Source organism: Fistularia commersonii, chromosome 7 (assembly GCF_037954325.1).
Source record: "Fistularia commersonii isolate RoL2024-O1a breed Wild chromosome 7, RoL_Fcom_v1.0, whole genome shotgun sequence".
In the NCBI taxonomy this organism is placed as follows: Eukaryota; Metazoa; Chordata; class Actinopteri; order Syngnathiformes; family Fistulariidae; genus Fistularia; species Fistularia commersonii.
Genome location: NC_141290.1, coordinates 7513423 through 7793998, shown reverse-complemented (window position 1 = coordinate 7793998; position 280576 = coordinate 7513423). Strand labels below are relative to the sequence as shown.

Genomic DNA, 280576 nt, shown 5'->3' with positions numbered 1-280576 from the left:
CTGTCACTTTGGACCACCGTATGACGGGCTGCGTTGATAAAGCCCCCTGTGAGGGTCGACTTCTTTTAAGGTACAGAACGGTCCGCGCTTGTTCCCGTCGCGGGAACAGTCGGGCGGTTTGCGAGGGCACCACCTTCTTGTCACAGCAGGTGTGTGCAGAGGGATACGGGAGGAGATGGGTGGGCGACCGGGCTCAATGGGTAGGGGCTAAAGAAGTGCCTTTAGCTTCACCCCAAAGGCAGTTTCAGTTTCCCTCTGTGCCTCTTTCAGACTGGCTCACAGTGCTGGACTGAGAAAGCCCTCCTCTCTCGCTGCGACCACCGGAGATGATGCTTCAGTATTAGATCTTGATGAAGCTACCGCTGAGCGGTGTGGCCGCCTCGCAGCTGATGGACTGCCGCCGCCGCCGCTGCCGTTCATTCAATCTCCACCCGTCTTGTAATCGGGAATGCAACGATAAATAGCTCGACAGGGTCTTCGGAGTTGAACGAATGGATAACGCTTGCGGGGGATCTCCACAACGATGGATCATGACTGGAATTTGGGTCTGGACGGTCTGATCGTGGCTGAATAAGCACTCTGAAATTATTTTTTGTCAAGAGCATCCCTTCTCAAAGCATCGCCGGGGTTTCGGCTTCTCACCGTGACACCGGCCGACAGGTAAGTGTCGATTTCTCCTTTATTCGTACGCTGCCCACCTCCAGCCTCTTTAGACAGATGAGGTTTAGCCTCCACGCTTTGCTTCGGGTTGATGTCTGCCTACATGTCGTTTTATTTTTTTTCAGATTTCGGGCTCAAAGATGTGCTCCATAGCCTTGCTCCACCAGTGGAGCCTCACTGTGTTTTTGCTGTGCTCCCCGATGGCTTTTCTTCTGGGGTCTGCCGACTCACACGGCAGAACGTGAGTTCTTTTAATTTAACACCCAGGAAAACGGATGCAACGTAGGATATTATGAATACAGAGTAGAGAGTCAGCAGATGTTGGGTGATCGCAATTGGATGATTGTAGAAAAGAGCCCCGGCGTCTGGCTGCAGAGATGAAATCAGAGTAGAGAAGTTTCAGCTCTGGCTGTCCGGCGTCCCCCCCCCGGTTAAATTACGGCTCCCAGAGCCTTGTTTATGCTGCCACCTGCTGCTCCGAGCGTTAATGGACCGCAAGAGACCGCAGACCAACGGCTCCTGCTGTCTCCACACACAGTCAAATCTGCTACTTGGATTAATATCTAATATATAGCCAAGTCTGATTCAAGGATTCAGAGATTTCACATGCAGATGCAGGAGACATCCTCTGCTGTCCGCAGTGAAAGGATGACACTGTAATGTATTGTAATCTGAACCAAATCAGTTTTTAATCACAATTCTCTGATGTCTCCACACTTTCCTGCCGGCAGGAGGAGGTCTGTGAGCCATGCCCAGCTGATGCACGACAAAGGTCGTACTTTGCAAGAGTTCAAGCGTCGCCTGTGGCTGCAGGAGCTGCTCGACGAGGTGCACACCGCCGACGAGCAGGCTCCGCCCCTGCAGAACAGAACCCCCAACTTCAGCGGGAACGACCTCCACCAGAAGCCCCTGGGAGCCACCAAGAACCTCCCTGACAGGATCAGGCTGGACAGGGATGGCCCCAATCTCCCGCAGGAGACCAACAAGGCACTGGCTTACAAGGACCAGCCACTGAAGGTGGCCACCAAGAGGAAGAAGAAGGTGAGGCTTGGAAGACGCAGAGAGAGTGACAAAAAGAGGAGGCGGGCTCGGTCCATGCCGGAGGAAGGTTGAGGGACGGGGTGACCAGTGTGGCGCTGCACTAAGACACGGACAGACTCAACTGGACTGTGACCCCGGGTCCGCCCGGCCTGTGACGGGCTCCCAGGGGGCCAAACTTGTATGATATCCTTGCTTTGTTTGTATTTTGTGTTTTACGGCCAATCTTCCGCTCCCCGGAGTTTCCGACGAGTCATCGCATCCCTTCTTCGGGTCCCGTATTTATTTGAAACGTCCGTTCGCGTTCGCGAGCAGCCGGATTTTAACATCGACACCGCGCCGCGTTTTGCGGCGGCACACAAAACGCCTCGGAGGAAGTATTTATTGTCTGAACATAACTCACCTTCACGCAAAAAAATGGAAACCACCTCTCGACACTGAAGCCCGGCGGAGTTTTCCGTCCCGACAAATCGTTGGCTACATTTGGTCGAACTGTTCGGCCATAATTTATTTCTTTTTTGAACGTGTATATTTATGTCGTGAATGTATCGTGGTGCTGCTGACTAACTTCCATTGTGCACTTTAGTTCTATCATGTACATGTTCTTTTGTGGTTTACTTTCTTTTTGGACGGTCCTGCTTTCCTTGTAATTTATTGGACGCCTGTTGAAACCCGCTCCCTTCACATCACACTATCCTATCGTATGTTTTCGGAGAGCCAGAAGACGGGCCGTCAGAGTCGTTTAATGTCCTACGTTTGCACTGAGAGCATCATGTACATGTTTCCAGTTACTCATTAAAGCATTAAAAATATAGCCCTCAGAAAGACGTCTGGATTTATGGTGTCGTTTTTATCAAAACAGCAAAAGGCCAGTTTCGTGTCGCAGCTCCTCAAATACAATAATATTTGAAAAATCAGCATGTATGGAGTGGTGGGGCGGTTCAATTCCTGAGCGCCAACCAACTGGTTGCGTTTGTCCTCAATGATTCTGGGGGGGGATTTGAACCATCAGGGCGCACCTTGAAGAGTGGGTGAAGGTGCTTTTCTCCAGTTTTGTAATGTATGAATGAGTTGAGATGATTGAATGGATAAATGTTGGTAGCAGATGCCCAACTGACGTCTCAGCACTCATTCATCTGGAGCAAATGATTCAGGCTCAAAAACCATCAGTAAAAGAATAAATAATTAATTAATCGATTAATTGATTAATCGATTAATCCATTATATATACAACTCATCCAGCGCTCCGGGTCACGGGCGCAGAGCTTATCCCAGCGGTGGGGTCGACTCTGGACCGGTCGATCCCAGCCACGTATAGACATACAAGTATTCACCTGGAAAATTTAGGGTCTCCACTGAACCTCCTGCATGTTTTTGGACTGTGGGAGGAACCTTGAGGAACACCATGTGGGAGAACATGGAGACTTCCCTACTGACTCCCTCAGCGGGGAATCGAAGCAGGAACCGTCTTGCCACCGTGATTGATTTCTGCTAAAGTAAAAACGCAGGAAGTCTTAAGAAGGAGGTGGATTTCATGTGAAGGTCTGTTATTTCTGAGGATTTGAAAACAAATCCTTCAACAACTTGTTGAGCACAGTGAAGCTGCCGAAGCCCGACCCGAGCGAGTGACCTTTCTAACAGCTGCTGGACAACACACACACACACACACACACACACACACACACACACGCGTAATGGGTGTGACTCTGCAAATGCATCAGTGTCAGCTGTATCCTGTGCTAAGAGCTCAGTGTACACGGTGAGCCATTAACTGGCAGCCATAAATGCCGCGGAGAGCCCGATAAAGCTGCCGTCAGGGGCCTGAAGCTCACAGCCCAGAAATCAATCAAGCTGCTGACGGATACATTAATATCTCAGGAGACGGGCGGAGGGGGGGGGGGGCAGAAAACAAGGGTACGTGCTGGTCAAGGGTCTGGATCTTCTGAAACACAAATGTAGATGAAGGTGGATGGACGGGAGAGTTTTCACTTTGTTGAATTGGTCCCGTGACCCAAAGGACTCCTGTTTTGGGAAGTAAAGTCTGGCTTGCAAAACCTGAAGATACATTTTCAAGAGTCCTCTTCCTTTAAACCCAGTCGTCCAGAATTGATGCGATGTTTGTTCTTCCTCTGGTTCCTGTCCACCCCTCCGTCCACTGTCACAGAAACGCCGTGAGGGACGGCGCACATTCATAAGATGCTGCTCTGAAGAAAAACCACGGTGAGTCCATCACCGCGCCTTTTTGGTCATCGAGTAAAGTGAGTCGGACTTTCCGGAAAGTGGCGAGAAATGTTCCTTCACTAGTACCAGATGGTAAAGATGATCCCTGTCTACTGCCTGATCCGACCGGTCCGTTCTAAAGATGGGCACTCCTGGTTTCATCGGTACTTTTCAGAGCTCCTCATATGGGCCGTCTTCCGCTGCCACGGAGACGCCTCTTCTCTGCGGTGACCATCGAGTTCGAATCGGTGACGGTCCCTCTGTTCTGCATCCGATGGTCCGACAGGTGGAGCGAGGCGAGTGATGCCATGGCTGTTCCCAATACCTACGGGCTGATCTTCTCCTGCATCTGCGGGCTTATCCTGGGCATCGGGCTCTGCGCCAACCTCCTGGTCTTCTCTTGGTTTGCCAAATACAACACGCTGCGGAAGAACCGGCTGGACGTTCTCTTGCTCAGCATGACTATGGCGGACTTCCTCACCCTGCTGCTCATCCCTTTCACGGTACACTCCGCCGTCTTTCACTCCTGGCCCCTGGGGGACACTTCTTGCAAGATCTACCAGTTCCTGCTGGCCTTCAGCCTGGCCGCCAGCACCTACTCCTTGTGCGCCGTCTCCGTCACCCGCGCCATGATCATCACCAACCCTTACCGGCCACCCACCCTGGACCTGGTCACCCTCATGTTTGTCCTGGTCTGGGCCCTGAGCTTCTTCATCAGCCTGCCACTGCGTATGTTCGCCACCAAACACAGCTTGGCGCCGAGCCTGGCCAACTTCACGTTCTGCCTGCCAACTATTCATGAGCATCACTACCAAGTGGTCCTAAGCCAGTTTATACTTTATTATTTTGTTCCAATGATGGTAATCGCCTTCAACTATGTCCGTCTGGCTCTCTTTCTCTATAAGAGCCCTGTAATGTCAGTGTCAAGTGCCAGGAACACCCGGCGTGCCTCTGTAATGGTTTTCTTGGCAGCGGGAACCTTTTCAGTGTGTTGGCTGCCTGGCTATGTGCTGGAGCTGTGTGTGTACCTGGGCCTGTATCAGCACGGACACGCCTGGGAGATGTTCTACTTTATTTGCACTGTGCTCCAGTACCTCCACCCGAGTGTCAACCCGCTGCTCTACGTGCTGCTGTCCAAGCGCTACCGCCACCAGGGAGCAGCCTGGCTCTTTCCCTGCAACAGGAATAGAGTGCAGCCGCAGGTTATTAGCATCACCGCAGACAGCTTCTAGACTCGGCGCGTCGGCTCAGTCCTCATCTAGATATACCCACGATCGATGGCTATCTAAAAATGACAATTGTTAATGGCAATCTCAATATACCGATGATCGAATACTCTCTAAATATACCAATGATCAATTGCAATCTAAGTATACCAATGATCGATGACTATCTAAATGTACAAATGATCAATCATGAAAGAAATATATCGCTGATCAATCATTATCTAAATATATCGTAATATAAATATACCAGTGATCAATGACTATCTAAATATATCAGTGCTCAATCATTAAATAAATATATCAATGAACAATCATCATCTAAATATATCATTCTTTCAGCATGATCACAGAGTATCTAAATGTATCAATGATCAATCACTATATCATCATATCATCGGTTATATATTCCAATGAATGTATACTCAAGATTGATCATTATGTAAATATAGCAATGATCCATCACTATCCAAATATACCAGAGATCACTGACCAGTCACATGTTGTCATAGTGACTGAAAAGATCATCTCTTCCTCCTCATCAGTCTATTCAATATATTGAACTTTTTTTTTTCTTCATAGTTCAGAATCCTAGAAAAAAGAAATCATAGAACAATTATAGTCAATAAAATGTCTGCTGTTCTACTGCATTTGAAGGCCTGGATGGACTTTTTTCCTCCAGGAACTGGAGGCTGCTGAAAGGGTGGAGGTCCCACCTCTGGTTCTCGCCGTCTGTTCTTCTCTCTATTACGGGTTCTAAACTATATTTTGGAGTGACGGACACAAAACCAACACACAGCTGGAAGGAGCAGGAGGTCTGGAGCTTCTGCAGGCGAAGAAAGTAACAGGAGACCACCTACCCCTCCCTGTATCAGCTTGCCCCTTTGACCTTTGGCCTTCTCTTTACCATGAAGCCAGGGCAGCTGGTCCAACTTGGACAGCATGGCCATCTGCAGCTCTGGGGAGCTGCACACACACACACACACACACACACACACACACACACACATACACGTGTACATGCGCATACACACGTCGTCCAAAAAGGAAGGACATTTGTTTTATGTAGAATTTTTCTTAATTAAACAATAACAGCAATAAATCTAGTGCCATTGGAAAGTCTCGAACTCAGTGTGTGTGTGTGTGAATGTGTGTGTGTGCACCATATTCAGCGGCCAGACAAGAACAATGTGTTCATACATAAAACCCCTGACCTGTACATTCGACACACGGACTCAGTGTGTTGGTGAGTTGGAGACAGAAGAAGAAGAAGAAGAAGAAGAAGAAGAAGAAGAAGAATTCGGTTCTCTGTGCGGCACAACATCGGTGACCTTTGAACTTTGGATTAACCCATCACTGGGTGTTCGGTGTCTTGCTCGACGACACGACAAGCGGGTTGGGAGGAGCCGGGGAATCTGACCGGGGAATTTTCCAGTAGGCTCGGAGGTCCGGTCCGTGTTTCGCTGCATTCGTCATCAAAACATAGTGGGGGGGAAGGAAACTAGGAGAAACCAGCAGGGATACAAAGACTGCTGTGTTTTATATCCCAATATACCATTGATTGCTGAAATATACCCAAGATTGATCACTATCTAAATATTCCACTCATCAATCACCATCTAAATATACCAATGGTTGATCAGTATCTAAATATTCCAATGATTAATTAATCACTGTATTAATATTCCAATGATCAATCACAATCTAAATGTCCTAATGATCAATCAGGGTCTCACTGGACCAGGGGTGGCCAATTATTTTAGCTGGCAGGCCACATTTCTTTTTCTATTTTTATACAAGTGCCTACTAGGTATCGTGGAAATTGAACAAAATGACATATTTACATACAAAATAAATATTTACATTTTTTGGCATTTTATTTCAATTTTAAAATCGTTAATGATCATATAAATGTGTCTACATTGTTTCGTATGTAACCTCACCCATCCATACAAAATTAAACAAAACAAAAATAAGTTTCTAAATTCAATATTGATTGAAAATATTGATTACAATATTCAAAGAAAATAGTTTGGCGGACCGGATAAAAAAGCAAAACGGGGCGGAGGTGGCCCGCGGGCCGTAAAATGCCCGGGTCCGCACTCGACCAATCATTGATCACGATCGAAATATTCCATTCATCAATCACTATTGAAATATTCCAGTGATCAATCGCTATCTAAATATACTAAAGACTGATCTAGATTTACCAATGATTCTTCTTCTTCTTCACAATCTAAACATACCAATGATCAGTTATTATCTTCATAAACTAATGATCAATCGCTATCTAAAAACACCAATGAGCAACACGATCTAAATATACAAATGAGCGATCATTATCTAGATAAACTACTGATTGATGATCTGAAGACACCAATGATCAATCAGTGTCCAAATATATCACCGATTGAACACGATCTAACATCTTGGATGGTTGACAGTTCCTTGTGACGGCATACTGACATCATGAGAACGGTAATCCAAAGATCGTCCGGGATCAATCCAGCCGATCGTCCGATCAATCTAACTTGCCGTTATTGATTAATCCCTGCGTGCTGGGGCTTTTCCCATGGCTCTGCTGTGAAGCGGGCAGATGTCCGTCACACCGCATCCACTCAGATTTAAACTCATCGAAACCCAAGTCTATATCATGTCTTTCCGTCACATCGACCAACTCTCGTTTTATTTGATTTGATTTTCAGGCATCGAAACGTGAAAAAGTCTCGGAAGGTGCGCCGCGGAAAAGGCCACAAACGACCGTCCGGAGGCTCGTCGGGTCGGGTCGATTCTCAGGGGGGAGGGGCGCATTCCCCGCGTTGAGCCGCGCACGCAGCTGACAGAAAATAGTCGTGGCCGCCGACTGTAAGAGGAGGGCTGCCGCCATGAGCTCATCGTTCCATGTCGGCGAGCTCTCCCGTTTTATTTATAGGCGTCTCTAAGGTTCCACGGCAGACGACGACCCTCTGAGCCGGATCGGATTACTGCTCAGCCGGACCCGAAAATACAGCTTCCACAATATCTGAGAGGAGGACGTGGTTCGGTAAGCCGGAGTGGCGGGCAGCTGTGAGGACACGTGTAGCGTGGATGGTGTGATGGTCAGAGCAGGAGCTCCTGCGAGGAGGATGCCAGGGAGAAGGAGGTCCACAGGCGTGACCTTTCGCCAGGTGTGGCCTCGGGGGTTCAGATTCACGAGGGTTAATTTGGTCCCGAGTTAGAATAATCCACGTTTTTCCTGATTTTGGATTCTCTGATCACTTAAAGGAATTTACGGAGTGTCTTCTTGTTCTTCTGGGTCACCAATCTCCATCTAACCCGCTCCCCCCCCCCATCCATAAACCTCCACTCCAGTTCCTGGCAGTTCCACCCTCTGCATGCTTCTGCCCAAATCTTCACCATCCCTCCTCTGTCCATGTCCAAAACATCTCAGTGTGACTTTATCTCCAGAATATCACGTGCCGGGCTCATCCCGCATCCTCTCCGTCCTCCTCGCTCCCGAAAAGAACCTTCACATCTTCACCTCCGCAGCCTCCAGCTCCTCCAGGCTCTGGTCTCGTCCTGGTTTTGGATGATGGTCTTCTCTCTGTCCAGAACATCAAGCGGACGTTGACCGAGCAGAATGACTTTGCCTCTTCGACCGCCGCGTCCCATCAGAACTTCTCTGACCTCGTGCTTGGAGCTGAGCGATGTCACGAGAGCTTGTCGAACTCCGTGCTTGGCCTGACATGCATCGGGCTCGGCTCCTGGCGTTCGCATGTGAGGCCACGGAGGAGAACATTCACCTCGGCGGTGCCGATGGAAAGAGACGATGTCCCCTGAGGTCCTGCACGTGAACTGAGCTTAGAAGAATACAGAAGTGCTAGCGTGGAAAAGTAAGGTCTGGACTGAGACACTCGTGGCAACAGATCTTCGCCGCTTGACCTAAAATCAGGGGTGTCTGTTGGAGCTGCAGAGCCGACCGGACTCAGAAAAAAGGAAAATGTTTGAGGCGACACAGAGCAAACCTCTGAGCTTCTGCACAAGCGAGGCTTTGTGAGGACCGGGGCCGACTGCGGGTCTACCTGCAAAGAAAACAATCCGGAAGGGCGAGAAAAACATACGCTTGCTTGGGGGGGGGGGGGGGGAGGACTCCCAGGGGCGTGTTTGTGCGAAAAGAAAACCCAGCCGAGGGGGCGGACGGTCACACAGGACACACTGTGGGATCCGACGAGGAAGAAATCTCTGCAGAACATCTCGAACAGAAACTCGCTGGAGATCTTCACAGGTTCCCATCCTATGAGTTGGAAGCTATTCTCATTCAAGGAGAAAGGCGACCTTAGCGTCACGCATTAGAACCGCTTTCTCCTCATTTTTCCTTGAATCTGTATTTTTATCTGAACCTCAACTAAATATAAATGTGTATTTTCCACATCTTTCTGTTGTAAATGAGAAATGGCATTTGTCCGCCGGGCCCGAAAAACAGACAATTTTCCTGTTTGCTGTTGTTATTTTCCCCGACAGATAGTGAGGAGGAGGTACACACACACACACACACACACACACACACACACACACACACACACATGTAGGTATCTCGATGTGTATGTTCTGCCTGTTCAAGTTCTGATCTGGCATTTATCTAAAGAAAAAAAGGAAAGGGCCTGATTGTGCAGTGGACTTGCCAGCTCCTGCCCTTCATATCTGAAGTGTTCACTTTCATCTGCGTCTTCATTACCCATCAACTCGAACATGAACTTCCAGCGTGCATGACTGCCGGCTAAAATTGGCGGCTATCGGAACCCCGGGGCCGGCAAGGAGCCCAGCCGGGGTGTCCGCTTTCGGGGAGGTGGCGATTGCTCAGACCGGGCGTTGCAAAAGCGCCCGAGAGGAACGGCGTAAACACCGGCTTAGACTCCATCAGGAGAAGACTTTACACCACCGGTGCGTCCGCGCAGGCCGGGCGGTGGATATAATCCGCCCGACATCCCATGTATGCGGTTAATAACGACGCAGCCTGGCGCTGTGCTTTCGACTCCTCATCTACACTTTGAGCTGATTAGCTGACAGAAACCTTTCAGAAAAAAAACCAACCCAAAGCTGTGTCGTCCGCTGTCACTGCAAAGCGTAGTCGTTTCAGATATTTTCTTTTGAAGCCTGAATATTTCCATTGTCATATTATCATTACTATTATATATTATATATATATATATGTATATTAGTAGGAGTAGTATTCTTTTCCTTTCCACTACTGCCTTCAAGGGAGGCTGCAGTGCACCAACCTCCTCCATCTGCCCCTAATTCTAATGTTATTAAAATAGTCTTATTATCATTATTATTATTATTATTATTATTATTATTATTATTACTCTTACAAATACTATTCTAAAATTATTGCTATGATAATTATTGCTGATATTAATATTATTAGTATTGTACTATAACTACTACTGCTGTTGTATTAATTTCTATATCTTATCAATGTTATTACTTATATTGTTACGTTATTATTACTTTTATTATCATTATTGCTATGACTAATATTATTACTATTACTAGTACCACTACTGCTACTACTATACTAATACTACCAGTAGTTTTACTATTACTACTGCTACTACAATGGCTGCCACAACTACTACTACTACTACTTCTACTACCACCTCTACTACTACTGCTACTACTATTACTGCTACTACAAATAATATTAATTCTATTGTCATTTTAATTTTTGTTGTTATTATTAGTAGTAGTATTCCCACAATAATTGTATTATTCTTATAATCATTATTTTATTGTGATGATTAATATTATTACTATTACAATTATGTTCATGTTATTCTCATTATTGTAATCATTATCGTCATCATTTCCATCATCATTATTAATACACATGTCACCGTCGGTCAAAGCCTCCTGTTTCGTCTCCAGCAGTGGAGTTGGCATCAGAAGGAGCTGCTGACTCCTGCAGCTGACTTTCTAAAAACTCCCCCTTACACTGCATAAAGCACACACACACACACACACACACACACACATAAACACACACACATGCGCAATATGCACGTGTTGATTCACCCATAGTACAAATAGCCATGCCAGACACACACTTACAGGAGTACACACACTTTGTAAATACTTGGCGTGCGGTGTGTGAGGAGGTGTCAGCCAAGGGGAGCCACTCAGACGCCGCTGCCACGATGTGAAAAGAAGATGAAGTCACCGGGGCCATCTGCCTAGCAGCAGGTTATCGATTATTGATCGAAATCCGATCCTTATTCATTGATAAATCCCAGCGACGCAGCCGATGAAAACCGCATCTCCAGTTTAGATTCTATCGGCCACCGGACGGGTCTGAGGTTGGTGGTTCAAACCTGCTCTGTGTTCAAACCCGAAAGCTGGCAGAAGCATCCGTGTAGGAAACGTATGGTGTCGTCAAATGTCGTCATCGCAGCCTTATAATAGATAATCAATCAATAATTCATTATCAGTGCCGCTAATCCTGGACTTAGAGCGGCAGGGCTGCTGGACCCTATCCCAGCTTGGAGGAAGGGGCCAATATCAGGGCCACAATTCATTCACTGACAGTTCATTTAGGGACATTCAACCATTCACCTTCTCATTCATGTCATAGAAGGACATTCACCCTGTCGTGCACAAATTATATAGAGACATAAAAGCATTTATTCACAAATCAATAAAGACAACCGTTCACCCTCTCATTCATTCGCCATAGAAGGACATGCAACCATTCACTCTGTCATTCACACATCTGGACAATATGGGGTCTCTGATGAACCTCCTACATGATTTTGGACTGTGGGAGAAACCTGGAGAACCAGGACCAGGTCCTGCTCCCTCACCATATCACAAGTCACACGGTCGTACCACCCTGTGTGTGTGTGTGTGTGTGTGTGTGTGTGTGTGTGTGTGTGTGTGTGTGTGTGTGTGTGTGTGTGTGTGTCTCCATGGATACGGCCCTGAGCGCTTTGTTCCGCCCCTACAGTTGGTCGGTGTGTTTTAAATACACACTTTTCCTCGCTCTGACATCTGACTCCCAAATCCAAACCTGCTCACCAGGAATGGAGACACGTCGGCGATTATAATGTTTACGATGGGATGTTCCGCCGCTGAGATGAAACGACACCAGACAAGGTCGGTTGTCGTAGCGGCGCTATCAAAGATAAGTGCCAGATGAAGACGGAGAGGAATGAGCTACAAATAGCTCACCGTCACTTAGTTAACCTTTCTGCGTCGAGAACTTCAACGACGAGACGAGGGATCGGGTCAGGAGAGCCCGGGCAGCGACTCCGGTGTCAGTCAAGACAGCAGTTTCCATTGGCTGGATCCATGCGGGGCCACCGAAGGGTTGGCGGGGGCCACGAGAAGGAAAGGGGTTTTACACCTGAGGGGGAATGGTTTTATGTCTTTACATGCTGTGTAAATGAGAGCGCGAATAGTTTGATGAAGTGTGATACAGAAATGAGAGGGTGAAAGGTTGCATGTCTCTATGACATGTGAATGACAGGGTGAATGGATGCATGGCAAACATTAGCCTCTGCTAATGTAGCGTTTTAATCACCTTACAGCTCCAAAGCGCTTCACATCAATTGAAGGAGTGAATTTTTGCACGTTCCCATTTGAGATGCGAAAGGGTGAAATGTTGCACGTCTGTACGGCATGGGAACGAGAGGGTGACTGGTTGTCTCTAAATGACATGACGTGAATGAGTGAATGAATGGTTGAATGTCTCTTTATAATGTCCGAATGAAAGAGAAGATGGTTGTATGTTGTATGACTGAAAGGGTGAGGGATTTTGTGTAGCTGAGGTGTGAATGAAAGGGTGAATGGATGTTTATTTCTACATTAAGTGAATGAGTGAGTGAGCTGAAAACATACCTCTTCACTGAGCACTACCCTACTAATAGCACTTAGCCCCAAACCCCCCGGAAAAAAAAAAAAATGAAATGATTGTATGTATGTATATCAGGAGTGCTCACACTTTTTCAGCATACAAGCTACTTATAAAATAACCAAGTCAAAAATGATCAACCCACAACAAAAATGCAATACATTCTTTATAGTGCAATGTGTATTGATGGACCTTGCATGAACACATGAGCCAATATTAGATATAAATACACAAAATATAAATGCATATAAATGCACAAAATAAATATGTACATTTTTGTCATGACCCACGTTCACTGATGACTTTCACTGAATTGAAGTAGGTGCTGACGACCAGCCTTAGTAACGATGACGTCACTCACCCGGAACGATGCTTCGGTCGCGACTTCCGCTTTTGAAGTATGAAGAATGTTGTGTGAAAAGTGACTGCTTTCCGGACAACTTGGATTTTAGTTCCTTCGCCTTTCTCCTTTCTCAGCTCGCTTTCCGGCGGGATATCTGTGTCGTATTTTCCACGAACGGTCCGAAAATGCCCCTGCACGTTACCCTTCTTTGGTATTGCGACGGTAGACCGGCAGATGAGGCTAACGCACTTACGAAAAGGTCATCGTAAAAAAAAAAAAAGTCCTCCTACCATTCAGTATGAAAGTGATGAGTTTTTATCTTCTTACTTGTTCCAGCTCCCCTACTCATTTTATACCCTTTCTTAAGTTTAAGAGGAAAAATCCGAAGGCTAAAAATTGGAGGTAACTTGTTTACTAGCTTGTTAGTTTTGTTGCGCTTTGCGCCGAAGATCTCATCTGATTGGCTGCCCCGTATATCAATCAAGTGACGGAATGGACGATCGCCTGACATCTATTTTTTCAATGTCATCGATCAACCAGTATTTACCTTTGCGATCGACTGGTAGATCGCGATCGACGGATTGAGCACTCCCTGATTTATATGGTTCTGAGGTGGCTACTTGGTTGACTGGTCACTTCTGACTTCCGACTCCTGGTACTTTGGATTATCGGTGACTGAATTGCACTTTTTGTAAGTCGCTTTGGATAAAAGCGTCTGCCAAATGACTGTAAAGTACAGGGATAAAGTATTGTGATAAAGTTCTTTATCTTCTGTAATACAATTAAAAAAAAAAAAAAAAAGCTTTTTCATGATATTCTAATATTTTGAGATAGGGATTTTTGAGTTTTCCTAAGATGTAAGCCATAATCGGCAATATTAAAATAATAAAAGACGTGCAATATTTTAGTTGATTTGTAATGAATGCCAGAGTGTACGACATTTTTGTTTTTGCAATTGCATTACAGAAGATAAAGAACTTTATCACAATATTCTAATTTTCTGAGAGAGTCCTGTAATTCAATGTAATGAGTGAGTGCATTTTTGCACGTCTCCATATGAGATGCAAAAGGTTGAATGTATGGCATGTGAATGAGAGGGTGACTGGTTAGATGTCTCTATATAAAGGGAATGAATGTCTCTAAATGAAGTGACGTGAATGAAAAGGTGCATGTTTCTTTTTGAGGTGTGTGTGTGTGTGTGTGGGTGTGCGTGTGTGGTGGTGGGGGCTCTGGGTGTCCTCCCCCGCTGCAAGAATAGCCACACGATTCCATGAATGACTCCTGATCCCAGAACCCCCGTGGGATCCTCCGTGGACGCTGCGCGCACCGTGCGTCTGCGCGGGAGGACGCAGGGGAACCGGTGTGTGCGTGTGTGTGTGTGTGTGTGTGTGTGTGTGTGTGTGTGGAGGGGGGATCCCTGCGGGGGGAGGGGGGGGGGTCGGGGAGGGGGGCGGCTGAGACCGGGATTTAACCTCCCCGCCGTGAGAAGATGACCGCCGCGCCGCCGGGGAGCAGCGAGGCCGCGGCGGCGGCGGAGGAGCGGCTGGTCGTCAACGTGTCCGGCCTGCGCTTCGAGACGCAGCGGAAGACGCTGTCCCGCTACCCGGACACGCTGCTGGGGGACCCGCGCAAGCGGACGCGCTTCTTCGACCCGCTGCGCAACGAGTACTTCTTCGACCGGAACCGGCAGAGCTTCGACGCCATCCTGTACTACTACCAGTCCGGCGGGAGGCTGCGCAGGCCCGTCGGCGTGCCCGTGGACATCTTTCTGGAGGAGCTGAAGTTCTACGAGCTGGACGAGGAGGCCATCGAGCTGTACCGGGAGGACGAGGGCCTGGCGCGGGAGGAGGAGCGCCCGTTGCCCGACAACGAGTTCCAGCGGCAGCTGTGGCTCCTGTTCGAGTACCCGGAGAGCTCCGGGCCAGCCAGGACCATCGCCATCGTGTCGGTGATGGTCATCCTGATCTCCATCGTCATCTTCTGCCTGGAGACCCTGCCGGAGTTCAAGGAGGCCCCGGCGGGGGCCGCCACCACTTCAGCCGCCGCCGCCGCCGCCGCCTTCCCCGGCGGCAACGAGAGCGCGCCGGGCCGGGCGCAGAGCCCCAAGCTGGATCCCTTCTTCCTGGCGGAGACGCTGTGCATCGTGTGGTTCTCCTTCGAGTTCTCCGTGCGCTTCCTGTCGTGCCCCAGCAAGGCGGCCTTCTTCAAGAACATCATGAACCTCATCGACGTGGTGGCCATCGCGCCGTACTTCATCAGCCTGGGCCTGGACCTGGCCGAGCACCAGGGCAACACGCAGCAGGCCGCCTCGCTGGCCATCCTGAGGATCATCCGCCTGGTGCGCGTCTTCAGGATCTTCAAGCTGTCCAGGCACTCCAAGGGCCTGCAGATCCTGGGCCAGACGCTGCACGCCAGCCTGCGGGAGCTGGGCCTGCTCATCTTCTTCCTGATCATCGGCGTGGTCCTCTTCTCCAGCTCCGTGTACTTCGCCGAGATCGAGGACCCCGAGTCCCGCTTCCCGAGCATCCCCGACGCCTTCTGGTGGGCCGTGGTTACCATGACGACCGTGGGCTACGGGGACATGTACCCCTCCACCATCGGGGGCAAGTTCGTGGGCTCCCTGTGCGCCATCGCCGGCGTGCTCACCATCGCGCTTCCCGTTCCGGTCATCGTGTCCAACTTCAACTACTTCTACCACCGGGAGACCGAGGAGGACGACGAGCTGCAGTTCGTGCATGTGAGTTGCGGGTCGCCCGTGGACGTGGACGCGGACGCGGCCGCGGACTCCTCCGACCGCTCCGCCTCCGGAAGCGAGTCCTACCGGGACGGCGACGACCTGGAGACGCTCACCTGTCCCGAGGAGTACCGGGGGCAGCTGACGGATGTATGAAGGCCTCGCCGGATGGATGCCGCTTTGTTGCCATGGAGACGCGGGGCCCGGCGTGTGTGCGTGGACGGGATCCCCCGCCGCGCACCTGGAGAGACCATCTCGGAGGGAACGGCGGAAGACCACCTCCGAGCGCCATCACCACCAGGTGTGTGTTCCGGGGAAGCTCCGTGCGTGTTCGTGCGTGTGCGTGCGTGAACCCCGGATGTTTAAGCGATCGTCGGTTTGAGTCCGGAGACTTTTGAGTCTGAAACGCCAGGAGCCGCCGTTAGATGAGGTGTCAGCGCCGCTCCGTGGCCGGGACGCGATCCTGCAGAGGTGGAGGCGGCGTGGGGGGGGGGGGGGGCGTGGGAGTGGGCGCTCAGCACCTGCCCGCACACGCACACACATGCACGTCACTCAAAGACAAGAGTTGTGTTGCATCCATCTGCAGCTGCAATGTGCTCATCGGGTGGGGTGGGGTTGGGGCTTTAAATTATTATTTTTCTAGTGAAAACATGTGATATAACCGAGTTTATTTTGTATTAATAATAATAATAATAATAAAAAAAACAAAATAAATCATCTCCAGTGTGATTTCATTCTTTGGTTTTGTGAAAGGGGTCATCATAACCCTGATGAGGTGCATGCAAGCTTTCGTCGTCACCATAAGAAAACTAAAATAATTGCAAAAATACAACCTTCCGTTGGCAGCAAGAAGCTCCCCGGTCGGATTCCCACGGAGTCTCCACATGAACGGTTGAATCAAAGTGTGAATTTTTGTACGTCCACATCAAGTCTTAAAATAAGGTGAATGCTCTCATATCTGTAGATGACGGTGAATGAGGGTGTTGCACGTCTATAATATTTATGAATGGGAGGATGAATGGTTGCATGTCTCTACATGACATGTGAATAATGGTTTGACTAATACGATGCGTGAATGAACTGCGGGCCTCACTTAGTGGCTCTTCGCAGACGTTTCATGATCTTTTCTAGTCGACTAGTAACACAAATACGCTTGTTGACAAAAGATACTATACATTGGAAATGTGGTTCATATAGCGAAAGTGTTAAATCATTTAAATAGCGACATACAGAGAGACGGTAATACGGTCTAAGTGCAGAGCACGCCGGCAGCCGGCCGTCGTTCGTCACCGCACGTCTCTTCTCAGTGTTTGAACGGTAAATGTGAAAAAAAAGAGATTTTGTATAAAAACCTGGATCTAAAACTGGTGAAGTTAAGTGAAAAATACCTTTATATTTTACATTTTTTCCTTTCCAAGATGTGCAAGTGTAGCACGGCCTCTCCTGCCTCCCCTGACTGTACATCACTGCTGAGTGAGTGAAGGGTTGTGCATCTATGTGTTCTTTGAATGAAAGGGTGAATGGTTGTATGCCTGTATATTATGCACGAATAAGGGAGATATGGGTTGCATGTCTTTATAATTCTGGCGAATAACTAATGAATGAATGGTGGATGGTGAATGGTGGACTAATGGTGAATGAATAATAAAGGGTGAATGGTTGTATGTGTTTTTATGACCTGTGAATGGTGGTATGTCTGTATCATGTGTGAATGAGAGGTCGAACGGTATATTTCTGTGATGTGAAATTGAGCGGTCTCAGACGCTCCATACAGGAAAAAATAGAGTGGATTGGCAGGAATAAATAAAATACCAGTGGTGTCAAGTTTTAAGCTAATGCAGCCTCAGGGCGGCACTGGCCAGTGTCTTCCCGAGCCAGCCTCGGGGGGGCGTTGAACAGTGTCTCTCCCTGAGTCGGTCCCAAGCCTGGATAGATGCAGAGGGCTGCGTCAGGAAGGGCATCCGGTGTAAAACTTTTGCCAAAACAAACATGCGAATCAACCATAATAACCAGATCATACCCAATCGGTCGAGGCCCGGGTTAACAACGGCCGCCATTGGTACCGATGACCTACAGGGAACCAATAGAAACTGGGCTACTGTAGGTCAAAGAAGGAAGGCGAGTTCTGAAGCAGAGAGAGAAGAGGAAAAGCAAGAGTCTGGGACAGAGAGTAGGGACTTTGAATATCGGGACTATGACAGGAAAAGGTAAAGGGTTGGTCGACATGATGCAGAGAAGGACGGTGGATATACTGTCTGTCCAGGAGACCAGGTGGAAAGGTAGTAAGGATAGAAGCTTAGGAACAGGTTTTAAGTTGTACTATCATGGTACTGTCAGGAAGAGAAATTGAGTAGGGGTTATCTTGAAGGAGGAGTTCTGGAGGTGAAAAGAATGTCAGATAGACTTATGAGTCTGAAACTGGGAATTGAAAGTGTGATGCTCAATGTTGTTAGTGGCTATGCTCTGCAGGTGGGATGCAAATTTGAAGAGAAGGAAAAGTTCTGGAATGAGTAAGATGAAGTGATGCAGAATATCCCCAGAAATGAGAGTGTGGTAATTGGTGCAGACTTCAATGGACATGTTGGTGAAGGCAATAGAGGGTACAAAGAAGCGACAGGCAGATTTGGTATCCAGGATAGGAATGCAGAGGGACAGATGGTGGTAGATTTTGCAAAAAGGATGGTATATGGCTGGGGTGAACACCTTTTTCCAGAAAAAACAGGAACATAGGGTCACTTATTAGAGCGGAGGTAGGAGCCCGCAGGTAGACTACATCTTGTGAAGACGAGGTAACCTGAAAGAAATCAGTGACTGCAAAGTAGTTGTAGGTGAGAGTGTAGCCAGACAGCATAGGATGGTGGTTTGTAGAATGACTCTGGTGACAAGGAAGATCAGACAGACAGAAGACCTGTAAGTTCTCACTGAAGAGAACAGACAGGACTACAGGGAGCTACAACGTAAGGTAAGGACAGAGGTAGCAATGGCAAAACAAAGGGCATATGATGACTTGTATGCTCGGTTAAGGATAGAGCGGGAAATGTATTGACAGATGCGAGAAGAGTGATGGGAGGATTGAAAGAGTACTTTGAAGAGCTGGTGAATGTGGAAAGTAGCACACACAGTATGTGCCACAAAGTAGCACAGATTAGTAAAAGTGAAGTAAGGAAGGCATTGAAGAGGATGAAGAGTGGAAAAGCAGTTGGTCCTGATGATATACCCGTGGAGGTGTGGAGGTGTGGAAGTGTCTAGGAGAGGCAGCGGTAGAGTTTCTGACTCGATGATTCAACAGGATCTTAGAGTGAGACGACGCCTGAAGAATGGAGACGAAGTGTGATGGTGCCCATTTTTAAGAATAAGGGGGATGTGCAGAATTACGGCAACTATAGAGGGACAAAGTTGATTAGCCATCCAATTAAGTTACGGGAAAGAGTTGTGGAAACTAGACTGAGAGCAGAAGTCAGCATTTGTGAACATCAGTATGGCTTCATGCCTAGAAAGAGTACTACAGATCCAGTATTTGCTTTGAGAAGGCTAATAGAGAAGTACAGAGGGAGCTGCATTGTGTTTTTGTAAACCTAGAAAAAGTATATGACAGGGTGCCAAGAGAGGAGCTCTGGTATTGTATGAGGAAGTCTGGAGTGGCAGTGAAGTATGTTAGACCGGTGCAGGACATGTATGTTAGCTGTGAGACAGTGGTACGGTGTGCTGTAGGGGTAACAGAGAAATTCAAGGTGGAGGAGGGACTCCGTCAGCAATCACCTCTGAGCCCCTTCAGGGATCAGACAGATGATCTATGTTTCTATGGCCTTGAAACAGTTACAATGACCAAAAGACGGAAGGCAGAGCTACTGGTTGCAGAGGTGAAGATGTTGAGGTTCTCTTTGGGAGTGACCAGGATGGATAGGATCAGGAATGAGTCTATCAGAGGAACAGCACATATTAGAAGTTTTGGAGAGAAGGTCAGAGAAGCCAGACTGAGATGGTTGGGTCATGTCCAAAGGAAGTATAGGGAATATATTGGTAGACGGATGCTGGAATTGGAGCTGCCAGGCAAGAGGTCTGGAGGAAGACCAAAGAGAAGATATATGGACGTACTGAGAGAATATATGAAAGTAGTTGGTGTGAGAGAGGAGGATACAGAGAATAGGGTTAGATGGAGAAAGTTGATTCGCTGTGGCGACCCCCGAAGGGACAAGCTGAAAGAAGAAGAAGAAGTCAAGTTTTAAGATGAGGCGAACCTGATGGAAAGTGAGATGAGAAGAGATGAGATAGTTTGGTGTTATATAAATCTCCACAGGAAGGAAAGAATGACCCCTGGCCCTTCTTGTAGATTGCATTTTGTCCCGTTCAGAGTGCTACCAATGTGGATGCCCGGGTATTCGTAGTCCTCCACAGTGTCTATATCATGATTTGGACCTTCCAAAATCCATAATCAGCTCCTTTGTCTGAGGTCCGTGAAGGTGCAGATGATTCTGCTCGCGCCAGGAGGCAAAGGAGTCCACAACAGCCTGGTGTTCCGACTCATCACCCGCTGCGATGCATCCGGCCACGGCCGAGTCATCAGAACATTTCTGGAGTTAGCAGGACTCAGTACTGGCTCTTAGGTCAGAGGGGTAGAGCGTGAAGAGGATGGTGAAGAGGACCCTCCCTTGCAGTGCCCCAGTGTTGCAAACCGCCCTGTCTGACTGACGCACAGTGTTGTAGCCGTACGTACTGTGGTCTGCCGGCGTGATCGTCCACAGCCACGATAAATAACAACTTACAACCAAGTAGAGATGGTGTTGAATGCGCACGAGAAGTCCAAGAACACGGGTCTCAAAGTGCTCCCAGGCTGGTCCAGATGGTCACAGGTGCGACCCAGCAGCTAGATGACGGCATCATCTAACCCGAGGCCGGGCCTATAGGCAAATCAGAAGACGTGTTCTCACCGTGGGCCGGAGCTGACGCAGGACGAGCCTTTTGAGTGTTGTCATCAGGCCCCGGAAACACCCAGGTGTTGAGTCTGTAGCCGGGATTTGAGGGAAGAGGGATGCAGGAAGCCACGTATGACTCAAAATCAACTTTATTGTCAACATTGCCATACGTTCACCCCATACAGAGCTTTAAAATAGCGTTACTCTCAGACGCAAAAGTACAAAAACCAGAAAACAACGATAAGTTATGCTCGGGTAGTTATGGTTAAGGTGCAATTTTCTTTTGATTTGCTTTTAAAGTGACAGAAGTACTAAGGTGCAGTTGCAAAAAAGAAAAAAAAAAGAAAAGTGACAGCAGTTTCAAAGTGCAGTTGCATCAACAGTTTTTATTGTGCATTTTTAGCATTTAAGTGAATGTGTGTGAGTCCATGAAAAGGTTCTAGATGACAGTCCGATGTGTGTGTGTGTGTGTGTGTGGGGGGGGGGGTCACCTGCATTTCTGAGGGCCTTGCAGGAGAGGCGGGTGTTGTAGATATCGTGGAGGGAGCGGAGAGGAGTACCGCCAATCTTCTCTCCCTGTGCGCTGGAGGCTCTTGCGTCGGGATGCTCTCCATGGTGCCCCTGTAGAAGGTGGTCATGATGGGGAGGAGAAGAAGTAGAGATGCTTCTTGTGCTTTCTTGGCCAGCGATGCATGTTCGTGGTCCAGCAGGGGTCCTCGAACACATGCACACCCAGGAACTTGGTGCTGGTCAGCCTCTCCACCAGGGCACCGTTGATGGTCAGAGGGGTGAGCTGGGTGTGCTCTCTCCTGAAGTCCACAACAATCTCCTTCGTCTTCTTCGCGTTCGGAGAGAGATTGTCGGCACCGCACCACCGGCAAGGTGGTCAACAACAGTTATATCGCCTGCGTACTTGATGCGGACGTTGACCTTGCCGCACATTCTTTGGAGTGGCCTGTGTTCACAGCGATGGCACCGGAAGATAATAATTTATCCTTTATTAATCCCCGTGGGGAAATTCGTTCTGTGCAATTAACCCATCATGGATGAACCATGAGCAGTCAACCAGCGCCAGGGGAGCAGTTGGGGGTTCGGTGTCTTGCCCAACAACACTTTGACGCACAAGGAGGAGCCGGGAATCGAACCAGGTCGCGGAGATGAAGACGTTGAGGCTGTCTTTGGGAGTGACGAGGACGGATAGGATCAAGAACGAGTCCGTCCGAAGGACAGCACATGGAACCAAGATTCCGAGAAGCAGGTTACACGACATTCCCTGTACTCCTGATTACAGTTCATCTATCTTATTTCCTAGAGATCGCCGGTTTCCCAAACTGATAGACGGGAGACGCGGCTTATATCCTCTTCTCTCAAGAAGCCGCTGCTGTCTCACATAAGAAGAATGAAAAAGACAAGGACACTCTCAAACAGCATGTTTAGAGAAACAGGCGAGTGACTGGGAAAGAAAGTAAAAAGTGAAAAAAGTAAAAGGTTTAAGAAGTGTGGGAAGAAAGCGGGAGCTCTCTCACTGTAGATGACGCGGGAATGAAGGGGTGAATGTCTCCGTATGTTCTGTGAACGGTTGTATGTCTGTGCACGACTTATGTCTCTATATCACGTGTGAACGACAGGGTGAACTGTTGTGTTAGTCCATAGGACACGTGAAGGAGAGGGGGACTTGTATGTCTGTATATGACACGCGAATGAGGGAGTGAACGTCTACATACGATGCGTGGATAAGGGAGTGATCGCTTGCATGTCTCTACACGACGCGTGAGGAGAGGGTGAATGTCGATATGTCTGGAAGGTATGAATGAGTGGCTTGTGACGGGTGGCTTTGGATCCAAATGCAGCGGCAAAGACGCTACTGAGGCGCTGGCGGCGGGTAAAAAGGCGAATGTAGACGGAGACGGGCACGTGAGAGACGGCGGACAAAGACGGGGTCGGTTTCGGGAAGTCGAATGGGAGACTGAGGCAACAGGGTGACCCGTCCGCCGGGAAGGGAAAGAAAACAACCTGGCAACTAGCGGAACTGGGGCCGGGGCGTTTAAGGGGCGTCCTGGGCTGCAGGTCCAGGTCCACCGAATCAGCTGAGGAGGTGGAACCAACCGGAGAAGCGATGACACCCGTGACTAGGATGAACTTATATGATGTCTGAATTAAAGGATGAACGTTTATACGTCTCCATAGGACATGTGAATAGTTGTTTTATGCTTACGTGTCTCATTATGAGATATGAATGAGAGGCTGTGCGTCGATATGCTGTGCGAGTGAGAGGATGTACGATTGCACGTTTATAGAAGACGTCTGAATGAAAGACTGAAGAGCGCGCGTCTATTTGACATACGCACGAGAGAGTGAGTCGTCGTACGTGTCCACGTGACGCGTGAATGACAGGATGAATGGCTGTTTGTCCACATCATGTCTTTTAAGAAGATGAACGGGTTCACGTCCGTACACGACGCGTGAATAATGGGTTTTCATGACGTGTGAATGAACGGCTGTGCGGCTCTGTGATTGGTCACCGCTTCTCGCCCAATGGCAGCTGGCCTCTGGCCCGCGTGACCCTGGACGCGCACGATGAATGAATGAATATATAGTTTTATAAAGTGCCGCGCAAACAAGAGGAGGTCGGAGTGCCCGAGAGTCATCCGTTCATCCATCACGTGTCCATCCTGTCTCCGGTGAAGCTCCTTCTATGATGATGGAGGTCCCGGACCCACTCCCCTTATTGGAGTGTGACAGTGATGGAGGAGGAGGAGGAGAAACATCTCTTAGCAGATGAAGTCTGACCTTGGTTTGTGTTGAATGCGCGTTTTTAACCCAGGAGGACACTGTGAGATCAGCAGATCTCCGTCCATGTTCAGACCCTGGAGCAGATCCAGACGGTCTCTCAAAGTCACCCCCCCCCTCCCCTCCCCTCCCCTCCCGACCGTCTGCTCCTGCTGCTGGTTCACTGGTACGGGGTCGGGGGTGGGGGTTCTACATCTCAGGTGGCTTCCATGACGTACCGCATGCGGCCGCGGTCCGGAAACGTCTCGTCGCAGCGTTCCGCCGCTTCGTCCCCGGGATCTGAGCCTGGCGGAGGTCCCGCTTCGTCCCGCGGAAGGTCGTCCGCGGTGTTCAGAACCTCTGCGGACCTTCAGACCCGCAGGTTTTATTTTTAGAGACCGGATTGAATCATTCAGGAGGCAAAGCGGCGAGGAGCGGCTCCAGCGAGGGCCTCCGTCTCCTCCACAACATCCCAACAGGAGACTGGAATTCATCTCCAGTGAACGTTTTGTCCAAAGGACTCGGGTGGTCGGGGTTGGGGGGGGGGGGTGAGGGCGGGGGTCGGGGTGATGCTTTCTACCCGAGGTAGGAGGTCATTTCGGTCCACCGGTTCAGAGGAGGGTGTGAGTTTGCAGGTGCGGGTCCTTTGCTGTTATTTTCCACGTGTGAGAACTTCTGGCGGCGTGCTTTTAGAAGCGTTCTGCATTGCGTCGAATCTCTCCTCCTCCTCCTCCTCCTCCTCCTCCTCCCCCCTCCTCTGCTGCTGCTGCTGCCCTCCCCTTCCCTCCCTCCATCTCTCTCTCTCTCTCTCTCTCTCCTTCCCTCTCTCTCTCTCCTCCTCCCATCCTTGCACTCGTATGTAAATGCACGGGAAAATGTTGCAGGTTTACGAGAAGGGGACGCCTCCGAGCTCCAGCCGGCTCCTGCTGCGTCTCCGCCGGGGGGACGACGGGAAACACACTGCGTCAGTCCTCCTCCCGGGTTCCTGCTGATGCAGTGATGTCTGCAAATGTCAAGGGCTCGCTTATTGCTCCTTAATGTATCTCCACCCCCCGCCGCCGCCACCCCCGGGCTGCAGAGAAGATCTCCTCCTGCGGTATCCTGAGAGCTCCCCGCTCCGCCGCCGGCTCCTCTCCACCCTCAGGTGCCATGCGATCCGCCGTGCGTGTGCGTGTGCGTGTGCGCGACCCTTGACGGCTTCCCGGAGGTGCGGTCCCAGGTCGCCACCGGTCCGGCGTTCAGGATCGGCCCACGGTAAGCCCCTCTCCTCTCCGCAAACTGCTGACTCGGTAGAAAAGAGCCCAGCTGATGCGCCTGTCGGTCCGTGAACGCACCGCGCAGCCCACGCAGGAGCCGGAGTGCGCAGAAGGAGACATCAGTGGGAATATCAAATGCTATGCGTCACATTACCGCGGCTGCCGTGGGGGTGGGGGGGTGGTGGTGGTGGTGGTGGTGGTGGGGGGGCTTGGTAATCGATTCCGTATCGAAGTAATCAATCAGATTTCATCGGTGCATGAACACGACGAGGGGGCCCGCAGGCGCAGCAGCACCAGAAGATGTAAACAAACAAACAAGCCAACAAACAAACAAGCGGATAAATACATAAATATATAAATAAATAAAGTGCTGAAGATGCTGAGGCAGCAAATATCTCCGCTGTTTGATTTGATCCCATTATTGCCCCCCCCTCCTCCTCCTCCTTCTCTCTCTCCTTCCCTCTCCCTCCCTCCATCCCTCCATCCCTCCATCCATCCCACCCCCACCCCCGTAGCCGGGGCGACTGAGGCAGCAGTGGAAGCAGCAGCAGATGCTGGGGCGGGAGGAGACGGTCATGTCAGCCGCAGTGGAGCCGCACTGAGGCGGAGCAGCCGAGCAGCCCCTCGGATCCGCTGACGTTTTTCCGGCAGCTCTCAGGGCTGTGTGGGAAGTCGGAGCGGAAAACTCGCCCCCTCCTCCTCCTCCTCTTCTTCTTCGTCGCCCCCCTCGTCCTCCCACCTCCTCCTCCTCCTCCTCCTCTTCCCGAAATGACCGTGGTAGCGGGAGACAACATGGACGAGACCTCCGGCGTCCCCGGCCACCCCCAGGACGCCTACCCGCCGGACCACCTGGACCACGAGTGCTGCGAGAGGGTGGTCATCAACATCGCCGGGCTCCGCTTCGAGACGCAGCTCAAGACCCTCTCCCAGTTCCCGGAGACGTTGCTGGGCAACCCCAAAAAGCGGATGCGCTACTTCGACCCCCTGAGGAACGAGTACTTCTTCGACCGGAACCGGCCGAGCTTCGACGCCATCCTGTACTACTACCAGTCGGGCGGGAGGCTGCGCAGGCCGGTGAACGTCCCCTTGGATATGTTCTCCGAGGAGATCAAGTTCTACGAGCTGGGCGTGGAGGCCATGGAGAAGTTCCGCGAGGACGAGGGCTTCATCCGGGAGGAGGAGCGCCCCTTGCCCGAGCGGGAGTTCCAGCGTCAGATATGGCTCTTGTTCGAGCACCCGGAGAGCTCGGGCACGGCCAGGGGCATCGCCATCGTGTCGGTGATGGTCATCCTCATCTCCATCGTCATATTTTGTTTGGAGACGTTGCCGCAGCTGAAGGAGGACCCCATGGGGAGGATGGAGAGGGTGGGGAACACCACCGTCTACTACAAGCCCAACATCCTCACGGACCCCTTCTTCGTCATCGAGACCCTCTGCATCATCTGGTTCTCCTTCGAGCTGATCGTGCGCTTCCTGGCGTGCCCCAGCAAGCCGGCCTTCTTCAAAAACATGATGAACATGATCGACATCGTGGCCATCATCCCCTACTTCATCACGCTGGGCACGGAGCTGGCCGAAGACCCCGAGAACGAGGGGGTGGGCGAGCAGGCCACGTCGCTGGCGATACTCAGGGTGATCCGTCTGGTGCGGGTGTTCAGGATCTTCAAGCTGTCGCGGCACTCCAAGGGACTGCAGATCTTGGGGCAGACCTTGAAGGCCAGCATGCGCGAGCTGGGGCTGCTCATCTTCTTCCTCTTCATCGGCGTCATCCTCTTCTCCAGCGCCGTCTACTTCGCCGAGGCCGAGGAGCAAGGCTCCTACTTCGGCAGCATCCCCGACGCCTTCTGGTGGGCCGTGGTGTCCATGACGACCGTGGGCTACGGGGACATGGTGCCGGTCACCATCGGGGGCAAGATCGTGGGCTCCCTGTGCGCCATCGCCGGCGTGCTCACCATCGCGCTGCCCGTGCCCGTCATCGTCTCCAACTTCAACTACTTCTACCACCGGGAGACGGAGGGCGAGGAGCAGGCGCAGCTGCTCAACGTCAGCAACCCCAACATCCCGTCGGAGACGAATTCCAGCCGCCGGAGCTCGTCCGTCGTCAGCAAGTCAGAGTACATGGAGATCGACGGGGACATAAACAACAGCATTGACAATTTCCGCGAGGCCAACCTCAGAACTGGCAATTGCACTGTGGCCAACCAGAACTGCGTGAACAAAAGCAAGCTGCTCACGGACGTTTAGGCGGCGCTCGCGGGGGGCCGTCGCCCGCGGAGAGACGATAAGTAAGGAATGCCTCATTTACTCCCCCCCCCCCCCCCCCCAAAGCGCTCTCTAGCATTAGCCGTGCAACTATGCTACGTTATATAGAAAGGAAACACACCACACCTAGATAGAGTAACTAATTCCGCCGATCCTACAAATATAGGTGCATCCAAAGGACGCAGTGGATTATCGCAGCAGATATCCTCCGGGACCTCCATCTATTGGCGGGGGGGGGGGGGGGGGGGGGGGGGGGGGGGGGGGGGGGGGGCTACAAAGAACCTCTTGCATGGAGATGAAGATCCAACAAGTTGCACAATGCACGTCTGGAGGGATTTTGCAAAAGCATCTGCAGCCCGGCGGTACACGCCAAGAAGTTTGGTGACCCCCCCCCCCTCCCCCCCTTCCCCCTCCCACACACACACACACACACACACACACACACACACACTTAAAGGATCCACTGTTCAGCAAAGCACCTTATAGGAGGACGACTGGTCTCTCTTGTTCGGCTGCTGTGAGCGGATGGGGATCTTCTCACGCCGTGGACATCTGCGACGCTGCTGCTGCTGCTGCTGCTGCTGCCGCCGCCGCCGCCGCCGCCGCTCTCCGGCAGATACCGCAATTGTGAAAAAAAAAAATAGGCGAGCGATTCGACGCCGTGCCCTTTAGACGCGACACAGCACAGCGACCATCGGCGGCGCGCGAGCATGACGAGAGACTTTCCATTTTTGCTTTTTCGACGTGCATGAGACACATCCCGAGTAACGGAGAGGATGTTCTTGTTCAAGATAGCCGCTTTCCGTCCTCGCCCTCCTCTCACGCGTTCCTGAGCGCCCCCTGGATGAGTCTTTATTTTTGAAATGCTTATTATTTAAAAAAAAAAAACAAACAAAAAAAAAATGTATAAAAACTGAATGTTAAATCTTAAAGGGAAGAGTGCAAAAATTAGATCATAGCATGAAAAAAATGAAGCTGCATTATGGTCTTTGGACCAAGGTACTTTAGTATCCTGGTATATTTAATGCATGACATAAGTAATACAGCTTGTTGCAATTCAGGCACTCTGCAGTGCCCTATTGTCAACCGAGGAAATCAATCCTGGATGTTCCCGAATTCCAGTCCAATATATCCGAGCTCTCCTTGAGGACGCTGACTTTCTCTTTTAAAAAGTAGACGAATAAAGTAAATAATCATTATCGAAATTGCATTTAATCACAATAAGCACTGATTACAGTAGTATGTCGATTAACGCAGTGCATGGACCTTCTTCAAACAAAAACGTGAAAATGTAACATTTTATTTCTTTTTTTTTTTTTTTTTTTTTCAACTCATGCTTGCGTTTCCACGTCGAAATTTCGTCCGCGCTGGTTGGGAATCCGACGACAGGGACCGGGATACCAAATGTCACTTCATATTGCAGAGGTTTAATCTGTCATTAGTTGCTAGTGCCTTTATCAGTCTCACCAACAGGGCCAGTGAAAGTGCCTGTGAGTGCAACGGGATTTAGTGAGGTGGGCCGAGTTTCTACGCTCCGCTCGGTACGGATGTTCACGACGATGACGACGACGACGACGACAATGACGATGACGATACCACGGATCAAAAACAGGAGATTGTAAAAAAAAAAAAAAAAAAAAAAAAAAAAAAAAAAAAAAAAAAGGGATCCATGGCTTTCATGCACAGCACAGTTTCCATGCTGTCCCGCACTTATCATGCCCTTAAGCAGCAGTGTAATGTACTTTGCATGTTTACCGATCCAAACGAAAAAGGGAATCTCCACGTGTTTTATTAATGTCCTGTTCGTTTTTTCGCCCTTCCGGGTCTCTACCTCAGCGAGGTCGTTACTAACTTTGCTGCAGAGCTGCAAGGTTCGACGCAGGGCTTCCCATGTCATCATTCGAATGGAGTTAAAAACTGCAGTCATCCAATATTGAATGTGAGAGTCCCAAAGCAGAGTCTTTACATAAGCACTTAGGATAATTAGTTTACTCCTACTCCTTTTTTTTTTTTTTTTTTGCTTCACTTAAAGCCACGCACAATCAGAACGCTCATTTCCAGTTTGTGGCGACGCTCCGAACGGGGTTTTATATTTAGGTTCCTTTAAACCATGGTGCACACTGTTACTGTTGTGTCGTGGAAACACGTGTGAGCGTTCACACACACACACACACACACACACATACACACACACACAAACACACACATACAAGCACGCCCGCGCACACACACGCACGTCGGTTGAGTCGGCCGAATGTTTGTAATCGAATCTCTCATCGGGCGATCCAGGAGCGCCCTTCTTTTTTGCACGATTTCTTCCCCGCTGTGCGAACAGCTGCTGGACCCGTCCTCTCACTCGCCCATGACCCCGTGCACATTGTTCCACGCATACTCGTCTTTGAAAGAAACTGTAATGACGGCCGGAAGAACCTTCCGGCGCCTGCATCTCTTTACACGTATTAGGGGAGAAATGACACCAAATAAAAGCAAGATTATTATTTTTTACCAAAGTCTAGACTTTTTTTGTTCGTTACTTGACATGTGTCGGGTGGAGGCTGGGGAGGGGAGGGTGTCGGTACCGTCGCGTGATTTCCAAAGAATGTGTTCGCGCGGCTGTCGGAGGCTTCGGAAATTATCTTTGTACTGTATTCTAAGAAGGTGAAAGGCCTCGCTCGACGTTCATAAAGATGCACATCGGAGCCAAGGGGGGCGGAACTCCAGGATTTTTGTGGAAACGCAGCTCTCGGAAATACCGTCGACCCCGTTATCTGCGCTGAACGTTCCCTCGAAATCCGTTTTCTGAAGTCGGTGCGCTCAAAGTGTCCCTCGCTTGGGATTTTTAATAGTGGTCGTGAAGGTCTGGAGATGTTTTTGCGCATTGAGGGCCCAGAGGAACAAGCCGGGACGGGCCGAGCTTAGCTCCAAAAATGGCCGTTTGGTTCGATTCTCGTCCGATTTGAAAAAAACCCGCCAGCGGGAGGGACTGGAATTCAAAAAAAGCCTCCAAATAAACAACTGCATGTAAACATGCAACCAAATTAAATATGTAAAACTATAAGATGGGAAAATAGCCCCTATAGAGCGCAATCACTGTCGCGTTATTTTCCTTTTCTGTTTTGGCACTTAACATGAATAATTTAGGAAGAGCACGCCATATACTGGAATATCTGGCAACCCCTGAGCACAAACCCGTCCTATCACGGTATTAAGGAGAGGAATTGGCGTGCAAATGAAGTTGTTTTGCTCCTCTGTCTTTAGCGGAAGTCCGCGAGAAGAAACCCCCGGCATCCACGCGTCCTCTGCCGGGGCGCCTAGAAGTAACTTCGCGCCAACACCCCGTCACCGAGAAGGACCCGGTGTTTGTTCGCGTACATTAAGGGCTAGTTTCTTACGCTTTCCTTGCATGCCGGGACGCCGAAGGGAAGACTTTGGTTCCTTGAGGCCTCCCGAGCAGAATCTCGCACGCGACTGTCCGGAGATGTGACGATTGTGTCTTTTCTGTGAAGAACGCACATTTGGGGGGAAAAAAAAAAAAAAAAAAAAAAGGTGGAACGCCGGGGAAGACTCTTGCTGCTCCCGAGCAAACCTGATTGTATCCAGCCGCCGTTGTCGTGTTGTTTTTGTCGGAGGGTATGTCGGACGACGGCACGGTCTGTGATCTATGCAAGGGCATCTCTTTGTCATCCTTGTGTTACTTATCATTTCGTCGTACATTAACTCCAATAAATTTTTAAGGATCTTCAAGTGTTCGCTCATTTCTCAGAAGTCGGCGAGGAACCATCCGGATCGTCTCAGGTAACCAAAAAAAAAAGCAGCCAAGTATTTTAGAAGTGTACGGACGCCATTTTTTTTCAGGATCATTTTAATTTTTATTTTGTGGAATGATAGCGCCGCACAATAGAGTACTGTTGAAACCGGCTTTTCAAAATAAGATATAATATTTATTTCTCTTGAATATAGTGAAAGTGCGGGATTAGGAGGTAGCGTTAAAGTAGATCACCCCTCAAATTGTAATCGAGTACAGCAGCTACTTTGGGTTTCGGGTGTTTCCCCGTCTCAGCGATTTCTTTTAAATCAGTCAGGATGAAAAAAAATAATTCCGACAATAAAGTCTTCTAGACCCGAAGCCTCCGTCTGGAAGTCGGCATCTTCTCGCCGAGGCCGGCAGCAGTGATTCGCGGTCTCATGTAGAGGTTCTACGCTAATCCTGCCGCCCCGGGGAGAGGGGGCGTACTCCTGTCACCCCCACCAAAAACCATTATACGCACACACACACACACACACACACACACACACACATACACACAGGGTACGGGTATCTATTATACCGACTTCACTGAATTTGCAAATTCTGCAGTGACTGATTATTTCCGGGGCGTCCGATCACCACTGGTGTTTTGTGAACGCATGAAACTGAAACACCGCCAAGACAGCGGAAGTGTTTGCGTCTCGGTCCGCCCGTCCAATCTGTCCCCCCCGCCGCCTTCCCGGCGTCTCCGGAAGATTGCGGCCCCCGGGCTCCGCGCCGTACGGTGACCTTAGCGGGAGTCCTCCTCGTCCTCTGCATTGCCCTCAGGAACTGCAGCACTCCTCGCTCTGCAGCGAGGGTGGGGTGAACTGACGTGTGTCCCGCACACACACACACACACACACACACACACTCTTGGATGCTGTCTGCTGTCTTTGTCTCCTGCTTGTCCTCCTGTGTGCTGCGAAGCTCCACTGGACCATTACAGCACACATTGTAGCGCAGGAGAGGAGGAGGAGGAAGAGGAGGATGAGGAGGAGGAGGAGAGGCATCGCACCTGCTTCTGTTTGTTTTCTCTCCCACTTGATGTTCCCGGCTCTCGCTTGACTGCGAGGAGATCCAGATATAACCCACGGTCCTCGCTGCAAGCTCACTTGTTTGTTTTGCGCGTCCGCCTCGCCGATGCTCGCGCTGACGCAGTGACGGGCAGCCGGGCGGCGAGCGCTCTCCGCTGAAAACGATAGGAAGTGGGATAAATGGGGAAATCATCGTCCGTGTGCTCCAAAATCCCATCAGCGACGGCTACTTGCGGTATGAGGTCGCTTCTGAAAACACCTGGCGCAAAGTAACAAGCATAAAAAGGCTCTGGACAAGCATCTCCAGGCATGACCAGCTCTGAGAGCTTGGGATCTATCCATCCTGCCAGAAAGGCGCCTCTGAAAGCACTTGCGCCCGGTTCACTTCTGAAGTTTGGGACGCTGTGGTGTTCTGAGAGCACTAATTTTTCAGATACAAAATAAGGGAGCTGTTCAAGGAGAGATAGTGAGATGGCGCAATGGTATTTCCACAGCCAACGGCAAAAGGAAAAGCGGGATACACAGCGTCAACCATCATCTGACAAAAGTAAGAATGTTGCCGGGTGTCAAATCCTGAAGCGGTACCTTTGTGCAGGTACATTTTAACCCCAGAGTGTCCGGGAATTGCTTTCCATCAACCGGTGCAAAACAGCAAGCCTCGATTTGTTCACTTTCTGGATCATCTTCACCCGAGGAGGACGAGCGGCAGCCAACTACATCATCTGCATAAAAAAAGACCAGACCTAGCGTCGAGATCACACGGTGTACTCAAACCGCAAAGATCACACCATGGGAGCGGCGGGTCGTCGAGCCAACGAGATCTTCTCAAAGAACTGACACAGACTGAGGTACCTTAACCTTTGACCTCTGCTAGATAAGGGATAGATGTGAGAACACGGTCATGGGATACGTGGAATATGGCCCTTCCTCCGAAGCACTGGGCATGTTTAGATCCCAGATTGGGCCTGAAAAAGGAAGTAAAAAACAATATTTTGCACCTCAGTGGTTTTACTCTCTTCCCGTGGGTATGGAGTGCATCGATACAACTCGGATTCAGATCCAAAAAACAGCAAAGACACATACTGAACGAGATTTCGTCGCGTTGTTCTACATATGGCATTACCGTGAATAAGAATAACAGACAGAAAAATTTAAAGATGTGATAATAGATATACATCACACAGGAGGGAAAATATTTTCATTATATGTGCACCTAATAGCTTTGCTGTATGAATGTGTCTGACAGTCAGATGAATATTGCACAATTTTTAATTTTTTAATAAAAAAAACAAAACATAAATATACATATTTTCTGTATATATTTATAACAGGAGGATATGGTTGGTCAATGAGAATTGTTGCATGAGAAATTAATTTTGAACATTCTTATTTCTAACAGACATCATTTTTGCATTTCACCATTCCAATACAATACAGTATGTGTCACTAATTCAACGCAAAGTCAAAGGTATATACAGTTCCTTTTGTTTGTCCCTGGTCAACTACTGGGCCTCCTAAAAGATGAAAATGTCCAGAGCAACTCAAATAAGAAGCACCCAGGAGGGTTCAGAGGTGAGACATTCAGAATCACCTCACCTGATGCCTTTCAACATGAAAATAAGGCGGGTTCCTCCGAGGTGCTCCTCATCCTATCTCTAAGGCTAAGGCCCAGCCTGCCTGCCAAGGAAAGCCACTTCACCAGCTTGTATCCAAGAGTTTTTGACAATATGTGGGAGTTAGTGAACTGGGAGTTTTGCTTCCTGCCTCAGCCTCTTCCCCTCAACTGGCAACCCCAGCACCTGGATTACTGACCATGTCACCAATTCACACTTCTACCTGCCGCCACTTGTCAACAAGACCACAGGCCCAACCAATCCAGTTATTCTCAGGACAGAATCATGGCTTCTGACTTGAAGGTGACTCCTGACCCCTTCGTACATGGCAGAAAACTACCCTAGAGCCTGCTTGAGGTCATGTAGCTTATGGCCTACAGAACCATATTGTCTGCAACCAGCAGCTGTCTCTAGAAATCCTGTCCATGAAGATCGCGTATTGGAATCGTTGACAGGGGTCAAGCCTGGCAAAACCCGGCACACGTCAGAAATGTGTCTGATGTTGGGCCAGGAATGTGGATGCATTTTTCACATCTGTAGAGTGACCAGATGGTTTGGAGGAATGACCCTGTGACCCCATACCATTGGAAACTAGTTTCCATAACGCCTTGCTTAACTTTTTTGGGGCATACTGTGAAGTGTGTATTCCTTCTGCAGTTGGAACATACCATCCGGTCCTCTTTTTTGCTTTTCGCATAGAGATCATGTCATTAGCATTCAAAGGGGTCCTCAAATTGCTCTTTCCACCACTTGACACAGTCCCCAGGCATGGCCAATTGGTTTGCTTTCCAGAAAATCCTTGAGGCCAAACACAAGTTCTTGGCTGTGGTCTTTCCAAACTCCTACCGCCACCAGCAGGGTGTCAGGTTGCCACCAAGAAATGCGCAGATGACTTTCAAACAACAGCTCAGGAAAGCCCCTTCCACAGTACGGGCCGGGGACACGGAACACTTGGCCCCCCGTGGGATGTGGTAAAAATTCCTTAAGAAGTGGGAGCTGACGACCCAGTGGACAGGGTCCTCCACCAAATGAACCAAGTTCACCTGAACTAATTATTTGGGTTTACCAGGTCTGCAGTGATCATTTTCCAGCTCTGCTCCTTTCCTCACCCAAGAGTCCAAAGGTGTTCTGGTATCACATACATTTACGGTCAACCTTATACTTGGACATGATGATTTTTACTCCAGGAGACCTCCTAGCAACTTTGAGAAAGCTGGATCATCCAATGGCATGTTTGGTGCACAGACAAACCACCATGAGAGATCTACTTCCCTCCCCAAACCCTGGCGAGAAGACACCCCTCTCATTGAGTTAGGCAAGTCCTACACTGGGTTCTTTCTTGTCAAAATCTTCTATTCTTTTGTTCTAACTGCCTGTGGGGAGTTTCCGGGTCTAGGATACATTGGCTTGTTATGCAAATGGGAGAGTTGATCAGTAGACACTAGATCGAAAGGGGCTTAGGTGTAGATGGAAACAAACGTACAACTTTTGGGGATTTACCTGGATTAGAACGTGAAAAGGTGAAGCCAAACGTCTCCGAATGTGAAACAAAGGAGTAAAACCTGTTGGATCACAAGGACTTCAGCTGAAGTGGAGCTACCAAAGGGTTGGTTCTGGTGGTGGAACCAAAGATGGAAATTGATAGCATCTGAGCCGGATGTCTCTGCCTGCCCATGGTGAGCCCACAGGGCACTACCTTCATGTTGTTTACGGTGTTCAATGACTGCACTGCATAGGCCAAGGTCAGTCCATCAAGCGCTTGCGGGTGAGGTCCCCTCTCTCAGGTCTGTTGTTTATCACCAGGGTTCAACTGAAAGACTTAGTCTACCCTGACCTAGAACCAGTTGCCTTGGGAAACCCTTCCAGCGACTGATGGCCCAGACAACAGCTCCCAATATTACGGGGCACAAAAACACCTCCAACAAGATGAGGTGAATAAGATAAGGAGGAGTGGACTAGTTCAAAGATTACCAGGGTAAGGATAACACCAGCTTTAACCAATTATCTCAAACTTTTACTTGTCAAACAAAGACTTTAGCTGCTATAAAGCATTTACACTTTAAAAATGACCAAACCTTTGAAGCTATTTGTACACATTACAGTTGGTTGATTCATGGACACATGTTTGTTTAGAAACAGAAAAAAAACCTTAATTCATCTAATTTTTAAATATACGCCGGATCTAAATGAATCTGTCTTTTACTATTAATTGAATGACATATCTACAAGATCTATAGAAACCAACTGAATAATCAGATCTGGTAATGCAATTAAGTTTCCAAAATCTGTTCAAAAGCTTGCCCATAACTACCTCTAGTCAGAAACGAGTCAGAAAGTCTGACTATTGTAGATCTTCCTTTTTTTTGCAGGTTTTTCAGCTCGAAGTCCATTGTTGGGCATACTTTGTGGCACATGATCTGCACGTACGAAGGAGACATGCGACTGAAAATGTAATTGACGCCAACATTTTGGTGACTAGCAGGTTAATATTTAAGGTGCTATCGGTCAGCAGTGCCTCCATCAAACTTAGTGCCTCTTGAACATTTTCCTGTTTAGTAGCTGTCTGATGGTTGTTTGGCAGATGTGTGTTTGTATATACAGTATTGTTCTTCCTTTCTCTGTAACACACACACCCACACACACACACAGGATGGCCAATTGTCCTGAGTCAGGCTTCAACTGATAGCCCTGATTTATTTGTTGGAAACAGACACTCACCCGTACCTCTTTTGCAAAAATGGCATGTAAATTCTGTCGATGCTGCACTGGAAGTTTCTCAGGGGCCTTTTCATTCTGGCTCAGTCGGTGGTGACCGCACAGTACAATGTGGCCGCTCCTTATCGAATCACAGCTGTTCTGCACTTTTGGCTTAACAAGTCGCCGACGCCTTTGTTCGGACGTTTCTACCTCCGGCGGCCTCGCAAAGACTCCGAATGTTAAGAATGGGAGAAATAGCTTTGACAGCATTATTGGATCTCCCATGCTCGAGCCAAAGCCCTTGGGCCTTGCACAGTCCCTCCTGCAGATAAGAGCCCACCAGCCTCTCTTACTAAGACACCTCCCAACACCACCCCCACCGACCAATCCCTGAGGTCTTCTCTCTGGCCCACTTCCTCTTTGCATTACCTCCATCAGGCCAGGCTGCTGACACACTTGTTTAATAATTAAGGGCACGTCCATAATTTCCTCATGCTTGTGGAAGTCCACAAATGGTCTCAGTGAAACTCAGTATGTATGGACCTCTTTACCCCGGGCCACTGGAAGTCCTAGATCACCTGCGTGACACAGCAGAGACGCTGTTGTGAATTAACCACTTTATCACATTGTTCTGGACAGCAGCATTGCAGCACATCCGTCAGTGTGAGCGCTAACAACAGCAACAACAACGACAACACAGGATAGAGTACTTTTTTTTTTTTTTTTAGAGGTTCGGCGTGTATTTTAATAATTGTCGCTTAGGAAAACACCGTGTTGAAGGGGCATCATTTAAAAATCGACTGCGCGATCGGGTTCAGAACATCAGAAGGGGTAAATTACTTGGCATTTTTCAATCAAAGTTGAGAGAGTCCACGAGCGGTCACTCGGAGCTACCGCTACAATACCGCTAATAACAATCGGTGACATTTCCGAGCCCGATTTTAAAATTAATTACGACCACGCCATCCGCAATAAGCGGCGTTATTTTCAGATCCATCCATCTGTAACGGCAGCATCAGGGGCAAGAATGCCCCCGTGGCCTCAGACAAATCTCACTTTACATGCTCCTCCGGGTCCATGTGCTGTGTCAGCTTGCTTGTCTGCGAGGGGAAGATTTAAAACCGAGTATCAATGAAATTGATAGCGTCACGTTCCAGTTTCCCTTACATCACCGCGCAGGGGATACATATCCAGGAGAAGAAATCAACACGTGCATCGGGGCTTCTGAAACACACACGACCAGAGCGCTGTGTTTGCTTGTTGTCTCGCATCCACCAGCCAACCAGAGGTCACTGCGGGCGCAGAAGCTGCTGAGGTGGGACCTCTTCAATCCGTTTGTTTTGACAACTGCAAGGAAAAACCTTGAGTAGATGAATTTGTGATTGATTGTCTCTCTCTCAAACGACTGGCCAAGCCAATTGTGGGGGTGATTAGTGTCTACATAATGAGGTTTGTCCCTTGCTGCTAATTCGTCCAACTTCCTGAAGAGCTGCTCAAAGACGTTCTCCATCTCCCGAGTGAAGTCCTGAGCCATGTATTTTCCCACAGCGGTGGTGTCCACCATGCTGCTCCTCCTATCAGTAAGCCCATTAGAAAGGAAATCTTTGCATCTGAAGGGGCAGTATCTTTCTTTGAGATTTTTTTTTTTTTTTTTTTTTGCAATTCCAGGTATTTGGAACATTTATTGCCACTTTATTTGAGAAACGAATAAATTGAAAATAAAATATGCAAATACATGTTTTCATTCAATTTTTTTTTTAAAAAGCAAGACAAACAAAATTAGCTAATTGGAAAGAAAAAACATTATTTACTTGTCACTAAACCAAATATTAATATTTACACTGTGTGTTGTCCAAACATGGGCATAATAAATATAGATTTTATTTATAAGTTATTTTAGGGTTAGGGTTACAACAACAACCACAACAACATTACTGTGCTCTTGTGTAGGCTGTAAACGTTTTGAAAGTTTAGCTAAAAATCAAATTTATATTTTCAATAAATTCAAATCAAAAGTAATTCTTGTTTTCCCTTTGAAACTTTACAACTTCTTGTGGAATGAAAAACTGAGAGCATTAACAAAACATATCATTTGGTGTTTTTCAACACCCCAACTGAGTCCTTTACACCAAAGGAGCACTGGTTCTCATCTAAGGTGCCCGTGACAGTACGCTCATGCTAACTCCCCTTGTGAATGAGATCTCAAAGAGTGGTTACTCTTGTCAAACCCAAGGACCAACATGTAGGCTGTGGGTGGAACATTGTCTCAGTCAACCCCAGGCTTATAGTCAGCCAAAAGCGTCTGTATGAACCAGAGAAGCTCCAAAGGTGGTAGCTGCCAGCGCAGTCCACCGCAAAGAGGAATTACTGTAACAGAGCCCTTTGTCCTTTCCTGGAGTCTTTGTAAGTTGAATAGGAAATAGATCTCCATAGGAGGACACAGACCCCATATCTACCCCGGTGAGCAGTCACCTATGTGCAGAGTCATGAATAGGAGCTTCCGGCAGCATCCTCTGCATGCTCCCGTCGTCACTTCTCCACTGCCGCAGAGGTGAGGGGTATGCGCTAGTGTGGTTGTCAGGTGTCTCTGGGTAGGACACTTGCATGTCTTATCAGCAAACAGATGATTTAGGTGTTGAGCGGTCATGCAGATTTGCCTTCTCTTATCCTGACCCTGAAGAAGGATGAGCTACCAGGCAGTTAGCCGGAGGTTTGGAATCAGGGTTTCCCTCTCCTATACAATGTGTTGGCGAGGTGACTCGGTGCCACTGGATGTACAATATAGACATGCAGGAAGACCACTGTCTGTCATAGGGACATTTCCTTAGCCAAGGGCCCTTGCTAAGATTAAGTTCTACCACTCTGCAGCCGGCGGTTGCAGTTTAAATTCATGCCCAGGACCAGAACATCGTACATTTTGGAATAACTACAAAATCGATGCCAATTCATGCCTTCCGCTGTGGTCCAACAGCAATTCAAAGCTTACCCTTTTTATAACCATTAAACCCCTTTTGTCCTAGAACCACTGATAAGTTTGGAGGAGAGTCCAGTTATTTCTGGTGCTGCTCCACCTCTCAAACCGGCACTACTACCTTTTTCCTTGCCAGAGAGGTTACAGTCCATGTTCCACAAGCCAAATTTCCATGCCATGGGCCAACTCAGGGTGCTCAGGTTCCTACCTCTATCTGCTCCCTAAAATATAAAGTATCATGTCCCGACGTCTCTCCCTGAAGACAGTGAACTCCATAAGGATTGTTTAGGTCAGGCTGGCAAAGCAGACAGATAGGCCTGGCTCCAGGAGGGTTGTTCATTATTGGCGTACTTCTTAGTCACCCTGATTCTGGACCTTTACCTTGTACATACCATGGGCCGATATCCCTAACAACTAAGTTCCAGGAATCACAGGGTAAGTTGGCTGTATTTGTGTATCTAACACTCTGTTGGACTATCCAGCCGTCTTGGGAGTCACTGGGAGGTCTCATGGGTAGCGCACCAGCTGGAGGCCATATAGTTTTGCTGAGACATTTCTACGTTTTCGGGGCAACAAGAAAGAAAGCTGGAGGGGGTTGACTGGGAAGGGCTACCTGTCTAACCTGAACTGGAATGGTGTTTTGTCATTGCACATCTGTGCATAAGGCTGCCCATGAGTGCACATGGTACAAGAACACCTTGGGCCAAAGATAGACTATCATCTTCATTGTCATCTCAGCCACAAGCACTCACTCCGGTGTAGAGGGCAGAGCTGTCTAATGATCACTAACTCGGGGTGACTTGGGTTAAGGTGGCAAGTGCTAGTTTGAGAGACCTGGGATCGTTTGGTTTCCCTCATCCCAGGGATGGCCAGAGATGGAGAAACCAAGGCCGCAGTTGTGGAATTAGTTCGTCAGAAAGTTATTGGTGATTGCCACGGTTGCAACCCGAGAACTTGTCAGCAGTGAGGAATCTATCAAACTAAAGAAAGAGGCCTTTTGTGCATGACTGGCTTGGAGGTTTCCTGAAGCTGCGGACAGGTACACCTTGAAGCTGCAGTCAAAGAGGAGTCAGTTCAGATAAATCAAACATCTGATAGGGATTCCTCCTGAGCAACTCATTTTAGGTGAGTTCTGGTTGTGCTTGCCTAAGTTAGAGTTAGGGACATGTGGTTGACCAAAACACTCATCATGGGAAGATCATCCATCTCCCTTGGCCTCGGCATGGCTTGCAGTGCCATGACTGGCTCAGGCGCCTGTCACCTGAAGTGCTGAGATTCCATGTAAAATTGAATCACTGCCTCTACAATACATACAGCAAGGAAACTGTGGGGGATCGAACTCAGTCTGAGAATAAAATACATAAGCTGGCAGGTTTTCTGGGTGATTTCCTAGAAGATTCAGGTAGCGTTCAAACCGACAGCAGCTTGAATTTTGCTCCATCGTCATTTTTCAGCTACGTGACGTTGTGCGGTTGTCCTCTCATGACCCGTCTCTTCGGCGGAGATGCTGTTTTCCTGATATTGCTGTGGCAGCGACTGTGCTTTTCCACGTAAACCCAAATCTGCTGCCCTTGAGGAAAAACGAGATTTGCTCCGGGACTCCTGCAGTGATCAGGATGTTGCCTCTCCCCATGAAACACCTGACTCATGAAAAATGCCTTATGTAGAATTGCAAGCACGGAATTCAAAGCACAGTGAGGTGATGGATGTTCTGTGGTCAGTTTTAGGAACATTATACAATTTTGTCAAAAAATAAAATATTTTCTGCTAGAAGTGTATTCAAATATATCGAGACACTTTTCCGGATATTTCGTTTTGTCCAGACTCCCCATGTGTAATGATCCTTAATCAGTTTGGATCTCCAAACTAATCACAGTGGATACCGACACTGTCACGGAGATTTCAGGAATTCCACTCCACATGCTTTTCGGAAAAGTGTGCTCCACTTTCCCTTCAGTGATTCAATCCTGCAGCAAACCGGTTTTCTATAGCTTCACTAAATAAGAGTGGATTCTTCAACACCTCAGGCATGCATCATCACAGCAATGCCTCTATTATGCAGGGTGCATGTATGTATGTGTGTGTGTGTGTGTGTCAGTGTGGGGAGCTTCAACAAAGCTTTCCTGCGTCTGTATTGCTGCTGACTCATTGTCACAGCCTCACAATCTGCTGCCTGCTGGCCTGCATTTGAACACTCACCAACCTCGGCACCTGGAGGCTGACCTGGGGCGCGGCTTGTTGGCCGAGCTGCACGTGGGCCGGCGTCCAGCAGAGGCCGGCTCCGGTCGGGTTGATGTCCGAGGTCGTCTTCCCGGCAAGGACCTCCATAAATGACATTCCAAACCATGCATTTGTGATATAATGCTTAGGAAGAGAGAGGGGGGGGGGGGGGGGGGGAGTAAGAGAGCCTTTGAGTTTAAACCCCGCTCCTCCCCTTCCCCCTGCTGTCAGAAGTCATTCAGCACAGCAAATAAAAATCTGCCGCAATGTCTATAAGTGTGCAGCCGCAAGGAGCGCATCTCACTCTTCAACACATTCGATTTCACACACAAGCCATCCAAACAAGTTCCTCTTCAAGACTTACAAAATACCTTACTGCAGGAATATCAATTTGAGCAACGCTTACCTGCGACTAAGTCAGACCTCCAGAGTCTTCCTGCTTTAAATGGGTGATCGCCACCCAGTGGAACACGCTAGAATAACACAGAGATTCATAATAACCGTCATTGGGTTCAGCACGGTGGTGAATATTTCATGGAAATTTAAATATAGTGCAAAAGTGCACACACATAAATACAATAGCAGACAAACACCAGGTCTGAGGTTTCAGTTTTATTTAAGGTTCATTTTTTTCCAGACCTGCAGAGGACAGTTCACTTCCTTTAAGCGCCTCAATTTGTTTCGCATTTTTTCCCTCGCAACATGTTAAAACCCATGGCATGACTGTTGGTTTTATTTTTTTCTTCTCCTGGACGAGTTTGTTCATTTTGTGAATACTGTTTTAAAAGGGGAACAGCGGGGCAGAGGGGTAAGAGAGAAAGAGACAGAGCAAACATGGATAAGAAATTAAGACTTAAAGAAAGAAAAAGGCGATGGTCGGAGGTCGGTTTCCAGTCCTGCGGGCCGAGAGCTCATTGAATCACTACTACAGTACTCGTCGTATTGCGGCACCTTTCCCGGAGACAAAGTCACTTACATTTGCCAAATTCACATACAATATTGCATATTGGAAGCAATCGTTGACATCAGGGCCGGGCGGCGTGGAACAGAGCGTTCTCAAAGAGTTTCTCTCAATATCGATATATGCGGTGATATCCATTCAGCTTCGGAAAGTCTGGTTTAAGGAACGTTGCAGCTGCGTTTGGGAAAAGTAGTTAAACTCCACTCTTACTTTGACGCTTGTGAAAGACCCCGATCAAAAAACCCAAACCGTTAGGCTGGTAATTAACAGCCGTTTTCTCAGATCACCTCTCCGTGATTTTCAGGTCAATTCTTTGTTACTGTGTTTAAAAAGTGACATCGTTACCAATTATCGCAAGTGCCGAAATGGTGAGGAAGACATGATTTTTCTTTTTAACTAAAGTACCAATTAAAGTGAGAAAACATCTTAGCAGGAAATGTCTGGCTGCAGACGGTGGAGTTATGTACCATGAGACAAATATGTGACAATTCAGATACTCGACATATATTGATATCGCCCAGCCCTGAGTGACAGTAGACCCCCCCCAACTCATCCCAGCTCCTTTCTCTCGTCATTCTATTTAAGGCCTCGTTTAAGCCCTGACGGCTCAACAAATGGACCCATTTGACCCCTTTGCCACCCTTGTTAGTATTTATGACATGTCCTCATCCGTCATTCCTCTGTCTACTCGGTGGCTGTCCATGTTAGGGCTAGCAACTGTAGGTACCACACAGTGGCACTGTGAGTAAGAGACTAACCCTAGTACTCAGGACGAGTGCCGGACCTCCCGCAGCCCTGGCTCCCTGTGTTAGGCAGTGCTCCATCCTCTGATACAGAGGTTCTGTGAAAATTTTCCCTCCAGCAGGAGGGGGCCAGGGGGAGCCCTCCACTAAAGGGAACGTGGGCCGGGCGGCCTCTCAGGCGGGCCATTTGTGTCGCTGCCTAACAAGGGAGACCATGCATAGCCTGCGCCCTAGACCCCCACACCCCCCCCCCGTGTCATCTGCATTCATTTTCTCAATATATCTCAGCTTCTCTGAAAACCATTCACAACGAAAAGTAGGAGCCCCTGCCTCACCTGGCCTCGCGTCTAATCCGGGGGGCCATCCGAGTGTCTCCCGTTCAAGCGGGAGGACGAGGATCTTTGGGGCTAAGCTTCACAAGCAGATTAATTCGCTTGCTTTATTCTTGGGGGGGGGAGAAAAAAAACAAAAAACTAACCGTGGCTTCAGCTTTCAAACATCTATTGTCGGTGCTTATCGTTTTTTTAAAAAAAGACCTCACTTCGGCTAAATTGTTTCGTCACCTGATTTTGGAGCGAACGCTCAGTGCCGAACGGTTTCTCGTGCCTTCCCTTGACGGGGAGCTAGGTGATTAAATCTCCAAACGTCTCCGGGTCACACCTGCACTAGGCCTAAGGAGCAGTGACGGTAGCGGACAGAGGGTGCTGATGAGTCGTGTGCCACGAAACGAAAACAAATTGGCCTTTGAAAAAGACAAAAAAGAAGAAAGAGAATAAGAAGAAAGCATATTTGTTACTTTATCATTTTTCATACTCTGCAGATTGGTGTATATCGCGTCGGAGCAGGAGAGGACAGGGGTACAGGATGAGTGGGTATAAAGTGGTTGTGGGTAAATGGATGGGTTTTCTGCTGTAGTCTCTATTCAGTGGCGGTCCACAGCGGCACTCTGTAGCAGCTCTGTGTTGGGCTGTCCTGGGGGTCTGAAGGCGGTCTGGAAGCCTGGGGGAGGAGAGTGGAACTGGCTGGCCGGGTTGGCTGTGGCCGGGGGCAGGTAGGGAGCCCAGCCGCTGGCGGCGGCTCTGTGATGGAGGGGAAGGTGGGCGTCGAGGAGGCCACTGTGGAGGGGCTGGGGAGTGGGTACAACTGAACTCGCCGGACCGTCCATCTCTGTAAGCGCCTGCAGGGACTTGAGCCAGTGTGGCGGGTTGTCGTCCTGGAGACAGTCTAAACTGTTGCCTGTTGAGGCAGGGATGCCTGAAGGAAGTTCGGTGGCAAATACAGGTCAAGGAATGAGTGACAACGAAAGATAAGGAAAGGGCACATTCAAATTTATACACAATGCACTTCAGTGAATGTGCTGAATGAGTATATCGGAGCTCATTCAGTTAAGGTTGAACTTATCATGGGCTGTGACTAACTAAGTAAGGTTGTAAACCATAGGTTTTTAGCCAATCCCAGATTCGACGATTGCAGAGCCGCCATTGGCCGAGCGGTCACAGCAAACTGTGACACGCAGTCACCAAAAATCAGTTTGACAGAGATGATTGTCAAGGGTTGAAACCTGGAATATTCACCCCGATTTCCGTAGGTGACTGTGCTTGTCGGAGTCGGAGTCGGAGGACTTCTAGGTGAAGACATTTCAGAACCAGAAGTATGTGATGGAGCGCAAACTTTTAGCAAAAATGGCCTCCACATTGCTCTCTTTACATAACAAATCATACGTATGTTGGTTCGGTTAAATTTAATCCAACTAGCAATAAGTACCGCTTTATTATTGCGTCTCCCGAGTACACAGGACTGTGCTACACTCAGCCGGCGAGACACAGGATCAGTATAATCAGTGAGCACGGGGCTGAACTGCCGGAGGACAGAGGACGGACTCGGTCCAGGTGGACGTCCAGTAGATGGAAAAAAGGAACGCAGCTCTACGTTCTTCCCCTCTGAGGAGTGCAAGCTCCACTCAATGCACACTCCCTCTCAGTTTGGCTCAACTGAAGCCTCGGGGCTCATTTCTAAAATCACAAATCTCGTGAGTGAGATCGAACAAAGTCAGTACAAATATGAAGTATGGTCACACTTGATGTTAACGTTCCGTAGTGATAGATGATAAATGATGCCGGATAATGAGTAGGTTGGCCTCACTGTGTAAATATTCAGGGTTTTGGAGATACTGAATGCTGACTACGATCTATGACAGGCACATTCTGCTGATCCTTAAGTGGTTTTTCATGCAAAGATTGAGAAAAATTCTTTCTGAGGGGCATCTATCTATGAAAATGGAACGGAAAGACGGACGAGCTGAAACATGAAAACAACTGAATCCAACAGACATCACAAAGCATAGATTCATAAAAGACCTGACGTTTTTTTAGATAGAGATTTAACTTCTTTTACTATTTTACTATTTGGTTATGATCAAGAAAAACAAATAAATCAAATGAACGGAAGCGGTGCTATTTCATGGCATGGCTCCGAGAAGCACGGAAAAGGGGCTTATTTTTTGCAGCCCTTTTGATTTTAGTTTGTGCTTTTACACAAAACGAAACAATCAATCGATGTCAGATGCCCGTTCTGTTGAGGTGTGAGTCGGAGCAAACTACCTGTGATGATAGCAGGGTCCATCCAGCTCGCTGTGCTGTCCCAATTTAGACTGTGTGACATGCCCGCTGGCCCAACAATGTGATTAACACTGTTTGAGGATGAGGACGATGAAGAAGAGGAGGAGTTGGGAAGGCCCCCGAAGTTGATATTAATGTTGGGCAGGAGAGCTCTGAGACCATCTTGCCACTCTTTCACATTTAGACCATCTATAGAACCACTGTTTTCTGCAAGAAAGAAACAGTCAGCTTTCAATTGAGTGACGACCAGAACTCCGGTTTGTCCGAGGAGACCGACAGCGCTCACAAAGACCTCAACAAGTGCTCAGCTCCTCGTCCCGTGACATCATTAACATTACCCTCCTGACCAATTCATGCCGCTGCAAACAAAGGCGTGCCCCATACCTGAGATGGGGATCCCTCCTAGCCCCGTGTTGTGCTGAGGGATCAAATTCAGGTCCAGGAAATTGTTGTGTGAGGCAGCACTGGCTGAGTGGTTCAAGTGTGTGAGGTTATTCCGCGTGGGGATGCCCATCCAGGGGTGTCTGGCAGGCGGCTGCTGCTGCTGCTGACCGGCCGGACCGCTCTGACCGCCGGGGAAACTGAAGGAGCTGTAGATTGCCCTGTGTTGGAGCTGGGAAAGGCGTGACAGGCCGCCGGGGAAGTGGTGCGAGGTGCCGGGGTTCGAGTTAGGGGGTTGGAGACCCGGACCGTGATTGTTTCCCTGCGGCAGAGGGCCTGGCGAGGAGGGGCTCTGATCCTGCACTGACAACTCCTTTTCTATTAGATCAGCCAAGGCTTTGCGGGTGACGTCGAAAGGATCGAAGCCCAAGTCATCATCCTGCTGTTTGCTGGATGAGCCGAAGCCGAAGGCCGCCTGCCAGTCTGTGGAGGAAGACACTGGTATTGTGTCTGTGAAGAAAGGAAAGTCATATCAAGCTACTGGAATCCTTTTCTTGCTCAGAGGACTTCTTTAATTCCAATATTCCCCTCACTATTCTTGCAAATCCAAAAGGAAATGGAGTAAGGGGAAGCAGTGTTTGAAGAAAACAAAACAAACAAATTGCGATGCTCAAATTTGATCTTGGTTATCGAGTTATGACCATTACTTCTGCCTTATTCTGTGGAAAAAGGAGGAAAATCACCGGGCCTCATCTAAGGCATGTTTTATTCAAATGATCTACATTCTGTTATTCCTTCAGGTTATGATTTCAGTGCAAGTGCACTTCCACACATCTGTGTGCATACGTTTTACTTTTTTTCCATTTCCTAGATTATATCGTGGATTTCAAAAACACTTTTGGCTCAAACATCTTCCTCCAAACACTCTCCATCAGCTGAATATTCATAGCCTTTTGTGGCGATCACCTTAAAGAGGCTTCAGTATACCGTAAATATTGTGTCTCTTGTTCACAGAAGCAAACACAAAGTCAGACTGATAAAATCACAACAGAGCTTCTTCTTGTTCCCCGATTTAAATCCGTGATTCGACAGGGTCAAACTAACGAACCGTCTCGGAAACAGCGTCAATTACCTGATGTGAAAAGGCTCTGAGGTTCAGGGGTCATGGGCCAGTCTGAACTGCCGCGAGGAGAGCTGGGGAACGGGGGCAGGCCGGCGGGGAGCGGGTTAGGATGTCTGAAGTTGCTGTTGTCTGAAAAGAGGGACTGAGACTCTGCCGCCGCACCCTCGAAGGGTGAACGGGCTGTGAGGTCTGACACGCTGATGGGCACCACGAGGCTGGGCTTGGTTAAACCCGGGGGAGGGGAGGGGGAGTCACTTGTGGTTATCTGGGGAGAAAATTTTAAAAATTATAATTAAAAAAAAAAAGAAAAAAAAAATTGGTCTCCAAAATGTTTTTACTTTCATTAACATGTAACTGCACGACGAGACAACTGTTACCTGTTGTAAAGTTTCTCCGTTCACCATACCGATTGACTCCGGAGGCTTGTCACAGGGACTGTGGGGGAAACATTTGGCCCACAAAATAAGCTCCCCCGTATTGACATGTACTAATGTAGGCCCTGTCTCAGTGTGCGTGTGTTACCTGTTGCTGTCACAGTTCGAGGGGAAGGGTGACAGGGCGGTGTGCTGGCCAGGACCCAGCTCTGAGTCGAGCCCATCTGAAGTTATAACTTCTTGGTCTAGATAGTCTAGCAGCGGAGGAGACTTGCGGTCCTCTGAAAGCCCGTTAGCCAGTTTGCTATGCCCCGACAGTGACGGCCACCCGTCTTTGCCATTGCTGTTATTGGTTCTATCACAACAGAAGAATTCACCGTGAACAAAAAGTAAACATTGTACTGTGGGCATACCCAAAAACAAAATAAAAAACAAAAAAGTGCAGATGGATCAGTCGTACACACAAAAAAAAACTGACCTCTGTGTTAAGCTCAATTTATTCTTTGACTTCTCTGTACCACATGTTGGAGGTTGTAGAAAGCTAGGGTTAATTTTATACAGGTCTTGCAGGAGTTTCTGCTCATATTCTTGATGTTTCCCTGCCTGAAAATAAACAAGAAAAGAGTTCATTTGTTTTGTTTTTTTTCAAGATCAGTCAAGGTGTGCAACACAGAAAAGGACAAACAATTGTTACCTGCATTTCCTCTTTAGTAAAGCTCGCTGCTTCGTCCCCCAGCTCATGTAGATACATACAATCGGGTTTAGGACACTGCATACTTTTGAGGAAGTAACTGCAGTACTTTGTTGTACCTAAGGAAGCCTGCGATCATAACACAGGGACAGTCAGAGAGTTAATTCAAAAACTAACACAAAGTTGTATTTGAATAAAAGCCAACATGACTATTTGCAGCTATTGGTTTACAAGGCACGAGAGAGGTTATTGAATGCCTTGAATGAAAACGAGCATAATTCCATGGAGAATCGATTCAAAGCGATTTGTTTCTCACCTTAAGGGTTCTGCCATCCACTACCACGTTGTTCACGCACTGTATAGCTCTGAGAGCATCTTCAGAGCGGATGTAAGTGACATATGCACTTGCACTGGGCCCCTGAAGAACCGTGACAAATTGAATAAACATTCATATGGAATAAATCCACTGGATGTGTTTACAGTTGATTCATCATCAAATCTGGTTTCTCATGTCACTTAGTATGACGCTGAACCAAATATTCAAATATATTTTTTGCTATAAGGGTTTTAAACACACAGACAGTGGGGTTCCAGTCAAAAATATCTGTAAAGCTATAAATAGCATGTTTCGATAATTTTTTTTCTTTTTGAAAGATGAAAGATGTGTTTAAAACACGAATACTGTAATCACCTGTGAACCTGCATAAGATGTGCTATTGTTGATGACCACTTTATGGATTTTACCAAATCTCCCAAAATACTCTGGTCGTTTTAGGACCTGTGGGCACAATGAGAAGACAAAGTTGAGCATGCTGTCGGCACCACCGGAGGCTTGCGTGGGAGGCTGCAAACACACATTTAAATAATCCCTTCCTGGAAATGAAAAAAATAAATAACCTCGGGTTTGACTCGAGCAAGAACCACATCGGACTCAAGTTCAAACAGCACTTCACTTTTAACACTGATTTCACCTGCAGCGGAAGTTCATGTTCATGGTGACTGTACTCACTTCTGGATCAGCAAGTCGCTGTGAGAGTCCCACCACAAACACCAGATTTCTCTGGACCACTCTAACACTAGCCAGATGCTTGCGGTTCTCTGTCACCTTCTGCTTCTTTTCATTTTGTTTCTGCTTCTTTTCATTCTTTATCCTTTGGATCTCCTCCTGTGACAGAGGCTTGTACACAGCAGGGTCCTCTGGATACGGCTGGAGAGCGGAAATGATTGGGTTTCAAAACAAGATATTCCAACATTAAAAATCTACTAATGTCCACACTGTGACTTTTTCCCTATCAGATCTGGGATAACGTGGGCATTGCTTGCTAAAGCAAAAGGTACGTATGAAAGCATCAGTATTGCTGGGACACTACCAATGATGAATTGATATTCTACAATGACCGGCCAACCAACATTTCGGTCAAATCTTCCTTCCTGACCGGACCGTTCTCTGCTCCCCAGCTCGCTCCCTCACCTTTCTACAGGCTGGACAAAGGCCGTTCTCATCTGTGCGAATGCGATGCCAACAAAAGCGGCAGATCTGGTAGCCGCAGGTGCAAGGGAAGAAGTTGACGTCGTCGATCTCCAGTGGCTCCATGCACAACGGGCACTCCATGGGATCGTCCTTCATGTCAGGGCTGTGGGACATCCTACGGCGTAATTAGTGTTGAGTACTTAAAGCTGTAACAAAACACAGAATTCAAAAGATGTGTTAGGTGTGCATATGAAGTCATCATGCCAGGCCAACAAAAAACACTGGGGTTGAAAAATAGGGTTTCCTTGTGTAACATTTGTATTTTCAGAGAGCAGGCAAGCAACTGGCTGATATATAATGCCAAGTGCTTATATGTTTCATTGGTCTTTTTTTCCCTAGTCTGATGAAATACAACCACATAACTGCTGCAGTAATTTAACATCCATAGTACCGCACTGATGTCTGTCGGCCGATGTGTGCTTTCCCTGCAAAGCATTTTTCAGACTGAATTAGCACACTGATGACATTAATGTCAACAAGCTAAAATAGCTTCAATAAAAACTGTGAATTCGATATCAAGCGGTAGCGCTACACCCCTAATCTACAGAAGCTAAGCACCTCCTTTTTGGGGGGCAATCTCAATAAACTTGTGAATTATCAAAGGAAACACTGATCGCTACTAATTCTCAGAAATCACCCATAATCACTCCATCCATTATAAAACACAACAGCTCAAGATGCTCTACACTTCACTGCAGGTTTGTCATAAAGAGAGAGAGAGAGGGTTAGGGAGAAATGGTGACTTGTTCAATGTTGAATTGAAGAGCACTAGTATGCACTCTTCAAACATGAAAGTTGTGAAGCTCAGCTTTTCACTTAAATCTTTTTTCCATGTTGTCAGGTCATCTTTACGCTTGTGGGATTCAAAGTTCATTGTGCTGTTGAGATTGCTGACTTTTTCGGACCTATTTGTTATTATGTGTGCGTATCCAATACCAGATGCACCTCTCAGAGCTTGATAAATAAATTCAAATATTACTGAAATAAGTCACAGATGTTGTGGTTATATGACATATGTTTCTAAATGACACCTTGCGATGCTACAGCATTACACTTTGTCAGAGCACATATTCTCCAGATGTAGAACATATTTGCATATTAAAAACATCTGTAAAAACATGCTTCCTTTTTCCAGTGAAGAAGAATTATTCAAAATAAAAAACCAAACAATAACAAAAAACAAACAGTGTCCACTATATCAAAAATATGCCATCATTTGGAGCCATGGTTGCAAAAGGATTGTTCAGGCATGTTGTTCAGCCCAGGTTTGATACAAATCGGCGACGAGAAATTCGACGACATGGGCTGTTTTGCCATTCACATGTTCAGCTCTTCTTTGAGGATACATGGAATATCTCTATATATCCTTATGAGCAATTGCTGGGATTAAAAAGACCTGTAAACAAAAAAGCCCTGCTAAAAAAGGCTGGAATGATCTCAGTTGGAGTTTCATCTGAAGACTGCATCGGTCAGCTGTGTGTTCTGAATCTGCGATAACTGGCTCTAGATAGTAGCATCTGTTCCACAAGAGTTAGTGGACGTTGCAACTTCTTTGCCGGGTCGGCATCAAAGTTACGATAGGATCCAATGCTACGGCGTTGCACCTAACTTGCCAGTGTATCAACCACAGTGGGATCAAAAACAAAGCAGAATGATACAGCAGCCCTGCAACAGCGAGATGAAAACCATTGCTGAATAATACAATAGCCGCGCAACAAATCCTCTATTTGTGCATCACATTCATGTGGGTTAGGTTTGGTGAAATGTTGGAAACACCTCTCTCCTGCTCTCTAGAAACCAGAAGCAGTATATATAACTGCCAGCTTGTCAGAGTTGTGTGTTGGTGCTGCTGGTCCAACAGATTCAGCAAGGACTCAACATTATGTTCTTGTAATGAAATTATTCAGGACAAGCAAAACAAAGCGATGAGTACTATCAGGATTAGCCAGTGAATTGGCAAAAGAGTATGCACTGTTGACAGTTTTACAAGAGTATCCATTTATATGTGACAACACTGCTACCAGGAAGAGAACTCGGTGACAAACCCAAATTGAAAGATGCTGATCGTGTAGAAGCTGATAAAACGATGTGAGGAAAATGCCAGAATGCTCGGTAGTACCTACATAGTACATTTCATCGAGCAAGGATAGCTCAGCTTCAGGAGCCCGCTCAAATATAAACACCGACTGTTTAGAAATTAAATAACTAGCGCAGGAACAAATGAGCGGGTGTGTTAACTTCAGCGGCTGCTTTCTGGGTCGTAATGCTTCATTATGACAATGTTATTTGACTGCCGTTAGCCTCGGCTAACATTAGCCGCGAAATGGGTAAAAGAAGCCGGTCTATGTGCATTATGAAATGGAAGCGTTGTTAAAACAAATAAAAGCATGTGGACGGATAACAGGGCGATGTAGCCGCCGACCGCGTCATAAAACGCAGCGGACAACGTCGGGTTTTCTCCCCCACGCCAAATGACAGCTTGCTGGATGGGGAGCCTGGCGCCGCGGTGGTTAGCATGCTACGGCCGAAATGTACGGGATTTTTGGAGCAAAGCTTACGATGCGGCCTACACAAGCTAATGCTGACTGAGGGCGAGTTGCTCGCACTGAAACCCACTGACACCGCTTCCTGAATAATAAGAGGACATAGACAGTAACCCCCCACGCTGGATGGCCCCTCACAGTCAGTCTATTGAGCCACAAAGGACACAGGAGCCCTTTATTTATTGAAAAAGGGTAAAGGCTAGCTAGCCAAGCTAGCCACTTGGCTTACGTTATCGTTACTTACCCTGGCCGTATTTAGCTTAGGATTCCACTCCAAGAGAGTCACACCAAACTGGGCGGGGACTGCGAACGAATGTATCTGAAATGTCAAAAATTCAATAAGCGGTCACTTTAGATAATCGTAGGTGTGATGTTCTGTTACAACTGGAAGGCTATGAAGGTGTTTTGCCCCTTTCCTTTCTTGATACTGTGGAGACAATTTACGCTCAAACCACCATCTTAGCTAGCTTTAAAATAGGGAGGAGGGAGTAGGGCAAGTTCTCATCGCAACTGAGTCTGCGCAGAAGAACGAGTGCCTTCTGGGAGTTGGAGTTTTCTACGATTCCAGACGAAACCCAGTTTGTAAAATAAAAAAGAGCCGTCACTTACACATGTGCTCGATATAAACGCGCATTTTACCTACTCGTCCTCAACTGTTTATCGGAAGGTGAATGGTAAACGAAGTGCATTTATGTTGTCTGATGTGTGCATTTTACATACATTATTATGATCATGGGTGTTATCTCATGCAGAGGAATGTGCACAGATACTGCTCATCAGTGTGTAAGGTCAGAAATGATCTACTTATCTTTAGGTTGTAATTGTAAATGGACTCTACACTACATAGAGGGATATTCATTTTTTTCCGACAATACCATATTCATTTAACAGTTCAGCTATTTATGCGTGAGATGACGATTTTATGGAAAGAATGAGATGGCATACACAGAACACGTTAAAAAGAGAAACAGCGGTTATATCTGTAAAGAAACACGCCAGCGGGCAAACAAACCCCACCAGCTATTTATGGATATAATTTTTATTTCTGTGTCGCTGGACTGAAATGCAGGAGAATCTTCCACTGGTTGAATATGTGAGCTGTACTTGACAAATCATTTATACATGAGTACAAGACATATTTTGGTGTTTACAATTTCCCTGGTCGTGCATTGTGCATCACGATGTTTTGATAAGCGAGCTAAAAATGCATTTCCAAACAAATAAAAAGGAACGCGAATGGGTCAGCCAGGTTTCAGGACCCGGACGTGGAACACAAAGTTGAGGCTTCAGAAAATCCAGCGAAACGCCGTGATGTCACAAAGGGAAGAACTATGAGATTTCACAGACGGGAAGCTGTGAGTTCTTCCACATTCACGTCTTTATTTGACGGCTCTCCATCTGCAAGATCCCACGATGCTTGAATGACCGGGAATAGATGTCATATTTTATCACACACACACACACTCTCAAAACAGACTGTATTGTAAAGTTGTATGTTGGGCCCTTCACACACTGCTCATAGACAGGCTAGGGCAGGGGTCAGGAACCTTTTTGACTGTAAAAGCCAAATATTTCTAAATATATGTCATTGAAAGCCATATAGTATTTTAAATGAATTAGATATGTCTAACTTTTAAGGCGATCTCTGGATTTATTCGAAGTGCCGCTTTATATCTGACCGTTTCATCTATGCAATTTTATCATTGCATGTAAGACAAACCGCAGATCCAAATGCAAATTCCTTGGTCCACACAGCCTGGAATGCACGGTCATCATTGTCTTTTTTTTTTTTTTTTATTTTCGTCATCTTTTCCGTAACAAGGATAAACTAGTTTGCTATCTGATAAATTGTTTTCTTCACCTTTACAATGACCCATCTTTTTCTGACCCGAGCGACGGGTGACCCGTGAAATTTATCTTCAAATCTAATTTCTGTTTACTTTAAAATGACACAGTATGATGAAGAAATATCAAAAGTATTTTAAAAATCAGTTCCAAACTGATTTTTTTTTTCCAAATCTAAATGGTCTGGGAGCCATAGGTTTCCGACTGCTGGTCTAGGGTGTTTGTATGTTGGTACGTGATCGACTTTTAATGATTTAAGCGTGTAAAAACATTGTCGTCTACAGATTAGTCATGAAAAGTGATTGGTCTATATGGTTTAGTAATACAAAAAGCAGTGCAAATGAGAGTATTAACATTTAATTATTTCTCCTGAAGAGAATGTGATTTTTTATTAATTTTGTCTCTGCTGCACGCCAGGGTCCAAAAAAAGTTAAGCAAAAACATAAAAATCCCAATTAACTCAATTTTTTTTTTTTTTCATGACTCCTCAACACCAGTTTCAGTTAATCCACATGAAGCTCGGCTTGGCCCATTTCTTTTTCGGGATGCTCCTGGGGTCCACGGACTCGAAGGCAAGCATGGCGGAGATCGGGTCGGGCGAGTCCAGGGACCAGCGGGCGGCCAGGAGACCCATTCGAACGCAGAAATCCGTGTCTCTTCCCTGTACGATTCCCGCCATCAGGGCGCCGACCAGGCTGCGGGATCAGGGAAGAGAAGAGAATGTGCTTAAAAATGAAGGATGTGTTAGAACAGGGGTGTCAAACTCATTTTGGTCCGGGGGCCACACATGGCCTAATTTGATGTCAAGGGGGCCGAACCAGTAAAATCATTACCTAGAAGTAACACTAAGTCCAAATTTTTCCTTTGTTTTAGTTCTGAATTGATGAAATTACACCCTAAAAATATTAAAAAAGGGAAAATCTTGTCACAATGGGAAAATTTGCCACTAGAATTTAGTGGTAGCATGTATAAGGTATACTCTTTACAAGGCTATTCTGGTTGTTAAGTCAATTTTTTAATTTGCCCGTTTTTTTTCCTATCGCTTTTGTGGTTTTTATAAAATTAAGGAAAAAAAAAAGATCTTTTTAACGATGTCATCAGACGTTTGTTTTCATCAAAAAACTTTCTTTTTTTTTTTCAAAATTTGAAGCAAAAAATACATTGCAAAGTAACTTTTTCATTTTTTCCTTGCCTGTTTTTTTTTTTTTTTTTAAACCCACTGTATAAAACCCCCAGATGCAAGTGAGAAAAAAACCCGCAGGCCGCACCAACACAAAGATTTGATTTTTAGGCATGGGGCCACAAATATTGTTCCGAGGGCCACAATTGGCCCGGAGGCCGCGAGTCCGAAACCCCTGTAGTTCGAAAGTGCCATCTGAAAGTCTTTTTAAACACCTATCTCCTGCTCCGGAGACGTTCATCGTCTCGTCCGGGGCCACCGTCAGCGCTGGATAGTGAAGCGCGCAAAGCTTCCTCTCCTGCAAAGACAAATAACACTCACGCTGTGTCATAACACGGATTCTTTCAAAATAGCATTTGTCATCTTTGTGGATCTTACCCTTTTGTGTTTTCTTGGCTTCAGGTTGACGGAGCCCGACTCGTGCTCCCCGCACACCAACACGCCGTGGGCCCCCAGGGTCACCACCAAGCAGTGCAGGTGGTCCAGAAGAGGGAGCGAGAGAGCCGCCGCCAGACCCAGCATCTCATCCAGGGAGGTGGGCAGAACTGGCCAGCCACAAGCACAGCTATGATTAAGTCGCACTCATCCATACTTGAAAATGACATATGAAGGCTTAAAATTACTTAATAAAATACATGGTTTTACAGACTGGGGACTTGTAATTTTTTCCCTTTTTTTTTTTTTTTTTTTCTTTAAATTGCCATCTTTTAATAATAATACAATTATGCATTTTATTTGAAGGCACCTTTCCGGGACACCTAGCATACACACAGTTGATTTTAAGGTGATACCTCGAACAGTGTCACTCATCTGACAATGAAATATATTATTTACATAAATACAAAGCCGCTTTTCATTTTGCGTCTTCCTTCTATTAAATTTCCAAAGAAAATATAAAGGTTAAAGGTTTTTAAACACTGAACGGGACTGAGGCAGTGGCATTCGGTCACGGGGTCATCATGAAAATATAAATACAGGCGGTCCTCACTTAACGTCATACTCGGTTAACGACGACTTGGAGTTACGACGGGCTTTGCGATGATATCAAAATACGAGCGGAATGCGCTGGCAGTGGTGTATGTATTGTGCGCGCTTAACTGCACTTATAATTTGCCTATATTCATGCAAATATAAGCATTGAAGGAAAAAAAAAAAGGTAAAATAGCACGGTAAAAATGGGCAATATGCATGCAAATACTGCACGGTAGAAACAGTGTTTTGCTTCACGACAGATCCCTCTGGTATGGAACCCCATCCTGAAGTGAAATAATCCTTTTCTTCTCCTTTCGGTTTTTCTTTACAGGAGTCGCCACAGCGAATCAACCTTCTCCATCTAACCCTGTTCTCTGTATCCTCCTCACACACAACAAATACCTTCATATCATCTCTCACTACGTTTATAAATCTTCTCTTTGGTCTTCTTTAGACCTCCTGCCTGGCAGCTCCAATTCCAGCATCCGTCTACCAATATATTCACTATCCCTCCTCTGTCCATGACCCGACCATCTCAGTCTGGCTTCTCTGACCTTCTCTCCAAAACATCTAACATGTGCTGTTCCTCTGATAGACTCATTCCTGATCCTATCCATCCTGGTCACTCCCAAAGAGAACCTCAACATCTCCATCTCTGCGACCTCCAGTTCTGCCTCCAGTCTTTTCGTCATTGCTACTGTTTCTAGTCCATAAAGCATCGCCGGTCTCGCCACTGTCTCCTTCACCTTTCCTTCCATTCTGGCAGATAGTCTTCCATCTCTTCGTACCCCTGACACCTTTCTGCACCCATTCCAACCTGCTTCAACCTGTCTCTTTTCCACACTCTCCGTTGCTCCGGACTGTTGACCCCAAGTACCGGATATCCTCCAACCGGGTATATATGGGCGATCCGGGATGTTCAAGTTCAGTTGTTGTTTGTTGGTGTTTCAAATTAAAGCATCAAACTCCTCTACGCCTCCGCCGTTATTTAATCGTTGAAACCCCACAGCCTCACCGTTCCACTCGGGTTCCTCTCATTCTCACATACTTACTCGGTCTTGCTGCGTCTAACCTTCGTTCCTCTCCTTTCCAGAGCATACCTCCACCTCTCAAGATTTTCCTCAACCTGCTCTCTGCTCTCACTACAGATCACAATGTCATCAGCAAACATCATGGTCCGTTGAGATCCCTGTCTAACCTCATCTGTCAGCCTGTCCATCACCGCTGCAAACAAGAAGGGGCTCACAGCTGATATTAATTTGTCCACTGATCTGTTATAAATGTATTTTACTTCCAATCATTTTTTACCATTTTCTTCAACAAAAATCGCTGAATTTTTGCATTTCCTGATCAAATCCAGGGGAGCAAGCCTAACAACACCTCTGCGCACGCCGTCCGTTATAAACTGAGCTGTGTTTCTCCCCATATCATCCATATAATGTTGTAGAAAGATTTGTGATATCATTACGCATGCGTTGACCTTCTACAGCCTGTGTAATGGCTTTCATTGAAGTGTGCGACAGAATTATTCTCGCTGATCGGACAATAAACCGGAGCGAAGTCACCGTGAGGCAGACAGTGCTGTGGCTCACCTGACGGGGGCGCACACAAGCCGATAGCTGCTTGTTGTCGCCATCCTTTTATAAGCGATATAGAATAAAATAAACATGATACTTGAAATAAAAAGGATGACTTTTACAAGATAGCTTTTCATGGACTTTGTATACAAGCAAAATAACACAAATGGTTTTGATTTTTATATCAAAGGGATGAGACTAAATCAAAAAGGTTTTGGGAAAAAAAAATCCTCCTGATGAGCGACCTATATTAAAATTGATTAAAACACCGGGATTTAATTTTTTTTTTTAAAAAAACAACTAAAAGTTTAAAAAAAAATTTGTAAGAGATACTCTCTGGAGTCCTTACAAATAGTAAAAGCGCCTCAGCAGCTGAGGTCACGTTATCGTAACGTGACCTGGGCCGCAGTTTACCTTCTGGTGTTTTGTAGCCCAGGGTTTTGTTCATGGCACGTAGCTCAGCCAGGTTTGGTGAAGCGTAGGATAGTGACTTCCAGGCGTCCGACTGGAAAGGCTTGCAGGCCTTGTCTGCATCTGTGGGCTCGTACCAGACTGCGGCACGCAGGGACACGTGTGAGCGACGGTCAACTTATCGTTCGGGACTTATCTCAGCACCCCGGACGCCTCACCGTTGATGTTGTGCTTCTTGGCCAAAAGGCAGACGTAGCTGATGGTGGAAACAGGGATGTTCCCATCCAGACACACAAGAGTGGCTGCCGAGAGCTGCCTCTCAAACTTGGACACCTGGACGAAGGGATGTAAAGACCGTAAATAAATAGATTTTATTTCTATAACAATATGTTCTTCTTCGGAGTCACCTGGAAGGCAAGTATCGCTGCAGATACTTGCTTATTATTTCATTTAATTTATTTGTCCTTTAGTATGATAAATGGACTGGTCCTGTGCGTTTGTTGGTGCTGGTCGTGGAGAAACACAGAGGAAAGTGGTGCAGCAAAAAAACAGATCTTCCAGGTCAGGGGTGTCAAACTAAAATACACAGTGGACCAAAATTTATAACTGGTACTAGCAAAGCATATAAATTATTGGCAATAAAACAACATGAATCATCAAATAAATGATATGAAATTAAATTAAAAAAAACATTTCTAATGCCTATTTGCAACTTTCCCAGAGAAATTTAATTTTTACAGGCAAATAACAGCCAAAGAAAATTTCCCTACAAGGAAAAGTAAAATTCTGTAGTAGCAAGAGCTTGTAAATGATGTGCCAACGCACTAATAGTGCATTGTGGGAATGGTAGTACTATGGTGGTGCGCACAATATAATGGCGGTACAGCTCTAGTCGTAACTAGATATTATACGGGCAAAAGACAATTCTTTCATGGGCTAGATGTGGCCCTCGGGTGAATGTCTTCCCAAGAGTCGTGAACTGAGGCATGGAAACCAAGACTCCTCCATGTGATTGGACGACATGTGAACCCGCATATGTTGGTGGATGTCAGACCAGATGCATCAAAAGGACTTGAATTCTGCTCGAAGAGCTCACTGAAGTTCAGCCACTGAAGTTTAGCCTTTCTGGAGTCGGCGCCTGTGTTGGTGATTCATGATATTGTGATATTTTGTCACTGGACTTGTGTGTTGGTGAGCAGTTGAGTCAATGCATGGCTCACTCGTGAGGACCATACACCGCACCTCTATGGGTGGCCACCTCAAGTGAAAAGGCGTGCACACCCGGCACAGGAGCACGGATTTATCCAGCTAACCACGGTCAAATACTGCAATACACGGTCAATCACTGACCAATACTGCAACTCATGACACCACCTCAGAACACTGATGGAATATGATGCTCTCCATGAACCTTTACAGGAATGCAACGACTTACATAAAGCTCTGATATTTGCTGGTGTATATCCATGTCGCCCAGGCCCAAACTCAGCTCGCCGCTCTCGTTGATCACGGCGCAGTAGGTCGCCGTTCGGTGCTCTTCCAGTCTCGCGATGCCGCTCGTGTTCTGACGCCGGAAAGAAAGAAAGAAGCGCTTTTTCTTCGTCACGATCGGTTCTCAAACGTCGCGCCCCGTGAACTTTGACCTCCGCCTCGACCCGTGGTGGATGAACCCCGGTGTGTAAATAACATTCGCACAATCGCACGGACAAACAGTGACATCTGAGGGTGGCGGGCGCTTGTTAATGTTCACCTACCATGTGCGCGCAGTATTTGAACACGGCCACGCTGTGCAGATCGGCGCCGGTGGCTGAGATCAGCAGGGTGCCGAGATTCAGGCGACTCAGCGTGTCTTATGGGGAAAATAAAGAACACGAGTTTTGGCACTCTGGTGAAAAAAATACAAAGTGGGGCAGTCGTTGAAGGGTAAAACCTCACCGGCTATGTTGCGTCCGACGCCGCCCACCGACAAACACACACTCCCCGGGTTGGTCTGGCCGTGCTGAAAACGATAAAATGTGTCTTTGTCAACTTTAAAGAATGATAAAGACAGATCCGCGGACATGAGTTGAAACCTACTTGGAGGGTTTGAGTTTTCCCTTTGGCAATGAAATCCACATTTATCCCCCCGATGACAACCTGAGAGATAACGGGATAGCATGTTTAGGTATTATTGCGTTTAAGAAAATTACAGATTTATGCATCGGTCGCACTCACAATATCCGCCTCGGCTTTCTTTCCGGGATGAGCAGTGGTCCCGGCCGGTTTCTTCGGCATCACCTTGGACAGCTCGCAGGCAATCCGACTGCCGATCTTGGCGTTGTTACAAACCAGAGCAATGTCTAAGAGGTCAAGGAGCCTGTGCCTGTGCGGTGTTGTGACACTGAAACAAGGAGGAGCTTCAGGACCATGTTTTAGATTTATAGCAGCATCACATCATAGCAGCTGGCAACATCAAAACAATAAGAAAATGTTAATACAAAAATTCAATACAAAAAAATAAATAGAATTGTACAAATATATGTTATTTAAAATGATTTAATAATATTAATATAATAAATCAGTCATTAATTTTACATCATTGTCATCATTTAATATTGAAACCTATTCAAAGTTCTTTAATTATGTTAAAATTCTTTTTTTTTTTCATTTTCTAAATTTCGTTACAAGTGTCAAAACAGGATCCCGCAAACCACATGCTAACATGCTAATTCAAACACGGCTGCGCGTTTGGAGTTCGATATCTCGGAAAATGCGGAATGACTTAGGGTTCGGCTGTTCGTGCACGGTCTCGTGAAGCCTCGCATGCTTTCGGATGACGGTCTCCAAAAGGATACTGGCCTGGAGGGACGCTCCTTTGGTCAGCTCGTTGACCTTCTCCAGAAGGAAGGGTGTGATGTCCTTCCCCTTGATGCCTCGGGCTCTGAGAAACGGAGGACACACAGGCTGGAGCTGGTAGGCGACACGCTCGGCTAGAAGAACCAGAGGGATGTTTCCAACCCCCGTCCCCCGCACCTTGCTTCGGTCACCGCGTCCTGGATCGCGTCTTCGATCTGCCCTCCCGCTGCTGCGTGCTCCTCTGGGATGGGCACCGCCAACAACACGCCACCTTTGACGCCCAGGGACAGACAGCTTCCTGAGGGAGGACAAATGTTCACACAACCGATGTTTTTCCAAGTACCCGACTGTGTCTTTAGGACTCAAGAAGCGTTGAATAAAGGTCGACGTACTGATGAGCTGAGCGGCCTCCTGAGGATTGCGCACCTGGTGGGGGGAGGTGAATCCGCTCTGTGCCGAGAAGAACGCCGGGAAGTTCTTGTGCGTGGCCCCGTACGTGGCCACGCACACCCCCTGAGTCTCCTTGGAGGAAGGAAATCCGGTGTAGATAACGCATAATTCATCGTTTATTCTGAAATGTCGATTTTCTCACAAGGAACTCCAGAGTGCGACCGATGTCCAGGATGGACTTGACCCCGGCAGACACCACGGCGATGGGAGTCCGGCCCAGCTCCGTCAGGTCAGAGCTGATATCCAAGCCTGCGTGGGGGAACGTTTGTTCAGCTCAGGAGCGAAAGGTTCTCCTCGACGATGCAGAAGACAGCGATGCCGAGAGCGTACTGTTCTCTCCGTCCCGGTGAACTCCTCCGATGCCTCCCGTGACGAACACCGGTATGCCGAGCCTGTGCGCCGCCACCATAGTTGCCGACACCGTCGTCCCCCCGGATAGCCCCTGGGGAAAACGCGCACGCTCCCTTTGTAAGATCTACCTATCTCAACTTTGAGAGATATGCGTGCTCCGGCCTCACTTTGCTGAGAACGTATGGAAGATCAGCACGGGACACTTTGAGCGCAGAGCTGCAGCCGGCCAGCTGCTCCAGCTCCTCCGCGGATAGACCGACATGAACTTTACCCCTGATTACCGCCACCGTGGCCGGGGTGGCGCTTTCGGCTCTCACAATGGCCTCCACCTCCTTGGCTGTGCTGCAATAACACGGACATATGGATCAGCGATTCAAACACCCGTACCGGTGTAGGTGTTTTCGAGGAGAAGCCGGGCCACCTTAGGTTTTGCGGAAAGGGCATGCCGTGGGTGATGATGGTGCTCTCCAGCGCCACCACGGGTCTGTTCTCCGCCAGCGCCTGCGAGACGGACGGGTGGACTCTGAAGAGTCCGTCTGCGAGAAGAGCCATCGGCAATAATCCTTATTTCACAGAGGTTCTATATAATTTGTCATGTTGTCTCGAACAAACAGTTTTTTTTTTTACCATTTTGAAATGTTGCGATTCCTCTTCTCAAAAGGGCTGCTGAGGTTCTCTTCAACATCCTTCTAAGGGAATTTCAAAAGCAGGGCAAAAAATTAACCTCTAGAAGAAATTATGCAACTCAAATGTTTATGCATGCTTAGATTTTCCCCTTTTATCCATTTGCATGACAATCCGGGCTCAAGCATCAACATCTGTATCTGTTAGTGTGAATGTCATTTAAAGCTCTATTCTGTGTATTTGTGTTTTGTGATGAACATGTTGATCGTTTAAATGTTATTTACATTGTTCATGTAAAAGCTCAGCTAAGAGCAGGAGCTGAACAGCTATAAAGCTCTGTAAAAAGGACATGGGCTGCATTCTTTGTAATGAAACTACATAAAACTGTATTATTGTATTCAACAAAAATAAACTTTTATTTGATTTGGCTTTCCTTCACTCAAGGAGCCTGATTGGATTATTCACTGACACAGATGCAGTTCAAAGTCACAGGTACAAAAATAAATAAATTAAATATAATGAAACTAAAACTAATATGATAGTGTAGTTTTGCCCCATTTCTGAGCAATTAGACTGGGGAGAGAAACATAAGGACTCCTTTCAGAAAACGTATTATTTTGCAATAAAGGAAAATGAAGAAGGCAAGTTAAATTGCAATTGTAGTGAGGAAAAACACATTACCAGTACATTTGATTCTCCAGTTTATTGTTATTACTATAATGACAATAATGATAATAGTACAGCTAACACTAACACTAGTACTACTAATGATAATACATTAACATTAATTCAGTTATTCATTATCTATACCGCCTATCCTTGCTGGGGTACCGGAGTCTATCTCAGCTGTCATTGTGGCAGGTAACACAAAGAGAGAGCAAAACATTCATCCTCCATTCGCCAAAATATAGAGCCATGCAAGCATTCATCCCCTCATTTAGATGTCACATAGAAACATGTAACCTAAAACGCTGAAATGAAAGGTGCCCCCAGCTGCATCCAAACACTTCTCCAGAGGCGCTTTCGGTTTTCCCTGCTTGTGTTATTTGGGGTGAATCCCCATGACCTCCCACTCTCTCCAAACTCAAAGTCCATCACAAGAATGCCATCCATTCATTTGTGAAGAACTGTCACACTCCCGGGGCGAAGAACTCCGAAAAGCCATTTCACTGCTACTTTTTAGCACAAACAAGTCGACATCCTCCATAACCTGCGCCGTCAAGGTACCCGTCATCCCGCTGGAATAAGTTGATCGTATTATCCAGTTTTACAGCCCATAATAAGCGATGAGGAGAATCTGGTGCTTACCTTCAGCGCGGTCTGCAGCAGACCAATGACAGACTTTGCCCTGGGAGTTGAACTTTGACCCGAAGTTATTTGCACAGCCGACAAGCATCACTCAGGTCCCTGCGGGTCAAACGCTGGAATCAGCAGGTCTGTCGGCCGTCAGATATGAACTGCTCTCCTCAGCTCTAGGCTTGCTGGGAGTTTTCTGGAGTCCCTTGGAGGCACATGAAGAGAAAACACCATGCCACAATGGCGGTGCATTCAAAAGCATGGTGTCAATTAGAGGCACTATACCCATTAGAATCTAATGGGTATAGTGCCTAAAATATGGTGGTTATAATATAATTATGTTATTAGAATGGAAAAAGTAACATTAATGATTAGATATTACTTTTTCCATTCTAATATTTGTCAAACCACCTCATCTGCACCAGACGTACAGCTTGATATCTGCATATCTGGTGACCTCCATCCAGTGTTGTTTCTACCACACACACTTTTTAAGTATCTTCTGCATTGGTGTCTGAAGAGGAGCACCGCTAGGATAGACGATCCATTGTGTCGCTTGCATCGACTAAAGGGTTTTGCATACACTTTGTGCAGACTGCGGGTTCGGGCCGCCTGGCTGCAGAGGCTTGGCGGCAGAACTTCGAGAGACGACCCGGAGGCTTTAGCCTCCCCGACTTCTCTTATGGAAGTGACTTAGCATGCTAGCGTTAGCTTACAGGCGACCAGCGCAGCCCACAGGTCCAGCAGCAAAATCATCCGAGGGTCGATCAGTGGGCCCCATTTCCGAACTTACCGCTTCCCTTTTACCTTTCTGAACTTGTATGAACTTTGACCGGAATTCCGGAGGGAGGCAGGCTGCCGAGAGAGCAGGCGGAGCCGGACAGGAGAAGCCTCCAGTCAAGGGCCGCTGCGCCCAAGCGGCTCTTCGCTGATTGGATAAGCCATCTATCAATCATCTACTGGTCCCGAGAAGAGAACGTGTTCGGTGCTGTGATTGGTCAAAGCTCACACCATCCGCCAATCGCTGCCCGGCTTGAATCTATCTATCTATCTATCTATCTATCTATCTATCTATCTATCTATCTATCTATCTATCTATCTATCTATGATTTTCTTTTTTTTTTTTTTCTGAAGGGCCCTTAAAGGTTGAACGTTTTGGTCCAGAAGGAGCTTTTGTATGATGTGTTATTTAATCTTAAGAAGGTGAAAATAACCTTAACCCAAATTTAGGAGTTCGCTGTGAAATATAAGGAATAAACATTTTTTTCATAATTGATAAAGGGGGACTGGCGTCATCTGTGGAAAGGGTTGTGAATGGGTGAATGATGTGTCCTCTGATTTTGATATGTCCTGACATGTTTTATAATCGACTTTATTAGTCCGTTTTGAATTTGTCTCTTCCTGACCAGCACCGAAGCAAAGCACATCTTTCGGTTAGGACTGAAATTTTCTGCTTTAAAAGCTACAGGTCTGACCCGGATTGACTCTGAATAAAGTTAATTTTTCATCAGCTTGGTGAAAGAAGGACAAAGGGTGGTCAATATTTAATATAAACTTCATAAATTAACCCGTCGGATGAAATCTTACAGGAAAGCCCTCAAACACCGTCTACCAAACTAATATGCTTAGAACCAGAAATGTTCATGTCGTGCACGTAATCAGAGAGTGTAAATTGAAATGAAGGAAGACCCATATGGGTGTTTTATTGATGACATCAGATATGCAGACGACACAGTTGCCAACAAAGTAGTGACAGAAAGCGAGCAGATGGGACCCTGCGCTGGAGGAAAACTCAGCGGAAGCATCTTCACGAATGTAACATTGAAATTCATCGGGAGAAACCTAAGCAAGCTGATTGGTTCAACTATCTAAGAGGCTCAATCTTATCTGAAGAAAATCACCGCTGGTACAAGATACATCTGGATGTGAAGCCATGTTGGGGATTGCTTGAAGAAGCCACAACAACAAATAGCACAGTGGGACAGAGAGCCGGGAGTCATCGGATACTCTTGCAGAGGATCCATAACCAGCAGCTCGAGTTGGGGTCGGAAGGACTTGGAAGTTTGGTCCTTTCTGAGAAGCTTCAGGGGAAAAGGAGACAGAGGGTACCGAACAACAACACACATCCAAAGAAGGATCCGTGGTGGCCAGGTCTCTAGAAGTAGCTCTTGCAGACTTGAAGGGACTTGAGGTGGTTTGGATACATGAGATCTGGAGCTGCCTAAACCTCAGAGTCTGAATTTTGCAGCAACACTTCGTCAAACCAGCGTGGACGCTCCCGCTGGTGGACCCTGAAAGCCTCTATGGCGTCCCGTAAAGCTCTACCCGTTGGGCAGCGGTGATACTCGTTCTCTGCGAGTCCTTCAATGTGGACGACTTTGCCCGGCTCCTGTTTCTCAGCATCTAAAATTCTGAAAATCAGCTCCTCGAACTGTTTCATGAGCTTGTATCGAACTGTGATATGGAACGGAAAGGGAATGTCCTCCTCGGAGCAAACGTCTTCAAAATAAGCAACTATGTAGTTCTGGTATGAAGCGTATCGGACGAAACAGGGCACGATCAGGCTGAGAGCTGGAGTGAGAGTGTCTCCCATTGGTGAAAGAACGTCTTCTCGGAGGACGACCCTCCTATCGCCGCACATTGCTTTCCATTTTGCCTGGACGCCCCGTGAGCACAGGACAAGTATCTTATCCGAGGAGCTTTCCATTCGCTCTCGGTGCCAGTCGAGCCACTGGACGCTGCCCAAAACTCCCAGTCTATGAAAGTCCAGCAGATCCAGGACTGCTTCGACCCCGCATTTGGCCCCCAAGAAGGCACACAGCTTGAGAACGATGTTCCTGTACAGATAGTGGTCGTGGGAGTAGACCACGAGCACTCTCCTTCTGCGTTGCACCTGGAAACCCTGGAGTTGTTCACCAGCAGCGGGCGGGGGCGAGTTCAAGGGGTCTGAGTGACAGGATGAAGTCTCAGTTGTCATCCATGCCAAGATTTCTTCTATGTGCAAGCCATTTCTTGAAGAAGAAGGCATACCCTGACGCGATGATCTCCACAGCAGATACGCCAAGCAGGCAGCGGCCAAGACCAGCAGGACGGCCCCCTTTATGATCGGAGAACGCTGTGGGATCTCTTCAAAAAGAAGGACAATACATTGTGGAATTTGTTTCGCTGAATTCATTTTGAGCAACATCAGATCTTCTGGGACCTTCAGGTTTTGAATCTGGACGTTGACGTCCGTGCTGGAGTGAACCATCCGGTCGACTGCACTTTATACTCACGAGGACAGCAGTCCACCGTTATTTTCTTCACGCGCCAACAGTCGTTCTTGGCGTTTAAGAAAAAAGGCTTGATCTTGGAATAGAGCAGATGAAGGTGAGATTGACATGCCTCGGTGAAGAGAGATGATCGACGGTGAGACTCACCTTCAACACCATCTTGCACGTTGAAAGGCCAAGTAAATCTAGTCGAAAGGTCACGTTCAGAGATGTTCTGTTCTCCTGCTTTGGATGGTGGATAGGAACGTGATAAATGACAGGCAGGCGGTGAATTCTCGGCGGGCCCGGGACCATAATCACCTTCGACACGTTCTTCGACAAGGAGACGGCGTCGCTCTGGATGGAGACTTGGTATCTGTCCGAATACTCGGCCGCTTGGAAGCCCAGGATAACATGCAGCACGTGGTTCTCACCGAGAAGCACGGTAGCGCTGGCCCGGGGGTCCCACTGGCCTCCTGTAAGATCCAGAAGCTTCATAAAATGAGGGCTCAATGCACCCGAGATGCGAAGGAGATCAAAAAAATACCACCTTCTAGACGCATTTCCGTTCGACTCATTTCGCCCTGGATTCTGCTGTTGTCACATCCTGTCAAACAGATACAGATCAGGTCAGAAGGTTTCAGAGGTTCACTCCTGGCCTGATTCAAGAACCCTGTGAACACTGACGCTCTTATCGATCTTTCAGAATGGAAAACGTAAATCAACCGCCAACAACTGGAGCACAGAATGTTCTCAGCCGGACTTTTCATTCTGGATTATCTCGACCGAAGAACTCACCAGGGATCGTAATCCGCGTTTCGGCCCGGTAATCCCCGACGTCCGGCTCCGGCAGGTTAAAGAGCTCCAGGGTGTACGTGCGTCCGGCCTCCACGACTATCCCACCCAACTGGAACATCCACTGAGGGAAAACAAAGGCCCGGAAATAGCAAGAGTTGGTTCTTCTGGCTTGTCTTTCCTAAGGCAGAGCCGGACAGCGCCTCTTACCTTCTCAAACTCGGGGTTTAGCTGCTGGCTGATATTATAAATGAACCGAATGCAGATGCTTTCATTCGTGCTTTCGTCCACGATATTGATCTGGGAACCCCGTAGCATCAGTACACCTGCTGCAGAAACGGAGAACATCTCAAGTAATCAGCTCTCGGCCGGCGTTCACAACATCGTCAATACATTTTCTTACAGGTAAGTTAAATGCAACTCACCGTCAGACTTCAGTCTCCACGTGATGTTCAAAACCAGAACGAGGCCCTGGCCGTCCGTCGCTACATCCATGTGGGGGGCCTGCAACTCGGGGCCGGTCGGAGCCAGATGTCGGGGCACAACCACGGGCTCTCTGGAGCAGTTATCTAAGTGGCGGTAGGATGTATTTACAGCATATTATGAACCTTTAAAAACAGCTCAAGCATTGCAGGTGGATCAATACAAGGTTCTGGTGATGTCCAGCAGGACAGTGCCTGGTGATGACACGTCTCACGCTGATGCGGGGCTTCACAAGAAAGTTGGACACTTGCCGAGTTTGCAGTGATCCAGGCCCTGGGAAAACAAACACCGATCGGTTTTGGGACACAAGCAGCGGGAAACTCAGCAGAACTGCTCTTCGATTTGAGCGCGGGACTCTGAAAATGACCGACTCCTCACCGGTTGGCCGCAGTTGAGACTCTGATCCAGGACGCGAAGAGAAGATGAAATTGAGAATCTGGCAAAAAGACAGAAATAGAGGAGCCGGAGTGGAGCCATGCCGCTGAGGCTGGAACAGGTCTACTCGTCTTGACGACTCCGGCACAATCTGATGTCACCCGTGGGGAATTGATTACGTGACCGAGTGAGCAGACAGGAAGGAAGCTTCTGTGGTCTCCAGCTTCCTCATGCAGATCATTGTATGGAATGGAGATCGAACTCATCAAGGTTGCACATCTTCTGTGTGAGAAAGAAGCTACTCTTCTCCAAAAATCCGAACCCCATTCGCTGTATCCTCTTTTTCCACACCTACCAAGTTCCCGTCCTCTTTCCCACCATCCATAAATCTTCTAGTATGCCCGGCAGCTCCAACCTCAGCAGTCCCTCAACCCAGATCTTCACCATCCCTCCTCTGTACGTGACCAAACCATGATCTTAAGAACATGTGCTCCAATGAAATGTGCTCTCTTCTCCAAAGAGAGCCTTCATCTCTTCTACTTCAATGCCACCGTCTCTAATGCACACAGTGTTGCTGGTCTCAGAACTGTCTTGTATGTCTTTCCCTTCATTTCCCTTCATAATGACCTTATAAAGACCACATTTAGACACTGGGGGGCGGCAGAGACTGCCAGCAAACATGGAAGGTACATGTCTGACATGGATTTCCATGGACTGTGTTGGACAGAAAACAAAATGTTGCTGATAGAGGACTGAGCTGTGGACCTTTGCATGACCTTCTGGCAACGTCAACAAACGGGTAGCTCTTGAGTTCGGAGGACCAACTGGAAGCCTCGGATTCAACTTTCAGTGAGACACCTGTCCTCCCTAAAGATGGTATTGCTTTAGATGGTGTGGCCAAAATCACATATGCCCCTGGAGTGAAGGCTCAGGTCAGTGGTCCAAAGGCCTGTGGCGGCCTAAGACGCTTTACTCTGTAGACAACATCCGGTTAGATCCCGCGAGCAGCATGGCTGGTGTTTGTCCTGGACGTCTGACAGACGACAACCATTAACAAGAAGTGTCAGTTATTCCGTCACACATTGATGGGAAATCCTGACACATCGGAAGTGCTCCTTCTCGGCCAATCACTCACTCAAGTCGATGGGTTACAGATTTCTCAAAGCGCCATTGTGATCAACATTGTTGTTTTTTTAAACGACAGGCTCACTTTAAATCACTTTAAATGTGCGTGTAAGGGTGGTGTGGTGCTTATCACTCCGGCTTTGGACCCACTGGATGCCTTTAGGTCGAGGCGGCACGTTGCTGCCCAGGTTCTCTCCGGGTCTCCGGCTCACCGCCGTCCACCAGAAACCTGCAATGTGTGGATGATTGTCGAGAAATACAATTGAACAAATAATGAACAAATAATGTCCCTGTTCATTGTTGGGGGCGATGTGGCACGGGAGGTAGAGCAATCGTCTTAGGGACCGAACATTCCTGGTATGATTCCTGACTTCTAGTGTGTCGAAGTGTTGTTGAGCAAGTCACTGAACCCCTAACTGCTCCCCTGGCGCTGCTCATGGTTCATCCATGATGGGTTAATTGCAGAGAACTAATTTCCCCACGAGGGATTAATAAAGGATAAATGAATTAATTAACAGGGGCCGGTGGAGAACATGTGACGTGGAGTAAACAGAAGGTCTAACTTTCCACCCGGGTTAAAACATCTCAAACTGCTGTTGTTTTAATCTCGAGTGGTCGGCGTCGCTCCTTTCTGCCAGTCCACCACATGACCGCATTTTCCGAGGACAGACGCGACGCTGATATCCGTGGCGGAGAGGTGCAGCGGGCCTGCACGTGCGGTGTGTCCTTGCGCACACAATCACATGGAATAAATGTGACACAAGGTTGAGGGCAAGTCAAATAAGGGTCGTGCCGAGCGTCGGCTCGTCGTCAGGTGGGCAGGGAGTGGATTTCAGCCAGGCTTATATTCACATCACACTTTCAAGCCATAAATCTTTGCCTAAAAGCTGTCAAGCGCTTTTTCATTTCCATCCTCGCGATCGTCGCCGCCGTCTCCGATTGCCTAGATCTGATTGTCGTCTCCGAGGTAAGATCAATGCAGCCCATCTTACGACAAATACCGGACTGTGAATTAATGGAGTACCAGGGACGAAGGGATGAAGCGGATGATCTTCTGAGGGTTTATCCGGGTCATCGCGCCTGGATCGAACGAGGGGGGAGCGGTGAAAACTGCACGGCCCTGACACGGATACCACAGTTGGAAGTTACGGCTCAAGATTCTTGATGACCCTCCGGGAGCAGTGATGTAACTCGAGGCCGACGCCAACGGCATTCACGACCCCTCATTGTTTCAGAAAGGCGAGGAAGATGATGGCTTCTTTTTTTTTTTTGACCAAAAGGAACGACTGGTTCCCTCGTATCTCCCTGTAACCCGTTTACAGGTTCCAACGTTACTGTCATTGATGTGTACCGTCCCAAAGCTAATACTCGCTAATATCCAACAACTAATGCTATAAGGTGACACAGGTGTTGGTGACGGCAACTCAGAATTTGTTTTTTGACTGATTTTCAAGTTCAACACATCGCTTGCTCATTGTATCGCCTGCCAAAACTCTATGCAAGTTTGTCCTTTTCAGGACTGGGGGGGGGGGGGGGGGATAGCAGCTGCTCGGCCAAATAAAGACTGGGGGTGGGGTGGGGCTGATGTGGTCAAATATAGACATGCTGCGCTCTAACAGTCTGCCTCATAACAATGGAAAGGATTATCTGATATGGGCGGGGTGGCGGCAGGGGGGTGGCGGAGTGCGCTGGAGGCCTGAGGGAACGATGAAACTGAATAGTTGTAGTAAACCATCAGATACTTGGGCTCCTCCGTGACAAAGCAGGGCTGTGAGCGTGAGAATCCATCCATCCATTTCATAGTGATGACAAAACTGATGTACGATGAACCTTCACATGATAACTTGACATTTCTTTTTCACCCCCGAAGGCAGAATAAACTACAAACATGTCTGAAGGGTGAGTATTCGGTTCCAGAGATGGCTCTGCACCTTCATGTGTCGCACCAAAAAAAAATTCATGCCCTCTTGTCTCCCCTTAACATCTCACACCCCTGAAGACCGGTGAGTGTTCGGATCACATCATGATGATTTTAGTAAATCCCCAAGAGTTGTCATTTGAATGTAATTCATGTGAATTGTCCTGCAGAGGAAGCCAAAGTTTTCTGCCACTCGTCGGCTGCATCTGAAGGTGGGTGCCTGGGAGCTTCTTCCGGCAACATCCGGCGGCGAATTTCACTGAAGTCTTGTTGTCTTGCAGTCCAAACTGCTGAAGAAGGCAGCCTCCATGCTCGTGGCTGAGAGCGAGGAGAGAAGAATCGAGAAGGAGAGGGTCGTGAAGGAGTGCTTTCCTGAGCCTAAGCTGTCAGGTCTGTCCGTCCAGGAGCTGCAGGTACCGCAGTCCACGGAGGATCGGCCCGTCCTTGTCGGCATTCCCTTCACGCTGATCCCGCCCCGACTTGTGTTTACAGAATCTGTGCAGAGAACTGCACCACAAGATCGACATTGTAGACGAAGCGCGATATGACATGGAGGTCAAGGTGGCCAAGAACGAGAAGGAGGTACATGTCAAGAAAACATGAGCTGGATGTGAGAATGAAGTGCAGGGGGTTCCGGCAGAGCGCCAATAAGCGTCATGTTAAATTCGTTTAAATGTAACATTGGAGATACTTCAGGTCCCTCAGGTTCTCCGGCCGTTAAGGTAGCCACATTTCAAATCTGAACGGAGAACCCAAATCTCCTCTCCGTCCGTACCGGTGGTCCACAGATCAGCTCTCTGAACCAGAAGATCGTTGAGCTGAAGGGGGTAAAGAGACCGAGCTTGAAGAGGGTGAAGAAAACCACAGACGACATGCTGGGGGCCTACACCGACCCTTCCAAACTCATGAAGGCCGACTTCAAGGTCAACCTCAAGACCGTGAAGAAAGAGGATGAGAAGGTAAGGTTTGGGAGAGAAGAAGACATATACACTGCTCAAAAAAATAAAGGGAACACTTAAAAAACACATCCTAGATCTAAATGAATGAAATATTCTTATGAAATACTTTACTCTTTACACAGTTGAATGTGCTGACAACAAAATCACACAAAAATGATCAATGGAAATCAAATGTATGAACCCATGGAGGTCTGGATTAGGAATCACACTCAAAATTAAAGTGTAAAAACAAACTCCAGGCTGATCCAACTTTGATGTAATGTCCTTAAAACAAGTCAAAATGAATCTGTGTTGCTTCCTGAGTGGACACTATGATTTCACAGAAGTGTGATTGACTTGGAGTTACAATGTGTTGTTCAAGTGTTCCCTTTATTTTTTTGAGCAGTATATATATATACATGTATATATATATACATGTATACATACAATTTCTTCTGTAATGTCTCCACTTTGTCCTATAGAGGGAGGAGGTGACCGACTGGCGCAAGAACGTGGAGGCCATGTCCGGCATGGAGGGCAGGAAGAAGCTGTTCAACTCCGGGCAATAAAACAGTTGTCACACAAAGATTGCGGATGCAGTTTGTTTCCATCAAGAGCTTCTCCGCCGGCCCTCCAGATGGAAGTAGATCTCCATGGCAACACCAATTCAACAAGGGTGTTGCAAAGGGCGCCGTAAAACCCCCCCAGTATGAATCCACGCACCATCAACCACATGTAGTCTGCTGCTCTGGGATGTCCCTCTGTGGACTCGGAGATGTTGTCTGGAGATAAAGCATCTGAAACGTGTTGATTTTTTTTAATGCAATGTTAAAGATCAGATTATATTCATAATGCTGTCTCATAATAAATGTAACTGTCACGTTGATTAAAACTCGGTGGGACCGGTGTTTGACACGGACGACATCTCCTTCGTTTTATTATGACTCTATATGAAGTTGTATGAACATGATATATCGTAATCAGAAATAAATATAGATAATAATAATATAAGAAATCAAAGTTTTAATTCACATCCTCCCTCGGAGTGCGGTGAGAACATTACCCGGGGAAACAGAATTCACAAGCTAATGCTAACATGTTTGAGTGGTAACCAATGGTCCAGCCAGCTCCGCTGCAGAGCTCTGCTGGTGTCTTGGCTGTAACGAAAGAGCGAGAGGACGGACTTGAGGATGGAGCGGCGAGCAGAGCCTGGGCAGAATGTGACATCCTGCACCTTGCTGCTGTCACACAATGGTCTATTTTAGCTGGCCACTCACAGAAGACAACGGAACCCAATAAGTCTGCCTTGAGTGTTCCTCTTATCACAGGGAGGCACAGTCTGTTCCAGGTACGTTGAACCTTCTGAAGAAGCACCAAGTTCTTTAGCCTTTTAATGAGCGGCAGTGACTCTGATTCTGACCACACAGAACGCGACTCCATCAAGTCATCACGGTGACTTCTAAAACCAGATTCGAAAGTAGTGGTCATCTATTTGGATTAGGTTCCTGTACTTTTGTAATTCTCGCCTCAGATTCCAACGCTTCATAGGTCAAGAGGCTGGGTTGGTTCCTGTTGGAGGAGGAAAAGACTCATTTCACCAAGAATACTGGAGATAATTCCACGTCATCACCGATCAGAAGCTTCCAGACATGTCCGAGGCGTGAGTTATGATTTCTTTTATGGCTTGGAAAGTCATACATGTTGCAGTTCTTCAGGTTGTTGACTAACTTTTCCCCTCTCCGTTCTGGATGACGAAGACAGATCGGTAAGTCGCCGTTGTCTGCGCCGACCCATCGGTAACTGGCGGTTCATAGTTGTACGTAGCCTGATTAGCTAACAGCTGTCTGCTGCCTTCTTGTGCAGAAGAAGTCCAAGATCTCAGCTTCTCGACGGTTAGCTCTCAAGGTAATCCCTTGCTGCAGAATCCAGAAAACTCCTTTACGGCGTAAGATGGTAAATCCTTCCCATTTCACCACCTCATGTAGACCAAAGTCCTGAAATCAGCAGCTGAGATGTTGGAGAAGGAGAAAGAGGACAAGAGGCTGGAGAGGGAGTCCACTCTGAGGGAGAGAGTTGCTCCTCTTCAGTTTTCTGGATTGTCCATCCAGGACCTTCAGGTCAGATAGCGAACTTTGGCTCCAGCTTCATTCTGTGCTGCATGCTCCTTGCTGACAGCTGTCAGTCAAACTAGGGTTCATCTGCAACTTGTTCTTGTGATGTTGTGAGAGAGAATCCTTTGCTACCGCAGAGGACCGATGGGACCAATTAGAGTCCGTCCTCCAATCATCTGACCTTGAGACTGCCCTTGCGTGATTATTTAATTCAAGATAACGCCGTTGACCCGGTGCTCTGCCTGCAGGGTCTCTGTAGAAATCTGCACCACAGAGCTGAGGTGGCGGATGAAGAGCGCTACGACATCGAAGCGAAGGTGGCCAAAAACACCAAGGAGGTGCGTGTGGATGATCGGCCTGGAGTTTACCCTTTGTTTGGTCTCCAATGCCGACCTTCTTAAAAAGCAGGCCCTCAATGATGTGATTGATTTATTGATTCAAAGAACATCTTCTTACCTTTGGACGTTTTCTTCCCACCTCGGGTTTCCTGCAGATCGAGAATCTGTCCCTCAAGATCTTCGAGTTGAAGGGGAAAAACAAGCGTCCTCCTCTCAAGAGGGTGAAGATCTCTGCTGATGCCATGCTGGGAGCTCTGCTGGGCTCCAGGGTCAAAGAGTCAGTGGACTTCAAGGCCAACCTAAAGACCGTGAAGAAGGAGGAGGAGAAGGTGAGAGCAACAGATCTGATCTACACTGAGCTGTTTTTTCCGGTATCTTCTTAAACCCCGTCCTTTTCACGAGCAGAAGGAAGAAGTGACCGACTGGCGCAAGAACGTGGAGGCCATGTCCGGCATGGAGGGCAGGAAGAAGCTGTTCGACACCAGCCAGTAGATTAAAATGCGAGAGCTTCTCAGAGGGATCGGATGGATCTCGAGGTGTCTGGAAAACATCTGATGCGTGTGATACTCATGAAGATGAAAATAAGATGGTAATGATAATAAATACAACTGGTTGAAAATGAACATTGCAGCTCTTCAATTACAAGCATGTTGGCCTGGTGGTCCAGGACCGTTAGCAGTCAACAAGAGCAGCAGAGACTCTGCAACCTCCAAGGCCCATAAGACCAGTTTGCAGGACACATCTGGTTAGCTTCTACAACAGACAGCTGAGGTTTTACTGCCGAACATCTCCGTTGTTTCAGGGGCTCATTGGTGTGCAAACCCCCGACGCTGCGACGGGAAGCACACCTTCACCACCGCAGAAGGTTTTCTGATATCCGAGTCTAAGTAGTCCCAGTTGTTTAGGATCTGCTGTGTCTCTGGGAGCGCTTCATGGAGGACGTAATGAAAACTGGAAACGTTAGAAAGTGAAAGATAGATTCTTGCAAGGGTTCGGTCATCATGGCAATGAATTGAATATGAATGAATGAATGTTAAATAACTGTCTGAAAATACAACATGTGTCAAACTACGCGAAACACGTATCAAGACCATCTACGTAAGGGAGTCCAAGTGTCGGATCGGATTAACGTTGGACTCGGAAGAACAGCGATGACTCGGCCGTCCGTTTCCTGTCGGGCCCTGACAGGCACCTGCCTCTGCTCATCTCCATTCTCCAAATAAAACTGTCATAGCTCCTGGCCCAGGTCCTGAGCTCCATTGTTATTACCTTACCAGGAAACAGCATGATTTTCTGCGGGGTACCAGGGGTTTATTGGCAGCGGATGGAGATACCTCACATTCCTAAATGACGTGGTGAAAAGCCGAAACCAATCGGGCTCTTCAGCTCTCGGCCTTCGGTCGGAGTAAATTCCAAGGAGGCAGCAGGATGATGTTCGCCTTTGGCGATGGATGGAGACACGGCCTCCACTTGTGTACGTTCACCTGTTGAAACTCACCGAATGCACCATGCGAAGCACAGTCCGGGTTCTCGGTGTCTCGCCCGAGGACGCGCAGACAGATTCAGATGCAGATTCAGCATTGAGATGGGCTGCCAGTGCCGTGCAGACCTCGCGAGTCAGTCCAGATCCATGTTTGGATGCTGAGTCCTATAAATAAAAGCGGTGAAGAGGTTCAGCCGACACCCTGATTCGATATCTTACTTCTACGTGACTCTCGGAGAATCTGAGAACTTCATGCACTTAAAACCAAGGGTTTTGACACTGACCCGGAACGCCAGCGGTCACTCTTCCAGATGCCTTCGGTCAACAGGTGTTGCCGGGCCGGCCCTCGCGCACACCTCGATGTCCGAGCCTATAAATGAAATTTTATTGCCCCCCTTTTCCTGCCTGAATTTCTGGCGATGATACACGCACACCAGTAAACGTCTCCGCCGGGAAATGGACCCTGCAAACTATTTTAGTGGGCCCCTTGCGTGCCACGTAGACAATAAAAACCTTATTGTCATACCCCTCACCTCTCAGAGTCTGTGCTTTTCTCTGCTCGTCCATTTCCAGGTGCACCAGAAGGAGCTTCTCCTCTTCAAACAGGTATGGAACAACCCTGTTTTGTAATTATGTCGCTGGAGAGTCCTGATCAACATCCGCTTGAAGCCCCGTGAAACCCTGTCTTCTCAGCAATGCCTCGTACCTTCACGTACTTTATAAAGAACCGCGTGACGGCGTGTTTTTCATGCACGTCTCTGTTATTTTCCCCTCTTTTCCTTCGCGGATTTACAGTCCAAGGATTTTAAAGCATGGCCGACACGTGAGTTTTGCGTTTAAAAATTAAAAAAACGCAATAAAATGAGACAGTATTCATTTTTAACACCGCCATGTTAACGTGTGCTTTCTCTCTGGTATCAACGCTTCCACAGACCGGTAAGTACAAATCATTGTTTTTGTGATTGTTTTAGGTCAAATGAATGGATTTGTCAATACGGCATTGTGCATAATGTCTTTGTCTGGCTCTTTATTTCTAGAGAAAATCAAAAATTTCGTCCTCACGGAGGCTTGGCTTGAAGGTAGGTCATTCTTTATTAGTAAGCTAAGCTAAGCTAAGATAAGATAAGCTTGTGACAACAAAACAGTGTGGAAATTATAACCCGGAATACAGACATGGACTTTCCATCTTCAATGGTTGTATATACGAATGATGGCACGGCGTTATTGTGGAGTCAGATTGTCAGAGAATCCCAGACAGAGATTTATTAATGGATCACACATCGTGATATTCCGATGAAATACAGATTTTAATGTGATGTTTCGAGATACGGCTGTTGGCGGTTGCCACCCGGATGCTGCAAGAGCACAAGGAGCAGCAAAATTTGGAGAAAGAAGCTGCTCTGGCCGTGAGAGTTCCTCCGTTGGACTTCTCTGGTCTGTCTTTGCAGGAGCTCCAGGTATTAATTTTGGTTTGCTATGTAGTTGTCGTCCGGCAGGTGACGCTTTAACGCAACACGTGCGCCTGGCCCTTCTTTTTCCCAAACAGGATCTGTGCAAAGACTTGCATCACAAGATCGAAGTGGCGGACGAGGAACGCTACGATGTCGGCGTCAAGGTGTCGACGAACGATGTGAAGGTGGGGCGATCTTCCATGCAGTCACTGTTGTAGGAGCTGCAAGGGTGAACTCAATGGGTTGTACGTTTTGGGGCTGGGGGGTGAAATTGGTGTTTGTTATGAAACTACAGGCTACTAGTTTTACGCCTAGGATGACTATATTGTCCTCAAAACACAGAACTATAAATATGAACGGGCTACAAAAATAGTGAAGAAGTAACGAACATAAATATGAGAAAGTGATAAATATAAATATATGAGCAATGAGTATGAATGTACGACAGTAAGGAATATGATCGTAATAAATACGCATATGTGACAGTAATAATATGAATTTATGATAGCAGTGAGTATAAATATATGATAGCAATGAAGAAAGGATAGTAATGAGTGTGAATGTATGATAGTATTAAGTATGCGCACGTGACAGTAATAGATATATGATTGTTGTGAGTATAAATATATGAAAGTAATGAGTTTGAATATATGATATTAATTAACCTTCCTCCTGTGTTAGCTTTCTGGTAGCATCCCCGGTGTTAACGGGTCGGTTTTGACCCTTGTCTTAAATCAGCTTTAAAATACACTAAAAATAAAAACTTAAATTCCAATTCTTTTTCTCATCTCTTGGTTACCTTGTTAGGCTTCCTTATCCATGAAAATATCGGGTTTAAAAATGTTTGTTGTGGTTCTCTGGGCCTTTTTATTATTAGTATAACCTCTCGATTTCAATATAAAAACAGAAAAATTAACCTCAAGAGAATAATATAAATACGTGTCTGACGTGTCTGGACATGCTCATTTTTGTTTTTTTTGCAGCAATCCTGGACAAATGAGCATCCCCAGAAGCTCACATGAGTGGGGGAGGAGTTGGTTGTCATTGTGTTGGCTGACAATGCATTTAAGATTTCAATTTTGGCTCTAATTATTGCTTTGTAATCTAATTTTTATACCCGGGTCGAAACTGACAAAGGACATCATTTCAACTAGAGCATTTTATAATGCAGTGAAAAAAAATGTTTTTGTTGAATTTTGTTGAAATCAAGGTTCCTGACAAAGTCAAGAAGCCTCGATGCAATAAAAAAACTTCAAGTGATTATTTTATGCATTTAAAAACTAAAACGGGTCGGTGGCGACCCTAACACATGAGGAAGTTTAATACACGATAGGAATGCATTGGTCAACTCCTATGCAGGGTGATAATGGACGATGTATGTATGCATGATGGAGGATTTCACAACATCTCTTCCTTTGCTCCACGTCATCCAGATAGAAACCATGACTCTGAAGATCACTGAGCTGCAGAGTAAGTTCAAGAAGCCGACACTCAAGAGAGTCAGGATCTCAGCCGAGGCCATGCTGAGCGTCCTCCTGGGCTCCAGACACAAGGAGTGCTTTGACTTCAAGGCCAACCTCAAAACTGTCAAGAAGGAGGAGGAGAAGGTAATATCCCGTTCCCCCGTGGAGCAGTAGAATGCAATCCTCCCCCTTATCGTGGGAGTTTGTTCATTTTGTGCTTCCAACAGAAGGAGGAGGTGACTGATTGGCGCAAGAACGTGGAGGCCATGTCTGGCATGGAAGGCAGGAAGAAGCTGTTTGATGCCTCTGGAAACTGAGAAGCCATTAACAATCATCCTTCCATGCAGTGACTCTGATAATATATCCCTCGTGTACATCAGGGCGTCTCAGGCGGGAGAGTCGTAATAAAATGTTCGAAATGAAACCAGATTAAATCCTTGTTTATACCTTTGCGCATGTTCAAACTATCTCAGCCTGAATTCATCTTGTTAACTTCTAACATGCTCTCCCGCTGAGTCTTTCCCGATTCCATCCGTCCGACCCATCCCACTCATCTCTGCACTGTAAGTTAAGAAGAATAAGAATAAGAACAACTTTATTTATCCTGAAGGAAATTGTCGGGCCAGAGTTACAAGAAAAATAGAATAATAATAAATAATAGTAGAAAAATTGTATAAACAGTAAGAAATAAGAAAAAAAAGGGAGAATAAGAAATATAGATAAACTATAAAGTGCCTTAAGCAACAAATGAAAGCTAAGGAGTGCACAAGAGTATGAAAAAATATTGTACATGTAGCTGTTATGAAATATTGTGCAGTTATGAATATATATACAGATAAATTATTACAGCCAGTTAGGCATCTTTCTTAAAAAAAAAAAAAAAAAAAAAAAGCATTTGCGTGACGCACCGGTAGTTGTAGATGTTATCGTCGTTTATATAATTAAACTTTTTCAAAAAAAAATCTTTCCTGTAAGATCTTGCTGCGTTGGAATCTCACAATTTTTTTTTTTCTTTTAAAAATTAGTAGATGCTGCCTATATATAGGTGCGCTCTACTGTCCGGAATTCATGGTAAGTTTAGTTAAGGTAAGCTAAGGAAACTAGATTCAGACACAGTGCTCGTCCTGCTGGGAGAAGAGCGGCGTCTCCTTGCAGCCATGTGATGGCAGCAGATCCTTTTCCACCGAGGGGTTTGTTTGGGCCCTGAAAGGCGTGGGTCTGTTTGGGCCCTGAAGGGCGGGGGGGGGTTCTGTTTGGGGGCTTTGGGGGTCCGCAGCTTGTCAACACATCATAACCGCCGTGACGTCACCGGCTACCTTTGGACCCTCAGAAACCTATGAAATTTAAAGTAAACAATATAGAAAAGGTGGAAATCCAAGGTCACTTTTACCGGAGGGGGGTTTGACCATTTCATCCCCTACTCTGACAAACCCCACTCCCCCTCCACAAAGAGTCGGGGTAGCAGGTGCGGCGTCCCGGCGGAGACCTTTGACGCTTTACGCACGTGAGAATGGCGAGGACGGAAGGGGGGGGGGGGGGCTATTTTTGAGAGCCACTCACAGGAGCAGAGGGTTCTATATATCCCAAGCCTCCTGCCTCCTCTTCCTCACTCTGGAGACGTCTTCCCGGCACTTGGCATCCAGTGGACGAGGTAAGGACTCCTCCTTCCAGATAATAGGCTGGAAGCAAAACCAGGACGATGTTGTTCTTCCTCAGCAGATCCATGTTAATGGGAAATTAGTCAATTATCAATAATCAGGGGAAAGGAAATGTCTGCTTCTTAGATGACACTCTTATCAATAACTGGGTTGGGCTCGTTAGTGGAGGTCTTACTTTGGAGCACCTTCTCGGGGCTGGAGTTGAGAACCAAGGAGGTATTCTAGAACGTTCAGGACAAAATTTTACGTTCTATACAGTGGATCTGTTCTATACATCTATCATCCAAGACCTGGTCTAACCTTGGTCCCTGGTCTGAGCCTGGTCCCTGGTCTGACCCTTGCCTGACCTTAGTTTGGAACCTGTCCCGAGGCTTACTCTGGTTTAACCCTTGTCTTACCCTCGTCTGTATCTGGTCCCTGGTCTGAACCTGGTACATGGTCTAATCCTGCTTTGTGGTCTGACCCTAGTTGCTGGTCTGATCCTGGTCCCTGGTCTAAAATGATCCCTGGTCTAACCCTGGGCTGAACCTGGTCCCTGGACTAACCCTAGTTGCTGTTCTGACCCCGGTCACTTGTCTGTATCCCCATCCCTGGTCTAACTCTGGTCTGAATCTGGTCCCTAATCTGAACCCGGTCCCTGGTTCTAACCCAGGTCAGACCCTTGCCTGATCTCATGTGAACTGAAGGTTCTTCGTTCAGATGTTTGTCCTGTTCTCTGTCCTTCTAGAGTCACAAAGAAAACAAGCTTAGACATGTCTGAGGCGTAAGTCCATCACCACGGCTCCACCTTGCAAACACCTCACCTGCACCCCAGTTCCACCACAACTCCACTTCCCTGACATCCACACCTTTGCTCCATCTCAGCTCCACAACATCTTGTGAAATAAATGTTAATTTAGAAAACATGTCCAAACTTTAATGCGCCATTTCCCTCTCCCCCTCTCTCTGATGCCTTCCAGACCTGCGGTGAGTCGATGTCGCTCTAACAAGTTAATGCAGAAGATCTTCTTCCTCCACGTTGAGGTCTTCTCTGTTTGAGGTGTAGATGACCGGATAGGTATCTCCCGGAGGTGTGGGGTCTCTTCACCTGCCTCTGAGTCTGATTCGTAAAGTCGTCCGTCGTTGATCCGGCTGATTTGGACGCCTGTTGTTTGTAAGGTTTTCAGAAGCTTCACTGAAAATGTCCACCATCTTCTTTTTCAGAAAGCCAAGCCCAAGATCACGGCATCTCGCAGACTTTTCCTGAAGGTGATTTCGATGTGACTCCTGGGTTCTGGGCTTTCAAAGACTCAGAAGACTCATCTTTTCTCGGACTGACTGCTGGTATGTTTTCTCGTGTCCCACTAGACCAAACTCCTAAAGAAGGCCATAACGCTGCTGGAGAATGATAAACAAAACAAAAAAGAGGAGAGAGAGAGAATCCTCAATGAGAAAGTCCCACAGCTCCAGATGTCAGGCATGTCTATGCAGGATCTACAGGTACGTTGAAGACCAATCCTTGAACAGAGACTATTTTACATGAAATACTGTGGAGAAACAGCTTGGCCTGGCGAATCAGGAAAGTTTGAGGGTTTTTTCCTGGACCAGCAGAGATGTTTTGATCGTCCAGGGCCTTCACCACATCGATTTGGATCCAACAAAAAATATAGACATTCATATCTTCTACCGACGTCCATGTCTCCAGACGTATTATATCATAACGTGCATTATAACGTATCCCATCCTCACATACACAAATGAACCGACATTGATATTGAAAATGCCATTGTAAGTGCACATTGATTGGAAAACAATCGATTATTCAACAGAATCTTTGCAAAGAGCTCCACCAAAAGATTGACGTTGTTGACGAAGAGCGATACGACATTGCTTTGAAGGTGTCCAAGAACGATATAGAGGTAAGTAACATTCATCACAGGCATCAGTGTTAAAAAGTGCACGCAAATGTTTTATCTCCACTTTGATGCACGTCGGGGAAAAAGGTGCAGGATCTATCTCAGAAGATATTTGAGCTGAAGGGCAAGATGAAGAGACCGAACCTCAGAAGGGTGCGAGTGTCCGCCGACGCCATGCTGGGAGCTCTGCTGGGGTGCAAGGTCAAAGAGTCGGTGGATTTCAAGGCCAACTTGAAGACAGTAAAGAAGGAGGAGGAGAAGGTAAGAAACGCACGTTGTCCTTTTACATGCATTTTCCTGCAGCGCTCGGGATATGAGGTACATGATGAACACATATTAATGGGAGTTTCACTGATTTACGAGCTTAAGCTCAAAGAGATACCTCTGGTTACCAAAACATTAGTGTCCCATTGGCCCAATAGTTGTACCAGCTACATATAAACGATAATAAAATCTCCCAACATATCTTAGTTTGTATAGGCCGCCATTATTGTTTACATTGCAACGCTCTCTGGGTAGTGATGTCATGCGGTTGACCTGGACTCGGTCATGTTGATTTTAACGTACATTACAAAAGCTCGTCATCCGTGCAACCCTTCCTATTTGGACCCGAGAGAGACGTGAGCGAGAAGGAGAATGCAAAACAAGCTGCAAAATGAAGACGAACAAAGAGTTTGCCAGAGTTGCCTGTTTGTGTGCCACAACCGCATTGCTATGCTAACAGAGAGAGCGTCCGTTGCAAGCTCAACTTTTCGGCATCGTCTGTTCACTGTAGGCCTATGGGCTCGCTGTCGGCTTCCACCGTGATTGTGCCGGTGCTGGTCTTTTGTCATCAGATGCTTCTTCAGCAGTAGCGGGTTAACATCCTTGCAGAGCATTGAGTGCAGCGGTCGGGAACCCGCGGCTCTTAGATCCGTCTGATGCGCTTCCTTGTGGCTTTAGGAAATAATGGAGTATTCCATTAAAATGTATTTTATTTTACTTTGTTCATTTTTAAAGTGTATTTTTAGTTTTTCAGATTATGGCGATCTCGTACCATCTTGATAAAATATCTATGTTGCTCTTAATAAACGACTGCACACGCCAATAAAAGAGAGAGGACGGCATTTCCGGTTTGCCGCCGGTGGGCGATTTAAGTTTGGCTTTTTTCCATAAATACAAGGACTCAAATAGACATTGAATGTTTTCTTAAAAGTAACCTTCAACCAAAGGGAGTTCGAAATGTTTTGTTGCATGCAGAAATGTAATTTCTCTGCGATTGTTCATTGCAACACATTTTGTTTTTACATTCAAAGCGTTTATTGTCACATGCACAGTGGTGTTTCCCTTTACAGCGGAATTCCTAACTTACTCTCCGCAGTGCATTTGGATACATAGCATAAAGGCAAAAAAATATATTTATATAACGTTATATGCCGTGTTAATTCATTTTAAATTTCAAAAGGGTTGTGTGGCTCCCCGTGTCTCCTTTACTGTGGGCAAACGGGTCCAAATGAGTGTTTGAGGTTGTCGACCCCTGATCCAGTGTGTCCTGCCTGTGCCGTTTCTTCGAAGGGGCTACACTTGTTTTAAGGACCTTTTGTCTGCTTGTGAAAGAAAACTGATGGCCGCTTAAAACCGGCGGCACCCGTGAGCGCTTTTTGCAGCTTAGCTCGGCTAAATGCGTCCAGTGAAACCTTTTGGATCCCATGATTAGGGTAGCCACAGGATCTCAGGGCTCAGGGCTGTACCCACAACATGTTGTAGGTACAACCAAAGGTTCTCCAAATCAGAAACCACCAGAAACATAGAACAGGAGGACGACAATAACAAACAAAAGAACATCATCATTCTGTGTGTCGCTGGTGTTTCTGAGAAAATCAGAAGCGTGTTCAACAAATGCCAGTGCATTTCAAACCCCACAACACAAATCAGACAAAGACCAGTGCACCCCCGGGACAAATTACCCAGGCAATGGATGGAGAATGCGGTGTACACTGTCACTTGCACTGAGGATTGTGATGATGTGATGAGGTATTCTGGCCAGAGAAGACAGATGGTTCTAGAGAGGAGTCAAAGATGAAAACCATCTCTGAACAGAGGAGGGGGCTTCAGACACGACCTTTCACAATCGTACAACGGCATACTGGGATCAATACGAAGATGAATTTGCACACACGGACCAGAACCATCTGCACCCTCCAAACAACCAGGAAAGATTCATCACCAGAACCAGCCCTTGGTAACTTCCACATGAGCCTCAGTTCATGTGACATGACAGGTTTTAGTCTTTCGTAGAGCGTTACCTTTTCACATTCCCATCCAGGTAATCCCACTAACCACCATAACCTTGACCGTTCACAACCGCTAGAACTGAAGAAACCTTTCGGATGGGGGTGTAACATCTTCAAGTGAAGAAATTCAAGTCCAGCTGCCATGACAAGAAGATTTAGACAAGAATTCTCCATGCCTTGGATGACTCAGAACATCCAGTGACAAATGCTTTGTGCTTTTTTTTTAACAACACATTCTTGTACAAGAGAAACAGCAAAGCATATTTACGCCTATTAGTCCTCCCAGGCAGGGCTCCCTTTAAATTTTTTCAACCTGGGGCACAAGGGGTTGCTTTTATTGTAAATAGGGGATTGTAATAATCAATAAATACCCTAAATATCTGATAATACTATTTATATTTTGATTGGTTACATCAATATTTTCAGGCATGATTGTAAATTCACACAATTATTATGCATTAAGTAAATCTGCGTCCATGGCTTTATTCACGATGTATGAATTTCTGCTCCCCGTAGAAAGAGGAAGTGACCGACTGGCGTAAGAACGTGGACGCCATGTCCGGAATGGAGGGTAGGAAGAAGCTGTTCGACGCCGGCCAGTAGAGCCACGATGAGACGTCTCTGCAGAGGCCACGCAACCAAAGGTGACGCTGGGGATCCCCCGGTCCGACTTTAGTAAACGTGACTGCAAAGCAGCCGAACAAATCCAGGTCATCTGTATGATGCAATGTAATGATGTAATGTACAAAAAAATGTGTATTTACTGAGTGGATGAATTTTGCCGTCCTTGTAGAAATGCATTGTGACCTGAATATACCAGCCATGGGGAGGGCGAAATATTTGAACCCACTGCACATCTCCTGTACGAGTCGTGACCCTTTTCTTACGTGTAAAAACATAAAAGATGAAGGCTAAAACTAATATGTGTCGCTTTCTTTTGTTTGTTTTTCGTGCCGGATGAGATTCACACATTAGTAATATAAACATGCATATGGCAGTGAGAAGGCGGGGAGGTCTGTGGCCACACAGAAGCTGTTTTTTTAATTTTATTTTTATTTATTATTTATTTATTTTATTTTATTTTATTTTATTTTATTTTATTTTATTGTTTATGGGGGATGGTTTGGACATGCACGGCAGAGCAGTTGTGGAGATCTGGCTGGAAGGATGCTGAAGTTGGAACTACTGTGCAGGAGGCCTGGAGGAAGACCAGAGAGGATAGGAAGTGAGCTGGTGTGAGCGAAGAAGATGCAGAGGAGAAAGTTTGATCGAAGAAGAAGATAATACATTATATCAGGTTTAAACTTTGGAAAGAATCGGCTGTACGTTGTGCTTTTTAATGATACTTTCCCTGCAAGTGAGTACCTCAGCTCTCCCCGGTCCTCCTCTTCTCGGCTCCGAGGGCGGGGCTTTTTAAGGCGCTCCCAAATATGGTCATGATACCCCTCCCGACGGCACCGCCCATATGAGCTAAGCGTGAAGCTGATTGGACGAAGCAGCTGTCACTCACGCGAGTCTCACAAGCCGTACATGGCCTCCCAAACGCCGTCAACGGTATCGGCTGCGGCAGCAGCCTCACACACGGCGGGATACAAACCCACATAGGGTAAGACGGAATTCCTCTTCTATCCTGATATTTCTCGAACAATTCTGACATTTCTTGTCATCGATACTTTGGTTTTCTTCTGCGCTGAATGGTCTTTGATTCGAACCGGGCCACCATGTTTGAAGAACTGCCGGGTTCTGCTCGGCTGGCTAGCAACCTCCGCCCATCCCGGCGTTAGCAACAATATTAACATTTAATTACAACATAAATATCTTGTTCATCCAAGAGTAAGCAACAGTATTGTTATATAAATACAACAAAAATATCTCGTTCATCCCGGAGTTGGCAACAATGTCATTATGTATTTACATTTAACAAACGCATCTGTTTATCCCAGAGTTAGCAAAGATATAATTTAAAATCAATTAATATATCTGTTCATCCCAGAGTTAGCGATAACCTCAGAATTGAAATCCAAACACGCTTGTTAATGCCAGCGTTAGCAACAATATTATAATTTAACTCAAACATACAGCACTGCTCATCCCAGAGTTAGCAACAGTATTATAATTTTAATCAAACAGTTTTCAGTTTAATATAACCTGCTCTGTAAAAGGGCGAAGCAGTGCATCTTTAGTGCCTCGATGACCCCTAACCTTTCACTGCCCTGCTCTTGCACTTAGATAAGCACCGAGGTCCTGAGATTGGGCTGATCTAAAGGTCACCACCTGAAATTGTTTTCTTTTCACACTTCTGCATTAGTTAATACATCAATATCAACCACTACCTGAATCATCCAGTTTGTTCAGTATGTTAAATGTTGCATTCTCAGTGTGCACAGGTGCCCGCTACAGACGCCGCAGATGTCTGCATTCAAACTTTTCCTGCTGAGGCACGGGGAGGGGAACTGGAATAAAGAGAACCGATTCTGCAGCTGGGTTGACCAGAAGCTAAGTGAAGATGGGGTGAAGGAGGCCCAGGACTGTGGCAAACTCCTGAAGGAACAGGGCTACAAGTTTGACATGGTGTTCACCTCCATATTGAGCCGCTCCATCCAGACGGCCTGGTTGGTACTCGAGGCCATGGGTCAGGAGTGGGTACCCGTGGTGAAGTCTTGGAGGCTGAATGAGCGCCACTACGGCGCCCTGATAGGTCTGAACCGAGCAGAGATGGCTCTTCAACACGGGGAGGAAAAGGTGAAATTGTGGAGACGGGGCTATGACATCAGCCCGCCCCCTATTGACGAATCTCACCCTTACTTTCTAGAAATCTATAATGACCGCAGGTACACCACTTGTGACGTAAAGAAAGAGAACCTCCCCAGAGCCGAGAGCCTGAAGGAGGTGTTGGACAGACTGCTGCCGTACTGGGATAGCACAGTAGTGCCAGAGATACAGAGAGGCCGCACTGTGCTCATCTCTGCCCATGGAAACAGCTGCAGGGCCCTGCTCAAACACCTGGAAGGTACGCTGCTTTCAACATCACACTGCCAGTGTCTCTCTTTGTCACATATTCTTTTGACCGTAACAGCGACGGCCGTTGCTCTTTCTGGTCTGCGGAGTCAGTGATTTCGGGCGGGTGTGAATTTCAGTTCCAGAAATGGAAGCTTGAACCTGCTCAGAAAGGCCAGTGAGTTTATGTTTCATTTCCCCGTTGCTGTTACATCCATGATGACTTCCTTACCTCAAGGAGTACGCTTCAGACCCTCGGCAGTGTCACACTTAACTAGTGTGGTTTCATAGTACATTTAAGTTAGTACTTTGAAATACAGTAATATCTTGACTTACGATCAGTGACTGAGCCCGTAACCCAATTTGCTGGTATAACAAATTAAGTTTCTACATTGAAATGAACTGAAACGCTTAATCTGTTCCCACTGTTTTTACATAATAAACAATGTATAAAAAAGTGATAAGACATAATAAAAGAATGTAAAGAAATTAACCGTTTTTTATAATTGCAGTTCCCTTTTTCATTTGGTGCTTGACCCCTTAACTTAATTTACCGGCTACACACTTAATGCTACAATGTGTTGCTAAATGTAACTTGCGCACTTTGCTCCCCTTTTTGGCTAAACTTCTTTTTGCGAAGGATTGAACCCAGCTCCTCTTTTCAAATGATCAAACTGTCCCTGGTCAGCTTTGAATGACTCTTCTATCTGCTGCTCCAAATCTTCTTTAAGGTGTCGTTCCTTCTTGCAGATGATGCTAACTGACACAATATCTCAGCAACAACAACCTCTCCATCTCGTCATGGACGGGTCCACAACACTCACATTGCGTTCATATTTTTCCATGATTTTAATTGTGTGGCGGGCGGCACTTCTGACCGTTTTAAACGTCACTTCACGTACAGCAGCCGACGCGTCGGGTGTCGAACGCTCATCCCGCTCGCTTAATACTCAGATCTCAGCTCGCATCACGACGGAAAAAAAAAGTCAACGGCGCATTGCCTCGTAAATTGGAAGATTCATAAGTTGAGATACTCTTAAGTCAAGGTTCTGATGCAGTAGACAGTGATCCTCATCCTGCACCACTAGTACACTATCATGCCAATGATCTCATGTGATATATGGACTATATCATTGATTGTATTACATCTGATTGACTATTTTAGCTGTATTCAAATGTCCTGGACAAGATAACAAAAGCGATTCTGTAGAAACATTGGCAGCAACACAAGCATTACTTGAATTAAACACTAAAGGCTAAAAGCACTCCACTAACAGTATATTGTTTCACACCACGTGGTTTCAAAGTGGTCACACTTTCACACACACACTCCGTCACACACTGATGGGGCGGAGCTGCAATGCTCGGAATCTCAGTCATACTGAAAATTGGGTTGATGTTGAAAGTCTGTGTTTGGAATTTAAATTTGAATGTAAAACCAGCAGGGCATCTGTTGAAATGGTCACCTCTCACAGTTGGACAGTGATAGTAGAAGTTTGATTATTTTGGATCGTGGGTCGTGAAGTACAAAGCTTAAAAATGAGAGCCTATCGATATTGCAAAGCAAGAGAGGAGTTATGGCATCTTGTTTGGCCGTCTGGAGTTCGATGTCAGGACGGTTAAAATGAATGTGTTGAATATAAAGGTGTTTGAAAGATAACAGAGAAATCACATCATTGTCTAATACCTGTTCACAGCTGAGTGGCATCGAACATTGCAATGTTGCCTTGTCAGCCAACATACTCATCAGTAGAACTCTGCTGTATGCCTGAAAAGCTTCTCATGCCTGATTAAAAACTGTTATCTCTCGTTCCTCTAGGTATATCGGATGGGGACATAGCCAACGTCACTTTACCCACAGGCATACCCGTCCTGCTGGAGCTGGATGCGAACCTCAGACCTGTGAAACCTCGGCAGCTGTTGGGCGACCAGGCTAAAATCAGTGCGGCCATAAAAAAGGTGGAGGATCAGGGAAAAGCCAAACCAAGCACCTAAAGGCTCTCCGCGATGAACGTTGTTGAAGTAAAAGGGAAAACAATCTCTTCGAAAAAGACTCTTTAGAAAATAAACATGGCATATTGTTGTTCTGGGCAATTTAGATGCAAGCTCCAGTGTCCCAGTGGCCTGGATCAGAAGAGACGTCGGAGTTCAAACTGGGGAAGCTCAGCAATGTACTGTAATAGTTTTGGCACTGGTTAGTATCATATTGTGTTTTCACTGAGGAATTTTTTTTCTGTCTTGAGCTATTTATCCCTGATTTAGATTATTGTGACCCTCAGGAAGTTCTTCATTTGCTAATTAATCAAGTTAACTTCGCAGAGAAACGATAATGTGTAGAAAAAGTTGCTATGCGACATCCGTTTTCAAATACAGAGGAAGAAAAAGGAGAGAAAATGCAGTGTTTTCTGAATGGTTGACACTTCAGAGTTATTTCGATGTTTTTTAATTAGTGCTTCTGGATTTGGTTTTGAGTCTGTTTCAACTTGAGGGAAAATCAGGGCTGTTTAAAGAACAACATTAATAGTATTTTGGCTGAATTGCCTTTGGAGGGACGTTACTACTTTGCAAGAAGAAAAATAAGCTCTGTGCTTGGTTTAATTTTAGAACCCAGACTAGAACTTGTGTACAAGTATGCACTCAATGTTTTTGTACTTTTGCGTTTGGGGAAAATGCAGCGAGCTACTGTTCAGGCATCCTCACTGGATCACGTGTTCTGTTTGTCGACACTTTGCTCATTGTGTTTGTTTTCTGCCCGCGTGCTGCTGTAGTATCATGTATTGTTTTGTTTTACTTATGAAAAAGACAGAAGTCGGAAAAACTGTGAAACAGTACGGCGTCCTAGACCCACCCATTCATCCGTTGGTGAAAGCCCCGAAGAGAAATCACCGGGTCCTCACACGGATGTTTTTAAAGCCCCTTTTTATAATTGTATCTTCCTTCGTCCTCCCAGACGAATGTCCTCTCCGCTGTTTGCACGCCTCACCGATTGCTTTGTCAAGTCTGCACTATCAAATACAGTCGAGCGGATATGTTGGGATTTCCTGTGTCAATAATGAAGGTTATTACTCAAAGTATAATTGTCGTGGTCTTTTATGTAACAGTCTATGGTTGGTTTCCTCTCGGGCTTTTTTCGGTCAGACCATCGTGCTGCTGCCAGCTCACAGCCACTCATCTTCACTTAGCCATGTTATCCCGTCAAACATATTCATTATTTAAACCAGTAAACCACCGTCATCCCATTTATAAGTTAAGGCCATTACGAAGTAGCAGCAAAAGCTACGAAGCTGCTACAAGCTAAATGAGTTTCATTTGCTGAGTCCAAACATTCTTGTTGTTTGGATGCGGATAAAGCGGAGGGAGCAGAAACCTGCTTGCATGCCATAGAAGGTCCAAGATGAGCGGCCCTCCATTATCGCAGCCATTCCTGAATTTTGGCCAAACCAGACGAGTGGAAATAGTGAGCAATTAGAATATCTCCTTGAATGCATTCCATGATGTTGCGTGAAGAGGTTTCAGTTGTGAACAAAATTAAGAAAAATTAAGATTAAGCTCCGGAGTTGGCATTCTTCATCCTGCAAGAGCTGCTTGAAAGTGCCTCTGGATCAGCTTGTGTATGTGATCAGCTTGTGCATCCATCCCTCCATCTACACCGTGCACAATTATTAGGCAAGTGATTATTTTGACCATATCATCATTTTATCCATCATTTCCAACTCCAAGATATATAAACTTGAAAGCTTATTGGATGTAATGTCTATCAGGTCATGTGTATTTGTCGAGATGAAAAGATGCAAATTAGCCGCCAAATATTTGAGAAGAATCAAACATGAAGCTACCAGGAAGCCATTATCCTCCAGCGCTGCCATATTCAACAACTGCAACCTACCTGGAGTGTCAAGAAGTACGAGGTGTTCAGTTCTCAGAGCCGTGGTCAAGGTAAGAAAGGCTGAAACCCGACCACCTCTGAACGAGACACATAGGTTGAAACGTCAACAATGGGCAGAGAAATATCTGAAGACAGATTTTTCAAAGGTTTTGTGGACTGATGAGATGAGAGTGACCCTTGATGGAGCAGATGGACGGGCCCGTGGTTGGATCAGTAACGGACACTGAGCTCCACTTCCACTCAAACGCCAGCAAGGTGGAGGTCAGGTACTGGTATGGGCGGGTATTAATAAAGATGGGCAAGTTGGACCTTTTTTCGGGGTTGAAAATTGAGTCTTTCAAGAAGACCTTGATTTTTATGCAAGACAACACTCCATCACATGCATCAACGTAGTCCACTGCGTGGCTTCAAGGCTAGTAAAGGCCTAAAAGATGAAAAACTTATGACACAACCCCCTTCTTCACCTGACTTAAACCCGATTGAGAATTTTGAGCCCTTTGTAAGAAGGAACTTTACAGTGAAGGTAAGCGGTACACCTTTCTGAACAGTGTCTGGGAGGCTGTGCTTGCAGCTGCACAAAAAGTTGATTCTGACCAGAAATGATGGTCCATTCACTTCCCGTGAATGGAAGGCTTGTGACTGCTACTGAAAAGAAGGGTGGCTATATTGGTCACTGAGGTTTTTTTTGTTTTTTTTTTTGACATTTCAGAAATGTTTCTTGGTAAATTTCGAGTTTGTTTATTATTCCCGCCTTAACAGGTGAAAATAAACAAGAGAGATGGGAAAATCTTCATTTAGTTTTACACTAATAGCTGCCTTATAATGGTGTAAGATAAGATAAGATATACTTTATCGTTCACCACAGGGGAAATCCCTTTTTCACAGCAGCATAACAGTTATAATGTCAATAGATAAATAAATATGAATATAATATATATATAAATATATGGTCAATGGCAGCCTTCTGCTTATGGTTCATCTATGATGGGTTAATTGCAGAGAACAAATTTTCTCCGCAGGGATTAATAAAGGATAAATTATTATTATTATTATTATAAATAGAGAGACAGTTAGATGGCAGAAGATAGCAAGACATCAATGTATAAATAGACAGCAGGGAGAACAACAACAGCAACAACATCATGGATAATAATGGACAACATAATGGAACAGTAAGGGTGAAAAATACACCAGAGCTAAATGACAGTAAAGAGTGACAAAAGCAATGACAAGAATAAAATAAATAAACAAAAATAGGCAGGGGGCATGCAGGCTGAGACCAACAAGGATAAGAAAAATAGCAGTTAGGGATGACATGTGAAGATATTCTCTCAAGAAAGCCAAAATTTCACTTTTACAACTTAAATGTTCAGGTTTGAGAGTTTGTTAACCATTTGGTTTGACCAAAAGCACTGAAGTTGCACAATAACAAAATCAATCCTCCAATACAACTTGCCTAATAACGGCGCAGGCAGTGTATATTTTTCTGTCTGCAAAGGACCCAAACTTGGGCTCAATGTTCTTGTGACCCCGTGGGGTTTGTTCCTGTATGATGTCCTGAAGACTTCCCATCCCCGCTAATCATCACGTAGGATCTACCAAGGCTGGGGGTCTTGGGGCCGAATCTACCAAATCCTAGGTGACTGAAGGATCATATTCAAGGCTTTTCAGTTAACGGTCTCTCCAACTTGACAAATATGGCTCCTGAATGCCTCTTCCAAGCCACTCCTCCGCACTGGCCAACCCAAGGGCGTTCAAAGGAGCGTTCAAGTACTTGATGACCAAGGCTGGAGAATACCTTGGCTGTTATTGGGCGAGAGGCAGGGCTCACCCTGGACTGGCCGTCATTAGCACGTTACATAGAGAATGATAGAGAAACCGGAGAACTCAGAAGTCAAAGTCAAAATCCGCTTTATGGTGAATTTCTCTTCACAGTGGGATGGAGAAGACGTATCTCACAATCCCATGGTGGCATGAAAAGAACAATATAATAATGGAGTGCAAATTAAACAGTAAAGTGCACCATTACATGAAGCAGTGAGCATTAAGCTATAAAGTGCACGCAGAGACAAACTCCTGGTGACAGAAATTAACGACATGAAGTGCATAAATATGTGTCATTCTATCTGTCTATCTATCTATCTATCTATCTATCTATCTATCTATCTATCTATCTATCTATCTATCTATCTATCTATCTATCTATCTATCTATCTATCTATCTATCTATCTATCTATCTATTTAGAGTATAACCAACACTTCTTCATTGTGTTGAGGGTGAGAAGAAGCAGAGCAGCCTTCGTCTGCAGGCTGAGCCTGGGTGGAGGGCGGGGTTTCTCCTGAGAATTATAACCCTCCGCTGGTCCTCCTTCTCCTGACTTCGAGCAGGAACACACCTCGGTCTCCAGGCCAGGTAGGAGCTGAACACGTCACCTGTGACGCGCCTTTTTTTTTTAACCCTTTCACTGATGCTATGAACAGGAACAGATTTGTTCGTGATGAGTAGATCATCACAGATAGAAACGGGTATTTTAAAATCGGACCAATCGACTGATCGGTCTACGCTGACACAGACGGCGCCTTCTCATTGTGAGGCCTTTGAAGAACCTGCGTGAATATGATCGGGGTCCCGTGGGTTTGGTTGGTTCCTCCTTAGATGGTGCTGGAGGTGAAGGTGATACAGGGTGAGGTTTATCTCATCACGGGCTGGAAATGTTCCATATATCATTTTTTTTTTTAAGGTGAAATCCACAACAGATTTGCCGCTCCAGACAGGTACCGCTATGTTCTGTGGGATTGCAAAGCTTGACTTCCTAAGATCCGAGGGTTCCCGAAGGTTTGGTAGGAGTGTTGAAAGTGAAGTCAAGTTGAATATGAGCCAAATCCAGCCATGGTTCTACAAAATCCGATGATCTTGTGATGCCGATTAGTGTCATCTGTCTCTGTGGCTGGAGGCTCCTCCACATGGTCAGCAGCAACTGTTAAGAAGAGGTCATTTGCCAAATATCACAGCTAGAATCACAAATTTACATGATATTTAATACAATTTTTATATTCTATTTAGTACATTTTATTTCGTAATTTTATCAATAGTAATTTTAATTTAATTTAATTTAATTTAATTTAATTTAATTTAATTTAATTTAATTTAATTTAACTTAATTTAATTTAATTTAACTTAATTTAATTTAATTTAATTTAATTTTTACATAAGTTAAGTTTTTAATATCCGCCAACAGTGAAATATTTGCTCCAGCCGGGTTTTTCCGTTTTCTGCCTTCAACTTGCTGTTTGGAAGTTGATTCATTGTGATCAGAGTGGAAATGAGTTATTCTTGGATTGGCGCTTGCGTCGCAGCAGATATTTGGTAGAGTAAACTTTGCTCCATCCATGGCCCTGCACCTCCAAGCTGGGACACCACGAACGCTGCCTGCGCACTTCCTTAAAAGGAGTCAGAGGGTGCCTCCGTCGACGGGATGCTCCCAGGCCAGGAGGAGACGGCCACTTAGCTTTGCTTTCTACATTCACTCATCCCCCTTGTTTCAAAAAGCATGTGTGTGTGTGTGTGTGTGTGTGTGTGTTCGACTACGCCTCAGAGATGTTCAGATAAAGCAAGGAAGCACCAACTTCCAATGAACCTTTTGGCTCCAGATCAGTTGTTTCCTCTTGTATCACATCCAGACATCCTCTCCGGGTCGTTGCCGTACGAGACGAAAGCTTCGGCGCTCAAACCAGGCACGGATCCGGCCCTCGTCTCCCCGGACGGGGCTCCACGCGAAGGTTCGAATCAGCAGCGGGTGCACGGCATCCTGATCGGGATCTTTTGCACATGTGACCATGTTTGGTCACGCAGAGTGCACGGCGGGGGCTCCTTGATTGATTGCATACCCTGCTCCGACGACTGTTTATCTGGACGTGTGTCGGGGCCCTTTTCTTATCTTGGTCCCTCGATCTGTCCCTTGCGTCGGGCCAAACCGTTAGCTAACAAAGCTAACATGATGATTTGAGCAAGACGATTATAGTGGTTCGGGATTAAATCCGACGTTAAACATCCAGGTGGACAGACTGTACAGAAATAGACATGTAGATTTAATAACAAAATAATCGTTTAAATATCAAACACAAGCGATCTAAACTTTTTAAAAAATAAAATCACAGATCAGCCTTTTAGTCGGAGACACCGGACACGTGACAGACCGCTTGTTGGTTGAACACACTCAGAGAGGCTGTTCCTCTGCAATCGAAATAGAGATAAACTGTAGATGTCCAGAAGAGGACGTTTTGACCAGGAGCCACTGTTTGGACAGCGTGTGTGAGAAAAATAGAGCGGCTCTCCTGGTGGACGTCTTAGATGTTCGTGGCATTTGAACATTGGTCCACTGACACTAGAACAGACCCTTCCAGTTGTTTTGAGTTTCAGCCGGGACGAACAGAGAGAAACTCGCGTCAGACGATGTTTTCGCCGTTTGTCTGGTCATACGGTAAAATAAATGGCGTCTTTCTTCTCCCACGTGAACGAGATCTCATTTCCAGCGGAGCACGACAACAGGTGGGGAACCACAAACGGCAAATCACAGGAGTAACTGCAGACATTGTTGAGAATAGTTTAAAATTTGGGGAAAAAAAATTAACAATGAAACTGGAGGGCGAGATTTTGCACATCATTTCAGACTTTTTTTGGAAATTGAAGGATTCTGGTGGAAAGTATATGGACTTTAAATACTCCTTTTGTTTGTCTTCGGTAAGTTACAAGCAAACGAAAACATCTGGAGAAATAGATTTCGGAGAGAACGGAGCAAACCAGGGACCTGACAGGCTGAGCTTTCTAGCTAATCACCGTCACTTGATAGTTCATTCATTCATTCATTCATTCATTCATGCATACAACTATTCGCCCTTCCATTCACAAATGGGAATGGTCTGCAGATCATTTTGTCTGCAAAGAAAATCTTTCTTGGTACAAATAATAGTTTTTTTCATTGGAACTTCCGGATCTTATTTTGAAAAATGACTGTTTCCGCCTTCGCCTTACGGCCGCACTGTTGCGCCATTTCACACATCAGCTACCACAAGCTAGCCCTTGAAAAAAATGAGCCGCAAACAAAAGTCACTGGGTAGCTTTTTCGGGAGGCAAACGACGAGACCACAGAAGCGTCGCAGACCGCCAGCAAAAAGAAAGATGCGTTTTAGACTGGATATATACGTAACACAATGCAAGCGTCACTGTCTCCTATCAGCCCCATTGGGACCATCTTGTAGCGGGGAAACAAGCCCAATGCTCCCACTGACTCTACATTATGGTGAATTGATGTTGTAATTGCCTAATACAAAGTGCCATCGATGTATTCAGATTAAATACTGTGAACTGACAATTTTCTTTTATTATTTGAACCCTCTAACTGTGGAAAAAAACTGGCACAAAAAAGGTTTGGGCCCGCTGTTCTATATGACGCGTGAATGAGTGAGTGAATGATCCGGGATAAACCCCGCCTCTCGCCCAATGTCGGCCGGGACAGGTTTTTTTCGAACCCTGAAATTCACGTTGTTGTTTCACATGCGCAGGGACAGGAGAAGAAACCTTCTGTCTGGGTGTCTGTAGAGGTTCTCAGTCATCCGGGCCGTGGTGAATTCTTGTCGAAATCTTCTCGTCGTGGCGACTGGCGAGACGTTTCAGCCCTCCGAAGGACAACAAGGAGATTTCGACAAGAGCTTCTGTCAAGTGATTGATTTTAAAGGGGACTTTGTACCGTCCTGGTAAAGATAGACGATCGGATGCTAGTTGGCATACAATCTATTTAAATTGCAGGTTCGAGGTTGAAGATGAGGCAGGGCACAGTGAGACTGAAGAGGAGGAGGAGGAGGAGGAGGAGGAGGAGGAGGGAGGTAGTAGGAGAAAGCGAGTGGAGCTGAGAGTCCAGCTTTGCCTTTTCTGGTAGTTGAAGTCGCTGAAAGAACAAGCAGGAATTTTCGATGCTGCAGAAGGCTGGCGATATAAACCAGACTGTGGAAGTTGACATATGTAGAGAGGAGAGACGCCGTTGTTGTTGGACGAAACTCCAGTGACCGACGAGGTAAACCAATGGGAACCGGCGTTCTGCCTCTGGTGTGACGGGGGTGTTTGAGTAGCCTTTAGACGTCCACACTCTTGCTTTTTAAGGTGCCGTTACATCTAATTTAGGTTTAATTGCAAAAGCATGACGTGAAGGTTCTCGCCAACCGACTTTTTGACCTCTGGGCTGACGGTGCGTTCATTGTCTTGCAGTAAGAAACCGTTTTTTTTTCTCCGCGATGGATGACGACTTTGACCGCCGCATGGAGCTGAGGAGGCAGAGGAGGGAGCAGATGCGTCTGGAGGCTGAACAGTGAGTGACCCCGCCACCGATGTGCACATGACGACGTGCGTGAACGAGTTCATTCAAGGGATTCAAAGTGCTTGATTATAAGTATAAGTTCCCTGCACGATGCCGTTGTCACTTTCCTGAGTTCCGACGTGAACACGACCACGCCCTGCTCCTGTTCTCATGAGCCGTTCCATCATATCCAGGTCCTCTCTGAACTAGAGGAACATCTTATAGTTATCTTAATATTCTCTCCTGTGTGTGGTTGTCTTTGCATGGATGCCTCTTGGGTTCACGAGACGATGTTGCAGGCGATGAGCCCAACTGCCTTCTCCTCTCATAAGCCCATCGGTCAGCCAGCTTAATATTCGGATGTGTCTCCCTCACCGTCTCCTCACCATCCCTGGATTTCTTCTCATGTAAACATAATTAGACTGTTCTAATGGCCTGGCTGATGTCCGTCCCGAGCGCCAACAACGAGATCTGCGTATCCTCAGTGGGAGATGAACACGTAGGTTCCACTGCAGGTCTCAAACGTCATCATTTGACAATTACAAACAAAAGATTGTGCTGAAACTAAGTTCTCACTGTAGAGCAATGAGAAGCCTTTGTATCCCGGGGAGTGGCTCCGGAGTTGTATGCTTCTTTACAGTTTCCGAGGAAGAGTTTTCCAAACTTTACGAAGGTTTCCGAAGAGCTTTCCAGACTTCATATGACACGGCTCAACACATTTTAGAATACTTTTCGGTTCCATGTCAGATTCTGCGTCATGTCAGAATGCCTATTAAAAGGCGCTTCTCATCAATGTTCTCACAGTCTCTGCAGCCCGGCCTGGCTTGTTGCCCCGTCCTGCAGCCTCTCAGCTGTGCTCTGCAGCCCCGGAGAAATGCTGCCGAGACACTGGAATGTTTTCACTGCCATTTTTATTTTACTCCAGATTGCCTTCGAATCTTGCCCGAACGAAGGCATGCCAAGTAGAATTAATCAGATTTTCCACGGGTCCGTTTTGTTTCTTGTCCCTCTGGTTAAATTGTCAAATTGACATTTGACAGATCCCTCACCACTTCTTTTGGGTGAGCGCTTGGATAAACGTTCCCCAGGGATTAATGCTTGAATTTAACTGTCACTTGAGGTTGCCTTCTTTTTCTTCTTCTTGTTCTTGTTCTTGTTGTTGTTGTTCTTCTTCTTGTTGTTGTTTTTGCTCTTCTTCTTCTTCTTCTTCGTCTTCTTCTTTTTCTTCTTTTTGTCTCATGCCAACTACCTTTATGTCCTCCTTCTCTCCATCCATGAATCTTCTCCTCAGTCTTCCTCTGGGCCTCCCTGGCAGCCCCAATCTCAGATCTTCACCATCCCTCCTCTGTACAAGTCCAAACCATCTCAGTATGTGTCACCATGTGTCGTACCTCTGATGGCTTCATTTCTGTTCTTGTACATCTTCATCACTCCCAAAGAGAACCTCAGCATCTTTATTTCTCGGACCTCCAGCTCTGCCTCTTGTCTTTTCCTCAGTTCCACTGTCTCTAAATCATACAGCATCGCTTGACCTGTCAACCATGTTGTTGTAGGAGCAAGAAGGTCAGAGGGAATCAACACCCTGCTTCATCAACAACAGCAACCTGGTGTTTGAAGGGAAGCTCGAAGACCAACTGAGGAGAAGACGGTTCAATGCCAGATGTGAGAGGACAAGGGCAACTCTGAACTCCACTCTATAATTCAGAAAATAAGGATACTTTTGCAAAGTCATCATGATGGAGATCACAGTAGATCCCAGGGAGTGTGTCCTCCCTTTGGACTGGCTTTGCTCGGTCACGTTTCTTGAGAAGAGCCTGGTGGAAGCTTGGATCAAGCCTTACCTGTTGTCCTTAAAGCCGTTGGAGATGCTAACACGTAACATTGTCATACATGGTCCTTATCAACGCTCATTATTACTTCTCCTGCCGCTTAGAGCCACAGCCGAGTGAGACTAGGCGAAGATGGAAGCGTCTTCAATCAACCAATCGTGTGATTTGGACCTGGCGATTTTAGAAAACCATCACAGTGTTGAGACAAACATCTAACCTCTATACAGAAAGGTCCAAGCCGGTCTCGTGCCATTGAAGTTCCACCAAACCATCTTCCGACTACCTTTTGGGCTGGGAAAAGGTGAAAGACACCATGAACTAATTTCTTTCTCATCCTCATCGACACGATATTTTCAGGTGCGCCTGGAAGAAACGTCACGACACGTGACCCTTGGAATCCACCCTGATTGCAGTTCCTCGCTGTCCTCCCACCTTGTCACCTGATGAGATGTTCTCCTGATCCCACATTGCGTTGGGAAACGGCTCGACTGGCTTTCACCCTCAGCTCACTCTCTCACTTTGGTAGATTGAGATGTATCTGCAGATCTTCACCCTCCCCACCGCTGTGCGATGTTCCAGGGTGGGTTTCACAAACGATGATGACGAAGAGGCGGCTCGGGAGCAGAGGAGACGTGCCAGGGAGGAGAAGAAGAAGATGAGGGACTTGGATGAGCCTGAAGCTGGCGAGAGAGATGAGACAAACGCAAACAGGTACCGTTCTGATTGAGGGAAAGACGTAACGGAGGAGGAAAGAATCTAGAATGTGTTCACCTCTTGTACAACAAGAGCTACCGCTGTATAGCACCACAATGAAGATGACCCCTGCTTTGAGCATACAATGTCTGTGGTGGACTCTGGTCATCCAACAGTTGGACTCAAGAACGTGGATGTGGGTCATCTGAAGTTGCAGTCATTCATTATCAATGCCATATCCTGCAATACCATATCCTCAGGGTCGCAGTGAAGCTGGAGCCTATCAGGGTTCGCCTTGGACCGGTCAGTCACAGGACCATGTATAGAGACATACAATGATTCACCCTCTAGTTCTTCTTTTCCTTTCGGCTGCCCCCTTCAGAGGTCGCCACTGCGAATCTGCCTCCTCCATCTAACCCTATTCTCTGGATCCTCTTCTCTCACTTCATGTCCTCTTTCGTTACATCCATAGCTCTTCTCTTTGGTCTTCCTCTGATCCTCCTGTTTGGCAGCTCCAACCCCATTATCCTTCTACCAACATATTCACTCGCCCTCCTCTGCACAGACCAAACTATCTCAACCCGATCTCTCTGACTTTACCACCCACCGACTCATTCCTGATCCTTTCCATCCTCGTCACTCCCAAAGAAAACCTCAGCATTTTCATTTCTGCTACTTCCAGTTCTGCTTCCTGTCTTTTCTCCAACGCCACTGTCTCCAGACCATACGGCATCACTGGTCTCACCACCTTCTTGTACATTCTGGCCAATCACCACTTATCACCACTGACACTTTTCTAGACCCATTCCAACCTGCGTGAACCCCGTTTCTTCACTTCTTTTCCACACTCTCCATTGATCTGGACTGTTGAGCTTAGATACTTGAAATCCTTCACCTTCTCGATCTCCTCTCCCTGTAGCCTCACCCTTCCACTTGGGTTACTCTTATTCACACGCCATATATAGACATACAACATTTGCCCCTTCTTCACAAGTCATATAGACATTCACATGTTCTAAGGGGACAAAACACCATTCAGCCTCTCATTCCCAAGCAATATTGGGACATACAACCATTCAGCCTCTCATTCAGTCGTCCTGTAGAGTCAAACAGCACGTCACCCTTTCATTCACATGTCTTTTAGACGTACAACTACTCACCCTCTGATTCAAACATCTAGACCATATAGGGTCCTCCTGCATGTTTTCGGACTGTGGGTTGAACCCAGAGAACCCCAAAGAACCCAACTCAGACACGAGGAGAACGTGGAGACCCCACAAAGACAGGCCCCCCTGTGGGAATCCAACCAGGGACCTTCTTGCTGCTAAGCAGAAGTGCTAACCACTGCGCCAGGGTGCGAAGTTGAACTTCCAGCAGTATTCCAGTGCGCGTCTGGAGTTTAAACTTATGGTATCTTCTACATACTTACAGCGTGACGGAGACGGAATCCTCTTCCACCAACCCTGCCGGAGGTCTTGATGACGACCAGGCTCTGCTGGAGCGCCTGGCCAAGAGGGAAGAGCGCAGGCAGAAGAGAATGAAGGAAGCAATGGAGAGACAGAAGGAGCTCGACTCCACCATGGACGCCACCAACGGAGCAGGAGGCACGCTGCAGGACCAGACCTCCATCTGCTCCGGTGGGCAGCAACATGCAGAGTTAGAGGAGGAGGCTGGAGCTAGTGACTCCTGGAGGAAAGAGGAAGAAGACAAGAAGAAGGAGAAGGAGGTGAGATGCGTTCTGTTTGATGGTGTCCCTCAACGTCCTTGCACCTCCTTACCTCCGCAACAGTTGCTCCTAGTGGTCCCCAATGCCGGGCTGAACCTCAGAGAACTTCAGGCTTGGCCTTCAAACCCAAATTTCTGTCCACCTTACTGTTGAATTTAATCCTTCACTTCTTTTGCAGGAGGATGAAGGGATGAAAGATGCAGAAGGAGGAGGAGACATCGAGAGGAACGACGTGACCGAAGAGTCCCAGCCCGGAGTCGGCGAGGAGGCGGAGGAGAAGCAGCAGGAAGGAATGGAAGAGAAGCTTAGGCTACAAGAGGAGGCTGAGAAAAAGCTCCAGGAGGAGGAAGAGAGGCGGCGCAGAGAGGAAGAAGAAAGACAGAAAAAGGAAATGGAGGAGAAGCTGAAAAGAGAAGAAGAGGAGAAACGTCGCAGGGAAATGGAGGAAAAGAAGAAAAACGAAGAGCTGGAGAAGCAGAGAAAGGAGATGGAGGAGAGGCTGAGAAGAGAGGAGGAGGAGAAACAGAAAAGAGAGAGGGAGGAGGCAGAAAGGCAAAGGAAGGAGATGGAGGACAAGAAGAAGAAAGAGGAAGAGGAGAAACGAAAGACGGAAATGGAGGAGAGGAGAAAAAAGGAGGAGGAGGAAAATCAGAGGAAAAAGGAACTGGAAGAAAAGAAGAAGAAAGAGGCAGAGGAGAAAAAGAGAGAGGAGGCCGAGAGACAAAAGAAGAAGAAAGAGGAGGTACGGATCTTTCAATGTACGCTGGTGTGTAACCGCATCCCAAATGATGATACCAATTCACTCATTCATCTGGAGATAAAGAGTCTTACCTGAGATCCAGGTGACTCATTCATCCATCTGCAGATGGAGTGAGTCTCACCCGTCCTTCACAAGGACGGGTGATTCATTGGTTCATCGGACGGTGCTCTGCGGCGTCTCTGCTTTTCTTTCATTGTACCTTCTGAATTTCACCCACGTGTCTGTTTTCTCCCGTGAAAAGGAAGAAAAGCCGAAGAGGTTCGGATTCAAAGACAAGGTGAGTCGGTTCAGGGAACCGAGAACCCCGGAGGAACAGACTTTTTCCTGACGTCTCACCTTCTTCTCGTTTTCTAAGGGCGAACCGGCCAAGCAGAACGGAGCTCTGGCTGAGAATAAATTCAAGAAGATGGAGAAGACATCAAGGTAAGGCTCCTCAGACTGAACCTCGGAGAAGCTCTGAACCGTCGCAGTCTGAGGTGTCGGATCGACGGGGACTTCCTTTCTTGTTGGATTTTTGTCGACAACTTGAATCATTACCGGGAGAATTTCAGATTGAATCAGCCGTGGTGCAGGGGTTACCTCAACCCCCTCACAGGGAAGGAGAGGGTGAATGTGGTATGTCCCTATGAGTAGGTGTCTTCTCTGTCTATAGTTGCATGACCGTCATCTCCACCACCTTCAAACTTCCCCAATAGTCCACCTGCACTGGGGGGAGGCAACCACTGCTACGGCCCAAAAAAAAAAAAATTTGTCAGTTCAGACTCAAGATCCTGTTCAATGTCTAAGGAGTGTGTGTTTCTCCCTCTCATGACACCAGAGACAACACGGCCTCCTCCAAAGCAGATGATGTACAGCAGCAGGAGGCCGAGCGAAAGCTGCAGGAGCTCAAGCGTCGGCGGAACGACGCGGAGAGCGAGGAGATGGAGAAGATGAAACAGAAGCAGCAGAACGCCGAGGCGGAGCTGGAGGAGCTGAAGAGGAAGAGAGAGGAGAGGAGGAAGGTCATGGATGAGGAGGAGAAACAGAAGAAACAGGAAATCGAGGACAAGAAAAACAAAGAACAGGTGAGGGTGCACGTTCTGTGATAGAGTTTGGGATGTTAGTGCTTTATTTACTCGTAATGAACCGATGGGTAACAGCAGATGATACTTTTTCAACAGGAGGAGAGGAAGAGGATGAAGGAGGAGATAGAGAGGAGAAGGGCGGAGGCTGCGGAGAAGAAGAAGCAGAAAGAGAACGAGTCAAACAAGGCCTCCTTCACTATCAGCCCAAAAGGCTCGTCCAAGGTAAGAACAACATTTGGACGTCTTGAAGTACCACACAATCGAGCAAGAATGAGCAAATCTGAAGTGGAGGAGATTCTGTTTACTCCATAAATGGGACAAACAACAACAACCGGCCCTGCAGAAGACTAGAGGTCCGCTCCTTCACTGGCCCACTGTCTGCTCCTTTTATGGGATGGAGTAGAGGGAGCATCCATTATGGATCCTCTCCCATGTGGACATGATAGAGGAGAGCAGTGGTTGGTGCTTCTGCTTCACAGACATGTGAATGTGTCAATGGTTGTAGGTCTCAAAAGAACATATGAAGGACAGCGTCAATAGTTGTATGTTTAAATGACGTGAGAGGGTCAATAGTTGTATGCCTCTACATGTGACCCTGTGATCGAGCCGCCCATGCCGAACCCCGCTTCTCACCCATTGGCAAGACTTGGCATCTGAGGAGGAATGTGTCGATGTAATGGATGGGGTATGGACCCAATTGCAACACCAAGATTCCGCACCAACAGAGAGAGAGTTCAAAAGAACTTTACTGAGGCTCATGGCAGCGGATGAACCGTTCACATCAGCAGGTGAATCGAAGACACGCAGTAGGACACTGGGGTTCCTGAAGTCCGATGGGACAGGAAAACAATCTGGCAACTAGACGGACCGGAGCGAAGACTTTTAGGTCCACACTATTTGCTTCCTTGGACGGCAGCTGTGAGTCCATGTGGACCAAATCGGCTGATGAGTTGGGCCACTGGGAAAAGCCCCGAGAGCCGTGACTGTAGACCTTCATGCATGTGATTCCTGGACAGAATTCAGGGACAAAGTGTTCACAAACACACCACTCTTACTTTTCCAGTTGGTCATCATGGGCACAAAAAGACAGCTGGGATCGACTAAATTGGTTCAGAAGTTGTTGGGTGTTTATCTGCGTGAAAATATTTTAACTTCTAAAACCCTGTTTCGTGCAGATCGGCGAGAAGGCAGAGTTCTTGAGCAAATCGGCTCATAAAAGGTGAGAGGGAAACGGCACTTCTGGATAAACTAGATCGATAGATCTTTGAGTCTTACCAGTGTCCCCACTGCGGTTCCATCACGCAGCCCGGCAAGCAGAGCTACACACTCTCCAATGGTCTCCAAGATAGGCAACAGGCTTGAGCAGTATACATCTGCGCTCCAGGTGAGACTTCCCGGCATCGTGCCGTCATCTCCGGTCACTCGCTTTCGCGTCTTCCTGTAGAAAGTGTTCATCTGGATCCTATTTCTCGGCAGGGGAGCAAAGAAGTGAAGTCGGCCAAGTCCCCTGTGGCGGACATACCGTCTGGAGGTGCGCGCAGCATCAAGAGCATGTGGGAGAAAGGCAACATCGGCGGGTCCTCCGATGGCTCAGCCCCTGCGCAAAAGGTTAGGGACAGATGTGCAGAAACATTTGTGAACACATCATTCATTTTTTTATTTTCGTCCCCAGGATATGTCCGGTATCAGTAAAGGAGGTGTCGCCGGACGTGTCAACAGTTGGATGGCAAAGCCTGCAGAGGCAGAGAAGACAACGGCAGCAGCAGCAGCCCCACCACAAGCAGCGGACGCAAAGCCAGCGGTAAGGCCTCTAAATCCCCGTCTTGAAAGCTATTGTAAATAAGACACCGGTGTGACTTCGGTGGACTAATCCCCTGATATTCTGTTCATGCTAACGTCCTCATTTGCAAATCAACATGCCGGTCTTTTGTTGGCCGCCGACGGTACACTTGGGCTCTACTCTGGGGCCGGACACCGTTCTCCAGAGGCCAGTGACACCACATGGATGTTTTGGTAACAGCAGCCTCCTGGCGTGCCCTCTGTTCAGCAATGCTTATCAAAGCATACATCTTTTGGGAGAATGTCCAATTAGTTGCAGCTTTAAGCTCAAATTCCTCCTTCTTTTGTTGACACATGACAGATTCCATATGGACTTCAGCTGATCTAAATATTTTAACTGCAGCCTGGGAAATTTGTAAGATGTTTACATGGGTGTAACTTCTACAGAAACACCGTTGGGTGTGAATACCCTTCAGGAAAATGCACGATATAGTCTCATCCTGTTTCCCAGCACTGGCTAAACAACAGTAGCAAAAAGGGGAAAGGGGGGGGTCTAACATCGTTATTCTCTCTTGAATCCTTGAGGTCGGGTTTTGGCTGCACACTGTGTCCCCGTGTCAAAGCGGGGCCCCAGCTGTTGGTCCCGCCGCGTCTTTTGAGAACATTGCGCCGTGTCCACGTGCGATTGTCCGGTCGCCATGTGTGACATTGTTCTGACGCCGAATTTACGAGCGAGATATCTTTAGTGTAAAATGTCTTGGGTGAAGAGGAATAACCTCTTACTCATGCAGCAAACCCACCCCCCACCAACAGGAACCGCAGGAGAAGCAGTGCTTGCTTTAGCCCCTTTTGTGTGTTTACTATTTGGATCTACGTCTCTCCCAGCTGTCCTCTCCCACTATAAAAGGAGCTTCGCCACTTCACACTGCAACTACCACTAATAATACCATTAATATTGCTGCTACCAAAATTCTACCATTAATACCATAATTAAAACAAATATTACAGCAACCGCTAATACCAGAACTATCACTGATAGTACAGCTACTGCTAATACTACATCTTACATTAACACCGTAACTAACAATACCATTAATATGAGTGCTACCAAAAATCCTCCAACTACCGTTAATAATATAATGACAACTAATCCTACCATTGATAAAATAACTGCCACTTACGCTACCATTAATCTCTCAGCTACCGCTAATACAACTACGGTCAATAATACAGCAAGCACTAATGCTACAGCTGCCAGTAATGCTATAGTTACCACTAATAGCATAGCAACCACTAATAATACAACTCCCACTAATTCTAAACCTGCCACCAATAGAGAGGTTAAATATAGGGTGGCAATATGTGTAATTGATGTACTTGAATACTTGTTTTTATCATCACTGCTTTCAACCAGAGGTAAGGAGTAACAATGCTGTGTGATGTGCAGCTGTACCCGTGTGTGTGTGTGTGTGTGTGTGTGTGTGCCTGGGAGTCCTTTTTTAATTATCTCGAAACGGAGGGTTTGGTGTTTGCGTAGGGGCAAATGACACAAGCGAAACCAAGATAATCTATAAATAAAATCACATCACAATGTCGTCAGTCAAACTTTCACCTAGCTGCGTGTGTATAGGACTGTCTCAGAAAATTAGAATTTTGTGATAAAGTTCTTTATCTTCTGTAATGTAATTACAAAAACAAAAATGTCATACATTCCGGATTCATTCCAACTGAAATATTGCAAGCCTTTTATTATTTTAATATTGCTGATTATGGCTTACATCTGAAGAAAACTCAAAAATCCTATCTCAAAATATTAGAATATCGTGAAAAAGTAATTTTTCTTTTTTTTTTTAATTGCATTACAGAAGATAAAGAACTTAATCAAAATATTCTAATTTTCTGCGACAGTCCTGTATGAGTGTCTGTGAGACACAAAGCATTATAGCATTTTGAACATGATTAAAATAAGGAATTGCATTTATATGGCAGAGGGGAATAATTCACCCTCATACATCTCCAGTTGGAACTAGTTTCTTGAGAAGAAACTGGCCATCGAAGGGTCAAATATTCAGAACTAGTACACAAAGTTCCTCAATTCAAGCACATATGGAAAAGTAGAAACATTTCTGGGTGTGTGAGATGAAGGCTGAGGTGCAAGTTCTCGAGCTCATTCCACCTGAGAGAAGATGCTGCCCAGACAACCTTCTCATTCTGTGTCCGTCAAGGATGTGAAACCAGGTGACGGCAGCAACAAGCGCGTCATGTGGGAGACTAAGAAGGGCTCCGCTGCCGCCAAGGTGACACACACACACACGCACACACACACACAGACAAGGCTGAATGCGCACACATACCTGGACCAACACAGAAACAGACACACCAATAGACACACACAGCCACATAGAAGCAGCCACACAAACGGACACACAATGACAGAAGCAGACACACACTCATAAACTCACTCACACACACACACACACACACACACACACACACACAAACGGACATACATGTATGTGCACACATACCCGCACCCACACACAGACAAGCACACGCAACCAGAAAAAGACAGACAAGAACACACACTCACAGAAACCGACACCAACAAATACACAGTGACACTGATACACACACACACACACACACACACACACAGCCGCACTCAGACGCTCAAGCAACAGACACATACAGCCACACCTACTCACATGCACAAAACCGCAAAAAATAAACACACTGATAGGCACACACACACTGACCAACACTAACAAACAGACACACTCACAGAAACACACACACACACACACACACACACACACACACACACACACACACACACTCACAAAGTTTCATATCTGCAGCCTAATCATGACAATCAGGGGAGTCTCTTGAGAATTGTTTTTGATGTATCTGACTAATGGTGCTAAAGATGCGTCAACACACACACACACACACACACACACACACACACACACACACACACACACACACACACACACATACTGATCTGGAGTCTGCAGGGTAAGATTAGGAAGCATCTTGATTTATATTTGTGAGACAGCAATTGAAGATAAGACCTATTTAAGTCATAAGTCATCCAGAACATCCAATTAGACATTTACCAGCGGTGCCGTGGTTGGCGCTTCCTCCTCACAGCGAGAAGGTCCCTGGTTGGATTCCGACAGGGGGGCTTCCAGTGTCTCCATGAAGTTCCTCCGGGTTCCTCCCACAGCCCAAACACATGCAGGAGGTTCATTAGGGACATTTAAGTGTCCAGATGTGTGAATGAGTAGGTGAATGGCTGTATGTCTCAATAGGACACATGAATGAGAAAGGAAATCAAAAAAGCAGCTGTTGAAGAAGTACTACATATGCTGTGTTTACACACGTTCATGACCGCTCTCCCACCGTTCTCCTCAGGTGTCTGCTGGAAGAGGCAGGTCGGGCAACTAAGGTGAGCTCCCTTATTGACGAACACTGTGAGAACCCACAACACCCTCCGTGAGCGCAGCGAGATGTGTTTGAGCACCTCCACTTTGTGCAGCTTCACTCCCTTGCTTTCGAACAGTTCCAAAAAATGTCCGAAAGCCAATTTGGCTCCAAGAAGTAGCCTCATTTTAGTTGTGCATTCCCACAGGCCATAAGGGACAAGGGAAGGGGTCGGTTTGAAGCAAACGTCTGCAATGTGCGCCTTAACTTTCACAATGTAAAACAAACCACCATAGAGGAAGAAAAGGAAGACAGCGCGGACAACATGGAGGTGGAAGCTGCCACAGCGTTCGGGGAAAAATAACAATGGACTATCAGACGGTTGAAGTGTTTTGATTTTCTCCCAACGGTTAGCAGTTAGCTAACTCAGGACTTATTTTGTCCAAAATGTTGACGTTCCTCTGCGAGCCCTGGAAACCCCTCCATTTCGCTCCATTTCTCACTGCTTCTGTCCATTTTCACCCGAGAAAACAGCTGAGCAGTGACCACAGAAGGTTTTGAAAATGGCGCTCTGCAAGTCGTATCTGGTAATGGGCGTTACATGTAACATGAATTCCTATGGGACTGTAAAAAGACCCTGCCTTGGAGTAGGAGTTGAGATGTTCTAGGCGCTGAGGTCCATGGTACCTGGTTCCTCTGCTGTCTGAATGCTGCCTGAAAATGTCCCAGGACATTCAAAACAGCGAGAAAGGGGCTAACCACCAAGTTGGAAGAGAGTAGGTGGCTAAAAGCTAAAGGCTAGCTTGCTCAGAGGTTGTTGTTTCCATGAAAAAGGGGAGTGTAACAGTCGAAGCATACAAAAGGGGATATTTTGACCCAAAGTTTACCCAAAGCATACCTCTAGTACACCGGGCAGATAGGAGCTGGGAGATACATTTACCGGTGAATTCAAGTACATGACGGGACGCTTGTTTGTTAAGACAGAGACCGGTCCAGCAGCAGGAGAAAGTTTAGAGGTGTGTGTCCTTCAGAGAGTGTTGCGGTCAAGAGACAGCTCACCGGTGATTTATGGCCCTGGGGTTTCATCGCCGGTCCAGCCCATCAAGATGGCTTTGTGCCATCCAATCTGTTCGCAGTAAATCAAACCCCTGCTGGAGATGTTTGGCCACCGGTTCTACTCCGAAGCACTGAGGTCTATATTTAACACGCACACACACACACACACACCCTGACCTTGTTTCCCGGTATAAAGCACCTCCAGCCCTGCATATGCGTTTACTCAGGGCGAAGTTCACCCGATGCCACCTGGGCTGTCCAACGCTCCTCTGGCGGCCGGCAGTCCCTTCGGCGTGCCAGAGGGCAGCTGCTGAATTTTCACATTACGGCTGACCACTGAGCGGGATTATCAGGCGTTCAGGGAGCAAATCTGCCTCCATCCCCCCGGCTTATTCACTCAGCCGTAGATGTTTAAATCGTCCCGCTGGAAAAAAAAAGCCACATTACCCTCTGACATCAAGCCCCCTGCAGGGGCCGGGTGATAAAATAGGGATGGCAAAGTGTTTGTGGAGTATCAGCTACGGCCTTAAATAGTGATCGCCGTCTGAAACCTCCCCTCAGAAATAGAATGGGAAGGAATGAAGTAAAGGGCAGATGACAGCGTTACGCCTTTTGGCTACAAAGAGAAGCGTCATGGGTGTCGACAGAGAGGCCGGGGTCTGAAATAAACACTCGGACAATATACCAACACAGAGCGTTGGATGGCAGTACTCCGCAAACGGACGTCGCCGTGCTGTTCTGAATAAAACATGCACTAACAGATCCTTGACGTGTCCACTCTCTCCACCAGATCCCGACTTGTTGACCTACCAGCTTTACCTGATCAAATATGAGACTCCGCTGCAGAAAACACACCCGTTTCCCAGCAGCGCGCCTACAGTCTGCCTCAAGGTTTCACCAGCGAGAGGAGGGTCCGATCAGAGCTCAGGACGGGTGACCCTCTGGGACGTCCACATCGACACATGTTACTTTTATATGAAACAAGACTTGAACTGAAGGTTTTAAAGTAGTGACAACACGGGGGCTCGTGGCACAAAATCCCCGATAAATTCTCCTTTAGACATAAGAGACCTCGATGGTCATCTCTTTCATCTGAAGTAGTCCAGCGTCAGCCCCGTTCACCCTTGTTCGCATGCTCCGACGTCACACCGCTTTCAAAGCACAACGAGTGTCTCCTCCTTCTCCATGATGCCCAGCTTGGATGTTTTACCTCACGCAGTATATTCAGTCATTAGTGTTTAGCGCTTCTGCTGATTAGAAAGCACAAACCCGTCGCACCCCCTCGGCTTCTTTGACGTGCAGGCACTGATTGGGGTGACTATACTGAGCAAAGTCAACTAGTGTGATCGGTTGGTATCACTTTCTTCCAAGAAATGGGTTTATAGGTATCGTAAATGACCATGCCGCTGTCCACAACTTCAAGATGGATGAGAATGTGACAGCAGATTGAGATGAGTTTAACATTAATGACCCTTTCCCCTCTGATATGAAATAATGTAGTGACAAGGTCACGCCAAAAAAAGGTCACCTAAGGGGTCTACAGTATGTTTTGTGGAGTAACCAAGAGTACTACTAATGCTATTCTCAGCACAACTGCGAGTGACAAAGTTTGACGTACAAGCCTAAATGTGGGCTAATTGAACTGCCACGTTGGTACAAAATCCAGTTTTCCTAACATTGTGACAGCTCGGTTGCCGGTAACGCTTTAATGGCAATCGTTTAAAACGATTGTAACCCTGTTTTAAGTTTCATCCAACCAACCAACCAACCAACCAATCAAAAGCAGTCTATCAACCCCTTCATTGTTAGAATCTGGTACCAATGGATCACCACCTCAGACAAACGATGAACTTGTGAATCTGTCAACCCCCGACGACCAAAAGGCACTGATGTAAAAGCAGCAGAGGATGGTGGGAGAACTTGTTCATGCGATGAATGAAAAAGATACCCGGGCCTCCTCTCAGCGAGTCAAGCACCGAGTGAATCCTTTCCAAGATCAGAATGTTTCGCTACCACTCATTCCTTTGCTTGTATGTTTGAAGTTATTGTTTGTAGTTGTTTTGTTTCAGCAATAAAATGATAAAAAATCTCTTCTGCTTTGCATCCTTGACCAAAACATCTTGATAATGCAGGTTTTGCTAAGGATGCCATCTGCTTCTGTGGACTTCTCACTGGGCAGCTTCAATGGAACGTAAAAGGAGGACTGACAGGCATAAATATGCTTAACTGTTTGTCTCATACTAGAATGTGCTGTTAAAAGGTAGAAATTGCAATCTATAACATTTTACAATGCAGGCTGGGGAGGTGACGTATACAGGTTGCTCGCTGTCCGCTAATGTTAGCTTCAGCTTGGTACGGTATATACGCTAATAATGCTAGTCCAAGGGAAACAAAGGGACTGATGCTTGGCTGCACAGCTTTCCAAGGGAAGCAAGGAATGGGAAATTGATTGTGGACATACATGACTCGTGGACATACGCGGCCATGTTTTCACTGCTTCTTTTCGAATGCAATGGACACGTTTAGCTGAGCTAAGCTGCTCAAAGAGCTCACGACACTACACACGGAGGCTAAAGCCAAACGCTGTGCCTTCAGTTTTCTTTCACAAACAGACAAAAGGTCAAAAGTCCCTGTTGGACACTCAATCCCTTCTCCTCTGGTTAGGAGGACTCTGGACGGTGGTCTGAGCTGACTGACCTTCGCCCGACCTTCTATCCCCACACTGGAAGGAAGCGGCGATTGGTAAATTTTAATTTGCGGATGAAGGTTCCCTTCAGGGCCAGTCGGCGTCATGGATTTGTTCCCCTACGAACACATTCTGAGATGGTGGTTTGAGCTCAACCTCACATTCTGGAGTGTCGGCACAGTCGGAGCAGTGAATGGTCAGAACATACCGAGGTCTCACTTACTTCCTGTGTTTCTCAGCCCCTGTGATCTCACGGAGTGTGGAAATACGAGAGTCCTGCAGCACATGTATGACATTGTCGCAGAGCCTGAATGCACCTACAGTATGCATGTGCACTTCCATCTGTCTAACAATAGCCACGACAGTCTCTGCTAATGGTGACCCGCCATAGGACATTGGAGTCACATGAATACGAGGGCTGGACTTTGTATCCTTGAAGTTCAAGCTGCCAGTGGAGATCAAGGTGCTGAAGTCAGCCATCGCTGAGCTCCCTCTGCCTGAAGCCCAGGTAAGCGCTCTCCGATGCTTCTTGAAATCATTGTTTTCGTCCGTGACCTGATGGCAGCCATATTTACTAGAGGCTTGGAATTCCTTGGCTTTTACCGGACGGGTTTGTCTTTTAATCGAAGGCTGTGGATTGTGTCAGGAGGGGTGAACTATTAGGGGAAGAAGCTGGAAATAATCGGTTCCCTCAATCATTTTCCAGTTTAAAGACGGACTCCCTGTCTCACTGTCCCGCATTTCCAGGCTGATCACTGATGTCCGACACAGAGGAGGTCATGGAGGAGGAGGAGGCTCAGTGAGTACACTAACATATTCTAACTAAAACTATTTAAGTGATCTCAAATGAACAACAATACTTATTTTATCTCCTCTGTCTTGTTTCCCTGGAAGGGAGGAAGAAGGTAAGAGAGGACCACCCTCTTCTTGAAGTTCTGAGCACCTTTCATGTGCAAAATATGTCACGTATCATTTCACTTTTCCCCAGTTCAAGAGGAGGTGACGGGTAAGAACAGAATTTATATATTTCAACCATCTTTTTGCCGACTAGAAACGTAGCCGGAGTAACTTTTGGACTCTCCCGGCAGGCGCTAGGTGCTGTTCTCTCCTACCTTGAACCCAATATCCCACACAGAAATGTAAACGGTATTATCCAGACGTGCAAGTTAAAGCCGAATGCGGCTTTGAGTGCGTAAGCCGCAAAATTGCAGGTCGTACGCAGGCAGTTTTAATCAACTTGTCGTGCTGGAGGGAAAGTCCAGAATTGTCCTGAGGTAGAACAAGGTTATTGACTCCTGTCAGCTGTTCAGGAGTCTGATGGCAGTCGGGTCGAATGAGTTCCACATTTCACACTCCTGTACCTCCAGCTGGAGGGGAAGGAGTGTGAACAGTCCATGTTGGGAGGCAGCACTGCGGCGCTAGATGCTCTGCAGAGAACATACTCATAATGAATGGGTGGATCATCGATGTTAATTGCATTAAATAAATGCTGTGTCTGTCTCAAGATTCAATATTTCCAATACAATAACCCCAGATTTTGGGGGTATTTTCTAAATCATTTATACGGATGGACATTTAAAGTGTGAGTATAGTATAGTACTATATGCGCCGCTTCAAGTGTGCTTGGTCTAGTCAACTCAGATTTTATTTATGTAGAATTTATTTATTCACATGGCACCAAATCCCACTTTCTACGAAGAGCCGAAAACAGAAACCCAACACTCCCCACGCCGTCTGCCCAGCTGTCTGCCTGACCAAATACTACCTATTTGTTTGTCCTGCTCAAATAAACTTGTTTCAAATAAATGTGTAGAAGTAATTTAATGAGTGGATTACTGTGACCTCCCCAGAAGTGACCTCATTTTATTTTGCTTTTACGCCACATTCAATCGGTCATAACAGTGGTTTGCTCTTTCTGTCCTTGTCTCAGACGAGTCCAAGCCCAAGCCCAAGTAAGTTCTCCAGCTCCTTCGTCGTGGTATTTGAGAAGGTCCACCGCCACTTCGGGCATATCAAGAAGTAACGCACAACTACTTCCCCGCAGGTTCATGACAAACATCGCCGCCCCGAAGATCCCAGATGGCGAGAAAGTGGACTTTGACGTGAGAACTCAGACGATTCACAGAAACGCCATTTGAGCGTAGCACAGAAAATCACTCCGGCGTTTTGGTGCGACCCGCAGGACATCCACAGGAAGCGCCAGGAGAAGGACCTGTCCGAGCTGCAGTCCCTGATCGAGGCTCACTTCATCCAGAGGAAGAAGGAGGAGGAAGAGCTCATTGCGCTTGTCAACAGAATTGCGAGTGTTTCCCTTCCCGAGTCCCCACGCCTTCACCTTCGCATCTCGCCACAACTGTGTGTCTGTGTGTGCCTCGGCAGGAGAAGCGGCGTGCAGAAAGGGCCGAGCAGCAAAGGGTCCGGGCAGAGAGGGAGAAGGAGAGGCAGACCAGAATGGCGGTATGCTCTCACCGTGGAGCTACATTTTAAGATTAACTCATAACAGGCAACGTGTCTGCACTGAGGAAAGCCGTCCACATGGGGGCGTTGCTGCCCCCCCCCCCCCCACCTCTCCTGACCTTCTGCCCACACCTGCTGCATGCAGGAGGAGAAGGAGCGCAAGGAGCAGGAGGAGCAGCGCAAGAAGCTGGACGAAGATGCCAAGAAGAAGAAGGTGCTCTCCAACATGACCCAGCAGTACAGTGCCGGGCAGAAGGTCAGTCCACTACCTTCGCCTCAGGTACTGAGACGGGAACAAGATCGCATCTGGTACTAGTGTTCTTTACACTGGAAACGATTACTTCGAGTTTCAAGAGTCAGTATGCTTAAAAAAAACTTCTATTACTAAGAGCTAGTATTCTTAAAGAAAACTTCTAGTTCTAAAAGCCAGTGTTCTTAACCCTGGAAACGATTACTTCTCGTATCAAGAGTCGGTATGCTTAAAAAAAACTTCTATTACTCATAGCTACTATTCTTAAAAATCATTTCAAATACTAAGAGCTAGTATTGTCAAAGAACTGACAGCCAGTGTTCTTGAAGAAAACTCCTCGTACTAAAAGCAATTCTTCTCAGAGACTACTTCTTGAGCGGAGAGCCAGTATTCTTAAAGAAAACCTCAAGTACAAATCGCCAGGATTCTCCAAGATAGTCTCTTACTCTTTCATGACCTAAGAGCAAGTATCATCAAAGAGTACTTTGAGTACTACTTCTCATACTGAGAGCCAGTACTCTTTAAGAATACTTCTAAGGCTAAGGGAGAGTATTCTTAAAGATTGTAATATTACTTCTAGTACTAAGAGCCAGTATTCTCAAAATCACTTCCAAGTACTAAGAGCTGGTATTATTCAAGAGTACTTCTTGTACAATTATTAGTACTCTTCAAAATAAACTTCTAGTACCAAGGCCAGTGTTTTTAAAGAATACTAAGAGCCAAAAATCTTCAGGATTGCTTTTAGTACTCACAGCCAGCATACTTAAAGAATACTTCAAGAGCGAAGAGCAAAGTATTCATAAATTTCCAATACTAGGAGAAAGTATTCTTAAAGATTACTTCTTGCACAAAGAGCCAGTGTTCTTGAAGAATACCTCTAGTAGGCCAGAATTCTTCAAAACAAACTTCCAGTCCCAAAGCCAGCGTTCTTAAAGATTACCGCTAGCAGTAAGAGCTGGTTTCCGTTTATAAAAATCAACAAAACATACAAATGCAACCCCGAGAGCCCGCCGGCCCGAAGGAGACCTCCGGATAGAGGCTTTGGCTGTGTGAGGCGTCGCCTCCGGAGCTGAAGGTGGAATCTGATCTGCGCAGAGCGAGAGCAGACGGGGAGGCAAGAAGCAGACGGAGAGGGAGAAGAAGAAGAAGATCCTGGCCGAGCGCAAGAAGCCCCTCAACATCGATCATCTCGGCGAAGACAAGCTCAAGTACGGGGGGGTGGGGGGAGACTCGCTCAGACAGGAGGGGGCTTAACCCAACTGTCTGGACTAAGAGGGGTGTGTGTGTGTGTGTGTGTGTGTGTGTGTGTGTGTGCAGGGAGAAGGCAAGTGAGCTGTGGCAGTGGTTGATGGGTCTGGAGGCCGAGAAGTTTGACCTCACCGAGAAATTCAAGAGGCAGAAGTACGATGTAAGTTTTGCAAGCGTGTGTGTGAGTTTACAGCCAGTACACACACACACACACACACACATATATACACTCACTCACTCACTCACTCAGAGGGAAGTATTCAGCATGACATATGAAAATGATTCAGAATGAAGTGAAGTCGTAGCAGTAGTAGTGAAGTATTCAGGGTGACAAAATCGTTGAATTCACTGCGGAGTATTCATGGAGAAGTATTCAATGCAAAGTACACAATGTAGAGTATTCATGGAGGAGTATTCGATGTGAAGTATTCACTGTCGTATTCATTGTAAAGTATAAACAGTAACGTATTCATGGTGAAGTACTCCGAGGGAAATACTCGGTGTAAAGTGTTCACGGAAGGGTATTTAGTGATATATTTAACGTACAAGCATTCAGAGGGAAGAATTCAACGTAAAGTATTTAGTGTCAAGTACTCATGGAGAAGTATTACGTGCAAAGTATTGAATGTATTCCGCTTATCCTGCACTATTCAGTGACATATTCAATGTAAAGTATTTCAGAGTGACATATCCAGTGGGACCTACTCAATATAAAGTAATTATGGAGAAGTAATCAGATTACTGTTTGTTTTGCCGTAGATCAACCAGCTCCTGTGTCGAGTCCAGGATCACCAGAGGTAAGTAGTGCGGGGCCTGACCTTTGACCTTTGCTTACACCTCAATCCGCATTAACCTCTTATGTGCCGCTGCAGCGCAAAGGGCCGTGGCAAGGGCAAGATGGGGGGCCGCCTCAGGTGAGCCGGACGTCACCATGACAACCACGCCCCCCCGGCAACCCCCCGACCCCCGTGTCAGTTTGCGTGTTTGTCGTGCGTTAAGTTGCACGTGTGTTTTGTCTCCTTGCCAATAAAGTCAGCCGTTGCATTCACCGCGACTCGTCTCGTCTGTGCCGCCTTTCTGAACAAGTACTTTTTTTTTTTTCCCCCCCCGTCACAAAAAAAAAAACACTGTACTTGGCCCACATCTATTTAATAAATGTATTGAAAAATAATAAATGATGCATCGGAAAAGTTCCTCAATGGAGAGGAGGACACAAAAAAAAAAAACATTTTTCCCCAATTTATATATTTAATTTACACCTACATGATGAAGAAACATAGCGAGCAGAGGTAATGACGTGAAAATAAAACCATGGTGGACGCGTGTGTGTTGGAGACGGAGGCTGGTGGACTGGCCTGGCTTCATCTAAGTGTTTGTTGTATGTTAAAAACTAGCTTGGGATACGTGGACGTATCCGCACATTCAAGTGGGCGGTCTCTGGACTCGAGAGGCAGTCGGCAGTGCTGGGGGGCTCAGCGGCTCGGGGGAATCCTCACCACAGGTGGGTTTCTCTGATCTCAGCGATGACCTGGCTTGCTTTCTGCAATGCCTGGGCAGAAGAGGCAAGAGAGAAAAAGGGGCGGGGGGTTTAGAGGTGTAGATCAAAACAACATTAAGGTGGAAGAGGCTGATGCAGGGGTTTCTGCAGGTAACAGCTAATCACAAATATAATGCCAAACTGCAGATATGACTGGAATAATGCCAATCATTTACAAGGAGAATAGATTTCACACAGATGCAGATATGTACAAATGGCCTTTTGAAGATTATTTGGATTTTACTGTGTATGATTATTCAAGCGCATTTTTTCGTTCGATCCCATCTGTCCTTGTATCTCACTGCCTGCGTTTTCAGCTTTCCAGGCAAGTTCATCGGCATTCTCCTGAAGGCCGGCGCACACCTCTGACAATAAAACCTTTTTCTTTCTCAGTGCTTCCGGCTCGACCTTAAATGCTCCACTTCCCAGAGGAAACCAGCTCTTTTTCAAAAATGTGGGACAAATCAATCAATCAGTCAATCAATCAATCCATCCATCCGTCCATCTCTCATTTGCACATCTGGGCAATTTTCTCAATTTTTTCCAATTGAGTGGGGCGAGTTCGAATTTTATAAGATAGCTTGTTGTGTCCTTTCCACGTGGAAACGATTTAGACACATCAGTCTGAAACAGCTCAGACACCACCGTTTGATGCATCTGGGCGGCGCTGCACTGCGGCGTGCAGACACCAGAGAACCTCTGCGGTCAACGTTGCATTGGACCCAGATATCGCTGGTCTTCCTGCCTGACGCGGCACTGCTGGACGCTGGCGCTGTAGCCCTGAGCAGCAGCTGTTGTGTTGGCAGCTACCTAGCTAGTTCTGGCACAAAAATTCCACCACAGTAACTTGCTACCTGCCAGATCAAATGTGCGATTTAACCGCGTTGATGCCCATTGTGCAAAATTTAAACGTTGTTTTGCACGTGCTACATAACCCCCCACCCTGTTTTCCGCCAATGGGCATCAACCTGCCTTGGATCAGTTCTTCATCGAACGGCTTTTGTTGAAAATTACACTTTCCCGTTTTCACTATTCCTCTCTCTTTCACTCAACTTCCAGCACTGTCAGAACACCAGCCTTAAAACAAAAGCCAATTATAGGCTTCCACATGTCAATCATCACTGAGCGTCACACAATTCCGATCAAAAGCATTAAATGTTATTAAATTATGAATAAAAAAATGTTCTCCCCCCCCATCATGTGTATATAGATTTTTAATGCCTCAAAACATTGCATTTAGTGCTTTATAATGCTATTTAAGGCCTTCAATTTTGCTAAATCTATTTAATGACTGAATGCTTTTTAATGACCTGCAGAAACACGGTAAAACAGTGAGGTTATTAATTTACAACAAACACAGTTAGCCAGCGGGCACACGTCGATGCCAGTACTGTACATATCTTCTGCAGGAAAACTACTTTTATTTGGATTTCTCGAGAGATTTTCTCCTCGGCCTTCGATGTTAAAAGCAAACCATTCCTGCCGGGCTTTGATTTTGTGAGAATGGTTTCTGACTCCAGACCCCGTTTTTACCTTCAACATGTCCGCCGTCTCACTGCGTCTCTGCGCCATGTCTTCGGACTCCGTCAGCAGGTCGTCCAGCAGCGCCGACTTGTACAACTGGCCCACCAGCTCGCTCTGCAGGCAGTCCTTTACGTGGTTGACCAGGAAGTGCATCACTGCCTTGGGGACGCTTTTGAAAAAAGGGGATGGCACGGATGGATAGAAGGGTGAGGTTCTTGTCTTCAGCGGACGCGAAAACTCTGTGCCGGGTGCGGTTACCTGTCCTGGATGTTCTTCCGCACGATGAGAAAGTACGATTTGATGAGCCTCTCGATGACCTCGCAGTCCCTTTGTTCCCGAGCCGACAACTTCCTGGAGACGGGAACGGGCTGAGAGGCACAGGGATCACATCTGACGGTTAGTGGATCAGACTGAACACAAGCAGAGAAGATTGGGGGGGCAAATCTGATTGGCTGGCGGCGAGAAGCAGGAAAGAGCGAGGTTGTCGTCGAAGACGTGACCTTTGACCTGTTTGTGTTCACTCACAGGAGACGGAGAAATAACACTCTGGATATTTTTTACTATTTGAATGATTGGAAAATTGATCAGTCATTTTCCCATTCCCCTGTGGGAATCCAACCGGGGGCGGTTTTTAATGAAACTACCACTTTCAGGAGGTTTCACTGAAGGCTTTCAAATTTGTCAATGGTTTGGTTTCAGGTTGGACTCTGGAGGTTATGGCTTCAAGTCTCACCACATCCAGCAGGTTGACAGCGTGGCCCTTCTGCGGGCTGCCGATGGCGGGGCTCTGCGGAACGGCCCGGTCCCCCGCAGCGCCGTCCTCCCCCTTCTTCAGCATGCCCCTCCAGCTCCCCATGCCTCCCTCGGCCTGCTCGCCGGCGGGGCCCGTCTGAGTGCCGCCAGCCGCCGCCTGAGAAGCAGATGTCAGCGCTACAACACCTTTCAATGCATTACACACAACAGCTCATGCGGTGAATTTGAAGCAACAGACACAAGATGGGTTAGTAAATATGGCACCTCCATTCACGCATGCAGGCAAACAGGGTCAAGTCGAGACACCGCTATTGCGACATCCATGATCTGCACGCTGGGTTTCTTCACATGAAAGGAGCGAATATGAAAAACAACAATAGCTTCCGAGGGGCTAAATGCAGAAATTCACTTCAGAGTCACAGTCATACCTTAACTTAGGAGTGGAAGTGGTTCCGTGACCGAGCTTGTTTGTTGGTCTGTCCCATTACATTTCCTCATTAAAATAAATAGAAGTGCGAATAACCTGTTCCAGCCTCCCCGTTTTTTTTTTTTAAATAACAGAAATGTTCTCTATAAATAACAAAGTTGTATGCATCTGGTTTTATTAAGTATATTTACCGTGAAGATGGGATGAAGATGCCGGTCGCGGCGGAGGAGGTTGGGGAGTTTTTCATTTGGCGCTCATCACTTAACTCTACTTAAACGCTACAATGTGTTGCCAAATGTAACATGCACTCTGCTACACTTTATGGCTAAACATTATTTATCAATGGAGTGAACGCCGCTCCTCTTTTTAATGGAACAAAACGTCCCCGACCGGCTTTGAACGACTCTTCCGACGCCTCGTCTGTTGACGTTCCCGTCACCAAATCCGCTGCCTTCTCACAGACGATGCTCTCCGTTACTGTATCTCACCGACGACAACGTCATCTCTTCACCGACAAGTCCCTAACGTGAATACCTTGCTCGTTTTTTCCATCAACGTTTTTATTAACGGCACTTCAAGGACAGCGGCGGCCACGTGGGTGAAAAGCGCTTGCTCCGCTCACTCGTAACTCAGACCTGGGCTCGTCTCACAAGGAAAAAATAAAAAAATAGATTGAGCGACGGACTCGGAGACACTCCTGAGGTCAAGGTTTCACACGTAAGTTAAGGTATATCAGTTTCTCTTGATGCCTGCATAGCTTTTTACTGTAAATGTGTTAAACAGCAATGTTAAAGAAATGTTAAAAGTGTCGTGTGGAGCCTTCAAGGGGAAGAGAATATGCAGCCCAATGCTGTTTCCTTTTCAGTGTTGCAGGCGTTTTCATCCAGTGGAGGTTCTCCTCCGAGCAAATGGGAGGATGTGAGGTTTGGAGGAGCGGTAGTCTGGCGGCACAGGGAGGCGGGAACTGTGTACCGATCCCTCTTTCACAGATGGCGATAAAGAAGCGTGAGTTTAGAGAGAGGAGGAGCGTTCTCTCACTCGGAGGAAAAAACAAAACAAACAAAAAAAAAACATGTACCGCATGTACCGCAGAGACGGACAGATACCAGCCGACCCCACGTCCTCACGCCAGCAACCGATTAGAGAAAGTTAATTCTTCTTAACACAGCAGTTACTAGATTAGTAATGACCAATATGCAGTTACAAGGGATCAGAGGTCAGATTTGGCCAAAGGTGAACGGGGACACACCTTAGCGCTTTCGGCCGCGGGGCCAGAAGGATCGGTGGGGGGTTGAGAGTGCCCGACTGGGCCTTTAGAGGACTAAGGAAAGGATAACATGAGGGTGGCGGAGAGAACCTTTCATTTTTCCAGGCGTTGGAGCTGAAAAGTAGCATTGAACCAAGACAAAACAAACTGTACCTTGTCTCTAGGGACGGCGGATGGCAGATCTCTCATCCTGCGTCGCTGCTCCTGCAACAAACAACACACAAACGAGGCTGAGCGTCACACCAGGAGATGGATGTGAGGTCAAAAAAAAAAAAAAAAAAAAAAAGAAGTGCAATGCTGAATGAGGAACCACCTCTCACCTCCAGGTTGTTGTTCATCAGACCGCAGGCGTCAGCAAAGTCCGGGTGCTTGGTGTTGATGTACGCAAGTTCTATGGCAACCAAGTTGTGGACCTGCCGACGAAACGATGATGGGTGAATGGCAGGTGTCAAAAAGTCTCCTGTTCATTCAGGAGCGTTGGCGCCTCCTTACCATGTCGTTGGTCACTGGGAGCCTCTTTCTCAGGAGGGAAGTGACGACTTCCACGATGGCGTCGTGCAGCTTTGGGAATCGCAGCAACTCCTGCAGAGATTATAGTGCAAAAATTATAGTGCAAGGTCTGACTGCATCGTCACGGCGGTTCTTGGCGCGTCTTCCACCTGCGTGCTGTAGTTGCTGCAGTGCTGGATGATCCTCTGCATCTCCTCATGGACCAGCTCCACACAGCGCAGGCTCGGCTCCTCCAGCCGCTTCACTTGCCGCTTGACCAACAGCTCGAACGACACCTCGGGCACGAACAGCGCGGGTCTCGGCCCCTGGGGAAACACAACCCTTCATTTTAAGACGAAGGCGTGGATGATGATTACATGTTTGAGAAAAAGAAACAAACAAACAACAAAAAAAAAAAACACACCGTTGCATTTCTGATTGCTGTGAGCACGTCGATTGTCGTCAGGCCACCCAAAGGATCCACTGACTCTAACGTCCGACCGAAGGTCTCGTGAAATATGTAACAGATTCTTGCACCACCGCAACTGAGAGAGACGACAAAAAAAGTGGTTGGTTTTAATGTTTGTGCTGCACCCCCTGGTGGTGAGTACCCCCGTAAAGTGCTGCAACCCACAGTTCGGCGGTCTCGATGTGCTTGGCCGTGCCCTCGATGGTGTGGCAGTACTCGGCAGCAAATTTGGTGATGAGCTGTAGCAGCGTGGCACTTCTGTCCCCGACGGGCTCGCCGTAACTGGTGAGCAGGGACTGATACTGTGCGGCCAGCACGTTGAGCCTGGTTTTGAGCTCCGGAAGGCAGTCCCTGATGTGGTGCATTAGCAACCTGCGGCAAAGAAGAGGAGAAAAGAAGAAGAGGGAAAATAAATAAATAAATCAAACACTTCCAGTTTTTTTTTTTTTTGACAACTTATGAATGTTCAGGTTTGCACAAAGGCAGGAGTTCACCTCTGGAAAGACAAATAACTGGACGGCAGAGTGTGTCAGAGGAGCTTTGGGGAGTTTTTCATTTGGCACTCTATTGCTTAACTGAACTTACTGGCACACTTGTATTACAATGTGTTGCCAAATGTAACGTGCAAACTTTGCAACACTTTACGACTAAACTTGGTTTAGCGACAGAGTGAAGTCGCTCATCCTTTTAAAATCATCATACCGTCCCTGACCAGCTTGAAATCCTCTTCCGACGCCTTGTCTGTTGACGTTCCTGCCATCCGCTGCACCGAATCCCCGTAAATATCTCCCGCCTCCTCACAGATGATGCTCTCTGTCACCGTATCTCACCGACGACAACCTCCCCATCTCTTCATGGACGAATCCACAACACGGAGGCCTCACTGATGGTTTTCCATGATTTTCTCTGGGCTAGCCAATAGCGGTTGGTTCATACCGTTGTTTTTAAACACCACTTCATGGACAGAGATGGCCACGTCGGTGTCAAACGCTCATCCCACTCCCGCCTAACTCTGGCTTTGTATCGCAGACCCAAAAAAAATTTTAAATTATCAACTGAGAAACTTGTAAGTTGATTTACTCATAAATCAGGGTTCAACTGTATATGGATGTTATATTATAAATAGAGCAGGTTGAATGTTATTTCAACACACATGAGACCATCTGGAAATTTTAGTAGTTTGTCTTTATAGCAGATCCTGTCGTTTCCATTTCTCCCTCCAGTCCTATTAGTCCAGCTTTTAATCACTCCTACATTTGTGACTTTTGTCCAATAATAATTCACATCTAGGTTTTGCCTCAATGCTACTGTGACGAAAGGTGGGGAAGTTATGCTAAAACCCTGCGACCAAATATCCTGCAGTTTTTGTCTTTTTCTCTAAACACTGAAGGTCCTCTTGGTCTTGGTTAATCTTTCCTACCTATTCAATGTCCTGGCAAGATATTTGGTTCCACTTCTGTTTGCGAGGGAAGGGTACTTCTTCTGGAGAAAGGCGTGTTCGTCCCGGATAGCGTCGGCCACTGATTTCCTCTGATTGATATCCAGCTGGCTCCTAAGGAAATGCATCAGAAACAATTAGCTTACACTGTCTTGTGTAGCCCAATTGATAAATAATATGTTGACTTAGAGACATTGATGTTTTATTAGTGTCTGGTAGGTTTTTTTTCAAGCCTTTGTTGACATGGCAACACGGCCGTGGTACCTGTTCACGACCCCGATGATGCCCAGTTTCACCGGTATTACCCGGCCCATCAGGATATCCATGGCGTCCGTGCCGGCGTCCATCAGGTCCAGCTTAGTCACCACGGCCAGCGTCCTCCTGCCTGGACACACAGAACTTTACCATCGGCGCGCGACAACGGCGAGGAGAAACAAACTGAAACACGAGCAAAGTTTGAATACCATCGGGGTCAACTTCGCGGGCCACCTTGAGGGACTCGGACGTTGCCATGTCTGTGTTGGCCGCCGTCACGGCCAGGATGATAGAATTGGGGTTGGAGATGTACTTCAGGATCAGGTCTTTGATCTGGACCTCTATGTCTTTGGGTTGGTCTCCCACGGGCACCTGACCCGACAAATTTAGACTTGTAAAACCAACAACTGGACTCACGGTGAAGCAGGGGGTTAGACTGATCTTACCTTGGTAACACCAGGAAGGTCAACCAGAGTGAGATTGACCACATGTGGCGAAAAGATCTTTAGGTGAATGGGTTCATCACTGATACCCTTGGGGGGAGAAGGAAGTCACTTTTACCCTGGTTGTTTCTGTGTTCCGTTTGGTGATTTAGATTGTTACATAATACCCATGAATAACAGTTACCTTGTTATTGCCGGAAATTCTCTCCGTTTCGGCTTCAATTTCTTGTCTGATTTCCTCAAAACTTGAGAAAATCTGAAAGGACAGTAAAAGTTTTACCGGCGCTGGTACGACTTCCTCTAATGTCGTCAGTTTAAGGGTCACGCAGATCCGCCCGACTAAAACTGAATATGACGAGAAAAACATTCAAAATAAAATGTCCTCATTGCTATCAGCTGGTTATCGAGACACAAAAATGACTCCTTTGTTCGGACGTGAAGAAAAGGCGGAATAAACGAAGGACTTTTCCTCCACAGCCATGAGGCGTGACTGATCTAACAACAGATGAAGGGTGTAGAAGTATGACCCAACAAGAATGCTGTGACTGTACCTTGCTTTTGGTGTGTAAGAATTTCCCCCACTCCTCTCCAGTGATGCCTGTGGAAACACACATACACATCCGAATGTGTCAGGCAGTCAAGTGACACCTGTTGGCCTTTAAGTTACTATAAGCGTGGTTCTTGCACATGGAAGGGGGTGGTTGTTCTGTGAGTGCTGTGACTGGACAGGAAAAACTATTCAGCAAAACAAACTAAAACTGCCTTTTAAATGAAACGGTCATGGAAAAACAAAGCACAGGTGTAGTTCAGTAAGCGGCAGTCATTTCAAGTATTAAATAATATGGCTGCACAGATTTCAAATGTGAAAATGTTTATTGAAAGAGGAATTGAGACAAAGCAGAGTAGTTTCCAAAGCACCAAGCCGTTTGCAGAGCAGCGTTACACTGACTTTGAGTCATCCATCTCAGCTGACAATGCCTTGTCCAAACTGAGATGAGAGCTCATTCAAACGAAGCCGGGTGGTGTGTCTGCTCGAGATAAACAACACAAATGCGAGGCCAATGGGGCAGAGTTGGCAGGGACACGAGGAGGGGGTTATGTAATGCACAAACACAGCGGGGCAAATAACGAGAATGGGAACCTCTGAAAAGGCGTCCATTTTTCCTGGATTCTGGCAATTAAGGAAAGATGAAAGAGAAACAAGGGGTTCAGCCTGGTTTTCCTGAGCCGGTCCAAAGGATGGGCATGCATAGACACGGCCATGGCATAACCTTTTCATTTCAGCTTTGGGAATGAGGACAAACTGTTTCCTTGCGACAGTAAAGTGTGCAGTCCTGACCATGGTAAGAGTCTCCTCTTTAAATAATTCTTAAAGTTCAGATCGTAGTTCAGACTCTACGGCATTAAAACTGTTCTGGACCAACATCAATATTTTAATACATTTATTGCACAGCCGCACGGAGCTCACGCGAAGATGACCAGCTAACGTGTAAACAAAGCAAACAGTCTTGTTAATGACAGCTTCGAATGCAAACAGATAGGAACAATAATAGCGGACGAGGAGGGAGCAGGCCTGAGTTTGAAATTACCGTTCTCCTCGCTGGTCTTCCGGTGGTCCTCTGGGTCGATGTGCACCAGCTGCAGGATGAGCGGCCGGCGCGTGACAACGCCGGTGCCGCGTGGAAGGACATCTCTGCCCACGAGGCTCTCTAAAACTGAACTCTTCCCGCTGCTCTGTAGACAACACCACAATGATGTGTTTTAACTTTGTAAAACTTCACCACGCGACCTAGCGGGGCTTACTATGCAACGTGATCTCCGTGCACTACCATTTTATTAGTTAATCTCTGGCTAATACTTTCTTTGTGACCCTGATAGGATGGATGCTTGTCACAGATGGCCTGCCAGCATGACTGATACATGCACGAGATTCTCACAGGAGGTGTGAGCCTCTGGAGGCCCAACAACAGACCAGGCATGTCTGAACTTCAGGCGATGCCAGAGACAGGCACATCCTATTAGCGGGCCAGTGACAGCCAACATGTTGGACAAAACCAGACACTTAAAACCAATTAGACTGGAAAGACAGGGTAAGGTCAGAGAGGTGGCCTGTCAATCAAAGAGCCATTGAGTTTGTAGTTATAATTTTTTTTCGTCGATTATTTATTTTTAAATTATATATAGCGAAAAAGAGTGTGCATAACACAACTCAAATTAGGAGAAAAACACTTTATTTTGACTTCTTAAAGGCAACACTGCGATTTCTTTCTAAGTCCCTTACAGTGAAGGTGCCAAAGCTAGCGTTACAATGCTCCAGTGAATCGCAATTTCAACTTTATTGTCGTTAAACCCCATACTTATAATCCCATATATTTGAAAATAAAACACAAAGTGTGAGAGAGCGAACCCGAACAGAAAAGGGAGTCCAACCATAAAGTTGGCGCAGTAGCTAACAAAATGTTAGCCGTTAAACAAGACGACGCGTCTCACCTGGGTCCCGACAACTACTATCTGCGGCAGCTGGATTATATCCGCGCCCACTGTGTTGAACACGTCTTGTAGTTTGTTTACGACGGGGATGAGGGCCTCCATCAGCTCCAACTACGGTTCCGAAACCGTGACACACACAACTTTCTTGACGGGATGACACCCGGCAACAAAGTCATCCAGTGTCCCCCCGGCCGAGGCTGCTACGGCTGCCGCTAACTACTCCGAAAAAGGCTTGTGCCGTGATGGATTCTGGGAGTTGTAGTTCAGAAGACGGCAAACGCCTCAGTGCATGCTTGAAGTTGGTTTCAATAAACTACATTTCCCACATATACAGTGCTTTCGAGTCGGACCAATGGGATTGATTCCTCCCCCTACGCAAGCGTAACGACGGCGAGTGTCAAAATATTTACCTCGGAAACCAACTCTGCATCAAAACATGAAAAATAAAATCAACTAATAAACGTAACATATCAATGTGACCATAGCTGTGTTCCCCCTGTAGCTGTATATTTTAGTGAGAAATTCAGAACATCACGCAAAAATTTAAGATCAGCACACTATTCTATGAAAGTGTATCATGGTCACAATTCAAATATGCTTCCATACTATTTGACAATTAAAGGAGAACAAGTCTCTTTATTAAGTTCATACTAATCATCAATACCCATGGGAGTGGAAATTACAGAATTCTAGATTTATGTGAAAATTTCAATTACAATTAGCAAGTTGTATTTTTGATGATTAATTTTGTTTTTGTACAAATACAGTGCTGCTCTCGTTCAATCCAAAATGTTAACCCTCAAATATGAACATTTAAGTAGTAAAATTTTTGGCTTTCTTAAGAGAATATCTATATGTACACCATTATTGGGCAACTATCAGGGTGCAGAATTTTCACACATGTTTATTTTCACCTGTTAAAGTGAGAATAATAAACAAACAGAAAATTTACAAATAAACATGTTCAGAACCTTTTGTGCAGCTGCAACCACAGCCTCCAAGACACTGTTCAGAGAGGTGTACTTCACCCTATAGGTTCTCAATAGGGTTTAAGTCAGGTGAAAAAGGGGGTCATGTCACAGTTTTTCATCTTTTAGGCCTTCACTGGCCTTGAAGCCACACAGTGAGGTACTTTGATGCATGTGATGAGGTGTTGCCATGCATGAAAATCAAAGTTTTCTTGAAAGATGCAGACTTTTTCCTGTACCACTTATGGAAGAAATTGTCTTCTAAAATTGGCAGTAGGTCTGAGAGTTGATTTTGAGTCCATTTTCAGTTCAAAAAAAGGTCCAACTAGCTCATCTAGCTCATAGCTGGCATCGGAGTCAAAGTGGAGCTCTGTGTCTGTTACTGACCCAACCATGGGCCCATCCATCTGCTCCAGATAGGTTGCAGTTGTTGAATATGGCAGCGCTGGAGGATAATGGCTTCCTGGTAGCTTCATGTTTGGTTCTTCTCAAATCTTTGGTAGCTAATTGTGTCTCTTTGACATGTTTCTTGTGACCCTGTTGACTATTTATAACAGCACGTTGATGGTTTTGTGATCATGCCTCGACCTCTTAGATATTTCAAGTGTACTGTATCCCTTTGAAAGAACTTTTTAAAATTTTTGACTTTTCACTCGGTTAAATCTCTTTTTTGGCCCATTTTTCCTGAGGAGAAGAATCTGCCTAATAATTATGCACGTTAATATCGGGTGTTGATCCTTAGGCCACACCCTCCCTCGGTACACAAAAACACATCACCTGATATGCATAAAGTCCAATAAGCATTCAAGTTTATTCTGTTCGGAGTTGGAAATTACCACTTGCCCAATAATTGTGCACACACCGTATAATGTGTGCGGCATTTGATGTGTATACGCACGCCTTATTCAATTTTGTTGCTTTCAGTGCAACTTCAGAAAAATATGCCAAATGTCTTATATTTCTTATCCTGGATATCGCTATTAATGAAAAATTAATAAAATCACTCAAAAGTACAGAAAAGTCCCCCCCAGTCACATATTTAGCTGATAATTAGCCTAAACAACCAATATTCTCCCTCTCAAAGAATCCAGAACACACAGAAACTGGTTTTGCAGCATTTTATTCATCAAAACATTCGTTACCATCCCTGGATCTCTGTATCCTGAAAAACGCACAAAATCAAAAGTGCTAATGACATTTCACGATTTTAGATATCACAGGAGAAAATAAATATTGCACACCACAATGTCAAAGTAGTACATCACTGAAACCTATGGAAAACAAACACAAAGCTTAGAGATTGGTTCCTCTTCTCTGCTCCGTAGCTCTGGTTTAAACTGTGTGCAACTGTGATTCCTGTGCAAAGGTTAGTTGTAGCTATTCAGGAAATACATATCCATATTTCTTCAGCTTCCTGACTTTTGTTCCAAACAAAATGCTGTTCACAGCAATGCACATGAAAGAAGCACATAACAGGTGACCTAAAAATTAAATACGCTAGAATACAAATGAATCAACATAGCAACTCCTTTTAAAATTATAGTCAGCTCAGTGTTTAAGAGGTCAACAGTAACACATTCGGCAGTCTTTGTATGGCATCCTCGTACATGGCAGTCAAGCAGTCCAGATCTCAAGGTTTTTTATGTGACCTAAATTGCAAAACACATCTCTATGAAATGCCATTTGTGGAGTATGTGTTATGGCTCAAAAGACATTTGATCAGCTGATAAGTGTCATTTAAGCTGAAACATAATTCATGCATTACAGTGAAAAAAAAAATTGGAAAGAGACATTTGTTTGCACGGTTGCCCATTTCAGGACCACTGGCAAAACCCCAGCTCTTCCACTTATGATCTGACTCGGGGCTGCAAACCAAAGTACAGCTTTATCATATAAAACTAAGTCCACTTTATTTTCTCTACAAGGTAGATGAGTGTTTTTCAAACAAAGATACTCAAACAGCCTTTCCTCAGCTGCTGATGGGAAAAACCAAACCAAACCAAAAAGTAGAGCAAACAAACATGCAATCACTAAATACATTGACAGAGGAATGTTTTATCTCCATCTTTGCTGAGGTTGTGCTGTATGTATTAATAACTATATGCGACAAAATAAAGGTATCTCGTCTTTCTCAGTTTATACCTGTGCTCAGCTGCTGCAACGCCCGTTCTCAAACATTCAATCGATTTTACTCCATTAAGGCGATTTTCCAGTCATGGTTCAACACTCCGCGTCTCCTGTCAGGTTACATTGCATTCTGTGTATGTGGTCACCATATTCCCTTTGCGCTCTGTCACCGTTCTACAGTGCTGCTTTGATGCCCCGTGAAACCCATTTTCAGTCTGTTTGGCCTGTTTGCCAAAGACGAACATTCTTTCCAGGTCGTCAAACATATCATGGAAGCCTCCTTGGAAATGTCTCTTGTGTCTACTATGGGACTCCTTGGCCGACCTGGAATGCTCATTGAAGTTTCTCCGGTGACTGGCATGTCTGTTCTGGCTGTAGATATCAAAGTCCTTGAATATGTCGTCAAAGTTGAAGCTGAAAGGCTGGTGGGGACCGTGCCTCTGTCTGGCTTGTGTCTCCCTGGCAAAGTACGCAGCACTGCCGTCAAACTGGTCATACTCTTGTCTGCTGTTGTCATCTGATAACGTTTCATAAGCTGAAAGAAAAACGGGAGTGTTCAGGACTCCAAGCTCACTTTGCATGGACAGAACATTTATCTAAAAGTATTCAAACAGACCTATTAGAATGGGATGATGTTTACAAAAAAATGTTGCTGATATATATATATATTTTTTTTTTTTTCTACATATATGTGAACATAGAGGACTGTCTCAGAAAATTAGAATATTGTGATAAAGTTCTTTATCTTCTGTAATGCAATTACAAAAAACAAAAATGTCACACATTCTGGATTCATTAGAAATCAACTGAAATATTGCAAGCCTTTTATTATTTTAATAATGCTGATTATGGCTTACATCTTAAGAATCCTCAAAAATCCTATCTCAAAATATTAGAATATCATGAAAAAGTATTTTTTGTTTATCTAATTGCATTACAGAAGATGAAGAACTTTATCACAATATTCTAATTTTCTGAGACAGTCCTGTAGTATACAAAATATACAGATTTACATTTATGCTTTTTTCTTTAGGTATTGGTAAATGTTCTTGTCTGCTGTGCACGCAATTGCTTACTTCAGAGTTTGACAATGAAGCTGACTTTGGATTGCTGATATTAATATATATATGTAAATTAATCCAACGTCCTCAAAGGACATTGGTTTTCTAATATACTGCAATTAAAAATTAATGTTCATCCATGTCAGACACATTTCATATATTTATCAAGTTGAGTATCTGGAAGAAGCAAGGGGACTAAAGAGTGGTTTACCTTCTGCAATTTCCCTGAATCTGTCCTCAGCATCGGGGCTGCTGTTCTTGTCGGGGTGATACTTCATGGCGAGCTTGTGGAAAGCCTTTTTTATCTGCCGCTCGTTGGCTTCTCTGTGCACCCCCAGGATCTCATAGTAGTCCTTCTTGGCCAGTATAAGCTCCGTTACCATCAGGACGCACACCGCCAAGGTGACGGCGGACTGTGCCGCGGTCATGGCACCGCTATCCCGGGTCAGAGGAGACGGTCGGCTCATCGGGAACCGGAACGATAAGTCCTCTTGAGCGAGCCTGAATAGAAAACAACGGTTTATCAAGCTAATGTTCACATTAGCTTGCGAGCACACAAGTGACATTTTGGTTAACTTGACATTTTTTGGCAAGTATCGAATTTAAATTAAGCTAAGTACACCCCCCTTTTTTATTATATATAAGATGAGCGTTATTCCATTTAAGGGGTAAAAAATATTTGCATGATGTTTGTGACGGAACCGTCAGTTGAGTAACTTTAGCGAACGTTTGCTAGCAAGAACCAGGTCCAGATTCGAACCCCCGACCCCCACCTCACCGGGAGACGGTGGCGAGCCCTTCACACGACAAGCCCGGCGTGTCTAGTCGGAGCTGGGCCTGGGGATGTTGGTTTAATGTAATCACTGAATAACAAAACATCAGTTAGCAGCAGCAACATCATCGTTGACAGGACTTCTTCGGTTGTGTATGCCTACCGCGCCACACCTAGCAAGGGCGTCTCATTACCGCCATCTAGTGCTCAGAGCAGGTACCGACGCTTACTCACCTTGGCCGACAGTGACCTTGGTCTTTTGTTTATTTAAGTTTCCCCACCTCTGGATGCGTCTATTTTGATTTATCATTTGCCGCTTTATTAATCGTAATAAAGGTCATATAAATAGATCGAAAGTTCTAGTAAATAGAATAGAATAGCCTCTAATTGTCACCTCAGAGCACAAGTTGCACGTGTAATGGCATCTAGTTTTCAGCTGTGTAAATTGCTCAGTATGAAACGGGAAAAATTGTGTCTAGAAGGAAAAAGTAGAACAGAGTATGATTTGAGTGTAACATCGATAATCTGACATGACTCTGGAGAATATACGTATGGATACCTTAGAAATAAAACAATGAATACATGACTTAGGGAATTGTTAATTGCGGATAGTATGTTACAGTGCAGTCCAAAAAGTCATCCAGTTCGAAGTAATGACAGAGACTGCATTTCACCCACCAATCAGCACATTCCATTTAGAGGCGCGCAGAAACACCCAGCCAATGACAGAACACCATGGTGGTCATGTGATTTTTGTTTTTCCTTTCGCCTAACGTCACATCACTCCGGACAGAAGGTGTTAGTTCGATGACCCGATGGTTGTCAGGTCTTGTTTAACCCCTTCTCATTGTCGCTGTGAAATGGCGAGAAATTAAACGTTTCGGACCTTTACGAAGGGACACCATGTAAGCCTGGTACGCTTTTCCTTTCATTTTCTTTTGCCTGTTTTGAGTGCTAGCACTTCAGCTAGTTTTAGCAGAGCTAGCTTCGGTTGCTGTTGTGTACCTGTCATATCTAGAAGTAGGTTGACTATCATGAAGAAGCGATCACTGCCTCACACGTAGATCTTTCTTTCTTTCTTTCTTTCTTTCTTTCTTTCTTTCTTTCTTTCTTTCTTTCTTCACCCTGTCACTCTTCAGGTCAGTGGAAAGGCAGTGCATAGACCTCCAAATGTTCCTTTGAACGCTTCATCCATGTCATAATGAGCCATGGATGGGCCCCCAGTGCTGCCATGGTGATAGCAGTTAGAACATGTGATTTGTGGCGTGCTGGAAAATCCACACCATCACCACAATACTCCTGCACCTTCCACTACAGGATCCATGTGAATTCACGCACTTGCTGCAGTCTCGGACAGAAACAAACCATCTCAGCCAGAGTTGCATCCACCATCCAGGGCTCTGGGTTTGAAAGGCGTGGCTCTGCTGAGCGAAGCTCGGGCTCCATCCTGTCGCTGTATATTTGAACATTTCAGCATCACACCGGTCTGCTGGTCCAAGCCAACTTATGTCTCGGGTCAAGAGCATGTTGGACACAGTTTCAAAAGCTGTGACTGGCACTCATACGGAATTTCTCTCAAAAATTGCCAGACTCAATCCTAGTTCTTTTAAGGCTGGAAAGCATGTCGAAAAAAGCCTTGCATCAAAACGAAAACCTGGGGAAAACAACACAACACCTCCTCCTGCTCTGCCAGTAACATCCACTACAGCTCAAAATGTAAATCTCTTGAACAACTCCTCTGCCATGCGAGTATGGGATGCAACAAATAATGAAAGTGCCGTGACACCCCTCCCACAGCATCATGGTTCTACCCAAGCAATGGCTGCGACCAAAAGTTTAGCTGCATCTGCAATTAAAGAAAAAGCTTTGAGCCATGCAACTCATCCCGTCAGATCTGTTGTTACCAGGAAGATAGAGGAGCCGAATAAGCTATCAAGTGATCATGAGATTGGAAACAAACCTCACAAACAAACTACAGCTCTTTTCCATCCCAGCACTTTCTCTGTCAACCTTGACGAAACATTCAACTATCTGTCCCATCACGTCAATTCATACTTCAGACGCAATTTAATGGCTCAGAACAAGAGTTTGGAAAACGTGGACAAGTCTGCGCATTCTCAGGGTCAGCAATTCAATAACATAATTTCATTGTCTAGTAAACCAGACTCTACTGCTGCAACCACTCCACCCTCCATTAATGGACGATTAGGAAACTACCTGTCCCGCTCAGCCCCCACTGTGCAAGCTTTTGTGGGGAGCTATATTGCCCCTTTGCTTCCTAGATTTAGGACTGGAGAGTCCAAAAGCACTGTGTCAGAAGTGAAGAAGCCGGGAAATTCACTGTTGACCCACGCTGAGACAACCGTTAGCCAAGAGCAGAGGGTTGCAAATGACACAGCCAAGAAACTTCTTCTTCAAAGAGAAAAGGTAGACTTCCACGCAACAATTATGATATTAAAGTAAGCTTTGACTCATTGTGAAAGTACTGATCTACATTAAATAGAGGTTGCACAATTATTGTCAATGATGATTATCAGCATGCAGAAAGTCAATAGTTACTAGCAGGGCGTTGTTAGCAAAATTGCCATTTTATTAGGTATTATAGTGATGCGGTGATGTCTTTGCTTATGTATTGTATTATACTTATTCAGAAAAGCATTATTGTGTTCTGATCTTTGAGGGGATCGCGTTTGGTAAAGCTCTTCCAGAAAAATCCCACAGTGATCCTTTTAACAGGTTTAAATGAAAGGTGAAGGATGATGTCAAATTGATTAGTCCCTCTAAATACAAATTACTCACAATTTATGCACATCTTAGTACCTGGTTACCCGGCTGTCTAATCTACGTACATCTGAATTCATCAGTTCTTAAAAGTTAGTCCGTGGAACTGTGAAATGAATGAATGCCTCTTCCTGTTTGCCCTGCAGATCATTGCCAGGGTGAGCGTGGACAATCGAACCCGAGCTCTCGTCCGGGCTCTTTACAGAGTGTCGGACGTGAGGGTCTACATCAGCAGGGTGGAGGACCTCAGCTACCACCTCCTTGAGTTCCCGGACACCCGTGTAGTTGCAGTAAAGGTCAGCTGCTTTCTTGTACAAAAGGCCTCAACGGCTGATCGTTTACCACATAAACATGCATAAAAGATGATGCTGAATTTTTTTGATGCTTTCATCATCATTATATCCCTGGCAGGAATAGTTATATATTATAATATCTTGGAGGCAACTGTGATTTGTGCAACTGTGCCACAGTGTTTTTTATCTGCTCCTCAGGAGAGGGTCATTCCACGTCTGTTGCGTCTTCAACAAGCCGATGACCCTGGCCTAGGGGCTGCAATAAGAGAAGCCCTTGCCCTGGTGGGTTATCAAAAGCCTGTCAAGGGTAGGGGCATACGGATCCTGTCTATAGACGGCGGAGGGTTAAGGTATGGATTCAGCTTCTCTTTATTATCCTCTTCACTGCAACCATTCAGAGAAATGCAGGACTGGTTTCCGAGTGGAACTCTTCTCTTTGTGCTTTCAGGGGCCTTCTCGCCCTGCAGACTTTACACAAGTTGGAATCCCTCACTGGCCAACCTATACACAAGTTGTTTGATTACATATGTGGTGTCAGCACAGGTGCGTCACATGTCTGCCCCACTTCACTCTGTGTTTATATGTGTGTGGATTATCAGAGTGCTGTGGAGCAACAACTGATTATACACTGACCCACTTGCCGCCCTGCTGTTGTTTGACCTCAATTTCCGGCACTACCGTTCGCTCTGTCTGTAATTTGCTTATGGCTGAAGAGAACTAGAGGCAAAGTGACACAATCTTGTTTACATATAAATGTAAACTTTTTTTTTCTGAAGGTATAACTGCTACTGATTTTAAATGTTCAGGGATTGGCTTCAGGGCCAAAAATCACATTTTCAGTATTTAAATCACCACTGGAGGACGCTGTGTCCTCTTCTGCCAGGCTCAGACATCACTGCTCTCCTTCCATCTCAATTATTATTGTTTACAGATTAGCTTTGAATCACAACCAGAGATTTGCGTTTGCTCCTTGGGTCTCGGGCTTAATCTCAAGCCGGAGGTTGCTCACATAATTTTAACCCTCCCGGGTCGCTTCAGCTGATTATTTTACTGCCTGAACGTCTGAGTCATGTCTCTGTACTCAGAACGCAAGCGTGACTTGTTAATAGGAGGAGAAATGAGGGGTCATGATATTCAGATGTTTGCTCTCTGTGCAGGAGCTTGGTCATCCCCGCACTCGATCACCGAAAGATCACATTACCATGCGTCACTAAATGATCAGAAAAAGAAATTCTAACTGTGGGCAATACATTACGTACCTAAGCAGATTTACTTGATGGTATTTAAGCATTGAGTATGTTCAAGGCATGTAGAGGCGTTGAATGACCAAAAAATGCTGAAGAAACCATCCAATGACCAACAAGTGATAGCATCTTTTCCACCTCCTTGTGTAAGTTCTCACTGTTTCTCCTCTGCAGGTGCTATTTTAGGCTTCATGGTGGGCGTGCTCCACTATCCTCTGAATGACTGCGAGGATCTCTACCAGAAGCTGGGTCCCAGTGTTTTCAAGCAGAATGTGATCGTCGGCAGCGTGAAGATGGGCCTGAGCCACGCATTCTATGACAGCTTGGCCTGGGAGAACCTCCTCAAGTCAGTTCCTCTGACTGTTCAAGGGCAGGGCGAGTTCAAGGGTGGAAATTTCAACTGAAATGTCTCAACGGCTGTCACCATCTCTGCCCATCATGTCATATTAATCACCATGATAGTTTTATAGATTCAATTGCAGATAGAATCGCAGCCCGTGCTTGATGATACTAAGAAACAATCAACAGTTCACCTCCACATTTTGCCAGTTTTTTCCCAAGTCGCCATTTACCCGCTTCGTTGCGCGTCTGCAGGGAGAAGATTGGCTCACACCTGCTGGTGGAAACGTCGAGAAACCCCGAATGTCCCAAGGTGAATACCAAGAGACGCTAATTCACTCTGTCACGGCGAGCCCGCAGCCGTTTCCGCTTGCAGAGTGAGAGATGGCTCCGGCCTCAGCCTGAGTCACGGCTGTGCACAAGACGTGGAAGGGAAATGCATTCCAAATCCAGATCACGCTGTGATAGAGTATATATGCCGTCATGCATTAGCAGACTCTTCCAATGCTAATAAATGCAATGCGGGATGTTGGTCAGATTATCAATGCCTAATTATATGTATTTTTCAATATTCAGTGGTCTATTCCACATTTTAGCTCACCCTGAAAATGCTGCCTCACGCTGGCGTTCACTTCCTGTGTCTTTTCTCTCGCTGGTAGGTGGCAGCAGTGAGCGCTGTCGTCAACCGAGGCACCCTGAAGGCCTACGTGTTCCGGAACTACAACCTGCTGCCGGGGGTGCGCTCGCACTATGCCGGGGGATGCCAGCACCAGCTCTGGCAGGCCATTCGTGCCACGTCAGCGGCCCCTGGGTACTTCCAGGAGTTCAGCCTGGGGAATGATCTCCACCAGGTCAGTCCTTTTCAGCGTGACGGAAGTGCAGGAGTGGCAGCGGTGCTTCTGAACCCGATGACACAGTTCATTTCCCGATGGTATTTGGTGAACTGGTGTCAGGGGATTTTGCGACCTGTGCTCAGATTTTAAGCTTTTAGCTGATGCTTTTATCAAAGATAGCTGCTGAATTGGTTATATAACCACTAATTCCCGAGATCGCCATCGTTACTTACTCTGTGACCGTTTTCTAGGCGTGCGGGGAAACAAAAAAATGGTTGAGGCTGTCTGCAATATCATCGCTTGTTCTTCTTTAAATGCAAATGCATATCTTATATTTGCATGTTTTGGGACCAGTATATCACATCCTATGATCCACTTAAATGGGTTTCCACAGAAAGGGGGGGCTTTTTCAAAGCCCATCTGCAACACTTTAACTCTACGAAACACTTGTTCATTATGAAAGTTGTTCTTATTGTCCAGTCTCCCTGGGCCGGAGCAGACTGTGCGTCACGCCTCGGGCGTGAATCACACTCTGACTAGGTGTCCGGTCTGCAGTTCCTTGAGATGCTCAATATACAGCCAATCATAGTTCGGGCAGTTTCTGGCAATTAACTTAGCCACTAATTTAGATCCACTTATCCCCCCCCCCACCCCTCCTACATAATACAGTGAGATTGACACAGTGAGATTGGTGAAAATTGAAAAGTGTTCATATTTGCATGGCTCCCTCATTATATGAATACGACCTGTAGGGCATTTAAAACTCTGGGAACGACCGCTACAAGTGTCGTTGGATAATGAATGGTTATTTATAGTCTGGAAGCTGATTTTGTACTGAACATTGTCTCTTAAGGTCCCTCTGCTGCACATTCACACAGAATATGTAGTTCACTCACAACTTATCTGCAACCTCCTGCTACATTTATGCAGCTTATCGGCACTCTGCTACGTCCGAGCACTCCAATCCGTGTCCATGATTGAATTAGACAAATACATCTGAGAGGCCACATAATCCTCGTCAAGCAAACCGGAGAAATGTGTACACGCCCCGCCCGCCGTTGTTGTCGTCGTGCCATCTCGGGGAAGGCATATCCCGGCAGAATACATTTAAATTCATCTGAGCTTAAAGGGTGTCTTATTGCTCAGAGCACAATAACAAATTCCCAGTGCACTCCACCATTTGGCAGGTCGCTGTATGCAGCTAATGTCATTCATTTACTGTATCCTCTCAGTCAGGGCAGGGCGCCCTGGGCAACACGGCACCAACACAAATCAGGCACATCAGTTGTTTCCTTCTTTTCAAGTTTGGAACAAAATGTAAACGGGTATGGAAAAAACGCCTTTGGTTTTGGCTCGGTCTGCCGTATACATTTGCCCGATGCGACAGTTCCCCGCTTTGCTGCAGCGCCGTCCCTGTTAGCATGAACGACGATAAACAACGAGCTTCTCTTCCAAACTCTTAGGTAACTTGTAGCAGAAACTGGGAGATTACTTTGTAATACTAGTTTAAAAGAGTATTTCACTGAAACTAGCCTTCAAGACTCCCCCCATTATTATATTCAATACATTAGTTTAAAGATAAACAAATGTGTTTCTTTACGGGTTCATTGTACATAGCAACCGCCCACTACAGTTTCTGCTGCTCGTAGTTCATAATATTAACATGAACACACACAAGCACATATATTTATATATTTCCCAAGATGGCCGGAGGTTACCCTGGAAACTGTACAGTCTGTCCAAATGGCACCTTGAGAAAGCCGCCGCCGCCGCATCGTACGCAGTGACGGGTCACAGGCGCACCACGCTATCCATGCAATGCAGGGATTCCACCGAGAGAGCGTCATCCCTGTCTCTTTCATAAACACCCACGGAGTTTTCCACTCGACTCCTGTCCCGGGACAATCGCCCCTTGTACACTGTGTATGAGGCAGTCGGCACGGCATGGGGCTGAACGGACGCCGGGATTCTTGAACCGTTTGGGAAAACTAATGAAGGCTTGTTTAAAAATTCTGCGGCCTGCAGCCTGTTTTACATCTGCACAATTGAATTGTTATAATATGTGGGATTCGCAAGGTGCTGACGGATCTAAAAGAGTTACCGTCAGGGCAAGGGAGGAAGCGGTGAAAAACGGAGGTCATAAAATGGAGCAGGATAAGACGTGTTCAACATTAAGCTCACGCAGTTCATAAACTTTTCATAATTATTGCTGCAATAAACAGCATGGAAGAAATGCCTTGCACAGAATGGCCAGGGCCCTTTATTTCTTCCTGGCTACCATGGGGCCATCAAAGGAGATAGATCGGAACGGGAGAACGTTTTGCGCCCATCTCTGCCAGCCTTTTAATGAGAGGCATGGAATCCGTGGACCTCTGCCCTCCGAGACCCTGAGGATCCCCAACATGGCCCCCCAATAAGCAGCGAGAATGGAACGGAGGTCATCATTTCAGCCTCACAAATACAGTCATTTATGGCAGAAAAAAAAAGTCGGACATCAAATACAGTCATTTATGGCAGAAAAAAAAAGTCGGACATCAAATACAGGCATTTATGGCAGAAAAAAAAAGTCGGACAATCGCTGTCCTGTGTGAGTGAAATTGTTGAAATGAATGTGTCTTTGAGGTACAAAGAAATATTCTGATTTTAAGTAAATAAGTATTAATTTAAAGGCACGTTATAGGAGGGGACTATTATCAAGGATAAAATTCTTCTCCTGGAACTCGTGAAAACAACTGTGATAACAGACATTGGTAAAAGACTGTAATTTTTCTCTACTTATGTACCCTCTAATTTTCCCCAAGTCCTAATTCTGTTACTTGTTATCAACTCATAGTTTTAGCGTTTAGTGTTTCAGGTTAGCTAAGTTCTGACGGCAGTTCTGATGGTTCAAGATGGCAGTTCTGACTTGCATCGAAAATCGCCCTAGGAAGATGTCTACCTTGTCGATGAAAGCCGATCGGGTTTCCATGACAACGGCTCAGGTGTGATCCCGTCTTGTGACTATTCAAGGACTTTATTCCACATTGGTGTCGTCCTCCTCAATCATTGTTTGAACTCTTGCGATTTTGAATTGATGATTTATTTTTGTACTATATTTCACATTTAAAACATCTGATCCTTAATTGCATCGGCTTCTACTCTCCATGCATACGATGAAACTTAAAATGATACTGTAAAACGTGCAGTCAACAAATGTACATCTATGCTCATCTAGTCTCGAGGAAATCTAGATACCATACAATATTTTATTATTTATTCGATAAAGACTGGCAAGTGTGCACAGTCACAGCCTGCGATTGTTGTTCTCCGCCGTAGAACCGAGTGCACAGGCGTGAGGTTGTGCGAACCCGGGTCTGCAGGAAGGGGTAACTGCGCTTTTGGCCTTTGCATGCCTGCAGCAAAACACCGGCTCCCCCGATGACGGGCCCTCGTCTTTTGTTAGCCTTGGCAGATAACGCCAAGGGGCCCAGACGTCATTGCCGCAAAAGAGAAGAACTGTTAAATGTAACCACAAGATCCGCTGTGAAGATACATGACCCGAAATGATTGGCATTGATGTGTGCCGCCAACCACTCCTCCATTATTTCAACAACAACTCGGCTCTCTTTGCAACTGTTTTAGCGCAACGAGTGCGCCTTTTTGTCCGATTAAATGGAAAATGCTCTTTCATCCTCATCAGAGACTTGGTTTTTGTTGAATCATTAAGTATTGAGTGAGTTTTATCTTGACGGCCCAATTATCTAGTTTGTCAGTGGAATGGTGGGTAAACACTGTGGTTACCGTGACAGCAAGCGCCAGACATCCATGACTTATATAACGCCTCCTTAATGAATCATTTGAGCGTAAGTGGCCTCAATGGCAGGGCCTCATAATTAGTCATGACTGAACTCACGTCCAACCGAATCAAAGCAGAGATTGTAATAAATACTGCTCTCAATTGGATCTGCGATATGACCGCTATGTCGGATACACGTTGAAGACTTGCTTCATTGAGATGGAAGCGAGCGCCCTGTTCTTTTCTGTGTTGCGGACGCTCATAATGGCCCTCACACAAGGCAGCGTCGAGGTTCGCTTATTGGTCGAAGCAGCAGTGGGATATGCAGGCACACCGGCTTAATGAAGAGGACCAAGTTTGCCATTCCGGGTAATGGGAGATGACGGATGCTCAGGCGTGAAATTACCTTTTTTTTTTTTTTTTTTCCTCAGATCCAACGATAGCACCTCTTTCCTATTGAAAACAAAGCATGCCTTCGAGAAACGTTCGAATCGGACACAATAGAGATACGCTCCTGGGAACTTAATGGCAGCTGGGAAACTCCAAACAGCTATGCAAATCTGATTTATGTGCATTTATCACAGCTGATAAAGTTCTGTTCCAGAAACAAACCAAATCACCATATTTAGTATTTCGACGGTTTATCTTTCAATTCGACGGGGTGAAACTCAATCCCTTTGCTGTGGGGGACCTAATTCGTTGAACATTTTCTTTGTTCAAGAGATGTGAAATGTATTGGTGTGTGAATGAGCGGCGAGCCTCCTCGGGGCGAAACGATGGAGCAAAGGCGCTCTGCATCCTGGATGTTGCTTTATTACATCTGAACAGAAAAGGATTCACTTTCCATTTCGAGCTTCTCTTTGTACACGCCTGTCACTTATTCAACATACGCCACCCTCTCCCCGGCTTTACTCGCATAAATAGTCTCTCGATCCAGTTTGATGGAAACGACCTCCGCCCCTGCTTGAAAGCAGCTTGCGTTTTGGCCACTTTGAATGCAAAGCTTATTAGCAGTTTGTTGTAAGCAGATCATTGTTTGAACCTTCACCCCTCTTCCAAGTGTACTCCAGCCCCCAGGTCCCTTTGCTTGGGAATGTGGCCGCCAGCCAAATGTTGACGCCATGCCGTCACGTCTGCGGCTTGTTCTCGCTGTAGCCGGAGCCGGGCACTTCCCATTTAAGACTCGTCTGTTTGTTCATGACATCTGCGGAGAGATCCCTTGAAGGGGTTGTGCGTACACCATGTCGGTGTCCAGTCGCAGCGCAACGCTTGTTCGCAACCAGTCGCCAAAGTTTTCATTGCGCCCTTGCATGCCTAAGCAGGTGCTAGGAAATGGAGACAACTTATGCCATTCAACCGTCAGCTCAAAGGAGCATTGTAGAATTGGCCTTGAATGTTACACATTTTGGCCAGTTTGTGACTCTTTCCAACAGCCGTCTGCACAAAAAGGATGCAAAACTGGTCCCAGGCCGATGTCACGGCTCAGAAAAATGGTTCGGTTGTTGTTTCCGAAGGGCTCATCAGCCGTTAAGTGCAAACAAGGTCCCTTCAAACTCTGACCGAGAGCCTCCCATCCAGGCGTGTTCCCTTTAGTTTTCTGATTGATTTCTACCCCATCTCTCTTTCTGTGCATGACGGTGCACTTTGGTGAAACTGCTTCCTCAGCAGTTCTTCCGTACTTAGTGGCAGACTTAAACCCCCTGTGCAGCTCCGGCCCTGGCCAGGGAAAAGAGAGCCCTGTGAGGGTTTGGCTGTCACATGCGCTTCTTGGACAAACTGTAAAGTTTAAAATGTTGAGTGCTGAGTTACTGCAAAGATGCTGCTGTAAATTAGGTCCATTTTAAAACCGCACATTTTCATGCGTTAAACTAGATGCACACACTCTGCATTTTGGAGACCAGACCTTATGTGAGCCTATCACTACGTCCAGTTGTTTTCAAGTGTGTTTGCCTGTCCTTGCTGCTGTCGTTTTCTTTGGCCACGACTCAGGCCGAACAAGCACATCGACGCACGCCAGGGTTTTCACCGTGACCGTCAGACCTCTGGGCGAAATGGTGTCATGGCAATAAAAAAACAAAAAAAGAATGAGGAGCTAGGGCAAAACTGGCTCAATCCCATCAACCCATTTGCGGAGAATCTCCGGAGTCACTGCAGAAGTGCACCGATCGGCAGGAGTGCCCAAAAAAAACACATGACCCTTCGTTATTGGAGAGCTCGACCCAGAAGTTTGAGTTGAATTATTGCCCCTCGAGATTGTTTGAGATCCACAGCAACCCCAAACCTCCCTTATTTTCTCTCGGAGCAGGGTTTGATAATTTCATCAAGACGTCTCCTTTCAACTGATGGTCGAAACACACTGTCCAATTTATATTTTTTTGGATTGAATAGTTAAATATCAGTTGGGATGTGAATCTAGTTGGTGTGTTTGAGACGGGCATCTCTAATTTGTGTTTCCCATGCTGCTATGACATGGGTGTTTATTTCCATCAAACCAGAGGCTTAAAGGGGATTTGATGCATGCTTTCATTATCGTGAACTGACACTTTCTATGCCATAGACCACTTTGTTTGGGCATAGACTCTATGGACAAACATTTGCAAAAAAAATTAACATCTCTCAGGGGCGGATGAAGCTGTAATTAGCAGATGGGCGAGTTCACGACAGTAGATGATGTCATTTGTGGAAAGTGGTCAGAAGTGGATCTGCTAAAAACTAATATCCAAAAATCCAAATTTCATCTGCCCAGTCATAAATGCAGAAGCTTTATAATTTCTAATAAATAAAATAAGAATAAATGAAAGCAACTAAAAGGAAGCCACAGAAACGTAAACAATCTAGCTAAAACCATGTACTTGTTTCTCCAGTGTTTTTCCAGGGCCAGCAATGGTTGTGCAAATTAAACCTGTGCTAACTGAAAAAGTGCAAACAATCCAGTGCAGTCTGTCCATGAGCATTAGCCTACCTTTTACCCAAAATGCATCCCTTGTTTTCCCTGTTGCACTTTGTGCACACGCTAGTTGTTGTTGTCACTACCGCCCTACCCGTTCCTCTCCCGTCGGACTGTTTGCCATCATGAATGCGTTATTATGACATTGAACAGCAATGATGCAGGCATGAACGAATAATCCGGCGTCGCATGTACACTAGCATCACATTAACAAGCCCCCCCCAGTACCGTCCCTAGACACTGGGGGCCCTGAGGCTCAAACCCCCCCCAGCCAGACCCCTTTAATGAGGACCGGCCCCTGTGTGTTTGATCCTGCTGCCAGCCCCGCAGCCCCTCGTCTTCATGCCTATTCATCAGTCCCCACGGCCTCTCTGGTTACCCCCGCTCCCTCCCCACTGCCCTGGGTAGACCATGGATCCAAAGCAAAAACACTCTTCGGCAGTTGTTCGATATCAAAGCCTGTTGGGCAAAAAAAGTGAGTGGAATCAAGAGAGCGGGGGAAAGATTCATGTAATGCTTTGTAGGCTTACAAGCTGCTCCAGAACCGGATAGACATGGATCTTCTCTCTTGTTTCGCGGATGTCCCTCTCAGACTTCCGCATTTGAGTGGTCAAATCAATAGATTTAAATGGCTATTAGTTTCACCGAGTGTTCTGGAGTAGGTATGTAAATCAGGCATGACTTGTGTTTTGCATACAGGATGGGGGTCTGCTCATCAACAACCCAACGGCACTGGCCATCCACGAGTGCAGGTGTCTGTGGCCCGGCACCCCCTTGGAGTGTGTGGTCTCGCTTGGTACGGGGCGTTTCAGTGGTCCTGGTGATCACAGCCTGACCCACACCAGCCTCAAAACCAAGCTGAGCAATGTCATCAGCAGCGCCACAGACACGGAAGGTAAGTGAGGACCAATGCAATCTATCAAAGATAGATATACATATATATATATATATATATATATATATACACTGCTCAAAAAAATAAAGGGAACACTTAAAAAACACGTCCTAGATCTAAATGAATGAAATATTCTTATGAAATACTTTGCTCTTTACACAGTTGAATGCGCTGACAACAAAATCACACAAAAATGATCAATGGAAATCAATTGTATCAACCCATGGAGGTCTGGATTAGGAATCACATTCAAAATCAAAGTGTAAAAACAAACTCTAGGCTGATCCAACTTTGATATTATGTCCTTAAAACAAGTCCAAATGAATCTGTGTTGCTTCCTAAGTGGACACTATGATTTCACAGAAGTGTGATTGACTTGGAGTTACATTGTGTTGTTTAAGTGTTCCCTTTATTTTTTTGAGCAGTATATATATATATAGAGGGAATTTTTGTATGTGCCCGTGTAACGGTAAATGGTAAATGGTAAATGGAATGGTAAGTAGTCCGTCCCCACTTATGTAGCGCTTTAATCACTTCACACTGGTTCATATTCACCCATTCATTCACACACTCACACATCGATGGCAGCAGAGCTGCCGTGCAAGGCGCTAGCCTGGCTATCGGGAGCAATTTGAGAACGACACAGTGACTGGCTATATGTCTATTTGGCATGTGAATGTGAATAAGAGGATGAATGGTTGTATTTCTGGATATGTGACCCTTCATCAACCTCTCCAATGACCTCTGGGATTGGCTCCAGCAACAGTCATTGTTGGATGAGCCTTGTAGACAATGATTGAATGAATGAATAAAACACAAGGTTGTACCAAAACAGCTTGCCCTCATCTAGTCCATTGTTTGCGGTGTTGCTAATCATGGTCTTATGAGTCATAGCCTCTAAAGCTAAATGAAAACTGCTATGACAAAACACAAATCCCAATAATCACCCTTGAAGCACAGTCTGAGATCTTTCCTCTCCATTCCCTTAAAACGCCTCGATCTGCGAAGTCATGCTTCATATGAAAATATTTGAACTAAAGTACGTTTTATCACGTTGAGCCAAAGGACAAGGGGCAAGTTTGGAGCAACATGGACTTGATAAACTGTCGGATGGGTCGGAAATGTATTATTCATTTGACATGTCAACGAAAAACAAAGGGGACAATAGAACATGACACAAAAGAGGCACTGCGATGTCATTTACAAAAAATGCTTGGATATGAATACCCGTCTGTATACGGGAGGAAAGATTGAAAGTGAAAGGCACGGAACGGATGACTTGTCATTGTAATTTTTTTTTTTGCGGCCCTGAATTGCACGGTTGAAACTCTTCTTCCCACGTCATTTCTCAAGCAAAGAATCACGTTTTCATGTCCAGGTCTGCTGACTTTGGGCTGAATACAACACATCGCAGGCCCTCAGAAATTGCAGCCTCTGTCTACCACATCTGGACAAGAGCACCTTATGTGCCTAAATTTGGGTCTGTGTACTCCTGTCGCAGCCCAGTGTGACCTAGATGCTATTCGCCCAACTGTCTTCCCCCCATCTATGGCTTAAACCACCCTTAGCCCTCATGTGAATGAATGATACTTTATTGATCCCCAACCCTTCATGCTAGAATCCGCATTATATTTTTCTTTTCGTCCCCAGAGCCAATATTTCTTTCTAGCACTTCAGAAACCATCGGAATCGTGGTGTAACGGCAGAGCTTGGGCCGCAGCTGCGGACGGGTTAGTCTCGTCTAACGGAGTTTGACATGCAAAGTTCCCAAGGAACTGACATTTGGCCACAAACTCATTCGGTTGTGCTTAGTTTAGCAGTCAGTAGAATAAATCATCCCTTAAAGGAAAATTTTCAGTGTCAGACAAGCTTAGCATCCCCATCCTGCAAATATCTGGAGTAAAAGCAAAGCACATTTATTTGGATAGTACATTGCAAGAAGCGATTTGAAAGAAAATAAGAAAATACTGGAGGAGTTCATGAAAAGTAGATAACAAAAAATTGTTAAAAAAGTTAATGTCAAAAAACCAAGTATAGATTATTGTTATTAGCAATAATAGCACAAGTCCAGTGGTTTATGCATGAATTGTATTGAATGAGTCTGACTTGTGGACTTTTGACACATGTAGAATATCTGGCAGACTCTCTCTGAGCAGCTATAAATGTGACGTTCTTCCCCGGCCAAACATCTCCCTTACCTACCTGTGTCTATGAAAGGCTGATACGGGATATAAACTCCTCAACACTAGTTCCAGATGAATCCATTATTACAAGTCTCTTTCAACTTTTTTATATATTATCTGAGACAAAACAGACCCGCGATTCCTCGCTCAGGCGAAAATGACTTCCTTTGTTGTCCTTTAACATGTGGTGCAAAATTACGATTACGATATTTATGAAAGTGGCTTATCTCTGGACCTTTTTTCATCTGACTTTGACCCATATCTGTTAAATGGCGTGAAATAAACTCCTGACGATTTACTTTATACACTGGAAATGTCCAAGAAATGGCCCGCAGAGCCGCTGTGATATTTTAATCACTGCTTTATATGACATTGTATTTAGTTTGACTTTCCAGATGTCCTCAATGAAAATAACCAGACAAGGCAAACATGTTTGACTCTGTACTACCTCATGCGGAGAGCTTGAGGAGGCCGAAGTGTCTGTTCTGAGGCTTAGTTAAATCAGTCACAGCGCTAACAGGCAACATTTGTATTCTCCACCCATTAACAAACAGCTGGATGCTTCTGATCCTCAAATTTTGATTCTGTGTTTGTGATTTGAATCCAAATGTCTTTTGCATCTCACCCGGCCTCTCTGACTTTGCCTCCCACGACTTCTCCACAGAGGTTCATGGCACGCTTGATGCGTTCCTTCCACCCAACACATATTTCCGCTTCAACCCCTACTTGAATGAAGACATCTCCATGCACGATGCCCGACGCGAGAAACTAAATCAGCTTCAGACTGACGGAATCCGCTACTTGGAGAGGAACGAGGAGAAGCTGAAGAAGGTCGCACGTATCCTGACCCGAAGGAAGACCTGGGCGCAAAGGCTGAAAGAGTCGGCCAGGTTGAAGGCAGACATGTACGGGGGCACATTCAACTTTTCCCCTAAACTACAGAAACGCCACTAGTCACCTCTACCCCACGTAGTGGCAGTTTTCTCCATTTCCTGAATTGCCGGTGGCCTGTCGTGTCTCCACGTGTCATAACCGTCAGCTGTTTGACTCCTATCACCGCAGTACTTTGTGTGAAGACGGAGGTACGTAATGTATCCAAGCTAGACAGATGGCACTCGCTGTATTTATCCCTCACGCACGTCAGAATTATTTGTGAAGAGAAATCTCATGATCGGTGTTGTTGGCAGCACTTCACTTCTTGGTTTGAGTCAGTTAGCCCCTCTCTGCGATAGATACAAGAGGATGCATTGTGTGCAGAACATGACAGGGAAGGCTAGTTTTGTTATCTTTCATCACCATGTCTGGCAGCAGCAAAAATGGCTGCAACAATATCCTTCAGGGCACGTGTCCACTAAGTGTGCATCCACTAAAAGGGATGTTTTTATTTTTTTTGCATGCTGTTGACAAACGTAGATGGTTGTCCTCAGTATCTGGAATCACTTTTAAATCTGTGATCCCTCTTTGCCAGGATGCAGAAGAAAGCAAGTGTTGAAATGTCAAGGATCCCAAAGGATCCAAACATTAGCTCACCTAATGCATCATATTCAAAATTCACAATGTATGTCTGTATGTATGCGTGTATATATATATTTATATATATATATATGTATACACACATACACACACACACACACATAAATATTTTCTTACGGCTTTCAATGATCTACTGATGGTGCTCAGTGGGATGATTGTGAAATACAAATGAGCAGGGCAACAAATGAACCCGTAGCTTTTATTTTGTCCCCCGTTTGACTCACCGAAACAATATGAGCATGTCGTCTGCAGAACAATGCACTTTTAGTGGACAAAACGCGACAGGGACGGTTTTATTTTCATGGGCATTGTTCATGTGATATATAGATTTATACTAAATGACACTGAGTGACAACTGTCACGTGAGGTATTTCATGAAGCTGCATCGCACACATGTAATTTTATGTAAAGAGAAGAGAAATGGCGAAGAATTTGTCCAGTATCGTATTTAAATACATTTCATTTGAGTGACTATATTTCTAAAAGAAATCTATGAAAATGTCATCGTCCCACAATTGATTCACAACATTTCACGAGTTCTTGTACTTGATTTCTTCATCTTTCTGTGTCATGGATTCACTCAGGCTTATTCTCAGGTGTGTCTTTTTCATTTCCCTTAATACCTCATAAGTGATCTCCGCTGTCTTTCAGTTGTACCTTCTTATTTGGTTAAATGAGAAATTCTGAAATCCGGAAAGCGCTAGCTAACGCTGCTCAGTGATGTGCTATCATTCACCGTTGTTTTCTTGTGTAACTGTGTGCGTCCCAGTATATACCTCTGACATAGTCAAGTACTGTATATCTCTATCTACTGAAGGTAACATAGACACATATATTTTACCGCATTAAAAAAAAAAAGACGCTGTTCTGTCGGTCCCGAGCAAACGGGATTCATGAGTGTGTAATTAAAACCCTCACTGATCCACGCCACGCTCTGCCTTCTTAATTATGCCAAGATGAGCTGATCGCTATCTTTCCTCTGCTGCCGCCGGATCCTCTCGCTACGCACTGACTCACGGATACGACCACATGCCTACTTTGTACTCACAGGTGGTTAATGAACCGGATAAAAATCCAGCCTGATACACGTACTTGTCCTCGCTGTTACATTTCCAACACGGGGCTTCATTAGCGGCGAATTCTACGTCCGACCGCCACGTACCACAGAATACGTATCGCAGCGTTCTTGAAATGTAGCCGTGTCTTTCCGGGTGAAGGTCATTTAAAAGCTCTTTCCCAAGCTCTGAGAGGAAGGTGACAAGAAATGCAGATCTGCGCTCTGATCCGTGCGTAACACCTGAGTCTGAGACGGGGTGCCAATTATCCGACATTTTTCCGCTAACCGCTCAGACACGGAAATTGCACCGTCACTCCAGAGGATGTGATCCACACCTTGAAGGCAGCTGTAGTATTTCACTTCACCCAGCCCGTTCTACTGCTCCTGTTACCGCTAATTTTATGAATGCTAATAAATTGTTTAGCGAAGAATCCAAGATAACAGAGTAAATGTCACGAGAAGGCCTTTATTTCTCAGTTGGTAGTGACCTCTTAACCCCGAGATGTTTTTCATGCAAATAGGATCATTAAGGCATATTTTTATATATTTATTATGTATTTATATAAGGCATAGCCAATAATGTGGTAAATGTTGACAACTCCTGCCTTACTGTTTAGGATTACTGTTTGCCAAATCTGAGGATTTGGCAAATGTCCGGGAGGCTAAAAAATAAAAGCACCAGAACGCAGCTTTCAAAGACTATTATAATAAAGAGATTAAAATATCGGATATTATAATTTACATGAACGATGGGTGTAATTCTGGACTAAATCAAACGTATAAAATGGTGTCGCGTGCACCGGTGCATTAATATTGCTTAAAAAAAAACAATTTGATTATTTTGCGCCTGTAAAAGCGTACAGAGGAGCTGAAGGAACTCATCATTTAGCTGAGGATAAAGTCCACCATGTGCACCCGGCTCAGGCGCAGAACCCGCTCCTGCTTCTCGCGCTAACTCGGTTAGGCAGCCGGTAAACGCCGCTCGTGCTCTATAGGGAAGCGTTATAATGTAATTAAACTCCAGGTCCAGAGGAAAGCATGCGCTGCATATGTGAGCTGCCTGTTGAGCGTCCCAAAGAGGTCGTGCGTTCGTTGTTGTGTTGTTTTTGTGTTCCTCCGCGGGGGGGCTCGACTCAATTACACCGTGCGTTTTAGCTCATTATCGCTCCATTAGCTCTGCAGCCGGCGTCCGATGCCGTGATATGAAGAAATGTTTTTGCCAAAGCTAATTAACTCGTCAAAGTCGTACGCGCTCGCCGAACAAATAACCGCGGTCGCGCAGTCAACCCCTGATGGAGACAGATTACCAAATGGGGGCTTCTCCCGAGAACATCTAGAAACATCTCCATCACGCTGATCTCCTAAGACAAAGTGTGTGATGCCACGACTGCAGATGGCCTCCATCACTAAGCTTGGGGATAATGTGTGTGTGTGTGTCAACCTGCTGGCTGCATGGGGGGAAAGTGGGGTCAAGAGTCAGAAAAATGCAGGTTGTGCCTTCCGGAAGGAAGGATCGGAGATAACGTGCACGTTATGTAAAGAGGATTGCAGAGCATCAGGAGACACCACCTTTCAGAATTATCCGAAAAGTGGTCCAGCTGGTGTCTCGGGAGGGGAGGGGGGGGTTTCCGGCCGGAGGGGGGCCCCACGGCCACGGCCCGCCGCGCACCGCCCCTGCGGCGCTGCAATGCACACAGCGCCCGCCCCGGTGTGTGTGTGTCTCTCTGTGTGTGTGTGTGTGCGTGTGCGTGAGAGGTGGTGGCAGAGCGGAGCGCCGCCGTCAGAGGAAAGCAGGAGGCTCGACGCGGAGCGGGAGCGGTGAAGACTCTCCGGGATTCTCAGCATCACCGTGGAAGAGGAGGTGAGCGAGATGCATCCCGTTCACTTTGCACAGGTGTGACGCGTACCGGAGGGGGAGGTCACGGTGCGGACGACGCGTGATCATTGCGGGACAGTCCTGGGGGATGGGAGGGAGGGGGGGGGGTTGCGGTGAAACGGTAACAGAAAACGCCGATGTTTACGAGATTCGCGACGCGGGAGATGATGGCGTTTGGACCGCGGACGGGCAGCTCGACCCTCGGCCCCCCCCCCTCTCTGGTTCCCGTCCCCGGTCTATTTCATGACGGATGATGAAGCATCATCCAACACTTCTCCAGCTGTAGCCTTTGACATGATCCAGAAGGTTGGCTGGATGGATGGATAGACGGATAGACGGATAGATAGATGGATGGATGTTGACAGTTTGTGTCATATGTTGATGGACATGCCCCCCCCCCCCTGCCTCCCCAAATCCTAAGCTGATTTGCCCCCCCCCTCCCCAAATGATGTTAGAGCAGCCCCAGCGTTGTCCTGACAACCAGCCTGTTTGGTCCGATGTTCTCCTCTGGGTCGGGGTTTCACATGTTCTCTTGGAGATCCACTAAGAACACTCCGCTTCCAGAGAGCTTGACAAACATTTGCACCCCCCCCTCCCTGCACCCCTTGTCAAAGCTTGAGTCGGGTGGAATGGGGGTGTGTGTGTGGGGGGGGGGGGGTCGCCATCGTGCAACAACAACCCCCCCCAGCTCTCTTCCCGCTCATCCCCAGACACACACACACACACACACACACTCAGATGCCTCTGCTGCTGCACACTTTCACTGCCTTTTCACACAGACACATTAACACAATGCTAATGACAGAGGTCATTGTCTGAGGCCCTCTGAAAGATGTGACACACTTTCCAAAACGTCCCCGTCTCCCGGTGCAGACTATTGTTAATCTGTTTAAGAAGATAACAATATCCCGCCGTCCGCGGATTACGTCTAATTTGCATTAATTCAGAAATGGCAATCACACAACGCCCGCCGTTTCCTGCGCCCCTGGTACTCTTGACGGTCAGGTTCTTCCCGAGCGAGGCCGGACGCCACCTCGAATCTCCCCTGACAGGACAATTTCAGCTTAATTTAACCAACGCGGAGAATCGGAAAGATAGTGACCTACATCGTGCTGCCATCTTTACTGCACCAGTAGAGAAGATTTGCATAACTATGGGATTACCGTCACACGCGCTCCGCAAAAGTTATTGTGGGAGCACCAGTCGGCCGCCTGCCGCTGACCTCAAAACTGGCGGCGGGCAGCTTGGCTCGGGGGGCTCTGGGAAAAGCCTGGGTGTTGGAGGGAAAATGCCACCAATTCCACCCTGTGGGCGGAAGGGACACGAGGAACGTTCTCCGAGGAGATGATCAATGCTCCTTTTGTGAGCGGCGTGGAGGTCTGGCCGGCGGACGCAGCCTCAGAGCGAGCCGACGTCCGTGACGTCAGGTCTTCTCGGACTTTATCCGAACCGTAGCCGAGGCTGTTTGACGATCCCACGGAAGGACTCGCTTTGCGTGATGAAGTCAAGAATAACAAACAACCCGGACTAATCTCAGCAGAGAAACATGTACAAGGGATTATCAGTTTTTTCGGTTATAGTTTAATAAGGTCCTGTTTATCAGAGAGTGACATGACAACCAAAAAAAAACACAACATATGAATGTGGTCGATATACTGAGGACATGAGCCTCCACATCAGTATGTTGGTTCTGTCATTCATACGCAATACAGAGACAAAAAACATACATTCACATCATACAACCATTCATCCTTTCATTCACATGTCATATTGAGACATCCAGCCATGCAACCATTCACCCTGTAATTCACACCTCATATAGGGACATACTGTAAGACCATTCATCCTCTCATTCAGCCGTCATATAGCGACATGCAACTATTCACCCTTTCGTTCATGTCATACAAGCATTCACTCAGTCATTCACATGCTATACAACCATTCAGCCTCTAATTCACACGCCATATAGAAACATACAACTATTCACCCTTTCATTCACACGACTGGAAAACTTAGCACCTCCTGCCTGTTTTTGGAGACCATGGAGCCTCCGCACAGAACCAGGGACCTGTGCCTTGGCGTCCAATCGTACGTGGCAGACCTTTTTCTTGAATGATCCCGCGCTGAAACCATCTCTAATATGATGTCTAAACTCCATTTATGGACTATTTTGACTTCTCCGGGCACTGATACTGAACCAGAAAAATCAATATCGGTTGAGATTCATGTTGTCCAGTGGACTATTCATGAATAGAGATGATCCGGCAGAAGAACAGCGCCCCGCTGCTTAACAGCTGCTGGAACACTTTGGCCATTGTAATAGTCTGGACAAATATATGCAAGGATAGATGAGTTTGTACCAAGCAGGAAATACATGTTTTAGGTCTTCGCGTGATGCTTTCTCCAATGATCATCCTCTGCCTTTCCTCTGGGGTCGAGACACCCAGACCTTCCTCTCCCCGGCCATTTGGTCTAGCACTTCCAGGGGAATCTCCAGGTGTCCCCGGTCCAGCCCAGAGACGTTGTCTTTCCAGTCTCGGGCAGTCCCTGGGACTCCTCCAGGCGGGACATACCCGAGATCAGAACCGCGAAGCCGGAGAGACGTCCAGGAGACATCCGGACCAGATGGCGCCCCCTCATCTGGCTCCTCTGGATGCCGAGGAGCTGCAGCTATACGCCGAGCCCCTCGCCCTGTCTCCAAGGGATGGGCCGGAGGCAAGGGAACCTCATCTCAGCTACCGGTGTCCATGAATTCCTTTTTTCTTTGGTCGGGAACTTTGATCCGACGGTGAATGCAGAGTCTTCACCTCCGCTGTCCATCTCTTGCTCCGTTCTCCCTTCGCTCCTGAACAAGACCCAGAGATACCTGAACTCCGTCACCTGGGGTAGGATCTCAGGACGCTCCACCTTTTTCTCACTCTCGACTTTCTCCAAATAACGCAGTAAAAGGTGCGCGAGTACTTTTTTGGGCCCTTCCAACAATCCTTGTCGTGAAGTCCCACCGTTGCTGCTCACCATCGCGGACTATTCTACAGTTTGCCTGTGTGTTCACACTTCTAGTGTTAACTTGTGGTTCACGCATCTGTTTAAAACGTGGTGATGTGTGTGTTGGTGCGTAGTTTTCACACTTTTCCACTCAAACATTGTTGATTTTAAGTCTATCAGTTGTTTGAAAGAGCTCGGAGACCTACCGATCTGTTTGAGGATGTCGCCACGGCCACCCCAGGGAGTTTTCCGATTTGAAACTTCCCGCCCCCCCCCCTCCCTCCCCGCGGAACGCAAACCACTGGGTTGTTTTGAACCTAATCCACGTCCCCGATGCACAGCTTGAGCCGGGATGACCTAATTTCACGACAGGAGTCCCGGCCAATATCAAAAACGCATAACCGCGTGTTGCCGTGGGCCTAACAAGAGTTAGATGAAGTGCTACACTTTAATATCTTCTTGTGTTTGGGACGGTTAGTGGTGCGGGAACGTTGTGAGTGAGGAGCGGCGAGCCAGGGCGTCCTCGGAAAGCCCGCCGTCATTATACTAAGGCTTGGCGCCGCAGCAGTTATCGGGCCCGGTTACCTAAGGTTGCCTTAGCGGCTCAGTTATCACCCCTGTCAGGTTATTACACTCCTCAGTGAGAACAAAGCATTTGTGATGCTCTTTTCTGTCCAAACCAACTGCCGGGGACAGACAGCAGCTCCCGTTTGAAGTGAAGATAATGGAAGGAGCTGCTGTGGGTTTTATGTACCCTGTCTACCCCCATTAGAGCAACTTGGAGGTTAGCTCTATTTCACTAGATGCCACTCTGTCAGCTTCAGGATGAACGTACAAGGACGTGGTTGAGAAGATTCCCATAAGAATGTTTCGCCGTGTTACCACCCAGGAGAAAGGGAGGGGTGGAGGCAGGGGAAGGAAATGTGGGAGGATTTTGAAGCTTTGGGGCCTGGAGGGAGGAGGAGGAGGGGGTGGGTGGTGGACCTCCGTTGATGCTGAGAAGAGGCAGGGATAACAAAGGGGGCCTGTTTTCTCTGTCTCTACTGGCATGGCGGCTGTTTCTTTCAGCGTAGGGGGTGACAGGGGGTGTGAGGCTTGAAGACTCCACCATACAAACTGGTCGCTGGAGCTTCTGTTTAAACATACTTTTGTTCCCGCTCAAGTGGACTGGAGAAGCAGCCTGTTTTTCCTACCGGTCCACTGAAGCTCTGGCCAACATCTGATGGGCTACGGTGAGGTGTCATTCCACTGCCCATCTCTCTTGTGGAACAGGAGGTCAGCAGTACTCCGCGGTGTGCACATTTTCTAAAACGCTAGGGGGAATTCATCAGAATGTGTACTTTTAGTGACTTGTATTCACTTCCCAAGCTTCCATTTGCATCCCACTCAGTGTTGGCACGGCGATACGGCCCACTTCTATTGTCTAACAGCTTAGCAAATGCATCCCCATCACCCTCTCCCTGAGTGAAATGGTGTGATGTATAAAAACAGTGCCCTGTGCCAAGAAATGTGCTTCCGTGCCCCTGCCAATCTGTTGTTGAGTAGAGATGCTTTTAAAGCTGATGTGGATCCGATGGGGCGAGCGACCAAAAGGCGCGGGTTGTCTTGTTGCTTCGGAGGTCGATACCACGGAGGCTGAAAACGACCGGAAAAAAGGTGGAGACGCCCTTGAATGAGGTTGACAGGGAGGTACAAAGTGGCTTTGGCATGGTGCGGACAGCTTCCTGACCTCGAGGTCCAATGCGGATCATTTTGGCTACTGCTTTCACCCCCTGTCCTGCCATCAAGCCCCTCCCACAGCCCATCCGAAGGGAAGATGCCATGTGAGCAATTCCGCGGCCGCCGATGACGGGCCTTTAATCCCGAACGGGATGACAGCTTGGCTCTGGATGCTATTTCTGTGGCGGTGAGACCAATGGGCTTTTCTTCCCCTCCGTTTCATCCCTCAACCCCCTCGAACAAAGCCAGATGAATCCTGGGAAAAAAAAAAAAAATCTTCTAGGAAAGACAAAGCAGTGGGGTAGTAAACAAATCACGATACATTCCGCATCTCAGATTTCTTCATTCAACAGAAGATCCGTGGACTTGTTGTCCTGTGAGAGATCAAAAAAAAAAAACAACAACCCAAAGTTCAACGGCGTCTCCCGTCGCCACGTGTTGTGTAAACAACATAATCTACACCTAGATTATCTCTGTGGCGGCCTCAGAATGATGAGAGATTAGGGTCACAAAACCATTAATTTCATAGATTTGATTCTCCACTCCCCTCCACAATGTCCATCTGAGCCCCCAGCCATCACAGCTGGGAGAACTTCAGCCGGCCAGCGCTGTCCGCTCGTACAATGAGGACCATTGCTGCTCTGCCAGAAGACGCAGACGCCCTGGAGGCTGTTTTTTGGGGGGGAAAAGTCTCCCTCTTGTCCACGCTGGTCATGCTACCCAGCAGATGTGTGAATAATGTATCGCGTTTGGACTGAATTGCGACAGGGAGCGGGTCTTAGATCATTTTTGCCACGAACAATCTGATTAATGACACTTTTTGAAAATGTCCATCCGTCAAGTCGGACTCTGACTGTAGTGGGATGTCCTTGTGTCCCGATGTGTAGGTCCGGCTCCCGGCAGCGAAAGCACGGCCGATAAGAACTGTCGTAGACTCGGTTTCGCAAATGATCCCCGCCACATTTTCACGTGTTCATGTCTCCCACCGGATCATGTATGCACGCCTTGCAGGTCGAGACCATTTGGGCAGCAATCTGCAGTTGAGTACTCAGTCTGAACTCCCTGGTGAGTTGGACATCATAATAATTCCGTCGATGCTAGTTTGAGGAAGGGAGGGCTGGACAAATGGCGCCTTGATTTACCAGTGGTTCCTTCAGGGCTGGCCGGCTGGCTTGATAACCCAATCAAACATCTGCGGTGTCTGCGAGGCCGTCTGGGCCGACACTGGGATTCCGCTCCGTCTCCGTCAACGGGGAAAATACAAGCGAGACTTTGTCCGAGCGCCACGCTTTGAATTTTTTTTTTTGTTTTGCCGGAGCCCCCGTGGTGTTGAGAGCTGGGAGGGGGTTGCTGTTTCAAATAACAGGAACCACAAATAAGGATTGTGTTTTTGAAGTATTTGAACATATAATGAATTTTCTGTGGATTTGAACCCACAGCTATGCCTCTGTCTGTGTGGATCTGGACTGTGAAAGCCACTCCTTATATTGGTTTTAGATCTTATTGTGCCTGCGTGGATTCAAAAGACTTATCCGAGGCTGACCTAATGCCGGGGTCTTCAAGGTCGGCTGGTTTCGGGGGGCCTCTCTGGAGAGAAAAAAAAAAAATGGCCACAATGGCCACATCTCAACTCGAGTGCAGACACAGCGGACGTGTTACTCAGAGGGGTTTAGTGCACGACGGGGAGAACGTCACCACGGAGCTGCCAAGAAGAAATCGAGACAGGAGTCATGTAGAAAATGGTTTCAAAGTCTGTGTCACAATTAGAAGTTGGGATAGAGAACATGTCCAGACAGGCTCGACTCGGGCCGTCATTGTTCCCCACCTGTCAGACTCAGATCCGCTGATTCCTCCTGGCTTCTCTGTTCTCCCTCCTATCTTCTCTATCTGTCAGTATCCTTCTGCGGGCTGTTCTTCGGCGCTCCTTCCTGTGTCGGCTTCTCGCTGAATCAATATGCTTCCCATAATATTGCCTGTTTACCCTGCTGTTGCATTTCGAAAGAGCTTATTGGGAGCCCCGCCTGGGAGGACTTATAGGCATAAATTTGCTTTACCGTTTGTCTCATACTAGAATGTGTTGTTAAAAAACACAAAGAATTGTTATTTCTTTCAAAATCACAATTTATAACACATATTCTAACCTACATGTGGAGCCATTGTGTTACTAGCACAATGCATGCTAGGTAGGTGACATCTACAGGTCCTCGTGTTAACTTTGGCTTTCTAATAGTGTTAGCTTTTGCTAGGTATGGTACAGTATATATGCTAATAACGCTACATTGTGCTGCTTTTGGTTGCAATTTCCAGTCCAAGGGAAACAAAGGGACTGATGCTAGGCTAAACAGCTGTCCAAGGCACAAGAAGGGAAGCAAGGAGTGGGAAATTGCCAGTGGACGTGCATGACGTCCTAAGGACCCACGGCCATGTGCTTGCAGCTTCTATCCAGATGCATTGGATGCATTTAGCCGAGCTAAGCTGCTGAAAGATCCTCGCAACCCTACACACGGTGGCTGAAGCCAAACGCCATGCCTGCTGTTTTCTTTGACAAAAGGTCCTGGGGAAACAAGTGAAGCCCGCTTGGAGAAACGCCACAGGCAGGACACGCTGGATGTTCTCCTGCGAGGATGTCAACAACCCGCTACTGCAAGAAGTAGCACCGGTATGATCGTAGAGGAAGCTGACGTCGAGTCTCTTGGTCAGTCGACAGAGCGGGCCATGGGTTTACAGTGAACAGCTAATGACAAAAAGTGGAGCTCCTTACAACAGATGCTCTCCGTTAGCATAGCAACGCACACTGGAGACTTTGTCCGACTCTTTTCTCTTGGCATCTCTGTTTGTCTTCATTTTGACGCTCATTTTGACTTCTGTCTTCAGCGTCTCCTGGCTCACGTTTCTCTCTGGTCCAAATGGGAAGGGTTGCACGTCTTTGCATTGTACGGTTAAATGAACATGACCGAGTCCGGGTCGACCTCGTGATGTCACTACCGAGACGGCATTGAGATGTAAACAATTTTTTTTTTTTTTTTTTTTTTTTTTAATTTATATATGAATATATATACATATAAGATATACTGGGAGATTTTATTAGCATTTTTATGTAGCTGGTACAAATATTGATCAAATAGGAGGACAACGTCTTGGTAACCAAGGATCCCTTTAATATCGTCTCCTGCAACTGTCTGGCGCTGATACAAGAGAAGCCATAAATCAAGTAAAAATCAATTAACTGGTTATGAATGAATGAATGCCGTTTGAGAAGGTGGCCTCTGAGACTTCCAATACGCACTTTGGCTTTAGGATTTATGGAAGCTCGTTTTAATATTCTCAGTCATCAGCCATGTGATTGAGATAAGGAGCAGCCTCTGCCCTCCGAGCAGAGCTCCTACTGATATCTTACGACGATTCTGGCTTTTCTTCTCAGCTCCTTTCCGTCATTCCTTTGGTTCTCCAGAATTCACCTCATATCTGACTCAGATTTAATCGGTTTCACTGAGTGAGAACCTCTGCTGAGCACGTCAGCCATTATCCTTCATTTGGCCACCCTTAACACAGGAGTCCTACACCAGGGGTGCCCACACTTTTTTGACAAGATGCTCTACCGACAATAATATTGCAAAACATATACAATATATTCATGTACCGAGTACACTTTACATTTAAAATATATATCCTTGTATGGAATATACCGATTCTGAAATGTTCCCACTTTGTCAATGTCCTTACTCCAATGACGTCTTGCGCTAAATGGAAACAGCCATGGTTGCATAGTAACAGCAGCTGCTAGCAGCCGGCCTCAAGTGCACTTCCAAATGATCTTTCGTCACATCGGCTGTGCTGTATGTCAATCAAGTGCCAAACACCACAGCGGGGACGGATCCAAACCCAACAGTAACAGTAGTTGCCGGTAGATTGCGATCGCCGTGTTGGTCACCCCCTGTCCTACACCGTATTTAATCTTCCGGCCAACATCTGAGCAGAGTTCTGGCCCACTTCTGACCGCTGCATGATGCCTGCTGATCACATTCACCCTTTGCACCTATGAACTTTTCATACATAATACCACAATGTATACTCTTACGTTTATGTAACAGTCAAAAGGGTCCAGTTCCAAATCTGTAATTTCAGCCGTCCCGGTTTACCAAACCCAAACGTTCCATTTCATCTTTGCCCTGAACCTACGGTGACTTCACCGAGCAGAATACGGTTCTAAGTGAGGCTGATTGGATTCTCCACGGTTTTTAGAGATTATAAAAGAAACTCTAATTAAGTCTGAAACGTCCCGAGGCAAACTCTGCGGGATTACGCCGTCCCTGCACCCAAAAACCCAGTTCTGGGAGACAGCGATAAGTCGACCCGTAGAATCTGAAGCAGGACCAAGCTCAAGGGGGCGGTAAAGAAAGGCAACGGGAGGCTAACTAGAAGTAGCACTCTGGATTGACTGGATTGATTGTGATAGCGATCTTCTCCACAGCCAGATATAGTTTTCATAGCTGCTCCATCTTTAGCTTGTTTGGGGAGAAGATGGTGAAATAAAGTGATTTCATGCCGCAGTTGATTCAAATCCTCCTCCGCCATCTGAGATTTCCTTTTGAAGACTCCAAACACAGCGGAGTGTCTTTTGTCGGAGGGTGGAGGTTCCCGGCCCGACGCGCTTGGATTCAGGGTCGCTTTTCACTCGGTCTTTTGTTCTATTGCACTTCAAGTATGAGCGTATATTTATTGCAGTCACCGGTTTTTACGAGTCCGTCGGTGGAGTGAATAACCCGCAACGGGAGACCACTTTGCACAGGGTTCGTTGGAGGCAAGGCTTGGGTTCAGACGCTAGCTAGCTCTCATCATGACGCGGTCAAGTTTGATATACAGCTTCTTTCTTTTGCCTCCGTAAACAATGCACCTGCAGGAGGCCCGAGGATATGTCTCCTCTCCACGGCTTCCTTTCTCCGTCTGCGAGGTATCAGTGACCTTTATCGTGCGAATACGATCGTCCTCCTGCGACCGGTGGCTTTGGCTCTCCAGCAGGCGTTCGAAGTTTGTAAAACATCGAGATTGCCGAGCGTCGCATGAGATTCAACGGGACGGACTCCAAACAAACAGTCTTGTTTTCACGTTGCCCGTCGGTCCAAAGGACTCTGGGGCGGAAGCTCTGTTCGGACAACAGTGGGAGAAACACCTTGACTTAATGCTTTCCAAGCGGTCGATGTGAAGGGTTGTTCTCACCCTTCTTTATTTCCGTGAGTCACATTGTGTGGAATGGTGGTGCAATGGCGGAGGCGGCCACGGCGAGACCTGCAGGACAGCTCATCATTGCACCTCCCTTTGATTGACGTGCTATTGGTGCCCCGGCGAAATCGAATGAAAGTGACTTTTTTACATGACACTGGCCGATTGCATGCCCGACCTCCTTCATTCAGGCCTCCGTCGCTCTCCATTGTGCCCCTGTGCGCAACCTTGACACATTTGTTTTTTTTTTATAATGTTAAAATTAGCTTTAGCATAACGTGCAAGATGAGGTTGACGTGGCCAAAGGGCGCGACAACAGAGGCTTCACCCTGAATGAATATAAAGGTCTTTAATTGAATTTAAAATTTGTATTGAATTGTCCGGTGTTGGCAGCGGGATAAAGGAAGGATCTCCTTTATCTTGAAAAGGTGTTGGATTTGATCTCATGCTTACGTATGCATATGTATGCTTATTGATAACCATTCCTTTCGGAGACATTGGTAAATTCACTGATATTTAATCAATACTCGATGTACAAGAGGAAAACCGCTAGCTTGCTCTTTCTTGCGTTCCTCTCTGTCTTTCTTGAAGTCCCATGAAGATATGGCCTGAGTGAAAAGTGTCAACTGCCGAATTACCGTTGCTCGATGTGGCCTAAACGAGGTCTGCGTTTTCCACCTGGATCCGGCATTTGGAGCACCTGTAGATGTTTGATGGTGCGATGCGGCGGGACGGGCGCGTTGTTCGTCATTGTCTGCATACCGTTTCACCTCAAACTGGCCGAGATCCGACGTCTTCCGCAGCGTCTGCAGTGACCCAGATGTGCTGGCTCTCGGGGGAAGGCCATAGTTACACCGACTAATTTGTTTTTGCGGTCGGACGGTAGAGTTTTAAGAACCTTTCCGGGGTCTTCAAAAATATCGTCCTGGTCTCCGCAACCTGAAGGTCGTCTCACCGTCTCCCCTCCCGCCCGTGTCACGGTCAGATATTCAGAAACTTTGGCCGTCCTTCAATGGCTCTTTCACTGCCACTCAGTGACAATGCTTTTTTTTTTTCCATGCCGTAAAGCAGATGCAGTATTCTTGCGGCACAATGCCGGGTCCGTCTGAAACTGTTTAACATGTGAAAGGCTCACCGGGATCATGGTGCCTACCACTGTGCCGTGCTTTTTTGACTCGCCACTCTTTAATGAGCGCACAGTGGAAAGAAACAGAGTGGGCAGCTTTGACTGGCATAATGATTGCTGCACGGAGGGAGGAAATGCAGAATAAAGTGCTGATCCAGGCCATTCTTCCTCGGCCGGGACTTTTCATACTCCACTAGAATACAACGATTACAACGACATCAATGAGCTTGTCATTCGTTGCAAACACAATGGCCGCAGAGGAAGGAAACTTGCAGTTTAATTGCCCGTCTACATTGTCGGCCTCATTTCTCAGCCGACGGAATGCTGTAAACCATTTGAGATGATTTTTGGCTTTCGTCCCGCTGCAGCCGAACACGGTCTTGATAGCATCTGGTTAAATTTATAATTCTACGGTGCTTGTTTAGAAATTCTACAACCCAAGAAATGAAGGGAAGAATTGTGTTTTCACGTGTCACCCTGATTGTTGAGGAGATTGTTCTGGCTTGTCCCCCCCCCCCCAGGGCTTATGTAATGATGGAGTACTGCCCCTAAGCCCTTGTACAATGTTCAAGCATCATTGGTTTGGGATTTCCAGGTAGTCTACCGGTGAGTGCTTTAGTCACTAATGGAGCACTCAAGCAGGGAGAAGCCTTGACAGGCCAGGGGAGGCTGACCAGACAGTCTGGTGGGTCGGCCCTCTTATTCCCAGACATGACTCCAGGGCCGAGACGGACAGCGCTCGATTCTCCCCCTTTAGCTTTGGGTCCCCTTGGATTTCCAGCGGCGCCCTGAGGCGGTGAAACAAACTCATTGCCGCTCCTGAGGAGAAACCTTGTTACTGCGTTGAATGTTATGAAGATCACAAAGCTACGTTGAGAGCAGGAATCCATTGTCATGTTGTGGTGGTGCAAATATTGTTACAACGATACTTTCATACGATGTACTCGTGAATAGCAACATCTATTATTGCAAAGATCAGGTTTTTTTTCCATCTGCGGAGGAATCACAAATAAGACCGGAGGGAGAAACGTGGTTGTGGAAAGCAGCCGATGCTGAAGTCAGCAGACCTGGAAGCAGCGGGACAGGGTGGACCAGGCGTGGCTGGGCTTTTTTAGCGATCTATTGAAATGGAAAAATGCTGGAAGGATGAGACAAATGAAATAGGCCTTCGGTATTTGTGGCTGATAGTAAAACTAAACAGGGAACGCTTCACGCGTCATGTCTGGAAGTAGCTTTTTGGCTTCTTACTTTGTCTAAACGTCACAGTGCGATCAATCTTTGCCATCGACCAGGAGATCACTGGTCATTGGTCTGCAGGGTGAGGCTTTGGATGTGAATGCTCATAGAAATAATAAAGTATCATGAGATTGCTGATGTATTTGAAAATCTTGGACGGCGAATGAGGGTCAACCTATGATGTGAACGAAAGAGTATACTTATATTCCTTTATAGGAGGTGTGGACGAGAGGGTGAATGTTCGTATTAATGGTTGTATTACTCTGTTGGGATGGTGAATGAATAGTTGCGAGGTCGTACGTCTCTATGTGACACGTGAATGAGAGGGTGAATGGTTTATGTCACAATATGACGTGTGAATGACAGCACCCCCGGTTGCCTCTGGCCCAATGACAATTGGAATCGGCATGGATCAGGGGTGCGCACAATTTTTCAGCGTGTTAGCTACTTATAAAATGTCCAAGTCAAAATGATCTACCTACTATAAAAATGCAAAACATATATTTATCTATGAAGATTTTGAGCATTGTGTATGTATATATGTATATATATATATATATATGTCACCGCGCATGCGGTACATCAGGTACATCAACCTATATTGTACCTATATTGTATATATATATATATATATATATACAATATAGGTTGATGTACCTTGCATAACTGCATGAACCCATATTGCACAATACAACTCTGTACATTTTTTGTCATGACCTTAGTCTGATGACTTGCAGTGAATGGAATCAGCCAGGGATGTATAGTCCTGACAGTATCCACTGCTTACCTGCCTCAAGGGCACTTCCAAATGATCATCGTAAATTTAATGAACAGTCTGAAAATGCCGCTCCACATTTCCCTTCTTCGGTATGGTGATGGTTGACTGGCAGATGAAGGCAAACGCACTTCGAAAATGACGTAGTAAAAAGACGTCTTCCTCCCGCTCCCTATGGAAGTGGTAAGTTTTTGGCTTCTTACTTGGTCCACCTACTCCACTCATTTTAATACCATACCGTAAGTTTAAAAGTCAGAAATTGGAGAATAACGAGATATCTTGCTAGCTTGCAGCATTTTGTGCTGAAGTAATGCGCATGCGCGGTGACCCATGCATCAGAAAAGGTCAGATGTCAGACTAGCTGCCCTGTAAGTCAATTAACTGACAAATTTCATAGTGTTTGTTTGTTTAGAAGTTTATTAGGATGGTATACAATTACATTAAGCACAGAGGCAGAGATGTTTGTACCAGACTGTAGCTCATAGCTAATTTCCATCTGTAGTCCTGGGAAAACAATACAAATATTAAACTGTGCAAAATAGACAATATATATAAAATATACAGATAGGCAATAAAATAACTTTACTATATTTAAACAGGCAATAAAATATGTATTTTGCAAGTTGAAAGTGCTATTGTTGTGATATTATTACTTTGGTCATCTGGGGGGACGGATGATAGGCTGACATCTATTTTTTTGATACCACGCGATCTAACCACAATACCGTTGTGATCAACCAGTAGATCTCGATCCTTGCCGTTGATTATTCTGGAATGAATGAATGAATAAATGAATTTTTTAGCTGACAGCCCTCCCAGGGACAAACCATCCACAGTGGCTACGAAACAATCACTTTTACTGTGTTTTCCAAAAGTAAACATTACTACATTGTGTGTTTGCAAAATTTAAACTACAAGCTTCAAGCAGCTTTATCCAATGTTTCATTGAATATTATCATCCACAAACTTTCCAATCCACTCTGTCCAAAAACATCTGCTGAGTAAACTTGGGTAATAAATGTAATCGGACCAAGGAGAAAAATCCCAGATGCTTTTTTTTTTTTTTTTTTTTTGGCTAAAAATGTATTTTTATTCGGCCAGACACAATTTAATCTCCCGTTTCATGACACTGCAGGCGGCACCGCCATGTAAGCTCTTTCACCACTGAGTCCGGACCAGTATGTCCTACCGGCTCCCTGAAGGGACCACGTTGTGCTTATCATAATGAAGCAGACTACAGTAAGAACACACACAAACACACACACACACACACACACAATGGCTGCCGAGTAAAATAAAGTCGTATTAACCAGTAAACAAATTCCAGAAATCACGTCGCTGGGCGCCGACGTCCTCAGCAAATAAAGAGATGCCTCTTAATCGCAGTGTCGTGCCGCAGCCTCAAAGATGAATTAGCTGCGATAATTATGCAGAATTGGGGGAAACAGAGGGCCAATTGTTAGCGACTCTTCTGAACCACCCTGTTCACCTTCGAGAGACTCCTTTCCTGGACAGGAAATACCTCAGCTTCCCCTCTCAGGAACCCGGTGGAACTGCATTGGGATTATTTTGATCGTATTTGTATGTCCAGGTACTTCACGTCCAGATTTCCGATTGTCCCTGGGAGCCTGCTCCAGACGGTATGTCTCCTCCCCTTGTTTTAGGGAAATCTACGATTGAGCACTTCCAATAAGGGCACTTTTATTCAAAGCGCTAATGGATCGGTGATCGATACCTGAGCTGACGGCTGATCACATTAGAATCTGTTAAAAGTCGACCACACGGGCCGTCGAGAGTAAAAACCTCTCGCTGTAACTTCCCCTTTAAAGTTTATGCAGCTGGTAAAACTACTGGTCGGTAATTTAATCTACATTTAGATGGTTAGCGGTTTGATTCCCGACTCCTCATATCTGCACGCTCAGGTGTCCTGGTGACACCGAACCCCTGGTACCCCTGGTACCCCTGGTACCCCTGGTACCCCTGGTAAACAAACTCCAGGTGATCTGGATGGCGCCTCGGTCCGAAGGTTCACGTTGTGTTCTTAGCTAGGGGGATTTTTTTCGGCACACGTTGGCCAACCGAGCAGAAGTTGCTGTTGACCTTCAGGGCGTCCTGCTTACAGTCTGATGTCTGAGATGTGATGACGTTCCTTCCAGTCCAAGCGTGGAGTTATGCGTCCTCAGAAGTCGCGTTATGGAACAGGACTTTAAATCGACTCCTCCTGGTCTGATAGAACTGAAGAAGCTCCTCACGTTCGAGGTGAAGTGACTTCGAGGAAGCAAACAAAATCCAATTGAGAGATCCTCCTGATAGATAGAGTCTTCCTGATAGATCTGTTTGATAGATCTGAAGAGAGAAGCAGGAAGCCAAAGAATCAAGAAGGTCTTTGAGCTCGTGAAAGGGTTAATGATGGAGGTTGGTTGCGAAATAAAAGCCGATCGGTCAGCAGGATTTTTATGCAATTTGATTTCTAAATCAATATTTCTACGTCTTCGCCTCCCAACCTGCTCGGCGGGCACGTGCATGTTTGCTGTTTGCATTTCCCCTCCAGGAGACATGTGTGGGTGAAATATTGATGCGGTGAAAATCCAATCTGCCTCATGGCAGGTGTGCAGCGCACCGCTCGCCGTGGACGTGTGCGGCTTGCGAGCAGGAAGTGGGTGACGTGGGCGCACCGTAACAGTGAGGCGACCTACTGTCCAGACCTTCTTACATGGATCCAGGGGAAGGGGGACTTCTACTCTGCTTATGTGTGCTTGAGAGTGACCGTAATGAAACCGCGAGGCTACGACAAAGTGGAGATGGAGAAGGTTTTTGGGATGGAAGGAGGATTTTAGGTACTGAGGGCCAACAGTCCAGAGCAATGGTGAGGGTGGAGAGGAGATGGAGAGACCCGGGCAGGCAGGCTGGAACGGTCGGAAGATGTGGAGGTTCTGTTTGGGACCGAGGGAGGATGGACAGGAGCAGGAATGAGTCCATTAGCACATGCTAGGTGCTCTGGAGATGGTTTGGACACGTGGCAGAGGAGGGATGGTGAATATTTAGGGGATTTAGGATGCTAAGGTAGGAGGCGCCAGACAGGAGAGAAGGTTTATGGATGGAGGGTAAGAAGACAGGAAGTAAGTTAGAGTGAGAGAAGAAGATTTACTGTGACAAACCCTTGCAGGGAGCATCGCAAAGAAAAAGGAGAAGATAGGAACTATCTGGCATGTACTTGTCTTTTGCAACTTCGAACGCAGATGTGCCCTTTGGATGATGCATCCATCAATGTGTATTCTGATGGTCATCGGCCAACGGTTGGCCTTTAACTCATATTCCTGGATTCATAGCGACGGACACCAGATGAGGCGTCATGGCTGCATATCAGTGCTTTACAGAGGCACCGCGGGCGACACTCGCCGGCTGGAGGCTACGAGTCTCGTAAGGTTGGCCGTCAAAGCAGTCAAAGCTCTAGTCTTCCCTGTTCGTCATCCGCATGCAGGTCAAGCTATCAAGAGCTAACAAGAGTTGCTGCTGCACCAGGTTGGAGCATACATGTGTTAAAGGCTCGTCTAGGGATCAGGAGGGAAACTATTAAAGCGTTACTCTATAAAAACAGGATGTGAGCGATGTACTAATCCAACAAGTTGGGTAAATCACCTTCTACCTGGACCATGGATGTCCGTTGTGTAGATATTCTCCATCCAGCCTGTGGACACATGTTGTGCGTATCCCTTTAGTCCTTGATGAGGGGACATTTCCAAACCATCCTTGTCTAGGCTAAAAAGCTTTAAAAGACCAGGGCATGTGTTGTTGTTAGTTTGCTAAAATTGACTGGAAGCAGGTGAAGGGTCAGGTTGTCGGTGAGCAGATGGAAGCCCGGTCTCTCCTTATTACACTCCAGATTATATTGTGTGTGTTGATGTAGCCCAAGAGCACAATTGCTTAGCCTCATAGGAGATCTAATCCGCAGATCCGTTCTCGGTTGTTTTGTAAGTGACCCCTAGCACGAGGGGCGGTGAAATCGGAGGCCCCCGGATGGGGTCCTGCATGTGACAGGTGGTGTCCAAGCTGGACACACCATGTGAGTGTGAGGATGATGAGGAGGAGGAGGAGGAGGAGAAGAAGCCAGGGAATCTCATTCACCTCCCGCTGCCTCCAAGATGAACTTCAAAGATGGCTCCCGGAGGCCCCACCCCTCCGCCGGCAGCTGTTGCGGTTACCTAATGTTGCTAATGAGAATCGCTGAGATGTGAATCAAAGGTGACGCACAAACAGGAATCTTTGCCTTTCCTCTTTCCGGCTGCTTGTGCGGCGCTCGTCGGGTGAATTTCCAATGCATGGCAAGCGATCTGTGGGACGGGTTGTTTGTGCTCGTGGCCTCCACCTTGCTATCGCTAATGAAGCGCCAGGAGGACACACCCCATGCAGCATCCATCTCCCCCACACACAGACGGTGGGTGGAAATTGGTCCTGGCGGGAAAGCCGGGGAGCTGCACATATGTCGGCACCTTCTGAGAACGCAGGTTGATCTTCATCCTTGAGGTGATCTTCATCCTTGTGACAGTGTGTCGCCTCTAGGAAAGCTGTTTGGTGTCTGTTCTGCGCTGCAGGAAAAGCCTCGGACCTCCACATGGTCCCAAGATTGTCCTCTCCTGTGGAGGCCAGTCGCCCAAAGCACACAATATCACATTCACCTTCAGCGCTTCAATGTCTGCTCACTACGTTCACATGGTTACCTTCTCACGTTTCAAACATCCGCATACTCAGATGTGAGAATATATGAAGTAAAAGCAAATATAAGTCTTTGCACCGCTTTTATCAGCCCGAGTTGAGAGTCGCATTTTATTTCTAAGCCGTTCCTTCGGTCGATTTCCCAAATCGGAGGCAGTTTGTGTCCGAAGCGGTTTTTCCACATGAAATATCAACGTATTCTGGTTTGATATTTAACGCAGTGAATGCCGTGAACCCAGTTTGCCATTTGACTGGCGCTGAAGAAACATGTCTGGAGGCTGGAGAGGACCTTTGGACCAGCCTGCAGGCCACTCTTAGATGGGTTGACAGGACCTGCTGCGGCCAGAAGGAACGCTAACTTCCTTTCTTGTTACGTAATTAGTGTCAGGGCCAGAGTCAGGACAGAATGACTCGACGAGAGGGACGGAAGCCAAACGCACGAAACGATTATCATTTAGGGAAAGGTCGTCAAACATAGAATCCACAAGAAACTTCAGGCGAAGCAACAACTCAACAACGTCTCAATCCAAAGTCCAAAAGAACCCGATCTCTGGTGACAAAGTCCAATCAGGCTTAAGGATTAATCAGGAAGAAAGTTTGGACGTCTCTGCTAATTCCAACAAGATGGAACCGTGTTGTCCATCCCGAACGTACCAATAGGCTCGAACGAGATTTTTATCAATTCGACGGTGAGCTAGTCTAATCCGGTGGCGCAGCAAGAAGTTCCCTGGTTCGATTCCCCCAGGATTCCCTTTCTCCGCTGTATCTGCATGGCTTTCCTCCAGGTTCTCTGTTTTCCGCCCACAGTCCAAAAGCAAGCAGCGGGTCAGTTGGAGACTCTAAGTTGCAGAGATGTATGAATATTTATTTGTGTCCATGTATGGTCCTGCAATCGACCGGTTCGGGATGAACCTGCCTCTCGGCCAGTGGCGGCTGAGATGGGCTCCAACGTGTCCCAGGAAATGCTGTACAGATGGATGGATGAGTCCAACTATTTAAAAACGAGGTGCCATTCTGAGGCTCATGGTCGTCGCTAATGTCGCTGCTTGGGTAGGAAGCAGATTCAGGAAGTAGTATCTGGTTGGAGGATGTCAGATCGCATTTGGGATGTTGACTAACTGTTTGAGATGTTTTTCACTCAAGCCCCATTTGAAATAATGAGAGGATAATGTAATAGTCAGGTTTGGGCTCGCAGCTGACCCTGGCTAGTGGTAAATCAGTGAGAGCTTAAAAACCAGAGCTTAGAGTGTCACTGTTTGGCGTGTCATTTGCTATTTTTTCAGTCTCCCTCGCCATCTCTCACCATTTTCTCTCTTTCTGGCTCCAACGCCATCCTTCCCCAGTCACCCCTTTCCCTCATCGGCTAGCACCTTCTGCTCAGCCGCCCGTCCCAGACCGGGCTACTCCCTCTATTAACCCCTATCTGTTTGATGCGGAGTCCCTGTCTGCGCGTGGGTCCGACCTCCGAACCATAACGGTCGCCCTCCCAACTGGAGGAACGCTGCTGGGTCTGTTTTTCTGGGCTGCTCCGCACCCGGAGTCGTGTCGTGAAGGTCGTTCACTGAAGAGTTACAGTGGGTGACACCTCGGGTCCTTAACCTCCAGAGTCGGTCCGCTGCCTGCGTGTGGTCACCCTCTTACGAGGCCTTTGTTTTTTTACTGCCTTCCATCTACCTCCCTCTCCCTCGCTCTCTCCTCCTCGGTGCTCTTCCTCTTCCATCCATCATCCGGCCTGTTGTCCGCGAGCATGTTAACACTCCGGCTCTGTCAGTGAGCCTCACGGCTCCATGGAAACCGGCCGCGCCATTGTGCGCCGCGCGTCTTTGTGCATCTGCCCGAGTGCGAATTCCAACTTTGAATGTGTGTTTACGTGTTGATGGGCGGGATCGGGGCCTTGTTCAGACCGGGGGGGAACTAAGGAGAGGTTGCGCTCCCCCTCCGACCCCCCCGCTGGGCCTCTTGCTGTAATTCATGTGGATCCCGTGAAGATGTAAGCTGCTTTGTTTTCCACATTGTCTCCCGGGCTAATCAGATGCCTGTGTCATGGCTGCAGCCTCTTACATGGAGTCCCTTCATTTAACCAATTCACCAGATCTCATCGTTCACCAAAGCGCTCGCCATTGTGAGTTTAGCGAGAGCCGACGAAGCCGCGACGCCGGGGATCGCCCGCCGTTTCCATTTATTGATTCTATGAAACTTCAAGAATCTCGTCCCCTCCGTCCGAGCCACAGTCTCTTGACTAACTCTGTGAATCCAGCCCCCTTCTCCTCCCCCTGAGCCAATCATGTGTCACCCCCATTCACATTTTTTTTGGAAAAAAAAAGCCCGGCTTGGCCGATCCCTGCGCAGACGCACACACATGCAGGGGGCTCGGTCCGGACGGCAGCGTGAATCCTGTTTAGATGTTGGTGTTTTGACAAAGGCTAAGGACTCATCTCAGTATGAGTGGAGGAGGAGTGGGCTAGCGGGGATCGCCCGGTGTCTTCTCTGAAAGGAGTCAGTGTGCAGAAATAATGCCCATTAGACTTGGTCATTCAAGCCCCCCCCCCGGCTCAATGAAATATCGCCCTTTCACTTATTTCATACAATAATCTATACACCTCACAACTATCCATCATTTCTCCGGGAGATGAATGCTTTTATTTAGGATGCATTCTCCAAAATTAATGGCTTCATCCGTGGTTATCTGAGACGCCGCGGAAGCGTGACCGTGCCGAACTGTGCCCGTGTAGAACACTGACTGGAGCTTTTCATCAGTAAATTAAAGCAGAATTCCACCGGGGGCAACTTCAGATCTCTTGACCACCAGGGAAGCCCTGATGCTCTGAGGGCCGGCGTCTCCATCAGGGGGAGACAGCTTGAAAGTACACGCCGTCTTCACTTTACTAAGTTTATAAGTAATTCTGGTCAAGACAGGGATCAGAATCAGAATACTTTAGTGATCCCCAATGGGTGAAATTGCTTTTTGTTGAAAGCAGCTCCTGCTTACAGAAGAAAGAGGAGAAGAGTCAAAAGAGCGACTAATAAAAATAAAATAAAAATGGTGAATATCAAAAGAAATAAATAAAAATGAAGTTAAAGATTAAGGTTAAATTTAAAAATATTTGTAACCTATACATACGTGTATCTTCAAGAATATGCATCATGATTACGGGCAGTATTTATGTGTATAAATCAGGGTCGTTGCACAGAAGATAATGGAACTATTACACTCACGGCATTATTGCACATTATTGCATCGTGTCTCGCTCTTGGAATTCGACCATTCCCGCTAACGGAAGAGCCGTAGATGTCGGAACTGTTCAAATCTCTGCCGTCGTCCACGGTGACGGATCGTGCGCTTTGGGTAACTTTCCATTTTCTGTCCTTCAGTAGCGAGCAGAGCGCTCGGCAGGGCCGGGCCCACAGTACAGAGGCTCTTTTCAAAGGGAGGCCATTTCCCATTGTGACCCTCTGCAACCGCAGCTAAGGGACATCAAAAGGTCTGTTCCGAACCCATTCTCTTAAAACAGGTTTGAATGGCAATAAATAAGCTTGTCCTTTCTGAGCTGACTAGATTAGATTGCACCGGGACATCTGCCGGGTGTAGGTGAGCACTTTCTCCTCCCTCTCATTCTATGGGAAAGGAAGTCCCGAGGATTTGCCTGCAGGCTTGTGCCTTTTATTCCCTTAGCTTTGCCGCTCAGCTCTGCCTCCACCCTCCTTTGAGAACCCAGACAGCTCCATTGACTCTCACGGCCTTACACAGTGCGCAACAAGGGGTGCAGTTTTTAACGCCCGATCCGCCGGAATCGCGTACTCTCGCCTCCACGTCCCCCTTGCGTTTTTTAACCCAAAACTTTGGATATCTGAGGGGTCTGAACCCAATCGGGTAACTCTGTCGGTTGCGGTGGCTGTTCATGTGATACCAGGAAATGTTTAACCCCTATTGTAGAGAGACAAAAGGTGGTTTGAATCCCACTGTGAGCGGGAGGGAGGGTCAGGGGAGGGGACGTCGGAGCGGCGGAGGAGGGGTCGGGGTTTTGTGAGCGAGTCGGCTCAGCTCTCCGCGCTGTCACTCAGTCACAGCGCTTCGCCGGGAATACGCCGGGATGACGAACGCCGGCTGATGCGCCCGGCCGGAGAGGATTTCTTCTTCTACGGAGATATAGGTGATGTATCTGTCCCGGCGGAGGGACTGTCTGTAGGTCTGTAGGTCGCTAGATGACGAGGCGTCCGTGTCTGTCATAGTCAAGTAGTCATATGAATTTATTTGATCCCGCTGACTGTCCGCGCACACCACTTGGCAAAGTGTGTGATCCGGTTTCTAATTATTTCCGCTGTCCTCGGTGCTAATGATGCTTCGTTAGATGCTTCGCCGTTTCCTCTGCCGCCGCATTCTGTGTCTCATTAAGCAAGAGTCTAAAATTAAACCCCGAGGGCCCGTAGCAGGGGGAAGCCAGGATCTTAGCCGGTTCAGAGGAAACTCTCTGACACATCAAAACAACCCGACTCAGGAGGGAGAACCAGCGGGCTCCCCTCTGAGAACGTCTGACATCTCACTCCCTTGCTTCAACTGTAGTGCATCATGCTCTCCCTACTGCATCTGTATGAACATCCTCAGTTGGAATTGGGCTTTTATTAGAATAATAGTACTCATGACTATATTTCTTGATGTTGAATGTGCAATATTCAGAACTGTGCAATATTTCATTTCATAACAGCTACACCACAATTTTTCCTTTTATCATACTATTGTGCACTCCTTACCTCACTTGTTACTAAGACACTTATAGTTTTATCACTTGTTTACTAAGACACTTTATAGTTTCACTGAGACACTTTATAGTTTAGAGTTTATTTTTATTTCTAATTCTGCCTTTTTCTTTTTATTATTCATTACTATTATATTTTCTGTAACTCTGGCACAACAATTTCCTTCGGGATTAATAAAGTTGTTCTTATCTTATCTTATCTTGAAGATTACTTGGATCATACTTGGATGGCTGAATTTGTGCAATCCAGTTGAAGAAAGCTGGTTTTTTGATGAACGGAGGTCTAGCATTAACTGAGCGGTTTCCACCCATCTGCAACGCACACAATTTTCACGGACTTGAGTGTGAATGAATACATTTACGGCTGAAATTGTCGGGAGCGCAGACCTCACGGTTTTTGTCGAGGCCGGACGAAGCCCGTGTCTTCAAATCACGAGTCGAGCCGTGTTCACCCCGCGGTTGGGATTTGACCCACTGATACGAAGCCACCGCTGGAGTTCCTTGAGGAAACCCCTTGCATTTAATACCTCGGTATGCAGATCCCGCGAGGCTCTCGAGATTTTCATGCACCATCAGGATGCGTCGCTGTCGATGCTGTCTGGTGTTTGTATTGGCTCCCGTCCCGGCGTGGGCTATTTTCAGCTTCTACATCCCTTTTGTTGTCACCATGGCAGCCGATCCAAGTTCAGGCCCAACGCTGCGGTGTCCGAGGGCAGAAGTGCGGAGGCAGGATCGGCCGGTCTGATGTCACAGAAGCTGTTGTTGATGGGACCGGTTCTCGGTCCATTCAGACATGATGCAGAAAGGTCATCTTGTTTTGCTCATAAAGTTCAGCGGTAACCGTCGAGTTTTTTTTTTTGCCATTTAGAGACGAATTGTCCAGCCCGCTGAATGATAAGTCTAGTTGTTCGATGTTAGCCTGGGTTTATGTGAGGGTGATGTTTACAGAACTGGGTCAGATCCTGTAAGAGTGACGGCAAATAGAGATAGAGGTTGTTTTGACTGGCATTGTGCGGAAACCGTACAAATCGCTGAACCGAACAAGAGGGAGACGTAAATAATTTAGGTTCTGGGAGAGCGGAGAAGAAAACATCCCCGAGGACAAGCTATTAGACAAGCCCAGTATGCGCCGCAGATTAGAAGCATTTTGAGAAACAACAAACACGTTCACGTCTGCGATACTGTGGGCCCGATGACATCCTGACCACCATGGAAAGGATGGAGTTGATTAGAGGAAACAAAGCGCACTGATTAAAATTGGAGGGGAGAACCAGGAGCCGGAGCAGAGAGGATGGAGACTGAGGGTCTAAGGAGCTGACAGGGCAGAGTGGATGGTGTTGGAGAGTTGAGACATGAAGAGCATCAGAGGTTCTGGGCTATACAGGTGGAGAGGAGCGTCACCTTGGATTGTCCTTCTTCACCCAACTAAGGTGACCTCTGATGCCATCCAGCTGGTGCCAAGAACACTAGATAGATGTGCACTTCTGTCCTAAAATTCTGGATAGTAAAACACCAGCCAGCGTGGAGGTTCACCTCTCATACCCTTAAGCGTAAATAATGCATTGATGACTGACAGCACGCTAATTTTATTCTCATTTTTTAAAATGTCTAGATTTGTATGAGCAAAATAGAATGGAAACTGACAAGAGGTTGATCTATGTGTTCAACAGGTTTGGGGCAGAAGGTAAAAGTGAGCCAGGGTGCAGGACACAAGAGGGGATTTGGATTTTTCAGGTGAGTTAAAAACATCTCAGCAAGCCTTCGCGGATGGTTAGAAGTTTTTCTTAAAGACCCGCTAGCGTTGTCTGTCCATCCAAGCTGCACTGACTGGCCCGACTGCCCGGCGGTCGGAGGAAAATGCTAACTCGTGCTATGTTTACACGCGGCATGCTAACTATGTGAATGCAGTATGTGTTTAGATTGTGCTAGCAAGTGCTTTAGTTCATGTATGCACATGTATTTTACTCTGATTCAGAGTTTTCAACGTGGCGTAGGAGTTAATAACACAAGGAAAGAAGAGACTTTGTTTTCCTTGCAGCCAGTGCTACATGTGTTAGCTCGCTGTCTAGCATGCTGAAACCCTCATTTGGGAGTCAACCCTCATTTGGCAGCCCAGTTTGGGAGAGAATCTTAAGCAAATGCTGGTGCTATGGTGACCAACTCTTTTTGGGGCATATGGTTGCCAAGGTGACAACCGCTAGCCTCAGCCCATTTCTATGACAGCGGGTATTGATTCACATCAATTGTACGATAGCACTTGGAGCCCACATTGTACATGTTGCCGCTTTCTTCTTCCGACACACGATATTCTCCAGTGGCACGATTAAGTGCTAAGGTGCCCCCTGTGAGCTGTCAGTCCAAAGAAGGGGCTCCTAAGCCCACACAGGTTTGTGACATTGACCCCTGTAATCTTCGGCTCATTCCCTCATTGCATGGTAAAAGAATTGTCTCCGTTACCTCCACTGACGGAGCATTAGAATGCCCTGCCGAATCACACTGTGTGAGTGTGTGTGTGTGTGTGTGTCCTCGGCCCAGTGGAGTGTGAAGGAGTGATCCCAAGGAGAGGAGAGGGGTCTTGAGGTTAGCTCAGTTTGGACTAGAAGGATTCCCTGGCATCTCAGAACGTGGTCTTCATCTGTTGATGATGTGTTTGTTTGGAGGTGGGTGGGTTCTTTCCTTGTGTCAGCGTGTTGTTTCTGCTCCGTGGCTGTTGTTGTTGTAAATGTGTTTAATTACGTAATGCTCCAGCGCAGAGAAGCTGTGTCGACATTTTCGACCGCTCACGGGGGGCCGCACTTTGAAACTGTGGACCGAATTTGCGGTTTGAGAGGCAGCGAGGCATGAACTGTCCATTGTGAGTGGCAGCAGCTCCCAGAGCTGCGGAGGTTTGTTTACATCCATAGAGCTGTGTTTCCTTCTCGCCTGCCTGAAGTGGCTGTCCTGCTATTTGTGTGTTTTGAAGCAAACCGAAGAAGTTAGGACTATCAGATCAGGAAAGGCAACGACATCAACTGTCGGACAGAATTAAATGGTAATCTCTAATTGTAATTGTGTTACAGCATGCTAGACAGCGGGCTAACACATTTAGCGCCAGCTGCAAGGAGAACAGGGTCTCTTCTTGCATTATTAACTCCTACGCCTTGTAAAACTCTGAAATAGAGTAAACTACATGTGCATATGTGAGCCGAAACCCTTGCTAGCGCGATCTTAACACATACTCTATTCTTATAGTGCAGTCTCATAACATGGCGTGAGGAAACATAGCATGAGTTAGCATTATCCTTTGAAACCCAGTGAATCATACCGGTCCCATTACAGTTGTTCTCAGAGTATAGTGTCATCTAAAAATGAATATAATGAATATGAATATCGACTTTTCTGAGGAGTGACGGAAACGTCTGGGACATTCTTGGACTGGAAACATGACATCATCTCCATGACAACCAGTATTTGAACCATGTTGCTGGTGTTTTCCTCATACTGGATGGTAACTGATACTTTATCCCGCCATTCAGTGACTAATATTTCCTCTGAATCGACCCGAGAAAAGAACCTATGGCTCGACACTGTTGACCCAATCTATGTTTCGGGATAATCTGAAGTTGAGCTAAAGTCAGTGCTACAATCCTACAAAGACGAACAGACCAGTCGGTGATTTTTGTTCATATTTCACTTCGCTTTTGGTTTCAATTTGGTGACGTGGATTCTGGTTGGTTGATTTGAATGACAAAGTAAGAATTTCCTTTTAGAAACTTCCAGTTATGCTCTTCCCTCAAACCGAGCATCTGCAAAATGGGATCCCCCAAAAGGCATTTAAAGAATTAATCTCACAATTATGAAGTTGAACATCATAATAGCTAATCTCTAGCTCCTTTTGTTCAGATCCTGATTCTGCTAAATGGATTTAAAGCAGTTTTAATACTGCTGAAAAACCTCAACGATCTCCACAACGTAGTGCTCTTTGTGTACGCCGGAGTATTTCAAGTACACAAGCAGCAGTTTTCTCACACAGGCTTTGAAAGCAGTGATACACTGCTCCTGCGCCCTTAAAGACATGCTAGCGTTGTCTGTCCGTCCAAATTGTGCTGAGTGGTCCCTGGAAGCAGGAGAAAGGTCACTGCCTGACTGGTATTTGTCCACTTGCAGTGGTCAAAGGACAGTGCTAACTCGTGTTAACCAGCGCCATGCTAACTAGGCGCTATGTGAATACAGTATGTGTTAAGATTGCGCTAGCAAGGGTTTCGGCTCATGTATGCTTATATAATTTACTCTGTTTCAAAGTTTTTACGTGGCAGCAGTCAAGAGACTCAAACTGACACACAAAGGGAACACGTAGACACCAGGCCCCAGGGCCTCTACCAATGCATCCCGTTTCAGATGAACATGCCAAGACATTGCTAAGATGTGTTTTTGATATGACGCTGACATCTCTATGGCACTTCTTCTTGTCAACATCCCTGCCTGTTAGCTTACCTCACCACCGTATGGGCTGCATATGTAACGTATGCGTCTGTGTCTCTTCGGTTGCCTGAGAAGCCGAGGCGGGAGATGTGGAGGGACATCACGGGTGTCAGTATGATACCAGACAGATGAATAGAGGTATATGAAAACGGAGAGGGGAAACCAGCTGAGTGATGTGAACCAGGCTGCCGAGGTCTCCCCTGAGAGACGTTCATCTTCCCGGGCTGTGGAGGAAGCCGGCTTCATGCACAGCTGACTCTCTGACTCCTCAGCGGGCCAAGGGGAGGGTCAGAGGAGATGCTACCTTTTTGCTCCCATTTTTCATCTTCCATTTTGGAGCACAAGCTTTGCTGCAGCTATCTTCTTTGGCTAGCATGACACTGATTTAAGTGTAATACCTAAAATTAGCTAAATGCTAAAAAACGATTTATCATCTTTATAATGCACCTGTTGGAAGTGTCTTTGGGGAGCAGGATGATTTGTGGATGGTTATAGCCGAAGGTGGTGTCTGCTGAGAGCATGCATGCACGTGAACATGTATTCTTAGGCTACTGGTAAGATAAAATAAGATAAAATAAAATAAGATTTGGTAAACTTTATTGATCCCTATAGGGGGAAATTGCTTTGTCACAGCGGCGTAACAGTTAAAATATCAAAAAATAAAAAAGGAAAATAAATATGAATATAACTAGAGTGACAGAAGACAGATGATACCAAGACATTCACGAAAAAAAATAGACGCCAACAACTTTTGACCTCAGTCCATTTCCACAAACGCAACCAAATCTCAGTTGGAGGCTTCAATTTTCCCAAAGTAGGCAAAGATGGGACGTTTCAACCCAAAAACTCAGCACTTAGAAGATGCGCAAAGGTTGAAGACGACCTGATTCCCGCTCTCGCTCGCCAACCGTGAACAGAAAGCGCGGTCGGCTCCGTGTTCGTTATTGTTGCGGTGCTCGACCGGAACCGATCCAATGACCGGAGGTGAATCCCGACTTGGCCCAGACGAAGACAGTTAGACAATGGGTGATTGGTCCTGGTCCGGGCGGGGGGGCCGGGGTACTTTGGGAAGAATTGTGCGTAGCCAAGGATGGTAACAGAGGGTTGCAGGGGCACCGAAAACCAGAACCAAGCAGCCGTCCGGGGGAGTCCAGGTGGGATGGCGCAGCTTCCTGGAGTTATTTTCAAGCACCCGGTCCAGCCTGACCCTTTCTGACGTCCCCCCTCCCAAACACCCACTTCTACTGCATTAGCGACTAAAGCTTCTCTTGTCAAACACAGTTGTCGGACGGAGGCTTTTAGCGGATGTTTCTTTCTGACTGTTAGTGTTTCAAAAGAGCGGCGTTTCCCCCCCTGGAATCGCTGTTTGACAAACGGAGCACTTCTTGTTGAGATCGCTCGTCCCCTTCGGGGTTGGACGTCGTCACGGTCTGATGTCGTATCCGTGTTTTAACGCCTGCCGGGCAGAAGACTAATCCCACTCAAAATTCACTCCGGCTCTCAAGGTGATAGATGAAATGGAGGAAAAATTAAGCTTTTGTTCATCGCTGAGTCTCCGGTGTCCACTTCACATCTTCAGCCGGGCCTGTAAGTAGAAAACATGAAGCGAGTTCCTCCGTGGGAGAGAGAGGGGATCTCCAGTACTATCATCAGTAGCCAAAACACAGGAGACGTCAGTGTCAATTGTAACAATCAGTTAGCGTCTCCGGGGGCTTTCACCCAAAAGCAGGGGTCTCTAACCCCCATTTGGTGCTGGTCTTTCTTGGTACAAATGATAGTTTTTTCATTAGACCTCCCGGGCCTTATTTTGAAAAACGACTTTCCGCTTTCGCCTTACTGCCGCACTTACTGTAACTGTCATGCTATTTCACACATCAGTTACCACAAGCTAGTACTTGAAAAAAATTAGCCGGGAACAAAAGTCGCCGGAGAGCTTTTTTTTCGGTGGGAAAACGCAGAAACATCGCAGACTGCCAGCAAAAAAAGAAAGCTGCGTTTAAATGAAAATATCAAGATTCCTACCTAGGTTACGGGTTCATCGCAACCACTCTGCATTATTTGTGGTGAACGGCTCGCTAATGTAGCTATGAAACCCTCAAAACTGCTTCACCACATTCAGACAAAACAACCTGCGCTAAAAGTACATTTTTTAAAAGAAAAAAACCTCAAGTTGAAGAAGAAATTGAGGGTCACCACTTCAACAAACATGTCTGCCCTGCAGGTTTTTTACATTTTGAACCACCGTGCCTCTAACTGGCCCACGGGAACATTTTCATGCATAAAACTGGTCCCGGGTACAAAAAAAAAGGTTGAGGACTGCCGCCTAAAAGGACAGAAGAAACACGTTTATGAAAAAAATGTTTTGAGTTATTGGTGTTTTGCAATTGGCGGGAAATGAAGGGGCAACCTCCGTTCCACCAACCGAGGCGCAGCCGATCACGTTTAAAATGCAGGAACTTTTCACTTGTCATCCTTAAAATTAGAGGTAAATATTTGTACATCGGCTGTTTTTTTTAATCCATTCGAAAAAATAAGATAATCAATGACTCACATCGGGGATTCTCCGATCGTATCGTATCCCGGCAGCGTTTTGTGTTCGGCGCGGATTAACTCCTGATTGTGTCCAAAGAACGATTTGATTTTCCAACACCTTTTGAAAGAGCCATTGTTTGCGTGTTTCGGCGTCTCAGATTGGACGGCGACTCCTTTTGGAGAGCGGTGGAGGGGAACTGATTTGTATTCACCTGCGGTTTCTGAATAGGGCTGAGGAGGGGCCGGGGCCGCGGCGGGGTCGGAGGGGCCGACGAGGACGACATACCGCTCCCTCTGTGCCGAGAGTGGATTGTGCCGGCGTTAAATAATGTTACGTGCCGATCGGGAAAAACACTCGTAACCGGGGCGCTCGTGAAAAGCCCTTAACATATTTACACATTACTTTGCAAGCTGGCGGTGAACACATGATTAACACGCATCTTTTTGCATAATAACTTCTAATTTTCCGTCTTTATGTCGCCGCACTCTCATTTATTGGCCCAGCTGGACAACTGGATTATTCTGTCAGACGCACAAAAGGGGACAAAGTGGGACCGGGGGCCGGCAGTAATGAGCAGCTCCTCTTACAGTGTTACATATAGAAACTCTGGTGTAGGGAGACCCTCTGGGGACAATGGAGGGTTTTGAGTGGTCTGGAGTCCTCTGAAGACCCCTTTTTTGATTGAGTTCCCTGGCACCGGCCTCCGGCGTCGGGGCCCGGCGGTGGAGTGGGAGCTTCGGGTTCACGCGGGGGGCAAGGACCCTCCTCTATGATGACCTTTCACAGACACAGGTGGGGTGGAGTGGAAGGAGCTGGATGAGGAGGAGGAGGAGGTTAGCTCCGAGGGGGGGGAGCCTATTGTTTGGAGTTGTGAATGTAGATGTGGCACTCAATAACACTCTGCTGACTCTGTCCACCTGCCCGGGATTTTCTCACCGCTATGTTCTCGCCGCCGGACTACATGTTCTGGTGGCCGCGCAGATTGTTCCAGCGCTCACTTTGTGCGCTTCCATTCAGTCTTGTAAAAATCTGCCGACAGCATCAGATAACAAAGTGCAGAGGGCCGTGAATGAGCCGCCGCCGCCGCCGCCGCCGCTCGCGCTCACCGCATCAGCACAATTCCGCCATCGCCGTGTTTACCGACATACAGCCTTTTCCAGAACGGCCCAGCTCCATAAGCTGTTGACTCCGAGCCGTAACCGGAAAAGCTCGACGGGCCGAATTCTGTACAAACGTCACGGCTGTCTGCGTGTCTTCACTTCGATTTCTGTCCCGCCGAGGCTTTGGAAGTAAACACACATCTCAGCTCCGTCCCGGGAGGCTCCGTTTTCCCAGCAAGCCGTGCAAGCAGTGCAAACAGAGAGGGGAGCCGAGGTTCTAATCACTCCTCTTTTGTCGGGTCCAAAGAGGTCCATGTCATGCATGCAATTTCCTTCGGAGGCCCGGCCTTCCTTCTTCGGCGTCTCTGTTTGACGAGGGAGTTGGCGCGTCTTTGTGGAGGCGGAGGTCTGACACCTCGGATACGGAGATCCCCCTCGGTGTCTCATTCCAAGTGTCTCCGCCCAGGTGAAGAGCGCGGGGATAAACCTTCCTCTTCTAGATTAGAAATAGAACATAAAGCGTATCGACACGTGACACCTTAAGCCTCGGGAGACTCGCGCAAATTCTGACAGCAAATCGGTTTCGCGCCGAACGCTTTTCCGAAGCCGTCGTGTTTCCGGCGTGCCTTCTGATGGGATCCGCCGAGGGCTTCGGAGAGCTCTTCAGACTCACGTTGAGAAATAAAAAAAGGAGGATGCCTCTATAAAAATAGCGTACGAGTATTAACGCACTCACACACTTGTTGAAAATACCAAACCTCATCCTTCAGAAGTGATTAGATCTTTGGAATAAGAGATCAAGAGAAGGTTAAATCCTGCTACGTGCTCGCTGTTTGTGTTGCTCCTGCTCTTGATCTCTCTTTAATGATTTTTTTAAGTGTCTCGGGTCTCCGCTAATGAGTTAGAGTGTGCAAAAGTACCTCAGGGAGTTTGTCTGTGGAGGTTCTCAGTCATCCAGGTGGATCTGACTCGCTCAACGCTCTTCTGAACTGCAGGGCGGTTTTCATTAGAGGGTTTCATCACGCTCGCGAGCGGCCTATCAGAATGACACGGGGACGTGACACGAAGACGGTACGCTATATTTAGCTGCTCCACAGTGACGATCCGAAAGCGAAACAGACCGCGTTCGGCTGGAGTTCCTCCCCGACGCCAAGCCTCCCGTCTCTGCGTCGTCGCTTCCATCTGCATTCTGAAAAGAAGCCTCCTCTCAGAGGCGCCGGCGCCGGCGCTGATTAGCATTTGGGCAGAGCAGATCCCGGAGTGTCTGGCATATATACTCGGAGTGGGTTCGCTGAATGCCAATGCACACGGCTGTGTGAAAGGCAGAGGGCCAGGTGCATTTCTAAACGCGGTGCATTAGCATATATCTATTAGCATTATGAATCATACTCTGATAGCTGAGAAGATGTACTGCTTCTTTATGTTGCGTTTCCTTTAAACGAACATGAGCATTATTAGTTAGACCCTTGCGACGATGCGCTCGTGAGACCGGCGAGAGGGCAGGCTTGTTGTCCAGACGCGTACGGCGCAGTTGAGAGACTTGTTTTGGAGGATGCAGGTTGTCCCCCCCCCCCTCCAAATTATTTGCATACCAGCGCCCAATTATAAAAGCTAATGAGAAGCCTATAGGCAAAGCATGCTTCTAGGTCAACCACCAGTTGCTGACTTGGAGTAGACTTTGTTTATCAGAGAGGCGTCGCCTTACAGGCGTCCCTGATATGATTATTGCATTTTAAACAAACCACCATCATTTGTCATGATCCCCGATTCCACATCTGCCGCTGTTTCCTGATCTTCCCGTTGTGTTTTTGTCCAAATTAGGTCTGTAGATTGGGATTGCCAATCTTTATTATGATGTTTTCGTCCTTGGTGGAGACTTGGCTTCCGGCCCGACCCCCATCTCCAATTCGCCTAATTGAACAGGTGTTTAATTCATATTATTTCACCCAATTTTCATACTTAACAAATTCCAAATATATACGAGACAATCGAAAATAGAATCTAAATACCTGTAAATAAGTGAATAAATCATAAATATCTTAATACATTATGATTCACCCTATTCATTCATCATTAATAGTGTTACATATTTTCAATATAATTATATAGAAGGTGAATTTTTTCCTGATTTTTTTTTCCCTAGCCCCTCCCAGAGTGCCTTAGCATTTGCCTAAAAAGCCTAATGAGCCAGCTGGCCGTGCCGCCAAGTTGTCGTTTCGGCTACAAGTGGTGCCATAGCTAGATTTAAAGCCTCTTTTACCTGCTAATCGTCAGCCGAGGACATTTATCCACTCGATTAGACTTCATTTTGACATTTTTGCTGCAAAATCCGTCCGGGACAACCAGCTGACCAACATTTCCAAACCGCATCGCTGATTCAGGAGTTTCGACTTATGAGTGTTAACACGTTCGAGTCGGAATTAACGGGATTTCTCTGGATCGCGATCGTAAAAACACAGATGAAGACGTTCCACAAGCTCACGGAGCTCACAGCGATGAGAGAAAGATCTGAGGTTGGCGATGAAACCTCGCTGGACGTCGTGGTACGTGCATTCACAAGCGTTCATGGAGGGACAACTATGGATTCTGGCGTTTGCCCGGATCAGATGGCGGTCATGAGGACCATTTCTCCAGCTTCTTAAAAGCAAGAACACCTCGATCAGAATATTGTGTTTTACCTCGATGTTTCTGGAACGGAATATCACGGTACCACGCTTCTCCGCCTTGCTTAGTGCTAGGCTACATCCATGTGTCTGCAGGGCGTTCCCGCTGCCCCACCGGTGGCACATAGAGTCCTGGCAGCTCATAGCAAGAGGCATCAATCGAACTCGGCGCTGATGCAACTGCAGCCATTGAGTTGCAGGAATGTGTTGCCGTTTGACCCCGACGGGGGCAGCAACGCCGAAGGGGGTTCACGCCTTTATTAAAGCCCGGGCCTCCGCCGAGTCTTTTCACTGCCGCGGTTTGGCGTCCGCGTCAGTACGCCGGCTCGTGTCGCTGCCCAAATTGCTTTTTGGGAACGGCGAAGCAAACTGCCATGGAAAGAAATGACAGTAGAGCAATTGGAAGGCGTCGAGGAGTGTTTTCTTCACGCACAGCTAGAACTGGTCGAGCTGCATGTACGAGAAATGGTTGCACTATTATTATCATTATTATTCCAACTGAACTCATGAGATATTGGCTGTTTTACCTGCATCTGGTTAAAAATGTAGATTATTTCAAAGATTACTTGTCAAGTTTGCATTATTTATCTGGTTGCTTGAGAACATGCACAGTAGGCCAGGTTTCTGCCCCTCCAGCTGCTTCTCTGGTATCAACCTTTTATTTATTTTTCCATTTTTTTTTAATCTATCTTTCCAATGACTGATTGGTATGTTTCATTCGTATTGGCCCCCAAAGAAGACAAAGCTGATTAAATTGCATAAATGAAGGAAAAAATGATGAATTGCGGACATTTAAGTCATTTAAAAACCTTCCAATTTTTGTAAATACACATTATTGCCGAAGCTCAAAGACATAGATATTGCACACACACTTATAAATACACGCTGTGTGGCGAGAGCTGAGCTGCTACACCTCATTAAATAGGTAAATGAATACAGGATGAAACCCTGGCACCTTCTCAGCCACAAATCACCTGATATAAGGGATTCACCCTAACATGTATAATTAACACATCCATTACCCCGCCGTCACCCTTTATTTCACACCTCTGTTCTTCTTTAAATTTCCCCGCATATCACTTATTTACTCTTCAATATATGATTAGAATTGGGGGCTTCTTAGCATCTTCACGTTGTATTTTAACGCTTGAAGCTGCAGCTTCTTCTTGCAAACAACGAGGCTCGGCAGGCACGGCTTTCCAACCGCAGACGTTGCGGTGTTTTATTATTTATTTATAGGTAATGTCATATTTTTAGGCCGCGCGATTGATTGGCCGCCGTAGGCGAACGATATCGGCGTTTTCTCAAAGGATGAAGAAGAGGCCGCAGTCTCTTCTTGCAGCTGGAGGGGCAACACTTGTAGCTCTGTCAGCCTCGCACCGTAACAAAGCATCGGTATCGGAATTTTTGCAAAGTGTGACTCAGTGATAACGCATTGGAGGAGGGCGTCTGAGCCGAGAGCGAAACCGAGACGCTCGGGGTGTTAAAGAATCGGCCGAGATAAAAGCGTGCTCTGAAAAGACGGGGATGGATTCCTTCTTAATTACGGATTCGCTTTTTAATCTACTGATTTGGAATAACTGGAGGCACTTCAGTCTTTATATGACTTGTGAATGAGTGGGTGACGGATTGTTTTCTCTATAAATGCAATAATTCTATGCAATAACCAGTATCAAATACAAAAATGTAATTGTATATACTTTGTGTATACCTTCATTTTTATTTGTATATTGAGTTTTGTTTCTGTTTGCTTTGTAAGTTAGCACATCTTTAACATGCGCATATCAATTGCTGTAATGCAAAACCTTCCATCTGCAAATGTTTCGATTTTGGGGTTTTGCATTGAATGGTGAGAAATGGGACGGCTCCACTTTTTCAGTCTATCTGCAAGATAATCCCGCCTTTTCTTTTGACATAAATGTAACATGACAAAACTCCCGTTTCCACAATGAAGCAGAAAAAATGAGGGAAAAAAACACTTATCTGCATTTTCAGTGGTAAAAATGCTATGTATGCCATGTAAACATGCTATGTATTTTTAAATCATAATATAGAAATATAGTCAGAGAACGATAGAATATTCTTGAATATGTTTAACAACTAGAATCAAATGAAACATTTTTTCATTTCCTGAAAAAGTGTTTTTTTCAGATAGGAGGTTTTGCATTCCAGCCATCCATATGCCTCGTGTCGCTGCAGCCCCACTTAATGTAGACTATTTAACACAATCAAAAATGAGGAGTCATAATTTTAATTCAAATGCGATGGTGAGAATAAATAGAAAAAAAAACCCCTGCCTCTCCTGGCGCGTCATCGGCTAGCTTTTTACAATCGATATGGCAGAGAAGCCCGGTGGCACCGCGGCCTCGGCGGTCATTGGCCAGTCCCTCTCCGCCGAATCGGTGTGGATCCAGAAGATGGCTTCCAGCAAACAGCGCTGCATAGATTCAGACATTGATCTGCCAGCGGTGCGTCCGTATGTCTCTCCGTCTGTCTCACTCACTCCCCGGCGGAAAATAAACCGAGCCAAGTAACTGAGCGCAACTACAACAGGATTCTGTATTGTAGCCGAATGAGAGGGAATGTTTTTTTTTTGTCTCTCCACTAGCAGCTCGCATTATGAATTTAAGGTTAAGGTTCAATTTTAACGGTTGAGATCAGTGTAAATCCCATTTATCCGTTCTCCAACCCCATGACACGAACTTTTTTAAAAGAAAGAATTGAAGATAACCTTTATTGTTACATTGTTTCTGGTGTTCTTTCTCTTCTTGCCGGCACTTGTACTCGGTGTTTGCTTCGCTAAATCAGCAAAAGTAATGCCTTCTCACATATAAGACCCTCGCTAACGTTAACGCTTTCCCCAACGAGCTGCCCTTCATTAAACCAAACTAACAACTTTTCTATTCTTCTAAGACTTGAGACCTTTCCTTTGTTAACACAGTTGCCCTGTTAGCCACATCAGCCGTCTAAAGTGCATCGTTACGCCTCAGGATCGTGCAGATGGTTAACTTGGCGGTGTCGTAGTGCTCACCGAGATCTGTAACACCAACACCATTGGTGTTTCATGTTTAGCGACTATTTCCTTCTTCAGACCGACTGTAACTTTTAACTACTTGTTGACACCACTTGCACTGGCACTTTTAACTTTTTTGGGAGCCATGATGAGGGCTAGCTTACTGAAAATAAGCGTTGTAACAGGAGAACACAACAATGAACCACGTCAACAACGCGGAGTAGCGTGCACGACGACTGCTACTCAACAACGCCACTGTTGTGGAAATCTTTTGGAGGCTTCTTTAAGAAAGTCGGAGTATGACAAAGAATGGTCCGAATGGTCCTTGGATATTTATTTGTGACCCCGAGGGTACAAGTCTCAGAGGGTACAGAGTAATCTGCAGGGGAGTTCAAAAAACACAAGGTGGGAACGGGGTTTTTTATGCATTGAGAGGAGGTACCGTCTTGAAGGACACATTCCAAGAGTAAGGCGGTGCGCCTGGTCCTGAGGTATGCACAGGATAGAGACACCCCACATACAGGCCTGTTCATAAAGCAGACGCCGCACAATGCCGGAAGTGCAGTTTTTGTGTTGGTTCACGTAGGCTTGTCCGCAGCTCAATTCGAATTTGTTCAAAAACTATGTTCGTAAGCCGATTTGTTTGTGATCGGGGTGTCGGTATGTCTCTATGTGTCCCTGCAAGTTACACATGAAGTGAATGAATGAATTATATTCAGCAGAAAAAATTTGAAATGGAAACGGTTGGCGCGTAGGTTTAATGTCGCTCTTCCAGCCGTGTGTCTGTTTGTCTGTCTAGATCTCTTTCTCCAGTCCTTGAACGCACCTTTTGCGTTGAACTTCTTCCGTCCATTATCCCTGATTGTATCCTCCACCTTTTTCTTTTTATCTTGTCTTTCCTCATCAGTCCGTGAATGAACGCAAGTCCCCGGACGGCGTGACTCAGCAGAGAGACGGCCGAGAAGCTGCATTCTGGGGACAGACCTCCGTCTCACACCAACGCCATGGAGAGCAGGACGGGCGCGGCCCTGCTTGCGCTGCTCCTCGGACACGTCGCCACCGCGCTGGAGGTCCCACTAGACTGTAAGGCAGCGGATCACAAACCGGAAAGTCTGTTCGTGTGACCGAGGAAAATCATTTGTGTCTACTTGTTAAGGTAGACTCCATTTGAGCGGCGGCCTCTTGGGATGTTAAACTCCGCGAGGCGGATTCCACGCAAACTAAACCAGGTGTCAAATGAGGGACGATCAAGTGTAAAATATGAAGTCTATTCCCGCAGTCCAACTTTTTCGTGGAATACATTTAAAATATTTATTTATTTAAAAAACAAAACAAAACAAAAAAAAAACAGCATGACATTGATGGATTTAAAGGGAACAGTGATGCTGGTATGATCTGCGAAACCAATATTTAGCATGCTATGCTAGCAGCCTGTAGGAAGAGCTGCTAATGCTGCAAAGTTAGCCGCTAACTCACAAGTTGTAGTGTTTTACTCGTCCGTCTACTGTTGGAGCTACTTACTGGATTACAAAATATATGAATTCTGCATTATGTTACGGGCTGTCAGGGCCAGAATAAACAACCCTGTGGACTGGAATTAGCCCGCAGGCTGTAGTTTACCCACCTCCGAACTAAACTGTGCAAACAAATCTTTCCTTTCCATGAAGACAGCACTAACATCTGTTTTTTTTCTTCTATTGTCACATTTTTGTTGTGTGCCGGATAAAAAAATAAAGTTCTGGAAAAACGTAAGTCCGAAGGAATCCGAAGAAACGGGGGATTTTGCTGTGAATTCGGAATGATATTTTAGTGATTTTTGTTGAGTGTGTCGGTTGGCCTCTTGCATGCAGTGACCTCCACGTTTTTGTTTTGCTTCCTTCTCCCGTCTTCGAGTACTTCTGAGTGGCGCGATAATGCCAAAAGCATGATTTCACTGCTCATTTGTTTTGTGATCGTCCATTAGTCGTCTCTCCGGAGCCCCAACGGAAGCACATTAACCAAGAGATCATAGCAATAAGAAGAAATGCTCCTGAGTGTTCCGCATGCCGTTTTTTTGCTGACAGCTTTGCACAAAACAATGTTTTTTAAGAGGAAAGCAATGCAGGAAAGAGTCTCACAACCTGCCCTCTGATCGTCTCCAGTGCCGCAGCCGCCAACCATAACTCACCAGTCCCCCAAGGACTATATCATTGATCCGCGAGAGAACGTTGTAATCCACTGCGAGGGGAAGGGGAAGCCTCATCCCAGGTAGGAGACCACTGATGCAACAATGTTCATGCTGTGTTGATGCATGTGTTCTATTTCCCATCTCTTTGGTCTTCTGCTCCACATGACATGAACCAATCGTCATGAGAAGTTCATAACCAATGCGGAGGATGAACAGAATGCAAAATACACAGTCGGGTTGCTTTTGGACAGATTATTTAATGCGGTAGTGCAGTGGTTGGAGCCTCACAGCTAAGGTTGGGTTTCCACAGGGGACCTCTCGGTGTGGAGCCCCGGGTTTCTCTGGGTTCCTTCCACAGTCCAAAAACATGCAGGAATTCATTGGAGAACCTACATTGGCCAAGCGTGTGAATGAGTGGGTGAATGGCTCAATATGAGCTGTGACCGAGAGGGGGAATACTTGTATGCCTACAAGTCTGTGGAGGCTCTCAGTCATCCAGGTCACGGTCAATAGTCAAAATCTTTGTCTCGTAGCAGAACTGGACTTGACTTTCTTCCCTCAAAGATGGTTTTCTGGAACGCCGCACAGTCCACTCGAACCAAAGGAGCCTCTTGGGTGAGAGGCGAAACATCTTCAAGGGAAGAAAATCAAGTCCATTCGCTACGAGAAGGAGATTTTGACAGGTTGTACGCTTGTATGATTGGTACAGGATGAACCCCGCCTCCCACCCAATGACAGCAGAGAGAGGCTCCAGTCCTACCATGAACCCGACTGAATAATAATTGGCATAGATAACAAACGAACTCATTAAATTGCTAGCATACAATATTTCCGAGCAGTGGACGATGTCTATTCTCATGTTTCTCCTCAGCAATTTTTCCTTTTGCCGCCTTCTCAGTTTCTCGTGGACAAGAAACGGGACCCACTTTGACTTGGACCAGGAACCCAACGTCAGCATGAGGCCCCACTCCGGCACCCTGGTGGTGGACATCAGCAGGGAGAAGGCGGAGTTCTTCGAGGGAGTGTACCAGTGCACGGCGAGGAACAAACACGGAACCGCCGTTTCCAACAACATCGTCGTACGCCAGCCGAGTAAGGAGAGCGGGCCACGGTTTCCGCCCGCCTTTTTGATTTACGCCGTATTTTCAATGTCTTGCATCACTTGCAGGCATCAACTTAATGTCTTTTTCAAACAATTAAGTGGCATTTTCTCTCTTGCCCTTCCAGGGTCCCCCTTGTGGTCAAAGGAGACGATAAAGCCATTCATCATTCAGGAGGGCGTCTCCTTGGTGTTGCCGTGTGAACCACCTGCTGGGTTTCCCCCTCCGATCGTTTTCTGGATGGACAACAGTGGGGCCTCTTGTTTATAAAATCCGTTTAGAGCGTTACATAGGAAGGGGATGTATTGCATTAATATTAATATTATAGAATTAATGATAATCACAATGTAGTCCAGAGTTAAGGAACACACCATGATGAATTTGGCCATTTTCTTTTGATTACCAAGCTGAAGTCCTCATAGATTACAACAGTGAGAACAGCTAGTCCTGAAAGTTCTTAAAATAACACAGGTTATAACCTGGTTACGCAAGGTTATAGTATAGTTTGTAATGTCTGTGAAGGATCTCAGTCGTCCAGGCCAAGGAAAATTCTTGTTGAAATCTTCTCTCGTCCTCATCCGAGAGGCTTCTTCGGTTCTGAAGATGAACCGAAGAAGCCTCTCAGATTAGGAGTGAAACATCTTCAAGTTCAAGTAAAGCATATAATACATTCTGTGGACATTAAAACAGAATTTTATTCTGTTTTATTTGACCTTTTTTTCAAATTTAATTCATTCTATTGTGTTATATGATATGATTATGTTATACAATAAGATGCTACAATATACCATACTATGCTATCGTTTATCATTTAGTCTTTAATTGCAGTAAAAGTTTTCTGTTGAGACTAAACATTTTAAGAGATAATTGTCATGTCTGCCATATTAAATGAATTAAAGAAACCCATTCACTTTAATTTGACCCCCGGTGCTCAAATTACATCTCTGAAAATCACTTTAACAGTAAATTAAATCAAATAGAACAAGACATCATTTTAAATAGGGATGAATTGGATATAATAATCCTTTCTTTGGACCAACATCAAGCACTCACCAAAAACACGTCTTTCAACATCCAGTCTTCCAGAAGTTACCACAGAGCGGCAGGGTTTCCCAGTCCCTGAACGGGGACCTCTACTTCTCCAACGTTCTCCACGAGGATTCCAGGAGCGACTACATCTGCTACGCCCGCTTCCCTCACACGCAAACCATCCAGCAGAAACAACCCATCACCGTCCGGGTCCTGAACAGTAAGTGTGAGGAGAAAGAAACGAGGGGGTTTTAAGTGACGGAGGGTGGAGGGAGTGACCTCCGCTTTTGATTTCGGTTCGATCGCCTCGTGTCTCACCATGTGTGTTTGATTTTGTTGTTGTTGTGTTTACAGTGGATGCAATCAATGACACAATGGCAGCATTTTACAATGACACTGATTTATTTAGTGGTGAGTTCTTGACGCCCCCCCCAGCGGTGGTTCCTCCTCCACCGGCTTATAACTCCAACTCTTACCCACTAACACCAAAACCCTCCCACTGATGTATTTAGAGGTGACCTGTGGCGCCCCCTAGTGTTAGATCACACCGCTGCTGCCCTCTCCGCCCACCAACCCAGCTTTGGGATTTCTTCTCGCTCCCCCTGTCACCCCTGCTCTTTCCGACCGACTCCCGCTATCATCTCTACCTTTTCATTTCCACACGATTCGATCGCTGTCGCTCAGGCAACGTCGGATATGAGAGCTGACCTTTGACCGCCGAGGTTCCATCATGACCTAGTGATGAAGACCTAGTTTGAAATGTGCATACTTCTTGATGGTAGACTATTTATTTTTCTCAACCAAGTTTTAAAAACAGCCAGTAGTTGATTATGAACGTTTCAGGAGGATTTCAGGTACTTTGGGTCAACAGTCCAGAGCAATGGAGAGTGTGGAAAAGACGTGAAGAGACGGGACCGAGCAGGTTGGAATGGGTGGAGAAAAGTGTCAGGGGTGCTATGTGATAGAAGACTTTCAGCCAGAATAAAAGGAAAGGTGTACAAGACAGTGGTGAGACCAGCGATGATGTATGAACTAGAAACTGTTACAATGACCAAAAGACAGCAGGCAGAACTAGAGGTTGCAGAGATGAGGATGTTGAGGTTCTCTTTGGGAGTGACCAGGATGGATAGGATCAGGAACGAGTCTATCGGAGGAACAGCACATGTTAGATGTTTTGGAGAGAAGGTCAGAGAGGCCAGACTGAGATGGTCGGGTCATGCACAGAGGAGGGATAGTGAATATATTGGTAGACGGATGCTGGAATTGGAACTGCCAGGCAAGAGGTCTCGAGGAAGACCAAAGAGAAGATTTATGGACGTGGTGAGAGAGGATATGAAGGTAGTTGGTGTGAGAGAGGAGGATACGGAGAATAGGGTTAGATGGAGAAAGTTGACTTGCTGTGGCGACCCCTGACGGGAAAAGCCGAAAGAAGAAGAAGAAGAAGAAGAAATAGTTGATTATGAACCCCTGCGTAGCAGAAAGCTCAGCGCACCTTTTTTTAAATTTTTTTTACAGAAAGCAGTACCCGGCTATACCTAAATCTAATCTTTAAAAGGAAATCAGTAGTCTGCAGTGACGTAGCGGTGCATTGTGGATGTTTTGTAGTTCATGGGGCGATGGGGTCTGCTTAAAGCCCCGATCTTCATGGTGAACTCATGCCGAGGAGATGTAGGAAGCTGACTTGTCTACACATGTGTGTGACCGCAGAAGAACCAGTGGGCGAGAGGAAGCCAAGTTTCCTCATCCCGTCAGGTCCCACCACCTCCAAGCTGGTGTTGAGAGGCCACGTGCTGGAGATCGAGTGCATCGCCGAAGGCCTGTGAGTAAAAACAATGAGCCACGTCTTTATTTCTGAAAGACCTCTAAGTGCCAATCCGCTCCTGCTCAAGCGCTCGCGCTCATCGATTCATCAATCTTCTCGCTCCTTCTGCAGCCCCACGCCTGAAATGTCCTGGACCAAAGTGAGCGGGGACTTCCCAGCGGCGCGCACAACCTTCCCGAACTTCATGAAGACCCTGCGGATCATGAACGTGTCGGAGTCGGACGCCGGCGATTACCGCTGCACCGCCAGGAACGCGCACGGGGCCGTTCACCACACCACCCGTGTCATCGTCAAAGGTGCGTGTCCGTTTGCGTTCCACCTCCAGCCCTTCATGAATAAATGCAAGGATAAACGCTTCGTTCGCTGAGCGGTTCTCCGATTGATTTCCAGCCGCTCCGTATTGGATCAGCGGCGCTCCCAGGAACCTCGTCCTGGCACCGGGAGATAACGGCGTGCTGACCTGCAGGGCCAGCGGTACGCCCAAACCCACGGTCACCTGGGCCATGAACGGCATTCCCATCGAGAGTGAGTCGTTTCTAAATGCCTCTTGAAAATGGATCTCTGAAATTGAAGGATTTCGTTCAACGTCCGCCTTCCTCTCATGCCGCTGATTTAGTTCTGCGCTGATGTCGCTGTTGGACACAAGTATTAACAGCACCAACTGGAAAAGGGACTTCCGTAAAGACTTACAAGTCCATGAGACTAAACAGTATTATCTAAGCTGACTATATGCATTATTATAGTTGGGAACATCGGACGTGGTCCCTTCAGTCCTTGGAAGGCTCTCAACACACAGAAATCTGGAGTTGAGATGAAATGCTAGCGAGCAGATGTTACTTGGGAACATCTAGCCGGGTCCGTCCTTCTAACTTGCATCCAATGACTACACTGTTCCGTGTTGTCTTTACCTTGATGGTCCTCTGGATCCGATGGGTTGTGAAAGTTCGATTATTTACATCTTTGTTTTAAACATGGTCCTAAATCTTATTCGATTTAACACTTTTGTTCGCCACAAACAGACTCGCCCAAGGACCATAGCCGAAAAGTGGATGACGACACAATCATGTTCACGGACGTGCAGACCGGTTCCAGTGCCGTGTACCAGTGCAACGTCTCCAATGAATACGGTTACCTTTTGGCCAACGCTTTTGTTAATGTCCTGTGTAAGTTCTTCATTGAGCTTTTTGCATTTAAGAAAAGGCTTTCCTATGCATTTCGACGACACGTCCTATTTACATTGATTTCTAGAGGGTAATAACTTTGGACTTAATATTGCATCTCCCTGCAGCGGAAGCACCCAGGGTGCTGACACCGGTCAACAAAGTGTACTGGGTCATCAAAAATCACAGAGCCCTGATCGACTGCGCCTCTTTCGGGTCACCCATCCCCAAAATTACATGGTGAGTGGATGAGCCTCTTGCGGTGGGGGCAGGGGGGTGGCTTGTCGAGCACTTCCAAATGCTCAAAGCAAGTTCCTCTTTGTCTCAGGTTCAAGGAAAGTCGCTCCGGGACTCTGGACGGAGACAGCCACTTCATGCATGACAACGGGACGTTAGAGGTCCGAGTGGCCCAGGCCCAAAACAGCGGCAAATACACCTGCGTGGCCAGAAACATCCTGGGCACCTCGGAGAATCACGTCTACTTGGAGGTCAAAGGTGAGAGTTCCATGTGGAGATATGACAGCTGCACACTGACATTCAGATAACTAACTAGTTACCTAGATGTTCTGCACAAAGAGACAATAGTTGAACATGTCCAAAGGCACATTTGAAGCTGAGTAGACGGTAAAGATATAACCTGTTCAAAATATGAGAAAGGAGTACATGATTGGCCGAAATGAAATACTTTGGATTATTATGGAATAGTTTATTAACACATTGATGGATTGGCTTAAATATCATGAAGGAGTTGCCTTCTTGCAGACCTGTATGCTTGAATCTATACCCAGGGATTAGCTGGAGCAGCACATCTGGGGGCTTTAAGATCTGTAAAAATAACAAGCGACTCTGAGCTCAAGGCTCTAGATTTTTTTATTTCAATAATCTGCAGTTGTGGGGGCTGTAGATTAGAAGCTAAGCTGTTTACAAAACCACGTGTTGAACAGATGTGCTCTCAGTCACGAGGCGTACTTCCCGAATGAGATCTACTGGTAAAATAAATGGCGGTTTGACCTGGCGTCCTTTGCACCCCCAAGAGCCGACCCGGATCCTGATGCAGCCGGAGTACAGGGAGGTCCACAGGGGCCAGTCCGTGGTGTTCGAGTGCAAGGTGAAACATGACAGCTCGCTCATGCCCGTCATGACCTGGCTCAAAGATGACGGAGAGCTGCCCGACGATGAGAGGTGGGTCGCCGGTGTCCGCGTTTCTCGCCATTAAATGCAAGGAAAAGATGTTCTTACCCAGTTTTTACCTGGGGTTTTCATCTCCAGGGTTTTGCTCCAAAGTACGGTAGTGGACTAGAACTCTCCAAATGAGCTTAAATTTGGAGAGTCCACATCCCAGTAAAATGTGATTTTAATTCTTTAGTGAACTTGGGTTAAAATGACACTATACTGGGATGGACAGCCTCCACACATCATGATGTTTGCTGACGACACTGTGATCTGTCGTGAGAGCAGGGAACAGGGGGAGGGAAATCGACAAAGGAAGAGCAATGCTCTGGAAAGTTGAGGACAGAAGGTTAGCTTGAGCAAGACAGAGTGAATGTGTGAGAATGAGAGGGACCCGAAGGGAACGGTGAAGCTACAAGAAGTGGAGATAAAGAAGGTGGAGGAGTTTAAGTACTTAGGTTGCGAGTGAGTTGGCTAAAGGAGGCCGAGAGGAAGACCGGACAGGACGTTTATGGATGGAGGGGAAGGTGACAGGAAGTCAGTTGGTGTGGAGAATGTCAAGAAGAGGGTTGGATGGAGGCAGATGATTGGCTGTGACCCCCCCATGAAGGGAGCAGCCTAAAGGAGAAGAGGAAAGTAAAACCATACCGTATGTCCACAAATACATCTCGACGACATTTCTTACAGGTTGATAATCGACTCCGACAGTCTCACCATAGCTGACGTCACGGAGAACGACGCGGGGGTCTACACCTGCATCATGAACACCACTCTGGACCACGATTCGGCCAGCGCTGAGCTCACTGTTGTCGGTCAGTGCGGCTTTTGTTTTTTCGCAGACTCATGAAACAACAGCTCCTCTCTCGCAGCAGATGGCATCCCGGACTTTCAAGGTTAATTGCCCGAGTTTGCCTCGGAGGGTCTGAGTGGATATACTCCGATCATCGTGTCAGCAGCATGAATATTTCATTGTTGCCTCCCCGGCGGGCGGGATAATCTTCTCTCCCTAATGGCCGACCGATCGCTAAACTTTTTCCCTCTGTTCCTTTCTTCTTATCTGCCAGAGGCCACGCCAACTCCAGCTGTTGTCCATGGTAAACCCGCTGTCCACGCTTCCGTACACGTGGGCTAGTGTGTTTGTGACGTGGCGCAAGAAGCTGCCTCTCAGTCGGCTCTTTCTGTTTTCAAATTTAATTTCGATATCTAATGCACGCCTTTTTTTTTTTTTTTGTATGTGTCTCTGTCCTTGTTAACGTCACAGTGATTTCAGTGAATCCATTAAGGAATCGCTCAAGTTTATTTGTCTATTTAGTTTTGGCTTCATGAATGCAGATATGTTTCCGTCTCCTTACCTTTCCTTCGTTCCGGGGCATGCATTCCTCTTCTCCAAAAACGATGCCGTCGACTTAGCCTTTCAAACCCGGTTTTGTGAGGAGCAAATGTACGCTCTGCATGCATGACGGATCGCCGCATGAGTCGTAAAGGTCAAAGATGCAGCCGGGGGTAACACAAACACTAAAGGAGCAAATGTTAAATCAACACATATTGAGTGTGTTACTGCAAAAGTAATATTCTCCCGTTGCCGTAGCAGGAACCCTCCACCTTCTGGAGCCGTACCCATAAATCCGCTTTATCACCCGCAGACCTACCTGACCCGCCGACAGACCTGGAGCTCACCGACCAGAAAAAGAGGAGCGTCCAGCTCACTTGGACCCCCGGGGATGAGCACAACAGTCCGATTCAGAGTACGTCTCCAGTCCACGCCACATTGTTGTCGTCGTCCGCAGGTAGCACGCCGTCGTATAGAACCGGATAAGAAGTTCTTAGATGGACGGTATGCCTCATGTAAACATCATCATATGGGGGGCAGTTTCATGGAAAGGGTGACCGAGTGCCTCCGGACCGACAACTTGTAGCCTTGGTTTGTATTTAAAAGGATGAACAATAAAACTCAGTTTTGCATCGTAAGGAAAGGGAAGGTGAGCACAGTGGTGCAGTGGTTAGTGCTTCTGCAAGAAGGTCCCCGGCTGGATTCCCACAATGGGTCTTTCTGTGAGGGGTCTCCATGCTCTTTGAAAACATGCAGGAGGTTCAGTGGAGACGCTAAATTGTTTGAGAACGAGAGGGTAAATGGTTTTATTTCTCTATATTATGACTTCCTGTGACCCTGAGAGCATGATTAACGGGGTAGATAATGAATGAATGAATGGAAGAACAAAATGGTTGCTACAAAGCTGTCAACAGACACCAGGGGGGGGTGTCCTCGCTGGAACTTGAGTATTTAGTATTAAGACCTTAAACCAGGTGTGTCCAAAGTCCGTCCCGCGGGCCAAATGTGGCCCGTGGTCAAATTTACACTGGCCCGCAGCCTCTGTCATGAAATCCATAATATGAGTCTGCCAGCACTGTTGGCCACAGTATAAACACAGTGTACAAAAAGGTATTTCATATTAGACCAGAAGATGGCAGTAGACCTGTGGCCACGCTTGCCACGAAAAACTTTGACCCTTGATCCTTTCCAGCCCATTTCAAAAATGGCGACTGACTAAGAAAAAGAAAGGTGACAGCAAGGCTTTCAGGACAAGTGGGAATTGGGGTATTTTTTCACCGAAATACGAAACAACTGGGTCTGCCTCGTGTGCTAGGAGGCTGTTGCTGTTTTCAAGGAATTCTATATCAGGAGGCACCGCAAGATGAAACAAGCAAACTACAAAACTGTTAATTGGGAACAGATGTGGTGAAAAATGGAAGTAACCGGAAGCTGTTTTAATGGCACGGCAGCACTTTTTTGCAAGAGTCTGTGAATCAAATGAAAATGCCACATCGGCAAGCTACGAAGTAGCAACGCAGATCGCCAAGCGCGACAAACCTTTTATTGAGGGTGAATTTATTAAAGACTGTGTGATGAAAATGGTGGCGAAAACTTGTCCTGAGAAGAAGCAAGAGTTTGCAAATGTTTCCCTGGGTCGTAACACTGGTGCGCAGAATCGAAGACGTTTCATCTGACATTAAGATACAGTTTTAGGCAAAGGGAACAAAGTTTGACTTTTTTTTCGCTAGCCCGCGACGAAAGCACGGCTGCCTCAAAGAATGTCCCCACACATTTTCACCTCACCAAATATGGCCCTCTTTGCTAAAGTTTGGACACCCCTGCCTTAAACCCATCGTGGACTGATAATATGTCGCCACTGAGCTGATCTTCAGCGGATCCAGTTCCACAAAATCGTGGAAGAACTTGAGGGTTTTCAGCTGTGGTGTGTTCAGAGACACTTCCCTTGTTTATTGGACTTGTGCCCTAATACCCTAACTCTACTCTTATCCTTGACGCAGAATTTCTGATCCAGTACGAGGACTCGCTCCACCACCGGGGCCACTGGCACAATCTCACTGAGGTCCCCGGGTTCAAGACCACTGCTCATCTCAAACTGTCACCCTATGTCCACTACACCTTCAGAGTCTTGGCGCTCAATTCCATGGGTTACAGTCGTGCCAGCTTACCCTCCAGGATGTACAAGACAGACCCTGCAGGTAGAGGCAGGGATGTTGTACGGCCGGCATATTCATCACTTGTGATATAACATACGCTGTATTTAGGTGACATGTCAGTACTTGAGTACTTCCGAAAATCCCAAGGATGTGTCTGTTATTGTAGCTCCAGATGAGAACCCCACAGATGTGCAGGGCTTTGGAACAGAACGTGACAACCTTGTTATCTCGTGGAAGGTAATATATCAAATTCACCACCATGTTTGCGTGACATTTGATTCGTAGTTTGAGTTCTTTTTTTCCAGCCTGATGCAGGAGTCTCCTGAACTTAGTTTAACATTAACATTTTCCTCTTAAGCCACTCTCGGATCTCCAGGCGAACGGCCCGGGGCTCCATTATAAAGTGATGTGGAGGCAGAAGTCCATGGACAGCGATTGGTCCATGATGACGGTAGCCAACAGCTCCAAGTTTGTGGTGTCTGGAACGCCCACCTTCGTTCCGTATGAGATTAAAGTTCAGGCGGTGAATGACCACGGCGCGGCACCCGAGCCGGGTGTCGCCCACGGATACTCAGGAGAGGACTGTGAGTTACACTGACCTTCTAACCTCTCATAAAATCCATTGTCTCCATGCAACTGTTTTTTTTTTTTTTCCTTGGACTCAGGTCTGACTCCATATGCTGCCTGCCGTGGGCGGCAGGGTGGAAAAGCAGTCAGTTTTAACAGACTTTTTAAACACACGCATGAAGTTATCTGTCGACTGCAGGCAGCCTGTACTCAGAAGTGTCAGAGGTGATAAAAGAGTGAAATGAGACGAAAGGTGCGGGAGACAGCTGTATGGTTCAAGGCAGTGGCATTGACGAAAAGACAGGAAGTAGAGCTTGAGGCAATAGCGATGAAGATGTGCAGCTTTTCTTTGGGAGTGAGGGTCAGGGAAGAGTCCATCCCACGGACAGCAGATGTTAGACGTTCTGGCGATGAAGTCAGATGGAGCTGGCTTGGATACAGACAGGGGAGGGATAGTGAGGACCAGGGTAGAAAGATGATCCAGAGGATGAACAGGGAGGAGGTTTATGGATTGGGAAAGAGGACAGGGAGTGGACAGGAGGTTGGTCGGTATGAGAGTAGGGTTAGGATAGGGTCAAATGGAGGAAGTTGGCAACCCCTCAAGGGAGTGGCGACACTCGGAAAATGAGGTAGCCTTGACTCCTGAACAGGACAGCCTCTATATGTTAGCCTGGTGAGTGGGATGGCAGTTGTCCAGTGCCTCAGGACTCTCCACCTCAGCTTGCAATGGAGCTGTGTCCCTGCTCCCCCATGTTAAAGACCAGCTCTGTAGATGTAAACCAGGAGCTGTATGGCTTTCAACTGTGTCTTGCTCCTTGTGTATTTTCGTAGTGCCATCCAAGTCTCCGGAAATCGTGCAGGTGTTGGTGCTGAACAGCACTCTCGCAGAGGTGCACTGGAAGGCTGTGCCGCACAACTTTATTCGCGGATATCTAAAAGGATATAAGGTACAACGTGAAGGAACCCGTAGTCTCTCAATCAACAAGGCACATACACGCCTAACACTTGACACCACGATCGTATTCCACAGGTGTACTACTGGAAAGAGCGCAGCCTCCACAAACATAACCCGCATCACGTGGAGAAGCAGATCCTCACCTTCAGCGGGAACCACAGTCACGGCATGCTACCCGGTCTGCACCCCTATAGTCTCTACTCAATCAATGTCAGGGTTTATAACGGCAAAGGGGAGGGACCCCCAAGTTCCACGCAGCAGTTTGAGACACTTGAAGGAGGTAAGAGAAGAATTACCGCTTGTACTCACCGTCAATGTGGAACAGCCTACACAAGTCACTGGAAGCTCTAGCAGCCAGATTCTCCTCACTGTCACATGATGTTCCCCCTCATTCCCGAAATTTTAAACCTTAGACATACACATCTTAATTATCTTTGTTTTGTTTGTTGCTGGCAGCAGGTATAAAAAAAAAAACACTCACATTGTACCATGGAGAACTGAGAATGTGACTCACAATACGGATGATAAGAAATATATTGATAGAGATTGAATACACAAACCTGTATATTGTCTTAATATTTTACGATTGAATGAATTACAACAAAGGGTGTGTATACTGTACATGGCACTGGGCCAGTTTAATAAATTTATTTTAGCCACGTAGTAGGAGGATCTTGCCTAAATTGTCTTGCTGAGGCAACTGGACTTGAATTTCTTCCCTTGAAGACGTTCCAACCCCGGTCCAAATGGCTTCTTCAGTTCTCGTGACCTGTGGGGAGTTTCTAAATATAACTGCCAGAGTTGTGGACGGGTCAAGGTTATGGTAGCTTGTTATGTAAATGTAGGAGTCGATTGGCAGAAACTAGGTCTAACGGGGTTATTATGCTAATGGGGGTGTTGTTTGTTGGCGACAAAAGAGCAGATTTTATGGGATTACCTGTATTGGACGGTGAAAAGGTAAAGCAAACAAAGAAGTGGAACCTGTTGGATCACATGAATTGAGACTCATGTGAAAGTTACCGGGGGTTGGTTCTCGTGGTGAATCTTGCCCGGTTGTTTGGAGGGAGCAGAAAGTCCTGGTCCGTGGGTGCAAATTCATCTAGATATTGATCCCGGCAGGGCGTTATATGTTCGTGAAAGGTCGTGCCTAAGGGCCCCTCCTCCGTTCAGAGATGTTTTCTCTGTTTTGACAAAGACAACTTCTTTGACTTCTCTTTCGAACCATCTGTCTTCACTGGCCAGACTACTGACATTGTGGTCTATCAAGAAATATAGAGAAATTGAATTGGGAAACTCCCCCGCAGGTCATTAGATTTGAAGAAGCTTCTCGGATGAGGGGTGAAGCATCTTTAAGTGAAGAAGTTCAAGTCCAGTTGCCATGACAAGAAGATTCTGACAAGAATTCACCATGACCTGGATGTATGACAACCTCAAATGATGAATTTTAATCCTATGGTCACTTTCTCATTCTAAGTGCTTTTTTTTAAATGTTCATTTTTGCCGAGCCATGGCCTTTTGCACGGCGGTCATGTGGCCATCTCCCTCACGGCGAGGTCTGCGGTTGGATTCCCACAAAGGGCTTTTCTGTGAGGAATCTCCATATGGGTGCTGGATCAAAAAAAAAATTGATTTGGTAATTTGGTGAAGAATCTGCACAGCAAAAATATGCTCCAAAAAGAAAGGATGATTTATTTTACTTACAACACAAAACGTGCATGACGTTTTGAGTAAAACGAAGGCTCATCCACAGATGCTTATCGGAAAAATATGTGTCAACAAATATGTTATTGTGGCGCCAATTTTAAAAAGAAGAGAAAGGACAATTAACGCATATTTTTCCGATTAGCATCTGAGGAAGAAACGTCATGCGTGCGAGAATTTTTGTGTTATATGTAAAATAAATCATCTATTCTTTTTGGTGTGCGGATTTTTTCCAAACTCCACTGACTCTTCATATTGTCCCCTTGACTGCGTGGGCGTCCTCGGGGTTCTGCGGGTTCCTCCTGGAATCCAAAAACATGCTGGAGGTTCACTGGAGGCCTCAAAATGTGCGGACAAGATCCAGTTCAGAGTTCGATGTGCCGACGAGTGATTCTTCTTTAGTTCCAGGTGTCCCTTCGTCCCTCTCCGTCTCCAACCCCAACCTGGACTCGGTGACTCTGGAGTGGAGTCCTCCTCACGACCGCAACGGACTCATCACTGGCTACACCCTCAAATATCAGCCAGGTGAGTCCACACAACGTAGCATCCAGCGTTGCCTCAGGTAGTTTTGTACACTCCCTTCCTCCATGTAGTTTGTAGTTTTTCTCACCATTTTTCATTTCATCTTGTTCAGACTGGAGTTAGGAAATATTTGAAACAATTTTTACTGTCTAATCTACGGAAGCGGAAATTAATAAACCAACTTTGTCACCCCTGCTTTCTACACCCGAACCCCCCCCACATCTGTGCTTCAAACTTCCCCGTGACTGATACTCGAACCCCGCCTAACCACTCCCCTCCCCTTTCATACCTCTATTCAACCTACTCCCTCCCGATCTCCACCCCGCACCATCACTCTGTCGCCCATCCTCCACCCCCCTGTAGTCAATAACTCCAATGAGCTGGGCCCAGTGGAGGAGCTGGCCCTTGCCGCCAATGAGACCTCGGTCACTTTGCTCAACCTCAAGTATGGCACGCGCTACAAGTTTTATTTGAATGCCAAAACGGTCAAGGGAGCGGGTCCGGCCGCTTCTCAGGAAGCTCTCACCATCATGGATAAAGGTAAGTTCTCCTCAAGGGAACCTGCAGGAAACGGGCAGGATCTGTTTCAGTGTTCTGTTGTGAAAAGCAAATGACTGTAAAATGTTGGTTTTAATTGTGTCCAATGTGGAAGTAATCGGTAGATAAACACAGAAAACGATTTGTGTTCCCTGTCTGTGTTTTCGTCTCAATGTCTGTCGAATGTTTCATGCTCATTTGGGATTCTAGGTCCAAAGACTTTGACGCTTTCTCTTTTGTATTTGTATTGTTTCGTTAATCAAGATACAAATCACAATGACACGGTTTCCACAGAAAGTGACAAAGGTCCCGAGCTTAGCCAGGAATTCAACGTTTTAGGTGATTTCTGACAAACGATCGTTTCCTTTTAGCGTTTGGACAATTTCTACTGTCAACGATTCCTGTTTTGATCAAGTAAATCAGTTAAAGATTCCCATTAGATATCCGCCAATACTTTGAGTGACGTCTCCACTCTTGGAAATGTCCGACAGAATCAGGCCCCTGGAAAGCTCGTACAGCCAGAGGGAGCTGGAGTTTTACCCCTTCATCTCAGGCATTGAACAAACCAGGGCAATTATTTTGGCTGGCGGGCCGCATTTCTTATTAAATTTTTATTCACGGCCCAACTAGGTATAATGAAAATAGAGGAAAATGAAAATTACAATTTAAATCTTTAAAATTTTCAGCATTTTATTTCATCATATAAATGGACCAGCATTATTTTGTATGTAATCGTCCGTACAAAATTAAACAAAAGGAAATAATAAGGGGTTTCTGAAATTCAATATTGATCGAAAATACTTTAAAATATTCAAAGAAAGTAGCTTGGACGGGATGGATAAAAAAGCAAAATGGCCCGTAAAATGCCCGGGTCTGGAACGAACTGTGCAGTTGTTTTAGATTCGGAAGAAAACCAATTATCGCTCCAATTATCCTGGACATACGCTACGCTAGGTATTACCCATCCTCGGCACGTCACCGGTCTGAATTTGTCCATATCTGGCTGAGCGGGAGAGTGACCCTTGTCCGACAGCACCCGCACTTGATTGAGTTTAAAGTCAATCTAAAGTTCAAAAGGGGTGAAAATCAGGGATGTTTTGTGTCTTTTGTGTCTAATTTTTAAAAATCCTGTTTTTTTTGTCTTCCCATTACTGTAAATGTGCTGGTGTTAACTTCCATTCCCCCGCCCCCGTTCCCTCCGACAACGGTATCTGGCTTTCTTTGAATGGCGAGGCTTTGCCGGGCCCCAAAGACCCGTCTGCGGAGTCTTTGCGGGTGGTTAGTGTTTGCCTGCTTGTCTCCTCTGTGGCTGCGTGGTCCTCACCTTTCTCCATGCTGTCTCCAGGAAGCACCGCCACCTCTAGCCCCATTGCACGACCTCCTGCACGCCCTCCCCCCGGCAAGGGTACAGAGCCTGCCGCGATCTTTGCATTTTTATCCCACCATTTCAATTGCTTTCGCGGGATTGCTACTCTAGACGCGGACGCGGTCCGGATCAAGGTTTGATGAGGTTCTTTGTTGTTTTCTTTCTTGTGTTCAGCGCCGCCTGTGAGTCCTTTTGGCAACATTAACTCCTCGGTGGGAGAGGACGGGGCTCTGATCACTTGGGAGTACTGGGGCCAGGACGCAAATGTTTATGTAGAGTACACAGTAGAGAACAGTAAGCAAAGTGCATCTATCTCCCGAGAACTTCACGCAGGTGGCAAGAGATTCCTACTTGGCTTGTGCAGGTGAAGAGAAATATTGGTCATGCAACATTGGCTCCTGTCACCGTGGGCCGAGGTGTCATAAACAAGGCTTGCCTTGATTGGATCGCCAATAACCCAGTCGCATCATTGCCTCCACTTGGAGCTGGGGACTTTTGTGGACAAGCTCACTAAGAAGCCACGTTGACATCCCCGTAATGCTAATTGGTCGTGACTGATGTGCTGTCCGTTGATATCCACCTGCAGAGAGGTCGCTGCCGTATGGCTCTCTCACACCTACCGTTCCATCATCCAGCAGCCGTAGATCCCATTCACGTAGAGAACATCCCCAGAAACATCCTTTCATATTCAGTTTAGCCCAACGCTACACCTGCTACTTGCATCTAGCGTCCCATGATTGACTTCAATAGACACATCTAACTTAGTTAGCTTCACCCGTAGCGGCCGGGTTGTCCCCGAGAGCACGATGCAACGCATCCTACGGGAAAAAATATGCGATGAGGCAAAATGCAAGGACGTCAGGACAACACGTGCAAAGCAGTTACCACGACTCAGCGCGCGGAGAAGACGTGCCACAAACACCGCAACACATCCGAAGGTCACGGGTAGATATATAGCACAACAGGGTAACTCTTAAAAGAATAAGTGAGAACACAACAGAAAAGTTATGGTGCTTGTCGTTTCGTCAACGGCGTTTTTTTTGCGGCATTAGCATTAGCATAACAACCCCGTTAGACCTATTTTCTGCTTTTCTGCCAATCGACTCCTACATTTACATAACAAGCCATCATAACCTTTTTTTGCGGCGTCCAACAACCTAAAGGCCACATCGGGCTTTGGACGGTTTATCGCATTTTGTCTCCTTAAGTGTTTTTCCTCGTTGTTTCGGTCATCCGTTGAGCTCTCGGGGTCACCGTGACATTATCCCAGTAGATACCAACACATGACCACGCCCTCATGACCGCCGCCCCCCCCAAGTTGTTTTTTCATTTCCCCAAGTCTATCCATAAACATCACCCCTGCAGGTAAAGGTGACGAGTGGCAGAAAGAGCTGGTGAACAGCTCTCAGAACTATTTGCTCAAGGGCTTAAAGGAGGGCCTCTCCTATAGGGTGCGATTGGTGGCCGACGGTCACGCAGACCAGGCACCCCGCCGCTCTGAGGAGGTTGTGGTGAAAGTCCCAGGTGAGGCACTTCTTGGGCGGTTGCCTCCACCTTGGCGCTAGCCAACCTAGCATTGCACGTGTCGTGTGTGTGTGTAGACCATTTCGTGTCGTTCTTGTAATTAAAACCCATTCAAGCGCGGGTGTAGCAGATACACTGCGGTCACTAATTGCCGGCAATGCACTGTAGTGTAGTGAAAGAGTGTGTAAGGGTATGCATGATCGAGTGATTTCATAAATCCAGCTTGGTAGACCTAATAAGAAGGAAGACGTTCTGATGTAGAGGTCAGAAACGCGAGCGGATAATATTCAACCTAATACCACCCTTAACACACCACTGTCTACTTGTGTGACTGTTACCGTTCTAATCCTTCCTGTGTGTGTCGTCGTCTATCTGTGCGTACGTGAAGCGTCGACGTCCGCCCTCGGACACGTTAAATCTCACGGCTACGTCTCAATCCGAGGCGTTCCTCACACGTCTAACGTGAAAGTAACGAAATATGTGACTTATAGATACTAACCGGGAGCTTCAAGGGCAGTTTTGTAATTGGTTGCTACATCCAGTGTGAAAAGAGCTTTCCCGATAACCATCGTCCAACGGCGCGTCTTCTCTCCCGGCTAGCCGTGGTGAGCCGACAGGTGGACATCGCCACTCAGGGATGGTTCATTGGCCTCATGTGTGCCATCGCCCTCCTCATCCTGATCCTCCTCATCATCTGCTTCATCCAGAGGAACAAGGGGGGTAAATACCCCGGTAAGTAACGGCACCTGAGGTCACTTCCCAATGTCATTGGAGCTAAACTTGTATGGCTGTGGAGTTCCTCTCAGACATACCGAAGTTTTGTTGTTTTTTTTTCACGGGGGGGTTAAGGTTTTGGATGATCTCGCCAATCTGATCTCTCCCCAGTGAAAGAGAAAGAAGACGCTCACACGGATCCCGAGTTCCAGCCCATGAAAGACGATGACTGTACCTTTGGGGAATACAGGTGAGAGAAAGTGCTTCAGGCCAAGTGGCCCCCCCTCTCCCCCCGAGGGGTCCACTTTTACTGGATGGGCCTGGGGGGCCACGGGGGGCGGGGTCTTCCTTCCTCCAGCTGCTCCACCCTAACCGCTGACTGAAAGCTTACCTTGGATCGACACAGCAAAAGGAAGTGCCCTCAAGTGAACATTTCTTGCCTGATAGCACATACGTTTGTTATTTATCTACGAGTTCATTCATTTTCTTGCGGGGGGGGGGGTCCTCATGTTGGACTCTGTACTGTGTGTGTCCTCTACCTGGCCCCGTGGTGTCATTTGAGAAGCATGATTCTTCAGGTTCTCGGATTATGGATCCGTCAGAGTCGGATCTCCGGCTTCTTTTTCCGCAGCATCTAAGCTAGGCACTTACGTACCGCATCCCGTCTCCCAACGCAGTTTACTTTGTGTATTTCTACATGCATACACAAAACTGATACAACTAAAAACAGACTGAAAGTATTACTCACGCCTGCAAGCATCCTGTTTTTTCCAATCGCACATAAAGTAAAGCAAGATTAAGCACTTTACTGCTGTACACTTAGCATTTTTGGATTGTTTTTATATATACATATATAGGTCAATTTATAAGACGGTCTTGCATTTATATTTTACATTCCTTTTTTTAATTATAGATTCATGAGTACGCAGACCTGCTACATAGTTCGGATTGTTCCATGGGTTTTTATGCAGTTCAATGATAAACGGCGTCGAATCCCCGTCAAGACTATATATAGTGTGCATGATGTGAAGACTTTCAATGACAATGTGACTTAATTGTTTATATATAGATATACGATGTATAGATACATAGGGAGTGACTATAAAAGTAAGCATGTTCGAAGGGGAGACGGTAGAGGTCGATACGAGACGAACTTCGGGAGCCGATGAAGCGTATTCTGACAGTACTCCAGTCAGCCGGATGAGATCCGTCGCCCGTCCGTGTCCTTGAATGCAACCTTTTTAAAAGCCCCGGTGTTTGGGAACGAGGGGAACCTCGAGCGAACCAAAAAAAAAAACAAACAAACGAACCCAAGTGTACATGTGTAACAGTGCCTTTGTGGGAGTATTCTTTGCTGTTTCCCGGAGCACAGCTGACGCCGTTTGTCAATAAAGGCTAAATGTGTGACCATGAACACATCGTGTAGAGGTCGTGGAGGTTCATGCGTGGCCGCGCTGCGCCCAAACGCTCCCCGGACGACGCTTCATTCCGACGCCGTGATGGTTTTTCCCGACCCCATCCTGGCTGAATCCATGAGTGGCTGCCCATGGCGACCCCGTTCATCCAAAGAAATCGTTTTCTTTGCAGATCCCCCATGTGTTTTGCTCACGCCTCGCACTCTTACTTTCTTTGCGTTAGTCATCACGGCCTCCGCATTGTCGGGCATTCACCACTTCATGTGTGTTTGGTTTCAATTCCAGCAGGACTTCCAACAGAGACCCCCCCCACCCCTCTGCCCGTTGCCGGATGGAAACCAACTTATCATTCATACCATCTGTTGTTTTTTTTTTTTTTTTTTTTTGCTTTTTTTTTTTTAGACAAGGAGCAGGTGAAAGTGTGCAGGAATTTTCTCAAATGATAAACTCCACCCCTTACGTATTTGCATTAATTCGCATTAATTCACCCCTCCGTATCGCCTACCGGTTGAAACTCATCATTGCTCCGTCTAAAAAAAAAAAGGAAAAAAAAAAAAGAAAAAAAAAAGTAACCCGGTTAACCTGGCTAACCCGGTTGTTGCATCTGCCGCCATCTCACCTTTAACACGGGCGTGTTGTTTTCTCCTCCAGTGACAATGAGGACCATAAACCATTAAAAGAGAGCCGCACTCCATCTAACGGGACGGTTAAGAGAGACGACAGTGACGACAGTTTAGTTGACTACGGAGACGGCGGAGACGGACAGTTCAACGAGGACGGTTCTTTTATCGGGCAGTATAGTGGGAAGAGTTCCAGCAGGCACGCCGGCGAGGGCCACGAGAGCTCGGAGGCCCCGTCGCCCATTAATGCCATGAACTCCTTGAACTCCTTCGTGTGAGCGGCGGTCGGTCGAAGGACGGCCCACACACACACACACACACACATGCACGCACGCACGCACGTACACACATACGGCTAAATCCAGCCATTTAGGAATAATAACTAGTGGGATCAGACAATGCATGAAATGCCTGACAGGACTTAAACCATATATATAAAGATTAACCCTTTGAGGTAACAAGCTCTCTGGACTATGCAGTGCTCGTCTGGACTATATTTGTTTTTGTGATTCCGCCGCGTTCCGATAGCAATCGGCATCTGTACGACAATGATTTTTTTTTATTTTTTTTACTTCCGACACGGGACATATGCAAAGGGGTAACCATTTCCGATGCGGCGATTCACGTCTTGAAGGTTTTTTTTTTTTTTTTTTTTTTTTTTTTTTGCCGCCGGTCGCAGGCCGAACTGACCGCGGGAAACGGCATGCCGCATTCCCACACATCCTCATCCGTCACCGCTCTGAGAGAATGCCAAACCGCTGCATGGCGTGTCTTGTGTGACCTCACAGCCCTTTGCCCCCCCGCATGTGGCCTCCCACTCACCGGATCAGAACACTGGGGGGAGACGTCGGGGCGGGTGGGGGGGGGTCGCCGCCGCCGGCAGGTTGTGCCTTTTGCTCAAACGCTAATCCTGAGGATTTCCGGCACTGGAGACCGTGCGCGAAATCACCTCCCGGAAGATAACCTCCCTACAGCAAAGACACCTCGGACTCGGGCGTCCTGGACGGGGCTCGTACGCCGGCTCATGTCAAAGCTGACGAGAAACTTTTTGACGCGTTTTCACCGGCTCTGCGATCGTCCCAGTTGCGTATGGATGTACGGATCGTCCCGCCTAGTCACTCGTTCGACGACGCGCCAGAGCCTCCGGACGGGATCAAGATGTAATTCCTCTTAACTTGCATCAAGTTTTACTTTTTTTAAAAGAGACGTGTAGAGTATTTGTCAAACGTGTACATACATCCATTGATTGTATTGTATAGAGTGCAGCAGCTTCCGGGGCCGCGCCGTGCACCACACGGATGAACTTGTCGATAGGACTGTATTAAACATAGGCTCTTAGAGGTTCTACATCCTTCTTCCTTGCCGTGCACCGACGACCCTGCGCTGTAACCGCGCAGACGGGAAAAACCAAGCCGATTTGACTTCTGGTCGTTTTCTGATTTTGCCCGTCGATCATTCGATTCCCGGACTTCCGTGACCCCGGCGCAGTACAACACGTAGGGTATAGTGCTACGGTAACCGATGCCATGGATTCTATTTTTCTGATTTGTTTGGTTCCGCCCGGTCCCCCGATATACTGCCAAAAAAAACAAAAACAAACAAAAAAAAACTATTCTTATTGTTTCAAAAGGTTTTGTATTTAAGAAGCAGGTTTTTACTAACAAAAAAATACTTTTCTTGTCCCTATTTAAGTTTCTTTCTCTTTAAGTGCAAGTATGAAATTCAAGCTACCGGAAATATATGACTGAATAAATGATTATTTGCTTTCACTTCTGCGTCCAGACTCTTCTCTCCGAACGGCCCATCGAAAAAAACCGTGATGCTGGGAAAGGCGGCGGTCGACAGGAAGACACAGTAAATAACATTGAATGCTAAGCTATCACTTAAAAAGCCATAGGGAGGACAGTCGGTCATAGTTCCTAGAAAAAGTGCGAGCGCGTGTGTTTACACAATTTCACGTTGTGAACTTTGAGGGTTTAAATTGTAATCCGCGGGACGCTAATGATCATTCGTTAGCATTCGGCGGTCTTTTATAAAATCACCATTACGTAGGTCTCTCTTCGCCGCCCTGCTGTGTCACCATGGCAACTAAACCTTCCCTGCGCTGCAGTGTGGTGTTCGTTAGAATAGGGAATGTCTGGCTTCCAGGATCCGGTGAGGATCGCTCGGCCTCTGGTCGCGCAGGCGATGTACGTCCGCTTCCCCCGGGGTTATATACCCGACAGCGCCAAAGTGGCGAATTCACCGCCACCTGGTGAAATGACAGCCGCGGCTTCACAGGTGGTTAGCTTAGCACCGGGTTAGCACCTGAAGTCAGCGCCCTTGACCCGGCACTCTCTGTAATCATAGTATATGACACATTTGCAAGATGGCTAATCGTCCTTATGTGGCCTGCAAGACGATGAAGGTGTCGCCCCTCTGCAGACATCCTCATCTGTCAACTGTCCACGCCCTCCTGAAAGGCTTTATTCATATTCATGATGATCATTGTCACCAAACATGCTATTAGCCCTCTGAACTCCGCCCAACCCCCTTCACAACTGTCATCCCGCGCCCCCCCATCCAGTTCTCAGCTGATCCATGTTGTGTGGCCCGTCTGCCGTCGCCTCCCTTCCCGCCTCCTCTCGGCGCACCTTCTTGATCTTCCGCAGGGACTCACGGTCGTCGTTGCTGCACGATATTCTGAAACTCGCGTTCGGACTCACGTAGACGTCGGGCGTTCTATCGGCAGCCTTTGGTCATCTGAAGACACCGTCCTTTGCAGTTGGCTTAAAGACAATCCCTGCCTTAAGTGGGTTCTGTTTTTTTTTTTGTTGGGGGTCGCGTCTTCGCAACTCCCTGTTGAAATAAAGCGAAATAAATTAAGTGTTGCTTTGTTCCGAGGGGGCCTCCGTCGGCCCCCTCCCCCCTCCGTTGCCATGAATTATAAGCCACCCTGATTTCTATTCCTCCTGTGGCCCCCGCTCCCTCCCTCGCCACGTCTCCGGGGTATTTGAACCGACCGTGTGGATGTCTCGGGGGGTCACCTTCGCCCGAGCCCCCGCTGAGATCATTGAGGCTAAATCACATTTACCGCCTTCCCCCCGCAGACAGTTGGGTGTTTGCCGTTCCTCTTATCCGCCCCCAGAGACCAGCGAGACGGGCCTCTGTTTGCATTGCCTGGTTTTAGAAGAAGAGCCAATGCTTGTCTGATCTTCACATAACATAGTAACCACTCCTTCTGGATGCCCTATATCACTCCAAATCCCACTGGCTCACAGCATCTGTGTTTTATCCTGATATACTTACGTAGTGATGGTCATCTTTAGAAGATGTAGTCTACCTGCGCTGCTTCCCTGTGTTCCTGCATCTTCTGCTCTGTGCTTCTATCCTGGGTACCCAACTGGCCCATCACTTCTTCATCCCTTCCACTGCCTGCACCAATATGTCCACTGAACATCTCTGCGGTGTTAAAAAATGTCTTCTTTCGTGCATGCAGGACAAAACATCTGGACCTGGGGTTGGGGTGGGGGGGCGCTGAGTTCGAGGCTGCGTTTAATAATGCTTCGTTCTCCTTCAGATCCATCCAAGGGTGAGAAGTCCTTCAATTAATGCTGCCCTTCTTCTCCGAGGAGTCTGCATTATTTATGGGCCGCCGCGACGGCGGATTAGTGTGGGCTGCGCCGTGTTTACATCCCAGATTTAGATCTAATCCCGCAGGGATGGAGACGGCCTCGTGTTTGAACTGACACATAGGATGGCGGCATCTTCTGAGGAGACCTTTGATGGAAAGCAGGCAGAAGGTTCTTCTTCATTTCTTATTTTTCACCGTGAGTACATCTCTTATGTTTTGCAGGTGAAGCGCTCACCTGCAATGTTTTGCGTTCCAAAAAAAAAAAAAAAACCCAAAGCAATACCCAGTAACTAACCGTGAATCTTATTTGTAAGGTTTTATGTTATAATGTCAGATAAAATATGCTGGAACGTTTAGATTTTTGTTGAAATGAATGTTATTCTTTGGATTTGGCTGTCAGCGGCAGTTTCCAGGAGCCATAACCCTGAGCCGTGACAAAAAAGGCGTGGGGTTTCGCCCTCGCGATAATCTCACGACAGCAGAACCATCCAATCTTGATTTAAGGACAAGTACTCTGCCATGTTTGAATCTCAAATATGACCCAGAGGCACCATTACAACTTGAATGATTTCAAATAATTTAAATTGCAGTTTTTAGTGAGGACATTCAATGATCTGTATATATCCAGTCACCGATGGGAACAACAACAACAACAATAATTACATAAGAGTATGTGCAGTGAATGGTGAATCATGGGGTGAATGCATTACAAGCCGCTGTCTGAGCTGATCATATCATGCAAAATAAATAAGTAAATAAATAAACAAATAAATAATAATGCCATGTTGATAATAAAATTAATAATTATTATTATAATATTCATCATTTATCATATACATATATATTTTAACAATAATAAAAATAACGATAATACTAGATGATATAACACCATACAATAACACTATGTAATCATGATGAAGTGATGAGAATAAAAAATAGAAATATTATTAATTAGAACAAAATAATTATAGTAATAATAATACTGTAATGATGATAATACAATTACATAATCATGAAAACAAATAATAGTAATCATCAATAAATATAATAAGTATATAATAATAACAATAATATGCAAGGTTTTTTAATCAAACAAAATATGATAAAATAATGAAAATAAAAATACGAAAAAAAATATTACTATTTTGTTATTGTTATCTTGAATTTGTTATCATCATTGCAACATTATTAAATAGCATTATCATGTAGTATTTCTTTCATACAGTTTTATTGTTATTTCTAACAATAATAACAATCATAGTATTAATATCATTATTATTTCATTATTATTATCGTTATAATCGTAACTGTTGTTATCATTATGGTTAATAATAATGATAATTCGAATAATAATTCGAATCATAATAATAACAATGGAATTATGATAATAAAATAAAATAATAATGAAAAATAATTATTATCATTAAATAATATGGTGAGTATATATTATAATAATTATTATTATTATTAAAATAATAAGAAGATTTAATTGTTGACAATAAAACAACAATGATAATAAAAATCATCATCATCATAATCATGATAATAATAATAATGCCATCATATAATAAGTATAATGTAACAATAATAAAAATATCAGTAATCCTATATGACAGTACTATATAATAATGTTAACCCTCTCAGGCTCAAATTAAGTTGTAGTTGCAGGAAAAATCTGATATTTGGCTGTCGCAAATCTGCAACATCTGCCTGGAGAAGGTTAAAATGAGGATAATAAATCTAAAATAATAATTATTAAAAGCAACAACAATCATAATAATAATAATTATAATGATGATAATAATAATAACAACTACACTGTGTACTGGGTGTTCTGTTTTGCAGGAGGTTCCAGGTTGTCGGTTACTCAGACGTGGACTGTTGGAGAAGCAGTTGAGTGATAAGAGCGATAACAGGCGAGTTGAAGCTTCAACTCGCTTGACCTTCACGTTGTGTCTCGTTTGCACATTTCTCTCACATTATGAACGGCGCGGATCGACGTCGGAAACAGTGCGCACCTTTTTTTTTTTTATCCACGCACAGATGTTATATGGCATTCACCGGTTGGAGATCCGCGGCTGAGGGTCAGGAGGAGCCAGACTCCGGGTTCCTGCAGGTCTAGCGCCCCCCTTAGTCGGCGGCGGTCCTCAGCCTTCACCCAGCCCGGGGGGGACGCGACCGCCGCTCCGCCGCTCCGTCACTGTGTCTCCCAGCTCGTCCGCGGCCGGCGATGCGCTGCTGAGCGGCTGCGAGCGTCGCCACGGACACACGGACAGACGCGCCTCCACCGGCAAGGTAAGGGCGGATTCCACGGATCGCGTGGAAAACTGTCAGTCATTTCCACGCGAGGAATTTTTGACCAAGCAACCTTGCGTACGGGGAGGTGGAAGGAATTGGGGGGGGGGGGGGGGCGGCTTGCGTGGACGGTTTGCGTGGACGCAGCCCCTCCGCAATGCAGAATTGCCAAGGATTCTGGTGGGTGGCGGGGGAGTCGGGACAATTTTATATTGCATATGCAAGAGAGGAAAGTGTGCAGACAGAATGATGCGCGGTTTGCGGGGATGCATCCCGCACGGCGCCCGTCCGACCAATGCTTGCCCTCCGCGGGCTACAGGACGCCGCATCCCGGGGTCTCATCCCCGGTGCGCGGTTCTTCCGCTGCGCCCAACCGACGACCTGATGTTAAGATCGAGTCCCGACCGACACCCCCGGAGCTCTTGGAAGTGTGTATCAATGCATTTATTGATCCGGTGATATGGCTCTATCATATTTCCCCGCAGGGGCGTGTGTGTGTGTTTGTGCGTGGGGGGGGGGGGGGGGGGGTTGTGGCAGGTGATGGAGACGTTGTCATGGGCGCGTCCACGCACAGCAGGCTCGCCGGTGAGTGGATGTGCGGGATGCAGGCTGTCGAATAGGGGTTCAGGGGCTTAAAGGGGTCGCTTGGAGGGGGGTGGGGTGGGGGGACATTGAGAAATAATCAGGTTTTAAATCCAGTGGGCAAGCAGGCGGGGGAAGAGGAGGCAATTTCCCCCCACATATAGTTGTAATTTAATGTAATTGTAATGTAATGTGATGTAATGTGATGCCGCTCCCCCCCTGATGCATCAATGCCCCGGAGTCTATAATAAAGTCAGATATTACGTTTTCACCATTAAATCGAATCGGGTCTGAACATGGGCCTCGTGGAGCCGATCGGTTTCCCGGTCCTCCGTGGGGACGCTCCGGGAGCTGGGAGTCAGGGGTGTTACATCATTAGCCAGTTACTGCGGGCAACAACCTGAATGACTGTGAATTTGTCAGATTAAAAAGAGCTGATTTGTGTTTTTATTATATATTACCATCTGAGAGCTTCACATCTGTCCTGGACTTAACTTGTATTCTTCATCAGAGTATTTGACCTCCTGCCCCATGTGGCATTCAGGGTCATATTTGAAAAAAAACAAACAAAAAAAAACAACAAAACTATCCACAGTCACCCGATGATTGTTTCTTTGGATTACTTAATAACAATGACCTCAAAAATAATAAATATATTTATAAAGCACTTTCCAGGGGTAATAATAATGGAAAATAATAATAATAATTGACTGATGATCAGATGAGTCTGTTTGTGTTTGTAATAATTATTTTTTATTATTATAATTATATATTATCAGTATCATTTCGGCTATAAAACTACCCAGACAGCATTCCGGAGGTCATTGTCCATATACATATTGAGATTTCCAAGGACTATTAACATTATCATCATCATTTTTATCATTAAATTATTATTTCTTCTTTTTTTTATTAGTACTGTTTTTTTTATTATGATTATTGATGGGATTATTTTTATTCTTATATATATGAAAGTTGAGATCACTGCAATTTTTCTTCTTCCTCTTTATGTTATTATAATTATTATTATTATTATTATTAGTATTATTATTATTATTATTATTACTATTATTGACATTATCATCAACAACAAAAACCACAATTATAATAATGATCAAATAATAAAATCATAATAATAAGAGATTTGTATTATTATTGTTTTTTTTTTTTTTGTTATTATTTTTATTGGCCCTGGTGGTGGATGAACAGTAGGTCAGATGGTGGGAGTAGATCCAGGGATCTGCTCAGCAGTGTGTTCAGATGAAGAGATGAGGAGTAGACTCGGGGTGACAGGCTTATCCCAAGCCCTTCATGGGTTGCGGGTGGGACAGCTGTCAGAAAAATCCTGTAGAGTGAAATCATTCAGAGATATGATGTTGTTTCCAAGCTTGCGTCAAATTAGGGACTCCAACTTCTAGTCTGGGAGGAGGCTTCCTGTCTGTGAGAGAGAAGATGTTCAGGAGGTTGACATGATTCTGGTTTTGACGTGTTTGGTAGCGAGTTAGCCCACCTAGCTTGACGGTGGCTATGGAGCTGTGGAGGATGGACAGTGGACAGGACAAAACCAATGGAAGGGGAACACCCAAAAACCCTGTTGATCCACTTTTTACTAGGACGGGGCTCCAAACATAGACAGGTGGAGGCAGTCAGATGTGGGTAGGAGGTCAAGTCAAGTCAGATGTTATTTCCGTGACTCCGAATCCCAACCCAGTTGTCTGATGACGCTTAGCATCAGCGGAAAAGATTTGGACCACACTCTGTTAGATGACCTGTAGAAACCAAACACTCCCCCAGGAGCAAACACTTGGAGACACGGACGAGGAAACACTTCCTCTTACCCGACAGGAACCTTGGGCTGATCCCAGCTCAGAGTGGGTGGCCTTCTGCCTCGACCGCAAGAGCGCAAGTAGGAAAGAGATAAAATGTGGTGGAGGCAAGAGGAGGACTGGGATGGACAGGCGCTAATGACCTAGTGCTACTGATAGCAGTAGCTAAAAGCTTCATAGCTTTAATATTCATAAAATAAATAAAAATGGTGGATGCCTGGAAAGAAGCTGCAGTAGATCGAGCCATACCTTTTTGAACTTGGGCTAGGTATGCTAGATGCTCCGGCTCATGTTGTGCTTTCAGGGACTCCACGGACCACAAGTAGCCCTGCATCCTGGGAGCCTAGATATCTACTGGGTGATGAGTTCCATCCAAAACCCAAACTCTAATGTGATATCATTGTCGTCCAACAATTGGAGAACTATAAACATCCTAAAAGTGTCAACTGGTGAGCAGCTGCAGCCAAAAGTCCGAGTGTGCATGCAACAGCTGCTCTCTAGGTAACTGATGGGCCAAAAAATAAACAACAAAACAACCCCCCAAATTTTATATAGAATCCTATGATAATATGTGGTCCTTGATAGGAGCTGAAATATTGAGATTGATTTGATGGACTCAAGGAACCAGATACTATGTTTTTATGAGAATTTTAATCTGGCTCGATTGCATCGTTTAAAGTCCAAGTAAGTGCTTTGTGCTGCGGCAGAAAATTCCTCTCTGTGACCACATAAACACAGTTGCTGTTTCAGGCCTGCAACACATTAATTCCCCACAATTTCCCAGGGCGGTCTGCTGAGTTTGTAATTCCGTTTCTTTCCGTGATCAATAATACAGTTGGACAAGAGAAATGCGCTATCTGACAGTTTGGGCAGTTTAATGGTGGTGTTTGCGTTATTTTTTTGGGAATGGCGCATCTGTCTGTCAGATTAAACTCTTTGTAGATTGTGTGAGCTCGACTTCTGCGAATGCATGCTCTGCCTTCCTGCAAGGACCAGGTGGACCCTTCCCTCTCCGTGCTCGGTGTGAGAACTCACCCTAGTTGAGCTCTGCTACAGCAAAACATACATGGGAATATGGTGTTTGACTTTATTGGACACTATTTCCTGTTAGCACGGTGGCTAAAGGCCAGCGGTGGTACTGCAGGATGAGTTTATATCAAGCCGCTACCTCTGCATCGAAGACTCGGTCACGGAAATCTGTCTTGTCCATTTTCAGCTTCAGAATCCAATGTTTGGACGAGGCCAGACGGGTGACATCATTTTCTGGTGTTGCTTTTTTTCAGTCAACTTGGTTAGCGCCCGCTTTTTCGACATTTTTCGGTGTTCTTTCGTTGCCTAACCACCTTATACTCCTTACTTGAAACAAGGACTCGTTTCCTGATTCGTCCACCTGTTGCGCACCACCTTCAGCCTGTCGTTCTTTGTGGGAGCCAAATTTAATTTTTCCCAAGGCGTTCGGATTTCGTTTAATCATTTTGAACCCCAGCAAGAGAAAAACAAATTAGAGGACAAATCGGGGAGTCCTTGTCAGAGACTTGCGTATGACTTTTTAATCCCCGGGTTGTCATTTCACATTTTTCAGCATTGGCCGCCCAGATAAGTGGTAAGAAAACTGGTCATTTCATAAAATCCCTGCCTCTGAGCACACATTGCTCTCTCAGCTGAGAAACTTTCCTATCATACCGCCGGATCACAATCGACCAACTCGAGTGACCAGGCACCTTCCGGGTCGTGAACCAATCGAGAGTCTCGGAGGTGCGTTCTATCTAAAACCATGGTAGCTTTACGATCTGATCTGTGCCCTTCTGGACTCCGGATGAGACACATCAGACGAGCCATGACCTCAGATTGATGTGTTTCGTTTTAAGAGTCTCTAATGTGAAGGGCATTTTGCTGAAACAGCAGGGTTGGCGCTACCACTGCTTGCATAGTATGATAAGGGGAGATAGTCTGTACACTGTTTTTCATGCCAGGCAAGTGCCTTTCGTTGTTCTGCTGACGACAAAGTTGTCTTGATGCTCACTTTAGGTCGCTCAGCAATTCCCTCAATTTACTGGCAATCAATAGCGAGCTCCGCTAATGGTACAGCAACGAGACACAATGTCTTCTGTCTCCGCCCAGAGACAGACCCCTCCTCTGTTCATTGCTGAGCTGGAGAAGGAGCTCTGTTGCTGTTTGCTGTCCAGCTTCCTGCATGGATGGTGCTCCAGGACCACTGCTTGTTGGTCTTTTAGGGTACGTTGACTGTACAATTTGGTATTGGGATGCCAGAGTTAGAAAGTCCATTTGTAGGCTACCTGTTGATTGTACGTCAGATCTGTTTGAGACAAAAAGCCAGACTGTATGGAGATAAAGTCCAAAGGTGCATTTGTAGAGGGGATTGGTGAACATCTCTCACGATTGCTCATATTCTCGTGCTAGTCTTAACATGACAGTGCAAGAGTACGGTCAAATTTATAAACCTTCCTGTCCCCTGACATTTCAAAGAGCCTTTACTTGACTAATCTTCAACCCTTCTCCGCTCGCCTATGCTAAATGTTAATTGTTATGTCATCTCTGACCCGGTGACTCCCGCCGGTTTCACAGTGACTTGCGCATCGACCAACGATGTCTCATTTCCGAAGTTTTCCTTCATTACAATCTGTACTAGTTATATTTTAAAATAGCATCTCCAGCTTTCTAAATTCTAAATATATCCAAGCTCATCTGTGAAACCAAAGCAGCACGAAACACAATCAAAAGTGAAACTGAATCACACTTATCACACCAGGAGTTCTGAAATGAGCGACCATGTCATCACATTTCTGATGTGACGCTCATCATGTTTTTCCCACCTACCTGGTTTGGGCACTGGCCCATTTTTGGACTAAACTTGATTTTAAAGCACATCTGGTTGTTAGTTGTACCGAAAGATCGCAGGTTACCTCGTCTAAGCCTGTATTTCTCTTTAAACTTAAGGACGAGAGCTGAGAACGATATCAGTATAGTTTAATTTTAATGACTGATATTGGCGCAACATGTGGGCAATGTCTTTTTGCGTCTTAATAGGTCATGACACACTACTTGTTTGGGTTTGAGGGCTTGTTCTGTCCACTATCATTCAAGTGATAGTGGACTCGAGTGTGTGTTCAACAGGGCAAAAAACAGCCTTAGGCTCATGGCGTGTCATCACAAGGTGGCGTTTATTTTACAGATCCTTTGAAAAAAAAGGTAAAAACTTTGCATGTTGTATGGCCAGCTAATGCAGCTAATTCTGTTTTCCAAAAAAATGTGTCTGTGTGACCCAGAAGTAGTAAAGCCCCGGTAAAAAGGAGCACATTTGTGAAGACAAAAATAGATTTACCTTAGCCAACGGCATTACGACTATTTTTAGAAAACCAACCGCTGGAGAAGTATTTTGGACGGTTTCTATCACATCTCTTTGTCTCAGAGTGATGTTTGCGGAATTGCGGATACCATGCCAAGATCCACGAGTGACTCGTATTTGTTTGTCCTCCGAAAAGGTGCCTCTTTTCCAAATGAGATTTGCTTCTTCACATTAAGATAATGCGCAGGTCGCTTTCGGAAGTGGGATGGTATCTCAGGGTGACATTGAGTAACATCATCGAGGGCTTATCACCAGGAGGAAAGAGGTTTCAAAATGAGAGCTTAATAAAAGTAATAAACCTGATTGGCTAATCAAGAAATAGATACCATCTGGAGATCATTTGTTTCATTTGTAGATACACGGCAGCAGCCGGTCTGGAAGTAGGTTACTTCTAACAGGATTTAATTAATTTTGTGATTCCGGACATTTTTAGACGGTGCAATCAAAGCAGATCTACCGGGAAACAGAGATTTCTAATCTGGGCCACTCGTGATATTCGACTTTGTTTGTGAGCCTCGTCTCCACGTCGGCACAGAGAATCGCTCGGGTCTTTAATCGCTTGGCAGACATGTTATGGCTTTGCTTGCATCCATTAAATTCCTAAAGGGACATGCAAAGGTATTCACCATTTGAGTAGCTTGGCTCATCTTTCATTGGGGTTTTAGATAAAGATAATATGTGGAGCTGGCTGCGATTTAGGCGCGAGCGCGTTTTTCTCAAAACACGACGCTCCACAATTGCCCGAGTCGTCCGATGACGTTTAAAAAACACGACTTTCCCCGGTTCAACGTCTGAAAACATGGTGCTAAATGCAGTGGACCGGCTTGCGTTGGGTTCTTTGTTTTTGCTTTCAGACACATTCTTGGGTGGCCTACGGAACGGTGAAATGTTCGTTTCTCAAGCTGCTGCCGCTGGGATTCATTTTCAAGTCAATAGCTGTGAGCGAGTAAATACCTTATCTCCCTTTCAATCTTCCACAGAGCGGGCGCTTTCTCATCAAGCTCAGAGATTTCTGGATGGCTTATTATGAACCAAAGGAGATTATTTGGTCGCTGAACGGTTGGACCCGTCACCTTTTCACTTGGTGGATCCCACTTGACATCGAATATACTTATTCCATAATCGGCGCAGGAAAGTGGGTATTTAGTAATAGAAACATTTCAAACATTAGATTATCTCCGTATCCTTTATCATTGACGGTCACAGTAATGGCCCGCATTGTTTTGGATTTAATCCCATTTAATCTGTGTTGATCAGAGAACTGTGAAAGCTTACTGTGCGTCAGCTGCTATATCCGTTTCCTTGTAGCTTCGGGGATAAAGAGTAAGCCCAGTGGTGCGGGGGACCGTCCAATTACAGAGTGTCTTCCTCATTGGGAACAGCCACTCCTGGGGCCTTTCAGCTTGGCCTGTTGCTATGGTGTTGAGATCATGTGCAGCAAGACAATGCTCTTGTTGGGCCTTTTAGCTCAAGCAAATGTGCAAATGTACTGCTCTTGGTTTGACGCCGGGTTCAGATTTTCTGTACTTTGAACAAATATTGAGCAATGTCAAAAAAACCTTCCATAACCTTGAGAAATCTCCAGGCGTGGGGAGAAAAATGGTGTGCAAGGCCTGCAAGGACAACAAAAGATCAGGCCTCTCGCCAGATCTTGGGCGGACAAAAGACTTGAACCCTGGGTGCGCAGTGTACATCCAGACATGTATGACTTAGCAGAGTCACATAAACATGGGGTGCACTGCCACCCACTGCAATCTGGTTATTTCAGCGAGTGAATCCAGACACTTTAATAACAAAATTATTTATCCACGTTATTTTTTATGCCAGTTCCGACACTGGCTCTTTTGGAAGCAGGAACACCAGGGGCTGGAACAATCCCCTTTGGATAATAGGTGGAGTACAGGTAGGATGAATCTTGGCCGACCAATGGGACGCGCGTATTTTAATTTCCACCATTAGACAATCTTGTGTCGAGTACAAAAGAGCATTTTTTGGTGAAGCTTTTCGACGTGGGGGGTGTCCTACACTGCACTGTGTTTTCATGATGTCCTTAACCCAAAATAAACAAACAGTCATAATCAGGATCAAGAACTGATATAGATGTGATACCACAACAGGTGTTGTCGTTAAGAACATTGTTTTTTTTTGGCACCTGTGCGTCCTTATTTGGCATCGCTGCATGGCTGGTTTGTCCTACCTTGATACGCTGCCAGCGAGTGAACATTTCATGAATCGTGTCCTCTCGGGGATGATGGTCACCGTATCCGGTCAGGGCTTTGGCTCCGGTGTTGTGCTGAAACGTTGAACCGAATGTTTGAAGTATCCTTCTGTTGATGGATACCACAAAAGACTACGGGGATCAAAGGGGGATAACCAAAGCAATCAAGAAGTCCTCTGAGAGGAGAGTACCTGTACCCTGCTGACCTCCAGCGCTCTGCGGGATGTATCTTTATGTGCGAACGCCGTAGCCCATCTTTCACAGAGAAATCCCAGTGATCCCAAAGACAAAGACCCTCCGACACGAATGGCAAATATTGCCTCGGAGCCAACGTCTTGGGAAGTCTCATCGTACATTTAAGGCCTCCTGTTTTCTCTCTCTCTGGACAGCTGGACGGCTAAATTGTCCGTAGATCAATAGTTTAGCCTCCCACTGGCTCAACAGAGTGAGTGAAGTGCATTTAAAACCAAGAAATCCCATTATGCCTGGCGGCGATGGGAACCATAGCACTCGGGCCCTCAGCAAGAGCAATTGCTATTCCCATTATTCAATTTGTTTACCTGCAGTCAGACTGCTGAGACCACCCACAGTTCTTTTACACACAGGTTTCAATTGTTTTAATTCCATTTTTCTTTCCCCCATGGACATCCCATTACATTCCCATTTGTTGATAAATTCTATATATGAAAATTGCCCTCTGCCCTCCGTTACCAAATCAATTACCGGCGCTGTAATATCCTGTCCGCGCACACGCAATCGATTCAAAGTTAAAATGTTGTGTTGTGCTCCCCTGCAGGCCGGCTAATTGTATTCTAATGCCGCCTATTAAGACTGGAGGCTGGCTCTCGACTGTCCGTATTGATTCAACGCTTACATAGGACGTCTGTTCCTGCTCTTTAGCGAGGGGAAGTGCTGAGAAGAAAACGCTGGAACCCGGGGAGGAATAAGAAAACGAGGAGACAAAACGTTTGGAGCTCGTCCTTCATTCCTCACATCAGTGTAACCAGAAATAATAGTGGTGGCTCATATGGAGTTTGCGCCGCTTTGGCCCCTGTCGCCGTCCTGCCGGCGCGGTTGTGTTTTGCCGGCCGGTCTTGGGGCTCCTGGACACTCGGGTCCATTGATGTGCGCGACATTAGCATTCAGCGGTGGCCGTGGTGACAAACAGGTTGGTTTTCAAACGTGTTCCCCCCCTGGATCTGTTCAAAGGCGCTCAAATCAACCCTATTGCATAGCTAATTAATGTGAATAAAAGAGGTCAAAGAATGCTTATGTAGTTCTCCCCGGTCCCAGCTGCCTGCCAACCGATCGGTCAGAGCGGCACTTTCTAGCCAGCAGGGCAGTCACATGTGGCTCAAGAAAAAAAAAAAAAAAAAAGAGAAGGTGATGTAACCATCTGCGTCACGCTTTTGTGCGAGTGTTCTTGGGACATAGCATCGGCGCTAATAGCTCGAGTTGAAAATATCCCTCGAACAAAGCTGCCCCTCTCCCCTTGGCGTATTCAGATCCGAGTTCTAAGGAAACATGGCCGACTTATTATTGACGTGCTCTGAATTATGCTCCAGATTTTCACTTGCCGCGGTTTGCACCGGAGGGAACTCTGCACGTGACTCGAATCCTCCTCGCGATTTTAGAGAGTCTCCAAATATTACTTAATGAAAAGCAGTAACGCACGTCGGACCTTTTCATTCCCACGAGTCGAATGCGTGCCTCCACCGGGGGGGGGGGAGAGGGCAAAATGTCAGAATCTAGTTTCCCCTAAGATTTACAGATCTTCATCCTCCCGGCCTCAAAAATGGGAGATAATGAAGATGTGAGCGAGCATCTGTCTCGGCTGCCTGGGCCGTAAGGGCTTGTCAGGCAATGCGTAGACTGTCTGCCTTCAGGGAACCTCCAACAATCTGGACCAGCGCGGGCAAACTTTTTTGCTGCAGGACCACTTTTTGGTAAATGAGGTGAAAAATTAGAGCATACAGTGTGAAATATACATGAAATCTGTTTCCATTCTCCTACTTTAAAAATAAGAAATTCATATTTTTTTTTTTTTTACAAAACTAAGAAACAGTAGCATCTTGCGACAAGCTGTCAGCGGGTTGCCGGATTTCGGGCTTCTTCCCCCATCGTCCACATTTGCTACAAAAACCGGTACGGCCAGTACATCACATGCTTTTTGTGTTGTCTTGATTTGCAGATTGACAGATAAAAAAGAAGTTTTGCCGAGTGTTAGCGGCTAACCTTGCAGCACGAAGCGTCTGCCTTCAGATGACACATTGCTAGGATAGCTAGCATGCTAAATGCATATATTCCTTCTTCATGGCGACGCCTTCTTGGCCAATGAGATGTGCGGCTCTGAGCCATAACTCAGCTGGAAATGACCTGGGTGACGCACTTTTGAGCTCAGGTCAAGAAATGATCTAAAAACATGTTGGACATCCTGCAAAGGGTGGCGCAAAGTCCCTCAGAGAAAGAGACAAGGCAATCTAAAATGTTCTACTTAGCTAGAAATGATTATGCAGTAGCAATATGGATGTTATCTCCAATTATGTATACAGTTAAATATATCTGTGCCAGCAGGATTAAGCACGAGGAGTAATGGAGTTATTAACGAAAGGGCATCCAGAGGTGAATCTGACCGGCATAGTAACCTATTCTTTCCTCACCCCACACACACACACACACACACACACACCCGCACACACACATGTAAGAGAAAAAAGAACAGCCATATGTGTTCATTTTTATTGTTGACGCATGCACAGATTATTTCACATTTGCTCTCACACTAACAACCTCTCATTGAAAAGAAGCAATACCTAAAAATTTAGTCTCATAAACCTGAGACCTGAGATCATTGTCATAGCAACCGGAAACTTATGTATGTACAATTGTAAACAAAGCTCCCCGGAAACCGAGTTCTCATTTGTTTGTGTCCGTCTGAAAGCTGTTTGCCTCTCGTAATGCCACGCTCAGGCTTGCACACCAACTCACGCGCACACACACACACACACACACACACACACACACACACACACACACACACGCACACACAATAGGCGTTATTCTGCATGCACGCACAAAGGCACATGCATGAGTACAATGGACAGAAAGAGGAGGGTGTTACTCTTCTCTTGATTCCCCAGTAACAGAGGGCACCAAAACAAAGCAAAACACTGATGTCTTATATAACTGAATTGGAAGTCTCCCCCATGCTGCTCTGGACGGCGTTGCGTTACACACACGATTCACAACTCGTTGAATCAGGACTTGACTTCTGACACGTGACAAAGAGGTTGCCAAAAACATTACAATACTGTCCCTCATTAAGTCATAGTGCATAGTATTGCATTGTATTTGAAAAGGCAGTGGTTAGCGCTTTAGCCTTGCAGCAAGAAAGTGGGTTGGCTTTCTGTGCTCCGTGTTCTCCACTGCGGGTTCCTCTGGGTTCCTTCCACTGCCCAAAAACATGCAAGAAGTTCTTTGGTGACACCACATTGTCCAGAGTTGTATGTTTCTAAGTGACATGAAATCCAGAAACAATCAATTTAGACTGTAGGAATAAATTTGGACTTGTCGGGAACAGGAATCATTCGTGTTTCCGGGTCCAACTGTAAAGTACAGACAAACAATGAGTGAATAATATTCGCTGCTAGTCTTTCGCTTGGACAGTTGAAGTGCAAAGGCAACCACCCGCCATTCCTCTTCCTGTGCTGGTCTGGATTGGAAGCCAGAAAAAGGGAAATGAACATATTTTACCAGACGAAAGCCAAGGACTCCGACTGGGACGTGACGCTGTTGTGATCTCGGCATCAGAAAACTCCCACACGTGTTGATGTAACAACAAAGAGGTTCCAGGGATCCAGATGGCGGACTGCGGTCCGGGATAATGACGCAGATTACCTATCACAATGCGGCTCCAAATCATCTTTCTTCGGGTTCAGGTGGGCGTCCGCTCCGCATGACGAGCTGCGGTCACGTGGCTCGGCTTGGCAACGAGGCGCCGGATGACTCAGGTCTTTGCCCGATCGTTCTCATTGTCAGTCGGCACACACACTTTCCAAAAAGGAGCCGCCTGGCAGTGGCCAAGAGCTCCACGGTGCTTGCCGAATGCATGAATGTAAACAATAGTGGTCACCGGGCCTTTGATTGTTTATGTAATTATCCCTTTTATTCACATTCCTACATGACTCCGTTGGACCGACCAAAACAAATAATTGTGTTGTCTGATTACTTGAGACTTGTTTTCGATGGGGTTGGCTGCCAAACGTGCTCGGGGATAGGATTTTTTACGAAAGCAAGAGGCGGCAAACGAAACAAACCTTCTGATTAATACTGCAGACGTACACAGCCTGGCCCTCAGTGGACTTCCAGAGCGCGATATCTCTAATGCCTCTAATTTTTTTTTTTTTTAACTTTTCATGCTTAAAACAGAAATCCCTAGTTTTACAAATGCATGTAATGCGGAATTCAGTCTCCTCACTCGCCGTCTAATTACTTATTCATTAGGAGGATTTTACGGTGTTTACATCCCCGGCCCACCTGGGTTTCTGCTATTTCCTGTGGGCTTCGTAGAGCCCGAGCTGGTTTAATGAATCAGATCCAAAGTAAACAGCTCAACATGGTTTTGCGAAGGAAAATATGCCCTACCCGTCTTTCACTTGTAATCCTCATACATTGTAAACAAGTAAGGCATACACAAATAAAAGAAAAAAAAAGATAAATGTAGACTGCTGAATGGGGACGCAGGCAAATTTTGCAAGTTGTTGTTGGTCAGAGTTCCAAGGGGATCTCTCAGGTATGATGAGCATAGTTTGAATTGGGCGGTTTCGAGGAAGCGTCCTTCGACATTTTGGCCGCCTGTTCAAGAGCATACAAGATTATCTCTGAAGAGTCAGGACGTAGCTCTGTGTAGTATTTATGTTGCGCTGCATTAATTCTCATGGCACATTTTACATCTCTGTGTAATTGCTGTGAACAAACAACACGATTAGAAAAACTGCATTGCGCCACAGAAGAACGATAGTTGGGGACCGGAACATCTGTGCAAACTCCCGAGACAGCAAAACACGTAAACTGATACCATATGTTTATTTGTGCCATTTAAATAGGCGCAATGAGACAGCCTCGTGAACACTAGACTATTGTCTTTGTAAACCACGAGCTTCATGTCCTTATTTTGAGTTTGTACACGGGTGTAGCTCACAGTATTTTCAAATACAAGGTGGACACCGTAGTTACGCTAGTATCCGTGCATTAGCGGTACCTTCCAACTGCCATTGTTCAAAACACCTGTGTACGAAACAACCGCCTTTGTCGCGGATCATGTCATAAGTCCCGATGGCTTTACCACCTTAGAGGTGTTTAGTGTCCTCAGTGGTGGGGCTGAAGGTGCGAAAGATGGCCTTAATATTGTGCGACTGGAATATATTTGTTTTTCTATTTTAGATGTTTTCAGTCTAGTCGTAACAGGTGGGATGCAGACCCAACTGCAAACACCAACTCGACACACACGGGGTGAGGATTCCAGGAGAAAAATAGTTCTTGGGAACAGGCAAAAGGCAAAGCAGGCACTCTCATGGTCCAGCAAAAGGGCATGGGGGTTCCTTAAGTCCAATAGGAGTGGTGGGGACAGGGTCAGTTGCCAGCAGGTCTCCCATTGCAAAGCAACCGGTCCACTGGGAAGGAAAGGCAACCAGGCAGCTAATGGGACTGGAACCGAAGTTTTTAAATCCACATCGATCGCTTGTGATGAGATGCAGCCGTGTATCCAGATGGGGTGAATAAACCGATGAAGTGGCTGACAGCGGCAGACTGAGGGGCCAGAGGTTCGAGCCAACAGAGAAACACCGGCTGAATCGTGACAGTAGTGATTCTTCAAAATCAAGTGATGCTCAGAAGTAGTACAAGACCTTTTGGCCGACATTTAGTCACCCACCCGCCAGCTTTCACACTCACGCACTTTATTACTGATACTGCAGGTGCTACCCTAGCAGAGCTGCCAAAGCGAAGAAATCAATCCGAGCGGATAGGGGAACTGTTCGGTCCGTCTTAATATCCAACCCCTTCGGAGGAAGCCAAAGACTACAGCTTCGAACATGTTGTAGCCTCCTGTCTACTGATCGTCCACTTCGAGACCCCACTCCTCAAGCTGTTGGTGGCCAATCTTGAGCTGAGTTGGACAACAAGAGATTAAAATAATGTTTTCTTTTATAACTTTTGGAATAAGTTTGATGATCACTAAAAGCTGACAGTGCAGTAATGATTGACAGACCGCCTGGTCAGAGGTCAGGTCACTTCCTGGTCACAGGTATTTAAGGGTAGTACCGGAGTGGCAGAGAGGGAACAGATCCTCAAACCAGTAGGAGACGCAAACATCGGACCAGGAGTCTGTGCTGTGACCTTGTTTGATAACCATGTGTTGGGCATACTTTCCCATATCTTAACTCTTATATCGCTAAATAGCAATGAGAAGTCTTGTTTTTGAGATGCTACTGCACGACATGTACTTTTTTACAGATAAATAAATGTACATTGCCGGGTTGTCACTTAATGGTGGACAGGGGTGAGACCAGTGGTCATCATTTGACCGCCAATGAAGACAGAGGGGGTCAGCTGTGAAGGTTTTAATGCTAAACGCTATGTTCTCCTGACAAAGTTGACGAGGCGGCTGGAGAAATCCCGTGACCTCATTAAGAGGTCTCCACGTTACTAAATTAGACTATCCTTGAGGCTTGTCACAGGCCTCAGAATGCTGTTTTCTTGACACTTTTCCTCCTGTCTTCTTGCATCTCGCCACGTACTTTGCACAGTGTTTTGCTCACTGGGCATGAAAATTGCCCCATTTAATGACACCCTGCCAAGCCTCTCAAGAGCAATGTATCGAGGAGCCCCGGGTATGACTCCCCACCCCCTCTCCTTCGGGGGGCCTCCCACTTCGGCTGTGTTTTAAGTGAACAACACATTTCATCACAGATTCGTCATTGTTGTCGTTCGGTGCCGGAGGGCGCAATTGATTCTGTGGCTTGGCCCTAAAAAGAGCAGCAATGTGCGAAAGACATGGATCAGTCTCTTGACAAGCAGTGTTGACCTATATATGTGGGCCTGGGTCAAAGGAGGAATGAGTGGGGCTCAATACGTGGTGAACGTCAGGGCTAATAAGACTTAATATCTAGTTATACTACAACTAATAATAGTGCATCTGATTTAAAATTGCCTTTGAGAGCACCCAAGGACGTTGTGCATTAAAATCGTAAAATATAAAAAAGTAAAAACACTTCCAGACGGACAGCGGATGGGCGATTTGAAAGAATTGAAAGCCTCTTTAACAATGCTGGTTTTGTGTTGATGTCCGTCAATGATATGGAGGTCATGTGTTAAGGAGTTTGAGGGCCGCGGAGAAAGACGGCTCAAAGCCTCGGGGTCCCCTTTTCAAGCGATGTGGGGGGGCGGGCAGGGAGGAGGAGGATCTGAGGGAACAGGAAGGGTGGGCAATGTGGACTGAGTTCAAGAAAAACGTAAGATTTCGAAGGGATTTGATGGGGAGCTACTGAAGCAGTTTGAGAACTTTTTTTTCTAAATGATTACGCCTTCGGCCGAGTTATGAACCGGTTGGTGTTAATGGGGTGATTTGTGAGATGGACCAAAAAGAAGAGAATTAAAGTCGTTGAAATGGGAGGTGTAGAGCCTGCTGCTGACCTGGATGGCGGTGGAGTCAGAGGTGAGGGAAGGGTGCAGACCAAGGTACGTTAGCAGTTCAAAATTTTATCCTCATAGAAGGCGGGAAACAGGGAGCTGTGAGTCGAAACTGAAAAGCTGACACTTTTGGAACCGGTAGAGATACATGGTTTTTTTTTGTTGAGGACATTCGCAGATAAACGGGTCTTTCAGTCATTTGTACGGGTGGAGAGAGAAGACGGTGGGGTTTGGTGTCACAGAAAAGTAGAGCTTGGTGTAACAATGGACCTGTATATGAAATTTTCAGAAAATATATCCGGGGGATGGAGGTAGATGAAGAGAAGGGTCCTTGGGTTGGGGCCCTGGGGTACACCAGTGGTAATGGAGGACATGGTGAAGGGATGTGAAGCACCTAAGACGGATGAACTGAGTCTGAATGCGAGTGATGCCTCTTTTATGAGACCAGAGTCTCCGGACTGGAAACCAAACTGGAATTGTTCACAAGGATCATTATGGAGAGATGAGTGTGAAGCTGGAAGGGGAGTATTCACACAAAGATTTCGGAGATGAATGGTAAATTGGACACGGGGCAGAGGTGATAGAGGTAACTGTTGCCGTGATGGGGGCTGTTTTGAAGGGGGTGTGAACGATGCCAAAGGTGTGTGAGGAGTGGATGATGGTGGAGATGAAGGGGTTGTAAGCTGTAAGCAGGGATGTAGGGAGGGATCGAGCCGTCAGGTCGACGGTTCAGTTTCGATTTCAGAGATACGTGAGGCCGTGGGGGGTAAAAATGCAGAGAGTGAGGGAGAAGACTGGTGAAAAAAAGAGTTTGAGAAGAGAAACTGTTGGATCTCAAGAACTGTATTATTAAAAATGACATCAAGGAGTTGCAGAAAGTTGTAGAGTACGAGTTTGGTAAATGCATATGTATCTTTTTGACTGGTAAGTCCACTTTTCTTTTAGAGAGGTTTGAATTGGCAGCCTTCCGGCTTTCAGAAGCTGTAAATTTGGGTGTGAACATAGGTGTAGAAGTTGAGAAGGAAACAAACTTTGTGTTTAGAGAGACAGGAGTGTTGAGAACTTTAATACTATCGTTGTTGTGGAGAACCAGATCGCCAGGTTTGGTTGATTGTCTGAATGTTGGATGCTCCTAATGACAGAAGAAACAATGTCAGGGTTAATACCTGACATTCCTTAATACTCTGGAATTACATGACCTGTGGAGGTTCAACATTCAGCAACGAGGAAGAAATGAGTGGTAGGCAGAGCCAGAACAGCAAATTAAATCTCAGATGTGGCATTATTAGTCTTTTGTGATCAGGTGGTGGATCTCGTCCATGAGGGCGTCACTGCTGTGAGGCGAACCAGATTGATTTTATTGCCATCGGGGTGTCTCGGAATTGAAGAATGGCACACCTCATGGGAAGTGTTGCCTCTGAGCCCATGTAGGATGGGCGGGAGTGGGCCATCGCTTGTTGGCATTTAGAGTAAAGTGACACCGGGGGGCGAACGAGCAGGGACAGATGGTATGGAAAGTGTGGGATGGCTCCATTTTGTATTAAGGGTGTCGGGACAAGCTGCACTCATGGCTGCCTTGGGCAAACTGACATCTCTGCCCGTATTTGCAAGAGTCCTCCTCCTCGAAGGGCCAGCACAGAGTTTATTCAGAGTTTTCTCTAACTTTACAGCGTCGTCAGTTACGTGACTTGAAGAGTCATTGATCGGCATGGTATTTTACCCTCTCAACCTTCCTGGATCTCCGCCTTGTGAGCTACTTTTCAAATGACCATGTGAAAACGATCTACCTCCACTGAAAATGCTGAATATATATTTATTGATATATCTACTGAGTATGCTTAACACAATAAATGTTTGTGGATCTTGCATGAACCCTTATGGCACACTACAACAGAGTACTTTTTTGGTAAATACCTCATTCTGATGACTTGAATGGAGTCAGCAGCATAGTTGAAGTTAGCTGGGAGAAAAACGACTGCCGTCCTGACAGCTGGGATTTTAGTTCCTTCACCTTTTTCCTTCTCAGCTCACTTTTTGGCGGGAAGTCAGCGTTGTAGTTTTTATGAACGGTCCGAAAATGCCGCTCCACATTTCCCTTTTTTGGCATAGCAATGGCAGATGAGGCAAACGCACTTTGAAAATGACATAGTAAAAAAAAAGTCCACCTCCCATTCCATATGGAAGTGATACGTTTTAGTCTTTTTATTTGGTCCGGCTCCCCCTCTCATTTTTATACCCATAAGTTTAGAAGACATAAATTGGAGGCTAACTCGCTAGCTTGCTAGAACGCGCCGTTATGTGCGCATGCGCAGTGACGCCTGTGTCAGAAAAGGTCAGATTGGACAGACCGACTGTCAGTCAAGTGACAAATTTCGTAGTGAGGATGATAGGCTGATGTCTATGTTTTAATGCCATGCGATCGATCCACACTACCTTTGCGATCGACCGGTAGATCGGTATCGACATACATGGCACACCTGCTGGACATGGCTTGCACAAATCCCTTTTGATTCAATAAATCCCAGTTATTCAATGTTAAACTGGACAGGATGGAGAGGTGTAGAAATTGATGTATCACTGTGTTTGAGTTATCTACAAACATAGTTTGACGCTCTGCGGGGCCACTCCTTCCACTACAGGAAGACATCATGTCCAAATAATCTGTAACAGACAAAGGAAGAACTAACAACATGGATTGTCGCCGGCAGAGAAAAGGCCAAAAGCTCCCGAGTGACCGATGCGAAGAAACAAGGTTGCTGTTCATGTGTCAGCCAGGTCTGCTGCTGGTTTAAATTTACAGCAGAGCCAGATTTTGTTCATTTGAAATCAACTTCTATGCAGACGATCTGCAGCTGTGTATGTCATTGGACATACGTACCCTCTCCCTCAGCCGTCACGTTAAAGAGTCGCCTTCTTCCGCCTCAGAAACCTCTCTAAGCTCAGACTCTTCTTGTCATCGAAGGACGCCATAATCGTCCTACTGTTGCGATTGGATTATTTTAATGTCCTTTTTTTTTCTGGCTCTCTCAAGGGTGCCCCAGGTCTGCAAACTGTTCTGAAAGCAGCAGCCAGTGTTCTGACTGGAGCAAGTAAATCTGAACATCATTCCAGTTCGGATGTGCCTGGACGTACATTGCACTCCGAGGGTTCTCCGGCGACAGAACAGCCTGCCAGTTCCGTTGATCCTTTAAAGCAAACATTTTTGCATATTCGCCGTTTTCCTCTCGCAGTCCAACAGCATGCAGGAGGTTCATTAGAAACCTCCAACCGCACCACGTTCCTGACTACATTATTGGCGAAACAGAAAATGAATGATTATTATTACCAAGATTTCTGAGTGGGGCTTGAGCACAACCGCAATAATATATGATGCATGATAAACAGAAACATAATCAAGTAGGGTTCAGTTTGTCTGGAACTGATACGGCAAATAACACAATGGTAGAAATTGGAAAAAAGAAACAATCATAAACCTGGCATCTTTTCCCATGATGATAGATGGACTGGAATTGGGTTGACATGCAAAAAATGACAATAGGCAGTGATCACAAATCAATAACAGGTCCAAGCTGATGATTTGCAAAAGGTGCCTCTGCCCATCGGTCCACTGAGTCATCTGCTTTTGTCCAATGCTGAGTGTTATATTTCGGGTATGACTTTGAGGCAAAGTCAACCGTCAAAGATCGCAAGGTCAACTGTCATCACCGCTGTCACCTTGAGCGTGTTGAACTTCTCACAAGAGCACCGTTGGTGTTTTCTCACCCAGAAGGGCTTCCTATGGAGTGGTACAGGGGGTCAGCCATTCCCTAAATTCCCCTCGGCCGGTGGAGAAATCCAACACGCGAATGGATCCGTGAAAGAGGAAGTTTGTTGAATTACAGCTGGTGGTCTTCCTCTGTGGATGTCTTTTTTTTTTCCCCGTCGCTGCCGAGGGAAGGGATCCAGCCCTCATGGATATTAAAATGAAAACTGCCTTCCCTCCCGCCCACGGTTTGTTTTCTCGCCCCCTCCAATTGCCAACAACATCACTTCTTCCTCTCCCTCCTCCTAGTCCTCTTCCCAGTAGCATCCTTCCCATGGCACGTGTTGTAGCCTTCCACTTCCTTCCTTTCCTGAATTTTTTAAACCCACTCAGGGTTTCCTGCTCATGGATGTTCTTTGTTTTTTACCCCCCCTCCAACCTCCCATCTCCTCCTCTCCCTCCACACCTCCTCTCTCATCACTTTCCTCCGCCTCTTGTCGGGTCGCAGAAAAGGGAGCCCCCGTGACATGACAGCTGGAAAGCATGGTTGTATTCCGAAGGGGGCTTTTGTGCCGCTCATTGCTCGGTGATTGAAAGGGGCTGAATGCCACGGCAACCGTTGCCAACCAGCAGACCGCGGGCTGTGCCGAGGACTCGCTTTGGACGAAGATGTGCAGCGTAATCGAAGGCGCGCAGTGCTGAAAGAGTTGTATTTACAGATAATTCAGGGTGCACCAGAGTACACGCTGGTGCGGGGGGTTGCTAGTTTTTTGTGCGCGCACGCAGAACGTGTCCTCTGCCGAGAGAAAAGCTCATTATCTGTCTCCCAGAAGGACACCTCGGTCTCCATGCTGCAGATCAGCACATTGGCAGGATCGGTTTATGTCGTGAACAAACACATGCCTGTGCTGGCTGTCAAATTATCTCTTGTTTTTTTTTTTTCTTTCTTTCTGCTCCCTATATCCGAGCATTTCCGCCGCAGCTCTGCTTTGGGCGCCAGCGACGCAGCGGCCACACTGTCCCCCCAGCTGGTGGGTGGGTGAACAGCCAAGGCATGATCGGGTCAGCTTTGTTTGTCTGTGCTGAACTGATAGCTACCAGAATGGGAGTGTCAGATAGGGGACAGCCAAAGCCTTTGCAGGTTGCGGAGTTACAGAGTCATGAATAGGACAATAATAAACCAAGTGTCAGCTACTGGTTACGAATTAGCATTTTGGATTCTGGTATCAAACTGTATGCATTAGCCACAAATGCTACTCAGAGTCAACATATGTGCATATTCGGTAGGAACAGATTCTCCCCCCTCCTACATGTTGTACCCCTCCCTTGGGTGAGCTACATATGCTCGCAAAAGGAATCGGAATAGCGTCGTTTTAACTGTTCTCTGTAAGTTATAAGATAGCACCTCACCCAATTTACACGCTTAAGAAATTACAAGTGAATTAAGTAAATCACCTCTCGATGGCACCCAAGCTGAAATGCATGATCGTGGCCTTCAAGGAAAACTACTGGAGTTGCTTCACAAGGATCTAAGGTCTACATTGTTCTCTGCATGACCTTTATGCAATTTCTGTGCATGTTTTCCCTTCACCGATGGTCAGTCACGCATATTTGACTGAATGATTTGAACCATTCGAATGCAACCGAAGCCTGTTTTTGTTCTGTGTTTGCGTCAGTCTCAATTACACTCGGGGTTTATCCCTAAATGCCAAACATTCACAGGTTAACAAGTGCGATTTTCATAATAGCTTTTCATCATAGACATTATACCTACTAAACATTGGTTGGTTGGGCTAGTGGTGGTTAGCCTCAGAGTGCAGTCATAAAATTTTCATGCTCAGGGTTTCCAAATGCTCAGTTCTCCATTTTATAGTTGTGGAAAACACATAACAAATACCCAAAGTGGTATTTTCCGAAATTATGCTAATGTCCCTTGTACTTTTTTAGCATGGCTCGCCAAAAAAAGGTTCCAGAATTCTCTGCAGCTTAAGTAATTATACTTAAAATGTTTGAACGAAAGCATTTTGCGTAAAATCCAGCGCCCACACGGACCTCCTGCTCGCCGTTTGATGGACGTCAGCTTCACAATGTCGGTAGTTGAATTGGAATCAGTTGATTTGTTTTGCTATTTCAGTGTGTAGGCAAGAAAATATGAATGCCTTACAGAGAGCGAACCTTGACAATGCAAGCGTGATTAGTCAATTAGTTGTGTTGCAATGCGTAATAGTATCAGTAGAATTAAATAATTTGATACAATTAGGGTTCTTCGGTTTCCTTCTAGCCGTTAGATATTCTAATGTTGCAACAGGTAAAGGCTTTGTTTCGCTCCACTGGGGTCAGATCGGGTTCTTCATCTGGGATTTGTTCGGTGTAAATCACTAAAGCTTTCACATCGAGCCGTGAGAACGAGTCATTCTGCGAATACCTGATCTTTGGCCTTTGTTTGACAAGAATTCGAAGGGTAATTGAAATCACGGCAGGTGCGGGACTACAAGTTCAGACACCTTCGCCTTCACACCCTAAACAAACCGGTATTTGTTGGAATACCGTTTCAATGATTGCCTTTATGACGGCAAAATCCAAGCTATAGCATGAAGAGGAGAAGGTATCAGCAGGGGGTCTGTTTGTCAGCACAGGAAGTGCCTTACAAGAGCCACGAACGGTGCCATTGAATATTTATTTCTGCTCTGCCTTTCATGCATTCGGGCTTCTCATTATCCGGCTGAGATGATACACCAAATCAAATGTGATCATACGGGGGCTCACGGGGGGTTTCAGACATCTGAGGGGCGGATTTGGCAAATATGCCCGGGATCACAGAGACGTTTTTGTAATGAACACATCCAGTTTTGGACAGAATTCTCCATGTTTGTTTTAGCTCAGTTAGCCTCAAACTGATACATCTGTCTGCGCGACTCGTATCTACCGTTATGTGCTCAGTCGCTCAGATCTTTGCCGAATAATTGACCAATAAATGTTCAGTGTGAAGGAGATGCAGATTATTTTACCAGTTTCCATGGCGATGCTAAATTGAAATTTTCAAGGTTTACGCTTGCGATGATTTTTTATCTACGTTTTTGCGATTCGGGATATTCGTTTCACAGTTACAGTTTAATTTGTGCTGTTTTAAGATACTTTACAAGTAGTTTTTCCAAAAGTTTGACAAATCTCTACATTTTTGCGCATTTCTTTGATGAAACACGGAAAGTGACCCACTACATAAAATGCCCTATGTTGTTCCACTTTTTGCTTTTATATGTAAAGCACAATAGGCCAAAAGAAGTCCGGCTGACTGGATTAGTAAATCCATCCATCCATCCATCCATCCATCATCCATCCATCCATCCATCCATCCATCCATCCATCCATCCATCCATCCATCCATCCATCCATCCATCCATCCTCTGGTGCTTATCCTGCACTCAGGTTTTGCTGGGGATGCTGTAGCCTATCCCAGCTGTCATCTGGTTAGGCGGGGCTACAACTGGGACTGGTTGCCAGTCAATCGCAGGACCGCATACAAAGACAGACAACATTCACACACTCACTCGCTCATTCTGGGCAATTTTTCCCCAATTTTTTCCAATTAACCTGCTGCGTGTTTTTGGAATGTGGGAGGAAACTGGAGAACCCGGAGGAAACCCACCCAGACACGGGGAGAACAAGCGAGCTCCACACGGAAATGACCCCTCGTCCGAATCGAACCAGGGCTCCTCGTGCTGTGAGGATAATATATTTAGGACTGGAATAATCACATTTATGATATGCACATACAGGCCCGTTTGATCTGATGCAACAATTCCACCTTAATAAATATAAAACCCCTTTTTTATTATCATTTTTTATATATGCAGTCACGCTGAGAGATGAAGTAGCCTTCCTGACGGTGTCGAATGACAGTGATGTATCATTTTCTTTAAAGCTGAACTCCGACACAGCTCTTATATTGACCAGCATTACATCATGCATTAGCCGCTGCAATGGCTTTAAATGTTTTATTATTAACCCCCCCCCCCCTTTTTTTTTTTTTTTTTGCAATGTAAGGGTCTTCTTTGTCTCTTCACCTCCTCCGTAATGGACATTATCTCCCGGGAGAGAAGCAGCTTTCTCTCAGAGAGCAGATATTATGACACCGCTGATCTTGTGTCCGACCGGCCGCCAAACCAATGACGAGCAATGTTTTGTTGTTATTTAGGGAGGCGGGCACGCTAACTTACGACGTCTATGCTTGTGCCAGCAGGTTTTTGTATGTCTGCGTCTGTGGGACGGGGGTGGGGGGGGAGGCTTAAAAGATTAAAAACCTAGCGTGGCCACTTCTGGAAAAAAAAAAAGCCCCCTCTCTCTCTGCAGGGATGCATCTTCCATGGCATCCCATTTGCATGACACCCCGTCTTGTGCGGGGAATTAGCCTTTTCTCCTCGCATTGTCCTTCCCTCCGCCATGCACCTTTTGAGAGAGTGCTTCCATCCAGCAGCAATACTTGCTCCGAGGCAGACAAAGGAGCTCAGTATTTAGGACACTTGGCAGGGCAGACATGTCGGAGGGGATGTTGGGGGGGGGGGGGGACGTGGGCTGCTAAGTAGCACATCTCATCTCAGAGCCAGTGGGATGATGATAGCTCTCCCCTGCAAAGGTAAGCACCGAGGAGAATCTGAAGATGCGCCCCGATGCTGTCTTGAGCACTTGAGCTTTTCTTAAATAAGTAACTTCCTCCTCATCTCAACTATAACGTAATCAAGTGGGATGTGGTTTTTTTTTTTTTTTTTCCTTATATAATGATAAGATTCAAATTAATCTCGGGCCCCGTGTTGGATTCACACCCTCTAATCCAATAAGGGAGTGAATGGAAAATCTAGCGGGGGATGACTCAATTGATTTTAATTTCTCCATTGTTTAGTGCAGAACCAGTGCGCCGTATCCGTACTTTGCCTGTGAGGCCTTTCTGTACCGCCTGAAGGTACTCATTCTTGTGTCCAAGGGTGACTTGGGAAACAATAATGGCAATAAATGGAGTGTTTAGTAGCGTAGCAAGACTAGCTAGCACATACGGTGTGGCCAAGAAGTAATTACAATCCTTATATTACAGGTGCAGCTGTCAGTGAGGGCAAAACCAGATATTTGATTGGGCTCTTATAGCACTTTGCAAGCTAGTATCGTGTTTTGGTGGATGCGCCGTGATGCAATTAAGCTAAGTGCCTCCGTTTTGCAGAGTGTTTACTTCTCGCAACCTTTCCAACATGGCGCAATTTATCATTGGAATTTATCGGGGAGGCCGAGGCAAAGCCGTTATTATTAGACGGGAAAAAAATCAGGACCCGAGACCTATTAAATGACCAAGACAGATTGTCTCCCTCGCTTTATTTTAGATTTCAAGAAGACGTTAACAAAGGCTGCGGACCAGAAAAAAAGTTGGCCAGACCGGTAACAAATCACAGTGCATGAACGCACGATGCAACCATCAATCCCAGACGCCGCGGTGTGTGTGTGTGTGACAGAACGATCGCATGGTGGAACGATTCATCGCTGGGAAAAAAAAAAAACTGTTGCGACCCCATGCTGTCCAAAGTCCAGCAGTTTTTGTTGTTGCTTTAAGGTCAACAAGCTCTTCAGGTAACTACGTCCACTTCGCCAACAGTGCCTGACTTGTGAACTGCAATGGCTAAATCACTGGTGGGAACCTGGCAAATACCGTTTGCAGGTCCTTTCCTTTGTCGGGTGACCAGTTGGGACCGGCTCGGCAAAATTGGCTAATCTGTCTAACTGCCGGTTACCGAAACTCAATGTAGAGGCTGACTTGTCATACATTAGGAATGGAACTGTTGGTCCTTAAAAGAAAGAACTCCTCATTCACCCATCTAGTATGACGCAGTTTATAAGGTGAGATTGATTAGCATCTTTCATTCAACCATTCTTGATTCATGACCCTTTTTTAGGCCCTTTTTTAGGATCGAGGTTGAACTGACCGTGACTTCTTTCACACATTTTGTCACCACTTGAAATTTCTGGAAATGTTGTCCCCATCCGAGAAGAAAAAGAACGTCCTAACTTGGATCACCGAACCTCCAGATCCCCTCAATGTGCCCTACTAGATTTCTTTGGAGAAGCAGAACATTACTCCTGAAGGTCTGATTGGAGATTTGGAAAGTGTTCAGGTGTGTCTTCGGCGGAACAATCAATGTTGGACAATCAGATGAAGTAATTCAACGGCGATTATCTTGAATCCACGGCCGCAATTATCGAGTGCCATATTCCTCGACGTTCCCGTCACCTGCTCGGTTGGTTCCAGAAGAACATTTCAAAGCGCATTGTCAGCTGCAGCAATTTCTCGTAAAAGACTTGCGTGAATGATGGCGCCAACCGAGACCTTTTCCAGATAAGACAATGCATTTCGGTAAAGGCGCCGGTGTTGTAATCGTAATCGATGACTTTTGCCATCAATAATTCACAAGTAAGCCGAAATCCATCGCAGCTTCTCTTGCGGGAAAAATAACGCTGATTCAGCGCGAGCGCGAAATGGATCGCCGCTTGTCTTTTTGGTTCTGGGATGCGTGTCAAGACGCAGATCACCTCCTTCTCGGGTGACTTACCTCACCGGATGCGAGGAAAAAGGAAATGTGAAGAGTTACCCGGATTCATGTCCTTACACGTTGTCGACTAAAGCGCCCAACCTCATCCCAAAAATGTTCGATTTTGGGACGGGGGGGGGGGGGAATTATCAGACACTGTGCCGTTATTAGATTTCACGTCATGCCTCAGCGGATGTGATAATAAACTGCCCTGCAGGATGGATTTCATTATATTTTCCCGAAAGGGGGGTCCCACATAGTAAGACTTCTCAAGTACAATTCCCACAGAGGACTCCAAAAATGCAGCGAAAAGCCGTTTGCTAACGACCGCATGCAGAAGAATGATTTTACGCAGTGAAAGGAATAGCAATTGGAGGTTTATATTAGTTTAATGTCTTAAAAAAGGCATTAAAACGGAAGGCGACCTGACTGGTATAAAAACTCTAATAAGTGCAATTGGTTTTCTGGCAGAAGCCAGATGGTTGTTTCTTCCGACGACGTTTAAAAGTCAGTAACGTGTGGTGCTCCATTGTGATGTTTTGGTGTGTTTATGTCATTTATTTTGAATGAACTGCATTTTATGCTATTACTAATCTGTCAAGATGAAGCTACAAAACATCTTGTGGATCAATGTGAAGGTTATATTACATCTCAAAACCCATCTGGTTGTGTTCTGCTCTTGTAACTTATTTATCATAAAACCCGACACTACTTATATCTTATCTTTATTCGTTTGTTTCTGTTAATCTCATTTATTTTTATTGCTTTCAGTACGGAGCGTCTAGGATCACTCAACGTCTGGTTAAATATTTGGGAAAAAAAAAAAACAATGAAAGTGTTTTTGGATGATATGGCTGCCCTTCAAAATCGCAATCAAAGAAGGATCTTCTCTACCCACCTTACACATTGTATAATTTGATTGTTTTTAAGATTATGTTCTTCTTCTTTGACCTTTACATGGAATAGGAGTCTCGGTTACGACAAAAGTCCGTTCCATCCAAAATTTGTGCTCATGTCCTCGCATTTACCTTTGTTTAGTACAACTACCAACACCCTTGCTGCGCTTTCATAAGCATCCGCAGGAAACTGTATTTCAGTCTTTTTTTCCTTTGGGCTTTTCCCTCCAGGGGTCACCACAGCCAATCAACGTTCTCCATCTAACCCTATTGTCTGTATCCTCTTTTCTCACACCAACGATAAATCTTCTTTTTGGTCCAATTCCAGCATCCGTCTACCAATATATTCACCATCCCTCCTCTGTACATGATCCAACCATCTCAGTCCGGCTTCTCTGACCTTCTTTCTAAAACATTTACCATGTGCTGTCCCTCTGATGGACTCATTCCCGATCCTATCCATCCTCTTCTCTTCCAAAGAGAACCTCAACATCTTCATCTCTGCGAACTCCACCTTTGCCTCCTGTCTTTTTGTCAATGTCACTGTTTCTAGATCATACGGATAAAGTGCACGCAATCCAGTGGTACTGAGGTGAAAGGATGACAGAGATTTAACAGCATAAAAACCTGAAATGTATAAATATGTGTCCTTTGAATTGGAATATACAGAGCAGCAGCAGAGTTTTCCGTACATTTTAGTGCAAAACAGTCATTAAGTAACACCATGCAAAGGCAGGTGATTTTGTTTTTAACCATAGGGATGACCGGAGACAGGAAATGCCGATGACTCATGTTGCTCCGGCTTTAAATTTGGTTTGCAGTCGTTAATATTTGACACTGATACAGTCCAAAACAATGCCTCCGGCTAATTAAAGACTCATTTGCCTATTTATATGAATGCGACAGCAGTCATTTGTAAGTGTCCAGATGAGGCCCTGTGATCCACCGCCGACCAGTCCAAGGCGAACCCTACCTCTCGCCGATGTTGGCTGCGATTGACTCCGGCAGGGAATAGATAACAAATGAACGTATGCGACTGCCTTCCAGATTATATTTAATTAAATTGAATCTGCGGCTTAGAATTCACCATGGTTTTTCTCCAAGGCCCCAAGAGGGATTCCCTTGTTGATGAACAAGTAGCTGCAAAGAACTGAGGTTATACAATGGAGGCCAAACTGACAACTTCTAGTACAAGCTCAGGCATACCGGCTGGAGCGGCCCGCGGACGAGCCGGATTGGGAGGCGGTCGACAACGGCATTCTCTCTCCCGCAACTGATTCAGACCCGTCGGATGTTAGCCGTCATCCTGACATTGTCTTTCAGGATTACCTGTGTCGGTGACCGGCCGTGGCGTGGGTGTCGATCGTGCTTGTGTGGCGATAAGGGGGGGCGGGCTCGTCGGAACAGCGTCTTTGTTTTTGGTGCGTATCGGTCTGACCTTTTCACCCTCCCATCCCCTCCAAACTATTGTTTTATGTATCTTCCCCGTCCACAGAGCCGCTCAAACCGAGAAGGAAAGCCGTTCCCTCGCCCTGCTGCGTAGCACATATCGTGGCTTTCACGCAAATTACTGCGGCGGTCATTGGACTACATCGGTAAAATCCAGACTCCTCGCCCGGGTGGGATATGACCTCCGATCTCGGAGCAAAAGCGGCGAGAATTCAAAGACGAGTTGAGGGGATTAAAATCTAACCGGCAAAAAGGCAGGACACCGAATTCATACCGGAAGCATAAACAGCTCTGCATCGCCGGGGTTGTGATTCACGGGGGAACGGCCTCGTCTGAAGGCTGTCACACTTTGGTTTGCGATTTAATGGGACGATCGGATTGCCATCCATCATGCGTGTCCGGGCTGGTAAGATAAAAGAGCGGCGGGAGGGGGACCCATTAACACCAACCATAAGACCGTACATCTTCGCCGCGTGGCACTTGTCTGATTGATCTTTATGATATGTCAACAACTCCTAGTGTGGCAGTCGATACCGGTTGTTTCATTACATACTTAATGATATGATTTAATGATGCTCCAATTCATTGCTCCCAGATCTTTTAAGTGCGTCTATTAAGGTCATTAATGATTCATGAGTTAGAAAAATCGTACTTTCAATTACTATATATGTGAAGTGAAGAAGATGACGGGTTCGCGTTTTCTGTAAAAGTAGATAAACGTCCCGGATAGTTGAGACGAGCACCTCGAGATCTCATTCTCCACTGACCGAGTTGTTCCAGATTAAAATGAATGTTTGCATAGTTTCTCCGCCGGTCACAAAAGGACCCCCCGCGGGACACAAACTGCTCCTTCTGAAAGGTGTTGCTAGGATACTGTCGAACACGAAGATGAAATCTCCTCCGCACCGCTTCCTTACCGCTCCACAGCTCAGACATTTTGTCTAAATCCTGTCCGTGTTGCTGACCTCTTAATCATATCTCGGAAGGAGCGTTTTTTTTTTTTTTTTTTTTTTTTTTTTGCGTCAAACAAATAACAGCATTAAAAAAAGTCCATTTTAGATTATTTTCTTTTTTTGTTGCTCAAACTCCCCCTTGTCTGATGAGCATTGCATCTCAATAATCAGCGCCTGCCAGCCGATACAGCCGACCGTCCACCAAGAATCGGTAACGGCCGCCTCATGTTCTCTTTCCAGTATTCCCGTGAATAAACAGACGTGGACGCTAATATTATAATATTGGGACACAAGTGGAAGGTGTTGTGTCAGGCTGTGTGCTTTGACGGTGATGCAGGGAGGGAGTGCTGGTTATGGAGAATGAAGCGGTGGTAGTTGTATGTCAGGGCTCCTAAATTGAGGGAAAATCCCGGCGCTGTTTTCAAGAACGTCCGTTGATTTTATATTTTGCTGTGGGCCAGCAGGTGCATCTGATATGGTTTTATTGAAATATACAACAAAAAGGCTTCGCGTGAAGTTTTATTCAAAAGTTGGGTTGATTTCATTTAGCTTAAATTAAAAAAACAATCGTTTTCCCGTTATTTATAGTTCCAGTAATGTATCCTATATATTTTTACATATATATCCTATATTTCCTTTTCTCTTTGGGCACTTCCCTTCAGGGGTGCCCACAGCCAATCACCTGCCTCCATCCAACCAACAGCCAATCATCTACATCCATCTAACCAACAGCCAATCAGCGGCCTCCATCTAACCCTCGAGGCATACATGTGAACAACAAAGTCTAGTGTGTGCACAGATGATTTACACGCGGCTGTTGCAAATTTTGGCTAAAGGGATTTTGTGCCTACGAATGTACTAAACCAGGTACTTTATTTGATCATTGGATCAAATGTATTTATTGAATGTTTGACCTTTTTATGGCTCGTCGCCTCGGCGAGGACCTTCCGCAGAGCCTTGAAGTCTGACGGTTAGTGACGGTGCCGCGCACCTTGAACACTCGGGGACGATCGACCAATGAGATGCCTGATGAAACCTGCCCCTTGACATGGAACGACCTCCGATGTTTACGTCCCGACGTAATCACGCGTTCATCAAGTCAGCTCCATGAAAGCATGTCAAAGGTCAATTGTTATAAAACTCCATGGTTTCCGTGGCCGCACCATCTTCTGTTTTTTTAACGTAGCCTAGTTCTCTCTGCAATCCTGTGAGGAACATGAACCAACGATGTTTCTCTCAAAGTGTAAACATCTCTCTCCGACCCCCTTCTTTTGTCTCTTAAAGGAAAACCACGTCCTGCTGATGTTCCGCCCGCTGAACTAGCTGAAACCCCACCAGGTGGTTCTCACTTCAGCACCATGCTGCACCTCACCCTGCTGCTTCATCTTCTGCTCCCTGCAGTGTCCCCTGCAGGTCAGTGGCATGTTACCGACATTCGCGCAATGCCAACGTGATACAGAAAAAAAACAAAAATTGTTTTTTAAATGGGTATGATCCGTGTATTGTTGGCACATTTCAACAATATAGACTATTTTCCTGTATCATTAAGTGAACGATCACACCTACGGCGACAGCAGAGACACAACCAAACCTTCACAATAAAATATTATTGCACTGAAAACATCATCAATGTGAACAAACAGTATTTCTTGATAACCATCTCAGGCAATTTAACCCTTGTGTTATCATGGTAGTGGGTCAAAAGTGACCCACTACCATGTTTAGCTGTAGAAAAAACACCTAAACCTATTTTTTTCCAACTTGAAATTTTATGACTTTTCCTAAAGAGACCCCATAATTGGAAAAAGTGAAAAGTGCACTTCTAAAGCGGATGTCTTAGTCAACTATGCTGAGCTGTATGTTCATTATATGCATTGAAAAAGTTAAGAGCGACGCGATCGTCCAAGTCACGGATTTCCGGGAATTCTATTAAAGCCTCCAAAGTGTGAACAATTTCGAAGGTTCGATCTAATTTGGCCGTGGTTGAAACGCTGAGGAAACTGACATGCCTCAAATGATGGAGATCCTTCTCGTGTTCGTGGTATTTTCTGCAGAACTGAGTCAACAACAACAAGAGAAAAAAACCCAAATCAATCCCAGATGTCATCACCGTGCACTTGATCGTTAGAGTGAACGTCACATTTGGCATCAGCTGCTTTACGTACCAACAAGCAGATGTTCACCAAATGTTTCGGCATAGGGCAAGGAAACACTAACTAACTACCGTAATTTCCGGACTATTGAGCGCACCTCAGTATAAGCCGAACCGGCAAGCCGGTCGCCTTCTTGAGCTTCCTCCTGCACACTAAAACCGTCAAAGTCGTCTTCTTCTGTGTCGGAGTTGAACGGATTCATTGTTTCCCGGTTTCATCGGTCCGATATGACGAGGGTAAATGTTTTAGCTTCATCAAGCTTGTTAGCCCCCCCCCCCAAAAAATCCATACATTAGCCCCATTGTTTAAACAAAAAAAAAATGGCTTGTCATCCGGAAATTACGGTAACTAAATCTATTTAACCCTTGTGTTGTCTTCCAAGTCAAAAGTGACCCACTACCATGTTTAGCTGTAGAAAAAAATCACCTTAACCTATTTTTTTCCAACTTGAAATTTTATGACTTTTCCTAAAGAGACCCCATGATTAGAAAAAGTGATACTTCCTTTTTGTTTATGTTTCCATGTGGGCTGTACACCACTAGGGTACAAAGATTGTCTTATGGGTCATTTTTGACCCGTAGGACAAGGGGAGTAAACACAATGTTAAGATCGCAAAAGGGCTAAAAATCTTTCAAATCCTCTACATGTGTAAAATGATCCCTTCCCCCTCGGACAATGCCTTGTGCAATATAGTCCACAGCAGAAAAAGAGCTGCGGAATCCAAGCTAGCTGATCCGCAGTGTAAAAAGTGCGACGCTATGGAGAAGACACTGCGAGTGGTAACATTTGCGTTGCACTCGAAAAAACACGCTTGGTAATTAAATAGACAAAGGCCACGTCTGCTACTTAAGTAGTTTGAATAGAGTGGACGGGGTCCTGCAGGCGTTTCCCCTTAACGCCTTGTGAAGTAGATCCAGAGCCAGAGGTTCTAATAAGTCTCAGACGGCACGTGATGAAGGACCAAATGTTATCGTTGACGGCAGTCGGAAGTCCGAACCAAGCGGGGGAGGCTTTGGGCAGCTAACATACATGAGTGCAACGGACTCTAAGCTTTCGTGCTCGGAGGCTTTTTGTGTATACAGGTTCCCAGTCACTCCCAATGTCTTGTGCAATCAGCTTTGTTGGGGAAAAAAAAAATACAAATGAATAAAACAGCCAGCCTGAAAATGGCTCGTCTAAAGTCTTGCGCAATAAGCTTTGTCGGAAAAAATCAAACAAACAAATAAATAAAACAGCTAGCTGGACAAAAGCAAGTAAAGCGTCCTCTGCAATCTCGTTCCTCAGGCTGTCCACAGCTGTTTCACATTTTCTTTCATAACTTCCGAATTACTGAACAAGCATTTCTTAGTTTTCCTTGAATTGTGTGTGCTTTTGGCGGGGTTTCTAGTTTGCGGCGTACTTCTAAAAAGCGGTTTTGTCACCCGGATCCACTGGATAGCTTTGGAAAAACAGGAGGAAAACGCACAGATACAGTTCATGTCTGCAGAGTCCACGTACAATCCCGTCAGTCTAAAGAATCCTCCTACACGGGGAAGAACCCAATGAGTGTAACATCCAAACAGACAGCAGTCAGCCAGGTCGCGGGAGAAGAGAACATTGCCTTGACATTTCTGCATAGCGCCAACGAAAGGAAGAAGTTTGACGGTATATACTATGGCCTGCATGTTACCTTTGGCTGAACTGACATTGCAGGGTCTTCTTACGCCGTAGACATTGAAGATTCAATAGTGCCCATCTGGAATGTACTTGTGAGGTGGACGCAAGCACTCTTCATCGGTTGACGAAACGTCGTCGCCCCGGTCGAGAAGATGTTTTCATTAGGATTGCAGGGGAAGAGGTCGTTTCAACATCAACTGCGTTCCGATATCAACTGCGATGCCATTTTAAAATTTGATATGCTGATGTGAGTCCCCTTTTTTTGCCTCTTACAGATGCATCAGCTCCAGGGGAGATGCTTGACTTTTATGGAGGTAAGGACGATTCTTGTAAATTTGAAACGCTGACGTCTATACATCCCAAACTCATTTTCAAAAGCTTTCAGCTGAAAGGATTTTTTTCCATTCATTGTCATGACTAGACTGAGTGACTCAACAAGGGTTAGGAGAATTAAAACAAATTGAAAAAGGAAAAGTCAAAAAATCTCGTAGTTGTCATTTGCACAATAACACAAGTACTGTCCCGCATCTGTGTACGAAGGTACTATTGTACTTTTGAGCAATGATAACATGAAGATATTTTTTTTTTTTTTCTTTTTTTTTGGGACAGTCGCCCTGTCAAACGTGGTTTGGGGCTTGTGTTGTCCGATTTTACAAACATTGCGCCAAAATTGTCTTAGTAGTCTGGTGACACAGGTCTGGACCACACTTTTTATCGACACTGTCTTAAACAAAAGATGCAAAGAAAAAGACTGACCGAAAAAAAAAAAGAAAATCATTCAACAGAACCAATGATGTCATGAAAACTGAGAAAAATAACACATCGCGAAGGACCGTGGTTTCGATTCTGTAAAGGAGACCTCTTTGTGTGGAGTTTGCATGTTTCCTCCGGATTATCCGATTTCCTCTCACAGTCCAAAAACATGCAGAAGGTTAATTGGAAAAAATTGGAAAAATGTACCCCGTCTGTTTACCCTGTCTCTCGCCCGATGTCATATCGCATCGATTTGTTTAAGCGCACTGATTCCCTCGAATCTCATCGCATCACATCTTGATTGTCATCACTTGATGTAAAAATGATCCTGGATGAATTATGTTTCCTTTAATTACGACAACAGAAGGTTCTGCTAAGAATCAAAGGGCGCTGAGATATATCTCCAGCTGTAGACCTTGCATTCATTTATACCTCAACTAACCTCTCTGGTCTTTGTCAGACGAGATAATTGGAAAAGAATGCTGTGCTATCGCGTTTTGTTTGTGAGACCGCTGATTTTTCCGGACCGCTCAGATGAATGGGATCGATCGGATTAAGACGTTTGACGGACGTTCTGATTGTCACTCGTCAGATCTTATCGTCACCACCGGTTGTCTTCCTCCCATCCCTGAGGTTCTTCATTTCTTGTACTGGCTTTACACAGATTTTTCAGTCAGGAAACATGAAACCGGCAGTTGTGAGAGAATCTGGAGTTGCAGTGCTCCTGTCATCTCAGTAGTAAAGTGTAAGCTGGTAGTCTCAAGTCTTAGCGCAGTCGTAGCTCAGTCTTTTCCGAGTGTTAGGACTGAAATATCACGTTTTGATATTATCGCAAGTCTTAGCGTTACGTCAGCGTGAAGACTGAATCATCAACCAACAACACCAGAAAAAAGTAGATGCAATAGCAGCAATAGGAAAAGATATACAGGCTTAAGTTTAATCCGGCAGTCAAAAATAAAGCATACATCTTCTAATCCCTGACAAGCAACCAAGTGTGTCAGTTCATGTCGCCTGACCAACTATGCTTTCCTGACCCAGTGTTTTTATAAAATAAAAAATTGAATGTGCAGTTGTAGGTGTCTTCTTCTCATTGGTTATCGACTGCTGTAGCTTAACGGCCATTGTTAACTGACTCCATATGTCTTTACGGTTTCTTTGAGGAGTCTGCAACTTAAAGGTCGTTACGCTCACAGCACTCGCCTTCTCTATCTAAAGAACTCTCAGTACCTACTTGTTTTTCTTGTTTATTATCTCTGGAGTTGTTATCCATTTCTCTGCAGTCATGTTCTTTACTTAAGGCCCCTGTTATGGTCAAGTATGACAGTTAACTGATATGCAAAGCACGCTCTTATCTGTACCACTCCGTCCTGAGCTGCTCGTGCACATAATGTTGTTTTGGTTGAAGACACATTGCTCTGCTTACGCACTCCTGCTCTCATGACATCTTAATGCACTTCACAAGGCTCTAACGATTTGGCTTGATGAATATTATTGTAATATGTTGTTAGTGTTGTTAATGATTTAGCGTGAATGTTAAGCTTCTACCTTCCAACGACAGTTGCCGGTCTTTCCTATCACTTGTCGTCAGGTGGGGGCAAACCGTCAGCCGGGAGGGTTGATCGTAAGAAATATTGTTGCCAAAGGAGAATAATTGCAGAGCTGTAAACTGGATGGCGAACGACTTCTGGTCTCCCAGGATCTACTGCAGAGTCTGCTACCTCTGAGTCAGATGGTCACGTGTCCATACAGTATGGCTGCCGTGTTTACGGAACAAACAGGGTGTCTGGTGTCAGCGTCGCACAGTTCTGAGATATGAACGGAATAGCGTTTATTATTAATTTGTAGTGAAACTCTAGAGAATGGTTCTGCAAGGCCTGGCAATCAGCCGAGACCGAACAACATGCTGTTGCCGTACGATGCAGTTGTTCAGTATTTTGGAATGAAGCTCCGGATTTGCTGGAGGTGATTGAAAGCGGAGTGCATGAAATAATACTTTTATATAAAAATACGTACATATAAATATATCAAAATAAGAGACAAATTGAAGTATTCTTGTTTTATTTTCCACCGCACAATGTCTCGCAAAATAAAAAAATAATACTGGAATTCTGTGCTAAATGCGGATTTGATTGATATTTCAAATGCGTTCTGTTGTTAGGACCATTAGGAGAGTGTGCCGGGCATTTACAGGTCTCGATCGTCAGTGGATTTTCACTGTCGGTATCTGGATCAAGTCTTGTTTCAAGACAAACCACACTGGACTTAGCTGGAAAATGATCTTAAAACTAATGTTGGACCTAAATTATGTAATCGCTAACTCCAACATGCCAGAAATGGTAGATCTACTCATAAACTGTGTATGTATGTACTTATATATATATATATGTGTGTGTGTGTGTGTGTGTGTATGTATGCGTGTTTATATGTATGTGTATATATATTTTTTGGTGACTTTTGCATCTGTTTATGCCATGTGTCTGTTTTGGCAAAGGTGGTTGCGACGTTGATGCCAGAATACAATTAGAAGCAGTGTCATTATTAATGTTGTTTTTTTTAATCTGATATAACGTACCCCATTAAAACACTGATAAAAAAAAGATAAAAACACGATATATGCATTTTATATAAAAATACATACATATAAATATATTAAAATACAAGACAAATTAAGTATTCTTGTTTTATTTTCTACCGCACAATATCTCACAAAATGAAAAAAATGATGTATCATGTAGCCTCTGAAAATATGTGAAAAAATAGCTAACAAATAATCTCCCCAAATTATACCGTAGCTGGGAACTTTATTCTTCTGTCCACCCATTCCTGGGTGAAAGCACAGCCTCTCTGCACGACTAAAAATATTTTACTCTCCCAGTAATGTCACTCTTCAATGAAGTCAAAGTATAAAAGCAACTCAGTCAGCAGCAACACAATGAAAATCACCTGACGCTAATGTTTGAGGCTAACCTCACTGTGAAAACCGTTGATGGCCCGTTGCAGGTGCAGGATAATCTGCAGCGGTATTTCTGAAGCAGGTGCAGTGGCGCCACTGGCATCCAGTATATTGATTGAGAGATTTGTGCATTTATTTTCTGCCGTAATGATTCGCACAAAGGAAGAAAATACAATTACTCATTTTCAAACCGGGTTGTTCAACCCGCGACAGGTGAGCTCCTTAAAGAAATCTCGTTTCCACGTCTTCTACGGCACTTGTATCAACAAGGGGGCACTGTCATTGTCTTCGCTCTCAACCGCACGTGAATGACTGTGTAAGAAAATTGCTGCAGAGAAAGACACTTATCTGAAATAATACGCTTTTACATTTCAAACTGAAATGAGCCTGAGCTCGGGCGACACTCAGATGAATGGCTGAATGGCTGTTTATGATAATGAGACTCGCCCAGCTGTTACCCGTGACTGCATTCCCTTCTTCTGCTACTTGCACAGATGTGGGCCTTTATGCAGACGAACCCGCACCGCTTTTTCTCCTGTTCATCGACTGGAAGAATTGACTACTATGTAAATAGTTAGTTTGTTGTTAAGGAGGTCAGAATAGTCTATTCACAACCGCGTCGTGTCAAAAGATGAAAAAGACAAAGGCACAGATGCATCTTTATTGTAACTATGACTTTCAGATGGCTTCATATTCAAGGGCAAAGCTGCACAACCCTATTTGCTACTTTTATTATATCATCACATTTTGCACTTCTAAAGCGGGCGTCTTAGTCAACTGTGCTGAGCTGTATGTTCATTATATGCACGGAAAAGTTAAGAGCGACGCGATCGTCCGAGTCACGGATTTCCGGGAATTCTATTAAAGCCTCCAAAGTGTGAACAATTTCAAAGGTTCGATCTAATTTGGCCGTGGTTGAAACACTGAGGAAACTGACATGCCTCAAATGATGGAGATCCTTCTCGTGTTCGTGGTATTTTCTGCAGAATTGAGTCAACAACAACAAGAGCGAAAAAACCCAAATCAATCCCAGATGTCATCACCGTGCACTTGATCGTTAGAGTGAACGTCACATTTGGCATCAGCTGTTTTATGTACCAACAAGCAGATGTTCACCAAATGTTTTCGGGAAACAAGGAAACACTAACTAACTACCGTAATTTACGGACTATTGAGCGCACCTCAGTATAAGCCGAACCGACTAGCCGGTCGCTATCTTGAGCTTCCTCCTGCACACTAAAACCGTCAAAGTCGTCTTCTTCTGTGTCGGAGTTGAACGGATTCATTGTTTCCCGGTTTCATCGGTCCAATGTGACGAGGGTAAATGTTTTAGCTTCGCCAGGCTTGTTAGCCCCCCCAAAAAATCCATAGCCCCATTGTTTAAACAAAAAAAAAAGTGGCTTGTCATCCGGAAATTACGGTAACTAAATCTATTTAACCCTTGTGTTGTCTTCCGGGTCAAAAGTGACCCACTACCATGTTTAGCTGTAGAAAAAAAAACACCTGAACCCATTTTTTTCCAACTTGAAATTTTATGACTTTTCCCAAAGAGACCCCATAATTAGAAAAAGTGATACTTCTTTTTTGTTTATGTTTCCATGTGGGCTGTACACCACGAGGGTACAAAGATTGTCTTATGGGTCATTTTTGACGCGTAAGACAAGGGGAGTGAACACAATGTTAAGATCATACGAGGGTTTAAAAATCGGATGCCCTTGTTATTGGACCATGAGTTTTTGTATCTACACTGCCAGACGATTAACATTTGGTCAACTTGACCGAATGTCAAGAATTGAGTAAACAAGGGTAAGTTACATTGTAGTAAGTTATAATCATATCAAATATTGATATGATTCCTTCAATTTCCAAACGTTTGCCCAGACATTTCAATGTAACACCAAACTGGGATTCCAGTCAACCTCTCCAAGGTATCAAAATGCTAATGAGAAATAAGAGCCTTTCTTTCCATCGTGGTTTCCCCCTAATAGTACCAATGAAATGGAACACCCAAATAACCACGATGTAACGACCGTGGGGGAAGGGAGATTTATCGGTGGTGAGCACAGACCAAGGATGCTGAGGACAAACATTTCTGTTGTCGTCAAAAACTTCTCATCGTGGCAGGTGGACTGGAATTTCTTCACCTGAAGATGTTTCACCCCTTATCCGAGAGGCTTCTTCGAAGAATATGCGGCCTTTTCTTCGAAGAAAGCTCTCGGATGAGGGGTGAAACATCTCCGAGTGAATAAATTCCAGTCCGGTTGCCACGACAAGAAGATTTTGACAAGAATTCTTCATTATATGGACGACCGAGAACCTCCACAGACATCTCTGTTGTCAAGACATCGCTCAGTGAGCCTCAATCAATGCTCTATTTTGCATTTTTCATCGTGAAGGATCTGGCGATCTCTTGGTTGATCAGAGTGGAGGCCATACTTGATCCCCATCTGTGGTGTATTCTAATTACATCCTCGTCCCGAGTAGGATGTTCACATTGTCGAGAAGATTTATGAAGGTAATAATCCAAAGCTTAAATGAGAACCAGAGCATGACAGTTGAATGTAGGTTAGAAGGAGCAGGGGAGGACAAAGGGAAATTAGGGACTTGGTGAAAGGATGCCGAGCGACTGGAAGGGGCTGACATATCTCTAGGCGAGAAGCCCTATGAGGCTTCCCTTACACCTTCTGTCTCCCCGCACATCGTGGCGAAAGGACGGGGATACCAGCTCTTCTTTCTCCTATTTTAACATCAATGCCGAGCTTTGCTCACTTCCTACTTATTCTCCAAACCAAAATCTTTCCCAGATCCCCTCAGACTATATAAAGCGCAGGGGCAGAATAAGGTCACCACATTCCTTCTCGCTCTTATGAACTCCATATCCTCAGGAGTCTAATTCCCATTCATGTTTGCTCTTTTATTCTTTATTCCTCAGCTTCTACATTTTTTTCTCTCTTAATTTGCCTTCTATCAACCAATAAATCCCTATTATGTGTCCCCCTTTGTTTCTCTCTCCCACCCATAAGCATATGAGGTTCTAGGGGTGGGCAGCGTTCCACAGTTGTGTGCTCTTGGCTGCTACCATGTCTGAGTGGGAGTGTATTTTTTCCCACCAAGTGTCTGCGGAGAAGTGTCTGGCTCAAGCACCGTTAGATTGGACATCTGGCATCGCAAATTACGGTGCTGTAATATAAGGGCCAACGGATGAATGTCGCAATAACGAGATCTTTATCGCAGTATCTACGAAGACGTGGAGATTATCCAAAACAGAACTAGGATTGAGTTCAGAATCGTCCATTCAGGGGGAGCTGGAGCACAGCTACCAGCCGTCACAGCTACCATCGGGCAAGAGGCAGGATGCCACATATCGGGACAAACAACCATACACTTGTCATTTAGAGACAACTATACAACTATCCGCTTCTCTTTAACACGTCTGCATGATTTAGGGTCTCCGTGAACCTCCTGCATGTTTTTGGACTGCGGGAGGAACCCGGAGAACCCTGAGGAACCCCATGCTGACGGGGGGGGGGCAATACAGGAACTTTTCACTGTGAAAAGTGAAACTAACCACCTGAAGCTCAACCAAGACAAGACTGAGCTGCTCTTTCTCACGGGGAAAGGTTGTCCGCATAGAGACCCGGCCATCAGCATCGACAACGCTGTGGCAGGGCCAACCACAACTGCGAGAAACCTGGGTGTGGTCCGAGACAACCAACTGTCGTTCTCAGCGAACGTCACAGCGGTCGCACATTCCTGCAGATTTCTCCTCTACAACATCAGGAAGATTCTCAGATTCCTCACGGAGGATACGGAACAGATACTCATCCAGGCTCTGGTCATCTCTCGTCTGAACTACTGCAACCCCCTCCTTGCCGGTGCCCCAGCGGATCCCATCAGGCCTTAGGAGCGTATTCAGAAAGCGGCAGCCCGCCTGGTGTTCAACCGTCCCAAAGTCTCCCACAGAACACCCCTTCTTATGTGCCTAAACTGGCTCCCGGTAGCCGCCCGCATCAAGTTCAAGACCCTGGTGCTGGCCTACCGAGCAGTGAATGGCCTCAGCCTCATCATACAGTGATCCCTCGCTATAACGCGGTTTACTTTTCACGGTTTCGCTACTTCACGGATTTGCATCGTGCGTTGCGTTCTGCATTCTGATTGGCTAAAAAGTCACTCCTCTCCTTCTCTACCTGTGCGTCAATAACGTTGCAGTTTAATATGTACACGTACGTAAAACGGCTTGCCAAATTTACATTACGTACGTGCAAATTCTCTTGCAATTTCGAGTTTGACAAAATGCTCTGGACCGCATCTTTCGCTGCCCAAAAGGCAGCGAAAGATGCTATCTATCGCAGATAAAGTTAAACTTCTGAACATGCTAAGGGAAGGTAAAAGCTATGCGGCTGTAGGTCGGCATTACGGAATTAATGAACCTTCCGTTCGTTCCATAAAGAAGGAAGAAGTAAACATAAGGACGACAGCAGCAATGTATAATAGAGTATTTAATTGTATAATAATTGTAAAAAAAAATTAAGGTTTCTACTTCACGGATTTTGCCTATCACGGGTTCTTTTTGGAATGTAACCCCCGCGAAAAACAAGGGTATACTCTTTCTTCAGGATATGGTCAAGCCAGATGTCCCTACCCGTCCCCTCCGATCTGCCACCTCTCGGCGACCGTCCACCCCATCACTCCGAGCCCCCGGCTGCCGATCGAACCGGTCTCGGCTCTTCTCGGTCTTGGCTCCTCGGTGGTGGAGTCGCTGCCCATCTTCCGACGTGATCTAAAAACGTACCTCTTCACCAAGCACTACCCCACCAATCGCACTTAACCCCCCCCCCAAAAAAAAAACAAAAAAAAAACGAAGAAATTAAAGTATGTATGTATATGGTTTTGAGATGGTTATTTGACAGAGTGGTGACTTCTGAATAACGACAACTGGTACTTTGGATTTTCAGTTATTGAATTGCAATTTTTCGGAGTCGCTTTGGATAAAAGCGTCTGCTAAATGATTGCAATGTACTGTAATGTACTGGCAGGAGGCAGACGCGCAAATCTAAGTTCAGAACTGTAACTATCTTGGGTCGCATTTGTTTGGGCGTCCAAAGATTTTCTTTGACCGCACGATGATGGGATATTAGGGTTGGAAAGAGCGAGCCTCCCCCCCCGATGGAGGTGTCAGCTGTGCTCTCCCAGACTACAGGGGTTACGGGGGGAGGTAACACACTCGCGCAATGCGCGCACAAGCACACACTTCACATTGGTATTCGTGCAGTCACACCTACGCTCACTCTTGATCTGAGAGACTAATCAGCATCAGGGAACGTCTCGCCTCATCGCATATTCATCACCCGTCATTGTATTTATGTCTTATTCATGCCATCACTTGTGATGCCCGTCTGTTTTAATGGGTAAGTGGGGCTAATTGCACGAGTGTGTTGACGGTGTCAAAGGCAGTCCGAACCGAGGGACGCATTTCCCTGAGGGCGGAGGTATAAAAATGTATTCACGCTCAATCAGGTTAGCATTTCCAGTGCGATCCACTTACCATTTCCTGTAGCGATTGTAGATCCGCTCGCAGAAGATGGGTATGTCACTGCGAATTTCACGTTGTGATTCAGTGAAATTGCTTTGTGTGTGTCACAAAGACAATTTAACGCTCTCAAGTAGAAGTCTTTTCTCTTCCTCCTTTAGGTTACATCCGAGCCCAGGTGTCATTTTTTAATGGACTCGTCCCAGAACTGCCAGACTGAAGATGAGCTCTCACACTCGGGTGCCTCGGTTGTATGAATGTAACCCGGTTGCTTGTTGTTTGTTTTGTTGTCAATAGACAAAGCCAGAGGTCACGGGCCGGTATTTGAGGAGCAGCCGGTCGATACCATCTATCCAGAGGAGTCGCCTGAGGACAAAATCACCATGGGCTGCCAAGCCAGTGCCAGCCCAGCTGCCACATACAAGTAACATATGTTGCACATGAAGCCATCTTCCCTTTTCCCCCCTTCCTGCATGCTGCGTGCATCTGGATACCTGCTATATTTCATAGCCAGGCTTTTGACCACCCAGCAATACTTATTGCATGCAATGCTACTGTTTATGTCACTCCCAAAAATTTCCAGAAAAACGGCCAACATTGTGGCTTATTCCTTTGTCGCTATGGAAACCGCTAACGCACTTGTCATAGACGAGGCAATCTAAAAAATTCACACAGCTGTGACAAACGTTACTCTCGTCTAATTTTTCTGTTAAAATGTTCCGTTGTGTTAGATGTGTATTTCAGTTTGTATGCAAATGTATGCAAATCGCACCTCCTTGGCATCTCCTAAATCAGTTCCACTGGGATGCATTTTACACGCCCCCTGGACTGCTCCCCTTGCAGATGGTTCCTGGAGGGCGAGGAAATCGACGTTGAAGCCGAGCAGAGCCACTACAGCTTGGCGGGATTCAACTTGGTCATCAGCAACCCGGTCAAAAATGTGCACGAGGGGCGTTACTCCTGCTCGGCCACCAACGTCTACGGCACTGTCGTCAGCCGGGAGGCCTCGGTCCAGTTTGGCTGTAAGTTGCCCACGGGTGAACCTACAGGTCAAACATGTGAACCTACGCTCATGTGGCATCAGAGCATACTTTTTTATCCTCACTGTTCACGTGGACGCTGCGAACCTTCCAATCTTCTGGAAAGATGGTCAGAAGAGATGACGTAGTTACGCGCAAAATAACAACATTGCTATGAACCTCAAACGGTGCCATGAAGTTCACGAAGAGCCGCCTTCCTTCTATAGATGTCCATCAACGTCCAGCAGCCAGAGTGGGACTCGAAAACATCTGGTGATTGACACTGAGGTCCCGTTAATGGAGTAGACCAAATAAATTACCGTATTTTCCGCACTATAAAGCGCACCGTATTTTCCGCACTATATATAAGGCGCACCGTCAATGAATGGCCTATTTTTGAAAAAAAAAAAAAAAAAAAAAAAAAAAAAAAATCACATATAAGGCGCACCGCATTATAAGGCCCATAGAATAGAAGCCACAGTGGTGGCTGGGGTTGCGTTTTGCAACCACCAAATGGAGCTGCGCTAAAGGGAATATCAACTAAACAGCCAGATAAGTCAGTCAAACTTTATTAATAGAATACAAACCAACGTTCTGACAACTCCGTTCACTCCCAAAACAAGTTAGTGCATTCACAATACGGTACCGTATGCAGCGGTAGCTCTTACCGGTATTTGCGCCGCCTGCGTTCAAACAATGTATTTCCAACCCAATTTGTCACAGTTCAAAGCGTTTCATAAAACGAAAACACCAAGAAGGGCCGGCTCTAAATTCATTGATGTTCATGTCACTAGCTAGCACTGTAGACTTCGCTCAAATTGTGACTATAGAGATGCTTCTACTTGCTGCTCTCGGTTCAACAACCCATTGTTCGAGTTTGTCCTCCAACTGTGGCCATCTTGTTTTGTTTCCTCAGAAACTCCGTTTGGACTTCTTTACTTGGCGCAGGTCATCTTATTGCTTCCGCCACTTCTGCACCATAGATTCGTTCATGTTGAATTCTCTCGCTGCTGCTCTATTCCCATGTTCTACTACGTGACCGATCATCTTGAGTTTAAACTCTGCATTGTAAGCGTGTCTCTTGAAAGGTGCCATTTTGGGGTCTTTACACACACACAAGTGTGTAAAGACTGTTTTCGTCGCTGCTACTTTGGCAACGTGCACACACAAATGGAAATGAAAATGGACGCAAATGTAAAATCCTGCATTCAAATATCCCAGCATGCACCGCGCGCTACTTCTTCTACGGAGAAAATGGAGTCGGCGGCTGCTTCCCGTAGCTGCGAGACCTCTTGCGGCTCAATAGTGATCCATATATAAGGCGCACTGGATTATAAGGCTCACTGGCGTTTTTTGAGAAGACTAAAGAGTTTAGGTGCGCCCTATATTGCGGAAAATACGGCAGTCTATATTCTTGTTAGTCAAGGGATCCTCTGGTATCACCTCACACGTGTCTTCATACTGTTTTGTGGACGATGCAGCGCTCTCTTTGAATTGGCTTCATGACGTCATCGGATATGAATTATCGTCGGCAACGTCGAATCCACTGCGAAAATCGCGTCTCTCCGCTTTTTCAGATCTCGATCTCTTCTCGTCGGAGGAGAGGGAGTCGGTGTATGTGAAGGAGGGCCAGGGGGCAGTGCTGCTGTGTGCCCCCCCGCCGCATCATCCAGGTGAAACGAATGTTTCGAGTGGCACTTAATTGGACTGTTTTCATGCATACTTAATCTAAAAGATCTCCTTTTGCACGATCTTCGCTTTCGGACTCTTCATTAAATTGTTCCCCTCCTTATTAGCATCACTATTAGTCACAAATAGCCATTGGCCTGATAACAGAAGCGCATGCTTTTCCACACTCTAATGCAAATCCGTTAGACAGGATTCTGAAAGCGCAACCCACCCCGGCTCCACGGCAATCATAGCTCTTTATGCCTCCCAGACAAAAGAGTTAGATATTATCTGAAAGGTCACTAAATGCTTAAATAACAACTCCGCTTCATGACGCACACTCTTGCTTTTTGTGCTTGTATTCATATTTTTCAAAGTGGCATTCAAATCCGTCGGCTCTTTTTCACCGCTGTCCCTGAGCCGAGCCGTCCGCCTTGATTGACGGAGGGTTTTGTGTCGCATCTCCTGCTTTTACAGCCGACCTGTCTTTCCGATGGATCCTCAATGAATTCCCCACCTTCATCCCGCTGGACAACAGGCGCTTTGTGTCCCAGATAACAGGCAACCTCTATATCTCCAAAGTCGAGTCCTTAGACAGCGGCAACTACTCCTGCATTGCGTCCAGCTCTTCGATTTCCAAGAGTGTCTTCTCCAACTACATCCCCCTTGTGCCTCTGAGTGAACGTGAGTAGCTTTATTTACGTCGGTGAAGCCTTCATAACGCCTAAGGCTCCTTGTTTAGCTTTCAGGTCCCCACCGCGCACCTTCAAACTCCCAAATGCTACAGTACGCAACGGCTTGTTGAGCGTTCAACGTTGTAGCCGCCAAGATGTCGTGTTTAACTTAGCAAAAGTGCTTTCACGCGGCTAAAATCCCCCTCCCAAGGCGAGACAAAACTACTTGGTAGTTTAGGAGATGCTTCCAAGAGGGAAAAAAAAGTCAGTTATTTTCAACAGGTGGAGCAAAACGCCATTCCCTCCCAATGCAGATGTAGTTTCAGTCTGTCCACTGTGGTACTTGTTATTGCTATCCAAGGCTTTTTGTCACATCTTTATCGACAACTAGCCTTTTCCTGCAGCAGATCAATCGATCAATCAATCAATCAATCAATCAATCAATCAATCAATCAATCAATTAATCAATCAATCAATCAATCACTTAATCAGTTAGTACTTATTTAAACCATTGGGCCATTATTGATATACTGGTGGATCTTGCCACCATTAACTGGTTATTATCAATGAAAGTAATTGTAATAATACTTACTTATAGAGTAATTTGTGTTTTATCTTATGAGTGATGCTGCAGAATGAGAATGAAATAGCACTGGAAGGGGACCTGTTGGTTAAAAATATGTGTAAATATCATGTTCAGTCTTGTCTAGACAACATGCCGGTTCATTATAGCGAAGATTTAAATCCTGCGTTCGTAATTAGAAGACGACTTGCTACGACGGCGACTACGGCAGGATCACAGGGAAAAAATACAAAATGCTAATTTTCTCGGTTTATTCCGCACATTGATCTACTAAACATTCATGTAGAGTATGGCCCACACCCGCTCTGTGAAAGTTGCCTCCAGGTAACCTTTGGTGTGATTTGGAGCTGCATAAATAAAATGAATTTATTTCACAACTGTTTCACGTCTGAAGAAAATTAAAATTTCATAATATCTACTGCATGCTGTATTTATCAGCTTGCAGTGACAGGCGTGCAGCTCATGCACCATAAATACTCCGTCATCGCCCCGGCCTTAAACATGTTATTTCCCGCTGGAACCGGTGGCGCAGTGACACCTACTGACACCAGATATCATCCCGAGAAATGTAGTGATGGCGTCACTCGTGAGGTTCGCCGGTGTTGGTGAACAGCAGGTTTTATTTTAACTTTTTGTCACAGTGATTGGAGAAGAGCGCATTTTTTGAAGAGAATTCCCCCTGAGACCAGTTACATTCTTACCAACCCGGATGTGGTTCAGTTTTTAACCCTAAAATAGGTTGAATTAAATAAGATAAATCATTTTGGTTACGGTGCTTGAAAGTAGAAGTGAGAGATGATGACATGGTTGCAGGAAATGACCTCATTGATGAACGCGATGTGATAAATTCACGTCGTTTCGTGTCTTTCAATTGGATTTGCGGTACTAAATTATCTGACAGGAAAGAACCGGCGGTAAGACCGGAGCCATGAGAAACGAGTGGGAACATCAGATGCCGCCAGAGATAGAGAACTAAAAGTAAAGCCTTCATCTCTCATGCAGTAATTCTCTTTTCACTCGTATGGCTCGGAGTAAAAGGCATGAATATGGAATAAGGCCTGATTTAACTCCCTCCCGCCGGAGCCCGGGCTGATGTTTGAAGTTGACTCTGACATCTCGGCTCTGGCCTTCCCCACCTGTGGCAGATCCAAACCGCGTCCAAAGAGGTGGGGATGAAGCAGAGCCGACATGTTGCTTGGACCCTCTGATGTTTAAATGAACGTGACGTTGTGCTACCTCGCGCAAATAATGATGCTCCGTCGTGTCAACAGGGATGCAGATTTCATTCTGCTTTGGTTTATCTAAATCAGGGGTCTCAGACTCGTGGAACAATATTTTGTGGCCCCCTGCCTGAAATCAAATACAACAAAATGCACGGAGAACTGAGAAGACAGAACTGAGGCACTTACTTTTCTTCATGAATGTCATGTATTTTTTAAAGGAACAGTTCATTACATAAAGGCTTTTATAATTACAGCGAAACAAAAAAAAAAAATTGGACTTAGGGTTACTTCTAGGTAATTACGCTACGATTTTACAGGTCCGACCCCTTGACATCAAATTAGGCCGGTTGTGGCCCCCGGACGCTGATCTAAATCATGTTTCAATTACTATAATTGATTTTAAACTTTACATTGTTACATTATTTCTCCCAGGTCCAATCAGGAAATACCCTGCTGACCTCAACGTCAAGTTCCCAGACACCACGGCCCTGGTGGGGCAGAATGTTACCTTGGAGTGCTTCGCTTTGGGCAAGTAAGCAAGAGAGGACTCGCTTTACTTGAGTGAACGTTTTAAAATTTTAAAAGATGTGATTCACGGCTGGACTACTTATGTCAAGAATGAGTACTACGGATGCAGTATTTGCTTTAAGAACATTGGTAGAGAGGCACAGACGGGGTCCGAGGGAGCTGCATTGCGCCTTTGTCGATCTAGATAAAGCATACAACATGGTGCCAAGAGAAGTACTCTGGTTGTATTAGGAAGTCTGAAGTGGCAGAGATTAATATTAGGAGTTGTGCAGGACATGTATGACCGCTGAGAGACGGTGGTGAGGTTTGATATTGATGTGAGGAGTTCAAGAAAGAGGTTGGGGGGGACATCAGGGGTTCAGCTCTGACTCCCCTCTTGTCTGCAGTGGTGATGGACCGGCTGACAGATGATATAAGTTAGGAATCTCCAAGGAACATGACGTTTGCGGATGATATTGTGATCTAAAGTGAGAACAGGGGGAGGTGGAGAAACATCTAGAGAGGTGGAGGTATGACCTGGAAAGGAGAGGAATGAATGTCTGCTGCAACGGTAAGGCTACAGGGAGTGGAGATAAAGAAGGTGGAGGGTTTTAGGGTCAACAGTCCAGAGCAACGCTGAGTGTTAAGAAGAGGTAGACAAACATGTGCAAGCAGGTTGGCTCAACCAGCCATGTTTATGAAGATATGGAGGTTCCTCCTTGGGAGTGGGGAAGATGGAGAGGACCAGGAATGAGTCCATCAGAGGGACAGTACATGTTAGGTGTTCTGAAAATAAAGTCAGGATGCAGGACTTGTTACTGCAGTTAGAAGGTACAACATTCCAAAGCAGGCTTTGAGATCATCCTTACTGTTCACATTTTGATGGACTCCGATTCATTTCAAGCTGAAGCCGGTCCCCGTCTCTTCTGTCTTCACCAGCCCTGTTCCCGAGATCAGTTGGAAGAAGTTGGACGGCGAAATGCCGGCCAACCATGACCTCCGAATGGAGGGCGCTCACCTGCTCCTGCACAAAGTCCAGTTTGAGGACGCCGGCACGTATCAGTGTGAGGCGGTGAACTCCAAAGGGAAGGACTACCACAGCGCACGTCTGTATGTAGAAGGTGAGATGGAAATGGTGCCGCTTCGTATACGAACATGAAACGTGTTGAACAGAAAAGATGCATTCAGTTGTATAAACGATACGTCGTTCTTGAAAAAATATCGATAATATATGGATTATCCGACCCTTTTAAAATTCCTCAGGCACGTACGTGCATAGATATGTGCATAGAGTGCCCTGAAGTTTCCAGAAGACCCACTCTGTTGCGTGCATAGAGAATTTCTGTGTTTTTTAGTTGTAGAAGTTTCACTTCTGCTTTGTGTTGTGTTCTCCACGGCATAAATCCAAATTCACCAAATAACTCCTTGTACAGACTGGACTTCATTCTCCTTCTATTTCCTTTCTCGCCGGTCCCACATACCCGTGTAGATACATATAAATTCTCATCAGAATGCTTACGGAAGCACCTTACTTGGAGTCGGGATCCAGCAAAGGAACGCAACCGAAATTACGTCTCTCGTGTTGTTCTCATGGCACTCAGGGTCAGGTCTAGGCACCTGCAGGACAATCCCGCAGGTAGCTTGATAGCCTATCGTAAAGTCCATGGAGGTTCTCAGTCGTCCGGGTCCTGGTTAATTCTTGTCGGAGCTCATTGTGGCAACGGGACTTGAGTTTTTGAGTTTTCGGTATATAAATGCCGGGATTGGAGTTGGTCGACGTTGAAGAAGAAATCAAGTCTGGACATCTGATAAGAATTAACCAATCATATCGGTCACGACAAGGTTGTCCCCGGGTTCTGACATCTATTAACAGCAAGACGACCGCTTTCTCTGTCCCCTCATTTCTAGCTTTCCCTGAGTGGGTGGAGCACATCAGCAGCGCAGAGAAGGACATCGGCAGTGACTACACCATGTCCTGCGTTGCCAGCGGCAAACCCAAACCGCAGATACGTTGGCTGAAAAACGGAGAACCGGTAATTCCCCTCTTTTATGGATTCGAGAGCTGCTTGGCGGGCCAATTAGCTCTTCTGAAGTGTAGTCAAAGTGTTGTGCAGAGATAGGAGGCCGGCACAATCACAGCATGTCATGACGAGAGAACGGCGCCATTGTTATTCTGGTTCCGGTGCGGATTGTGTAACAGCACTTAGTCATTCAGTGAGGAACATAGCAGCTAGCGGCTGAAGCGTGTGGGAGGCTGTTTTATTCACCGTGGACTGACGACGGCATGGCAACCGGCGGTTTGATGTACCGAGTTAGATTCGATCTTGGAGAAATGATGAAATTTAGGATTGAGGTGTTGCCGATGGGCCGCTCCTGTCTTCCTCTGAAGTTAAACGGAAAGGAGATGCGGTTCAGCAGCCTAACGTTCGAAGACTCGGGGATGTACCAGTGCATCGCAGAGAATCGCCACGGAATCATCTTCGCCAACGCACAGCTGAGGGTTTTCGGTGAGTCAGTCGGCCCGGAGCGTCGGTCTCCGAGGCCCGAGCGAAAGGAACGCACCGTTTTGAACTAGTGATGAACGTGTGCTCGACTAATCCAAGCTGCGCTCCTTCTCCAGCCTGCGCTCCCACGTTCGAAAACAACCCGGTCAAACAAGTCATGGCGGCAAGGAACGGCCGGGTGGTCATCGAGTGTCGACCCAAAGCTGCTCCGAAGCCCTCTGTCGCCTGGAGCAAAGACACCGAGCTGCTCTCCAACTCCAGCAGGTAGGGCTTAGACATATGGGAAATAAGTATGTCCTGAGATGTTTTCTTTAAAATAAGCATTTCCCCAGGATGTGGAGTCCAAAACTCCACTTTTCTCAAAATGTTTGACTTTTCCAAGCCATGGCAGCCTGGTGGTGGAGTAGAGGATTCTCCAAAAAGGTTTATTGGAGATCCTGAATTGTCCAGATGTTTGAATGGAGGTTTACTAATCCCTCCACGGCCGTCTCCTATCTCCTTTTTTTTTTAAATACATGAAATGCGGATGGTATTCATGTATCATTACGATGGCCCGACGTTTTTCCCAGGCTAGCTAAACGGAATTTACCCCAGCAGACCTCCTCAAAGCTGCTGCTTTTCTTCATATCTGGGTCATATTAACACAAGGACAGGAATCAGAGATTCCCCGCTTTTGCATTTGCAGATTTCAGGGATGTAAATAAGCTCCGGATCCCCAGAGAGCTCTACGTTTGCCAGAAGAGCCTTTGCATTTAGGGTCGTCAGTCAGTCTGCGCACTAATTTACTGCCTGTCATTGGCTGACATAAAGCCCCCCTCCCAGCCTCATCAACATATACAGATGGGATGCGTAAAACCCCCGTCTCGTGCTCCTCGCACGACAGAACTAGTCTAATCTGGGAGCTCAGACACCCCCGACTTTCATTCCTCACACACGTATAATCTTCAAAATTCAGAGCTGTTTCATCACTTTTGAAGCATTTTAATTTCCCAAAGTTCGGAGCCGCATCCACTTTGGGGGGCGGGGGGGAGGGTGATATCTTGTCCGCCGTGTCTGTGTCTCTACGATCTGCATTGTGACTCACTGGATTTCTCCTCAGGGTGTTCATCTGGCATGACGGGAGCCTGGAGATCCTCAACGTGACCCGTGAAGACGAGGGCAGGTACACCTGCTTCGCGGAGAACGACCGGGGCAAGGCCAGCAGCACCGGCTCGCTCCTGGTGAGAGGTCGGTAACATCTCCACATCTTTTCGTCCGCTCGGAAATACCAAACCAAACCAGAAATAGTGTATTTCCTAAAGTAAGGCGTGGATTTGTAATTAAAAAACGCGAATTGTAATTTAAGTCAAAAGTAGGTTGGGTATTCTTGACGTGGCCTTCTTTTCACAGCAAGAAGGTCCCCGGTAGGACTGCCTTTCTGTGTGGAGTCTCCATGTTCTCCCCGTGTCCGAGTGGGGTTCCTCCGGGTTCCTCCCACGGTCCGAACACTTGGTGAAGGTTCATTGGAGACCCAAAATTGCTTAGATGATCGCAGGCCGAATGCCATATGTCTCTATTTGATATGTGACCGAGAAAATGAAAATATGTCGGGCGCGATGAGTGGACATCATTCAACTCAAGGAACATGAAGGAAGCATGTTTGAATCCCCCAAGAACTGGAGGAGGAGAGGGAGGTCTTCAGAGTTCCCTTGTGACGTCTTCAGGTCATTAGGGAGCTGTAGCTCCCGGTTCGCTTGTCGTTCTTAAGCTACGTAACCTCAGTTGTCCCGTATCAATCATCTCCTTGGAGACTGTAAATTCATCAGTGCCGGGTAAGAAGCTCTTGAGAAGCTCTTGTCTTCCCCCCTCTGGACATCCACGCACATGACACCTTTTTTGCCTTTTCAAGGACAGCTAAAGGTGCTGGGGTGGTTCTTCAACCTCCAGCCCCTGAAATCTCTGCTTCATCACACATTCTTGGATTTACATTTGTTTTGGCAATTTTTTTGGGATGCCGTCACTTTGTCCAAAAATAAAGTCCCATTGTTGGTTTCATGCAAACACCACACTCCTCACCATGTGCTTCCACCTCTGGGTAAAGGAAGATACAACCCGTTGCTATAATTTGGAAGGTCCAGATTTGCTTTCCGCAAAAAGGTAGCAGTCGGTATGGCGATGGAATGTCAGCAATTGGCCGTTGTCCATCTGGTTGGATCTGGTTGGACGCATGGAACACACAACGCAATAAGATTGTTCCCTGGCATCAGCAGAAGAGGCCGCCTGCTGGAGAAGCAGGAGTGGCGCGTCGCAGAAACAGGATGTCAACCTAAAAACATCCCCGAAGCCACAAGCTTACGTTTGTCAGAGAAAGGCAAAACTAAACCATAACATCCAGAAACGATATTATAACTGAGCTCAACAGTTTTGTCATTTCATTTTTAAAGGTCCTCTGTCCCTGTTTTGATTCCCCAGAGGCCACAAAGATCACCTTGGCTCCGTCCAATGCCGACGTTAAAGTGGGCGAAAAGGCCCTGATGCAGTGCGCCGCGTCACATGACCCCTCTTTGGACATCACCTTCATCTGGTCCCTGGATGGCCAGGTCATCGACAGCCACGACCAGAACCAACATTACGAACACATTCTGGTGAGGCTTCTCAGCGGAAGGAGAGAGAAATCGACGGCTTCATTGCCTCCTCAACATGGGAGAAGAAGAAGAAGCCCCAGCTTGAATTTGTCCACAATGTGGTAACATCTGTCCCAGCTGGTGTCACCCGACCCTTCTCCTTTATCACTCTGCCTGCAAAACAGTATCTTGTGGTTTGTCATGGATGACAGACAATTTATATTTTGCCTCAAAATAACTGGATCCGGTTGGTGTGTTTTTATGGTATTTCTTAGCTTTTTAAACACAGTTAAAGTGAGGTTTTTGTATTTGGTATCGTAGTTTAAGTTTGTTTCTTCTGCACTGAGAGTTTTCTTATTTATTTATGTAGAATACATTTATTTCCAACTTGTTTACATATAAAAGTCACTTTTCACCTTTATCAGAATACACGTTTGATTCTTCTAACATGCTCCAAAATTGAGTCAGTTAAAGTCTACACTTGAATAAACTCAATTTAATGTTTCAAAATAACATTTGGTCATGATACTGTACACAAAAGCAGCAAAATGAACCCATTGAAAGCCTAAAAAGAACTAGTTGTACCTTTTGACATTTATGTTAAAGTCCTGGATGAAACAGCTGCTCTTCATCCTCATTGGTATTAAAACGTGCATTTTGAATATCCTTTTAAGCTTTTGATTTAAAAGCAAACTTCGTAGTGCTTTTTCATCACCACTTATTAGAGGCAGCAGAATGCATCTAAATGCAAAAGTCTACCCTCCTTGGCCTTTCAGTGTAATTTGACTTTTATATTTTGTTTTTCATTGGTACAACATCGGAACAGGCCTTCTTTTTTTTTATTTCCGATATGGAAAGATGACTACTGGCTGTGGCGCAGGAGGTAGAGCAATCGTCTTTGCAAATGAACATTTGATTCCTGGCTCCTCATAGTGTGGCGAAGAGTTGTTTAGCAAGACACCGGACCCCTGGTGCAGATGGACAGTAGCCTAATGCTCACGGTTCATGTATGATGGGTTAATTGCGGATAACAAATTTCCCCACGAGGGATTAATAAAGGATAAATCATTATGATTTAGCAGTGATCCAGATTTTTAATATTGCCATGACCTCCCAGATTCTGTTGGACTTTTCTTGACTCCAGGATTAACTGTTCTTGGTTGTGTGCTTGTGGGCAGAATGGAAGCTCGAGCGGGGGGCTGCTGATCAAGGACGCCCAGCTGAACCTGGCCGGACGCTACGCCTGCACCGCGCAGACCCCCGTCGACAACACGACCGCCTCTGCTCAGCTGGTGGTTCGAGGTGAGTCGCAATTACGCAAATATTAATAACATGGAGCGCGGAGTGCAGTGCTTTCACCTCACAGGGAGAAGGTCTCCTGGTTTGAGCCCATAGAGCGTCCATGTTCTCCCCATGTCTCTGTGGGGTTCTTCCCAAGGTCCAAAAACATGCAGGAGGTTTATTGGAGACTCAATATGTCCAGACGCGTGAAGGGCTGCATGTCCCATTTTCCACATCATACACCCGGCTTTCGAGCGGCTCCCCTCTGGTTGCAGATGGGCAACCTTCGTCCTTGGAGATGCCCAACTCCTCAATTCCCAGCAACCCTGCAAAACCCCCTTTTTTTCTTTACATTTTATTATTGATGTTGCCGTTTTCTGATTCTGATTCAAGGACTTCAAAAGTATGAGAATATGCTGAAAGTATGAAGTGAAAATGAATCTCAGATCAACAATGATCTACACGGTTACAATTCTGATGTAGCGTTCTGTGCATGAAACCATGTCAGCGTCCATTCTTGGAGATGGACACAGATTGGGAGAAAGGACGCGATTATATTAGACCGCATCCAGAGGCTGGAAAGGGTGGAAATGCTTCAAACACAGTGTGGACACACATTAACGGGTCAAGTTTATCAAGTGAGGATGCAGAAAAGGGTCAGCTTGAATGAACAGAATAAGCAGTAGTTCTTCATCGTCAATGATCCGTTTGGAAGTCGATCGGCTGGTCTAAATATCTGAGTACACAGTTTTTTCTTTGGAAGTCATTCATCCGGCCACGTCTTTCTATGTTTTTTATCGTTCACCCAATGCTGTTTTTCTGCTCCAAATATTTTGGTTTTGCGGTGAAAGAGCCTCCAGCTCTGTCTCCTGGCTTCTCCTTGGAGTCTCTGAACCAGACAACACGGTCGCTCTCACCTCCGTTTTCTACAACACAGCTCGTATTCCTGGTTTGGAATAAATTGCTGGCTTCAGACTCCTGACCCCGACATGGTCTGGATTGTCCATCAGCCTCCTTTTATGGTCCAAAGGGAGGCCCATGCTTTTTACCCCTGTTCAGATACGCTGGAGAGCTTTAAGCGAGAAACCTTGGTCACAACATATGACATTGTTCAAGGGGCTCTAGAAGCTATTTCCATCTAAACTCTCAGTTTAGCGATTGGCCATTTATAGGTTAGAAGTCAATGTGAGCACATTGGCTCACATAATGTGAGTTAGAAGCATGTGAAGGGTCGAGGGCGACATCTGACCGGCTTCAATTCTGTCCTGCACCCTTGTGACGACCTCACCTTGTCATTCCGTGGTTCCTCTTGTGGATCCAGGCCCTCCCGGTGCCCCGGCCGGTGTTCGGGTGTTGGACAAAACCGCCAGGAGCGCCACCCTGCAGTGGAGCCGAGGCGCCGACAACCACAGCCCCATCTCCAGATACACCGTCCAGTACAGGGACTCCTTCTCAAGTCATGCCTGGAAGATCGCCACCACTTGTGAGAGCATCACGGATTTTAATTCTTTCCACGTTGCTGTTTTAAACTCTTGCACGTTTGACCATTCAACACTTTTCTCCCGCAGCTCCTGCAGACGTCGAGGGGAACTCCGAGACGGCCACGGTGGTGGATCTGCTCCCCTGGACCGAGTACGAGTTCAGGGTGATTGCCACCAACACGCTGGGCACCGGAGAGCCGAGCAGCCCTTCGCCGCGAGAGAAAACCTTGGCCACAGGTATGATTTCCGGCAAATAAGATTCCCAAGCGCGAGAGCCAGTGTCATCTCTTGGAGATGATCATCTCAGTGCTCAGCTGAAGATCAGTTTGCGTCGGTCTACGTTTTCTCAGCAGAACTGCTTAAACCACGCGCAGAAAATGAATCGTGAAATTACGTTCACAGGTCCTGTTAGATAGAGTGACAGAATATTTTTGAAAGTAAGCCAGTAGACTCCAGTAGAGGTGGGTGTCCCGCAGAGGCAGGTATGATACGTGCACAGCAAGTGCAAAAAGCAAAGTGCGGTGTTGAGCTTCTTGTGTGCGGACCCTCACCCTTTGCATCCCGTTGCAGCTCCCATGGCAGTGCCCTTGGACATTGGCGGCGGCGGGGGGACAACTCGGGAGCTGAGCATCACATGGACGGTAGGTTCCGAATTTTTCCGCAGCAGAATAAGTTAATACGGGAGGCAGAACTAGACGTTGCAGAGATGAAGATGTTGAGGTTCTCTTTGGGAGGGACCAGGATGGATAGGATCAGGAGTGAGTCTATCAGAGGAACAGCACATGTTAGATGTTTTGGAGAGAAGGTCAGAGAAGCCAGACTGAAATGGTTGGGTCATGTAGAGAGGAGGGATAGTGAATGTATCGGTCGACGGATGCTGGAATTGGAGCTGCCAGGCAAGAGGTCTAGAAGAAGACCAAAGAGAAGATTTATGGATGTAGTGAGAGAGGATATGAAGGCATTTGTTGTGAGAGAGGAGGATACAGAGAATAGGGTTGGATGGAGAAAGTTGATTCCCTGTGGTGACCCATAAAGGGAATAGCCGAAAGAAGAAGAAGAAGAAGAAGAAGAAGAAGAAGAAGAAGAAGAAGAAGAAGAAGAAGAAGAAGACATTGATTATGATATTTAGAGTGTATAAGTAGATATTACTTCTTCTAATATTGATCGGTACTTCTTACTTATTGGCGACAAAACAAAATGAACAAAGAGATGAGTCTGTTTTTTCTTCTTCTTCTTCTTCTTCTGGCTGATGGAACACACAACCATCCGGTCCCATAAACCCATGTGGATACGCTAGAATCCCGGGGGATTTGGAGCTGTTTGTCGAGATTAACCGAAGGAGCCTAGCCTAAACATATGTCGGACATGTTGTGCTGGTGGCGCCCCTCTGGCCCGATCCCGGGGCGGAATTTCAAAAATCTGAGAAGCTAACTCCATCCTGTCGTCCCCCGTCTCAAAGTACAAAAGTACAAAGTACAACATAGCTACAGCAGAGGAATGTCCTGAATGGACAGGAGCGCCACCAATTTTCCCCAAAAAATTAAATTGTGCATGTTTTCCTCAGCCCGTGCAGCAGCAGTACTACTACGGTCCCGACTTTGGCTACATCGTGGCCTTCAAACCCACCGCCAGCAACGTGTGGACGCAGGTGACGGTCGCGGAGCCCGAGGCGGACCACTACGTCCACAAGGACTCGAGCATCCCGCCATCAACGGAGTTCCAAGTCAAAGTCAAAGCGTTCAACAGCGAGGGGGAAGGGCCCTACAGTGTCACGGCGCTCATCTTCTCTGCACAAGATGGTAAGGAGCTAAAACCTTGGTGGATCTGGATACCAGGACAAACCAACCATCTCACACCATCCTCTGTTGTTGTTACGGAAACATTTTATTAGGGTCTGTCAGTGTTAGCTACTTAGCGCTACGGCTTACTCGCATGGTATAACCCATTTAGCAGGAGCAGCGGGCCGTAGCTGTGCGGGGGGTTGATTCCTCCTGAAAATGAGCCCACCCTCATCTCTGGCTCCCCGTCTTTGTGGGGTGATTATCATCATCCCTGAACTGGAACGCTGACAATTCACTAAAGGATGCCGAGCAGTTAGCCCGGTTATTAACTTTCACTGATTGGAAGTTTGAGATAGCTGCTGGTAACCATGTCTTGTTGCTATGGTAACCACATCTTACAGCTTAAAGGGCTTTGCTTCTCCCGTTGGTCACGTTTTCTGGGGGCCGAGTGTTTTTATCTAAAAGGTACAATCTCCCTCCAGGAGATGAGGAAGTCATCGAAGGGGTCTGTCCAGTTCGGGACATCTGGACTAAAGACATATTCTGTCTATTATTTCCCCCAGCGATAGATTAATATCATGGAAGTGACTAATATATACACTGTCACGGTTTATCTCTATATTTTTGTATAATTTTAGCTCCATCAGAAGCGCCTGCCAGTGTCGATGGGAGAGCTCTGTCCGCCACAGAGGCTACCATATGGTGGCAGCCCCTTGCGAAAGGCAATGTGGACGGATACCAGGTTGGTAGTGGAGAAGACTGCGGCGTTGTGACATTTAAATGACAAAATGGTGACACAACATAAACACCTTTCACAGTTTGATACAAGAAAACAGGCAACAATGCATTTGATTTTAAAAACGAAAACATCTGACGTGTTTTCGCGATTATTTCCCGTCTGTAACCCGATGGTTGTCGTCGATGAAAACGTTGGCGCCCCAGGTGAGATTCTGGAGGAATCAGGAGGACAGTGAAAGGGGGGGTCAGAAGGTGTCCGTGTCCGGCACGGAAAACCAAACCAGGCTGGAGGGAATGAGGCCCGACACTCTTTACCTCATTGAGGTTCGGGGCTACAACTCCGCGGGATATGGACCTCCCAGCTCGCACCTGCAACTCCACACCAAGAAACCCCGTAGGTTGTCCGTATGAGACGATAACCATGTCTGTCCAGCACCCACGTCTGAGAGATCTTAACATTCTCTTCTCGCTGTTTCTCCTCTCAGCTCCAGGTCAACCCCCAAAGTTGACTGTGAAAAAGTCGAAGGGGCAGTCGGTGAATGTGGTCTGGGACCACGTGGAGTCCCTTGCCAGCGAGGCATCGGTAGACGGTTACAAGGTGAGTGCCGACGCAGCGCCGATGTTGGTGGACAGGAGATGCCTCCGGCCTGACGATTCCTTCCTTTTGTATGTGTGCATACAGGTGTTATACAGGCAGAAGGGACACTCCGCAGGCAAGCTATACACCACCAGCCGGAGGTACATTGAGCTTCCCCTGTATACAAACGGAAGCTACGTGGTGGAGGTGCGTGCCCACACGGAAGGAGGAGACGGGGCCGTGGCACGAATTGAAATTAACGGTAACAAGCTCGCATCACATTCACAAGCAAATCCGAAATGCCAGGTCTTTATGTTGAAATGCTACAGTAGCGGAGTTGCTACGCAAGGCGCTAAGTAGATCATTGGGAGCAACTGGGGGTTCAGTGTTTTGCTTGAGGACACTCGGACACGCCAACCTTGCCGTTGGAAGGGGTGCCAAGCTCTACCAGTTGAGCCACAGTTGCCCCAAGTGATAGTTTCAAGCTCTGATATGCTATCGCCTGAGATCTGTGGCCACCCTGCCATCAGCCAGTGTCGGTTATCACCTATCTTGATGGCCCACGACTACATCCCATCATTTGCTTACTGAAAGGATCTGTCGTTGATCCTGATGAATACACGAATACATGAACTGCCCTCTGCAGATTTCCCAAAACCTCTCCATAAAGCTCATCTCTGCAGAACTTCATAAACTTCAACTTGCAACAAATACTTCATGGGTCCAGAACTTTCTCCTGTCCGAGGTCGTCAAAACAACACTTTGACGCTGGGCTGGCATGAGAGTGAGAGGGTAGTATCCTAAAAAAAAAAAAAAAAAAAAAGCATACATAGCCTTATTGTATATTTAGGTTTTTTTGCATACAGTAACATGATGAAGCCTCTCATCAACGTTTAATAAAAAACACCGGCTGATGACACCTTCCGTGCACATCAGGCTCCCACACTCCCAGCATGCCCCCAAGGGCAAGCCCTTGGCAGCAGTGGTGAGAAAACGCTGCCTTTTACCTCGGACGGATTTGCAGCTCCATGCTGGTAGCCCTCCGCCTGACTAGGCTGAAGGTTACAGGCATACAATTCAATATTTATCAATGAAATGACAATGTCAGCATAACAAGAAGCTAGCTTGGGGTAATCTTGAAGTGTTTGCACTTGATTGATATCACATAACAAAATGACTGTGTCTCGCCAGCAGGAGGAGTCACGGCTGCCCAGTCCCTCAGCATGCTCTCCCTGCTCCTCGTGGCTCTTCTCAGCCTCAACCTCTGAATGTAGCACCATCTTTATCTTCGTGTCCCGTGAGGAAGACTCTTCAAGGACTCCGCAATCGACCGGTTCCACCAGACCAGTGAGTCTCCCCTCTCTGGAAGATGTTTGTGGAAATTAGACAGAAAAGGGGGAAAACAAAATGGAGACGGACGTCCGTTATTTATCCAGAAGAAGTCCTCTTCGGAGGAGGCGCTCTGTCAACGTTTTAAATATGCCTTATATAAACACTTATCCTTCACAGCGACTTGTTCTGAAGACGACAACCGGCGGTGAGCGGTGGGCCGTGCATTTCGATCGGATTGTCATTGTTTACATCGTGAGGCCCACAAGTAGCCTCTCGGAAATGTCAGTTTTGTTCAGAGGACTCTCTGGATTATCATCCATACGATGCATTCCATAGCCAGCGCTGTGAAGGATAAGTGCACGTGTTCATGAATATGTCTATATGTGTTTCCTTTCTTGCAGTTCGGTGGCATTTCATTGTTTCCGTTCAGAACAAAGCACACCCTCTGTGACAGATACAGTCAAAGCAAACCTCATCGTCTTGCACACTTGACGTTTTTTAATCATCGTAGAGAATGCTGAAATAATATATCCAACATAATCAGAGACATGGTCATAATGGTAAAATTAGCTTCCGCTGGACCGGCTATTTGAGAATCAGGTTAGGAACGGAAAACATTAACCCCTAGCTGCAGCGCCCGCGAGGGTGTCGACGTCACACCAGTCGACGGTGGAGGCGTCGGACATACCGATCAGGTGTTGAGTGCTACATGTCGGTATTCTTAGTTTCTTCATCCGAAATGTACTCAATCCGCCTGAAAGAAAGTTCCCCATCCGTCGTAAACTCGCTCATATCTTGAGAGCAAAGTAATCACGTTACGCTCCGTTTTCGGACGATTCTATCAAACTTAGGTGTACAAGTACACCCCGTTTGCATGACATCACCTACTTGATTGGCGATCTTTTACAGATTTGCGATTTTGACGCCTCCTGAGCAGGAGCCCACCCCCAACCTCCCCCGCCCTCCGTCATTTTTGGCCGATTTTTAACGTTCCGCGGCAAAACCAAGTTCTTCATCCGGCCTTCTGGCTCTTGTCCTGCCTGGAGTTCCGAAGAGTTTGGCACCAGTGACTGAAACCACTGCCATAAAGCAGCTCCGCAGCTTTTAACCCTCAAAATCGTTGTATCTTCTGGTCTCGAGCGACTTTCTATCGCCCCCCCCAAAACCCGTTTTATACTCGAGTGTGGTTTGCAAAGCACATTTCTCTTCAAAAGAGGCCGCCGAGGGTGAAAGTGCGGAGAAGGGGAACCCGGTAAAGCCTTTGCTTTGGCTGTATCGTTCGGACCTCGGCGGAGCGAGCAGGTGCTTTTTTTCAAGAATGTCGGCATTTTCATTGAGTTTACCGTGATTTGGTTCCGTCTCTTCGTTCGCTCGGGTTGAGAGTCATCGCTCTTTATATTTTCATAAAAAAAAAAAACACAACTTGCCTAGCTCCGATAACATTGACTGTTTTGTTTTTAGTTTTCCGCCGTCGGGTGAGAGGATGAACCGAAAGATGAGCGAGTCGTTTCCGCTGCGCTTTTTCTCTTTCCATTCACGTGTTGGTCATGAACGTTATCTTCTGCCGAAGGTTTGTTTGCGATTGTCCGATTTTCCCGTGAGACAGACGCAGGCGACGCCTCCGGTGTTTCCCGAGCCACCACAAAGTGCTTTCCCCCCCCACCTCCCGTTTCTCCTCCCCTGAACAAGTCGTAAAAGAAAACAGTTGCCAAATGCATGAATGCCTTTAACTCAGACATCTTGGATGAAGCAGGGGTTTCGCATTTGAACGCGCATGACAGGTGGAGTTGTTACTTTACCCGACTTTCCTCAACACGGTCGCAGCTTCTCACCCGCTCGGCTCCATTCCATCCCTGCGAGGCATCAGATGGAAGATACATCGAACGTGAATATGTGCATTAGCAGCTGAACTTCATCTCCGGCATCTATACACAGCTGTTTCATCCAAAGTGCTCGAGAGACTGAGGGTTTGTCTGTTTTCTGGAGGAAGGAAAAAAGAAATTTGGCAGATTTGGTGATGAGCGAATCCGCCGGTGTTTATGATTGGCTGGCGGTTGTGGAGCCGCATTAGGCTGTTAAATGAAGCTCGGCACTTTACTGTACGCGGGACGCGCCGGCGATCTGACTGGAACCTCATCAGCTGGAGAAGGAACAATAAAGGTTCAGTTAACTCTCAACCCTCTGCTGTTTGGTTTCTTTGTGAAGAACATCGGGAGCCGGACCGGGAAACTGAATCTGGGAGGACGAGTGGTCAGTCAATATGGAGGTTTTGAGTAGGAAGATACTTAACTCTGTTTACAACTAACAACAGTCCAAGCATAAGTAAACAAATGAATCATTAAGCTTGATAACAATTGCAAAAAACAATTATGATGATAATTATGATGGTTAGATTTTACCATCAACAATGATAATAACAATACTAATAGTAATTACAATAGTGATTACATTATGATAAGGATGATGATAATAATAATAAAAACAATAATGATGATGATAATGATAATAATAATGATTATGCTAGTAATGAAAT

The 280576-nt window shown here is 46.3% G+C and overlaps 18 protein-coding genes across 49 annotated transcripts; 13 read left to right on the top strand and 5 right to left on the bottom strand.

The window, feature by feature from the left end:
- Positions 1 to 494: 494 nt before the first annotated feature.
- pthlhb (parathyroid hormone-like hormone b) lies at positions 495 to 2128 on the top strand. The gene is made up of 3 exons (XM_086148806.1): positions 495 to 660; positions 786 to 901; positions 1392 to 2128. The coding sequence occupies exons 2-3, from the start codon at positions 801 to 803 to the stop codon at positions 1771 to 1773; spliced, it is 483 nt and encodes a 160-aa protein (XP_086004932.1). The 5' UTR covers positions 495 to 660; positions 786 to 800; the 3' UTR covers positions 1774 to 2128.
- A 1735-nt stretch (positions 2129 to 3863) lies between these two features.
- On the top strand, positions 3864 to 5231 carry LOC147232573 (galanin receptor 2a). The gene is made up of 2 exons (XM_086148805.1): positions 3864 to 3918; positions 4205 to 5231. Exon 2 carries the CDS (start codon positions 4227 to 4229, stop codon positions 5148 to 5150), a length of 924 nt encoding a protein of 307 aa, XP_086004931.1. The 5' UTR covers positions 3864 to 3918; positions 4205 to 4226; the 3' UTR covers positions 5151 to 5231.
- A 9607-nt stretch (positions 5232 to 14838) lies between these two features.
- LOC147232572 (potassium voltage-gated channel subfamily A member 3-like) lies at positions 14839 to 16823 on the top strand. Its single transcript, XM_086149495.1, has one exon. It carries the CDS (start codon positions 14862 to 14864, stop codon positions 16260 to 16262), a length of 1401 nt encoding a protein of 466 aa, XP_086005621.1. The 5' UTR covers positions 14839 to 14861; the 3' UTR covers positions 16263 to 16823.
- Positions 16824 to 25785: 8962 nt separating this feature from the next.
- Positions 25786 to 27513, top strand: LOC147232571 (potassium voltage-gated channel subfamily A member 1-like). Its single transcript, XM_086149494.1, has one exon. The coding sequence runs from the start codon at positions 25813 to 25815 to the stop codon at positions 27286 to 27288; it is 1476 nt and encodes a 491-aa protein (XP_086005620.1). The 5' UTR covers positions 25786 to 25812; the 3' UTR covers positions 27289 to 27513.
- Positions 27514 to 42223: 14710 nt separating this feature from the next.
- Positions 42224 to 53065, bottom strand: cnot4a (CCR4-NOT transcription complex, subunit 4a). The gene is made up of 13 exons (XM_086149493.1): positions 52841 to 53065; positions 49994 to 50199; positions 49532 to 49729; positions 49214 to 49300; positions 48839 to 48940; positions 48526 to 48651; positions 48310 to 48434; positions 47980 to 48186; positions 47835 to 47892; positions 47467 to 47722; positions 46338 to 46844; positions 45936 to 46160; positions 42224 to 44589 (listed from the first exon to the last, which is right to left on the bottom strand). Exons 2-13 carry the CDS (start codon positions 50165 to 50167, stop codon positions 44258 to 44260), a joined length of 2397 nt encoding a protein of 798 aa, XP_086005619.1. The 5' UTR covers positions 50168 to 50199; positions 52841 to 53065; the 3' UTR covers positions 42224 to 44257.
- Positions 53066 to 54765: 1700 nt separating this feature from the next.
- LOC147232569 (uncharacterized) lies at positions 54766 to 64984 on the bottom strand. The gene is made up of 20 exons (XM_086148804.1): positions 64931 to 64984; positions 64150 to 64248; positions 62845 to 62906; positions 62639 to 62753; positions 62385 to 62559; positions 62197 to 62308; positions 62009 to 62115; positions 61809 to 61938; positions 61594 to 61714; positions 61416 to 61501; positions 60796 to 60920; positions 60658 to 60717; positions 60517 to 60580; positions 60336 to 60430; positions 60017 to 60145; positions 58800 to 58914; positions 58585 to 58722; positions 56000 to 56166; positions 55837 to 55919; positions 54766 to 55136 (listed from the first exon to the last, which is right to left on the bottom strand). The coding sequence occupies exons 3-20, from the start codon at positions 62900 to 62902 to the stop codon at positions 54941 to 54943; spliced, it is 2076 nt and encodes a 691-aa protein (XP_086004930.1). The 5' UTR covers positions 62903 to 62906; positions 64150 to 64248; positions 64931 to 64984; the 3' UTR covers positions 54766 to 54940.
- Positions 64985 to 66061: 1077 nt separating this feature from the next.
- Positions 66062 to 69282, bottom strand: LOC147232568 (interleukin-17 receptor A). Its single transcript, XM_086148934.1, has 12 exons — positions 69221 to 69282; positions 69045 to 69102; positions 68918 to 68939; positions 68609 to 68752; positions 68394 to 68512; positions 68187 to 68307; positions 67939 to 67995; positions 67710 to 67864; positions 67557 to 67634; positions 67413 to 67485; positions 67168 to 67263; positions 66062 to 67083 (listed from the first exon to the last, which is right to left on the bottom strand). The coding sequence occupies exons 1-12, from the start codon at positions 69280 to 69282 to the stop codon at positions 66359 to 66361; spliced, it is 1710 nt and encodes a 569-aa protein (XP_086005060.1). The 3' UTR covers positions 66062 to 66358.
- A 1690-nt stretch (positions 69283 to 70972) lies between these two features.
- On the top strand, positions 70973 to 76096 carry LOC147232567 (troponin I, slow skeletal muscle-like). 4 transcript variants are annotated; one of them, XM_086149491.1, is made up of 7 exons: positions 70973 to 71133; positions 72037 to 72169; positions 72255 to 72296; positions 72366 to 72497; positions 72577 to 72666; positions 72873 to 73043; positions 73505 to 73941. In XM_086149491.1, exons 4-7 carry the CDS (start codon positions 72393 to 72395, stop codon positions 73589 to 73591), a joined length of 453 nt encoding a protein of 150 aa, XP_086005617.1. In that variant the 5' UTR covers positions 70973 to 71133; positions 72037 to 72169; positions 72255 to 72296; positions 72366 to 72392; the 3' UTR covers positions 73592 to 73941. The 4 variants fall into 4 exon arrangements, with proteins under 4 accessions (XP_086005617.1, XP_086005616.1, XP_086005618.1 ...); XM_086149490.1 differs by lacking the exon at positions 70973 to 71133 and having other exon boundaries at positions 71829 to 72169; XM_086149492.1 differs by lacking the exons at positions 70973 to 71133; positions 72037 to 72169; positions 72873 to 73043; positions 73505 to 73941 and adding exons at positions 75627 to 75800; positions 75877 to 76081.
- Positions 76097 to 77402: 1306 nt separating this feature from the next.
- Positions 77403 to 81064, top strand: LOC147232566 (troponin I, slow skeletal muscle-like). Its single transcript, XM_086149487.1, has 7 exons — positions 77403 to 77560; positions 77750 to 77890; positions 77992 to 78033; positions 78280 to 78411; positions 78501 to 78590; positions 79839 to 80012; positions 80096 to 81064. The coding sequence occupies exons 4-7, from the start codon at positions 78307 to 78309 to the stop codon at positions 80183 to 80185; spliced, it is 459 nt and encodes a 152-aa protein (XP_086005613.1). The 5' UTR covers positions 77403 to 77560; positions 77750 to 77890; positions 77992 to 78033; positions 78280 to 78306; the 3' UTR covers positions 80186 to 81064.
- A 1572-nt stretch (positions 81065 to 82636) lies between these two features.
- tnni4b.3 (troponin I4b, tandem duplicate 3) lies at positions 82637 to 86761 on the top strand (the record flags this gene model as incomplete). Its single annotated transcript, XM_086148933.1, has 6 exons — positions 82637 to 82774; positions 82874 to 83005; positions 83335 to 83424; positions 83509 to 83682; positions 86211 to 86338; positions 86488 to 86761. Coding segments are annotated over 5 exons (621 nt in total), but the record flags the coding sequence as incomplete, so codon positions are not given.
- An 82-nt stretch (positions 86762 to 86843) lies between these two features.
- On the top strand, positions 86844 to 91757 carry bpgm (2,3-bisphosphoglycerate mutase). Its single transcript, XM_086149486.1, has 3 exons — positions 86844 to 87300; positions 88073 to 88704; positions 90511 to 91757. Exons 2-3 carry the CDS (start codon positions 88104 to 88106, stop codon positions 90684 to 90686), a joined length of 777 nt encoding a protein of 258 aa, XP_086005612.1. The 5' UTR covers positions 86844 to 87300; positions 88073 to 88103; the 3' UTR covers positions 90687 to 91757.
- Positions 91758 to 94968: 3211 nt separating this feature from the next.
- LOC147232563 (uncharacterized) lies at positions 94969 to 113350 on the top strand. Of its 6 annotated transcripts, none has more exons than XM_086149481.1 (16): positions 94969 to 94991; positions 98841 to 98940; positions 101337 to 101468; positions 102882 to 103176; positions 103355 to 103918; positions 104178 to 104213; positions 104292 to 104359; positions 104754 to 105000; positions 105097 to 105222; positions 106176 to 106219; positions 106306 to 106384; positions 106477 to 106608; positions 106673 to 106801; positions 109005 to 109076; positions 110197 to 110230; positions 112052 to 113350. In XM_086149481.1, the coding sequence occupies exons 2-15, from the start codon at positions 98867 to 98869 to the stop codon at positions 110227 to 110229; spliced, it is 2031 nt and encodes a 676-aa protein (XP_086005607.1). In that variant the 5' UTR covers positions 94969 to 94991; positions 98841 to 98866; the 3' UTR covers position 110230; positions 112052 to 113350. The 6 variants fall into 6 exon arrangements, with proteins under 6 accessions (XP_086005607.1, XP_086005610.1, XP_086005611.1 ...); XM_086149480.1 differs by lacking the exon at positions 94969 to 94991 and adding an exon at positions 98489 to 98649; XM_086149482.1 differs by lacking the exon at positions 94969 to 94991 and adding an exon at positions 98489 to 98735.
- Positions 113351 to 114306: 956 nt separating this feature from the next.
- Positions 114307 to 118950, top strand: tnnt2d (troponin T2d, cardiac). Its single transcript, XM_086149479.1, has 13 exons — positions 114307 to 114455; positions 114654 to 114746; positions 114842 to 114852; positions 114936 to 114953; positions 115878 to 115899; positions 115992 to 116049; positions 116130 to 116246; positions 116327 to 116404; positions 116550 to 116660; positions 117750 to 117862; positions 117972 to 118062; positions 118662 to 118699; positions 118775 to 118950. Exons 2-13 carry the CDS (start codon positions 114706 to 114708, stop codon positions 118818 to 118820), a joined length of 744 nt encoding a protein of 247 aa, XP_086005605.1. The 5' UTR covers positions 114307 to 114455; positions 114654 to 114705; the 3' UTR covers positions 118821 to 118950.
- A 180-nt stretch (positions 118951 to 119130) lies between these two features.
- dnm1l (dynamin 1-like) lies at positions 119131 to 129209 on the bottom strand. 4 transcript variants are annotated; one of them, XM_086149474.1, is made up of 20 exons: positions 128995 to 129209; positions 128094 to 128238; positions 127646 to 127675; positions 127056 to 127102; positions 126689 to 126760; positions 126508 to 126594; positions 126271 to 126433; positions 126071 to 126191; positions 125789 to 125920; positions 124534 to 124740; positions 124324 to 124444; positions 124070 to 124225; positions 123903 to 123992; positions 123731 to 123823; positions 123564 to 123614; positions 123393 to 123464; positions 121697 to 121873; positions 121222 to 121331; positions 120973 to 121132; positions 119131 to 119451 (listed from the first exon to the last, which is right to left on the bottom strand). In XM_086149474.1, exons 1-20 carry the CDS (start codon positions 129094 to 129096, stop codon positions 119395 to 119397), a joined length of 2193 nt encoding a protein of 730 aa, XP_086005600.1. In that variant the 5' UTR covers positions 129097 to 129209; the 3' UTR covers positions 119131 to 119394. The 4 variants fall into 4 exon arrangements, with proteins under 4 accessions (XP_086005600.1, XP_086005603.1, XP_086005602.1 ...); XM_086149477.1 differs by lacking the exon at positions 123393 to 123464; XM_086149476.1 differs by lacking the exon at positions 127646 to 127675.
- A 1865-nt stretch (positions 129210 to 131074) lies between these two features.
- dnajb9a (DnaJ heat shock protein family (Hsp40) member B9a) lies at positions 131075 to 134138 on the bottom strand. 2 transcript variants are annotated; one of them, XM_086148803.1, is made up of 3 exons: positions 133924 to 134138; positions 133362 to 133651; positions 131075 to 132624 (listed from the first exon to the last, which is right to left on the bottom strand). In XM_086148803.1, the coding sequence occupies exons 2-3, from the start codon at positions 133615 to 133617 to the stop codon at positions 132203 to 132205; spliced, it is 678 nt and encodes a 225-aa protein (XP_086004929.1). In that variant the 5' UTR covers positions 133618 to 133651; positions 133924 to 134138; the 3' UTR covers positions 131075 to 132202. The 2 variants fall into 2 exon arrangements, with proteins under 2 accessions (XP_086004929.1, XP_086004928.1); XM_086148802.1 differs by having other exon boundaries at positions 133929 to 134136.
- Positions 134139 to 134532: 394 nt separating this feature from the next.
- LOC147232559 (calcium-independent phospholipase A2-gamma-like) lies at positions 134533 to 151671 on the top strand. Of its 3 annotated transcripts, XM_086149473.1 has the most exons (11): positions 134533 to 134836; positions 135062 to 136349; positions 136850 to 136999; positions 137195 to 137346; positions 137445 to 137539; positions 138415 to 138586; positions 138835 to 138892; positions 139239 to 139430; positions 146834 to 147029; positions 148680 to 148759; positions 149877 to 150005. In XM_086149473.1, the coding sequence occupies exons 2-10, from the start codon at positions 135429 to 135431 to the stop codon at positions 148727 to 148729; spliced, it is 1986 nt and encodes a 661-aa protein (XP_086005599.1). In that variant the 5' UTR covers positions 134533 to 134836; positions 135062 to 135428; the 3' UTR covers positions 148730 to 148759; positions 149877 to 150005. The 3 variants fall into 3 exon arrangements, with proteins under 3 accessions (XP_086005599.1, XP_086005597.1, XP_086005598.1); XM_086149471.1 differs by lacking the exon at positions 148680 to 148759 and having other exon boundaries at positions 134543 to 134836; positions 149877 to 151671; XM_086149472.1 differs by lacking the exon at positions 148680 to 148759 and having other exon boundaries at positions 134690 to 134827; positions 149877 to 151671.
- Positions 151672 to 153561: 1890 nt separating this feature from the next.
- nrcamb (neuronal cell adhesion molecule b) lies at positions 153562 to 213600 on the top strand. Of its 17 annotated transcripts, none has more exons than XM_086149452.1 (31): positions 153563 to 153663; positions 177877 to 177940; positions 190884 to 191059; positions 192118 to 192223; positions 193042 to 193235; positions 193371 to 193493; positions 194322 to 194492; positions 194627 to 194683; positions 195980 to 196091; positions 196206 to 196390; positions 196485 to 196619; positions 197114 to 197257; positions 197383 to 197494; positions 197583 to 197749; positions 198289 to 198436; positions 199112 to 199236; positions 199489 to 199518; positions 200068 to 200169; positions 201755 to 201952; positions 202077 to 202147; positions 202269 to 202494; positions 203309 to 203424; positions 203508 to 203712; positions 205536 to 205658; positions 206019 to 206195; positions 207538 to 207597; positions 207733 to 207852; positions 208924 to 209082; positions 209683 to 209814; positions 209968 to 210046; positions 211863 to 213600. In XM_086149452.1, the coding sequence occupies exons 3-31, from the start codon at positions 190981 to 190983 to the stop codon at positions 212107 to 212109; spliced, it is 3903 nt and encodes a 1300-aa protein (XP_086005578.1). In that variant the 5' UTR covers positions 153563 to 153663; positions 177877 to 177940; positions 190884 to 190980; the 3' UTR covers positions 212110 to 213600. The 17 variants fall into 17 exon arrangements, with proteins under 17 accessions (XP_086005586.1, XP_086005590.1, XP_086005588.1 ...); XM_086149456.1 differs by lacking the exon at positions 153563 to 153663 and adding an exon at positions 167960 to 167978; XM_086149453.1 differs by lacking the exon at positions 153563 to 153663 and adding an exon at positions 175499 to 175603.
- A 19781-nt stretch (positions 213601 to 233381) lies between these two features.
- On the top strand, positions 233382 to 280220 carry cntn1a (contactin 1a). 2 transcript variants are annotated; one of them, XM_086149451.1, is made up of 24 exons: positions 233382 to 233446; positions 248312 to 248440; positions 251112 to 251150; positions 260370 to 260496; positions 260916 to 261094; positions 262669 to 262764; positions 263237 to 263443; positions 265672 to 265771; positions 266686 to 266867; positions 267655 to 267779; positions 268136 to 268253; positions 268367 to 268514; positions 269350 to 269477; positions 270702 to 270874; positions 272032 to 272155; positions 273456 to 273617; positions 273703 to 273852; positions 274186 to 274256; positions 275180 to 275414; positions 276035 to 276138; positions 276339 to 276528; positions 276620 to 276732; positions 276817 to 276973; positions 277906 to 280220. In XM_086149451.1, the coding sequence occupies exons 1-24, from the start codon at positions 233398 to 233400 to the stop codon at positions 277977 to 277979; spliced, it is 3180 nt and encodes a 1059-aa protein (XP_086005577.1). In that variant the 5' UTR covers positions 233382 to 233397; the 3' UTR covers positions 277980 to 280220. The 2 variants fall into 2 exon arrangements, with proteins under 2 accessions (XP_086005577.1, XP_086005576.1); XM_086149450.1 differs by having other exon boundaries at positions 277903 to 280220.
- Positions 280221 to 280576: the final 356 nt, after the last annotated feature.

What these genes read in the sequence shown, in the direction of transcription:
- dnm1l (XM_086149474.1), bottom strand. Translation starts at nt 129,096, where the DNA reads ATGGAGGCCCTCATCCCCGTCGTAAACAAACTACAAGACGTGTTCAAC. An exon ending in TAGTAGTTGTCGGGACCCAG is followed by an intron (nt 128,239 to 128,994) that starts GTGAGACGCGTC and finishes TGTTGTCTACAG; the next exon opens with AGCAGCGGGAAGAGTTCAGT. An exon ending in CGGAAGAACATCCAGGACAG is followed by an intron (nt 121,133 to 121,221) that starts GTAACCGCACCC and finishes TTTTTTCAAAAG; the next exon opens with CGTCCCCAAGGCAGTGATGC.
- LOC147232559 (XM_086149471.1), top strand. Translation starts at nt 135,429, where the DNA reads ATGTCTCGGGTCAAGAGCATGTTGGACACAGTTTCAAAAGCTGTGACT. An exon ending in GAAACCCCGAATGTCCCAAG is followed by an intron (nt 138,893 to 139,238) that starts GTGAATACCAAG and finishes TCTCGCTGGTAG; the next exon opens with GTGGCAGCAGTGAGCGCTGT. An exon ending in CAGCGCCACAGACACGGAAG is followed by an intron (nt 147,030 to 149,876) that starts GTAAGTGAGGAC and finishes ACTTCTCCACAG; the next exon opens with AGGTTCATGGCACGCTTGAT.
- LOC147232571 (XM_086149494.1), top strand. Translation starts at nt 25,813, where the DNA reads ATGACCGTGGTAGCGGGAGACAACATGGACGAGACCTCCGGCGTCCCC.
- pthlhb (XM_086148806.1), top strand. Translation starts at nt 801, where the DNA reads ATGTGCTCCATAGCCTTGCTCCACCAGTGGAGCCTCACTGTGTTTTTG. An exon ending in GCCGACTCACACGGCAGAAC is followed by an intron (nt 902 to 1,391) that starts GTGAGTTCTTTT and finishes TCCTGCCGGCAG; the next exon opens with GAGGAGGTCTGTGAGCCATG.
- LOC147232566 (XM_086149487.1), top strand. Translation starts at nt 78,307, where the DNA reads ATGCTGCAAGAGCACAAGGAGCAGCAAAATTTGGAGAAAGAAGCTGCT. An exon ending in TGTCTTTGCAGGAGCTCCAG is followed by an intron (nt 78,412 to 78,500) that starts GTATTAATTTTG and finishes TTTCCCAAACAG; the next exon opens with GATCTGTGCAAAGACTTGCA. An exon ending in TGTCGACGAACGATGTGAAG is followed by an intron (nt 78,591 to 79,838) that starts GTGGGGCGATCT and finishes CACGTCATCCAG; the next exon opens with ATAGAAACCATGACTCTGAA.
- LOC147232573 (XM_086148805.1), top strand. Translation starts at nt 4,227, where the DNA reads ATGGCTGTTCCCAATACCTACGGGCTGATCTTCTCCTGCATCTGCGGG.
- cnot4a (XM_086149493.1), bottom strand. Translation starts at nt 50,167, where the DNA reads ATGTCCCACAGCCCTGACATGAAGGACGATCCCATGGAGTGCCCGTTG. An exon ending in AAATTGAGCTTAACACAGAG is followed by an intron (nt 48,187 to 48,309) that starts GTCAGTTTTTTT and finishes CTGTTGTGATAG; the next exon opens with AACCAATAACAGCAATGGCA. An exon ending in TCAGAGCCTTTTCACATCAG is followed by an intron (nt 46,845 to 47,466) that starts GTAATTGACGCT and finishes CTTTCTTCACAG; the next exon opens with ACACAATACCAGTGTCTTCC.
- LOC147232568 (XM_086148934.1), bottom strand. Translation starts at nt 69,282, where the DNA reads ATGATCTGCATGAGGAAGCTGGAGACCACAGAAGCTTCCTTCCTGTCT. An exon ending in CCTGGATCACTGCAAACTCG is followed by an intron (nt 68,753 to 68,917) that starts GCAAGTGTCCAA and finishes ACCGCCACTTAG; the next exon opens with ATAACTGCTCCAGAGAGCCC. An exon ending in TGTCGAAGAACGTGTCGAAG is followed by an intron (nt 67,635 to 67,709) that starts GTGATTATGGTC and finishes CACCATCCAAAG; the next exon opens with CAGGAGAACAGAACATCTCT.
- LOC147232572 (XM_086149495.1), top strand. Translation starts at nt 14,862, where the DNA reads ATGACCGCCGCGCCGCCGGGGAGCAGCGAGGCCGCGGCGGCGGCGGAG.
- bpgm (XM_086149486.1), top strand. Translation starts at nt 88,104, where the DNA reads ATGTCTGCATTCAAACTTTTCCTGCTGAGGCACGGGGAGGGGAACTGG. An exon ending in CCTGCTCAAACACCTGGAAG is followed by an intron (nt 88,705 to 90,510) that starts GTACGCTGCTTT and finishes TCGTTCCTCTAG; the next exon opens with GTATATCGGATGGGGACATA.
- dnajb9a (XM_086148802.1), bottom strand. Translation starts at nt 134,029, where the DNA reads ATGTTTTGTTATTCAGTGATTACATTAAACCAACATCCCCAGGCCCAG. An exon ending in GGGCTCGCCACCGTCTCCCG is followed by an intron (nt 133,652 to 133,928) that starts GTGAGGTGGGGG and finishes TTTTCTATTCAG; the next exon opens with GCTCGCTCAAGAGGACTTAT. An exon ending in ATTCAGGGAAATTGCAGAAG is followed by an intron (nt 132,625 to 133,361) that starts GTAAACCACTCT and finishes TTTTTCTTTCAG; the next exon opens with CTTATGAAACGTTATCAGAT.
- tnnt2d (XM_086149479.1), top strand. Translation starts at nt 114,706, where the DNA reads ATGTCCGACACAGAGGAGGTCATGGAGGAGGAGGAGGCTCA. An exon ending in TTGCGCTTGTCAACAGAATT is followed by an intron (nt 116,247 to 116,326) that starts GCGAGTGTTTCC and finishes GTGCCTCGGCAG; the next exon opens with GAGAAGCGGCGTGCAGAAAG. An exon ending in CTCGGCGAAGACAAGCTCAA is followed by an intron (nt 117,863 to 117,971) that starts GTACGGGGGGGT and finishes GTGTGTGTGCAG; the next exon opens with GGAGAAGGCAAGTGAGCTGT.
- nrcamb (XM_086149457.1), top strand. Translation starts at nt 190,981, where the DNA reads ATGGAGAGCAGGACGGGCGCGGCCCTGCTTGCGCTGCTCCTCGGACAC. An exon ending in GCTGGAGGTCCCACTAGACT is followed by an intron (nt 191,060 to 192,117) that starts GTAAGGCAGCGG and finishes GATCGTCTCCAG; the next exon opens with TGCCGCAGCCGCCAACCATA. An exon ending in GTTTGAGACACTTGAAGGAG is followed by an intron (nt 203,713 to 205,535) that starts GTAAGAGAAGAA and finishes ATTCTTCTTTAG; the next exon opens with TTCCAGGTGTCCCTTCGTCC.
- cntn1a (XM_086149450.1), top strand. Translation starts at nt 233,398, where the DNA reads ATGGGAGGTGTAGAGCCTGCTGCTGACCTGGATGGCGGTGGAGTCAGA. An exon ending in GGCTGAAAAACGGAGAACCG is followed by an intron (nt 267,780 to 268,135) that starts GTAATTCCCCTC and finishes CTTCCTCTGAAG; the next exon opens with TTAAACGGAAAGGAGATGCG. An exon ending in AGCTGAGCATCACATGGACG is followed by an intron (nt 274,257 to 275,179) that starts GTAGGTTCCGAA and finishes TGTTTTCCTCAG; the next exon opens with CCCGTGCAGCAGCAGTACTA.
- LOC147232563 (XM_086149481.1), top strand. Translation starts at nt 98,867, where the DNA reads ATGGATGACGACTTTGACCGCCGCATGGAGCTGAGGAGGCAGAGGAGG. An exon ending in GATGAGACAAACGCAAACAG is followed by an intron (nt 101,469 to 102,881) that starts GTACCGTTCTGA and finishes ACATACTTACAG; the next exon opens with CGTGACGGAGACGGAATCCT. An exon ending in GCTCAGCCCCTGCGCAAAAG is followed by an intron (nt 106,609 to 106,672) that starts GTTAGGGACAGA and finishes TTTCGTCCCCAG; the next exon opens with GATATGTCCGGTATCAGTAA.
- LOC147232569 (XM_086148804.1), bottom strand. Translation starts at nt 62,902, where the DNA reads ATGTTGAAGAGAACCTCAGCAGCCCTTTTGAGAAGAGGAATCGCAACA. An exon ending in TCACCGGGACGGAGAGAACA is followed by an intron (nt 62,116 to 62,196) that starts GTACGCTCTCGG and finishes TCCCCCACGCAG; the next exon opens with GCTTGGATATCAGCTCTGAC. An exon ending in CAAGAAGCACAACATCAACG is followed by an intron (nt 58,723 to 58,799) that starts GTGAGGCGTCCG and finishes TGCGTGCCGCAG; the next exon opens with TCTGGTACGAGCCCACAGAT.
- LOC147232567 (XM_086149488.1), top strand. Translation starts at nt 75,035, where the DNA reads ATGTTGGAGAAGGAGAAAGAGGACAAGAGGCTGGAGAGGGAGTCCACT. An exon ending in TGTCCATCCAGGACCTTCAG is followed by an intron (nt 75,140 to 75,381) that starts GTCAGATAGCGA and finishes CTCTGCCTGCAG; the next exon opens with GGTCTCTGTAGAAATCTGCA. An exon ending in TGAAGAAGGAGGAGGAGAAG is followed by an intron (nt 75,801 to 75,876) that starts GTGAGAGCAACA and finishes TTTCACGAGCAG; the next exon opens with AAGGAAGAAGTGACCGACTG.